Source organism: Rattus rattus, chromosome 11 (genome assembly GCF_011064425.1).
Source record: "Rattus rattus isolate New Zealand chromosome 11, Rrattus_CSIRO_v1, whole genome shotgun sequence".
NCBI classification, from domain to species: Eukaryota; Metazoa; Chordata; class Mammalia; order Rodentia; family Muridae; genus Rattus; species Rattus rattus.
In genome coordinates this window covers 3,568,321-3,856,678 of record NC_046164.1, presented here as the reverse complement: position 1 = coordinate 3,856,678, position 288,358 = coordinate 3,568,321, and the positions used below count along the sequence as shown (strand labels likewise).

Genomic DNA, 288,358 nt, shown 5'->3' with positions numbered 1-288,358 from the left:
GAAATTGATAGTGTAAACCTTAGCTAGAGAAACAGCCAACAACACTTATCCATTTTATAGCAGAAAACAAGCTATTATCCAGAAAAATCACTGTTACAGGTCTCTACAATGCTGATGATGCTTAATTAATCTTGCAAATTTAAAAAAACAATGATGCTGCAAGATTTTTGATCATACCAAGATTGTGTTATTTACTGGGGAAAAAAAAACTTGTTTCTAGTTGTGAGGGTAAAGTTAGTTTGTAAAAGGAAGCAGCCAAGTTTGAAAATGTCTAATTGTGTGGCAGACAAAGTGATGATTAGAGAAAGATTTGGCAGAATAGGAGATGCCCAATTCTCATGCGAAGAGAGAAAAGGAAAGAGGGAAAGAGAGAAATAGAGGTAGAAGACAGTTTTTACTTGGCCAGTGGGACAGAGACAGGTTGCAGAGAAAGAACAATCCTAGACATAGATAAAACACAGAGAGCAAGCCAGAGACTGAGGAGGGGCCGGAAGATTAGAACACATCACCAAAGTTGTTATGAGACAAGTAGAGCCATTCAGGGTGAGCTGAGAGAAGCCAGATTGAATCGGTTTGTGTGAAGGGGCATTTTCAGCTAAGTTGAACCAGCCAGCTAGAGTTCAGAACGAACAAGAAAGGGTGAGATTTTTCAGCAGTAAGTCTCAGAAGCTGATAACATCCTAGGCCTAGAATAGATTATACTAGAAGGTTCTAGGACTAGGCCTAGGTTAGCAAGGGAGGCAGTAAGCCTCTGAGACAACAATTACCTCTGGAGAATAAAAGCTTCATTTACACAATAACTATTTAGAAATCAGATAGCACATCCTGTACCCACCCTTTAGGTAGGGATCTTTGGTTTGCACTGTGAATTCCAGCAGCACCCTTCACCTGAGGAAAATTTCTGAGCACTGCCCTCATTCATGAAGACTGGCTGTGAGAGTCTCCTAACTCCACAGACTCTCCTGACTGAGAAACCTCACCGGCCTGGAGCTGAACTGGGCTCATTCTAATCCCCTATTCAAACATCAGGGCTGATTTTTCCAAAGACTGAGATCAAAGCCCCAATACAATTCATCAATCGCCTGAAGAGTTGGAGCGACAGGAAGCAGAGTGCTTTAGACACCCATCCAATAAAAGAGAGATAAGATTTCCATGTTAAAGAACCTACCAGTGACATAGATACACATGTGTGCACATAAATACACATATATGAGCAACCAAAGCAACATGCCCCTGCCAATAATTAACACTGCTTTCTGATAGTTCACCAAGACAAGTATCTTAGATGATATAAAGAGTTATGACTTCAAAATAGCAATGACAAATGTAATCAAAGAACTCAGGGCATAGGAGTGAATGCTGGATGGAAGCCTGTGAAAATGCAAAATACACAGTTAAATGAAATAACGAAAACAATTCAAGACATAAAATGGAATTCAATAAGGAGAATCCCTGAAAAGAAATAAAGTAAAGCCTAAAAGAAAAAATTCAAACAGAAAATTTATAGGAAAGAGTAAAACCTCACCAAAAAGTTAGATCAAGTGGAGAGAGATTATAAGGTCTTGAAGACAATGTGGGAGAATTGGATCACTAGACATAATAAATCAAAAATAATCTGGTAATGGAACACAGGAATTCTGGAACACTGTTTTAAAAGACCGTAACTACAAGTAGGTATAAAAGGAGGACTAGGTATAGAAGAGTCCTGGGCCGAAAGAACATTAAACACTTTCCACAAAGTAATAGGAGAAAGCCTTCCTAGTCAAAGGATGCCTGTTAAGGTCCAAGAGGCATAGAGAATGTAAAATACACAGAACCAGAAAAGAAACTCCCTTCAGCCTATAATAGTAAAAAACTGGATATACAAAACAAAGGAAGGATACTCAAAAGGGCAAGAGAGAAAGATCAAATTAAATTCAAAGGCAGGCTCATGTCAATATAAGAGCAGGTTTTTCCATGGAGACTGTGAAAGCCAGAGAATGTTGGACCAAGGTTCTGTAAGCCATGATGGACCACAAAGGTCAGCCCAGACTACTATAAATACAAAAACTCTCAATTGCAATTGAAGGAGAACAAAAAAAAAGTTCCACAATAAAAGCAAGTTTAAGAAATCTGTGACTACCAAACCCCCTGCGGAGGATGCTGGAAGGACTTTAGACTGAAGAGAAGGTAAAAACGCCTTAAACAGCAAGAGGAACAAACAAATCCAGAACAGTGAATCAACCGAGAAGTAATAAACCACCACAAAAGCAACAAAATGTCAGGAATCGATATGATTCTTTTTTCCAGTAACAACTCCTAACATTAATGGTCTCAACTCACCAGTGAAGAGACCCAGGATGGCGGATTGGAAAATGAAATGGGATTCATTTCCTCTCTGCTTCCAAGAAACACACCTCCCCACCAACAGTAAATGACCTCGCCGTAGCATAAAGCGATGGAAAGGATCATTCCGAGGAAACAGAACCAAGAAGCTATCAAGGGGTAGCCATGCCGATATTCAACAAAACAGACTTCAAATCAAAACTAACCAAAAGAGATAAAGAAGGACTCTCTAGACTCTTGAAAAGAAGCATCCAGTGATGGGATATTACAATCCTAAGTGTGCATTCATCAAACACAGGAGCACCCATCTCATAAAAGAAACACTATGGCATTTAAAACCACAGAGTAATGCCAACACAGTGACAGTGAATGATTTCAATATCTCACCTTCACGTTCAATATTTAGACAAAACTGGAATATCTAAAAGATATTCCAGATATACATTTCTAGAAATAATCTACCAAAGTTAAGTCAAGATGAAATAAATAATTTGAACAGACCCATAACGTCTATTGAGATAGAAATAGTCATTTGAAATCTCCTACTGAAAAAGGGGGACCCATGTGGGCTGAGGCCAGAATTCTACCAGATCTTTCAAGAAGAACCAACACTAATATTTTCCTAATTATTCTACAAAATAGAAAAAGAAGAACTTTTCCAAATTCTTTTTATGAAGCTAGCATTATCATAATACCAAACCAGACAACAAATACACTAAAAAACAAAATTACATGCCAATAGATTTGATGGGCATATATACAAAATTATCAATAAAATACATCCAAATAGAATTCAAGAACATATCAAAAAGATTATTCACCATAACAACTTGGTTTTTTTCCCAGAGAATGAGGGATGGTTCAACATATATAGGTCAGTAAGTTTAATCCACCAAACAATAAAGGAAAGAAATTACATGATCATCTTGTTAGATGGAAAGAAGGCCTATGACAGAATCCAACATCCATTCATGAGAAAAAGTCCTAGAAAAAAAATAAGGGCATGGGGAACATGTCTCAATATAATAAAGGTAGTTTATAACAGGCCCACTGTCGATATCACTCTAAATAGTGATAAATTCAAAGCATTCACAATGAAATCAGAAACAAGACAAAGATGTCCAATATCCTCACTCCTCATCAACATCACTTTAAGTTTTAGAGAAAGGAAGGAAAGAAGAAAGGAAGGAAAGAAAGAAAGGAAGAAAGAAAGAGAGAGAGAAAGAAAGAAAGAAAGAAAGAAAGAAAGAAAGGAAGGAAGAAAGGAAGGAAGGAAGGAAGGAAGGAAGAAAGAGGAAGAAAAGAATGATCTTAAGGGGATGTAACTAGAAAAAGGAGAAGCAGAAGTGTATTTATTGCAGATAATATGATTCTATATGTAAAAAAAAAAAACCCTATAGTCTCCAGCAGAAAATTTCTACAGTTAACAATGCATTCAGCAGAACACCAGGGTCCTAAAATAATCCATAAATATCAGTGTCCTTCTTATAAACAAATGGCAAACACATTGAAAAGGAAATAATACCATTCACAATAGCTTTGTAAAAAATCATGGAATAAATGAACTAAGGAAGTTTGAAGACTTCTACAATGAAAACTTTGTGACACTGAAAAAATAACTTCCCACGTTTCAGATGGGCAGGGTTACTGTTATGAAAAGGGCCATTCTACCAAAAGCAACCTACAGAGTCAGGGCAGTCACCGTCAAAATTACAATACAGTTATTCACAAAAGCTGGAAAAAGCAAACTTAAAAAAAAAAGAGCCAAGATAGTCAAAACGATCCCAAAATTGCTGTAAGTTTCTTCATCCAAGACAGAGCCACAGTAATAAAAACAGCATGGTGCAGCCATGAAACAGACTTCTCACAGGAGTGTGGGTTTGTATGTCGGTCCTTAATTCTATACCAGTGATCGATAAGTCTTCTTTTGACAAAGAATCCAACAAAATACACTGGAGGAAAGAGCATCGATAGTGCTGGCTAAACTGGAAAGCTTCGTATAGAAGAATAAAACTTGATCTCTCAACCCCCACAAAACTCTACTCCAAAGAGACTGCAGACATCACCATATGACCTGATCCCTGATTTAAGGCACAACCAAAAATAAATTAGGAAATACACTTGGATTCGTTGGCAGAGAAAAGAAGTTTATGAACAGGATTCCAATAATGTAGGCATTGATACCAACAAATAATAAATGGGATCTCATGAAACTAACAAATTGCTATAGAAAGGATATGATCACGGGATAGAAGAGGCACTGTATAGAGTGGGGAAAAACTTTGCCAACGATATATCTGACCAAGGGTTAGTATCTGGAATATACAAAGAGCTGAATATATATATTAAATATATAATATTCTTGAATATATAATATTCTTGAATATCTTGAATATAATCTATATATGCCTATATATCTTATATATATGTATATACATACATAGAGAGAGAGAGAGAGCATATGAAGAGCCATCAGATACCTTCTTGTGTGTATTCATTGCTGCCATATTCATAATGACTAGGAAACAGAAACAACGTAGATGTTCATCAGCAGATAATGGATAGTAAAAATGTGGTATATTTACATAATGAAATATTATTCATTTGTTAAATGAAATGAAAGTATTGTTTGTAAATAAACGGAAAGGACTGAAAACAATCATTCTGAGTAAGGTAACCAGACCCAGGGGAACAAATGTGTGTTTTCTTTCACCTGTGAATGTTGGCTCTGAATCTTGTGTGTTTCATTTCAAATACTCACAAGGGTTAGGAAATTATTAAGGGGACAGGGAAGAGATTTTCAAAGGAGGGGAGTTAGAATGCACTGGTATAAAAGATTGGATGGAAATAATGGAGCATGAAGGGTTAAAATGGGTTGCTGGGGAGAGCAAGGTAGAGAAGGGAAGATGTGAAGGGACTGTTTTGAAAAGCCACAGGGAACCTACCAATGTAGAAGTGTGTGTGTGTGTGTGTGTGTGTGTGTGTGTGTGTGTGTGTGTGTGTTGCAACTACCCAATAGGGCAGCGATGCCCATACTAGACACTACAGACCAGCAAATAAAAAGTCAGGGGTCAGGAATGGATTATTTCTTGTAGAATCCTTGGTCAATAATGTCTGAAAATCCCCCAAACATTACTGGCCATTGTCTTGCTCTTGGTTACTCTCCAGGCCTTGTTACTGACACCATACCCTTGATTCATGGAACGTGGAGAGATCAAACTGGTACTGACCTAGAAGCTCCATCCCTACTGGCTAGCTTTCATGGTGCTACAAGGTACTCTGTACACTCTTAGAGTAGAAAAGCAAGTATTGATCACACCCCACTATGAACCCTGCGGACTACAGTAATGATCAGCCGCTGAACACAGTGAGTGTTACAATAGCAGTACAAGCATCATGCGAGTAACCAACCACTTTATGATTGATTTTATATCCCACTTTGAAAGATGGAACCCATACCTGGCACCATTAACAGTCCAATAATCTATGGGAAGACAAGCTACAGGCCTTAGAGAAGAGCCTACTACTATTATGCAACTGAATGAACACAGTATTTAACAAACTCCTAATGATTTACACACATCAATCCCTCGACCCCCAGCTGACCAGTTTCTATTTGTGTAGATGGTGATTAACACAGAAATCCACAACTCTCTGTCCAAAGTACAAAGGATAAAAGAATGCAAAATTCATAATCCTAGATGGAACATATATGCCACTCTTCCTTCTCTTAAGGCTTGCTTCAGGGCTGGAGAGATGGCTCAGTGGTTAAGAGCACTGGCTGCTCTTCCAGAGGTCCTGAGTTCAAATCCCAGCAACCACATGGTGGCTCACAACCATCTGCAATGAGATCTGATTCCCTCTTCTGGTGTGTCTGAAGACAGCTACAGTGTACTTATATATAATAAATAAATAAATAAATAAATAAATAAATAGTTTGTTTAAAAAAAAAAAGGCTTGCTTCAGAATCACTGGAAAATAGGGAGCAAAAAAAAGAGTATAAAAGCCAGACAAGATGGACCTCTACAAGCAAACGGTGTCTTCTGGATACAGCAGGGCAACTGCACATATAAACTTTCAGTGGCTACAACAGAATAAGCAAAATTCCATCCCTATTCCTAGAACTATTAGGGATTGGTAGCTGTTAGGGAAAGGAGAGACAGTTTTCTCTAAGAGTGTAGCCCCTATACGTCAACCAACCATGCTCCAATGGAAGACCACACATCCAAGAATATTTGGGCAGTACAAAGTGGTCTTCATAGATTATACAAAGTCGTGTAGGTAGTGTCTTAGTTAGCGTCTTATTGCTGTGAAGAGACACCATGACCAATGTAAGTCTTATAAAGGACAACATTTAACTGGGGCTGGCTTACAGGTTCAGGGGTTCAGTCCATTATCATCAAGGCAGGAGCATGGCAGCATCCAGGCAGAAATGGTGCAGGAGGAGCTGAGAGTTCTACATCTTCATCCGAAGGAAGCCAGCAATTGACTGAGCATCCTCAGGCAGCTAGGAGGAGGGTCTCCAAGCCCACCCCACAGTGACACACTTCCTCCAACACGGCCACACCTTCTAATAGTGCCACTCCCTGGGCCAAGCATATGCAAACCATCACAAGTAGGGAAGGGAAATTGGATCTGGAAATATTTGGAGGAGTGAGTATAATCAAAACACATTCTTGAAAAATTAATAAAAATATCAATGGATCAAATAAAGCAGATTGTTCTCCCTAATAAGAGTGAGCTTCATCCAAGAGGAAATCCCAGATAGGACTAAAGACTGCCCCTCTATTCTATGAGAAGGAATAACGGCTGTGACATCATTACTCAAGCTAAATGAGCAAGTCTCAAATCTCGAGCTCATGGCTAGAGTGACATACTTGGTTCTCTTGAGTCTCCAGTTAACTAGCTATTGATCATGAGTCTCATCAGCCTCTATAATAACACGAACCAATTACTTATAATTAATCTCTTCTTCTTACTTATATACATTCGGATGATTCTGTTTCTCTGGGTTCCATTGACTCACACAGGCATCACCCACCATTTGGGGTGTGGCTTTGCAATGCCAAGTATGGGCTAAGGGTCTCCGATAGTCAAGCAACTCTGAAAACTCATGCTATTGCTGCCCATTAGTGGGCGAAGCAAAGCTCAGAGAAGTAGGGATCTGGCCCGAGGCCCCATGAAGGGATAAGGCATCACTGACATTTATAGGTTTTTCAGTTGAATCAGGGTCATACTGGAGAATGCAAACACTGGGGAAGCACGCTTTTTTTCTTTTCTTTTAAACTGGAAACTGAAGACCACCTAGCTTAGGGTAGCCCAATAGGTTTTCTTATCCATTTAAAAAGATGAGTAATTTACAAAGTCATTTCTCTGGCAAACCCAGAGGATATGGATATTTGCAGCACTTCTGCTCAAATATTTGTCCTCACAACCTTCTCTCTCTCTCGCTCTCTCTCTCTCTCTCTCTCTCTCTCTCTCTCTCTCTCTCTGTGTGTGTGTGTGTGTGTGTGTGTGTGTCTTTTAGTCTTTTTTATTGGATATTTTATGTATTTACATTTCAAATGTTATCCCCTTTCCCGCCTCTCCCGCACCCCCTCCCCCTGCATCTATGGAGATGCTCCCGCTCCTACCTCAACACCCTGGCATTCCCCTACACTAGGGCATTGAGCCCTCACAGGACCAAGGGTTTCTCCTTCTATTGATGCCAAACAAGGCCATCCTCTGCTACATATGCGGCTGGAGCCATGGGTTCCTCCATGTGTACTCTTTGGTTGGTGGTTTAGTCCCCAGGAGCTCTGGGGGGCCTGGTTATGTTTTAGTCTTAACACACACATACGACACACACTTTATTCTTTCCACTTATGAAAACACTTTTAATTTCATGAAAGGAATTAAAGTTTATTTGCCCATGTTTCTTTAATGGACTGATTGTAGATCTTGTAGATTGAATGGAACCAGACCAGGGATAAAAATATCTAAGACTGTCTTATAGTTGTGAGTTATGTGTATTTGAGAAGTGACATGGTCTTTGACGACCTAAGGTCAGGGTGCCATGATATTTAAGATGGGGAGCCAAGTGCCTCTGGGCCAAATCTACAAGATATACACAAATACACTTGTATTTACAAGATTGGAATGTTTGCAGACTAAAATTCCTGGACCTGTATGAAAGCAATAGATACCATTTGCTAGGTGCCCATAGAGGGTATTTTAATGTGATGTAATATCAAGCCTTACACATTTGCTTCTAGAAGGTGTCATCAGTAGCTTCTAGAAGGTGACAACTTATTGAGACAGAAAAAAAAAAGGACCAGGAATCATGCACAACTATAACACGCCCATCAGTACAATTACAGAGTCAAGAGAAAGGACACAATTCAGGAACTCTATGCATTTCAGGACTGAATGAAGGCTGAAAATCTGAAGACAAAACAGGATCTTACTGGGAAGATCAAAAACACACCATTTATTCACAGAATTACCACCATATAACAATGTTTTTAGAGTAAAAGGGACTGTAAGTTACAAAGGCAAATATAAAGATGGCTAATCGTGTACAATAAATCATAATCCAGGCACTGGTTCTTGCTGTACCTCAGTCCTGCGCTGCACGGCCTTCTAAGAAAGGCCAGCCATGTCTGTCTGTCTGTCTCCTGAGGGAGCCTTGGACATGTTCATAGACTATGCCTTTGAAACTGCAAGTCCTGTTTTTAATGCTGCACCAGTCTCTAAAGTGCTCACTGGGACAAGACTGCCACCTCGTGTTATATCTCCTGCTGTTCACAGTCCTGGCACACTTCCTCTGCTCTTGTGCTAAAAGAGAGCATTTGCTGGAAATGCTTTTAGAGCTGTGACAGAAAAGGATCCCTGGGCCGCCTGTGAATGTAGTATGAGTAGTGATGCCTGGGGTTAGCAGATTGGCTGAGGTGTGCTGGAAGGTATTTGGTCTTCTGAACCCCTGCTTGGGTTATGGATAGATGATATGGATAGTTGTTATAAATAAATGGTAGATAGATAGATAGATAGATAGATAGATAGATAATAGGTAGATTGATTAGATGATAGATAGATAGATAGATAGATAGATAGATAGATAATAGGTAGATTGATAGATGATAGATAGACAGATAGATAGATAGATAGATAGATAGATAGATAGATAGATAGATGATCATAGATAGATGCTAGGTAGACAGATAGATAGATAGATAGATAGATAGATAGATAGATAGATAGATGATCAGTAAATAGATGCTAGGTAGATAGATAGATAGATAGATAGATAGATAGATAGATAGATGCACGTATCAACTGGAATTGCGATCTAGGAGCTGATACAATTAAGCACAAGCCTCCCCTGTTCTTTGTTGTAGATTTGTTTAATAACAAGCTCTTAAAAAGGCTCCCAGATTTTTTGAAAGTACATTCCTTGATGTCTGCAAAGGAGGCAGCAAGCCTTTGCAGGCAGACCAACTATTTAAACTATTTCTGAAGCGCGGTGAGGAAAGCAATTTCTTTAAATTCCTAGAGAGGGCTGCACTTGGATTCTGCCTGCCTGCTGCCTCCCTGGGCCTCTGCAGGCCGGTTTTTGTTTTATTTCTGTGTTTGTTTGTTTCTTTCTACCTTCTTCTGGCTTCATTTTCCCCATCGCATATGTTATGTGGAAAACAAAACAAAACAAAAGAACAACGAGAAAAGGCCTCCAAAGACATGACTATTTTCATCGAAATAGAAGCCAATCCATCATAGTACACATCCAAAAGGTGCCACTGGATACTCATGATGACCTTATAATGCAAACCAACATGCCCGCCCCCCTAAAGGATAAGCTTTTTAAACAGCCAATCACAAAGACCACACGCACAATTTCATTTATAATCTTTAAGAATGGGAACATGGTGGAATGATTCAGCAGCTTGGCTGCTGGGAAGAAAATAAGGAGCAAGTGGCATGGTAGCTAATAAAATGTTCCAAGATTGTAATGATATGAATGTATCAAAGCTCTTGAACTGGACATTTAAATGGTGACTCATGTGGTGTGTAATTCTAGCTGAGTGAAACCCAGGTTCTGTGCCCAGCACCCAAGTTGTGGCTCACAACCTTAGTGACCCCCAGGCCAGGGTATCTGACAGCCACTTGTGGCTTCTATGGGCACCAAGTATAAGGTTCCTGTACATACAGACAGGTAAAAAAAATACTCATACAGATAAAATAAAATAAATCTTTAAAAGATATAAATGTAAAAAGTGTAAGTCTTGGGAGGGGGGCCCTTTAGAAATGTACTTGAGACATTCTCATTTCAAAAGAGTCAACGTAAGAAGAAAAGTCCTGTAAAGGTTGCTTTGAAGATGTTAAAGATACAGATTCAGGGGAAAGAGGCACTGTGGCAGACAAGAAGATGTATTGATACACGTTATCTGATATCCCTATGCCATCAATAAAGTATTGATACACTTAGACAGGTTTCAGCCTTAAAATAATAATGACCAATGGACCAGGATCTACTTTAATTCTGTACAAACCCTATTCCTGAAGTAATCGCTGTAAATCAAAAATTAACAAGAAACATTGCCACTTAGGATTCATCTGTAGTATCTTAACAGTGAAAATTTGGGGGGCTCCCAGATAAGAGGTCAAACGAGGTGGTCTCTGTGAGAGCTGACCAAGAGTCAGAGTAAGAAAAAAACATAGACTTTATTCCCAAAAGAAAGAAACAGTAAAAGAGTTTCAGAGACCCCAAAAGGAAAAGGAAGTGAAAACACACACACACACACACACACACACACACACACACACACACACACACACAAGCAAGCTGTGCAGCTCCCTGAAGCTAAGTTACACAGCAGCAGGCAGCCCCACCCTTAGGACAAGCCGCCACCCTAACACGTCTCAAATTCAGCTGCAGGTTTTGATGAGTCCTGGGAATCTTCCGGGAAACCGGTCCAAGGAGGGAATTCAATTTTTGGGACCGGGGGGTGGGGGCGTACGATGTGACTAGATAACAATGCCTGGTCGCCATCCTGAAGGAGAATCTATTTGGAAAATCCAAGTACCGGAGGAGGTGGGTGAAATCAGTAAACACACAGGTTGGGGAAGCACAGATGTGTTTTTCCTGTTACAGACAAGGGAGCGCCACAGAGTCGCAGCTGTGGAGAAAAGACTGCTGGAGACTGATAAGCTAAGGCCACCCACCTGTCATTTATTGCTATGAGGCCGCGAATGCTCAAGTTCCAGGAGCATCCCTCTGTCCGGCAGATTTGGGAGACTGGGAAAGCGTGAGCCTGTATTGATCGCAGTGCCGTGGTTGCTTCTCACACACCAAACATGGTGGGAACCATCCTAGCTGAGAGCGTTAGCACCCCAGGGGAAGGTTCTTGGGAAAGTGAGACTTTCCCACAGAACGCAAAGGTAAGTGTATCCACCAAAGGCTCCCTGTTACATAGAAAAGGGAAACTACTAAAGCCGGACTGTCCTGGCTCAGCGATAGCAGAGACAGGAAGACAAGTGTCCACGTTCAGCTGACACCTACCCCAGGCGCAACTGATAATCTTCCAACTTTGAGGATCCAGAAAGAAACTGTTACACTTCTTTTCCCTCCTATACTTCCGTTTGTTTTTTCTTTTCTACAGATTTAGCAACATTTTTACTTCATTGTCATTTTATTATATTTACTGTCCTTCGCATCCTCATGATTTTTTTAATGCATTCTTTTCTGGAGCAGGAGTAACAAATGGTTGTGGTTTCAATGAAGGCGCTCTTAGTCGCTGAGCTATCTCTCCAGCCAGGGAGCTGAAGTATTTTGTTGTTGTTTTGTTTTTAATCAAAAGGTTAGAAGGGGGAAAAAACCCTCAATGAATCAAAAACAAAACAAATGAAAAACAGGTAACAACAACAACAACAACAACAACAACAACAACAAAGCCCACATATCACACTAGAAGGAGCTCTAATACTTGACCAAGCAGAAGAAATAACAGTAAAGACTCCACCAGAAAATGTAGGCCAAATAAATATTTGCATCAAAATTTAAAAAAAAAAGAAAAGAAAACATAATGGAGACTAAAAAGTAATCCATGTAATCAATCAGAGCTAGTTTCTTGGGAAAAAATAACCAAAACTGAAAAATTCTGAGCCAATTTAACCAAAAGAAAGAAGACTTAATTGGATAAAATTTAAAAAAAGAATGGAGTGTGTGTGTGTGTGTAACTTACATGTATTTATAGGTCACAAAACTAGAAAGAAGAACATGATACGAGGCAGAACTCTTCTGCAGAATGGAAAATGGAACAACAGGATACATACAATAGGAGAGCAGAAAGCCGTATTACTGAGGACACTGAAGGAGAATCAGCTGAGGGGGAGAGCAGGGGGGGAGGGGATGAAAGAGAACAAAGCAGAATGACACATTCATCTAAAGATACCATGAGGAGTCCACTCTCTATGGTAGCCCAAAGAGTAATGAACTTTAAAAGGAATAAAAAATAGTTTTGAGAAATAGTTGTTTACTTCAAGATAGAAATTACAAAGCAATATTTTAGTGTAAATTCTACAGCTAAGTTTTAGTCTCAAGGTTGCTTTATAATTCCTGTTTCTATGCTATACAGTGTCTTAGAGTTTCTATCACTGCAATGAAACATTGTGACCAAAAAGCAAGTTGGGGAGGAAGGGGTTTATTTGACTTAAACTTCCCCATCACTGTTCATCACTGAAGGAAGTCAGAGTAGGAAGTTAAGACGTGAGAGGAATCTGGAGGCAGGAGCTGATGCAGAGGCCATGGGCAGTGCTGTTTACTGACTTGCTCCCCATGGCTTGCTCAACCTGCCTCTTTTTTTAATTTTATTTTTTTGGATATATATTTACATTTCAAATGTTATCCCCTTTCCCCCCTTCTCCCACATGCCCTCTTCTCTCTTCCTGCTTCAACTCCTACCCACCCATTCCAACCTCGACGCCTTGACATTACCCTACATTGGGGAAATGAGCCTTTACAGGACCAAGAGCTTTTGCTCCTATTAATGCTGGACACCAGAGACTGCCCCACCTGGGGATCCATTCCATATGCGGCCACCAGTCCCAGTCACTATTGCTGATGCCGAGAAGTGCTTGCTGACAGGAGCCAGATATGAGTGTCTCCTGAGAGGTCCTGCCAGAGCCCTACTGATACAGATGAGGATGGTTGCAGCTAACCATTGGACTGAACAAGGGAACCCCAATGGAGGAGTTAGAGAAAAGGCTGAAGGAGCTGAAGGGGTTCATAACCCCATAGGAAGAACAACAATATCTACCAACCAGATCCCACCAGAACTCCCAGGGATTAAACCACCAACCAATGAGTGCGAATGGAAGGACCCATGACTTCAACCTGCTTTCTCATAGGGACCCAGGATTATCAGCCCAGAGATGGTACCACCCACAATGGGCTTGGCCCTCTCCCACCAATCACTGATTAAGAAAAAGCCTTACAGCTGGATCTTATGAAGGTCTTTTCTCAACTGAGGCTCTCTCCTTACAGATAACTCTGGTTAGTGTATCAAGTTAACATAAGATTAGCCAGCACATACAGACTATTCATACTTAATGTTTTATACCAAAAAAAAAAGGGTGTATTTTTTTTCTGAGATAAAGTTTCTCTTTGTAGCAAGCTGGCTTCAAACTCATTACCCTCATATACCCAGTTTATACTAACTTTGAATTGGAAGTTATTGTTTTAAATTTTGAAATATAAATTAATACTCAAATATTGATGATATATGTATATAAATATATGTATACATAACAATTAGTTTTGCTAGCTTATGATACAGTAACAAATAACCTGTTTTCTCCAGTGGTGGGGGGGAGGTTATAACAGCAAACATGTTACTTTGCAGGGGATTATCTCTGTGTTCCACTCTCTGCACTCTTAGACGCAGAGAGAAACAGTTTAGTATCTTCGGGGAACTCTGCCACTGTTGCAGCACAGCAAAGGTAAAAGTGCCCGCCCTTCTGTGTTTCCAATAGGAATGAGTCATCCTACTTCCGCTTACACTCCATTGTCCAAAGCAAACCACCTAGGGACACCACTGAGCCTGGAAGCAGAATAGACCTGAGGAATCTCCTGAAATATGTAAACCATGGTAGCCTTGGGGGAGAAGCCTGAGGCTTGACTTTCAGGGTAACTCGAAATAGACCTGGATAAATTGATTTTTTTTTCCCCTCCCTTCCTTTCTGGAGCTTTCCTTCAGCTAAGTTCTGAGGATGCTGCACATCGCTGGGGAGCCTGCCCTGCCCTGACTCTGGAATATTATTAGGATGGTATATCACCTGTACCATTAGAATAATCACATTTTCTTACTTTCCTGCCAGACTCTGAGTGGACCATCTCGCTGTCCAGTCTGATACTTTCTCCCCATACGGCTACTTACTTTTTTTCTGGCAGATTTATCTTTCATATATATGGTAGCTTGAAAGAAAATGGCCCCCACAGGCTTATAGGGAGGCATTGTTAATCTGCTCTGACCTCCTGGTGGGTGCGAGAGGCTCATGAAACCATAAATATGAATGAAATCCTGCCATTCCCAGCAACATGTATAGGATTTAATTGTAGATCATCATGTTAAACCAGACCCAGAGAGACAAAGGACATATACACGCGCTCACTTGATGAAACTAATACGTTAACTTTATAGAATAGGATAGGATCATGGTCGCTACAGGTTAGGAAGGAAAGCACATAGTTTAAACCAAGTGTGATAACCAAAACACAGAGGTGGCAAAATAAAATGCAGTGTATTTCAAAATGATCTCAAGGGTTGAGGATCTGGCTCATTGGATCTTGGCCTGCAACCAAGTCTGAGAACCTGAGTTAAGACCCCAGGATCTACATGGTAGAAAGAAAGCTCTGGCTCCCACCAGTTTTTTTTTCTGACTTCCATGTGTTTGCATGCATACACACACACACACACACACACACACACACACACACACACACACAAAACTGTAATAAGCCATTTTTAAATTTCGTGGTAAGAAATTCTGAGTTTTCCAACATATAATGATCAGTAGTTAAAGAGCTGGATCTGGGGGTTGGGGATTTAGCTCAGTGGTAGAGCGCTTGCCTAGCAAGCACAAGGCCCTGGGTTCGGTCCCCAGATCCAGAGGAAAAAAAAAAGAGCTGGATCTGTTTAGTGCCCTGATTTGGTTATCCACATTACAATGGCTCAAGTTACTGTAACGCATCCGTAACAATGTGCATAGACTGTTGCAATTTGCAAATGAGATTCGAATGAGCTTCATATTAAATTTAATCAAATGGCAAATAATCGAAAAAGAATTGATTTTTCAGATTTTGCAAGATGGTCAGAAAAGGAAGCAGGAAGAAACAGAGAGAGAGAGGCCATAGAGAGAGGTCTACAGAGAAGACAAAACTCAGAACCTCTGCGTCTCTGACCTAGAAACAAAGTGCGGACTGGGCTATTTTGTAATGTAACTGCAGTGATTGCTTAGGTTTATAAAGTCTTTGCTGTTATTTTATTTTGTAGCTTTCTTTTTAATATGAGAATGTTTCCTAGAAATGCAATCATGATGCCAAAGTGAATGGATAGGTTTTAATTTGTTTGTTTCCAGATGAGAATAAGGTACCTATTACTTTCCTTCATAGTGTGGTACATGGAAATAAGACACCACAATATCTAGGGTTTATTGTCTTTAAAAAATTAACTCACAGGAATAATAGAAGTTTTAAACTTCTTCAAATGAGCAATAAAAGTGACCCTGAGAGTTTCAAAAAGAAAAAAAGCAAAGCATTGTATACTAAAGTCTGTGTATAGACTCAGAAGAAATCATCAGGGAAATTAGAAGCTCTCATTAGACTTAAGGGGAGTTTAAGGAACAAGGGGAAAATGAGATATGTCAAATATACAAGTTAAAAAGAGGACAGAGAGCCCAACGAAGTTACCAGGAAACTGCATTCCGAAAAATAATAACAAGAAAATGATAGCAAATCTGTAAGCTGGTTACTAGAAAAGGTTGATAAAATAATCAAGAAGGAAAAAGAGAAAAAAAGTCATAAAAACAAGCAATATTGCTGTGGTCTCTAGCTCTAAATATGTGTGTGTGTGTGTGTGTGTGTGTGTGTGTGTGCATTGTATGTCTGTGTGCATTGTGTGTATGTATGTATATGTGTGTATGTTTGTATTTGTATATGTGTGTGTATATATATGTGTATATATGTGTGTACACACACACACACACACACACACACACACCTGTAGGACATGGACAAAGCAAGACAATCTTAGGAGGAAGAACCAGAAGGAGTAATAAAGGGAACACATCACAAAAGGAGGCAGAAGGGGTAAGGATGGGGTGACGGAAAAGAGAGCAAGAGAGGAATGAAGAAGGACAGTGTAGGGTGAATAATATCAAAATATAACGATGTATCTTCAAAGTGTTACAATGAAAGCAATTTCTTTATTTGCTAACCAAAATTTAATTAAAAGAAAATAGTAATGCCAAGCATAGGGACACATGCCTTTAATCCCATCTGGGTAGCAGATGCAGGCAGATCTCTGTAAGTTCCAGGCCAGTCAAGGCTACATGGTGAGACACTGTCTCAAAACAACAACAAAAGCAACAGAAACAATAAATATGTATATTAAACACACTAGCAGTACTGAAAACAAAAGGGCTGGAACCAGATATGACTAAAGCGAAAATTCTTTTTTGTTTTTGTTAAGCTTTTGGTTTTGGTTTTGGTTTTAGTTTAAGATGAAGTTTCTCTGTGTTGCCCTGGCTATCCTGGAACTTGCTCTGTAGACCAGGCTGGCCCTAAAATCAGGGATCTGCCTTCCTCTGCCTCCCAAGTGATGGGATTACCACTGCATCTAGCAGAAAACTATTAAAAAAAAATAATAGTTTAAGTTTTGACCATACTCATGATTTTACATATTATAATTCAATTTTTAATATATAATATATATTTGTGGTTCTAAACTCAAACGCTTCAAATATATACTGAAAAATGTCTCCATCCAGCCAAGTCCTATAACTGCCCAACCTCTCTCCAGCCTTGTCATTAACTTGTGACTATTTCCACAAACATATGTTTTTCAAGCTAATACAAACAGGATTTATCTTACAGCTTTTCTCACACGTGGGGGAAATTAACTGATACAGTTAAAGAAATTTCCCGGAAAAAAATTTGCAGGCATGCTTCATAAAACCTCTGAGAAGCGTAATCCTCTTTTACACATGCTTTGGTCATAAAAAACGAGGAAGGATTGTCTACAGCTCCCAAAGTAGACTGGCTCGTTCAGCACTTGTCCTGGGCTGCATAGTGGATGCTCATTTAAAACATTGTATTTCCAAAAAAACAAACAAACAAACAAAAAAAAAAACCGCTGTATTTCCCAGAATCCTCCAGCTGTCGCTTGGGCTCCATCACTCCTGAAACTTTGATTTGGAAGTGAGTCACAGGGAAGAGGACAAAAGGATGAGCAGCCACAGTGCTGCAGTTAAGTGTGACAGACTCCTTTACCTCCTGAGCGGGGGACTGAGGAAAAGTGAGCTGGCGGTGGGTGGGCAGCTTCCCTCCTGGTGAGCAGAAGGTATAGGTCCCAAACCTGTCCATCAATGAAGCCTCTATATCTGATTGGCTGAGATTGTGTGCTGATATGGCAGCTTCCTGCTCATGACGGAAGCACAAGTGCCATAATTTTCAAATGTTTCATTGTAGCACCCATTGCAACATCTTTGATGACCCAGTTCTACAATAAGTATTTGATCATAGTTCCTGGAAACTTAAGGGGAAAAAAATGTCCTTTTTCAGCCCTTAGAGTTCTAAGCCATTTGCCATCTGTTGAGAGGAGTTTAGAAAGTAACTTCTTCCGAGCCTAAATGCTTAGCATGGGCGAGCATGGGTTCTATCCCCAACACCATGTGCACATAAAAATAACCCTACAGGATTAGGGCATAATAAAGTATGCTGTAATCTCAGAACTTGGGATATGGAGGCAGAGAAGCAGGAAATCGGGATTATCCGTGCTACAGAGCATGTTCATGACCAGCCTGGGCTATATACACTGTCTTAGGGTTCCCAATGCTCTGAAGAGACACAATGACCAAGGTAACTCTTATAAAGGAAACCAGTTAACTAGGGCTAGCTTACGGTTTCAGGCGTTTAGTCCATCATCATTGTGGTGGGAAGCATGAAACATCCAGGCAGACATGACTCGGGAGAGGGAGGCTGAGAGCTTTCCATCTTGATCTGCAGGCAGCAGCAAAAGACCGTGTTTCACATTAAGTGCAGTTTGAGCAGAGGAGATCTCAAAGCCTGCCACCACAGAGACATACTTTCTCCAACTACCTCCTAATAATGTCACTCCCTATGGGCCAAGCATTCAAACACATGAGTCTACGGAGGACAAACCTATTCAAACCATCAAACAGTGGGTCCGTTAAAAAAAAAAAAAAAATGGCCAGAATGCTCAGTGGGTAAAGGACACTTGCTATGCAAAGCTAATCCATAGAAATCACATAAAGGTGAAAGGAGAGAATCAACTCCACAGAGCTGTTCTATGACTTCCTCATGTGAGCCGTGGCAAAAACTTACAGAGACACAAAATATTTTTTTAAATATGGCCGGCGAGATAGCTCAGAGGTAAATGCACTTGCTGCCAAGCCTGAGAACCTGAGTTCAAGTCTCAGAACACTTGAAAACCGATTCCCACAAGTTGTCCTCCAACCTCTGTAAGTGCCATACAGGCGCTGTGGCAGTGAGCCCCCACCCCACTTTAAATGGGATAAAAAATAGAGACAAAGCCGGGAGATGACCCGGGCAGTAAGAGCGCCTCCTTCTGGAGGATCTGGGTTGTACTCCCAGCCCCTTTTCAACTGTGCGTAACTCCAGTTCCAGGCAATCTAATGCACCCTGCTGGCCTTCGAGGGCACTCCCATGTGGTACACTTACAAACATCTATTCACATCGAATTATAAAATGTAATGATGATGTTAATAAAGGAAGGGGTTGGAAGGTGACTCACTGGGTAAGAACTTGCTATCCTACCATGCGGTCCTGCCAGGGTTCGGATCCCAGCAGGGACATGGAGACTAGGGGTTGACGTCAGGTACCTTCCTTGGTTGCTATCCACCTTATCTTTTGAGAAACAGTCACGGTCTAAGCCTGCACTCAGTGATTGGCTAGGCTAGCTGGCCAGCAAATTCTCAGGATCTATTTGTCCCAGCCCTGCCTCCCATGCTGGGGTTACATACAGACTCATGGATCTAACTCAGGTCCTCATGCTTGCACAGCAGGCAATTTATAGACTGAGCCATCGCCCTAGCCCTGGCAATAGCTATTTTCATACAATTGGACACTGTGTCTCCCAATGCAAACAGGTATCTTTCAGATATTTATCTCTAAAAGATAAGCGATAGATAGATAGATAGATAGATAGATAGATAGATAGATAGATAGGCAGAATCTTTGTTGTGATTTTGTGAACTAAAAGAGGTTTACTTGCCTTCTAAACTACATATTCTGATAATCAATAAAAACCCCATAGCCCACGTGATAGCTATCCCTCTTGTGACCACAGTACATGAGGATGGTGAGGGATATCCCTTTTGTAATTCACAACTATGACCTTTAAATTTTCTAAAGAAGTAAGATCACCAGAGGAAGGGGAAGCCCTTGGTCCTTGCAAGACTGAACCCCCAGTGAACATGGGGGAGGGTGGTAATGGGGGGAGGATGGGGAGGGGAACACCCGTACAGAAGGAGAGGGGGAAGGGTTAGGGGGATGTTGGCCGTGAAACCGGGAAGGGGAATAACAATTGAAATGTAAATAAGAAATACTCAAGTTAATAAAGATGGGAAAAAATTTTTTCTAAAGAAATCCTCACGCTGGCCAGAGACAGAAACAAGGACCTTTTAAAGCACTGAATGTGAAAGCAGGTTCGTGAAAGGGTATCAGACACCTTTGGTAAAGGGTCAGCTAAACAGATAGATACTGTCATTCTCTACACCCGGACACTGAGAACTCATAGCATGAGTCACAATAGAGAACTGTGACTAGAGAGGGTTATATATGTCATTTCTTAAAAGACTGTTTTTGATGTGCTCCCCCAAAGAGCAAGCTCATATAGACACTTACGTCACTAGGCATGTCATATAGCAAAGGTTCAGCGGGACTGTGTGTGTATTAAGACGGGGCAGTTCGGATTCCAACTGTCTACACTAACTGGAGAAGCGGGGGCTCACAGTCCACACTGGACCACTCTGGAAAGGAGTGGGGCATTCCAGGCAGTATGGCGTTTATTTGTGATTCCTAAAGCCTGTCGTGACACCACATACTTCTGAAAAGAGCTGTTAAAGTGTTTGGCGGGCTCGATATCAACAAACAAGAAGCACTTTGTAGCAGAACGATGGCATGTGGGGAAAATCTCCAGGAAGAAACGGCAAGTTTCATAGAAACTCGTCTTCAACCTCAATCTAAAGTCAGACAGAGAAGCCCAAGCCAGCACCTGCCACTCCAGGCGTGGTCCCACCTAAAAAAAATCTCAACAATGCCAAAAATTTTCCTACAGATAACGCAATGTTAATTTAGCCAATGTAAAAAAAATAAATAAATAAAGGAATAAAGGAATCATAGCCAACCAATAGGAAATTTTGTACCTTAATTTTAAAAAATGTTGCCATCTAGTGGCTTCTCATGAAAAAAGAAACTAATTAGTGGCTTATTCAAACATGGCCTTAGAAGATGTTCCCTTGGGGTTGGGGATTTAGCTCAGTGATAGAGCACTTGCCTAGCGCAAGGCCCTGGGTTTGGTCCCCAGCTCCAAAAAAAAGAACAAAAAAAAAAAAAAAAAAAAAAAAAAAGATGTTCCCTTGACAGTTACACAAATCTTACACATGCATCTGTTTGAGAGAAAGCAACTGGATTTGGGCTATGGGGTTTTTGAAGTTTTGCTTCATCCTGAATTGGTTGATCGGCCAGCAGAAAGGTGCTACTGTCTTTAGTTCACATGATAATCATTCTTACTTCCCAAAGTCAATAATCCGGATGAGGTTGCTTAGAAGAGCCTAGCGTCTATATTCTATACCTAAAGGTGACACGAATTGTATTAAAAAGTAAGAGGGAGTTGGAAAATAACTCCGGTCCTCAGTGGCACTGCAGTCTGAGCGCAACATCTTTTGACATGATGGCAAATATATCGGCAGTTCTAGTTTGAACCCTGTGTCTTTCAGGATTCGTAGCCAAATCATAGAGGCTCATGGGCACTATTTGGATGACGGTTGGTAGTGACGTTCATTCTCTCACATTGAAAAGACCCTTGATTCAAACTGATTGTGATGTATCATAATGATGTATTTAAAAGTTCGGTTCATACCTGATTTCGTCTCCTATTTACTTTCTACAAGAAAATAGAAGACATTCTATGAGAACGTAAATGAAATAGCAGGGGATGGTGGGAAAGACCCTGATGCAATGCAAAGAAACCATCTGTTCATTCTCTCTCTCTCTCTCTCTCTCTCTCTCTCTCTCTCTCTCTCTCTCTCCCTCCCTTCCTCCCTCCATTTGCATCATCGTTTAAGAGGTTGGCCTTGGGGCTTAGTTTAAATTGATTCCACCCACTGAATGAAGCAGAATGAGATGGTTTTTAAAATCTGTTTGACAAGCGTCTCCTAAGAGCTGTGAGGATGTGATGATGCTCTATGGTGCTATGATGGGGAGTTTACAGCGAGGCAAGGAGCTATGTTCTTAGGATTGGTCAGTAGAACTAGAGTCATTTGGGGAAACAAGGAGCACGGTGGTCATAAACAGCTTTCCTCATGAAGTTTCTGGATGGACCAACGCTGTAAGCATCAGTTAAGACGGTTCCAATAACTCCTGAGTTATTGACTGAGTCCTGTCATTCTTACATTCTTTATAAGTCTCCTCCCTTTGGTTGTAAACTGGACCTAGGAACTCAATGAATGCCGCAAAAGTGAAGGATCACTTATGAAACTGGGTTACAAAAAAAAAAAAAAAACCCTGCTGGCTTCCATCCTACGCATTCACTCCTGCTGAATTGCTATGAGGGAATGCAATGGGTCAGGCTGAGGGCAAGGCCAGTGAGAAGCCAATGCCAGCACACAACAGCCCAAAAGGAATCAAATCCTACAATCCTATCTGAGAATCCCATCTCCACCAAGCAGACAGACCCTCTTTTCACAGAGGCTTCAGGTAAGGCCCAGCTCCAGAGAGCTCCTTCACCATAGCTCACAGCGGATCTCAAGGATGATGACCCAAGGAAAGCCGGCCCTGGATTCCTGACTCACGGTGCCACTGAGATGGCACCTTCCCTGTTTGAAGATACCGAGGAGCGGAATAGTTTATTACACAGCCTCAGGCTGTGGGCTACACCTGGTATGCGGAGATAAGATTTGCTTTTCTGACTCACAGGAGTTTCTGTTCTCTTCTCGTGGGTGGGTGGATGGGTGGGAGGTAGGGTTGAGAGAGGGTTTATCTGTGTCTCCTGACTGTCCTGGAACTTGCTCCATAAACCAGGCTGACTTTGAACTCAGAGATCTGCCTGCCTCTGCCTCCTGGGTGCTGGGATTAAAGGTGTGCACCCCCACGGACCATCTAAGAGTTTCTTTTTAAAACACACTCTTACTATTGATTCTTTGAGAATTACATACGTGTATTATGTATTTTAATCATGTCAACTTCCTATCTCCCTTCAACTTCTCCCAAGAATCCTTCTTGCCATCTCCCCTGTCACCTTCATGTACAAGAGTGTCTTTTTTTTTTTTTAAAGCCAAAGGACATACTTTATTAGCTCCTGAACTCTATCTAGTTCTCCTCCTGTACAGTTTTGGTTCCACGTAGCCGTCCAGTCTGGAGGGCAGCAATGGCGCCCAGCAGGGGCATCTCTTTGGATAATGGAGGGTTTGCTAATGTGCTGGTGGTTGCCACCTCCAAAGGGATGCTCCACAAATTCATGGCTACACCCCGCACACGTGCCCAGCAGTTCCTCTCTGCCTTGTACTTGAGGTAGGCACGGCCAACCTTTAAGATAAGCTTGTCAATGCTGCCCCCACCGGCCACGACACCAACAACAGCTTTGTTGGCAGAAGAAATGACCTTCTTGGACCTGAAGGCAGCTTCACCCGGGTCTTCTTGGTCTCTAGATTGTGGGAGATGACTGTGGTGTAGTTCCGGCAGGATCATGCCGCTTGCCCCTGTCCCCAGGCTCCTCCTCCAGACAACACAGGATAGTACCCTCAGGCATGGTGCGCACAGGTAAAACATTGCCGATATTCAGCTGGGCTTTCTTACCGCAGTACACAAACTGTCCAGCGTGGATTCCCTCTGCTGCGATGAACAGCTCCGTCCATCCACTTCTTGAATCGGTAGGGATCACGAAGACCACTTTCACGAGGGGGAACGTCATGGCCAGGGTCATGAATGATGCCTTTTACGATGCCTTTAATGTAGCCGTGTTGCCTTTACCGTGTTTCACGTGCGCTCAAAACACAGAACCAGCGCCTTTCCTATGCCCTCGGATCACACGGCCCATGGCGGCGAGTCTGCGGGCAAGCAAGGCTGGAAGACACAAGAGTGTCTTTTAATGAAAGAAACAACGGAAGTATATTTCCATTCCTTTCTATTCACTTTGCATGTATTCCCAAATGGGTGTGGAGAAAAGACAGGCAACTAGGAATGTGCGTATGTTTGAGTATGGAGGTACGACATAGTGTGTTTAAATACTGTGTCCCATGATGCATCTTTAATCTCCTGAAAGTAGGTTGGTCTACCTATGCACATGCTAAGCACATTTGCATATATGTGATCTATGCCTGTCAGTGGGTTCCAGATCTTTGGGGTAAGGGTCACTGCAAAACAAAAATGCAATGAAAAATAAATGTAGTAGCTGAAGTGATGCCTCCATCGGTTAAGCGCTTGACACACAAGCACGAGGACCTGAGTCCTAAGTGATGGACTGATCACCTATGTGATCCAGGCCTGCCGTCCCGGTGCTAAGAAGGCAGAGACAGGAGGGTATCTGGGGCTTGCTGACCAGCTACTCTGGCCTGACCATTGAGCTCTGGGTTAATTAAGACCCTGTATCAAAAAGTAAGGTCCCGGGGAGTGACTTAGGGATATGGATCTGACGTTGATTTTTGGCCTCCATGTACATGCACATACACAATCATGCATGCACACATGTAGCACACAAATACAGCAGATACTTTTGACCTGCTCTAAGTTTGCCTTTCGCGTGCTATGAATGAAGCTCATAGAGACAACTACAGCACAATGTATTTGGACTTAAGGTGTTTCAGAGACGGACGTCAAGCAATCGCGTACCAGCAGACCAAGTGAACTCTGTCCATTCTATGTGGTCTCATCCATTCTCCCCTCAACTTCCCCAGAGAGACTTCAGCTCGTTTGACTTTCATGGACCATGGCTCTTTATTTTTGTTTCCGTCTCTGGAAAATCGTTGTAAACACGGCGACCAGTGACTGATTAAACACACACCAGCCAGGAGGAAAACAAGCAAGGAGGTTCAGCAATAAAAATGGAGTCTGGTGACAAACTTGAAATGTACAGCCATGGGGACACAGACACGATTCCCGTGGGAGGAGTATTTCTGCTGCAAAGGAGTGGAGAGTGGCAAGGTGCACACTCTAGGGAGAGAAGTAGGCTCTTGCTGAGTTGATTGGGTGTGGGGAAATGTTGGAGATTGGTTCTAATGCTTTCATTCAATCTGGAACTTGCGTGTCCTAATGCTAAAGGTCCCTGTACCCAGTTGGTTTTCAATTGATGAATAAAGATGCCAATGGCCAATGGCACAGATGGGACCCTTAGAATTGCGTAAGCAGGAACAAGGGAGAATCGCTGTGACTCAGGGTCAAAAGAATGGGACTCAGGAGAGTCAGGAAATAAAGCCAACCAGCCCTATGAGACTTCGAGTAAGTGGCCACTGGCCACTTCTCCAATTGGGCCTGGGGTAGCAGGGCAAGGTGTAGGAGTGCCCAGCCTTTGAGGTAGCCAAGGCGCTTTAAAAATTAAGCTAGTGTGTGAATGTATGCGTGGTGTGTGCGTGTGTATGTGTGTGTTTGCTGTGTGTGTATATGTGTGTGTGGTGTGTGTGTATGAGTGTGTGTATGTATGTGTGTATGTGTGTGTTTGCTGTGTGTGTATATGTGTGTGTGGTGTGTGTGTATGTGTGTGTATGTATGTGTGTATGTGTGTGTTTGCTGTGTGTGTGTGTGTGTGGTGTGTGTGTGTGTGTGTGTGTGTGTGTGTGTGTGTGTGTGTGTGTGTGTTTGCTGTGTGTGTGTGTGTGTGGTGTGTGTCTATGTATGTGTGGTGTGTGTGTGTGTGTGTGTGTGTGTGTGTGTGTGGTGTGTGTGTGTGTGTGTGGTGGTTGTGTGTGTGTGTGTGTGTGTGTGTGTGTGTGTGTGTGTGTGTGTGTGTGGTGTGTGTGTGTGTGTGGTATGGGGGTGTGTGTGTGTGTGTGTGTGTGTGTGTGTGTGGTGTGTGTGTGTGTGTGTGTGTGGTGTGTGTGTGTGTGTGTGTGTGTGTGTGTGTGTGTGGTGTGGGGTGTGTGTGTGTGTGTGTGTGTGGTGTGGGGTGTGTGTGTGTGTGTGTGTGGTGTGTGTGTGTGTGTATGTGTATGTGTGTGTGTGTGTGTGTGTGTGTGTGTGTGTGTGTGTGTGTGTGTGTGTGTGTGTGTGTGTGTGTGTGTCTTTCATTTGAGGATTCAAAGGTAGCTCCTGGGTGGGTGTGCGGGTGCAATCTGCCAGGAGCACGAAGTGGTGTAGCAAAACCTCCGTGCTACAGGGAAAGGCAACAGAGCTGGAAACCATGAGGGGCCAGAACTGGAATGAGCACACTCCCATAACACGTAGGACTCTGTTTGGATATTGAATACTGTGCTACTATTTTTCCAAGGCTAGTCTTGGCCTTGCCGTGTAACCTGAGCTAACCTCACACTTGTGATTCTACCTTGGCGTCCCAAATGCCGGGACTTCATGTGCCATCCCACCTGACTGGTATTAAATACTTAAGGTTAAAATGCCAACCATCCCTCACTACATCACCTGCACGATGCCAAAAATCTGTGGATGTCCAGGTGCCCTAAAGGAAGCATGTGGTACTTGCATGAAACCTGTAGACACTCTGAGGGACGGAGTCTTTTAAGCTCAGACTCCATTTTAGAGAACCTGTCCTAAGTTTGAATTCAGGTAAACCAACAGGCCGGTACCTAGCATTAGTTTCCAAGTTGCCCCCCAACAAAATCTGAGTCTAGCTCCAGCCTCTAGGCTCACCCCCAACAAGATCAGCGTCTCCAGGTTATTCCCCCAACAAACCTGTACCCCCAAGTTACAAGCCCACCTCCTGCCTAATAACCACCAAGGCACAGGGAAACAGAAATCAAGCTAAGTTTATAATATGACTCCCAGCACAGCCAATTATGTTAAAGGCCATATAGTAACTTACATATCAGATGCTTCCACACTCTCCCCACCCCCTGCTGCTTACTATAAAGCCTTGCCCCATAGATATTCGCCGCCCCCACCAAAATGGCTTGTGTAACAGCAGTGTGCTGGGGGGCAGAGGGGAAGGGGCTAGCTTGAATAAAAAGGCCCTATTGTAATTTACATCAGATCAGCTCCTGTCTGTTTTTTGGGGGATCAAACACTTCCTTGGCACTACAATCCTCCTGCGGACTTTACACCATCTCTCAATTATTTATAATACTCAGTGCAATGTGAGCATTATATACATGGTTTCTGTTCTGCATTGTTTTCTATAAACTGAATGCTAGGAGCCTTCAGCGATGAACAACTGTGTTACTCATACATCACAATCCTATCTCAAAGCCTTCAACGGATAAGGACATACATAGACGTCTCCATCGTGCTAATTAGGAGTGCCTGCATAAAAAGACTGTTTCTAAAAACGTTGGGTCGCACTGCTAGTGATTTTACCAATTCTGTGGACATTAAGAGGAAAGCGTCAAAGACCTATCTGGTTATTAGAATGGGAAATCCAGAAATAGACCTAGCTCTTACATTTACTTGTTTGCTGCCAAGTAATGGATTAGGTCTTATTTGGAGTCTCCAACATAGCTAGATCATCCCCAAGGCTCAATGTTTGCAGTTGTCCCAAAATTATTAAGCCTCATGTCTGAAAACTGCTCATGGGAGCAGGTGCTGTCTTTGTGGCTGTTGCACCCTTTATTATTTCCGTTGTGTTTTGTTTTTTGTTTTGTTTTTGAGACAGGATCTTATAATGTGGGCTGGCGGGGAACTCATGATGAAAACACAATGGCCTTGAACCTGAGATAATCCCCCTGCCTCAGCCTCCTGAGTACCAGAATTATAGGTGTGCAACACCATGTTCGGCTTGCACTTTCATTTTGGAAGTGAGTTTTCTTGGTTGCCAGGTGCAGGTCAGATTGCTGAACCAATTAGAGATGAAATATTTTCAAACACTATCATTTAATACATTATAAAATCTAATCAGTAGTAGCATTATACATGCTTTTATATTATTTTATATTAAATATATTTTAAGATGGTAATTTTCAATGTTTTTAATGGAATGGTTTTTAATGAACACCTTCTTCCCTCCCTTTCCTCCCTCAAACCCTTCCCATGACCCCCACGACTCTCAAAGTGATAGCTTCTTTTCCTTTATATTATTACATATGTATATATGTGTATAAATAATGTTTAACTATGTATCAACACAACCTGCTGAGTTCATGCTTACTGTTTGTGTGCACTTGGTTTCAGGGCTGACTACTCTACATTGGACAAACAAAAGGACTCATCTCTGTGAGAGGTTAATTCTCCTCCTATCAGAGGCATTAGTTGCCTGTAGTTCTTTATCTGGGACTAGGGCCCTATGAAATTCCCCTCTTCACAAGTTAACATGCCTAACAATGGTTCTGGTCTTGTGTGTGTGTGTGTGTGTGTGTGTGTGTGTGTGTGTGTGTATGTGTGTACACATATACATATATATACGTATACATATATATGTATATATATATAATTTTCCTTCATTTTAATTGTCAGTGTCCTATGATTCTCATACAAATAGCAGCACAGCAGAATTTCCTTGAGTTCTTACACCAAAGTTCATTTAAGCAATTTTTTATCACTAGACATTCATATTCTCCTTTCCACATCCTATAAATCATAAACCAAGTCCTATTACTTTACTGGTGTTTTTACACAAATAGACTCCTATCATTGTTAGATTATCAGAAGAGAGCCTAACAGTGACGGCACGTGCCTTTTGTCCCAGCACTCGGGAGGCAGAGGCAGGCAGATCTCAGAGTTCAAGGCTAGTCTGGTCTACAGAGTGAGTTCCAGGACAGCCAAGGCTACTCAGAGAAACTGTGTCTTGAAAATCCAAAAATAAACAAAACAGAATGAAGCAAAACAAGATTAAAAGAGAACATGGTATATACCTTTCTATATGTGTTGTCTAATAACATTACAAATAGTTTGTACAATATATATGTCAAGAGCAAATAAAACGATTCCAATGTCATTCCATCACTGGCCACTTTAATTTTAATGCATCTATAATATGTTAATATAGTAAAATTATTATTTAATAATATATCTTTAATTTTACTGAAACAGTATTTTTAATTTTTAATATTATATGATTAACTTTTGTTAATTGATCCCATCACATCATCTGTTCATTTTATTGGAGCAAATTGATTAACCTTACCATTCATATATGAACTCTTTCATGACATAGATGTTTCTGATAACACTTGGGCTAACATTTCCCAATTAATTGCTTTAATTCAAATATTTAGTTGTTCCCTTATATTTTGTAAGCCACTTTAAGATCGCATTCTCGGATGTGAGTGTTTTTTAATGCTTGGTTTGTCAAATGTTGAAATACTACGTTCAGCTGGCTTGCAAGGTGCAGCAGTCTCTCCCGGTAATGAGTCAGTCCCTCCTGCCTCACACGTCACAGCGTTCTTCTCAGTACTGAGCTGCCCTGAACCAAAACTTAAATCAAAATTCTTTCACTGTGAATCTCGGTTCAAGTTCATGTGCAGAACCACCGCCCGTGTTCTCCATTTCTGTAGCTCCAGAAAGCCGTGGCTGTCTTTTTGAAATGTTCTTCACCCGACACCCTACAGTAGTTTATTTTGACTGGAGTCTTCCTGTACTTCTCTTTTGAAGATATTATGCTTTATTTTCAGTCACTTGAGTTCCTTCATGTGTTTATTTGTCTCTTAGTATCTGAGATTGTTCCCACACTAATACTTAGATTTCTGAAATAGGCTACAGATGATACTAAAAGAATAGGAACTTCTCTGGATTACCAATATCAGCTGTCAAACACTTTTAGTAGGGAAGTGGGAGGATGTGGGAAGGAGAGACAGAGAGAGAGAGGGGGGGGGGAGTCAGAGAGAGAGAGAGAGAAAGAAAGAGAGAGGGAGAGAGAGAGTCAGAGAGAGAGAGAGTCAGAGAGAGGGAGAGAGAGTCAGAGAGGGAGAGAGTCAGAGAGAGGAGAGAGAGAATGAGAGAGAGAGAGAGAGAGAGAGAGAGAGAGAGAGAGAGAGAGAGCAGAGAGAGAGAGAGAGAGAGAGAGAGAGAGGGGGAGAGAGAGAGAGAGAGTCAGAGAGAGGGAGAGAGAATGAGAGAGAGAGGGAGAGAGTCAGAGAGAGGGAGAGAGAATGAGAGAGAGAGAATATAACTGTTGTAACTTTTTATGACATATACATGAGAACATAAATTGTACGTCTTATGGGGAAATGACTGTTTTCATTTCCAAAGTTCTTGCTGCCATTCTTAATAATAAAGTCCGTAATGAGTTCAGATCGATCCTAAACACTCTGTAATTAGAGGTATACATTTTGTATCATCTTCCCAGTCCTTGTATTCCTAAGTTCTGTGAACAGAAACGGACACAATTGGAGTTATGCTGCCCAGAGCAACAAAGAGAGCCTTCGGCTATGTAAGGGCGAGCCTAGCCCTGTTCGTTTTGACTTTCCTATGTCACTGAAATACCTACGCTTGCCGTCTCTCTGTTGCCACAATAATCAGCAGCAGAGTTCCTGCATACAGAAAATGGAACGGGGGGATGAGGGGGCACCCATGAAGAACATAAGGACTCTGAAAGAAAGCCCTCTGGCTGGGCGCAGCTCAGGCTGTAAGCAGGAGCTGTTGTTTTGACTCTCAGGCGGCAGTAGTGTGAGGAAAACTGGAGTTGGGAAATGGGAAAGTACTGGAAGGCTATGCATAGCTGTGCTTGGGCGTCATAATGATCTTGGTCTCATGATCTCTCATGTTCACTCAGTGTGGTCAGTCACTCTGGAGGACAGTGATTATTTTCATTTTAAACTTTACCACCATCAACAAACAAGCTTGAAGGTCAGAACTCCCACTTTACTGACAAACGAGATCGTTTTCTTGTTATAGCAGTGGAACCAATAGGAATCGTGCAAAGTTATTAATTATCACAACTAATTTTGTGTTTAATATGAATTCTAAAGATTTTTTTCAAAGCAGAATCTGTCAAAAATATATCGAGAGTTTCAATAACACACAATTTCTTCCTAAATAGTCCGTAGAAACTGAGCAGTTTTGAAAATACCTCATTTGCCAGAACTTGGAAAGATAGAGCAAGAGGATCATGAGTTTGTACCTAAACTAGACTATTTAGTGAGCCCTTGTCTCAAAATCAAACCAAAACAAAAGATCTATTGTAATATAAATACACAAAATTTTAATACTCAGATCTCTAATTCATCTAAAAATATATACTTTATACTTTTATATGTGTATGTTCTTCCATTTAAAAATCACAAAAACTTTAAATTTTATGCATTAAGAGATCCTGTCTCAAAAATAAAATAAATTTTATGCCTTAAACTACTAAATTTTTTCAAGTATAAAATGAATCATGCCCTTCATCATTTAGATATAGTTTTGTGTGTGTGTGTGTGTGTGTGTGTGTGTGTGTGTGTGTGTGTATGTGTGTGTGTGTGTTTCCCAAAACGTCAAACACTGAAATTTAATTCCTATTATGAGGGTGTTTCTTTTTTTTCTTTTCGAGACAGAGTTTCCTGTTATAATCCTGGTTGTCCTAGAACTCACTCTGCAGACCAAGCTGTCCTTGAACTCACAGAGAGTAGAGAGGAATGAGATCAGGTGAGTGCAGGGTGGTATGACCCTGGGGGCTCTCAGAGTCTGAACCACCAACCAAGAACACTGCTGACTGGACCTAGGCCTCCCCGTTCATATGTAGCAGATGTGTAGTTTGGTCTTCATGTGGGTCCCTAACAACTGGAGCGGGGGCTGTCCCTAAAGCTGCTGCCAGAGCTGGGCTACCTTTTCTGGCCTCAGTAGGAGATGAAGCGCCTAGCCTCACAGAGACCTGATGTGCCAGGGTGGGGGAAAACCCAGGGGGTCCCCACCCACTCAGAGAAAAAGGGAAAGGGGTGGGGGAAAGCTTGAGGGAGGGGTTGACTGGGAGGGGAGCAATGATGGGCTGTAGAGTGAATACATAAAAAATAATGAAATTAAATTTAAGAGAGAGAGATGGGAGAGAGAGAGAGAGAGAGAGAGAGAGAGAGAGAGAGAGAGAGTAGAAACAGTCCAACAGTGGTTTCTGGAGGTGACAGGTTTACTTTCCCTCATCTGTATTCAAAGACCTGAGAGAAGAGCTCTTGGGAGGAGAGGTTCATCTGGCTCAAGTATTAAAGGGTTCCATGTGTGGGCATCTGGACTGAACCTTACTGTGGCAGAAGAGCTTCTTCGTCTTGTGTTGGACCCACAGAAAGCGGGAGGGAGATGCCAGAGACAAGAAGCTCCGAAAAGGGGTTGGGGATTTAGCTCAGTGGTAGAGTGCTTGCCTAGCAAGCGCAAACCCTGGGTTCAGTTTTAAGCTCCAAAAAAAAAAAAAAAAAAAAAAAAAAAAAAAAAGAAGAAGAAGCTCTGAGTGCTGTGTTCTCCAGCGATCCACATCCAAAAGTTCTCGCGCTCTCTCCCAACAGCTCCATTATCTGGGACCAATCATTCACAGTGATTGTGGGGAGGAGGGCATGTCTCATACAATCCATATCAAGAGGTAAGAATTGTGTGAAGTCTGCATCCTGTGAGCCCACAGTTGGATCCTGTCTCTTACCACCCATGCCTTGGTATTCTGTCAACAAGAGTGCCATCAAAATGCGAACTCTAAGCCCTCCACTTCCAGAATCATGAGCCAAAATAGACCCACTTCCTTTCCGACCCCCCATTCCGTGGTGTTGAGTTGCTGGCCTCAGAGGATGTGAAGGCATCCCCATAATGGCTTCTCCTTTCTACCGTTCTAACCTCTGATGGAAGGTTGATACCAAAAGCAATGTTTAGAGATTCTGCAAACTGTTACTCAGCTAATCTTTAAGGGATATTTTCTACAAAGTGTCCCTATTTCTTACTGTTTCCAGTTTCTCAAGACCACAGGACCTTCTCCTGTAGAACCTTCCTGCTCGTCTCTCAACGATTGGCAGTGTTCTCCTCGTCCGCTTCTACTTCAGTCATCCTCGTGTTATTTGTTAACAAGGAGATGGCACACATTCCAGAATCAAGCAAACCAACTTAAAATAGGCATGGTACCATTAACTGTGAGGTTCCCTAACCCTCTATTTGCCCTTGTCTTTTGTTTCCTTGTCTGTCAAAAAAGAGGAAATGCAGTGTCGTATGTGTGCTGTAAAGGCTCCAAGAGGTGGCTCGGTGGCAAGAGGGAAGATCAGAGGCCACACCTGAGAAACTGGAAGGATACGGCAAACTCACAAAACAAATGTTCTATGTTGTGTCCTCCATGCAGAAACTAGGATAAACACACACATAAACACATGTATTGCTGGGTGTGTGTTTGTGTGTCTCTGACATGAAAGTTTAGAAAGAAGAGAGGATTGGAAGGGAGATGGAGAATAGAACAGGATGATGAGGGTAACTTGTCAAAGTACCTAATGTAGTTGAATGAAAACATCACTAGGAAATTCATTACTTCATACAAATGATACAGGCTTATGATTTTTTAAGTACCATGAAAGCCAGATGGGCAAGATAGCTCAGGTCTAGAATCCCAGCAGTCTGAAAGCCTGAAGCCAGGGAATTGCTATACATTTTTGGTTATAGTAGGCTACATAGTAAGAACTTTACTCAAAACAACAAAACAAGCAAACAAGCAAACAAAAAGATCAGCAACATCAAAGTCCCACCTAACAGTGGAAGCAAGATAGTGAGGAATGAAGGAGAGAGAGAAGATAAGACCTAGAGACTTATTGTTTTGCATGAGTAATAGATGGTTATGGCCTGGTGTCATGGCATTGGGAAGAAAAGACAGGTGGGTGTCTACATGTTCAAGACCAGCCTGGTTTTCTTACGAAATTCCAGATTAGCCAGGGATCCTGTCCTAAAAAGAAGGAGGGTGAGGAAGAGGAGAAGAAAGAGGAGGAGAAGGAGAATTAAAAGGAAAAAGATGAGGCTGGAGAGATGGCTCAGCGGTTAAGAGCACCCGACTGCTCTTCCAGAGGTCCTGAGTTCAATTCCCAGCAACCACATGGTGGCTCACAACCATCTGTAATGAGATCTGATGCCCTCTTCTGGTGTGTCTGAAGACAGCTACAGTGTACTTACAATATAATAAATGAATAAATCTTTTTTTAAAAAAAGGAAGAAGATGATGACAAGGACGAGGAACAGGAAGAAGGTAAGGAAAGGAGGAGGAAGAGGAAGAAGAAAAAGAAGAATAGAAGAAGAATAATGAGGAAGAAATAGGGGAAGAAGCAGCAGTTGCTACAACAGGAATTCTGGTGATGTAGCTCAGTGACAAGAGTTCTCGTTTAGAAATGTCTCCCCTGTTCATGGACAGACAGAATTAATATTCTAGAAACGGCTATATTACTAGAAGTGATGTACAGGCTCAATGTTATTCCATTGCAAGTCTGATGGAATTTATCATTTTAAAATATATAAGCATATGGAAGCTGTCTTAGTCAGGGTTTCTATTCCTGCACACAACATCATGACCAAGAAGCAAGTTGGGGAGGAAAGGGTTTATTCAGCTTACACTTCCACATTGCTGTTCACCACCAAAGGAAGTCAGGACTGGAACTCAAGCAGGGCAGGAAGCAGGAGCTGTTGCAGAGGCCATGGAGGGATGTTACTGGCTTTCTTCCCTTGGCTTTCTCAGCTTGCTTTCTTATGGAACCCTGAACTACCAGCCCAGGGATGGCACCACCCACAATGGGCTGGGCCCTCCCGCCCTTGATCGCTAGTTGAGAAAATGCCTTACAGCTGGATTTCATGGAGGCAGTTCCTCAAAAAAGGCTCATTTCCGTGATAACTCCGACTTGGGTCAAATTGACACACAAAACCAACCAGTACACAGAAGCATAAATGACTCCAAATAGTCCAAACAATCCTGAGCAAAAGAGTAATCCTGGAGGAATTGTAAAACCTGACTTAAAATTATACTACAGGGGCTGGAGAGATGGTTCGGTGGTTACGAGCACTGGCTGCTCTTCCAGAGGACCTGGGTTCAGTTCGCAGAACCCACCTAGCAGCTCACGGCTGTCCGTAACTCCAGTTTAATTACATGTATTTGATTCTCAACAGAGAGGTCAAGCACATCATAGGAAATGTAACTCCATTAACTGCTAAACTGGTTGTCTACATACAGGAGTAGGCACTGCATGCCTATGCCTCTCTCTGCACAGAAACCAATTCAAAAGGGATGAAATATCTTAATGTAAGACTTGAGACTTGGAAATGATCAGAGCTGAGTATAGGGAAGAGACTTCAAAATATACGCACAGGCAGAGATTTGCTTTTAAAATCACGCGTACACAAATGTACCAGGGGAAGACCTATAGCTGGCCTCAAGCTTCGATATTCATCATCCACCTTGTTACAGGCAGCGTCTCTTGTTATTGGCCACTGCATAAGCCAAGGTAGCTAGACCACAAGCTTCCGGATATGTCCATGCCCCAGTCTCCTATCCTATCTATCCACAGAAGCACTTATAACTATTTACTACCAGGGCTTTTGTGATGGTTTGTATATGCTTGGCCCAGGGAGTGGCACTATTAGGAGGTGTGGCCTTGTTAGAGTAGGTGTGTCACTGTGGGTATGGGCTTTAAGACCTTCATCCCTAGTTGCTTGGAAGCCAGTATTCTGCTAGCAGCCTTCAGATGAAGATGTAGAACTCTTAGCTGAGCCTGCACCGTGCCTGCCTGGATGCTGTCATGCTCCTGTCTTGATGATACTGGACTGAACCTCTGAACCTGTAAGCCAGCCCCAATTAAATGTTGTCCTTGTAAGACTTGCTTTGGTCATGGCGTCTGTTCAAAGCAGTAAAACCTAAACTAAGACAGCTTTCCACAGGGCCAAATTCAGTTGCTAACAGTTGCAGAAGCATTCGACCAACTAGGCCATCTCCTCAACCCTAGGCGAAGACTTCCTGACTAGGTCTCCAGTTGCTCAAGAAATCGTAGCAAGAATCAACAGAGGAGACTGCATCAAATTAAAGTACGTCTGTATGGCAAAGGTAACAGTCAGCAGGGTGACAAGATAGCCTACCTGTGGGAGAAAAATCTTTCTTGGCTACTCACCCAATGGAAGAGTAGTACTCAGAACACATAAAGAACTAAAAATTTTAAATAGCAAAACAAAAAAAATATATAATCTCATCAATGGATAGTCCAGTGAAGCGAGTCACCAGTAGTTCTTATAAAGAGTAATACAGAGAGACCAATAAGCACACATGGGGAGGGGGGCAGGTCAACACTGCATTTAGCCATCAAAGAAACGCAAATCATAACTCTGCTGAAGTTCTCTTTCACACCATTCAAAATGACTCTCAACAAAGACAAACGCAGCAAATGCTGGGAAGCATAAGAGAACCGCACATCGGTGGGAATAGAAATGCATCCAACCATTCTGGGGGGGGGGGATTTGCTCAAAAGTAAAAGGAGGATGTTTGAATGCACTAGCTAGGCGTTCCTTATGTCTGAAGGAACTGAAGTAAGCATACACTAGAGAAAGCCCGCATGCCCACATTAGCCAGGTTATGAAGCCAGCCTGGGTACCTGCCAACACATTAGTGACTAAGGAAAGGATACACATGCAATGGAACTTTATGCAGCCATGAAGTCGAACCAATTACGTCATCTCAGGAAAATCGATTGGACTGGAAACCATCCTGTAAGCCAAGTAAGCCAGTGGAATGCAGATCTTGGGGGAGAAAAAGATATGAAAGTAGAGAGGGAAGGGGAACTGGAAGGGGAGCTGTTTGGAAAGAGGAAGGAGACCATTGGGAAGGACAAGAAGGGCATAGAAGATTTTGTGTGTGTGTGTGTGTGTGTGTGTGTGTGTGTGTGTGTGTGTGGTAAATAATAGAAAATGGCGTCTCACCCGCTAAGCTCCATCCCATCTCACACTGCCGATGGTTACTCTCTCAGCCCGGCAGCAATCTCTCTACCCATCTAGTTCCCAAGGCTGGTTGCTGCCACGCCAGTTTCGTACAGAGACTGCCTATCTCACACCTCTCTTACTGTGGACTCAATTAAGTCGCCACATGAAAGAACACATCACACAATAACCTCTGATCCAATTGATAAGATATAATTTGCCCATCTAGACAGCACAAAATCCTGTACACACCCATCCCTTAAAAATAGTCCTAACAACCTGTATCTATGTGCAGAGAAGAATCTTTTTTTTTTTTTTTTTTGGTTCTTTTTTTCGGAGCTGGGGACCAAACCCAGGGCCTTGCGCTTCCTAGGCAAGCGCTCTACCACTGAGCTAAATCCCCAACCCAGAAGAATCTTAACATCTGCCGCCATGTTCTCCCAGCTCCTCCTCCTCGCTCCTTCTTCTTTTTTTAAAACTTTTCTCCCACTCATCTTTCCTTCTCCTCCAATGACAGGCCTTGTTCTATCCTGTACCTGCCTTCCTGCATAAAGACATCAACCTACTCTTCACCCTTTCTGTTTATTTAAAAACAAAAAACAAAAAAACAAAAACCTTTTCTCTCAAATGTAAGCTGAGCACAACTATTATCGTTTTGTAATTTATAAAGGATAAAATACACCTAACACCCAGTCCAACATTTTATCAGTTAAACAGAACATTTAGTTTTCCATTCCAGCTTAAGAAAGGCTTAAAGTCTGTTATATCCTGGCTTGCTTGTATACTCTCTGATAACCATCCAATTAAATCTGTATTCTCAAAGTTAAACAGCCTCAGTTGGCTATGAGACTAGAACTAGTTTCAACCCCATCAGAAATCTGAGGACGACCAATATATCTGTAAATACAGGAAGCCTAACATGGCTTCCAGTACTCAGACAGGTTGGAGAGGCAGTTTTCTACGTGTACAGTCCCCTGTTAGTAACACGTGAGAGCAAGTCTTCAGCCTTCTGGCCTAGGATCATCTGACAGACTTTTGAAATGCAGGATTTCTAGGGGCTGATCATTCTGGTTCAGCAGAAATTATCAGTCAACTATTCTGCAGTGTGTCCTTCTCTGGACAGTATTTAGTCCGTAGAATAAACAGGCAATTTCTGCCCAGTGGCTACCTAGCCAATTACCTCACCTGGAAGTGGAGATGTTTAATTTCTTCCTTGAATCCACCAAAGGGGAGCTGTTTGCCTTAACAAATGACAAATGACAATAAGTGTCACATTTTGTGGATTTCTGACATTTTTGAAAACCATCTAACTGTGTAAGCAATCTGGACTGTTGTCCATTAATTATCTTAATAAATTATCTTGAAAGTACTCTAGCAATAAACTATGAATTTTCTATCAGATTGTTATCTGCCCCTTAACTCACATGTTTAATCATCTCAGATTAGTTTTTAAATAATAGTAAAGGATTGGGTGTAAGCCTTGTTTGTACTTTTAAAATTTTTGTACCAATACCAAAGAAGAAGTAAGCAGCTTGCCAAACTAAGATTTTTAGCTCAAAAAATACATCTATCTGCTAGGCTTTCTACCTGAGCGCCGGACTTTTATTTATTAATAACTTCACCTCCTTGGTTACGTTTATTTCTAGGTATTTCATATAACTATTGTGAGAGAGACTTTCTTCCTCGATTTTCTGAGAAAGAAAATGGTCATGGTTATAGCGTCATTAAGTCATGTGTCTTAGTCACCAACCTTACAGGGGAATTAGTTGTATTGTAAACGTTTTTATTTATCATTTTTAAAATCAGAAAATGTAGATGTGTTTCTCATTGGTTGTCCTCAGGCACAGCACGTCACAATCTTGCTGTAAGTCGGACCCTGGAGGAGATCCAAAATGACTCAAATTAGATATGGACATCTCTGGATACTAAGTTTCTACTGTTTATATAGCCACCACCTGGCATCACACAAGCCTCCAATTTCCATATATAGTATATGTAAGAAAGCCTTCTACTACAACAGCAGCCGATTTTTGTATCTAGCCACAGGTCCTATTTTCTTATTACCTCTTAGTGTCTGCTTTCCTTAAAAATGTTTTTCCTGTACCTTGCACCTGTACTTGCCTTGCATGACAAAATATTTCCCACCCACAACTTCTTTTTTTTTTTTTTTTTCTTTTCTTTTCTTTTTTTCAGAGCTGGGGACCGAACCCAGGGCCTTGCGCTTGCTAGGCAAACGCTCTACCACTGAGCTAAATCCCCAATCCCCCCACCCACCACTTCTGATCATTTGCTTTCATTTCCTTCCTGCAGAACAACAGACCGGCCCTCTGTCTTCCAGACTTTAGTAAGGAGCTCAGAACTGCAGCCAAGTCTTACAGAGATATTTCCCGGTAGGGGGCCACCTTCTCTGAGCAAAGGTGGGTAGAGAGTAAACCTACAGGCAGCAATCTCCAGTTCACCTTTGGAAACATGTTTGAGCTTGTCCTCTACTCTCTTACTTTCACTATAAGCACACTCTTCCTTGAAGACACAACTTGCCCTCAGCCCCTTTTAAGGGTAGATCTGTGGACAGGTAAGAAGGAAGGTTTTCTCTGATGACTTTCATTTTCTTAGCAAAGCTTGAGAGGTGATCATTTTTTTTTCTTTTTTTCGGAGCTGGGGACCGAACCCAGGGCCTTTGCGCTTGCTAGGCAAGCGCTCTACCACTGAGCTAAATCCTCAACCCTGAGAGGTGATCATTTTTATAAAGTGACTGGCTACTTGAAGTATCCATAACTTGCTATCTAACCAATCAGCAAGCCTTATTAACTCTCTTAAACATTATACTTGAATTCCACCACTGCTACTTACCTCCCCTGTTTACTCAGTGGCCTAAGACAGCATAGTGTCTAGTAGACATCTAGTATTATAGTAGACATGTGTCCTTTGGGCTACTTTCCACATAGGCAACTAATATGATCTTCCAAAGCACAAATCAGAGCATGCTCTGGAAGATACCCCATTACCAATGTACCTTTCTTTGAATAAAGATAGAACTCCTTATAATACCCCTCTATGACTGTCCTCCTTTTATTTTATGGGGTGTGTGTGTGTGTGTGTGTGTGTGTGTGTGTGTGTGTGTGTTCTGCATGCATACATGTGTGCGTGGAAGTCAAAAGATCCCTTGGCGTTGTGAGCCAATGTCATAAACCCTGGGATCTGGACTGTGATCTTCTGGCAGAGCAGTAAATGCTTCAACTGCTGAGCCATTTGTCTAGGCCCTCTGATTAGCATTGTTTCTTAGGCCCTCCTGCAAACATGCTTTCCATAGCTCTGTTTAAGTAATAAGAATAACAACCTCTATTCCTTCTTTGAACCTGGCACGATTTAAGCTCAGAAACATCAGGGCCACACCTGATTGGGTTCACTGTTGTACCCTCAAGTTCTAGTCCCATAACCAGTGCTCACATGATAGGTTCTCAACAAGTGTCTGCTAAATACATGAAAATTTAGCTCGCTACTCTTGAAGATGAGGGAGATGATACAGAGTGCACTCTGTGACTCCACTCGCAGTGCTCAGGACTGTTCCTTAATCCAGACAATAAGGAGTTTCTTGATCCATAAAACAGAAACTTTTCACTCTGAGGTTTACCATATATGTGCATATATATATATGTATATATATATATGTATATATATATATATATATATATATATATATATATATTGGCTCCAGATGCCTATGGGTTCAGTGAGTGTGAATGTGGAAGGAGGAGGTGCATAAGTAGTAATCCTTATGAGAGGACGTAGCAGGCCAGTGCCTGGGCGACATGCCAGGTTCGGCTAATTTATGGCACACAACTGGAACACAAACTCCCCATTCTCATTTCCTTTCTCTATATATTTTCTGGATATGAGAAAAAGATATTTTTATTTTTGCTTCCCCATTATACACTCACAGTCCCTTTAGACTACTCCTTCCTCAAGCTCCTCCGACATTAATATATATTCTTGTCTAGACTCTGGATATTAGGAGAGGTGTGGATTGATTCTATATCCATTCTTTAGTCCTTATAACTACCCATTGAATTGTTAAAAAATAAATGAATTGTAAATGAGGTGTGTATAAATATGGACATTTAATTTCAGTGAAGTCTTCACAGAGATGTCACATGCAACTAGGTCCCAGGCAAATACATTTAATAAGTTCCTATATTGTCTTCACAAACATATTCCTTCAAAATGACATTTCAGGTGGGGTTTTTTTTTCAGAATATGTATTGAATTACAGCACAAAAACTTTACAATTTGCAAGACCCTCAGAAGTTATTCAATATCTTACAACATCTCAATATTAGTGTTAATTTTAAAGTTTAGGGGCAATCATAAAGTCATCATGCTATGTTTTGGATATCGTGTGTGTGCTTGTCTGGAAAAGTTTCATGGCTTGAGACCCTCACCTTAGTAGGAATATCGGGAGGTGTGATTGTAAAAGGTGAGACACAATGAGAGATCTGTGGGTTAATTCAAAGTCCTTGCAAAAGCTTGTGACAACCTCAGCACCTCCATGGTTTCCAGTTCTGTGATGTAATCTCTTGCTCCCTTACGTGTTCCTTGTACGACCAAATCAGCTCCGCTGTGCTATAGCCAAGGGGGCTCTCATCAAAGGTTAAACTGCCTGGAGGGTGAGGTTGTCTGGTCTCAAAAGCTGTGAGCCATACACCTAGTAAATTTTGATAACTTCCCTAAGAAGTGTGGACTCTGTCCTAAGAACAGTGAGAAACATTTTATGAGAAGCGTAAGAGCGAGGGCTCAGCCATTAACGGCCAGAAATATAAGGAGCTGTGTCCACGCTAAAAACTCAGTTTGGCAGTTTGGACTTTTGTTTCTTGTCAAAGCAAGTGAAGGAGGACCGGGGTGCCATTACTCCTAAAACAACTAGGGGGAAAACAGATTTACAGAACAATGACTTTCAGGACAAGGGGCATCAGACAACGAAGGACGGTGACGTCTACCAGAAGAAAGCCAAACAAATGAGTCATGCCACACTATAAGGCTAAAGAAGAGTCTAGAAACTTTTCTCTAGACTCTAGAGAATAGAAATTGGGAGTAAGGGGGTTGGGGATTTAGCTCAGTGGTAGAGCACTTGCCTAGCAAGCGCAAGGCCCTGGGTTCGGTCCCCAGCTCCGAAAAAAAGAAAAAGAAAAAAAAAGAAAAGAAATTGGGAGTGAGGAGAGGCTGGGACTCCGGCAGAGTTAGGAAGGCTAGAGTTGTTGGTGAAGCACCGTAGAGAAGCGTCTCCAAGATTCCAAGAAAATCTCTTGAATGTCCAGGTGACTGCTAGTCATTCTTGTAAGGATAGCACCGGCATGCAGGAGAGAAGGCTCCTGACCAGAGCAAACAGCCATTTGTTGGACACGTGAGGGCCGTCTGAATGCCTGCTCTCTGTAGTCAGAGGTGAACGCCTCTTCAGAAGATGACAGGGCAACAGAGACATCTTGCCTCAGTGGTATGCTTCACCCCGGAACAGATATTGGTTTGGCTCTTTGTAATATTGCTTAACCGCAAAATATCATCGAAATGGTGATAATAAGAAAATTATATGCGTATCAAAGGAAAAAGGTGTTGATATAAAGAAAAAAACATGAGAACTGGTCTCTTATCAGGAGCAATGTGAGCTACAGGACATAACAATAATATACTAAAAGTACTAAAATAATTCCCCAACAACTTGGAGTACTTTAGCCACTGAAAATAGCCCTCGAAAGCCAAATTGAATGAGGACTTTAGACATTCCTTAAAGAGTGAAAAATTTCACCACCAGCAGATGCACACTAAAAGAAATGGTGGAGGAAGTCTTTTAGCAAAATTATCAATATTTAATGTTTTTATTATTAATAATTTAATAATTAATAAATATTAACAATGCTAAATGGATATAAAGAAATGGAAACCAGAATGAAATAAAGAAATGGTGACCAGAAATGGCCACCAGATGGGTAAAGAAAAAGAGGTCTTTATTCAGCTGTCTTTAAAAAGCAATGAAGGTAACTAACTTCTCAAGGCAGTAGTTTCTGGGGAAAAGAGAAGTTATTTCTCTCTCTCTCTCTCTCTCTCTCTCTCTCTCTCTCTCTCTCTCTCTCTCTCTCTCTGTGTGTGTGTGTGTGTGTGTGTGTGTTTACCATGTAGTTCAGTAGGTAAATAGGGTACCTGCTGCCAACTCTGAAAACCTGAGTTTAATCTCAAGACTCATGAGGTAGATAGAGAGAACTGACTCCTACAAGTTATCCTCTGACCTCTACACACAAGTCACAGCATGTACACACACACACACAAAATAAATAAATAAATAAATAAATAAATTTAAAATGTAATGAAATTGTTATTGCAAAAGAAAGGAAAGAAAGGGGGGAAACAAACCAACCAGAAAGTATCATAGTATTAAGCCAAATTATTAATAATTGTATTAAATGGAAATAGTTTAATTGCTGTTATTTGAAATCCTCAAAATAAAAAAAATTAAATATATATACCAAAGATTTGGGCTGGAGAGCAGCTCACTGGCTAAGTGCATGTTCTAGTCTTCTAGAACATGTGATCCGACTCCCAGCACCCACATCAGGTAGCTCACAACTGCTCTGGGGGATCTGGTGTTTCTGGCCTTGGAGCACACCTGTGCTCACCTATAGACACTCACATAGAGACAAATACATAGCCATAATTAAGTTAATAGATACAAATGTTAAAGAAAAAACAGTAATAGTAACCAAAAAAAGTTGGGATGTTATGTCCCAATAAATTAATACCTATTTCAAAGCAAACAATAGTATCAGAGAAGAGACTTCTGCTAGATAAACTCCTTGAAAGACAATAATTACATAAGACTACTGTAAAAAAAGAGTAGTGAAATAATTCTTTAGTTATTGAAGAATTTGGACTTATAAAAGTTTCCCACAAAAACTATAGGTCCATAAGGATTCACTGATAAGTTTAACAGAACAATCGAGCAAGAAACAATACCAGTTTCACACCAGCTTTCTAAATATAGGTGAGAAAGGAGCTTTCTGTCTCATTCTTTGAGGACAAAATTGATACCCAAATCGACCAATGATATGATAAGAAAACTACAGACCAATAAAGCTCATAAACACACCTGCATGGATTCCTAACAAAACTAAATCGAAATGATAATATACAAAATGAAAATACACCATGATTAAAAAACAACAATGCCAACCAACCAGAGCTCCCAGGGACTAAACCACTACTGAAAGACTATACATGGACTGACCCAGGGCTCCAACTGCATATGTAGCAGAGAATAGCCTTGTTGGGGCGCCAGTGGAAGGGGGAGCCCTTGGTCCTGCCAAGGTTGGATCCCCAGTGCAGGGGAATATGGGGAGGCAGTAAGGGGGATGGATAGGGGGGATACCCATATGGGGGAGGGGGAGAGAAGGAGATGGGGGCTTATGGACAGGACATCGGGAAGGGGAATAACATTTGAAAGTAAGTAAAGAAATATATCTAATAAAAAATTAAAAAAAAAGATATTTCAGGAGTACACACTTTATAATACCCGATAATCAATCAATGCACTCAGACTAAGAAAGAAAAATAAGACTAGCTCAATAAATACAGAAAAGGTATTTAAAGATAGAAAAGTTGTGTCGGATAGAAGCTCTCGGAAAACCAGGAACAAAAGGGAACATCCTCATTTTTAGGAATTCTGCATCTCATTTTCAGATATAAACGTCTGAATCTAAAAAGACAAGAGAGTTGCTTTTAGCATTATTTTTAAAGAAACTCCTTAAATCGCTCTTTATCTGAACAGACTCACAGATTAAATTTGTTGTGGTCCTTATTTAAGCACTTCACTCCCTCTTACTCCCTTCCTCCTTTCCTCCCCCCCCTTCTTCCCCCTTCTCTCTAGTACAGCTAAAAGTGCAAACAGTTCGTCCCAGACATCTTAATTTCCCCACCCCTTCACTGTTGCTAGGTGTTTTGCCCAAACCCTGTACTCAGTAGCCTTCTCTTTCTTGATGGCTACAGTGCTCATTTAAAGAAGGATTGATGATCACCCACTGATGTTACAAGGATTTCTGTTTCCATGAATACACTGAGATCAGATAACCAACCCAATGTTAATTATATGTATTTGCTTATCACACATGTGTGTGCTTGTGCATCATGTCTCATGTATAGGTCAGAGCACCACTTACAGGAGTCTGTTCTCTCTGTCCACCGTTTGAGTTGGAGCTCAGGAAGGCACTGGTAAATTTAGGTCCTCTCCAAAGCATGTCCTTAAGACTACTCTACATGGGGTTGGGGATTTAGCTCAGTGGTAGAGCGCTTGCCTAGCAAGCGCAAGGCCCTGGGTTCCGTCCCCAGCTCCAAAAAAAAAAAAAAAAAAAAAAAAAAAAGAAGACGACTAGAAGACTACTCTACATCCATTGCTAGAACTTTTAGTAAAACAGTCAGAAAACTTCCTGTCAAATCTCATTCTAAGGTCCTTTGCCTTTTACATGCCACATAATGTTGCTGAAAGGCGACCATGCTATACTGAGTCAAGGGAACTGTGGAAATGCAGTGGGAGGAGACACATTTCTACAGTCTTATGACCGAGTTCCTAGCTGTCAGTAGTGATCCTGTGAACTCGACACTGTGAGCTCTCAATGCTTTATCCTAAAAAGCCCCTAGGCAAATATTTCTTTCCCTCTACCACCACAGTAGACGCTGCTTACTTTGAGGAAATCCCAACAAGTTAGGTCATTTCTCCTGAGGGCAGGTCCTGAAGCCAGAAAGTTCTGACAAACAAACCAATGCCCCTCCCAACTCCCAACGAGAAGCAGGATTTTCTCTGCTATTCAGCGCGAGGACTTGCTAGAGTTTAGAACGGAAAATTCGGACCCTCTCCCCAGTCACTGCACCCCTGTAAGATCTGAACTCACCGACCTGTCCGTGCTGTGTCTGCAGCAAGCTCATGGGATGCAGCTGAGGTTTTCTTAACCAGGTACTGCACCCCACAGATGTCTCCTTTTAGAGCTCTCTTCTTCTACCAGTCTGCCTCACCAATCTTGGGGCTATAGTTCTCCCTGGAAACTCGCACCTCTAGCCTTCTAAAGATTTTATTTGCCCAGATCTTTTTCTTGTTACCAGCATGGAATGGCATCTTCTAAGCCTCACACGTGCTACAGAAACCCTGCCTGATCTTTTAAACCATCGTTGTGTGTGGAGATGCGGACACTTGCTCGTGTTTCCTTTCCTTGGTTAAATTGTATACAGTAAATACTTGCATATGTGGGGTTCCGGGAGATACCTGTTGGTTTCTTATGTGAATTTCAGAGGATGGACTCTTTCCTTAAAACTCCCTGGATTCTGGGGCCACGGGGACGGCTCATATTCTAATCTGATCTGAATCTGCACCCTGAAAACGTTCCTCTTTTTTTTTTTTTTTCTTTTTTTCGGAGCTGGGGATCGAACCCAGGGCCTTGCGCTTGCTAGGCAAGCCTTCTATTGCTGAGCTAAATCCCCAACCCTGAAAATGTTCCTCTTGACAGTCAGTTCAACAGTTACACAATTCAGGAACACATACATCTCTGGACAGGAGTCTATGCAATACCCACTTTAAGTCTTGCAAAGGACAGGCATTGCTAAATCAGCATAAAATGGAATACAGAACACAACTGTGGGAAGCTCGTTTGCACATTGAGCAAGATTTCAACAGGCATTATCTTGGTGCTCATTAACTACCCTTGGGGTATTTTTCTTTCCATTCTGGTTATCACCAGAATGTTTTTCCATCCATCTATTCTTCCTTTATCTAACATAAGACATGTAGAAAATCAATATTGATTATAATTTTGGTCTAAATACAATTTTGTGCAAAAGAAAATTGAGCCTAAAAATAATAGAGATAATGGATCTGAGCACAGTGGCCCGTCACAGTGGCATATCACAGTGGCCTGCTGTCACAGTGGCCCGTCACAGTGGCACTTCCCTATAATCCCTGCACTTGGGAAGCGGAGGTCAGAGGGTTGAGAGTTTGAGGCCAGCCTGGACTATATAATAATACTTACTTGAAGAGTTCATGTAGCAATTCTACTATTCAGAAATGCTCAGGAGTTAATGACTATCCGTTCTAGAACTGGACTGTCAGTCCCTCAGCTTAATGAGTTTAACTTGGCTGTAGTTCTAGAACAGTGAACTAAGAAAATTATTAATGTTACAAAAGAGTGACTGGAGGGTAAAGGGGAGCATAGAACACGAGTGATAAAAGAGATTAGGGAAAAGAAGGTTGAAGTCATTGGTAATAAATTTGAGAGATGGGGGTGGGCGGTGGGGGGGCTGTCACCTCAACATCTAAGATCCGAGGCATCTTCCACAAGGCCTGTGTGATCTGTCTCCTCCCGTCTCTTCAGATCCATTCTGTAAAGTGTTTTCACTCATCTTCCACGCTTTTGCTTACGTTTCCCCACGTATGTAGCTTAGCATCATCTGTTTATTTATTAGTTCTGGTGCTGGAGTTCAATTTCAGTTCTTCTGGTACAAACTTTAGCACAGAGCCACATCTCGGGCTCCTCCTCTTCTCAGTATGTTTTAAAAACTTATATTTACTTATGCATGGACAGCTACATACCACAGCACATGGGTGATGGTCAGAGATAACTGGTAGGAGTCAGTTCTCACCCTCTAACTTAACGGTCCTCGAGATCAAACTCAGGTCTTCAGGACGGGTGGGAACAACTTCCAAAGGTATTTTGCACAATGCCCCTTGGTATTGACATATTCTTTGCCCCCTCCCTCTGCCCTAAGAACCCACTATGATAGAGCTCTGTTCAAAGAAGGATCTATTGTTGACACACCTTGCAACCTAGCCAACCATCAAAGTTGGGATTGTTTTCCCTCTGTCCTACCTCATGGAAGTCTTGCTTCCCCAAACAAGAGTCCCCAGGGCAGATTGACAGCAGTCTTGTACCCGCTTCTCACTGCGTCTTTCAAAGTGTGAGGACTACGTTTGGTTTGCTCCCTGGTTTCCCACCTAACACAGTGCCTGGTGCGCTAGCAGGTTACATCTTCATGTTGGGTAAAATGTTAATTTTTTTATCTTAAACGCCCCAAATTTTTAAAATTCACGAAAATTAAAGAAATAACCAAAGCAATTGAAGTAATTGACTGTGACTAGATAAATTGTGAGGACTTCTATAAAGCACGCCTCTACAAAGCGCCTAGCAACCTGGAAAGAGCATCGGGACAGTGTAGCATGGTCATCTGTCAGACCTGGTTTTAGAACAAAGTTCATGTGAAATAAATTGACATAAGCATCACTTTTCATTATATTATATTATATTATATTATATTATATTATAGATGACAGTTCCACAAAATGACAAAAAAATACATTCACTGTTGTTTTAAAGTAGACTTTCTGTTGTTAAATACTCAAAAAAACTATGCAAAGGTCTGTCTGTGTGAAAATGTCAACAGTGGCTACCCCTAGTTGATATTTTGTATGCACTTTACACTTCTTAATATTCTATAATGAATATACATTGTTTTGTTGTTGTTCAGATTGGAATCAGTTTTATAAGGATGAGAAGTCGGATTGGGGTATGGAGGATACAGGGGAGTGGCCTGGGTGATCAGAAGCAGGACGGACTACCACCAAAGTATAGGTGAAATATAGGCAGTCAAATCAGGCAGTGGCTATGAGAACAAAACAATGTAATTAAATATAGAGATGAGGTAGGGGGTGTTTTAGGATTGCTACTCCCTTGATAAAACATGGAAATGACTAAAGAAACTTGGGGAGGAGAGAGTTTTTTAGCTTATAGCCCCATAGCCCAGTTCATCCCTGAGGGAAGTCAGGACAGGAACTCAAATACGGCAGGAACCTGGAGGCAGGAACTGCTGCAGAGGCCATAGAGGGGTGCTGTTTACTGGCTTGGTTCCACAGATTGCTTAACCTGCTTTCTTATGGAAGCTGGAGCCATCAGCTCAGGGGTGGCCCCACAATGGGCTGGGACCTTCGCCATCAATGTCTAATTAAGAAAACACTCGACAGGCCTACCTATAGCCAGACCTTTTGAAGGCATTTTCTCAATTGAGGTTTCCTCCTTTCAGTTGAGTCTAGTTTTTGATAAATTGACATTAAACTAGCTAGGACAACGGACCCCTTGTCAACTTGACACTCAAGTATATCACTGTTAAGCCATAAACATTCCTTCCTTGTTTATCTCCAGGAGCATACATCAGCATTAATATCAGAGCCTAAAACATTTTACAAACTTTAAAAGGTCTACTGTTCCTACAAATTCAAACACTTTAGAATTCAGTTCCTTTAAAGATCCAAATTCTCTTCTAAAACCTAAGAGTCTCTTTAAAAATTCAGTCTCTCAACTGTGGACACCTGTAAAGTTAAAAACAACAACAACAACAACAACAACAACAAAAATTAAATACTTTTTTACTTCAAGAGGGACGAACTAGCAAATAGTCATAATCTGAACACAGCAAAGCCAAACACCAAAACTCCAGAAGTATAAATGACTCAACATCCAATTACCTGAGATTCACTCAGGGTCTTCTGGGCTCCTCCAAGGCCTTGGGTCACTTGTCAAGCTCTGCCCTCTGCAGCTCACACAGCTTGCTTTCAAGGCTCCAACTGGTCCTACACCCCTGCTAATGCTGTTCTTGGTGGCCATGCCATGGTCCTGGTATCTCTAGAAACTGTTGGGGTCTCTTGCTGCAACTGGTCTGTACTTTCACCAATAGCTTCTCATAGGCTCTCTTCACAGTTCAAGCCCCAATTTCTCTGTATAACCCCTTCAATCCTGGGCCTTCAACTGCTACCAACGAGGCACCTTCACTAACAGCCTTTCCAGGTCCTGTCATAGTCCAAGCCTCAGCTGCTACCCTGTCATTCCTTCAAAGCCAGTGCCACCTGGTTGACTCTTACAATACCAAGTTCAGTGCCAGCTCAAGGTACAATGTTGGCTGCCTCTGGAGCGTAGCTTGCGTGTGCTGACTCAGAGGAAACACTTCCCAGAAGATTTCACCTCAACGATGTTGATCTCTTCTCAATCACTGTACATTTTTTTGGCTCCAGCTGACCAGGATCTAGTACTCTAGCCAAACAAAGGTTTTGCTTTAGATCTGAAGAATCACAGCAAATTCTTCAGTCCAAGCTGACCAGCACTACAGTTTTTTTTCCCCATAAGAAAACCTTGTTAGAGTCTTTGCTTCTCTCTGAAATATCACAGGCAAGGCCCTCTGTTGTCTACACTGCTCTCAATGTTCTCATCATCCAATGACTTTTCTAGCCTGAAGTTCTAAAGTCCTTCCACAATGCTCCCCCAAACTAATATGGCCAGGTCTGTCACAGCAATACCCCATTACTCTAGTAACAACTTCCGTCTTAATTAAAAGTTACTATTTCTATGATGAAGCACCGTGGCCAAAGAAAGCTGGGGAGGAGAGGGTTTATTTAGCTTACACTTTGGCATCACCGTTCATCCCGGAGGGAAGTCAGGGCAGGAACCTGGAGGCAGGAGCTGGTACAGAAGCCATGGAGGGGTGCTGCTTACTGGCTTGCTTCCACAGCTTGCTCAGCCTGCATTCTTATGGAATCCAGGACCACCAGCCCAGGGCAGCCCCACCAACAATGGGCAGGGCCCTCACCCATCAATCACTAGTTAAGAAAACGCCTAACAGTCAGATCTTATGGAGGCATTTTCTCAGTTGAGGTTCTCTCCTTTCAGATGACTTTAGCATGTGTCAAGTTGACAATAAAACTAGCTAGGACAGGGTGGGTATGACTTAGTATCCTTGAGTATGTTTAGATTGTACTGAAAGCTCAGAAAATATTAGCTTACACATCCTAGTATCCATTGGTAGTTCTGGATCCCAATGGGGTTCGGAATAAAAGCTGTAGAATCGCTATCCCTAAGCATGGTTGGTGGAACTGAAAACATAGAGAGACAAAATAAAAGCAGGGAGAAGGTGTGAACTAAAGTGGAACTCCTGAAGTGTGAGCCCTGAGCCATGCAGAAGACAGACGTATGCAACACGTAGTAAGAATGATTAGAGAGATAACTAGTCCAGTGTTTGTGATGGGAAATGAAAATGGCCGACGACACTGGGGAAAAGAACCCTGGTGAGATCTTGCTCTCTGTAAAGGACCCATGACTCATTCCTGGTCTTTTTCTACATTTTCAGCGGTAAGTGAGTAATTACTAAATCTGTGAAGAATGTGTGATTTAAGCTGTTTCTAATCACATAATAAGGCTGTCCAGAGAGCAAATTCTTTCATTTCTCCATGCCGTCTTTGTCAAGCATTTCTGGGGACTGGAAGTATAAATTTCCCTCCTGCTCAGAGGTAACAGACTTTATATATATATATATATATATATATATATATATAATTGTACATACACACATTAATATATGTATATATATTATATGAATGTATGATATATCACACACACACACACACATATAATTATTTGAATGTTTTAAGACTTAGTTTTAGTTGTTCCTGTGTTTGCCAGAAGGCGCTTGGAATTGAATTGTTTCTGTACAAGAGCAGTATGCACTCTTAACTCCTGAGCCACCTCTCCAGCCATTTTTATATTTTTGTTGGTGATGAATATGCTACATCAGGCAATTTCCTCCCATCATTAATATGGTGATATTTTTGGCTTTCATTTGTACTCCCCCCAACCCCTCCTCAAACCACTTGGAATTTGGGAAACAGAAGGGAATTCTTATGTTGGGACTCCCTTGGAAACTTTAATAATAGCTGTTGAATACTCAAAGCGTCAGGGAAAGATGGGGGCTCAAAGTGTAATCTGAAGCTGTGTGTGGTGGCGCATGTCTGCAATCCAAGCACTTGGGACATTGAGGCAGGAGCAGCCTCTCAAACTCTCTCTTCAGATTCTGATACCAGCAACAAACGGTTTCAAGATCACGTGGTATTTCACTGGTATCAAGATGGTGGACCGTGAGCTCAGTAGGACGCCCATTAGGCCCGAAAACGAGCATACTACTAACACTCACACTTGATTTCCTAGAATGCAGTCACCGGTTTATTGGTGTGCCTAACAAATGGCCAGCCAGTCTTGGCTACAAGGCTGACAAAGCGAGAAACTAGATAAAAATATACTAAATAAAAAATATTAAAAAATAGATACAAATCATGCCAGGGGACGTGACTATTCTTATAGTTTGGCTTTATCTGACAAGTCCCAGAGAAGACTGTCTTTCATTTCTGTTCACTAAAGCAAGAACTATTTTTCCAAATAATGAAGTTGCACCAGAGCGCATTCATAAAGAACATAACTCTGAAGGAACGAACCTGAGTAAGTGAAAAAAATAACCGAACTTTGTGAAGGACTGAAATCAGAAAAACAAAAACCAGGCCAAAGAGAGTCACTGGAACCAAAACATAGTTGGAGAGTTGGACTTTGCATAAGGGCAATGAGTTTTGTCATTCTCTCCATACTGAGGAGAGATCAGCCCATTTCTAGCATTTGGAAAATCAAAGGAATTTGTATCAGTGGTCTCAGTCTTCTTGCGAAATTCAAAGTCAGTCATAATGAAATGGGGCTGGCATTCAAAGATTGCAAAAGGTATTCAGGTGGAAAGTGACACCAAGGTGCTGAGGAATATAGAAAATGGCCAAGATCCCACTGGAACCAAGATACATAATACAGTGTTCTGTACAATGTTATATAGCGAAACTCAGCAAATAGGCAGGCACTTTGTATTTGCTACTGCACACAGTATACAGAGAAGCCCCTGAAAACACAGACTCTGATTTCATAGATCACACACACAGTAGGCACATAATGAATTTTTGCTTGAATGAATTGATTTAGTCATCACCAATTCTTCTGTGGTACTCTGTAGTGTACTGGCAACTGCCCACATTTCATATGGTATGCCAGTACTAAAAAGAAAATGCAAAAAATAAAAAAAAAAATCAGGCACTCAGCTAAACTTAGAAGTCTTAAAATGGCAACTCTGTCAGTTGAGGCACTTTTTTATCTTGTGCCAGTACATCTGTCTTTGATGTTTGCTTTATTTTCCTTATGCCACTACTCGTACTAGACCAGAAGTGGCTAATTCTGAGTTCAATAAGCTACATAAACATGACGTGGTGGTGTGCAGACCTAATATCATCTCAGGAAAATCGGCAGTTCAAGGATAGCCTGAGCTACACTGTTTCAAGAAGAAAGCTACATTTCAATCTGTCTGCAAGTTCTCCAGGTACTTAAAATGATCTCAGAACCCAGACCCAGAAATGCATACAATGCTGGCACCGCTCCCCCATCCACCTCTTCGGAACCGTATGGTCTTAAACTTCACTACTCAATTCCTGCATATTACAAAGGTGTAAAAGTCAGGTTTAGGAAGTCCAAGACAACTCTGGCGAGAGTTTTATCAAGTGAGGACAGAATCGCTCCAAGGTATGGTTGAGGGGAAACAGTTTTCTTTTGGACCTGGCAGGAGTCTCTCTCTCTCCTTTCACGAAGTTTCTCTCCGGAGATCCAAAGCCCTCTGGCTTAGGCGGTGGAGAAAATGGCCAGGCAGGAAAGTCCGTCCAGGAGGTCCGGGGCGAGGCCCCACCTCCCGGATCTGGAGGCCAGGCCTCCTGCTCGCACAGCTGCCCCACGCTTCCGCACTCGCCTCCCACTCAGCCCGGGCCCGCTGCTCTCCATGCCACTGCCCCCGCTTCCCTGCACCCCCGCACGCTCGTGGGGGACCCTACTCCGCGGCCCTGGAGTCTGCACTTTGGAGAAGCAGGCAGAGATCCTCGCGCGGCCGCTGGGGCGCCGGCTGATGGCGTCACTCGCGCTTCCGCCTGCGGCTGCGTTCTAATCAGAAGCCAGGAAGGAAGGAGGGAGGGCTGCAGGGCTGTGTGTGGGGGAAGTAACGCGGAGAAGACAAGCCATCCAGGCGCTCGCTCGTTCGCTTGCTCGCCCGCCCGCCCTCCCGCGGCCCCGGCTTGCGGTCCCGGCTCAGACTCGGTTTCCCCAGCGGAAGCCATTCTAGGCGCACTTCCCCAGCGGCTCCTTCCGGACGCCTGCTCGGCTTTCCCGGGCACGGCGTTCGCGCTCCGCCTCGCCCCCCCTCGCCCTCCCGCTCACTCCCTCCCTCCCTCTCTCCCTCCCATCGCCAAGCTCCCCGCCCTTAGTATCGCGAGACGAGGTGAGAGCTGGCGGAGCGGCGGCGGCGGCGGCAGTAGAGGTGACCGAGGCGGTGGCGGCGGCGGCGGCGGCCCGGAGCGCTGTGTCGGCCCCGGCGCGGCCGAAGTCGCGGTAGAGCGGAGCCCCCACGCCCCTCCCCCGTCCGCGTCCCCCCCTCTTCCCGCGGGGATGGAGAAGGCGACGGTTCCGGCGGCGGCTGAGGGAGAAGGGAGCCCCCCGGCGGCGGCGGCAGTGGCGGCCCCCCCCGCGGCGGCGGAGGTCGGCGGCGGGGCTCGCTCGGCCTCGTCTCCTCGTGGGATGGTGCGAGTCTGCGACCTGCTCCTGAAGAAGAAGCCACCGCAGCAGCCGCACCACAAGGCCAAGCGGAACCGGACTTGCCGACCCCCCAGCAGCAGCGAAAGCAGCAGCGACAGCGACAACAGCGGCGGCGGCGGCGGAGGAGGCGGCGGCGGCACCAGCAGCAACAACAGCGAGGAAGAGGAGGACGACGACGACGAGGAAGAGGAGGTTTCTGAGGCAAGGGCCTGGTTTCACCTCGAGGAGGGCGGAAGGGACCGTGAAGGGCCTAAGGTGGGAGGGGACTTGCGGTGGGACCGAGCCCTCGGGGGCTTAAGATCTGCCTTGGGGACCAGGCTTTCGCCTGCCCCCTTTCTTTGCTCGGCCCGGAGTCGTGAGGTGTGGGAATGTGGGGGAGGGTAGCTGACACGTGGGGGTGGGAGGACCAGAGAGTGCACGGAGTTGCTGAGGAGCTTGTTAGCCTAGGATGCTTCTTCACAGGGTTCAGGGCGGAGGGATTGGTTAGATTCCCGGGTGGCACTTTGGGGCAGGAGGGTGGTCTCTCCGGGGCCAGTACGGCCACCTCATTCCCGGGGCGGGGGCGGAGCTAAAGCGGGAGGGGTAAGATAATAGGTAGGAGAGTCTCTGGGGGACCCACTGCGAGGTTGGTAGTTTTCTGTCAGTGTAAGGTGGCGGCGGAGAGCGATTCTGGAGGGCTGGTAAGATTGTAATGGACTCGGAGCTAAGTATTTGTATCTGGGAGAGACACGTGAGAAGCTGTACTTTTCCATACTGTTTTCGCTGCAGGGCTTCTCTCTCTCTCTCTCTCTCTCTCTCTCTTTCTTTCTTTCTTTCAACTTGTGGCTGCTTGAAGTGATCATCACTTACTCGATTTATGAAAGATTTTGGATGAGCCGATCTTACATCCATACGTATGCGTTTACAAATGGCTTAGTACATAAAAATTCTTGTTTGGTGCTCTACGCGTATATGTAGTGCTTCATCAGGTTCTCCCTTAATAATCAAGCCAGGTCCCTCTTTTATTTAATTAATTAGTTAGCCTTACTTATTTATTGTAAAGTAAGTAGGGAAGAAGCGTCTGCTTTGCACCCAGGTTTGATTGTGATTGGGACAGGGAGGCCTTATGTCCTAGTGATCTGGTTTCATAACTCTTTATAGTTTTTCCTGGGTCTACAGACAGGCGGCGTTGTAGGACCTTATTCCTTTTAACCCAAAAGATTAATGAACCATACTGATAGCCAACTACGATCTACCAGTTGTTAGCTCTTTTAGAAGGGACCCTCCTGTCAATACTAGGAAATGGAAGCTTTAAACACCCTAATATGGAGGAAATAATAATTTGGGGCAGCAGAGGAAAGAAGTTGTAAAAGTTGATTAAAACTTTGTTCTGGGAGAGAAGACTAAGTGAATTATCCACAAGTACTGCTTGCCACTTACTTCCTTTCCTAAACCTAGAGCCCGGAAAAAGTCTGCATTTGAGTTAATTTTCTTTTCTTCTTCCTTTCCAGGTTCTGTTTAAGTAGAGTCCTTGGAAAGGGACTTGAGGCTCACCTGTTAGCAATAAGACAAAAAAAGTGTTTTAAACCTTAGATTAGATGAAGCTACATAGAAAAAATTCTGAGTAGGACTGCATACCCCAAAGTTTATCCCTTCTGTTATTTCTGCTGTGGTGAATTTGTATGGGTAGTTTGTGCTTGCTTATTTATTGTTTGGGGGCAGCGTGTTGCTTGGGCTTCATTATAAGCAATGAAGACAAGGCTTAGTGTCTAGCAGGCCTAAGGCCCTAGACACCATTAAATCAAACAAACAAAAAGAGAAAATAAAACTTTAATATTGAAACAATGATGAGAAAGATGTGATGGAATCCTCTTCTGTTTTGATGCTTAGAATTAACCAGTTTTATAATTCTCAGAAGTGGGAAGGATTTTCCTCCTGCAGCTTAGGCTCTTTATTTTAAAACTAAGGACAGCAAGGTTTAAAGGAAACTAGTTGTGTCCAATAGTTGCAAAAGTAGACATCAAGGTTTTTAGAGACCCAGTGAGAGCTGTACATTTTGAAAGTGAACGGTTCATTTTGTCTCCCTTCTGACCTATTTCAAAAACTGGTGCTGGACTTGATGTTTAGCAGTTGTGAGGAAAACACCAGTAGCAAGGTTTTAAGTTTTCTAACATTAAGCTCTGGTTTGGAACAAAGTCATACACTTAGTGTCATACTTAAAAGAAGTATTCTGCTACAAACTGCACCTACCTAGGTAGTTTTGTCTATGGCCTAATAATTCCTTAAGTTGTAGATGGTTTGAAACCTGTAGGAATGTTAATTTTGTAGGTCTGAGTTTTTCATTTGAAGTAAATATTGCTGTATTGACTTTGACCAACTAAGACAGTGTTGGTCCTTACTGTGCTTTGCACTGTCATCTGCACAGGTAAAGCAGTAGGTTTGTCAGTGTTGGATGAAATACACGTAAGAAAACTGAGCCCTTGAGTATGTATGAGAAATGGGCAGGGTAGAAAGAAGTGGTTTCCTTCCGCACTGGCCCCATGCTCTGAGGGAGTGGGGGGTGAGCTCAGGGTGCTGTCTGCTCCACTTAAGCCAGGTGGGTGGGCGGGTGTGCCACAGTTTCTTTTCTCTTTCACTGTCCTGACATGTCTTCAGAAGTTTAACTTCAGGACTTGGGAAATGTACTTTTTTCTGGTTGTTTTGTCCAAATTATTTTAGCCTACACAGTTTAATAATCTGATCCTTGAACTAATTCTCCAGTAAAAATCATCCAAAGATTAGGAGGGAATATGGTCGTGTATACTTTTGCAGGTCTAACTTGAAAGCATGCAGGGTGATTTAACATGACAAAAATATAATATATGGTTTTTGAAGAAGTGTTTGCTGGTTATTCTGTCTGTTGAAAGAGGAGAAAATGGAGAAACGTGGATTTAAGTAAGAGCTTTATTTGTGAGTGGTAGTACCTGGTTACAGTTAGAGTAGGTATCTCCAAAGTATGTCAGGTCGGATGGCACTGTCTTGATGCTTGCATGGTCTCAGCTGCACCTGGAAAGCGTGTAAAAGATGGAAAACTTCCTTCTCTTCCCTTCTTTTGACACAAGATTTCAGCTCTAGGTTGAAAGTGTGATTTTTCTCTGCTTTCAATGGGCTCCTGACAAGTAAAGATCAAAACTATGCTTCCCAACATAGAAGCAGGTTGTACATTGCATTAAATTAAATATTTACAAGAAAAAGGTGAAATTGAAAGAGTTTATACTTCATTTAAGAGTTTATACTTCAGAAATAACATTGCATTTTATTGAGTACACTTTGAGCCATGATTGGAAGCAGCTTTCTCTGAAGCACAGTTCAGAGGGGGGAAATATTAAAGGTAGGGCTTGAGTTCAAGAGCAGTGTTGAAGAAGAAGACATAAAATATAAGTGTTGTAAGAATCAATCAATTCTACCTATATTTAAGGAAAGGTGTGGTTTTTAAATAAACTTAGGTGAAGGACTTTAGATAATGGAGGCCAGTGAGTCCGTGCTGACAGTACTGAGGGGTTCTGCAGGACCAGGAAACTTGTTGTAAGAGGTAGGGTTGAGGATGAGGGAGAAGGGGGGGGCTATCTCTAAGTTAGATTCTTGATACTAGTTTCTTCTTTCATTAATGTTTTTATTAGGAAGACGTTAGGTTCCTCTGCTGTAAATGCATGAAGTCAGATTAGCTCAGAGAAACTTGCCTATACTCTTTTCCTGGTTCTGTTTCACCAGCTAAGTAGCATCATACATAAAATGGATAATCTTTCTCTCTTAATTATTTCCTTTTAGTTAAAGAGGGTTTGATTAAAAACAAAAGAAATAAAAAGGGACAGCATATAGAACTGTTCAGTTAATTAATATCAGTTCTAGGGAGAATCCAGAGTTCATTTAGGAAATATGAGTGGAGTTCCTTCTTTCTTGTATCTAGAGCCTGGGAGTAGCTGATGTTTGCATTTTAACACCTTCAACCCCCAACACCCTCCCACCCCTGTTTTGTTTGAAAGTCTGACTGTATAGCTCTTTCTGTCCTAGAGCTCACACTGGAGACCAGGCTGACCTCAAATTCACCATGATTTGCCTGCCTCTGCCCTCTTGAGTGCTGGGATTAAAAGATGCACCACTATGGCCAGCAATGTCTTTTAATTTCTTAATTACACTGAGTTATGAAACTTCCCTAGAGACAGAAAACAAGTTAATCATCATTGGCTGTTGAATGCCTAGTAGGTGCTTTTTGCTTCTCATATTCTAGCAACATACTAAACAGTAGTACTTGAGTGCCCGTTGTGTATGAAGACTTAGCTAATGGCTATGAGTGTGGACTGTGTGTGGAGTTTGTATTCAATTCTTTGACCCGTCCCTTACTGGGGTTGTGGTCTTGGTTCAGTACCTTAACCTCTCTAGTTCATTTTCTTATATATAAATGGGATTAATGGATCCTACTTTATAGCATTGTTAAGAACGTGAAAGGCATGAATAAAGTTTTCATGTTTTCTCATTTTACTGTCTCCATAACCCTTTGAAGTAGGTGCACCATGTTTATTTTATTACTTAAAAATGAGTTCCTACTGTATGCTTAGTCTGCATTGAGTAAGCAATGATAAACTTTTTAAAAGACATGTAAATTAAAAATGTATCAATGAGTAAACAGGTTGAGAAAATGTAGGAATGAGGTTAAATGGTTATACATTCTGTTTAAGGAATGTGAGTTTCAGAAGCTTAAAAATTTTGCAACAGGACAAGTTTGCTGTGAAGCCTGATGACTTGAGTTTGATTCCTGGAACTCACAAGATAGAAAGGAGAGAACTGACTCCCTCAAGTAGTCCTGAGACATTCATTTTACAGGCAAGATACTAGTTTAAAAGAGCTTTAAGTGACTGTGTGAAGGGTGTGTGTCTACTGAGTGTCAGAACAGTATTTAACCTGCGTTTGATTCCAAACATGCTTATTCATTTATAGTTCATTTATTCTTTATTATGCTAAAAGAAAGATATTTCCTTTAAAATAGAGGTTGTTGACTTGGAGTCTGGATAAGGTTTATATAATCATTTATTTTGGTTTGGATTTTTTTTTTTTTTAACTTTTCCCGTAGACTTGTAGCTTATATTCAGCTTTTTAGTAGCTACTCGGAATGATCTATTGATCTGACATCCCTTTATTTGGAAAACTGCCTCCGAGAAAATAAGTGGTAACAGGAGGCCTATCATGATAAGTAGTGCCACCTCTCTCTCTTTCCTTGTGACTCTTTACCTTTAAGTGACCAGCAGTTTATATCTAGAGTTTTAGGACTATCAGGTCTGAAGGCAGAAGCTTGGCTTTGCTTTTTATGTCTTCCACAGTACAGTAGTGTATGCTGTGTAAGTCTTATCTGTTTGATTTTCATGAATCCAAATTTTAAGTATGAATATTACATAAATATTCCGTATTAGCTACTTAATCTGGAAAATGTTTGGAACAGCATATCTTAAAGTGAATTTATTTGTACCTATTTATATTGTATTCATCCAAGGTATTTTAATTGGATTCTAATTCTTAGTTTAATTGCCTAAACTTATAATCAGAAGTGTATGAGAATGCCCTTAGATATGATTTTCTTTTGCTCTTTTTTTGGGGGGTGGGTGGGTATCCTAGAACTTGTTCTGTAGGCTGACCTCCAATTCACAGAGATCCTCCTGCCTCTGCCTCCTGAGTGCTGGGATCAAAGGTCTGTGCCACCACTGCCTGGCCAGAAATAGCATTTTTATCTTCATAAGTGTTAACATTGACTGGTTTTGTTTCTGTTTAGATTGCTTTTGAGAATTTCATCTTTGATTCCTTACATTGGGCTTTTTTCTTGGTGATTTATTGGTGCTATTAATATTCTTTATGTTCCATATGTTCTCTTTATATTTTCACAGTATGAAAACAGTATTTTGCTTAGTAAATTATATCATTTTATGACTCATAGAACACTCCATACAAGAGACCTTCCTTGATCCCATATGTAAAGATTTCCTAGAGTTTTTCTTTCGGTAGTAAGTATTCTGGTTTCCAGAGAAAACTTGATACTCTTTTTTAGATACAGGATTTGATTATTTTGTTAATTTCTCCTCTACTCTTTTTCTATATGAGTTGCCAAGTCTTGCTTCTTCAGAGAACTTTGCCCTTATTTCTTTTCCTCTGGTTTCTGTATTTACTAGCTAGTCTTTTGATGGTTTAACTTCCCCCTACCCACATCATTGCACACTCTTTGATTATTTACTGCTTCTTTCGTGTCTTGTCTTGAATCTGATCTTAAGTGATTTTTGTCTCATCTTCTGTTTTGTTATGTTGTCTATAAGCCAGTCAGTCACCTTAAAATGTATACCTCCAATCTAAACTTGTTCTTGATAATTGAACTCAGACTCTGGACACACACCCACACCCACACCCACACCCATCCACCTTTCTTCGCACATCTAGTCTTCTGACCCTTCTCCCTTGTTTCCTGACTACTTGAGGAAATTATCAGTCAGGAATTAATCAGAGAAGCAGAACAGGTAGGAGATTTATATATGATTGGTAAATAGTTAGTTAGGTAGCATTCAGAGATTCAAGGGAATTAGTTGTTTTATAAGGTGGTAAGGCTGCCTAGAAAAGCCAGTCTGGGAGGCAGTTAGGAATCACGTTTGTGAGCAGGCTGGAACTCGTGGCCAAAGGCTGAAGTTAATCTCCCCAGACATTAGAAACGAATAGTGAGGGGAGAACAATTATGGACTCAGCTTTTGATCAGAGTGCCATTTTTGGTAGCAAGAACAAGATCTCTTTTAGGAGCTCATTTGGGTAAGTCGTGCTTACTAAGAAAAATCACCCTCACTTATACTTGGTTAATTGTCTAGGGATTACATCTTCAAGGTCTCAAGGCAGGAATACATTAGTATGTGATTGAAGATACTGTTTGCAACAGACCGGGTGCTGCCCTCCTTTCTTAATCTGGTTAGATTGTCTCATCAGAAGCCGTCACCGGTAGGAAAGCAGCGCTTCTTAGGCCAATCTTTGCTACTGTTTGGTAGGAGAAAAATTGCTTTAAGTCACAGAATTACTGACTAGAGCACCAAAGCATCCTTGTTTAGCCTGAGAAGTAACTGACCACTGGGCCTCTTGTAGTTTGTGGCTGGCTCCTTTAGGTCCCTTAGTATTGCTTTCACAGGCTGTCTTTGCTTGCTCTCTGTAGCTAAATTTAGGATTTTGTTGTTGGTGATTGATACATAGCTAGCACCCTTCAGTATGTTTTTCTGCTCTCTTCAAAGCTGTGTACTTACTAGACATGCACTGTGCTCTCTTTGCTAGTATAAATAGGTAAGGGATTTCCAAAATGTTTCCAAAGTATAACTAGGGGCCATTGCTTTCCATTTTGGAACTTTCCAGGCTCTGTGACTTTTTAGTTTAGGTTAATGCCTTCTGATTGCTGTATTAGGAATTATATGAATGATTGGTGTGAAAACACTCAGACATGTGCCCCACACAGGGTAGAGTGGGTTTTTTTGTTCTTATAGAGTGTTTTGTTCCTGTTTCTTTTCTTTGATACTCCAGGGATAGACATCCACATATCTAAATTTTAGCTGTCTTTAACTACTTACTGAATCACCCCTGAAGTTGTGTTGCCTAGTATGGCAGACACTGGTTACTGAGCCCTTGAAATGTGTGGTTACTAATGTCTGAGAGTTTGAGTTTATAATTTTGATTAAATTTTACACTTATTTTAAGTAGTCATGTATGGCCATTGGCAACCATATCAAAGAGTACAGACATAGAACATTCCCATCAGCACAGAACATTCTGATAGCTCTACCTTGCAGTGTCGATTTGATCTAAAAAATCTAGTGTAGTATATAGCTTACCAAAATGTCTATGTTCCAGATGACCAGGACTGAATCTTATATCAGGCTATGTCTGTGTTTAGTGATAAAGCCTTTAAAAAAGTAATTAAGGTTAAATCAGGTCATCTGGAGAGGTCCTACTCCAGTTTGACTGATTCCCTATAAAAGGAAGTTTAGCTACAGAAATCACATATGCACACAAAGAAGGCTGTGCAAAGATGAAGGAAGAAAGAGATTATCATCTGCAAACAAGGCAAGGGGCTCAGGAGAAACCAAACTGCTGGTAGTCTGGTTGTAGACAGAACTGTGAAAAAGCGAACGCTGTTTGAACCACTGACTATCGTATTTGTATGATAACCTTAGTGAGTTTATATGTGGCCTGGAAAGAATAGGAAACAGAAGGATGGTCATAGGCGGCTGTCCTTTTAAGGATAGGCCATGGATAATAAATGCTGTCTTGTTTATATCCATTGGTCAGAACTTAGTTTTATAAATTAGTATTTGGTTGCTGCTATTTGGCTTTATGCCTAGATAAAGTTTATGGGAAACTGGCTTTATATTAAAAGAAGGATTGTGGACTTTGGGGGATAATTAATATCTTACAAAGTTCTAGGATCACCTTGTCTTTTTAGCTAACAATATAAGAGAAAATGTCTCTACTGGTTGTCTGAAATAATCTTGTTGGCCTAGCTGAGCTGTGGTTCTACTTTTGAAAAAGATGCTTCATTCAGACTAGCTTATCCTCGCCATGTAGAAGGTGAGCTATAGGGAGTTTGCCCCACCCCCACCCCTGGTCTCATGGGATGGTCTCCATTGCTAAAACGACAAGATGGGGAACAGGAAGGGAAAGCATAGACCCTCCTAGCCAACCCCTGAGTCCTCCGTGTTTGCTTCTGTTGCTTCCAGCCTATTAGTGCAGTTTGTTAACATGCTTAGATCTCACAGCGTCCTACTCTGGTCCCTACCTGGCACATCAGCTTACCCTCGTCCTTCGTTTTCCCTTTCCATCTTTCCTCCCAATAGCTCCTTCAGTTCTCATTTAACAAGTGGCTACTCTTTCTGAAATGTTGGTCATTACAGACTAAAATTGAAGCCTCTAACTTGGTCTGCAAGACTTGTAATGGCTGCTTCCATTGCCCTCATATCATTTGTACCCTTTTGTCTGATCCTTCTTTTTGTCATTCTGAGGTAGAAGGTTTTTATCTTGGAACCTGTGATTTTTTTTATTTATTTATTTATTTATTTATTTATTTATTTTTTTTGTGTGTTGAGTCTTTTACCTAGGCTGTTCTTCCCTTGGCTCTTGATTTTTCTGTATTTTGAAAAAAAAATTTTTAACTAGTATTTTATGCATGAGTGTTTTACCTGTATCTGTGTCAGTGCACTGCTTCCTTGCCTGTTGTTTATGAAAATCAGAAGAGTGTTGGATCCTCTGGAATTAAAATGCCAGGTGGTTGTGAGCTGCCATGTGGTTGCTGGGAATTGAACACAGGTCCTCTGGAAGAGCAGCCAGTGCTCTTGAAGTTTCAAAGTAGCTTCTTCAGCTCTCTCTAGGTTGTTAAGGGAGACTTGCTCTTCTACACCTTTCCATTTCTACCACTAAATTGACTAGATGAGAAACAAGTCCCATATTGATCCTTCACTAAGCTTTAGCAGTAAATATTTGAGTGGATTTTAAAGTCCGTTAACACTTTTTTAAAAAGGTGAGAGAGAGAGAGAGAGAGAGAGAGAGAGAGAGAGAGAGAGAGAGAGAGAGAGAGTGTGTGTTTTCTCACTTGTGTTTGTTTGCCTGTGTGCCTTGTTTATTTGTACTGATGACGTGGATATGTGTTTGTGGAGGTTCAGGATGTACTATTCCTTGATTGCTTTCCTCTGTATGAAAGCAGTTCTTACTTGAACCTAGAAGTCTAGTTAGCTGTCTTGTTCCAGGTATCTACTCTGTCTGCTTTGGGATTACCAGATGAGCTGCTTGCCTGCTGGGCTTTAACATGGGTGATGGGAACACCACTCTGCCCATCATGCTTGCACTGCATGTCCTCTACCCACTGAGCTGTCTCCTCATCCTCCAGAAATTGCTGCTTTTATAAAGTGACTAATCAGGAGTTTCTGTGGTTTCATATGATTAAGTGTAGTACTTGAGGCTGCTTTAATGACTTAGAAGACAGTTGTCAGTCATTGATCTTGTTTGGAATTCTTTTCATAGGTTTTATTTATTAACTTTACATCCCACATCCCCCTTTTCCCAGTCTCCCCCTCCCACAACTCCATTCTCCATTCCTCCTTCCCTTCTCTGGGTGGGTGGGCTCCCCTGGGTATCACCGGACTCTGGCGCATCAGGTCTCTGCAGTACTAGGCACATCCTCTCCCCCTGAGGCCAGACAAGGCAGCCCAGTTAGGGGATCCATAGACAGGTAACAGAATTCAGAACAGCTCCTGCATATCTGCTACACATGGGGCTGGGTAGGTCCAGCCCATGCTAGCTGTTTGGTTGGTGGTTCAGTCTCTGGGAGCCCCCAAGGGTTCAGACTAGTTGATGGAATTTGGATTCTAACCTGCCAGATATGTTCTAGAATTATCTTTTGCAAATTGCCACAAATATTTTTATGTATTTGATAGGATATGCATTATGCCATGCTGTGTAACACATAAACACAACATGCTTTTGTTTTTCAGACTTGACGTCTTTCTTTACTAAAGTTAAACAGTTTTGTAGGGTTGTAGTTTTTTTTTTGTTGTTGTTGTTTTGTTTTTTAATAATTCAATTTTATGTGTATGGGTGTTTGGTGTTTGGTGTGCGAAGATGTAAATCCCCTGGAACTACTTACAGATAGTTACGGGCTGCCATGTGTGTGCTGGGAACTGAATCCAGATCCTCTGGAAAAGTAACCAGTGCTCTTTAGCTGCTGAGCCATGTCCAGCCCCAGGTCTCATTCTGCTGCCTTGACTGTCCTGGAACTTCCTATGTATTAGACCAGGCTGGGCTTGAACTCACAGTTCCGCTTGCCTCTGCCATCCCATTGCTGAAACTTAAGTCCTGTACCACTATGTCTGGCAAATTAGACAGTTTTCATACAGCTTTTAAACATTTGTTGTGGATTGTTCTATGGTTCTTATTGCCATCATGAATTGTATCTTTATATCTCTTCATTAGTTACTTTTTTTTCTTTTTTTCAGAGCTGGGGACCGAACCCAGGGCCTTGCGCTTGTTAGGCAAGCACTCTACCACTGAGCTAAATCCCCAACCCCATTAGTTATTGTTAAAAGTATGAACACTATTGATTTTGATGTTTTATCTTCTACATGACAACTTAACTTAGTTTATTCAATTGAGTTTTTAAATTGTCATGTTGAGTCTACTATATTATTTTTGTCCTTTAAGATTTTTACGCCACGTGTTTTCCTCTCTGTGCCAGTTTTTAAAGTTTCCAAAGCGGCCACTGTCGGGGCTAACACTGTCTGTCAGATGCTCTCCTTGTCTTCCCTACTGTAAAGCAGCTATGCTGCCCTTGATTATGATGCCACTCTTTGCGAGCAGTATAGTCTGTCTTTTTCTGTAAGCTCATTCAAATTTTACCAGAAACGATAAGCTTATCAAAAAATGTTTTATAAGAAAGTTGTGTTTGTGGGGCTTGTTTGAGATAGGGTCTAGTCATATTGCCCAAGTTAGCTTTAAACTCAAAATCCTCTTCCCTTGGGTTTCTTAGTGCGGGGAATAAAGGTGTGTGTTACCACAGCCAATTTAAATGCATTTTAACACATTGGATTTGACTTCAGAAATATTCTGACTTACATTTTGTGAAGATCATTCATTTCACTTTGGATTTAGAAGTCTGTTAGGAAAAACCATGTTCTTAAATCAGTCTTTAAAAGAGTTACTTAATACAGGTTTCCTTTATGTGTATGTTATGTTTTCTTCAGAAACGTTTTTATATGTATGACCGTTTGCCTACATTTATATGGTGTGCTTGCCTTGTGCCCATGGAGCCCCCAAGAAGCCTGGGTCCCTAGAGTTGGGACTGTGGGTGCTGGGAACGGACAGCCAGTGTGCTAGGAAGGAGTTTGGTCAGTTCTTTATATGATGCCTAGGAACTTAAAATCAGTTCATACCTCTTACGATAGCTAACTTATTCTTAAATTATAAATATTGCTAAGTAAAATCTTTGCCAGCTTTCAAGTGTCAGTTAAATAGTGTCAGGAAAATGTACATTGTTGTGCAACAGATCCAGAACTTCTTCATCTTGGAAAGTCAGAAGTACTCTATTGAAGAACTCTACATTGTGCTTGTTGACCTTTTGTTTCTTAGATATATTCTATTTATGTAGCTCAAAAGAGTGGAATCAAATAGTGATTATCTTACTTCAGTTCATCAGTCGTCAGGGTTTATCTGTGTTGAGTGGGATAGTGTTTCCTTTCTAAGGTTGAGGGCACTACATTGTACGTATAAATCACAGGTTGTCTCCATGTTTATCAGGTGGGCATTTGTGTTGTTTTTAACCTCTTGGCTGTGCTCTGTTGCTTTGTTTTGTTTTTACATTTAATTTCACATGTAGGCTTGTGGGGAAGGAGAGAGGCTTAATTTGGTATTTCCAAATAGTTAACACGTTGGTTTTTACTTTATGCTCGCATTGTTTGAAGTGTTGTCTTTCATGTTTGAACAGTAGGATAATACCTCAGAATTTATCTCCTGTGGGTTCATCTTTGTGTGTACCCATTTGTATATGTTAAAGACCCATGCACTAAATGCTTAGGGGCTAGTAAAACAGCATGACAGCCTGTGATCCGAGTGCTGAGGAATGGAGACCACTGGAGGATCTCAGGCTAGCTGAGCCAGGTTAGAAGAGGGGGCTTGCCTTAAAAGATGAGGAGAGGCTTCAGATTTACCTATAGCCTACAGATTGATTTATATTTAGAGAAATGTGCACATGTTCACACATACATGTTCTGTGTATCTGTACACAGAAAAACTATGTACACAAATGAGTTTTATATGTTCCTCGATAAATAGAAAATATCTGTTAATGGCTTATGGTTGACAAACTGATTCTGATTTTCATATAATCCAGGTGTGTGTGTGTTTTCTTGTAATCGGAGTGTGTGCTTGTTGGTTTGCTGTCCTAGGAATTAAATCTAAGATCTGGTGCATATTAAGTACTCTTCACTGGGTTTCCATCCGCTTTTGTTTATTTGTCTTGTTTGCTTAGTTTTGTTTTGTTTTTTTGTTGTTTTTTTTGTTGTTGTTGTTTTTGGTTGGGAGGGGCGAGGTCTTTAATACTAGCCCAAACTAGCTTCAGTGTCAGTTCTGCCTCAGCTTCTAGGATTGATCACAAGCATGTAGAAACATGCCTTTCTCATGGAGTCCCCTTTCATTAGATATTTTTTTCTTCCTGTGCAGGCCTGACTTCTTTCCTTCCTCCTCCTCCTCCTCCTCCTCCTCCTCCTCCTCCTCCTCCTCCTCCACTATAGATTCACGTAGAACAAACAAAGCTTTTATTAAGAAGAGCTGCAACCAATTGTAGTGTCCTTTTACGTGGTCATTGGTTTCATCTAGATTGGCGATTCTCAACCTTTCTAATGCCATGACCACCTATAATACTGTACTTCGTGTTGTGATTAACCTTAGCCATCGGATTAGTTAGTTGCTAATTCACAACTGTAATTTTGCTACTGATATAGATCTTAATGTAAATATCTGCTGTGCGACCCCGTTGGGCTTGCAACCCACAAGGTGGGAATTGTTGGTGATTGACTGTGGACCTACTTAATGTAAGGTAAACAGAGTGAATATTTTGTAGTTCTCTGGTCTCTTTTTTTTTTTTTTTTTTTTTTTCAGAGCTGGGGACCTAACTAGGGCCTTGCGCTTCTAGGCAAGCGCTCTACCACTGAGCTAAATCCCCAACCTCAGTCTTTTTATTTTAAAGTATTCCATTTTTTTTCTACTCATGTTAAATATTGAATTTAAAGCCAATATTCAATTAAATATTGAATTTAAATGCTAGATAAGCACTCTTAACACTGAACTCTGCAGCCCTTCTGTATATATTTCAGATAAGTGGTTTAAAACTCAGTTACTGGGGTTGGGGATTTGGCTCAGTGGTAGAGCGCTTGCCTAGCAAGCGCAAGGCCCTGGGTTCGGTCACCAGCTCCGAAAAAAATAATAGAAAAACAAAACAAAACAAAACCTCAGTTACTCTTCATAGAATATTGAGACTAGAACTTCTCTAAGATATAAAATGGATATGCTTTGTTCTGTTTCAGGGATTAGGACAACATCCTTCAAAGAAAACCTTTTAAAAGTTCCTACCAGAAATAGAAAATTGTTGGTAGTGTTCAATTTTATGTTGTTGTAATCTTAAAGGTCTATTAACTTTTTTGTTAGGTTAATAGTAAATGTTGACAGAAAGCTTAAACAGTAGAGTTAAATAGAGAATAATAGTTGAAAGTTTTCTTATATACCAAGTATGTTTTAAAGCTTCATATTCTGCCTTTTCCTCTAAATTTTCTTATTTTGTTTTTTCTTTAAGATTTATTTATTACATATAAGTACACTGTAGTTGTCTTCAGACACACCAGAAGAGGGCGTCTGATGCCATTACAGATGGTTGTGAGCCACCATGTGGTTGCTGGGAATTGAACTCAGGACCTCTGGAAGAGCAGTCAGTGCTCTTAACCACTGAGCCATCTCTCCAGCCCTCCTCTACATTTTCTCTCTCTCTTTTTTTTTTTTTTTGGAGCTGGGGACCGAACCCAGGGCCTTGTGCATCCTAGGCTAAATCCTCAACCCCTCCTCTACATTTTCTTACAGGTATAAAAATAACATTTATGGAATCAAAGTTTGGTTTTGCATAAATGGAGATGTTTAAAAAACATCTTACAGAATTTACATGTGAAAAATTGTGTGTGTGTGTGTGTGTGTATGTATGTATGTATGTGTGTATATAGTTTCTCTGCTTTTATGTGGGTTCCAGGGATCAAACTTAGATCTGGTTTGCATGGCCAGTCAGCACCTTTCTACTACTGAGCATCTTGTTGGCCCATGGGTCTGTTTTGTAGCTGTCACTTTATTATTTATGTCAACACAAAATTTTTAAACTGTAATTGTTTGGAGAGAATTCCATTGATTGATCACTTCTCTGCATATTTAGTAGTAAGCCAAAAGCATAGTTAGTGCTTAGTAAGTCCTAGGCGGAGTTTTGATTGCTTTATGTATATTCCATAATGGTAGGGCTTATCATTCAATTTTATAGCTGGAAAAAAGATCAAGACATGGAAGTGATCTTAGGATTCTGGAAGTTAGAGTAGATGGTAGAATTGATATATGTACAGTATTCACTAAAATTGGCTTTCTTACTGACTTTGTTCTATTGCCTCTTTCCTGTGAATTGCTTAAAAAGTGGGTTTTTGTATAAATTGCAGAATCCAGCAAATATTGTTTCCCATCTATTTCTCTTTTCTAATTTTATTTAACGCCGATACTTTACTGAATTTGTATACTCCCAATAAAATGTATGTGTACTATTTAAGTGGCTGTGATATCACAGACTAAGGGTATGCAGGAGTTCTATAATTAGGAGTCCACCAAATGTTAGTTATTTGGTTTAGACAAGATTATATTCTGGATTTACTAGGTCTTTAGAACTTAAATGGAATATATATCTTAACTTCCTTTAGAACTTCAAATTTTTAATAATGCACCATATTGTTAATTTTCTGTAGTTAATAAATTAAACTATATTTTTATGACTTTTTTACTATAGACTTAGCAAATAAGGCTAGGGTTTCAGATGAAATGGCCAAGTATACAAACCAAAGATGTCAACATGATACTTTCTTTAAAATTGTTTAAAACCATATTTATGTGTGTATGTATTTTGTAGGTGCGTGGTTGTCCGTGGCTCATGACACTTGTGGGATTCAATTCTTTCCTTCCACTATGTAGTTCTAGGGAACTAACTCAAGTTGTTAGACTTAGTAATAACTTGTTAGGCTTGGCAGTAAGTGAGGCATACTGCTGAATATGCTGTTTCATAACCTCAGACCCTTTAACTTGGAGTCCTCACTTTGTGGACTCTTCTCACTTTCACTTTAGTTACTTTAGTCTGCTCCACACAACTACAGTACAGTTCAAGATCTCCTTCACCACTCATTTTAGTTGTCTTTCTCCAGGAGTACCTGCATTCTCTTAGTACCGTGCTGTAAGTTGTAAATGTATCCCTAGTGCTGCCTTGGTACAGGAAGTTCTTACCTTATCCTTAGCCAGGCTCTCTTGTCTTTTACACCAAGCCCTAAATACAGACTTGGTACTGTAGCGCCTTTGTATTTGCATGAGAATGTCAATTTTGTTATTCCCGGGGCCCAGAACAGCCTTGCCTAAGTAGGAGGGCAGTGTTGAGGTTTGTATGCCTCAGTGAAGTACTAGGGTCCTGCTGTTCTCAGTACCATAACAGAAGTGTAGGTGTTGGGCTTGAGTTCTGTCTCATCTGTCTAACTCTCTATCCTGCTTTGCTTACATGTGTCTCTGTGTACCACTAGTGTGCCTGGTGTCCATGGAGACTGGAACATGACATCAGATCCCTTGGAATTGGACTTAAAGTTGTGAGCTGCCATATGGGTGTAGGGAATTGAACCTAGATCCTCTAGAAGAAGCCAGAACTCTTTACCACTGAGGCTCCCACAGAAGTTTTTATGATGATTGTAATTAAATGATATAAGTAAAGCAGTCAGATTCTAATATCTTTAAAATCTGATACTTTACAAATGTTGTACTTAATGTTGCATTTACTTTTGAAATAACCCATTGTCTTTGCATTTTGTTTCCTAGCATTATTTTCCCTTGATTTATAATTTGAAATTGAGCTAGCATCTTAGAGTCCTTCTTTGGTACTTCCTGATTTGAGGCAGATTATTTAATCTTGTTTACTTCGTGTTCAATCTAATGAACGTTTTATTTTTAACAAGGTCTCTTTACATTGCAAGTTTCGTTTTTTAACTTTTCCCTTTTCTGTTGAAGAGTTTTCACATCACCTGGATATATAGGTATATAAAATAGTTTTGTGTACAGATAAGACATTTATTGATTCCTTTGGTGTATGTGTTCATACACCATTTTTTAAAGATGAAGGCTAATTTACATACTAGTGGGGTGGATCTGCTTATTTTTACAAAAGGGATTGAGTCTGGCTGAATATTTGTAGGACATGGTACTTTCAACACTATAGATCCCATGGATGCATTGGTCTAGTATAGTCATCAGTGCTGGGAGGCTGCTTTCTGTACATGAAGAGCACAGAATAGCAAAAATATGTTTAGGGCCACCTCAGAAATGTTTGAAAATCAACATCATTTATGTTTTTATATGATAGCCATCGGCAATTCATACAGCAATTTAAAAAATCAAATATTATATTGCAGTATTACTTAAAAGATACTAATTCAATATATGATGAAGAATGATGGTAGGAAAATATTACACATGTTTACTTTTCATAAGTTCAGAAAACTGTACAGTAAAAACTTTAATTGAAAACATACACAGTAATCTTGAATCCTTGTTGCTCTAAGTTTTATTTTCTCTTCAGAATCAAGGGCTATAGTGAAGTTACGTAGGTAACATAGTTTATAAAAGCTGTCAGAAACACATTTGATTCATTCTGAATTTGTTTTAAAATTTTTGTTGTGCATTTAGAAGCTTGTTCTTTTGAGACGGCATCTTTACCTGTAACTGGCTGGCTTGGCACTAACTGGCTTCGAGACCAGGCTGGTCTTAGATATTTAACAACGTTCTACTGGATCACCACCTAAGTGGTGCTTTTAGCGGTACCAGCATGCCTGGTTTTTTTCTTTTTTCTGGATTTTGATTGTTCAGAAACTGTTTAGTATCGCCTTTTTTTTCTATCCAGATACTCATTTACACGATCTGGGGGTGGGGTGGGGAGTGTGATTCACAGATTAAGGAGGTGGGCTCTAAAGAATGAAGATATTTTACATACATGATTTAATATATGGATTCACAATTTACTTGCTAACTCATTTTCAACTTAATCCATCAAATGAAATTCTGGAATGACATTTGGATTATTCTTTTTTTTTTTTTTTTTTTACCAGGAACAATTCTTTTTACCTTTTTAAGGTTGTGTTCAACTATTTTTTCTCAGCCCCCAGTAGTTATGTCAACTAACTACGGAAATCTCCATTTGGGAGAGGTTGCTGTATAACACTTGAGATGCCATAGTTGATTCGAATGTTTTATTTACTTGTGTTTGTTTATGGGTATATGATGTGTGCGTGCATTCCTGCCATGGTGTGGGTGTAGATATTAGGAGATAACTTTTGAGAAGTTGGTTCTCCCTGTCACTATAACTTACAGGGGTAGAACACAAGTCTGATGTCTTACCCAGCAAGTCACCTCAGCAGAACCAATGAGGACATTTTCTTTTTACTTTAATTTTTAACACTTACTTTATTTAGGTGTTTGTGTGTATGTGTCTGTGTGTTCATATATACATGGCAGGTGTCCACAGAGGCTCAGAGATGCATGTCAGATCCCCTGGAGCTGGCATTCCAGGCATTTGTCAGCTACCCAATGCTGGTGCTGAGATCTGAACTCTATAGTCTCATGATTGAGCAATAAACACTTGCAGCCACTGAGCCATTTTTCTAGTTCCTAATTAAAAAAAAATAAATAAAAAGTATCCACCATCCTTTATTTTTGTTTTATCAGCTAGGAGAGAAAAACCCCTATGTGAAAATTAGCTTTTATACCTGCTGTCCTCTCTCTCCTGGACAGATGAAGAGCTACATGGAAAGCTTAGTCATGATTACTACAAGGCACAGCTCTTGCGCTGTGGTCTTTGCCACCTACCAAGCTATAACTATTTTATTGATATTAATGTAAATTTTCTTTGAAATTAGTTGACTTACATAAATGATCTAACAGTTTTTAAACTTCCTTTCTCACCGTGTTGATTAATGATACTAATCCTGGTTACTGTTCTGTTGCTGTGAAGAGACACCATGACCAAGGCAATTCTTATAAAAGACAACATGTAATCGTGGGCTTGCTTACTGATTCAGAGGTTTAGTCCATCATCAAGGCAGTCAGTCGGGCAGCATGCATGGTGCTGGAGCAGTAGCTGAAAGCTATATCCTGATCGAGAGCTCTGGCTGCTTTTCCAATAGATCGAGAGCTCTGGCTGCTTTTCCAATAGATCTGGGCTTGGTACTTAGAATTTACTTGGTCTGGTATTCTTGAGCTCGTGGCACACGTGTGTACAGACATACATACATGCAGGCAAAATACTCACACACTTGAACAAATCATTTTCTTAAAAATATAGGCCAGTGGTTTAGAAGAGTGATCATTGAGACGTTGCTCACTGATGGGGAAGTAGAAACACTAAAGCTGAGTTTTCTTTATGTGACAACTCAGTAGTGGTCCCTCAAGGGAATAATGCCTCTTTTTGTAGTTTCTAGCCAAGCTCTACTAGAGACAATTTAATATGTAATATGTTTCTCAATACATTAGATTGTGAGTTTGAAAAGAAGAGTCTCAGTACTGAAGTAATTGTTTGCAGGTCAACCATTCAAAGTTTGTTAAGGTAAATTAGGGTAGAATTAGCATAATGGTAACATATTTTGGCACCATACTAATTGGACATTAATATCAGGGAACCCAGGCCAGCAAGGAATCAGAAGAAGAGAGCTAGTGACAGCAAAAGGAGTCCCTGAGCATCTTGAGATTTTTTTTTTTAACATCTCAATTCTTCATGCATCCAGCTTTTAAGTTTTTTTTTCCTTAGAATTTAAGTGTATATTCACAGGTCACTTCCAACTTATGTATGTGGGTAAGACGTGTGTGTGTCTGATTTTTCTTAGTGGTTGCTTTAGAGCAGGAAATAGTGCATTGCTAGCTAGAATAAAAGTACTGTACCATCAGTTGATTTAGCTTTTTTAAAACAAACCATTGAAATAATTTCTGTTGTGCCTGTAAGTTCTTATTTGAAGATCTTGTATAGTACTAATAAATTTGAAAAGTGGATGAAACTTAGAAATAAAAAAATATTTTGTCAGGTTTTTTTAGATTTATTTATTCATTTATTATATACAAGTACACTGTCGCTTACAGATGGTTGTGAGTCACCATGTGGTTGCTGGGATTTGAACTCAGGACCTCTGGAAGAGCAGTCAGTGCTCTTAACTGCTGAGCCATCTCTCCAGCCCTTGCCAGTTTTATATATTGATAGAGCCTATTGTGTGAATACTAGAAAAATAATGAATTCATGGTGTGACTTACCCGTCATGAGGAGAGGTAACGAATAGCAAGTGTCAGCTGACAAAGGCATTATTTCAGACTAGCTGCATTATTTACTTTGCTTACTCTGTTGCTTAAGTTTAGATAAGGCTGCTTAAATCATATTCTGTGTGCAGGACACATCTAGTTTGAAATATATGATATTTAAATAGACTAGTTCTCTTCTGTGCTGCTCTAAGTTGAGTTTTTTTTTTTTTTTGTTCTTTTTTTCGGAGCTGGGGACCGAACCCAGGGCCTTGCGCTTCCTAGGCAAGCGCTCTACCATTGAGCTAAATCCCCAACCCCTCTAAGTTGAGTTTTATGTTTCATTAGTTGGATTTGGGAAGAATAGAAAGGAACTGTAATGAGAAAAAAATGGATATTTTAGACAGATGGTAAACTTGGCCAGGAATCTTGATGGAGTTCATGGAGACTATGATTTTAAAAAATCATTCTTTATCTAGTTTGTAGTATGGACCTTAAAACCTGGTAAGTACTCAGTAAATGTATAACTGCATGCTCAAACTGTTATTGGTGATCTTTAAAAAGAAAACTAGACTTTAGGCCAGTCAGGCTTACAAAGTGAGACCCAGCTTATATTAGAAAATGGGTAGAAATTACATAGTGCTCTGTGTTGTTAAAGCTCTTTCAGTACTGGGACTAGTAGTAGTGATACCATGCACTCTGGGAGGAAAGTGAATTATCCCAACCACATAATGTTTTATATACCAGCCTATATGCCACTGCTCTACAAGACTGTCTCAAAATACTAAAACAGCAACAGAAGACTCAAGCACTGTTTAATGTGGCCCATTCTTCCTCTTAGTGTACATGGAAAGATTACATTAAAATTTCTTCTTTGCAAGTAGATAATTTGGCTGTGTATGATGGTGGATGCCAGTAAGCCAAGCATTGAGAAGCTGAATTCTAGATTAGATTCAGTTCTCTGTTATCCTGAACTACACAGTGAGACTTTGTTTCAAAAAACAAACAAAAATCTCCACAATAATTAGAAGGTTAATCAGAAGACATGAGGTAATACATTTAGCCATATCTTACTTAATAAGACCACACACAAATGGTTCGTGGAGGCTCTGGGACTTTAGTATATTGAATTCTTTCAGACATCTATTTATTCACAGTAGACTTCAAGTTAAGAAAGCACCAGCACCAAACCTTGGATGTAATTTGAATTTTAACAGAGGTAGATTATATTTTTATAGGTCAGATTATTTTATACCATTCTTTTCTCCAGATGCAGAGATTTTGATAGACTTTGAATTGTAGCATTTTAAACTGTAGTTAATTGAAGTTAATATAGCAAGAATAATTTTTTTTTCCTCTTTCTTTTTTTCGGAGCTGGGGACTGAACCCAGGGCCTTGCGTTTGCTAGGCAAGCGCTCTACCACTGAGCTAAATCCCCAACCCCAAGAATAATTTTTTTAAAGGGAAGTTCAAGATAAGGTGTAACTTCTGAGCTTTTAGTATAAGCCAAGATACTTTTATGAATAATGCTAATTTCAGATCTAAGATTTGCCATAGAGTTGTGTTAGAAATACTTTGTATTTGTAGAGAAACAATATCACTCTCTAGGCTTAATACAGAAACATCTTTATACATGTCTCTTTTGAAAGTTATTATATGGTTATATTCTGGCATATACAGAGAATATATACTAAAGGCTATTAAATATAGTATGAGCTGTTATGGATAATATAGATGCCTTTTAGTAGTGGACAGAAAATGTTAGTGTTTTTATTGGAAATTAGAAGAGTTGTCAAAAATAGATTTTACATGTGCTAGTTGGAACATATGTTGTAGACTATTACTTATAAACAGGTTGTTTGACATATAGTTTGCATACACAGTCTGGTGTAGATGGAGAACTGGGGCCATAATACTCTAGTCACTTATATAAAATTTATATAGGGATAGAACTTGTGTAGCTACCTGTGCATGGTCCAAGAGGTTAGGAGAAGCTTCAGTAGGAAAATGAATGTGACTGAATGCTAACTTGGACAATTCAGCTGTGGAGGAAAGATGCGAAGGTTCTGTGATGTCCTTCAAGATTTGAACTCATTATGTGCATCGTCTTTCTCCAGACCTAGGAAAAAAAACTACCCATGATTCATTCAGCAAGTGATGAGTCTTCTCTTTTCCGTGGACAAAATCTGATGATCCTTCAGATCATTCCTTCCAATTAGACTTTACTCTTTGTCCCCCCTTCTGCCTACTTAGATTATCTTCAGATTGCTTAGGTACATATTGTAGGCTTGTCATGTAAAAGGTTGTGCAGGTACCATGTTTGTCCTGTTTCTGTTTTGGAATCCATGGTGCAGAACCTGTAGAAACGGACAACATGCTCAGCATGTTTCCATTTGTGTAAAGACATTCTTACACTAAAATGTGTATGGAAATGGAGATACTCGATTGGTTGCACCTCTGAAGGATGATAAGAGGTTTACTTTTATCTGCTTTTTAGTGCTATTTTTGTGGTGCTGACAAAACTCAGGCTCTTGTGTATGCATGGTCAGTGTCAGTGTCCTATCACTGAGCTGCATCTTCAGTCCTGTGATGTATGTATTCTGTTGTATGTTGTTAGTATTTTCCATGCATATATATTAATTTATATGGATCGGCTATAGCTCGTAGAAGAGAAAATAACTTAATAGTAATTGAAAAAATATTACTGTGATAAATTTGACATATCTAGACTCGAGTCATTTTAAGTCTTTATGATCTTTCACTTATGCTTGGCTGGGCCATTATATAATTGGTATTTTGTATGTCTCTAAACTGACATACACAATGTAGTTGATAATGTACGGCATTAACTGCTAATGTAGAGAGAAAACTCAAATACATTTTAAGAAGTGAATGGTTTCTTTCCTTAGTCTGTTTTTCTGTGGGTTGCATCTTTATAGTGTATTTCTTTTGTTTGAAAATGTGGATTTTGAAATCTCATCAGGTTTGATTGCCATCACCAAAAGTAAATAAACAAATAAAATTTAGGGAAACACACCAATATTCAAAATGGTGTTCTGGCTAATTACCACATAATTTGTGTATACTCTCTGTCTTAGCTGCTTTCTTTTCTAGTTAAGCAAACCAATTCTGAGCCTAGATGCTAAACTTTATAGAACATTTGAATTTTACTTTAGTAAATGTTTTAAAGGCTTGTTCTATATTTCTTTTATGTATTGATTTTTAGTTGTTTGTGTATCTTGTCATGTTAATTACTTTAATATCTTTTCCACTTGGGGGGGTGGTATTTTTTTCATTGAAATCTTTTCTGGACAACTGATATGGGATTTTTCCCCTCTGTAAAATGAAGTTGAATTGTATTAAAAATGATTAATTTTAAGGTAGATGTGTATGCATCTCCTTTCATAGTATTTTGCTTGCTTTAACACTGAGTTTATATTAGCAAGATGGCTTAGAAAGGAAGGTTAATGGGAAAATAAATATTTTGATGTATAACAAAATATTACAGAATATTTGAAATGTGTATTCTGTTCATACTAAATTTTGTGCGGTTGGTTCTCTCCTTCCATCTTTATGTGGGCTCAGGGTTAGGCGTGCACAGCTTTTACCCACTGAGCTATCTCAGAATGAGTATTTGGTTTGAGTTTTGGAGGAACCTATTTGTTTTCAAATAAAATATTTGAGAAGCCTTTTCTTGGCTGATGAGAAAAAAGAGTGAATGTTCTAACCAGTGAGTCCTTGAGTTCAAACCTGATACTGAAGTTCTGAGGGAGAGAAAGTTTGCTCTTTAGTTTGAAGATGAAGTTTATTTGAAGCTTAAAGATTACTTAAAGCTTAAAGTTGACCTTGAAGGTAGGAGGTAATGAAATTCAGATTGCTGGTTTACTTTGTGCTATGTTCCAGCAGGAAGATGTTTTGGAGAAGCTGCCAAGTAGCATTGCCATACATAAATGTGGATGCTGTATGTGGGCCAAGGGCAGCAGCATTTCTGATACACTTGTTTGCAACTAGCTTCTCTTAGTCCCACTGCTCTAGATTGAATGTGATTTCGGTTTTGTTATGTAATTGTTTGCCGAGGCTGGGGCATTGTTTCCTTATTCATAAAACGTAATAATATTGTCTGCAGAAAGACTTCAGTAGCTGATTCTGAGAATAAAATCCAGAACTAACTGCTTTGATTAACCAGTGTTAGTTCCTTAACCAAGTAAGTTTAGCTTGGAAAACTTGGTCAAGCAGCTTGTATTCTATGCCCTGCTTTCCACATCTTTAAAGTGGTATAATAATAGCATCTTTTAAGACAGTGGAAATGATGCGAGTTAATAGACATAAAGACATTTCAGTGGTGTATAGTAAACCTACTGTAACTGTATGTTACTGTCACATAGCTGGCTCTTATTATGGGGGCAAAGTAACATTTTGTTGTTTTTTAAATCACAAGACAAAACTTATATGTCACCTGCCACAGTAAAAGTGTCTCTTATATATTATACAATAGATACTTTATTTCGCTTCATCTCATATAGACTTGTTAGGATGAAGTCTGATACTGACTACCCCTAACATACTTTCTGATATGCAGTCATTATGCCAGGTGCCTTGAAATATTTATACTAATAGAAAAACTACACTGTTGTGATTAATGAATGAAGTTGAAGGCATTACCAGAAAATAGGATATATACTGCAGTATATAGTAGATGTTAATTTTGTACTTACAGGCCTTTGCAAACAGATTATACGTTCATAGGAAAGCAGTTTACTATTTAAAAAGCCTGCATTAAGATAATTCTTACACTCTTAAGTTAGGTCTGATAGTTAGGTGTATTATATAATCCATCTGCTTGTTGTCCCAAATTCCTAACTTAGCATTATCATGCCTCCTCTGCATCTTTAATACAGCAGCTAATCTCACCGTAAGACTTTACAAAGGATAAACTGCTGTGTAACCCACTTGGACCTCTTTTGTTCAATCAGGTATTTAAGTAGCTTAAAAAATATTCTTTTAGGAAAATTGAGATTTTATAATTTGTAATGTTAAAATATGAGGTTTTTAATCTATTGAAATTACTTGACAGAAGTTTGCTTGAAAATAGAGCTTCTGTGTCTTTAAAGAATACGGAATGAGTCACCCCCTGCTCTTTTGGTAGATGCCTGGCTGGTGAACAGCTAAGCTGCTTTAGGCATGTAATAGAACATTCCATTTCCTGTTCCCTTGCTGACACAGAGGAGTGTTCCTGCTGGCAATGATCTAATCATAGTGCAGTAAGAAACATGGCAGTTTGATAAAACATGGTGGAGACAGCGGCTGAAATGGAAGCATATGTGCTAGAAGACATTCTTGAGGTAGGGTTAGGTCTGTAAATGAAATGAAAGTTGAAATTTGAACAAAGAAATCTTATCTGCTAGAATTGTTTCATAGATGAATAGATTAGAGAGCAGAGAGAGAGAGGCAGAGCATAAAAGCAAGATCCGGACAGACCTTGTTTCCTGTGAGGATGTGTCAGTCTGGTTCACATGATTATTAAACTGTTTAAACATCATGTTTTATAAATTGTAGATGTGTTTGGTAGAAAAAAAGGGAGAATGTTTGGACTTAATTAAAAGCCTTGTGCTGGTGGTGACCTTTAGATTAACTCATTAGAAGGTGGGGTCTGCAAAGCAGCTTGAAGTAGGTTTGGTATCATATGTCTTAGAATTCATTTACATATCTAAGCCTAAAGCTGTGTTTGCAATTCCTGTGAAAAACTGTCGGTTATTTTAGCCTGATAAAATAATTGTTTAATTTAAGTGGTACACTCTGATCCTACATTTTTCATGTGCCTTTATTGTAAAATAAATTAGGAATTTAATTTAAAAAACCTAAAATTTGAGTTCTGATGTTAGAATGCATATTACAGTCTCCATGGGTATTTTAAATGATATTTTTTTCTGATTATATCAGTTTTAAATGACAGTATTTGAATAAAAAGCAGTTCAAGGAAATAGTGCCAAACTGCAACTGTGACTGATGATGGCCTTGTAACATGATAACAAAAACTGTATTTACGCAAATCTCAGATCCTTATCTGTGAGGATGCAAGGTTGCTATTGGGGTGGCCACTGTGTTTTCTTTCTCCTTTTTAAGAAAAGGAATAAAAAGCCTGGCTATTCAAATATCGAGGCTTTATGGTAGTGTGAGGATAATTGTTACCATTTCACTGTCTTCAAAAGAGATTTCATCGTGGGGAGAGGGCTTGGGAGCTGCTGCAAAGGGAAACTAGGCGGGGCCAAGAGGAGAAAAAGCCTATGCGCATTATAAAGTGCTGCATGATCAATGAGCATTTTCTGGAGTCTTTCAGTGTGTGCCTGGAGCTGACATTGCAGCATCTCAGGGTTCTGCAGAATGAAAACTGACTCCATTGTATTACTACCTCCTTGCAGACACCTGCCAACATGCCCGCCCCCCCCCCCCTTATTGTGTAAGTTGTATTGGGTGGTTAATTTCCATTCTCTCCTCTACTCCGCCCCTAGCTTTGACCCTGTTAGTTAGTTTCCTTTAAAATGCTGTGAAATTATTTACTGCAAAACAGTGGTATATACATTCAGTAATTACAAGTGGTCACATGACTTCTTTGGCAGTCAAGTTTAAACAGACCTAATTAGATTTTAAAGGGCTGGTGGTGCTTTTTAATTTGATCTTTAAAAAATTTGCTTGGATTTTATAGAAATGTGATTCATGGAGTTTTGATAAACCTATTTAACAGTTTTCTTAGGACATGTAAATTTAAGATTATAAAATATTTTAGAAGTCTTCATTTTCTTTTAAAGACCCTTTGATAGGAGTTTTATACATCACAGGTCCTTTCCTGCTGGCATAGCAGTTGGCTATAATTACTTCTGTTAAGGGCCAGGTGTGGATGCTGCATTGTGTATTCATTATTATGTTATTTAAAGTCACTGTCATCTTGTCCTAATTTCTCACCTATTTTAATTTGGTTTCTTTATACCTGTTGCATTAAACTCTAGTGAGTAGTTTTCTTTTTAAAATACTATAATTTAGTTAGCAGAATAGATGTGAAAAATTTGCAAATAACAAAAGGATTACCTTTTAAAAGTGAAAGTATTTAGAATGGTACAAGGCCAGAATAGGTAAAGAATGTATTTTCTAACTTTGAATTGCACTGTTTTTAAAAGTGCGTTAATACTGTAAGTATCTTACTGAATGAGCTCTCTAGAGAAATTACCCTTGACTTCTTGTATTTTTTTTAAGAACTTATTTACTATAAATGTTCATGATGGATACTGCAGTGTATTTGTCTAGCAATGTCAGTCTTACTGTAAATGTTAAGCCAGTAATTTTAAGTGTGCTATTGTAGTTTTTGCCTTTGCCATTTTAGATTTATTAAAAATGTAAAACTCTTGGATATTTATGTAAATTGACCCTTTGAATCATATAAGTCTTAAAAGCCTTCTTATTAAATCTTAGAAAAATAGAACTTAAAACCAGAAATAGATGTATCCATTGTACTGTGGTTCTGTTTTTAAATTTAATTTTTAAACTTGCATGTGATTTTAAATCACATTTTAACATCTTAAACATTTTAAATACAATCACAAGTATATGTATATATACACATTCACATGAAGACTAGTTGACACTTTAAATCTTTAAGATCTTGAATGAAATAAATTTCTGAAATTTAAAATAAAACTAGAAGGATTGGTTATAATTTATATCATGGTTTTTTCAACTGTCCAGTTTGGTGAACAAGAATAATTTGGTTAACTAAATCAGTAATTTTTTTCCACATTAAAGTAGTCACAATGCCTCTGTTCCTTCTGCTAAACTACTGTAAAAGGAACTGAGCTCAAGGTAGTAGGAAATTATCAGAAATAGAGCCAGGCTTTCATCCAGTGTGTAAGTATTTTTGTTAATCTAATATTTGTTGTTTCATATAGACATGATTCTAATTTCAGAATGTCATGGTTTTGTCGTCAGTTATATGCAGTAGCCTGTCTCAGCAGTCCTCAGAAGATCAATGGGAAGAAAAACCCTTAATTTTCTGAGAGGCGTAGAGTAGCCTGAATTGGAGTGACCGAGAGCTGTGTGTTTGTAAAAACTTGAGGACTATATATAGGCTTTGTATACAACAACATGAAATACAGGAAGTTATTTATCTTTTAATTAAATTCCAAATCCTTTAAACTGTATTCTTTGGTTTTTTCTTTTGAAAAATAAATTTATGAAAACAGGAACGTTGAGTATAGTTCTCATGCCCAGTCTCGTATTTCCTTGTCAGTTAAAGCTAGACTATAGATTGATGCTTGATGCTGTAGGTCCCAGCATTTACTAGGTAAAGGGCCTGCCACGTTCATGGCTTCAGCCGTTAACTGCACTGCTTTTAAATTTGAAGCTGAAATACTTTGTATTATATATTCTTGCTTGATATATGTGGGATTTTTGTTTTGTTTTTTTTTAAAATAAGATTGAAAAAGCCATAGAGCAGTTAACTATTTTTCATTTGTCAAGAGGTGGGCAAATAATAAATCAGTTTGTAGTTTGAATACGAAACTTCCGTGTGCTATTTATCATTGATTGGTTTTGGTGGTGGTCCCTTGTAAGTAGTCTCTCATCAGTTACTGGCTATATTTCTTTTTATATTATAAAACATACCAGCATGTTTAACACATATTCTCCTAGGAAGAACTGCACGGAGTAACCCTTAGGTCATACATATAAGTCGATGTGTTAGAAATAAGTTTAAGTATGGAAATGGTTTCAGTTGATATGTAATTTCAATTCAAAAAGAGGTTTTATAATTAAAATGAGACATCTTGGATGAGTAAATATCATCTGTTTACTCATTTTTGGTTTTTTAAAGTACATGTAGTGTGGGCAGATGAATACTAGAAATTCAGTAGTTAACCCAGCTTATTTTGTTTCAGGAGGTTAAAATTTAAAGAGTACAGAGGAAGAAATTTTTGCCATCAGTATTTTAAAGTCTAAAATTGAGAGCCTATGCTGATCCATATTTACTAACACTTGTTTCCTGTCTAAATAATTTGAGGTCTGTTTTCAGAAGTATCTTTAGAAAGTTGACATTTTCCATTAATTTGATTACTCTTTACCTGTACATGCTCACAGTCTTCTGGGTAGGAGACATTGTCTAACTAACTGTGTGTAATAGTCCTGGGTGGCTTTGAACTTAAGAGTTCTCCTATGCTTCTAATGTAGCTGTGCCTTCTAAATGTACCACCACCATTCTTGCTTAAATTGTCATTTTTAATTTTTTATTGTTTGGATTTCATTGTAACATCATCATAGGTTGCCTCTTTATGTGTATATGTATGTATATTTGTGAGGGGCTGTCAAATATCATTTTTGACATTTAAAGCTAGTTATACTATAGACATGCTTACATATACTACACACACACATGTTCTTTTAGCTATATTTTTTTCAGTATAAATTTGATTTTAGCCTAGTTTGTCTTGGAATAGTGAGTAGAGGTTGCCACATTACCTTCATACCAACTTTGGGAGTACAAAAACAAATCTCTAAAAGGTAAGTTTATGGTAGTAACACCATTATCATTTTAGAAACATTTTAATGACTTACAGAGGTTCAGACTGTTTACACAAAGGTAGAAATAAATATAATTGCTTCCATAGGAAATACGAGTTTCAGGTGAGGCTGTTCAGTGAGCTTCTAGTCCCACCACTGATTGATGTAATCTAGTGGTTAGGCATTGTGTGGGTCATGACTGAGAATCATATGTGTGATGCAGTATCTGGATGCATGCTACAAGCATTGCTGGGAAATTCACTGAGGAGCTGAGCTGATAGGAAGTATCCTTGATTACTGCTTCGTTGGTGAGCATCTGAGTTCTGCTTTATTACTGGTGTCAGTGTGGAGGCCCTTGGGATGACAACCTTTGGTTTCATAGGTGATTGGGTTAATATTGACTATTAATAATTAGTTTACAGATAAAGTCAGATTTGAGTAATGGGTTAGGAGTTATAAAGTAGTTTGTCTACATTAGTGGTCTGATGAACCATATTAGCTATTTATCGAGTATTAAGTTATTATCAAACGGGGAATAATGTTTATTTCTCTAGTGAATCTAAACAATTCTGTGAGGGACCTACTTCATAAAAGGAATAATGAAGTAACCCTAAATAAACATTGAGCCCAGTAACATACATAGTTGACACTTAATTCTTAGATTGTCTTTTAAAGTAGCAGTAACCTTATATATCATGTTTATGCTATCATCCTCCATTTGACAGATGAAAGTTGATCCTGAGAGCATATTTAAATACTCTTTATAGTCTTAGCATTCAAACTGCTTAAAAGTTAAGGGCACAAAAAGCTTTTGGTTATGAGAGTTATGTGTATTAATATTTGTAGTATTAGAAAATATCAGTATTTATATTATTAAAAATTAAAATGTAGAAAATTTAAACAGTTACTTAAATACTTGACCTATTAGCATACATATATTTAAAGCTAAGCTATTTTTCAAAAGAACTAAACAGTGTTAGTGCTTTATATTTCTACATATGATTTTTAAGTTTGCCTTAATAGAAGTAACTAAAGTGTCATCTGCTTGTATATTCACTGTATAATTTGTTTGGGTAAAGTCTCAGAAGAAATTGAAGTGAGCAGTGATACAGGTTTGGAAAAGGGGTTAATAAGTAAGATAATTGTGGGTATTCTTCTTAATGCCTGTCACCTTGTACAGGTGGAGTTTTTTATATTTGATTTACATTTACTGTGTGTGCGTGTATGTTATGTGTTTGTATGTGTATGGGCCCTCGAGGAGACAGTTGACAGCTTACAGGATCGAGCGTGTTCTTCCTACTATTTGGGTTCTAGGGATAAGAACTAGGTTGTTAGGCTTGTCAATAAGCACCAGTAGTTTCTTGAACATGGAATCTGATAAATTATTCTTGTATTTTATGTTATCATAAACTGCTGTGCTTTGACTATATCAGAAGCACATTTGATAACATACCAGTCATTTAGAGGATACTATGGGTTTTGTTGGTAGTCTGAGATGCCTCAGCCTGCAAAGGCAGTACGTGGTTGCCAAACCTGAAGGAAAGAATCAGTCCCATTAGTTGACGACCTCTTTCTTCATGTGTATTTCATGGCATGCACTCATGTATGTGGACACAACGCACGGAGACATGCACACCCACGGGCACATGCGCACATGTACTTGCATGCACACAAGTTATGTACCTAACATAATAGTGTAATTAATTTAGAGAATTATATTGTATTACCATTGCTGTCTAAAAATTGAAAACTTGGCCGCCTTGTGTTATGGTACAGTGTCTGATGTTTTCCAGAATCTGGCTATTCCTGGAAGCCTGAGTTTAATAGTTAACAACATACAATGTGAACACAGTCTTTCTTGAAATGACATTCTTGGTTTCATTCATTTTTGAGAGAATGTCTACCAACTAAATCTGAATTAAACAATCTTTTAAAAATGGCATCCCATGTTCTATTCACATCCTAAAGTTTTTCTGCAGGTAATCATCATGCACATTCAGCAGAAATGCCTTCAAATTTACAATATAGAATTTTTTAAAAATGATTGAAAAATTTTACATTGCTGGGGCATAGTGACAACACAGCTCCAGTCGTCACCGAGATGTACAGGATTCTGTGAGCTCGCGTAAGAGAGCCAGCGTTCTGGCCAGTCTGGACTTCCAAGAGAAACCTTGACTAAGTAAACGGATGAGAAAGGGGGAGGAAAGGAGGGAAATAGCTAAGTGTTTTTTACTGTTTTGCAAAAGAACTGTCTTTGTGCTTCTTTGCCCTCATAGCTACATTTATATAAGTAGGAAATATGGTACTACTAGCTAGTATAGACTTGTGTAAAGCGTGGCCAGGAGACTTATGGTCCATTACTTTTGTGTTAGTGTATGATTTGCATGATGAATAAGCAAATAACCACCACCTTAGTATTGCAAATGTACTGACTTCTGTGCCTCTGATTACAGGCTCATGTCAGCACGCCAGGATGTATGTTGTGTAGAGTCAGAGAGAGAGAGAGAGAGAGAGAGAGAGAGAGAGAGAGAGAGAGAGAGAGAAGGGCGTAGGGAGGGAGGAGACACACAGAGACAGAAAGATATTGATTACAGGCTCATGTCAGCATATAAGGGTTTCTGTACTGCTTGGAGTCTTCTACTGTGCTTTGTGTACATTGTGTGCTGAGACCATCTCCTGTAAGGAATTTTGACCTTACAGTACTTCTGGAGAGAGTCTTGGCATCTGAAGAGGTAGATAACCTACTTTACAAAAGTTGATGTCAGTGATCACATTCGAATAATTATCAGCTTACCTGAATATCACCCAAGTTAACTACCCTTCAGAGGAGCAAAACTATTTTAGACTTAAGTAAGCTTCATTCTAATGTATTTTATTATTTTCTTGAATTTACTAATTAACCACATAGTCTAAATTTGAGTCCTATCTTTGTCACTCAGGATTCTTAGAAGTGAGGAGTTTGTGGGCTTAAAGTAGTGAGAGGATTACAACTAAGAAAACTGGTTGTTTTTCTTTTAGGAATTTCTAATTTATTATGTGTATGTTTGAGTGCATGTATATATGTTCATGATGTGTGCCTGGTGCCTATAGAGTTTCTGAAGAGGGTATCAGATCCCCTGGGACTAGTAACACATGGTTGTAACTAGCTACCATGAGGCCGGTCCTTTAGAATAGAAAGTGCTCAGAATTGCTGGGCTGTCATTCAAGCACCTAGGAACTCATTTTTGTTGTAAAAACAATATCGAATACCAATCGTGTTAGAGATATTTAAAAATTGAAATGATTTTATAAATTCTATCCGTCATTTTCTTCGGTCTGCATAATCAGGGATGACTTGTAAATTGTTTGGTCACAGTCTGGGAAGTGAGTGTGCAGCGGTGGCACAGCCTTTATCCCAGTGTTTAGGAGGTAGGGGGTAGATCTCTGGGTTCCGGGAGAGCCAGAACTCCACAGAAATCGTCTTGAAATTCCAAAGAGAGAGTCAGAAGACAGAGACATGAAACATTTATTTCAAATTTGAACCATTTTCTTTTTCTTTCCTTCTTCCTTTTTTGGGGGATGGTGGGAAGTGATCCTGTATTAAGAGACAAGGTGGCTGAATTTGAATCAGGCAGAAACAGCCTTGAACATTTTTACCTTTGAAGGCTATAGATTTCTTTTTGTCTTTGTACCCTGACATGGATGCTGCTTTAGTTTTAATTTGATTCTGAGGTTTTTTTCCTTCCTCAGAGACTAATTTGGCTATATATTTAGAAAAGTGAAAGATAAGTTCAAATAAAGTGGCTGGCAAAATGACTTTATGGGTAAATTGCCACAAAGTACCAGGATTCAGTTCCCAGTACCACATGGTGAAAGGGATGAACCAATTCCTGAATCTCCATATTTATATCGCGGTAATGTGCATGCATGTATAACACACACACTAAGTAAATAAATGTCAAAATATTTTGATTAATATGTGTCCTTCATTCATTAAGAAACTAAGCAGGGCAGAAAGTGCTTGTTGCACAAGGCCGAGTGCCTGAGTTTACATCGCTAGCACCTCCTAAGGAAAATCTGTGGGCCACGTGGGATCCCAGCAACAGAAGGCAGAAAGAACAGGATTCTAGGGGATCATTGCTGTCTAGCCAGGGCAGCAGGTGAACATCAACATTTCTCACACACAAAACAGTATGTGTTTGTGGATGGGTGGGGGAGCAGCAAAACTTGAAGCTCAGTTCGGCTCAATAAGCATAGTATTTGATAAATCTCCTCATTTGTCTTACGGCCTTTGGTCTGCACTTTGCACTTACATGTCCTGTCTTAAGCTTACCTCTCTCGAAGTTTTCTCTGTCTAACCTTCCTACCATTTATTTCCGTCTTCTACCTTTTTATTTTGAAAAAGTATAGCTTGTTTTACGTTTCAGATTAAACAGTAATTTTATAGACATAGGAATGTTGACTTTCTTTAGATTTAAAAAGTAGTTGTCATATGTTTAACATGTATTTATGTATTTATATAAAGCATTATTATACTTAAGTGCTTATAATTAGAGAAAAATAATTTAAAGTAATTTATAGAGCATATACTCCATAAAAACTAAAAACAAAACCAGAATTAGTAAGTGAAGAGTAGGGGTAAGGGCAGCTCAGAAGTAGATATGCAATAAACATATTTCATGTTAACTGACAACCGGTTCTAAATGTGGAATTGGGTGAATTTTGATATGTGCATAGTTGATAGCTTCTTAGTACGTGAGACAATCCGGTGAACTCATATTTCTCCCAAACTTAGATCTGAGCAAACACTGTCTTCTTTGGCCTCAATAATGGAAATACACAGTACTAAGCTTCATTTGTTTCTATAAAGTATTTATTTTCCAAAGATTTATTAACAAGATGAATTTGATCAAAAAATCACGGAGCACTCAGTTATCGTGCGTCCTGACTTGTTTCCGGCTGGTATTTAGAGCTGGAGTGGAGCTGGAGTGGAGCTTGCAAACTGTTGCTCGCTGGTGCACATCCTAGCTGCAGTTTTCTCCAGTTTCTGTCTGCACTGCTATGCAGTCTTCACACTAGTAGTGTGTTACATTTGTCTTGCAAGCATGTTGTCTGTTTAATGTAGTAGATGCTAATTCTTTTTTTAAAATTACATTTGTGTGTTTGTTTTGTGTGTTGTGTATACATGTGCGGTGTGTGGGAGCTCACATGTGCCATTGCGCACATGCAGAGGTTAGAGGACAGCTCGCAGGAGTTGGTTCTGTTCTTCTGTCACGTTTCTGTCTGACGCAGATCTTCAAGTTTGGTGCAGGTGTTTTTATCTGCTAAGCCGTTGGGCTGGCTTAGTAATTGTTATTTTCTAATTGCTTGTTGCCACTTCGCGTATAAGAGCACAGCACATGTTCACATTGTAACTTGTAAAGTAGCTAAAAATTACTTTTTTACTCAGTATTTTTTAATATATGTTTGGAATTTCTCTATCATTTTTGGTGTTTTTTCATCTTACAAAAAAGAAAAAAGAAAAAAAGAAGAAAAAAGAAAAAGAAAAAGAAAAAGAAAAAAAAACTATTTTTAGTCTTAGTTGAGTTGGTAGTTGCTTGAGATGTCCTCTGCTTTGGATGTTGGTCATGTCTGTGCGCTCTGTCTTTGCTTCCTTGAATTAGGATAGCAAGTGCATCTGCTGTCAGACCCAGATGCGTTTTAAATAGGTGTTGGAGGTTGAGCATGGGGCCTCTTATTACATAGGTGTTGGAGGTTGAACATGGGGCATTGACTAGCTTCCTAAGTCCCCACCCCCACCCTTTCACTTCGGTACTGGCGGTTTGTACTCTTATTTTCTTTGCTCTTCCCATTAGTTCACGTTTCATATCTCTTTTCATTTTTTATTTTATAGATTTTTGCCATTTATTTTCTATGTTCTCCTTACTTTATATTTAATTTAGTTTTGTTTCCGAGATTATATGGAAACCTTTCTATTTTCCTTTTATTAGCATTCATAAGCTATACATTTCTGTGGGCTGCTTATGTATGGATCACATCTTTTGATACTTTTTTTTTATTTGTCAATTTTCAGGTTTCAGTGTTTTTAGATTTCTCTTAAGACTCTTGACTTTTGATTCAATTTTGTCTTGCTCAGTTGATTTCAGTGTGAAATTAATCTTTTCCTGCCTAACATTTGGGCTTTTGTTCGTATAGAATGTCCTGCTTATATGCTGGTTTGGGGAGAATTCGAGGATATAATTATATAGATAAATTTTGGTCATATGGTCATTGGTCATTGGAAAACTTATTTGGGGAAAGATTATGTGAGCTGTTTAAGTTGTTACATTTCTAAATATGTTAGAATATTATGGGTTTCCAATTTAATTATACATAATCAAAAATATACTTAGAGTTCATTTTATTTAAATCTGTTGAAACTTGTATGGACCATTTTTTGTGAATGTTTGATGGGTACTTTAAAAAAATGTATTAATTGTTAATATGTTCCATAAATGTGAGGCAGGCAGATTGTGTTAAGTAATGATGTGTAAATCTTTTACATCTTTATGGATTTTCTGTCTGCTTGTTCTATCGCTAAAAGATATGCTAAAATTACAATTCAATTGTAATAATAGAGAGGTTCATTCTTTTTCTGTGAGCTTTTGCTTTGTGTATTTTGGAGCTTCACTCTGAAATATTTGCAAATTTGGGACCATTTTGTTTTCCTGTCAGAATGATCCTTTTAATGTTGTTACATCTTTCTCTGGAGTTTTGTCACTGTTGTCTGAAGGGTACTGTTATTAACTTTCCTGTGAGATGCTCATGTGTGACATCTTCTCCATATAAAGGTATTTCCTATGTGTGGCCTGCCATGTAGAGAATTCTTTTTTCTTTTGGGATTAGTCTGTATTTTTTAGCTGGTATTTAGTTCATCTCTCTTTTATGTAATTATAACTTTTGTTTTCTTACCATCCTATTTTTTATTTTTCCCATTTGTCATTACTCCTTTGTTCCGTGCCTTTTATTGTATTACGCATTCAAATTTGAATTGACAAGTCAAATGCATACTTATGGTTTAGAATACGCTTTAAAATATCAATTTAATATTAAAATAATGGATTTTGTGTTGTTTCATGCTAGTTTCTGTGCTTTTAAAACCTAGGTAGAGTATATACTACGTTTTCTTTATCAATTTGTCTCCCTATGGATGCTTTGTTTGAAGAGTACAGTCTCTTTGAGATAGAGAAAAGACAGATTTAGTTTTCCAGGGTGGGGTTGGTAAATAATGGTAATTCTGTTTTTGGTATTTTGAGGAACTTCAATACTATTTATATTAATGCCCTTAATATACATTTCTTACAGTGTCATATCAGTATTCTTTATTGTACACATTCTTGCAAACCTTTACTGCCATTGGAATACCAGTTTACTGATGTTGTCCTTCCTGGCCTCAGATTCACACTGCTCCTGCTTCCCATGCATTACCTTGCTTCACTGAGCTTTAGTAATTGTCATTGAAACGGGTTTAAGCTATATCTCACGATGATTTCAAGTAACACTTATTAAGAGATGTATTAACTTCTCTCTGTATATCTGCTGGCCATCAATATTCTTTAAAAAAATGTCTGATAGAATGTCTAAATGTTTTTTGTTCGAGATACTATTTTAATCTTTACATAATAAACTTCATGGTTTAATTATAATTATTATCCTTTATCTGTCCATCATTGATTTTGTCTTGACCTTGCATTATTATTACTATTCTTTTTTTTTTTTTCCGGAGCTGGGGACCGAACCCAGGGCCTTGCGCTTCCTAGGCAAGCGCTCTACCACTGAGCTAAATCCCCAACCCCTTATTATTACTATTCTTATGTTGAAAGCATGTCTCAAAATGATTGAATTGGAATCTCTTGAGGGGGTGGAGAAGAAGAAAAGCAAATCGCAGTGTTATTCACCTCTGGTATTGTGAGACTTATGGATAAAGGAGATTTTAAGCTATTTTTTCCCAAACTCTCCAAAGGAATAGAAAAGAGCTTTTTTTCTTAAATGATTAGAAGTAGAAATTTTAAGTAGACAATTTTCTGAGGCAGTATTTCATGGTCTTCCAGAGTGGGCATTTTCTGTATTTAAAGAATTCAAAGTTTTTCTTCTTTATTTTGTAATTGATATCTAGTTTGTTTCTTAGCTAGTGCACTGAGTCTTTTCAGTATTTTTTAATCATCTCTGTAAAATGCAAGTCACTGTTACAAGAACAATTAATAATTTAAGACACTACACAAAGAAACTGTGCATCTGACCTTAGAAACTTTTTAGTGTGTTAAAAAAGCAAAACAAAACATGGAAATGGTTTAGCATCTCAACCAAAGGCCTTGGCCAAGTTAAGTGTCTTTAGTGAAGTTATGTACCCTCAATGAACTAACTGACTTCTAGTTTTCCTGTACTGTTATTGGCTTGAACTAAAGCCAGAAATAAGATAAATTTCCTATATTCCTGAAGTTTATATTTTATTTGGCAAGACTGACAATATGCAGCTAAGTAAGTGAATGCCATTTAGTATTCTGATAGTATTAACTAGAATTATTTAGTGTCCAACATACTATTTATTATAAATCTAAAGTTTGAGTAAACCCTGACAAGAAGAGGGATTGTTCATAGGGACTTAGTGGCAAATTGAGCAGATACTTGAATGTCAAGTTCCAGATAGAGGAAAGTTTCTGAGGAAAGCCCACAAGATTGGTAATTTGAAGGGGAGGAGATTGAGAGACAGTAGAGATAATGGTAATTCTGTGAAGAAATCAGCAAGGGAGACGTTTTTTCTCAGTTACATAGAAGATTGCTGCGAGGTTTGTGAAGGGAAGAGGAGTGTGACTTGTTAATCTTTCTGGAGTTCTCTCCCATTCCTTCTTTGTTTCTATACATGCAGTGCACTCGTGCAGGTGCACATAGGGAACCAAGCAAGCCTATGTTATTTGGGGGGCCTCTGAACAGTGTTGTGTACAGAGTTACCTCATGAGTGCCACTGATTGTCATTTAATAACCCCTGTCTTCTGGGAATAGCATGGTTTGTTCACTTATGCAGGACGTCTCCATTCAGACTCCTTTTCGGTTGTTTAAATTATATTTTGTAATTAACTTAAAAATAAGAGTGTTTCCAGAAGACTTTTTCATACATCTGTTTTATTTAGCTCACTTTTCCTTTCTCCACATCTAATCTCAGTGCCTTAATTTCTGTAATGTAAACAGTATTGATAGGAATATAAACCATGATGTAATACCAGTATAATTTGATTTCCTATTTCCTATCACAGGACCTCTTTTAGTAGCCGAGAACTATGCCCACCATTGGCTTAAATACTTAATACGTATTTGTTTCTGAATACCACAGACAAATAGAACATTGGGTAAATGGGAAATGGTATAAATTTCTTAAAATTGAATGTATTAATCTTTTTCATATATTTTTAAATGTAAGGAATAAATTTTAGTACTTTAAGTTAATCCTCTTATATGATACTGCAAAACATTGCTGTAGACATTTGTGGGGGGGATCCAGCCTTGTTTCCTTGCTACTCCTTGTCTGTCAAGACACCATAATAATGTCACTGAAAACTCTGTAGCACCACTTGGATTGATGGGGATTTTTTTTAAGACTAGATTTTAATTTTATCTTTCTAGAAAAAATAACTGTGCTGGCAAGATCAGGTACAGCCTGGAGACATATTATTGATACCTGGAACTGACAGGTGGAAGGAAAGAGCCAACTGCAAAATTCCCATCTAAACTCTACACATGTACACATATGGTCTGCATCCTGATATGCACATTATACAAACATACACATACATACAATAGTACTTTTCAAAGTTCAGGAAAAACAAACAAGTTTCTGCACACTTTTCAAACTCCAACATGGTGGTGCAAGCCTCTAATCCCAACACTTGGAAGCAGAGGCAGGCAGATCTGAGCTTGAAGACAGCTTGGTTTTTGTAGGGCTCCCGGGCCTCCCAAGGCTATATGGTGAGATCGGTGTCATAGCTGTACCACTCCCTTTTGAATGACAGTGTTCCAGGGCTTTTTATTAGATTATGCTCTCCTTCCCTAAACCTTCCCCCAATGAATAGCACAAACCTTTTTGTTACAGGAAGCTAGTCATATTTCAGTCATGTGAAATGGTTCTTAGAGAAAGTACTAAACATGAAAGCCATAATCTATATGTATTTTAGAACCTAAAAGAACTATTTAAATGTCTGACTTAAAAGTAATTAAGGAATGTTGTCCATCTATGTTTTATAAAACAAATTTATTCAAACTCTCTAGTTGGTACTACTATTAATACTAGTTGCTGTTATGATTTATTTTTATTTTATGTGTATGAATGTTTTGCCTCCTCTTTGTAACTGTAGTGTCCACAGAGACCAGAAGAGACATTGGATCCTCTAGAACTGGAGTTCAAGAATGCTGTGAGCTGCCGTGTGGGTTCTGGGGACTGTACCTGTCCTCTCCCTGTACAGCAAGTGCTTGTAACTGCTGTTGTCCTGTCTCTCCAGCACCTAAAATTATTCTTTTAGGTCATTTGCCACACTCTCCAGGCCACTTTCATAATAAGTATATTGCTGCATTTCAAATCACAAAATCCCTAATTTTATAAATGTAAGGTATTTTCAGCTTTACATTTTCCTCTGTTTGTCCTTTCCTGGCCACTACAGTGTAGTTGACTGTATAGTTGAAAAACAATGTTTAAAAGGTTTACCACAATAGAATTGATGGTCATTATAGTTCCAATTTTTTTTTTTTTTTTTTTTGGTTACTTTTCGAGACTGTATCTTATGTAGTTCTGGCTGATCTGAAATTCCCAATGTAGTCCTGGGTAGCCTTGAACTCACAGATCTGCCCTCTTCCGCCTCTGCCTCTGCCTCTGCAGACTCAGATTAATGGCTGGTGTCACCACACCTATATCAAGAATAAATATTTATTAATCTTGTTCAGTTTAGTTCCGTACCTTTTTTCCTGCTTCTTTGACCTTGTCCTACGCCGTGAGTATTATGTTGGATGAGTATCTTGTCTAAGCAAGGAAGCACACGTGGGTAGGTAGTTGCCATATCTCCTAATGAGGAGGAGAGGAACACTGCTTTATATTTGGGTGTTTATGAAACTTGGGGTCTGTATTCACACAGTGTTTAAAACTAAACTGTATGAGAAGTGCAGTTTATTTTAAATTTAGGATTTCTCACTCTAATCAAGTCTAAATTCATGCTTACATAAATATTCAAAAGACTTACCATAAAAGTGACTAACTTCTTCCCCGTTTTAATACTTTGGAATTGAATGGATACCCAAGCAAGCACAGTCTAGTATATTTTTCAGCATGGCATTAAAATACTTTGTTTTATATCTCTTTAGATTTATACAAAATAACGTAAAGGTCAAGACAGAATGCTAGTTATAATTGATACCTTTGAATTGGGTGTGCCACTGTCTACATGCTGAGGTCAGGGGACAGCTTGAGGGAGGAATCAGTTCTCACTCCCACCTTATGGGTCTTGTGGCTATAACACAGGTCATGGGGCTTGATACCAAGTGATTACTTTGAAGTGCCATTTAACAGGTCAGGAAATTAGTGTTCTGAAGGATTTTTGTTTTTACTTTTGAGAGAAGCTTTGTTACACTGGCCCTAGACTTTTTTCTAACCCAGACTGCCCTAGAGAGTGGAATCCTCTTGAGTGTTGGGATTATACTGCTTGGGTTATGTTTAACTATTTAAGAACATATCCAGGAAAAAGGTAATCTAGTAATTCTAATTGAGATACAAAGCTGGAACTCAGCTGAGAAATTACTGGGAGACAATTCGCAAAGTGGCTAGTGACGTAGGTTATTGTTAAAATGTGGATTTGTTGATGAAGTCACCCTGCCATACAGTACAAAAGGGAAAAAAAATGGTGTAGAGGTCACATTTACATAAGCTGGCCAAAGAATAGAAGTTAATCACAAATCTAAAAGTTGTGCATTAGGAAACATGACAAAAAGAACAAATTGAACAAAACCCCGAATAAAGGAAATGGTGATGATAAAGACAGAATCTCTAAAGGAATGGTTACAATTGAGAGAGAGGGGTGAAGAGAGTAAAAGGATGCATCTTGCCAGCGATGCCTCTGTGGACAAGCGTTGCTGCCAGTGATGCCTCTGTGGACAAGCGTTGCTACCAGCGATGCCTCTGTGGACCAGCGTTGCTGCCAAGCCTAACGACCTGGGGGCAGTGACTGAGAGGGTCGATGTTTAGGATGCATATGGTAGAAAGAGAACCAACTTCTTACACGTTTTCCTCTGATTTCCACACATGTGCTGTGACACATACATGCGCCCCCCCGCCCCCAATGCACAATTAAGTACTTTTGAAAAGATATACCTTATTACTAGAGTACTTTCCTAACGTGAAAACCTGAGTTTGATTTGTAACATTTATAAGATAAATGAAACTAGCAAGGGACTGTTATGAATAGCTTTATGCCTATAAGGTTAAATTTGATGAAAGGAACAAATTTAAGGATATCCCTAACACCAAATCTCACTCAAGAATCAATACCCTGAAAAAATCTGTTTGAGAAATTATGTTTGTAATTTAAAATGCTCCCACATAGGCATCTTACTGTCCAGATGGCTTTGTAATCAAACTATATGATATATTAAAGGGAAATATATATAAAATGGTGGAAAACAGACATCGGGGATCACAACCCTATATTTGAGACCTGCACCAGTTTGATCCAAATGATTCTAAAACAGAAGGGGTTCATGAGATGCTTCTGTGGGTGAAGGCATCTTTTGCCAAGTCTGACTACCTTAGTTCACTCTCCAGAACCCAAGTGTTAGAGAACTAAGTCCTCCAAATTGTCCTTTTACTCTTGCCTGTGTGAATACTTACAGAGTAAATAAGTAAATGTGATTTTAATAGTTGGAAACCAATACGTAGCATGATTGTAGAAAACAATCTTAGTAAAGTAGTAACTAACAGGCAACTAACAGGCAATATGGTGTGTCAGATTAATGATGTGTATGTACAGTAAGTAAACTTGTTTGAACATTGCTGACCAATATAATGATGTGACATACTTGAAGGAAAAATACTTTATTGTCTCAGGTAGGCACAGGAAAAGTTCAAGCTTGATACCAGCTGTTTAAAAGCTGGTTATGAGAATCTGACGCGATGCGCATCAGAAAAACTTGGTAGCCAATAATGGTGCTGGGTGATTTCTTTGTAAAGTACAATTGTAATGCCACTAGGAAATATTAAACAATTAGGAATCAAACTTAATAAACAATGCAGTTTATATGTTGAAATCTAAAAAATTTTCAGTGAAAACAAAGGTGGCTTAAAAAAATGAACATAAATGAATTATAAACCTAAGATTGTGAAAGATGTCTAATCCCCTCGTGGTATATATACAATGGACACAATTCCAGTCAAAAACTCCCAAGTTTTTTAGGAGGAGTGGGGGTCTTTAGGTTTGACAGTGACATTTTAATATTTGTAATAGGAAAAGCTATAGAATGTCCAAAACATTTTTGAAAAGTAAAGAAAAATTTAAGACTTATTAGAAATAAAATTTTATTAACCATGATAGATTATAAAGCCATGCTTTTAAGATGGTTTGTTACATTGATAAAAGGAGACATACAGCTTAATGAATTAGTTTGAAATTTTAGAGGTCCATAATACTCATGATGACTTAGTTTTTGACAGAGGTGCCAAGGTGATTTAGTAACGAAAGTAGTTTTCTCAATCAATGGTGCCAAAATGTTCAAGTATCATTTTTATAGAAAGATAGATTAGCTCAAAACTCATATATGCAAAAATTCACCATGAATCATGAATGTAGTTGTAAAAGACAGAACATTACACATTCTAGAAAAAAAGCATAGGAGAAAATCTTTATGACCTTGGATAAGTAAGTATATTTTAGATAGGATACAGTATAAACCTAAAAGAAAACGAGACTATTGAACTTGAACAGTATTAGAAGCCTGTTTTTCAGATGCTACTGAGAAAATGCCTAAAAGAGAGGAACCCACCAGTTAAAGTCCCACAGCAAACCACATGACTCAAAGGGCTTGCTCCCAGATCATTCACATTTCCTATAGATCAGTAATGAAAAACCCAATAAAAATCGAGAAATACAATAGGCATTTTGGCTCTATAAGTAAACCTTACAGAATAATTTTTGGATATAGAGTGAGACATAATATGAATAGAGTACTTAATACTTGGGTTTCTTTTTAACTTTCACTTGAATAACATGATTGAATTGAGTCTTAACAGTACTTGGTTTGGGGGGCTGGAGAGATGGCTTGGTGGTTAAGAGGACTGTGACTGTTGAATACCTAGCACCCAAAATAGGGCTTAAAGTTGTCTATAACTGAAGTTCCAGGGTCCCTACACCCTCACACAGAAATGCATGTATGCAAAACACCAATGTGTACAGCATAAATAAATTTAAAAGCAGTATTTGATTTGATACTAATATTTTCTTCATTCGAAAATAATTAGGCTGGGTGAGGTGTATTCCAGTCCTCTAGAGCCAGAGACAGGGGATCTCTGCATTCAAGGTCAGCACTTTGGTCTACATAGTGAGCTCCAGGGTAGCCAGAACTTAATAGAGAGACCCTATCTCAAAATAGTAGTAGGATTAGTTGGGAAACTATGTGGTGGTGTCCATCGCATGGTATCCAGCATGTGAAGGTAATGGCTGAGGGATCAGGAGTTCAAGGGCCTACCTGACTACCTGAGACCCTTTCTCAAAAACAAAAGCAAACAAAGTAAAATTAGATATATACATGCTTTTAAGTGAATGACATGTAGTAGCAAGTTGAAAGTTAATTTTATATATTTCAAATAATATAAACTGAAATACTAGCTATTGGTATTTTTGCTAAAAATATAGAAATAAATAATTCTTTTACCTCTATGAGGTTGGAGGTAGTGGTGAGACAGCTCTATGTAGCTCAGTCGGGCCGAAAACCAGTAATTCCTGAATGCTAGGATCATAAGGCCTGTGAGACTATGTTTACTTTGATTCTTTAGTGCCTAAACTCCCAAGGTTTTCTTTTGCTGTTTCACATAATAGAAGAAAGAATGTGCGGTCATTTTTTGTTAGTTTGTTTAAATGTTTTATTGCTTCATGTACATTCATGTTTTGTTTGTATGTATGTAAGTGCATTGCATTCATGTATTGTTCAGGAGGGCCAGAATAGGGCTGCAGATAGCCAAGAACTGGAGTTAGGTTTGTTTGAGTGGCCATATGGGTGCTGGGGACTAAACCTGGGGCCTCGGAAGGAACAGTGAGTGCTCTTAACTGCTAGCCCCTGATTTATAAGGTAAGCAGTACAGAAGAGTGTAGATAAATAAGAGACAAAATTTCCTCAGTGTAACACCCACCACGACCAGCAAGGAAGACACAACACCGTCGGTTTATTTTTAACAGCCTTTATTGTAGGAACACCTCACTGTTGATATGGGGACCCCGAGCAACAAAGGTACTAGCCTTATATACAAAAAAGGCTATGGCTATATACTTGTCCTCTAGGGATTGGTGGAGCATGAAATATCTCATTAGCATGAATATCACTCCAGCCTGATAGCTGTCGGAGAAATGTCAACACATGTGCTTTGTGGGTGTTTACCACAAATGACCACTGGATGTCAGCGCCATCTTTTTATCTATATGTGTCGCTTCCTACACCTTGGGGATTTTATTTTATTTTTATTATCTGTTAATAACTTTGGTTTATCAGTCTTGACTGTGTATATATACTTTAATAAGATACACAGCGCATTTTCTGTAGTATAGTTTTACGATCTAATATAGCTATAGATACTTAATAATATAGAAACTTTTGTACTTCAGTATTCATATTCATTTGATACATATTTTTATATATTATGCATAATGTCAAAACTCGGTTCTAGTGCAAGAAAATAAGGTTTCTGTTAGATTCAAGTGAGCAGAGGATGGCGATACCTAAAGGAGCCAGTAGTGTTTAGTATGAAGTTTTGCAGCCTACTTCGATGAAGGGTGACAGGCACACTGGTTGGTGTTGAGGGTGGGAGGGGAGCCCTGGTTATACTGGGTACATATCCTGCCCCTGAGCTACACCCACAAGCACCTCTTGTTTTATTTTCAATCTGTGTAACTACTGTTGTATTGATATGTATGAAGTAACGGATAGCCTTTTTCTCTGTAAGATCAGTACTGTAATAAACAATCGTGTACATATATTTCTTTGCTTACATGGACAAATAATTTTTGTAGGTAAAATTCCTAGAAAGAAAAATTTAATTGTTAAAATTTTATATTCTACCAGACATATCAACTTTTAGACATTATTTGCCAGTGGGTATAAAATTATACCTTATTTTAATTTGTATTGATCTTATTTCTCAATAAAGTTGCATATACTTACTGGAATTTTATGTTTCTATTAAAATTATTCATAAATTTTGTCCATTTTACCCTTAGTAAAAGTTTAAATTTTCTTTGATTCTCTTATCAACATAATATGCTATAGTTTGTGACATTTTAACCTACCCTGTGAAGTTTCTAGATTTAGTTTTATACTGTCAAAACTTTGCCAGTCTTCTCGTGTGTCTTCTCGAAGAGTTTTTATCAACAGTATCAGAGTATTTTAGCTTACATTTTCTTATACAATAGTTTTATGTGTATCCCAGTGGGTTAAAATTCATCTTAATTTTTTTAGTAATCATAGTAGTGGCCTAGTTAACTTTTCAGGCTTCATAATCATTTCTTCCACAATAAGTTGTCGATCGATACTTTCTTTTCTCCCATTAACATGGAAATCATCTTGATCATATTTTAAGTCCCAGATCATGTGCTCTGGATTCAGTACTCTACAGTTTTGATTATTTTCATTACATATTATATTTGACAACTGGTAGGGCACCCCTCCCCATTGTCTTTTTCCAAAAATTTTTTGGGCAATTTTTGTGTATTTTCTCTTCCAGATGAACTTTAGAGTCAACATGTCAAGTTCCATTAAAAATCCCTTTGGGATTTTGATTGGAAGTGCATTGAATTTACAGATTAATTTGGGGAGAACTGACATCTTTACACTCTTGAGGCTTCCCACCCAGGACCATGGTACGCCTCTCCGTTTCTTTAGGTGTTCTTCTGTGTTCCACAGTACACTTTTATACATTTTTAAAATTTACTTTTATAGCTCTTGCACACTTTTTTGTTAGGTGTTTTCCTGAATATCTTTAGCTTTTGTTATTATTGTGACTAATAGCTTTAAAGAATTATTTTCTAATGAGCTGTTGCTGTCCTGTAGGAAGGCTATTTTTTAATTATTATTTTAGTCTTACTATTAATTTAATTTTGCTGATTCTATTTAAGTTCTTGAAGGATAATTAAATTTTCTGTAAATTATGTTATTTCTTTTTCAGTAGTTATGCTTAGCAGTATTTTGGTTTTCATTTTTTATTTTTTTCTGGTCTTCCATATTTGGTAGGTTTTCAGAACAGCCACTATTCTTTCTGATTTGAGTGTCTTCTTTATTTAAATTAAATGCGTTTCATTTTTAAGCTTATATATACTCTAGATTTTTTAATAGAGAACAAAGCATTTTTTCTGACTTAACAGGTACTTTTATGGCCATTGATACTTTATTTTATGAGGAAGTTTTATCATGTAATACAGGGTTACTTTGAACTCAGAGACCTACCAGTTTCTGCCTTCTAAGTGCTGAATTAAAGGTGTGAGCCGCCATGCCTGGCAGTGGTTTAGTTTAACAATACAGTTTCGTTGAGATGGTCCATGTTCTTTTTCACTTTTGATATTTAGTGTGGTGATTTACATGTTTATAATTGTTGATCATAATTTAGTTTATTTTAAATATCCTTCAAGGATATATTTAGATAATGCCAGGAACTGCCACAAGTTAATGTCAGGGCAGTTGCCACCACAGTGATGTATTTGTATGGTTGTAACAAAGATTCCTGACTTGTGAGAGAAACAAGAAGCAAGGAAGTGGGAATGCGGTGTTCTCAGGCTGTGGTGGTATTGGGTAGGAAGGGAGAGAGGATGGTTGCTGTAGTGAAGTGCAGAGGACAGTCTGGATGGATTAGGTAGTGTGACTCGGAAGGTAAGAGTGTACAGGTAGGAGGGAGGAAGCAGGCAACAGAGGGAGAAAACAACCAACCGTGCTTCGGAATTTCTTGTAGCTTCTTTCTTACAAATACCTTTTCTTTTTATAGTGGACATAATTTGCCAGTATATGTATTTTATTTAAAAAGTGTTAGGTGTGTTACATTTACTTTTTGGGTGTAGGATTCTGTTTGGGCTTTCTGATAGGGCTCTGTGATGAGCTTGCTTGTTTTCCCATGTAATTTCTGGCTTTTGTAATTAAGATACCCTATTTCCTGAATATTAGGATACTGCAGCTTTAATGACCACTTTTGTAGGATGCGATCCATTTCTCTTAAGCGTCTGCACTTGTTGGCGCATGCTTTTCCCCGTGCATGTCCTTTGTCACTCTGCCCATGACAGTTGACATAGCTGCACTTGCTTTTGCTAGACTCATCCTCCAAGTAGTCTCCGCTTTATACATCCTGATTTGTAATGTTAAAATCTAAGATTTAAAGCTCTAATTTTTTCTTTAAGGAAAAAGATTTTGGTCAAATCTTTCAGAAAATAATTTCCTTTTAGATTTTTATTCCCTCTATTATTAATTAGTGGATATTTTCTTTTTAAAAAATTCAAATAGCATACTATTAATATTTCATATCCTGTTTATTTTCTGGATCAAGAACTTAACCTCATAACATAAATTGCAAGGTCATCTTTTTCAAATCTTTTGAGTTTTCTTTTTTCCTAGTGTATGATCAGATATGTTTGTTCATCTATTTTACTTTAAATATTATAGTTAATTTTATTTCTGAATGCTCTGTGCCTTTGCATAATATGCATAGTCATCATTTTCTTAGAGAGGTCTATGGAAAATTTGTCATGTTGCTGTTTTGTTTTGCTGCATGTAGTTCTAGTATGTTGTGTATGTTCATGACTGAACCACCCTGGATGTGCCCACAGTCACCTAGTATTATAAGATGTTTTTCCTGTTTAACTTTTTTTTGTGTTATTTTATAGCTGATAATCCTTTGATTGTGATTGCTCTTTCATCTATTTTCAACTCCTTTTCTTTAAAAAAATCTCTCTCTCTCTCTCTCTCTCTCTCTCTCTCTCTCTCTCTCTCTCTCTCTCTCGCTCTCTCTCACTCTGTGTGTGTGTGTGTTAAAAGAAAAATCTACTTGAAGTTTTAGACCATACAACTTTGCTTTATTTTAAACATGATTAGTCTACTTTATAAAGTTTATAATTTTTAAAAATTTAATGGTGGAAGACATTAGTGGTTTTAGACTGACGTGTGGACAGATAAGCACCTCGAAGCTTAAAAAGAGAAGTCATATTTTGTGTTTTCTGTCAAGAAGGCTGTTAATTTTATTACTGATGACTAGCACATTCTTACATAGTAGATGTTAGTAACAGTATAATATTTATTATGTGGATAGTTTCAAGTGTAAAATACAGGACTAGACTAGTATGCTTTGTTTCCAAACTTTTGAAATCTGAATTATTTTAGTCGTGTTCACTTTCATTATTCTAACTTCTATCTTAAAACCATGACTATTCATTATCTCCTAAACATTTTATTTGAACTCTCCCACTACTCTTTAAACAAACAAACATGTATATGTGTATATGCCTGGTGTGAATGTGGGAGCCGCAGAAGCAGGCACTCTGGGTCCTCTGGAGGAAGTTAGTGGTTATGAACTGCTGGTGTGTGGGTGTGGGGAGCTGCTCGGCCCTGGCCCTCTGGATGTTGCTCATATCTTGCTCAGCCATCTCTGCAGTGCCAGAGTGTTCTTCCTTGGCCCTCAGAAGTTGTTTGTTTTGTTCTGGCTTTTTATGAGATACAATCGGGTTGAGATAATAGTGTTATCAGTTCTTTGAGTATCAAGACTCAGAATATACACAGGGACCTATGAATCCACAACTGTTTTCTGGAATCCAATCTACTTTAAGTAAACGCACACATCCTGAAGTATTTTGATTGTGAGGATGGGCTATGTCTCTCCACCATACATTCTGACTGTTAATCAGCTGACCCATCACCAAAGAACCTACACACGCAGGCTGTGTGGGAAATAATAGCATTTAATCACCCTCTGAGGCTTCAAGCTACCGGGACTTAGGCACTTCCCAATAGCCTTAATCTCATCCTCAGCTCTTCGCTGAAGAGTTTGGCCTTCGCCATGATGTGCTGTGTTCTTGCCCCAGAACGTAGCCCATTTACAGGGCTGGAAACCTCAGGGGGGAACAGCTCCAGCCTTGGTTTGTAGCATACAGGTGAGCCTGTTTCCTGATGAGTGTCCACAATTTGGATAGGTTAGCAGTTGGGTAGAAACTCCAGTTCCTTTTTAAGTGTAATTCCTCTACCAACTTTGCCAGTCACCTAGACAGTGTTTATTAAAGCTGATGTTGTGAAGCACACCACCAGCACCCCATCTTCTAGGTGCTTGTGCTTGCTTACTGATTGCCCCGGCAGCTGGGGCTCAAGAGGCCCTGGAATTGCCAGGTCTTCTAGGAGCTGAAAGGAAAGAAAGCCCTTCTTTTAAGGAAAAAAGAAAAAGGAGTTTTATATATTTGTATTGTGTTTGTGTTTGCATGAGTGTGATGTTTGTGGGCACACTATTGTTCCATCATGTACATGGAAGTCGAGGACAACTTTGTGGAGTTGTCTTTTTCCTACCTTGATGTGGGTTTTGGGGTTTGGACTGTCAGGCTTCTGCAGGCTGAGCCATCTCCTTGGCCCTATTGACTTTTTAAGATTTGAAATGATTTAAAAATAATTTTACTGCTGAAAATCTTTGGAATTATATTAGTTTAAAAATGATTAACTCAGTTAACAATTGTAATATTTTACTGAAGTCTCACTCTTACAGTTCTGAGCCATCTGTAAAAGAATATTGTAATGACTAATTATAAATACTTAACCTTTACAATGAGGCTGCTTTACTGTATCCAGGGAACTGGGAAGTGCGAATAAGTGTTTGTTTGGCCTTGAAAGACAAGTTAGGATTAAACAGTGTTTACGTGGTGTTTGTGAGCTAGTCTCGGGCCACTCTGTTACACTAACAGTCAGCCACGGCGATAACATCATAGATTCAGATTTGTCCTTAAATTTGATTTTAGTTTGTTTTTTTGAGACAGGTTTGTCTGTGTAACAGCCCTGGAACTCACTTTGTTAGACCAGGCTAACCTCGAACTCACAGAGATTATTAGCCTGTCTCTGCCTCATGAGTGCTAGGACTGAAGGTGTGCACTACCCTGCCAGCCTTCATATCTTAAGTTTTATACCTGCCATTCCATTCTGTTTCTTAGTATCTTTTATATGCAATAGATATTTTCTTAATGGTAAATTCTATCAGTATTCAGAAACATGTCTTAAAATATGTTTATTTAACCTGTCATATTGAATATCACTAAATAGGGTATCTGAGTTTAGGGATTTTAGTTCATGATCACAGCTTCAAATAGCTAATGCTTTTATGTTTTATTATGTAAGTATAGTTATTAGAGGTTCTGTATGTATAAATACACTATTTTTTCCATTGAAATTATGAAATTGATTATAAGAATCACATACTGATTAAAAGTAGATTCATAAAAATTCCATCAGAGACATTTATTTGGAGGGATTAAATATGACTAACTGTTAATTGCAGACACCTTGTTGTGGAGCAGATACAAAGTCATTGTTGTATAGGACATTTGTCGCTGGTTATGGTGGCAGCAGAACACACCTGTAGTCTCAGCACAGAGGTAGAAGCAGGAGGATCATTCTTAGCCAGATAAGAGGTCTAGAGCAACCTGAGTTCCAGAAGACCAAAACCAAACCAAAGGAAGGGGATTCTTTTCCTTACTGTGTATTTATTTATTGATGCACTGATTATGTGTGCAGTCTACAGGAGAGTGATTCTGTGAATCAGTTCTCTCCTTCCCACCGTGAGGTCCTGGGGACCAAGCTCAGGTCTTCAGCTTTGGAGACAAGTACTTCAACCTGCCGAGGCATCTCACTAGTCTGGACAGTTTTAATGAACCTTTTAGTCAAAATATAAGCTACTTTTATTTTTGGTTTAATATCCAGACTTTTGCCAGGAGAGTTGCAGAAGAACAAAATTGGTAATAGTTGGTGACTTAGTAGTGCCAAAAGGAGTGCAGAATGCTGAATTCCACATAGTTCCAATTGAAATAGGCTTGTGTTCATACCCTAAGCTTCTCTCCTATCACAACCTTATATTTGATATGTTAGAATTCTTAATAGGTTTTATTTTTGAAGTTACATTTACTTAAAACAACTATTTTCATGGTCTCTTATTTATGTGTCTGAAAATGTTTGCGTAAATGAAGTCTTTTAGTATAAACTGTGAACAAAAGTGCCTTATTCCTTATATGTTGCTTTTTTACCTAGCTTGTAGAGAATTGTTTTCTTCCTCTGTGTCGTCATTGTCTTCCTACTTCCTACTTCATACTTCTTTGCACTTGCCATGTCTTTCTGTATTGTGTATTTATGTAAGACAATGATTGTTATGTTTTGGGTTTCTGTTTCTAATAGCTGCTTATTGCTTTGAACACAAGGCAAGTGGTGGCAAATGTATGTTTAGTGGTGTTGGTATATGTGGTGTCCAGTTTCTTAAAGTCTACTGTTCTTATCCTTTGCACAGGTTAATGACTATATTTTGAGTAAAGAGTTAGTTTAAGTTGCTGATGTTCACAGTTGGTCCGATTGTTTTTGCCACTTCAAATTACCATATGACTGACTGTTCTTTTTTGTTTTAAGTATAATAGGACTTAGGAGTATAACTTACTAGTATTAACATTTATTTGGATTTTACCATTGTTAAAAGATCTTGGTTTTTATTTAACTATTTTGGTTACATTGGTTTGTCATTGGGGAGAATGTAATAGAACAATTTTACTTAGTAATTAATTAATTATTTCTGAAACTGAGCAGTGGTAGTGTACACCTTTAATCCCTCAACTTTGTACACAGGGGCAGATGAATTTCCCAAGTTCAAGGCCAGCCTGGTCTACATAGTGAGTTCTAGGACCACCAGAAAATTTTTAAAATTTTTTAAAATTTGCATATGAACACACATGTATAAATCTATACAAAGATTTATACCTAATAGAGGTAATACTTTTAAAAACAAACAAAACTGAAGCAGTTCTTGCAGTAAAGTCACTACAAAGTAAGTCTTTAACAAACACAAAAAGACTAGTCCAGAATGCCTTCCTTATTCATGTATGTAGCTCTAATTGGACATCAGAATTTTCTAGAGCTGGAGACGAAGCTTATTCGATAGAATATTTGCCTAGCATGTATGAAGCTTAAATATAAATAAGTAAAAAGTTTAAATAAAGCATTAATGCACAAAGCATAAATACCTAGTTGGATCCTTGGTAGTGCGTAAAACTGGACATGGTGGTATACGTCTGTAATTTTAGCACTTGGGAGACAGATATGGGGTATCCAAGTTCAGGATCATCTTTGGCTGCACAGTGAGTTTGAGGCCATTCAGAGATACATGGGACTATCTCAGAACTAGTATATTTTCAAACATAGTCTATTCCTTCTCATATCTCAAATGCCCTCTTTCTCCTGCTGGCTGGCACAAGCCAGGTTCAGATAGGGCCTGTATTATGATTTATTATTGTTACGTAAGTCTTGTTAGCTTAGAACAGTTCTTTACTCTTGGCTCCCATTCTGTTTAGTAGGAAAAAAATGATTTTACTGTAAACTGTTGTACATTTTAGATTTATATTTGCTTCTGTTTAGTTCAGAGGTTCTCTACCTCCTCAGATTTGTGGATTGTTTTGTGTGGGAAGGCTTTGAGAAGTTAGTTTTTCTTTTCCAAGGAGTCATTTGACTGTGTCCAGGTATGTGACTTGGTTGTTAAGTTACTACTGATACCTGGCAAGTAAAGGTTGAGGGAAAATGTTCATCTCCTGGTATGCCTTAGGACTAGCTCAAAACAGTTATTTCTAAAACCCTTCTAGATTATTATTTAGTGTGGAATGGGTGGTGTCAAGACAACCTCATAGGGAAGGGATGGCTCCGTGGATTAAAAGGCATTTGTTGCCAAGCCTGATGACCTGAGTTTGGTTCCAGGAACCCACATGATACAAGAAGACAGCTGACACATGCAAGTTGTCATCTGACCTCTGTACATGCACTGTGGGATATGTATCCAAAGAGAAATGAATAGAATTTAATAGAACAGTGCTTCCTATGGGACGCTATCAGGGGCCTAAAATGTTTGATAACACTACTTTTTACTTATAGTCTTTAGTAAAGAGTTTATTTAGGGGCCTTGTTTAAATAAAACATTGAAAGTTAGAATTTTTAGAGCTCTATGAACGTGCAGCTTCTTATTACTCTAGCATGGAATGTTTTTGGTAGAAAGAGTATTGAATGAGTGGGTCTAGGATTTAGCTGGCCCTCTCCACTACATATTTAGGAACCTGCCATTTGTATATATAAGGATCCTTGATTTTTTTTTTTCCTTTTCTGTTACACTGAATTAGACCTGTGATTTATTTCTAAGACTCTTAGATTTCTTTTCCAGTTTTCTGTCTTTAAATTTTTCAAGAATTTAATGTAGGCAGATTTCTTCTTCAGGGACAAGCTCCCACTTAATGTATCCAGTCCCAAATGGTCAGCCTTGGGCATGTGTAAATAATGAGCAAAGGTAAATAGTCTCACAGGTTGTGTATACACGTGGCATACATACATACATTTGTGTGTGGTGATGATTTAACAATTACAGATGAGATCATGAAGATTGGAGGACAGACATTGGAGGAGTTGAAATTACAGAATGAGAGATGGGAGTGCAGAAATGTAGTGCTTATGTATGGAATTCTCAACGTAAAAACAAAACATTGGCTGTAATATCTTTTTATAAAATACTTAGTTCTAACAATACATCCCCAGTATTTTTTACATATTTTTACATATTTTACATATTTTTACATATTTTAGAGTTGTCATGCTTAAACACTCATTAACTTTGATACTTTTAAAGGATAACTAATGGCATTTATTTACACTTTATGAAAGTGTATGTTTCATTTAAAGAAAGAATAAGAAAATAGTTGAAAAGTCTAAGTGCACAGCTTAGTTGCAGAGTGATTATGTGAACAAGGGCCTGGATTCAATTTTCAGTACTGTAAAAATTAAAGTACTACTTAATTTTCTTATTTTGATCATTTAAAATATTTATGTTCTACAAGGTGGTTATGGTCAATAATTATAGAAATTATAAAATGAGTTAGATTTTAGTGGAAACAAATTTCAGGGTTTTTTTTTTTTTTTTTTTTTTTTTCTTTTCTTTTTTTCAGAGCTGGGGACAGAACCCAGGGCCTTGCGCTTGCTAGGCAAGCGCTCTACCACTGAGCTAATTCCCAACCCCCAAATTTCAGTTTTTAATCTGCACTATTTCAGCTTAGAATAAGGAGGTATACATGCGTATTCTAGTTTAATTTTAATAAGAGGCTACTTTGAATATAAGATTAAATCTCTTATGTTATTCTTTCTGTATTTATTAGGAAAAGCACATGTCTTAGGGTTTTACTACTGTGAACAAACACCATGACCAAGACAAGTCTCATAAATGACAACATTTCATTGGGGCTGGCTTACAGGTTCAGAGGTTCAGTCCATTATCATCAAGGCAGGAACATGGCAGCATCCAGGCAGGCGTGGTGCAGGAGGAGCTGAGAGATCTGCATCTTCATCTAAAGGCTGCTAGGAGAAGACTGGCTTCCAGGCAGCTAGGATGAGGGTCTTAAACCCATGCCCACAGTGACACACCTACTCTAACAAGGCCACATCTATTCCAACAGTTCCAGTCCCTGGCCCCATAGGCTTAATCAAACATGAGTCTTTAGGGGGTCATATTTAACCATAATATCTACCAACCATATGGTTAGATACCATATCTAACCAACTTTCAAAGTCTCTATAGTCTATAGCAATATCAACAATGTTAAAAGTTAAAAAAAGTTAAAAGTCTCTTCTGAAATCCATCCAATCACTTAGCTGTAATCCCCAAATCAAGACAGCAGATCAGCTGGGTAAACTCCAAACTCTGCATCTCCATGTCTGATGTCAAAGCAGTTTTCAGATCCCCAACTCTCTTTTCATCTTTGTTGGCTGCAACAAACGTCTTTTACTGGACTGGTCCCATTCCTTGTTAGCAGCATTCCTCTGGAGATATCCTATGACTCTGGCATCTAGAAAATCTTGGGGTCTCCAAGACAGCTTCAGTATTACAGCTTCTTTTTTCACTGTCTGGGATCCACACATGGTCTTCTGGCATCCTCCAAAGGGATGGCATCATTTTCCATCTCTGTATCATGCTAAACTCAGGTTGACCCTCTCCGTTACTGCTGCTGTTCTTGGTGATCATACCATGGTGCTGGCATTTCCAGTATGCTGGGATCTTCTGCTGCAACTAGGCTTCACCAGTAACCTCTCATGGGCTCTCTTCATGGTGCCAAGCCTCAAATCCTTTGCATGACCCCTTTTGTCCTGGGCCAGTACCACCTGAATGACTTTTACACATTACTAAGTACACAGGTACAACCTTGGCTATCTCTGGAACACAGTTTTTTGTGTTCTCAGAAACCACTTCTCAGAGGATTTCACCGCAATGATTGATGTGGTCTCTCTCTTTTTTTTTTCTTTCTTTCTTTTCTTTTTTTTTTTTTGGAGCTGGGGACTGAACCCAGGGCCTTGCGCTTGCTAGGCAAGCGCTCTACCACTGAGCTAAATCCCCAACCCCAAAAGGAAACCTCATTATTTTTATTTGTTTATCTTTTTTTTTCGGAGCTGGGGACCAAACCCAGGGCCTTGCGCTTGGTAGGCAAGCGCTCTACCACTGAGCCAAATCCCCAACCCCCTTGGTCTCTTCTTAATCACCACTAATTTCTTAGCTTAAGCTGACCAGTATCAATTGTCCCAGTAGTCCCTTCTATTCTGGACTCTAAAGCCAGAGCCACATGGCCAAAGCTGCCAAGTTCTGCTGTTTGCTGGGGCTGGAACATGGCTGGCCCCTTTGTTCTGTTTCATAATCACCAGTTTTCTGTTTTCTGACTCCTTCACTACCTAAGCTTGGCTATCCTGGATCTTGCGTTGTAGATTAACCTTGAACTCAGAGATCTGCATGGTTCTGTTTCCTAGGAAACATGGTGTTTCCATGCCTGGATCTAAACTGGATCTTGCCCCAAAGTCTCATTCCCTTAATGCAATTTAATATCTTTGAACACAGGATTTGGCCCCATTTCACTTCCTGGCGCCTCTTTAATACTAGAACCATATATTTTATATTTTACCTTTCTAAGCTTGCTGTGCTTGTTTAAAATGCTCTTCATGAGACTCAACCAGAGAACAAAGTCTTATGTTGGATGTTTCTGAGACTTTCTTTGTCAATGCAATTAATCTGAGTCTCTTCACCTTAAGTCTCAGGCAGACTCTTCAGACATGGGCAAAAAGCATCCACATTCTTCACCTAAATACTTCAAAAACAGGCTCTAGGCCACATATTGAAATTTTCCACTGAAACCTGGGCCAGGTCTGCACAGTTCAAACCACTTCCAGCAAGTCTTCTATATTTCTACTAGGATGGCCCATTGAGTGCCATTTAAAGCATTCTATTGCTTTCCAAATCCATTCTTCCAAACAAAAGCATTGTCAGGCTGATCACCTCAGTTCCCAGTACCAACTTCTGTCTTAGTTAGGGTTTTACTGTTATGAACAGACACCATGACCAAGGCAACTCTTATCAGGACAACATTTAATTGGGGCTGGCTTACAGGCAGCTCAGAGGTTCAGTCCATTATCATCAAGGTAGGAGCATGGCAGCATCCAGGCAAATGTGGGGCTGGAGGAGCTGAGAGTTCTACATCTTCATCTGAAGGCTGCTAGTGGAAGACTGACTTCCAGGCAGCTAGGGTGAGGAACTTAAGCCCACAAACACATTGACACACCTACTCCAACAAGGCCACTTCTCCAAATAGTGCTAATCCTTGGGCCGAGCACATACAAACCATCGCAGCACACAAATCTATTTGAAAAGAAATATTGAGTATTTCTTCCTACCAGTCTGGCGGTTGCACTCGGGACTTGGGGCTTGCTGAATAAGCTCTATAGCTACAGCCTACAAATGGAGGAAAGGATAAACGGTGTTACAGGAGCAGCGTTTTGATTTTTCTCTAGTATGTAGTTTTTTTACCACCCTACACATGCTGTGTTATATCCCTTTTCTAGTATTATTGGCCATTCATACGTGCTCATTTAAAATTAAATAAGTTCTTAGATAGTAAAGTTGTTTTTATACATTGATGTATAAATACAGTAGTAAACAGTTTTGAATATAGGATGTCAGTGGTATGTGTTTAATCAGCGACCATTTTTGTCCCCTTCTTCATATAAGATTTTATAATTAGCTTTGCTTCAAATATATCCTAAGTTTTTCAGAAAGGGAAGAATCTGAGAATCATCTGGCAACTTTAAAATCTTAAAACAATTCGGTGTGTGTGTACATAAAGGAGGATAGGTAGACCTCACAATGGGCCTGTGGCGGTCAGGGGACAGCTGTGTGGAGCCCAGGGATTGGACTCAAGTTGAGTAGCTTGGCTTATGTGCAGTTTTCTCCTCTGAGCCATCTCAGCAGCCCAGATTTTCACTCCCAGCTTGAGGATTACTGAAAGTAGATTTTTATACTTGTTGGGTGTGCATGTAAGTTAATGTTTGTTTTCACAGCACATAGAAACTGTGTGAGCACACACGCACATACATGTAATAAATGGTTGATGTGGGGTAGAGGACTGGCCATGGTGAATGTATAGCAGTTAAGAGAGCAGCTGGTGGGAGGTGGATCTCTTCCCCCAGTGCATGGGCTCTGCTCATAGACCATCTCATAGGCCTTGCACAGCTAGTCCTTCCCACTGGGGGTGTCTTCCCACGCCATAGGACACTGTTTGTTATTCTATATTCTGTATCTTTTAGTCATGGTTGTACCAAGAAAATTAATGAGAAAGAAAATCCCTCATTTTGAGTAAAATGCCGTTATCTTGGTAAGTTTACATTAGTCTTAGCAATGATACATTATAATATGGGGGACTTTAAGCCACCACCTTGCAACCAATATCCTGAATTCTCTTGCTGTGAATTCTTCCTTGTTAAATCAGACTGAAATTGCACGTGTGTCTGCTAGTGGCACATTCTGTTTTCCTCTCTCATCTTATACAGATTGGTTATTTTGGTCAAAATTATTCTTTTCTACTTGGAATACTTTTAGAGAGATTTGGCACCTGTCATTTATACCTTTGAATTGAGTTTTTATTTTCTAAAGCTAACATTCATCTCTTTACTTCATTTCTGTTGATATTACTGTATTTTCTTTTATTTTCTCATCACATTTAAGTTAAGATAGATATTTCAGCAGATTGTATTTTGGCATTTTGGGGGCACAATATTTTCTTTCGAGAGAATTATCTTTTTAAACTCTGTTCTAGAGTGCAGAGACATTTCTGAATCACATCATACCTAAAAGTTCTCTCACTGAAGTAGAAATCGTACTCCACCCTCTGACCTCTTACACTCTAGGCTGAAGTAAAGCTGTGCTGCTCTCTGCTCTCTTTGAGAATGGAATTGTATAACATGCATGGTGGCAACTTTTGTAGGCGGTGAAAACGCCTGCAGTTTACGCCTGTCGGTGTTATAATGCTTTACAAATTCATTGTTTTTTCTTTTGTCCTTTTAGATAGTAGGCCTGAGCTTGTTGTCGTAGGTTATTTATTACTTTGCGTGTGTTTGCGTGTGTGTGTTCTTAATTTATGTTTTATGTGTATCAGTGTTTGCCTACATGCATTCCTGTGCACACTAGCTTGCCTGCTTCTAGTAGAGGCCAGAAGAAGGTCTCAGGAATTGTAATTGTGAGCCACTATGTGTGGATCCTGGGAATTACCTGGGTCCTCTGTAGAGTATTCTAGTGGACTTTACTGAGCCATCTCTCTTGCTCCCTTTACTCTGTTTTTATTGTCCTTTTTGCAGAGCTCTGTAGAGGCACCTTAAGATGTCTGCCAGCTGTGCTCTTGTCTGCTTAGGCTCACAGTGCTTCTCAATAGGAGCTCTTGAAGAGTTTAGGATTTTGCTGTGGATTTGACAGCATAGCCAAACTACCAAAACCAACCAACCAGCCAACCAAACGAACAAACAAAAAGCCAGGTGTGGTGGGTGGGTTTTTACTACCTCAAATTTCTCTCAATTTACTCTGGTTTATTTCTAGTGAGTATATCCAAAACAGATGATCTATAACCTTCTCAGGGTCTAAAAGATCATTTTAGGCTATCAGGGGGCCAAATTTATTATCCTCATAATACTAATTAGTTGTTTTTGATATGTTGACATTTGTACTGAGACTATAAAGCCAGAAATAAGTACATGCTTATTTATATGGTGAAAGCACCAATGTAGACAAATAGTTTTCATTGCTGTACACTTGGAGTAAAATAAAGGAAATATTTCATATCTCACTTTCACTGTTTTTATAAAGACTTTACCATCTTTTGAAATTACGGGTGTGTCTACATATGTGGATATGTCCACAGGAGTATAGGTTTGTAGGTTTTTGTAACCTCCCCAAAGTAGATGCTGTGAATTGAAGTTGGATTCTTGGCAAAAGCAGTCTTTATGTATTTGTAACTGTTAAGTCATCTTTATAGTCCTCTTTTTGTTAATTTTTTTGAAATCTAAGAAAATATTTTCACAACTGAAGAGTACCAGCAATACAGAGTAAGGAGAATGAAGGGGGTATATGGAGAAGAGGAATGAATGAGAATAAAGTTATGTATGAAAATACTGTAATAAAACACATTGCCTTATATATTAACTTTAAAAGCTAAAAATAAACAGATAAGTAACTAAACACATAAAAAAAAAAGAAAAGAAAAAAGAAAATATTTTCATGAAATGGCTTTTTTTTTCCTGATGAATACAACTGGTAAACTGCCACTATTAGATTTGGATTTTTGAGAAACATTCTCAAAAGTGATTAAAGTGAACCTGCCATTTAAATTGATATTATTTGTTATGATGAAATAAAGTTAAACTTTGAAGCATAAATTTACAATTTGAAATTCTTAATTGCTTAAGTCCAATAAATTCCTAATAGCTAGACTTTCGATGAAATCATTAGTGATACTAATAAGTGTCCTTTTCTGCAATATTTTATTCCACATTTTAACATGGAAACACTGGTTAATAATAGCTCTCATATGAGGTTTGTGGAGGCTTAGTCCTTCATAAGTGCAAAAAGTCAGGCAAGTCAGGCACTTAAACATCTCCATAAAGAGCTGGCATGGGGAAAGTTCAGGATTCATGTTCATAAGCTCAGCCATAGCTCATGCACACAAAACTGGAGAGAATGCATACGATTCCAGGAAGTAAAAAGCTTGTTCTTGCTCGTGTTGTTTTAATTTTTGTTTTGTTTTGTTTTAAGACAGTTTTTCTGTGTAGCTCTGGCTGTCCTGGAACTCACTCTATAGTCCAGGCTGACCTCAAACTCATGGAGATCTGCCTGCCTCTGCCTCCTCAGTGCTGGGGATTAAAGGTGTCCACCACCACCCTTTGAATAATGAGCTCTTTAAGTGGTCAACATGGATTTTTCTTTTTATTTAAACAATGGACTTTGGTTGTTTTGATTTATTTACGACTGCTACTGTACTTATCATTGGTATTATAGTAAACATATTTTTCTACCTCTGATCTTGTTTTTGTTCCCCTCCCTGCTTTCCTGACTTTGTCTTTTATCTGTATTTGGTTTTTAGGTGGAGTCTTTCATTTTGGACCAGGATGATTTGGAGAATCCAATGCTGGAAACAGCTTCCAAGTTGCTCCTCTCAGGCACCGCTGACGGTGCTGACCTCAGGACAGTAGATCCAGAGACACAAGCTAGACTGGAGGCTTTGCTAGAAGCTGCAGGTATGCTGTGTTCTTTGTAATTGTGTCTCCTCTGCTCTGCCGAGCTGCACGCCTCTTGCTACTCATCTTGTGTGTGTGTGTGTGTGTGTGTGTGTGTGTGTGTGTGTGTGTGTGTGTGTGTGTGTGTGTGGCCCAAGATGTTTTCTGTAGTGACATAAGTAGTGATTACATTTCAACAGAAGCGTCACTACTGAAACATTTCCATCAAATTCACTATAGAGTAACATTGGTAAATTTAAGCCAAATTTAAATTGAATTAAATAAAATCAGTGTAAAATTTACATCCCACTTCTTAGCCCTATTAAAAAGGGCTTTTTATATACATAATTTTCAGTACTTAATAGATTCAGTATTGGAATTTGTGTCCTCCTAAACACTCTGATTAGTAGTAAGTCATGCCCAGAGCAGTGGAAACTAGCAATTCCCCTTCATATTCACATATTCACAGCCTAAGTGCTGCCTTCCGTTTGTCCTGTACCTGAACAAGTCTGCTTTAACACTCTGTTCTTTACATCACTGCCTTTTTCCTGAAGATGTCATTGTTCAGAATGGCCTCATAGCCATGTGTGGTAGCTGAGGCAGGAGGCTTGCTACAAGTTCAATTTCATTCCAGGCCAGCCTAACCTAGCAAACCAAAGAGGCCTCTAGGCATAATTATGTAGTGTTCTTTAATCTAAGAAAATTAAAGTGTACTTTATTTGGAAAACACATTTGGTAAGATTCAGTGAAGCATAGCTTATTTGCAGTGCTGTTGACTAAATTATTATTAATGAATAAACTGTATTAATATCTTTAAACAGTACACGTGATACTAGGTTATAGTTGGAGGAACTTTACTTTTACCTTATGCTGGCACAGCCTTCCCCCATGCACTGCATACAGTGCAGGCTGGATTCTTAAAGTAAACTGTATCATTTCCATAGTGTAGATTTTATTTTCCCTTTAAGAACATTATTTTAATTAAAAGATTATGTACATAATTTCTTCTTCATTCTGTTTTTCACTTCTCTCCTTTCAGTCATTTCTTTTTTTAAAAAACTATTTATTTAATTTTATTCTTTATATGCATTGGTGTGAAGGTGTCTTCCCCTGGAACTGGATTTACAGACAGCTGCGAGCTGCCACATAGGTGCTGGGAATTGAACCCAGGTCCTTTGGAAGACCAGCCATCCTCTTAATCGCTGAGCCTTCTCTTTAGTTGCCTTCTTTTCCTTTTTAAGGGAAAATTTAACACAAAAACTTAGAATAGCATAGAATATAGAATAGACCCTCTGATCGTGATGTTCAATTTCAGTATCAGTGCGTAGGTAATCTTGTTTTATCATTTACTCATTACCACTCTGTTGATACCCTCATGTCTTTGAATATAGACCTAAACTTTACACAGTCTCATTTATGAATTCTTCTATATATCTCTCAAGGATTTCCTTTAAAACACAGCCATAAAGACAGTCAAAGGAAAAAAATAGAAATTTACTATTAATAATATTTCTAAACATCCTGTCATTGCTTAGAATTGATGAGTTATTTTATACTTTCTATGTTTTGGCTTTGCTTGTTTGATTTTAGAGTGAGTAGCTGGTACTCTTTATTGAGCCATTTCTCCAGCCTTAGAATACCTTTCTCCAGAAAGATGTGTTACATGTACAATCTTTTTGGTTTTTTGTTGGTTTTGTTGTTGTTGGTGGTGGTCTTTGTTTTTTCTTCTTCCCTCATTTTTCTTGTGAGGAGCTAAATTGTTTGAGATTTCATGTGAAAATGTCTTGTTATCCTTATGCATAGCAGTTTATGCATTAAAAGTTTAGTTTAGAAATCATTTTTAAGGGGTTGGGGATTTAGCTCAGTGGTAGAGCGCTTGCCTAGCAAATGCAAGGACCTGGGTTCGGTCCCCAGCTCCAAAAGAAAAAGAAAGAAAATCATTTTTACATACTTTTAAGCTCATTGCCCATTTATACTGTTTAGTGTTTCAGTTGAAGTTTGATGTTACTGCTGTGACTGTTTTCCTCATCTGTAACTTGTTTTCGGGCTTTCCCAGCACTTGGTGGCATTTGAAAATTGGTCTTTGAGTGCATTGGGTTGTCTTTTCAAATCATAAAAATGTCTTTGACTGTGGTGATCCCTGAGTTCTGTTATAGCCAATACCAATGACATAAAAGGCAGATTTCAAAAATAATACATATATCCCTTGTCAAGTGATGCTTTGAACCATGAAACACTCACTGGTTTCCTATGAAATTACAGTAATTTATTTTGAAGCAACCACAAGATTTTGCCTTGTAATTTCTGCGTATTAGATTTTAGGACATAATATGGCTGGGTTCTCTAGCCTTAAGGTCTTATGGACTGAAATCACCTGTTTTTACCTATCTGCTGTGGGGGAAGGCTTACTACCAATCTCACTGTGGTTGAGAAAAATGAATTCCTGGCCGTTGTATCTCTGAGATCATCAGTTTGTCTCACAGGCACTCAATTGGATTTCCTCTTGCTTTCTTAGGGTTTTCTACATTGCTTGATCCATGGATCCTCTCAATTTTAAAGCCTTACTTCTTGAGTTCCCTGTCTTTGTTATTTCCAGGCTTTTCATGAGTTTCTGATTGGTTTGGACTTAACAGGATAATCTGTTTGATATAGCGTAACTATGTATTTTATTATATGTGTAGTGTTGAGAGATAGGGACTGTAGAAATGGATTCAGTGGTTAATAGCACTTATTTCCCACCACCTAAGTGGTGGCTCACAACCACTGTAACTCCAGTTCCAGGGGACTTGACCCCATTTTGTGACCTCTCTCATCATCATGCATGGGCATGATACACATATGCATACAGTCAAACACTAAAAACTTGTAAAAAAATAAACACGAGGGAAAAAACAAAAGAATAGGATATAGGGTATGTATAACAGTGTCATTTAATTTTTCTTTTTTTTTCTTTTTTCTTTAGGAACAGTTTGGTTTTCCTAGCTGTAATTGCACATAGAAGCTTTTATTTCTTTGGGATCACCTAATGTTTTATTGTGTAGGTCTTTTCCTCAAAGTCTGTTGGATTTCTTGAGAGATTACTTGCAAGTTCTAGTCTTTGCATAATAAGCCTGACTGCCCACATGCTGGTCCCATGAGGGGAGATAGGGTGCTGAGGACAGAGCAGGAGTACTGTGTCCCTCTGCTCCTCCTCCCTGTTCCTCCTTACCTAGTTAGGTCCTATCCAGTTTGATGTTTCTCAAGTTCTGAGTTTATAATCACCTTGTTTCTCTTACTAGCTGTGTATCAACTTAGTCTATTCTATTTACCTTCCCAGTAGTAGCTTAGATTTAAAGATGTATCTTAGTTTTATCAAGGATGGAATTCCTTTTACTTTCAGCTTATTTTAAGATCTATGAGGAAAGGGAGAAAACATTTATTATCTCTTATCCTTAAATCAGACATAGATGTCATAACGTGCTCTCTGTGTTAAGTTTTGTACTCCAATGGTTCAGCCAATTAAATGTTTGAAGTTGGGTAGAGTGAACTGGTCATATACCATTTCTATTTTTGGTTTTTGCTAATTGTATTAGTATTTGTTGTTGTGAACAGACATGACCAGGGCAACTCTCATAAAGGAAAACATTTCATTGGGCCTGGCTTAGTTTCAGAAGTTCAGTTTGTTATCATCATGGTGGGAAGGATAGCAGTGTGTAGGTAGTGTGGTCCTGAGAGGAGCCGAGAGGTCTACATCTTGATCACCAGTCCCTCACAGGGCATAGGTGGCTTGAGCATATGAAACCTCAAAGCCCCCCTCATAGTGACACTTACTCCAAAAGCCACACTTCCTATTCCTGCACGCCTTACGAGATAAGGATGCAAATATAGGAGTCTGTGAAGGTCGTTCCTATTCAGACCACCACACTGCTTAATAATGTAAGGTCATTGTAATTTACCACGGGCTGATTAGTTTTTATTAATATTTTTGTTGCCTCTTGATTATCCAGTAGTTGCCTTTGTGGGTATACATGGTAGTGGATCCCTGCTGTCCCACCATTCATTCTTCAGTATTCAGGAGGCCGGCCGGGGCTGAGCTACAAAGTAAAGACCCTGGTGTGAAAAACAGAAGAATTTATTAGGAGTTATAGATGAATATTGACATTGATTTTTAAAAGTGGTCACTTTGTGCTAGACTGTTTTGTTTTCTTTCTGCTGTTTCTGACTGGAATTTACTGGAGTTGATAACGCAGTCTGAAATTCTCAACTCTGAAATCTATGAAGTTGATCTCAATGGTGCCATAATGGACTTGAGCTTACACTGTGACCTGAAGCATTAGGAATGCCAAGTTGTACTGTAGGTTTCAATCCCATCAGACCAAGATAGTCTTTATCTTTGGGACATTTTCATTAGCAGAAATGAAGTTTGACTGCTGAAAACATCTTGTTACTGGTGAACTCATAGATGCTTTTCAGGTTTATCTTTGGTTTTATAAGATACAATATTTGATATAAAATTTTTATAGACCGAAAAGCAAACAAATATAAACTCAAACTCATAAGGTTAGTGAATTTTGTGTTTTTCCTATTTTTATAAAATATTGTTATTTTGCAGAGCTGCTTATTTTTACTAAGTTCATGGCCTTTTTGTTAGTGCTGATGCATATATATGTTACTTGCATGGTCTGTACAGAAAGTAGATTTTAGATCACCACATCTTTGGGCTTGAGATATGTGTGTGTGTGTGTGTGTGTGTGTGTGTGTGTGTGTGTGTTTGCTTGCTTGCATATAAGTACAAGTACCCATGGAGGTCAGAAAAGGGTGTCCAATCCCTAGAACTGGACGTATAGATGTTTGAGCTGCTTGGTGTGGGTGCTGGTAAACAGATAGGTCCTCTGAAAGAGCATCAAGTGCTCTCAGTCACTGAGCCATTTCTCCAGTCCAAGGTTTTTAAACAGCACAAAAAACAGTGATATTAGTAATGGTAAGCTTGCTTTGTTAAGGCTATGTGGAAAAGTAACAGTTATGTTCTTTGAAATGTTTGCTACTTCTACTTTTGCATTATTTCTTTTGCTATTCTAAATAATTTTAGATTTTGAGTATATGTGATAAATTTATGGACTAAATTTTTAAGAGATTGTTATATAGATTTTTATATATTCTTTTATCTATTGTCTTAAAGCAAGAATAGGCATTTTCTAAAAAGTAAATGTCTTTCGTGGCATCAGCAAGCTAAAAACTATTTTCGAACTCTCTTTTCTCTGTTCTCTTCTATATTGACTTTATTTTCTGCATGTGGTGATAGAAGTAGGTAGTTCATGAGTCAATACCTGCATCTTTTAGCAACCTCTGAACATGAGTTCTTCTCTCAAAGACATGCAGATACGTCAGAGAAGATGCCTGTCTGTGTGAGCATAAGCGAAAGACCCATGCCTGATAACCAGTGTGTGTTAGATCATGCATCCAAGAACATAGGGCATGGATAAAACTCTGAGGTTCAAGAGAGTTATTTACCTAAAGATCATAGACATGTACGTCCAGTATAGTAGATGAAGGTTACTTGTTAACATACAGATTTTAGTAACCTGAGTTTTACTTTGTTTCCACTTGGGTTTTTCCATATTGCTGTGAACCTACTGTAACAGGAATAGGCAAATTATCCACGGCGGATGGTAAAGCCTTCGCAGACCCTGAAGTGCTCCGGAGGTTAACGTCGTCTGTCAGTTGTGCGTTGGATGAAGCTGCTGCTGCACTTACCCGGATGAGAGCTGAGAGCACAGCAAATGCAGGGCAGTCGGACAAGTGAGTGCTTTGTTTGTGTTCCATATACACATGATTTTCATAGGAATGATGATAACTAATATTTATTAAGCCTTTTTCTTGTGCCTGATACCGTGTTTACCTAACAAGATACCTTTTTTGTGTGTATGCATAAGAAACCATACCTGTTAAATTAGCATCAGTTGTCTAAGTAAGCTGAGAGTGATAGCTTCAAATGGGTAAGTGTGCAGCAGTCGTGTGAGGAATGCTGAGGCTGGCAGGGACTGGCTGGCAGTCCTTTGTTAACAGACTTTGCTGCTCTTCTCAGAGGCACTGAGTTAGTACCTAACGCCCATACTAGGTGCTGACGTCTCCCACAAGTGGCCTGTACAGAGTCATACACATAACCTTTCATTTATGTTGCTTTTCATGTGTTAGTGACAGAGAAGTAACTGCTGTTCTCTCAGTTGTAGTTACTACTTTTCGTCGGTTCACTTGTATAATTTAGATCATTTTAAAGGATGGGGTTTATTATTTGTTTTCTATTGTTTAAAAAGAAATCATAAATCTTGTTTCTAATAATCTGAATGTCAAGCCAGGAGACTTTAACTTGGGTCTCATAATTCCTTGTATCTGTGGTTTTAGAATTAGTAAGGATTCAGTATAAGTAATGTTTTAAGGTTTTTTAATGCAATATAATAAAAGTCGTACTTCATACATAAAGTATGGATGTGTTGTAGAGCATGAAGAAGTATTGTTAGTACGTTGTAGTTTTCAGTCCTTGCTGACTTCATTCTTTCTTCCGTTACTTGAACAGAAAGCTGTGTGGAAAGATAGCACAGTGGGTAAAGTTCTTGCTTAGCAAGGGTGGGGACATGAGTGTGAATACCCAAAACACAAGTAAAGCCAGGCACAGGAAGTGGAGATGAGAGAATTCCCGGAAGCTTGGGGGCCCGATAGCCTGTCATAGATCAGTGAGCAGACTTTGTCTTACCAAGGTAGAGGACACTGGCCCTGAGGCGGTTGTAGAAGTAATACTTTCCAGTTACTCATTTATTAACATTACCTGCTGCCATCTTGTGTCTGAGACTCTTATGGATGAAAGAACTTGGGTAGACTTTTATAATTAGTAGGCATCTTACATATTTTATGAATTTTTTTAATTTCATATAAAATTTCTAGTAGTTGAACAAAAGTTTAATCTATATTTTTGTTTTAATTTTTGTTATGATTTCACTATTTATTAGATTGTACATAATTGAAAGCATTTTAGAATAGTGTTAATTTTAATTAGATGACCTGAAAAACCAGTACTTGTACGATGCAGATTTTTCTGTCATCCCGAGGTGATGCTGGTCTTTACTGTTCTCTTTGTAGCCGCAGTTTGGCAGAAGCCTGTTCAGAAGGAGATGTAAATGCTGTGCGGAAATTACTCATTGAAGGCCGAAGTGTGAACGAGCACACTGAGGAAGGGGAGAGCCTCCTTTGTCTCGCTTGTTCTGCTGGATACTATGAGCTTGCACAGGTTTGTGCTAGGAAATAAGCCTTGAAAAGAATTCTCTCATCTACTAAGAAAAGAATGAACATTTTTGTCCATTATGCTAATTTTAGTACATTGTTACATACAGCTTGTATATTTTTAACTTTGAGGAATTTTATGAGTTTACATGGGTATTATATAAATAAGTATATTTAAAACCTTCAGGTTATTTTCTTAATCTGTAGACTGTTTTTTCTTTGTCAAGGTTTTATTGGCAATGCACGCAAATGTGGAAGACAGGGGAATCAAAGGTGACATCACACCTTTAATGGCTGCTGCTAATGGAGGACACGTCAAAATCGTGAAGTTGCTGCTAGCTCATAAAGCTGATGTCAATGCACAGTCTTCAACAGGTCATGGTGCTGCCTTCTTACTTACTTGCTTGTGGCCTACCTTGTAGTAACAATTTCTTATGGATTATTCATTTGTACAGATATAACAGCTCCCTAAGTGTGTAGAAGGACTACGTGTTTGGATGTTTCTATAAGGTTTATATATTCTATAATTAACATATAATTTATAATAGTATAAAGAAACCTCTCCTGTTTTGCTTATGAGACACTCTTAGGTTCTTTTTCAATATATGAAGCACTCAGTGTGAAAGTCTGCTCTGTAGCCACGGGAGGGTGTGGCTTATACTTCTCAACGCCTGGCTTCCTCTTACTGCAAGTGTGAGATAGTGGATCTGATGAACAAGGACTTTACCATGTTCCCCTGATTTTGCTAAATTGTGGCCAATGGAAAAAAAATTCTAAAAACATGTCCAATGGCCCCCAATTCTCTGGAGGTAGGGTCAACTCCAGGTCTAACTAACATTTATATGAAATTGTATTTTGTGAGTTTTCTTCAGATTAAAAAAAATCAAATGTGTTGTGTTTTGAATAAAAGTCTACATAATTTTTTTTTTTTTACTTACTAAATTGGAGTCTCTGTTAACTTGGGGAGTTTATCACTGCATGGGGATTCTTTTGCTCATTGTTTTGCCTCATGCCTGCTATCCTAGGACCCGGGAGGCTGAGTCAGAGTTCTGTGAGCTGAGCCTAGCCTGAACTGCCTAACATCTTTCAAAAACAAAAATATGAATGATTTTGAAATCTTTGGACATTGATCAGTTAGTATGTGGGTTATATATGATAGGTTTTGGGTATAGTAACATTTATTAAACAATGCTTTATGAAACATTTTTCTGATTAAAGTTCAGTATAAAAGTTAATTTCAGGAAAGAAATTTTTTCCAAGAATTTTTTCCTCTTTAATTTTAAATTAAAATATAAGTACATTGCTTTTCCGTTTTTTGTCCTGCCTCCATTACTTAACCATTTCCCTTGTAATCCCTCCATGTCCCTCCCTCCCACACCCACCCCCATGTTCCTTTTTGCCATTCACTCTCAAACTGACAGTGCTATTTATAATTATTGCCTATATGCATTATATATAAATATGGCTTACTGAGTTCTATTAGTGTAGTTGTGAGTATATTAATTTAGCAGTGCACTTGTTACTAGATAGCCAGTTAGAGGGCTCATCTTTGGAAAGTGCTAATTCTCACTGTCAGCAGTCATTAGTTGCGTACCGTGGTCTAGGGCTGAGATTCTGTGAGATTTCTTATTTCAGTGTTTATATGTCTATTAGAATTATTGTTCAGGTCTTGTGTTCAAGTAGCTATTTTTTTGTGATATCACGGGTTTGGCTTCCCTGTCATCTCAAGTCTCCAACTTGATAAGTTGTCTGATATTTCTATAATTTCACATGTATTTTGTCCTGTTGTTCTCACTACAAGGGATTGAGTTCAGAATCTTGACCTGCTATGCAAGCACTGCTCAATGAGCTCAGTCCCTCCCCACAAGCCAGGCACTACCCAAGCTGTCTAGGCTCCCTTAGGCTCAGCATGGCTGAGGCCAGCCCTAAGTCTTAATCCTTTTGTTCTAGTCTTCTGATAGTTGAGATTATGACCCAAACCACCAGGCACAGCTTGATACTGAGGTTAAATAGAAAGGGAGGATAGGAAGTTGATTTCAGGAGAAAGAAATAAAAAGTTCAGTCAAGTAATGGAGTTATCTGTGTCTATTAATGTTTACTATGGATACAGTTTTCCACTCTAGCCTTTGAAATGTAAATTTATGTAAAAAAAGCTTTACATTTATTTTTTTTTAATGTATGTGCTTGCATGTATGCATGTGCTATGGTGTATGTGGGAAATCAAAGGACAACTTCCTGGAGTTAGTTTTTTTCTCCTCCTCCTCTCATCCTCCTACGTATGGGTCCCTAGGATCAAACTCAGGTCATAGCGTGATGGTATGTGCATTTACACGCAGAAGCATCTTACTGGGCGGAGGTGCACATGCATGCGTGTTTGTGCGTCTGTGAGTGATGCTGACATCTTTTCATCGTTTTCTTACCTACACAGGCAACACAGCCCTTACCTATGCTTGTGCTGGAGGCTATGTAGATGTTGTAAAGGTGCTCTTGGAATCCGGTGCTAGTATTGAGGACCATAATGAGAATGGTCACACACCTCTTATGGAAGCTGGAAGTGCTGGGCATGTGGAAGTAGCCAGATTGCTGCTAGAAAATGGAGCTGGCATCAATACGCATTCCAATGAGTTTAAAGAGAGCGCCCTTACGTTAGCTTGTTATAAAGGTATTGTATAAATCTTTTTTGAAATAAAATAGAAATTAAAGTCAGTTCCTAAATTAACAATGAAACATGGTATATAGTGTCAATAGACATAAGTTTGTTTAAACTGTTCTATAACGTATATTTAATGTTATGTAGTTTCAACATTGTATATACTGTCAATGAAAGTGACAAGCTGTTATCAGAGAAAGCTTATGATTTTAATGTGATTATTACACTCTTCGATGGTTTTGCATTTTGGAAGCATTTTACCTTGTGCAAGAAGGTACATGATAATTAAATGCCAAATATCTGGAAATATTACTAATATGGACTATTGATTCTTAGTTGAGTCAAATATGTCTCCCTACAAGAAGTCAACATTAGTGATTTCTCAAAAGAGCCGGAGTCACATTCGTCATACTCCACTGGTACGACAAATACATGGCTGTGCAGTGAGCCTTTCTCTCTTCCTTCTTGTGATGAGCATGCAGCTTGGTGCTTGTCTCCGTGCCAGGCCACAGTTAGCTCAGACAGCACCAGTTAGTGTTGATCTGAAGTAGGAAGACAAAGGGTTTGCAAGTACAGGCACACAGTTTAAGGAGGCACTCACCTTCAGCTCTGCTACTCTGGATAAGCTTGTCATCGAGTGCCTGCTTAATTAACCTTTGCACTCTGCTCAGATACTCAGCCTAGTTTCCTTGCCTTTTAAGTGTGCTCAAGATCTTGTAATGACTTTAGATCTGATTTCCTTTAAAAATAAGACCCAATGATATTTCAGTGTGTAAGTGGATAAAATTTAAATTGTGTAATTTTGAGTGTGTAATGTTAGCAGAGTTTCATGTAGCCCGCACAGTCGAAGTCCCTCTCCTGGTTGGTAGTTAGGCACAGGATAAGTTCATTATTGCATTAGAGGAGTGAAGCTTTGGAACATTTTGACAAACACTTCTGAACCCAGAACTGGTTCCATTGCATTACTTCTTCCCAGCGGGCTAGAGCATGCTGTGGTGGCTCGTGTCTCTCACACTTCATATGCAGCATATTCTGCCTTGAAGAAGTAGCATCTAAGGCTGAGCTTGCGAACTTGAATTAGAAGCTAGTGGAGCACACCTTGAATACTTACAGGGGTCAGTGAAGGGTTACACCTTGAATACTTACAGGGGTCAGTGAAGGGTTAGCTTCTTTTGTTTCTAGTGGGATTTCCTGAGAGTTTGACAAGATAGAAAAGGCATTGACGCACACAGACTGAGTATTGATACTTCGATGGGGCAGTCAGCCTAATCACCATGTAATAGATAGTGTGCTTATTGTCTTGTTTTAGCTTGTCTAGGGCTCTGTTTTCCCTTCTGGTCTAATTCTAGTAGATTACAGATTGATTATAGCTCATTTCATATTACTCGCATATATTATCCACAGTACTATTTATATATAATTGGTCTACTTTTTAGTCACTTCTTGAGCTAAAATAAAGTTTCTTTGGAACTGTGTATTTCTATCGTATGTATATAGTAGTAAAAGAATGCATATAATTCAATGATGTTTTAACAGTATTTTCATAAATGTGTTTACAAGTTATAAATGAGATTACCCTGGCCTGGGAAGTTTGTTAGTTATTGTAGTTTTGAGCACTTGGTCTCATAGAGGTAGTAGCGTCAGTGGTTTTCATCCCAGCCTATTTCTCTAACGTGTATACAGCACAGGAGCTGGAGAGACTGCTCCCCGCTAGACTGACTGCTGTTCTTCAGAGGACCTGACCTCCGTTTGCACACACCTGCCTGGCAGCTCACAACTACAGCTGCAGGGGATCTGACAGCTTCTGCTGGTCTCTGTGGGCACTGCATTCAGAGTACAAACACATAATTGAAAATGAGTATAGTGTGGTAGGATTTTTTTTTTTTTTACAGAAAGATCATGTTGGGACATGTCATCTTTGTTTATCCACACCAAAAGTGATATATCACTTTTGTTTTAAGAATAGTTTTTGAAAATAAATAAGTAATCGAACATAATTTTGATTTAGGACATCTAGAGATGGTGCGATTTCTTTTGGAAGCAGGCGCTGATCAAGAGCATAAGACAGATGAAATGCACACTGCTCTAATGGAGGCTTGCATGGTAAGGTGGATACTAGTGGGAGTGGGAGAGCGACTGTGAAGTAAATAGCCTTTCTTGTGTTGCAAAAGCTCCAATTTTTAAGCTGAATTCTTAATTTTAAGCTGCACTTGTTAGTGATAAGTAATCTAAGCAGTTAGGAAGTTGAAACAGGGAGGCTGCTGTTATTTTGAGGCAAGATTGGACTGCATAGTGAGTATCAGCTTATCCATGGTTACCTCACAAGATTCCTTCAAAATATAAAGAACAGCCAGACAAGAGTTCTGCCTTCAATCGCAGCAATAAGAAGGCAGAGACCTTGGGTCTCTATGAGTTTCAGGACAGCCAGAACTATGTAGAGAGGACCCTATCTCAAAAAGGCAAATGTATGTATGCACATGCACACACCTTTGTACACCTTTATAAACAGAAATAAAAAACAATTATATTTTAGAATTTGAATTTGTCCTTGAAATTTAATACTCTTAAATTTTTACATCTTAATTTATAGACTGCAAAACAGATGTATAAAACAGTATCAAAAGATTTCTGAGAAATGTTACACAGTTGTCATTTAGTACTTGAATTACATATTTTTATTTTATTGTCATCCCCGTGTTTGCTCTAAAGAATTTCTCTTTTGGGTTCCTTGTCCGATGTTCTTACGAAGATCAAGTAAGACCCCCCCCACAGCAACAATATTGACGTTCTCAGTAATCTTTCTAGTAAGGAAATTGAGTCACTGTTACTACCTTATGCCATGAAAATACCCGATATTTAGACAAAGAGGAATTTTTTATAAATATATGTACTAGAAATAACATAAATAAATGCAAATATTTGGGCATGGACCTGATACTCAGTCCCAATAAATTAGATAATAGATAGATAGGCAGGCAGGCAGTTAGGTAAACAGACAGACTTGTAATCCCAGTTATTATCAGTCACAATAAATAATGGGTGGGTGGGAGGGTGGATGTATGTAATGAAAAGGTGTATGACTAGAAGCGAGGCATTTGGAGGTCTGGCTAAAATCTTGAAGGTCTGACTTGGATTTAGATTCATGGGAAGTTTCAAAATTGCTAAAATAGCAATGTTACTTGGAAGTAAGACATTAGAGTTGTCAAGTACGTCTTATTCTTAGGCCAGAGTGGATTCGACTTTCAGAACAAGGTGAAATATGTGTGAGGAAGTATATGAAGAATTAAAAGAAACTAGTTATTCAAAGAAAAACAGAGTGGATAAGAAATTTTCAAGTAGTTGCCAGTAATAAGATAAGCTACCTTCTTTTCCTTTTCACTTGTATTTAAATAATGGACAACAAAAAATATCTCGTGCACATAGGGTCCATTCATTTAACACGTGGTACATTGTATTCCCTGCTGTTTAAGAAGCTGTTTGCTCACTCTTTTTTTTAAACATTTATTTTATATATATATACATATACATACATACATATATCAATCCTACAGCTTTCTGCCTGCGTGTATGCGTCTGCAGGCCAGAAGAGGGCACCAGACCTGATTATAGATGGTTGTGAGCCACCATGTGGTTGCTGGGAATTGAACTCAGGACCTCTGGAGAGCAGTCAGTGCTCTTAACCATTGAGCCATCTCTCCAGCCCCCAGTTTGACATGTTAGGATGACAAGTTTAAGATGTTAGGGAAATTTGTTTTTCTATATCTGAAGTTTGCCACTTACCAGTTAATTGTCCACTGAGCTCGCAGGCACTGTGTGGCCTTAGTTTGTGGTAATTCATGAACTTTCCATTGCTTTCTCGATGGCTGATAAGCTTCTTGGTTATAGGCATCATTCTTCTCTTTGCTTTAAATCCTCAAGCTCCTATCTTTGAATTCTGTACAATAAAAGGGTGCTGGCAACACATCATGAAGTTACTGAAGTGTCAGGTGCACATTTATGTTTGCATGAGTGAACATCAGCACACTTCAGTGTATGGTAATTGAGAACTGTTTAAATTTGAAGGTGCTGACTGGATTTTCTTTTTAATTGCTTATAAATAGGATGGCCATGTTGAAGTGGCTAGGTTGCTTCTGGACAGCGGTGCTCAAGTGAACATGCCAGCTGATTCATTTGAGTCTCCACTGACTTTGGCTGCATGTGGAGGGCATGTGGAACTTGCAGCCTTACTTATTGAAAGAGGAGCTAGCCTGGAAGAGGTCAATGATGAAGGTTATACTCCTTTGATGGAGGCAGCTCGTGAAGGGCATGAAGAAATGGTGGCATTACTTCTAGGCCAAGGTAAGCACATCTAGCGAATACTAGATAACAGATCTACAGAATACAAGTCTGTGTTAGGATTGAATTTCTGCACTTACCTAACATGTGCCCTGAGCTCTTGCTCTCACACTTTACTCTGTCTGCTGTAAAATGCGCACATACCTGTTAAAGAAAGGAAAGTAAAGGAAAGTTAAAGAAAGGAAGTAGAACTTTCTTCGATGTAGAACTTTCAATATTGTGTGCCATAAGAAAATAAGGGAACAAAAATCAAGAGCAGGTGGACATTTTTCGTGAGGTAATCTGAGGTACAGTTCTTGAAGCCTAATGTAATGAGGGAGAGGAAGTGGGGCCTGATGGAAGAGCGTGGGAAACACTGCTGTGAAGGGTAATCGCAGATGAGGATTACACACTTGTAACCACAGTGGTGAGGTGGCTGAGGCCAACCAGGGCTCATATGGAGACACTGTCTAGGAAAAACAAAACAGCACAGAAAACCAACAGAAGCCAGGTACATCAGAAACTGTTGCTCATACCATAAGGAACTTGTGGAAAAACTGAGATGGTATAGTAGTTTAAATTACTTTAATTTCCCATTGGATTTATAGCCTTTTTTTTTTTTTCATCCAGTAGTTTCATCCAATTTGATCCATTTAATATAAAGGGCACATTTCTTGTATTTGTGTATAGGTTCTTTTGACTAGAACTCTAAGGAACCAATTTTGAAAAGGGGATTTTTTTTTTTTTAAATATTTGAATCATTTACAGAGCATGGTAATTTTGTTACTTTAGTCAGTTTTGTTTCTGTGGGGGAGGCACAGGAAGCTCCTACAACAGTGCTTTGTCATATGGTGCTAATTAAAATCAGCTATGGTGGTGGCAAGAGTAATGATGGTAATGTTGTTGCCTATGGTAATTCAATTAAGTGAATTAACCTCAGCTTCTTCAGCTTTATGTAAAATGATGCTGAAAATAAAACCAACATAAGGCCTTAGGAATGTGCTGCTCAGGGATAGAACACTTACTCGGTGTTCTCAAGACCTTGGGCTTGGTCTCCACCCAGCAGCACACAGCTGCCTAACATGGCAGGCCTGGGTTCATTCTCCAACACTGCCCCTCCTCTAAATTCAAATTTTGTTTAAAAAAAAAGTGTACCTTAACAATCTGTACTTCGAATATTGACCAGTAAATAGTAATGCCTTAATGTTAGCTACTGTAACTGATTGATACTGTAGTTGATACAGTATTTATCTATTTTGTCTCTTTATATGAGGGAACTGGGTAATGTTATGATTCCTTTTAGTCATTATTGGCATCTTTTTAAACAAATATTTCAAATAAAGACTCAATGAATGTACTTTTTGACTTTATTTTTTTACTGCCAAGAGTAGGGAATAGATATCTCTATTCCTCTTAGGTAGAGTTCATTAGGAAACAGTGATGTTTTGTTTGTATATCTGAGTAAATGTATGAACTTCCTTTAAGTACAGTCTTTATTTTAGGAGCAAATATCAATGCACAGACAGAAGAAACTCAAGAAACTGCCTTGACCCTGGCTTGCTGTGGAGGCTTTCTGGAAGTGGCGGACTTTCTGATTAAGGCTGGAGCTGATATAGAGCTGGGGTGTTCCACGCCTTTGATGGAAGCTGCTCAGGAGGGTCACTTGGAGTTAGTTAAATACTTACTAGCTGCAGGTATGCTGTTTTTGCATTTGGGAATATATTGTATGATGTAAATAAGTATTACAGCATCCAAATATTTTTTATGTTGTAAATGGTACGCAGAATATGTTTCAAAGAGATTAGATAGGATGTGCTTTGTGTATGTTCTGAGTAATTTACCTGTCATAGGAAATACTTGTAATTTTAACCTGAAGTACTTCCCCCACACACACACACAAATCACTTCGTTTGTTGTAGTAGACATGCCACTCGCTGTGCATATGTGAAGAGGTAGAGGACAACTTGGGGAGTTAGCTCTTTCTTTCCTCCATGTAGTCTTGGGGACCAAACTTTGGTGGTCAGGTGTGGCACTAAGTGGTATTCCCTTCTGAGCCATTTCTTGCAGATTTCCCCCACACCCTCTATTAAAGAAGTTGGTGTGCTTATTCTAGACATGGAAATGGGTATTCTGGCTGACTTAGGAGCTGTGGGCTATCATGCAAAAATAGGTTTATGTTCATATTTAAAAATGGCTGTCAGTAATCATTTCTGACTGTTGCAGGAGCTAATGTTCATGCAACGACAGCGACGGGGGACACAGCTTTAACATACGCCTGTGAAAATGGCCACACAGATGTAGCAGACGTCCTACTCCAGGCAGGTGCAGATCTGGTAAGCTTTGTCACTTAAATCTTTATCTGTAAAATTGAGACAAGAGTTAAGGCATTGTAGCACATGCCTGTGTACTCAGATGCCTAAAAGTTTAAGGCCAGCCAAGGCTACCTGAGTTCACTGTCTCCATGGTAAGACTGCCTCATCAAACAAAGCCAAGAAATCCAAATTTCTCCTAACTTTGCTAGCTTTTTCCTTGTTATGATTTTAGTTTTGTCTTTTGCCTGATTGTTGTACACAGTAGTCTTTGCTCTTGTCTCTGTAGTGTTACCCAGGTCACTAGTCGCACCTCTGTTTACAGAGAGCAGTTTCCTGTGGGGGTGGCCCTACAGATGCATCTCTTAGCTGTTCATTTAAGGCACATGCGGCTTAGCGTTTCTTCGTAGGTTGGGGGAAATTCCCTGTATTTTAAGCATCATGAAGTGTTGAGACATAAGTATTTCTATGCATAAATTCCTTAGGAAGGTACAGTATACTGCACCATGCATTCGGTGCAGGCTGTTAAGCAGTGTCATCGGGAATGCACAGGAAGTAAGGAAGGTCAAAGGTGCAGGTAGTTATCTGTGAGTGTTACTGGATGGCGTTTGCAAAGAGAGGCCTGAAATGTGAAAAAAGAGATGCATAATTGGAAAAACATTGTCAGAGTAGTCGGAGAGCCTAGAAGGTGTCAGGTACCTTTGTGTGGGGAAGAGCTAGTGCCACAGGAGCACTTAGGAATTTAAACGGAACCTCAGTTCCTCAGGGAGTTTTTAGGATAGCCTTTGCTACATGAGACTTTTAAAAAGTTATGTGTGTTTGCAGAGATTATAATCTGATCATTCAGGTGACTAAAGGAGGCGTTTCACTGTCCTGTGCATACCTGAGGTATGTAGCGGTTAAAAAAGGGCTAGGTCGACCATCTACTTCTGGTACCTAGGATAACTGGTGTGCGTAGTCACCTACTGTAGGCTTCAAATTATTACAGCAGATATTCTTCTTAGTTTGCTTATTACATGATAGGATATACACATATCTATGTTCAAAAGTAAGTCCACTTTTTGATTTTTATGAAAAGAATAGTTGACTGTTCCCATGAGTTACACAACTGTTTAGTTTTGGTTTTGGTTTTTATGTTTTTGTTTTAAAACAGGAACATGAATCAGAAGGTGGAAGAACTCCTTTAATGAAAGCTGCAAGAGCTGGTCATGTTTGCACAGTTCAGTTCTTAATTAGCAAAGGTAAGCTCATGTGGAGGGCTCCTCCGAAGTATCATCTGTACATATGCTAAGGCACAGACGCTGAAAGGCTACACAGCATCTGTGGTTGTTACAGCTCATGCAGTGGAATAAACTTGTCAGAATATAAGATCGTTGGGGGGCTGGAGAGATGGCTCAGCGGTTAAGAGCACCCGACTGCTCTTCCAGAGGTCCTGAGTTCAATTCCCAGCAACCACATGGTGGCTCACAACCATCTGTAAAGAGATCTGGTGCCCTCTTCTGGTGTATCTGAAGACAGCTACAGTGTACTTATATATAAGAAATGAATAAATCTTTAAAAAAAAAAAAAAAAGATCGTTGGGAACTACTATGGTACCAAATAGCTCCGTGTTTTTGGAGACTGGGTTTGGAGCGAGCTGTAGCTTTTGCTGTCCTCAAACGCACTCTCTGTAACCAGACCCTGAAAACTGAGGGGAAAGCTTATCTGTTTGTTTCTCTAATACAGAAAGATGGGGAAAAAGCATTACTAGATCTTTTTATTCCTTGTAAGTATTTATGTATTTAGCCCATAGAAGACAGTGTTTGTCTTTTTTAAAGTAGGTTTTATTTTAATTAAGTATTAAAATTGTATATACATATATATGGTTTTTGCCTGTGGTTTAGTGCAGTGCCCACAGCTGCCAGAAGAGGGTGTGAGATACAGGTGAGCAGCCTGGTGTGGGTGCTGGGAAGCAAACTTGGGTTCCCCAGAAGAGTTTAAAGTATTCTTAACCATTAAGTGAGCCATTTTTTTCTGTCTCTGTATTTTACTTTTTAAATATGGTAATTGTCTTTTGTATAATACAACCTTGTATTATCTTGCCCATATTAAAATATTTATAAGAGAAATATATCCTTTTTTTTTCATGGGATTTGCTTTAGAATAATTCTGTATAGGAGAGAAAATAAAGTTAAAGTTTTCGAAACACAAGAGGCTGTTTATAATCAATGGAACTGGGTAATGAGTACATGAGGCTCCACTGAACCATTTTCTTTAGTCTTTATGATTATTACATTTTTCCATAATCATCAGCCAATAGAGTGAGTCAGATATCATTGGGGAAGTATATTTTCTGCCTAGCTAGGCTTGGCACGTACATGGTAGAAAGAGAAAATCATCAACTTCTTTGAGCTGGCCTGATTAAAACAATGATATATAATACACACACAAACGCACGTGCGCGTGCGCGCGCGCGCGTGTGTGTGTGTGTGTGTGTGTGTGTGTGTGTGTGTGTGTGTGTGTGTGTGTGTGTGTGTGTGTGTGTGTGTGTGTGTATCTGGTGCTGAAGAGCCGGGTCCGTGGGTAAGAGCACTGGCTGTTCACTTTCCAGCACCCACAGCAGACAGCTGCTCATAGCCACCTGGAACTCTACCTCCAGTGGATACCAAGGGCATCTCTAAGCACGCAGGGCACTTAGTCTCTATAGGCACACACATCTGCATATAAATTGAAAAGGATAGAACTTACAGTTTGTCTTTCCACTCCACTACTGTGTTTTGTTTTCCATCTTTGTCTTAGGAGCAAACGTGAACCGAACCACGGCTAATAACGACCACACTGTGCTGTCGCTGGCGTGTGCGGGCGGTCACTTGGCAGTGGTGGAGCTACTTCTGGCGCATGGGGCAGACCCTACTCACCGTTTAAAAGTAGGCACTCAAGCGGTCAGGGGGGTCTCGAACAGTGTAAAGCACCGTGCGTTAAGTCGCACCTGTGGTGACTTTCTGAGTGTGAAGCTATTTGGTGTTAATAGAAAATGAAGTATGTATTAGGTACCTGAGACCCAGTGGCTTTCTTCTGTGTGCTTACTTCCCTTCTGTATTCATTCTTTTAGGATGGCTCAACCATGTTGATAGAAGCAGCGAAAGGTGGCCACACAAGTGTTGTTTGCTATCTTTTAGACTATCCTAATAATCTACTTGCAGCCCCTCCACCAGACGTCACTCAGCTAACTCCCCCATCCCACGATTTAAATAGGGTAAGATTCAAAACTAAAGCACCTTGTAATTCCTTTAGCATTTCAATAAATACTTTCCATTTAAACTCTATCTTTTTTTTAAGTCCTCTGTATTATTACGCCAAGGCAAATGTACGTTTGGCATAGTGCTGTACGTTTCAGTTGATACAGTCTGAAATGGCATATTAAGTATGCTTGGCAGCTGTGCGTCAGCAGCATGGTGGTGGCTCATATGCTAAAGAATGACTGTGGCTCTCCTCAGGCACCTCGAGTACCAGTTCAAGCACTGCCCATGGTTGTCCCACCTCAGGAGCCTGACAAGCCACCTGCCAACGTTGCTGCTACTCTTCCCGTTAGGAATAAAGGTCAGTTATACTTCTAAAGATTATTTCTTACATGTCCAGGTGAAAATGAAAGAGAAACCAGCCTTACTCTTCACCAGCAATGCGATTACTGTGTTGGAGTCAGTTATGTTTTACAGGTGAAAGTAAGAACACCAAAACTAGCCCTCAAACATTATTTTCACCAACGAGCAAATTTCTAAGTTGGTATCATTTAATGTTTTTTGTTTGTTGTTTGTTTTAAACCAATGAGTAAAAAACAAGTTTCTGGGAGGGGAAATAGGTGCTAAGAGAAACTCAGAAGAGGTTCAGATGACTCTTTTTGATGGAATTCCGACTCTTAACTCAACCTGACTCTGTAGTGACATGAGGCAATAAAGATTAAGAAGTTGGATAACTATTAAAATTCAATTTAAAGAACTGGTTTAGCATAGATTTATATCTTGGATACTTTTTTCCTCAGCTAATATTCAAAGATATGTAAGATACATTCATTATATCTTAGAATTCCACGGTCCATTTTTTGACTTGTGTATATCATATCATGCCTGTTCTTAATTATATCCCCAACTACCAGTTTAATCAATTTTTCTTTTTAAAAGTTTTACATGAAGAGAGTGTAATTTTTTTTATTTTTTATTTTTTTATTTTTTTGCATCTTGGTTTTGGCTACTTGTATTCTTTTACCAACAAGCATGCTATGTATTCCCAGCAGCTCTTTTCAGTCACCACCACTGCCTACTGTCTTGGCATTCTTTTCGATTGGTTCTAAACCTGTTAGCCAGACCGGTCTGTTTTCCTGGCTGTCAGATGATAGCAGAGGATGGGATAGTCCAGCGTCTTTTCTTCTGGGGAAGCTCAATCCCAGTTCTCTATTGGCTAGGTAGCTGTGTGAACATGTGAGTTTCTCTCTCTCCTTGGCCAGTCTTAAAGATGGTAGGTCCCAACAAAGACATATATTTTAGTTGGATTTTAATTTCTTGGTACATCTCAGTGGTTTGGGCTCTCTTTGTGTGTATGTGTGTGTGTTTATAAAAGGAATAGATGTTTTATTAAGTGCGGAAAATCATTTTCTGCTCTCATGATGAGTTTTTACATTCTGACCATATGAAATACTACACGTAGCCTTAGACTTATGTGACCTGCACCACTTAGGTGTCACAGCTTACATCCCTCTTTTATCTAATTTTAGCCTAGTGGTATTTATAAAATTCTGAACTTTACTTCCAGATGTTACTCTATGCACATAAAATACATACATTCTGTATTGATGATAGAGAAGGTGGACTTGTGTTTAACTCCTTAACAGTACATTTCACCTTCATGGATATGATAGCTTGGTGCATAACTGTTGGCACTAACCCTCCCAACAGTAACTCTGTAATGAGGATGCCATTCATGTGCACTTCTGAGGGGGTTTCTTTTTCACACAGCTGCTTCTAAACAAAAGTCCAACAGCCATTTGCCAGCAAACAGCCAGGATGTACAGGGTTACATCACCAATCAGTCTCCAGAGAGCATTGTAGAAGAGGCTCAGGGAAAGTTAACAGAACTGGAACAGAGGATAAAAGAAGCCATAGAAAAAAATGCACAGCTGCAGTCCTTGGAGCTGGCTCATGCCGACCAACTCACCAAGGAGAAGATCGAGGAGCTGAACAAAACGAGGGAGGAACAAATTCAGAAGAAACAAAAGATTCTGGAGGAACTGCAGAAAGTAGAGCGAGAGCTACAACTGAAAACTCAGCAGCAGCTTAAAAAACAGTATCTAGAAGTTAAAGCCCAGCGGATTCAGCTGCAGCAGCAGCAACAGCAGCAGCAGCAGCAACAGCAGCAACAGCAGCAGCAGCAGCAGTCTTGCCAGCATCTGGGACTCCTTACTTCTGTTGGGGTTGGAGAGCCGCTTCCTGAGGGAGACTATGCACGGTTACAGCAAGTGGATCCTGTTTTGCTTAAAGATGAACCCCAGCAGACTGCTGCTCAGATGGGTTTTGCACCAATCCAGCCTCTGGCGATGCCTCAAGCTTTGCCTCTGGCAGCGGGTCCCTTGCCTCCAGGGTCCATCGCAAATCTTACAGAACTTCAAGGAGTGATAGTTGGACAGCCAGTACTGGGCCAAGCACAGTTGGCAGGGCTGGGGCAAGGAATTCTCACTGAAACACAACAAGGGTTAATGGTAGCCAGCCCTGCTCAGACCCTCAATGACACGCTGGATGACATCATGGCAGGTGGGTTTATATTGTTATGAGCAGGTATCAAATATGATTTGCTTAAGGCGAGTAAGAGTGTGCCAGCATTTTTTTTTTCTTTCTTTTTTTTTTTTTTTTTTTTTAAACCATTACTCAACTTGAGAACTATTTTTGGACTCGACCCATTGTGTCTTTAGAAAACCACGTTAAATAGTTCTCAGATGGCTACAGGTCAGATTAGAGATTAGTTCACACTAAATGAACGAATCTCTTATTCAGTAGGCTGGGAACCTGTTTTTCAGTAGTGGGTTGAGTCTTGGTTTTTTACTTTTGGTTTTGTTTTTCCACTTTAAGTTCAGAAGACTGAGGTTGAATTTTGGCATTTTTGCCTCTGTATTCACACCAATAAAATGGAAATTGATAAAAGTTGAGGTACAAAGGTAGTAGGGCATATTAGGAAGTCTATTTGTGATTAAAAAAAAAAAATCAAAACGTATCTACTAATGTACCAAGCTCATGGTTGCTATTTAAAAACAAGCAAACAACAATCAAAACAAACACTTTGACAACATTAATAAAGTATCAACCAAGTAGAGTCTGATTCTACTGTATGTCAGTAATTTTTATCCCTTGTGAATGTTAATGTATAGTGTGTTTCTGACTGTATTATGGGAAGGTGTGTTCCCCTAACAGGATGGTAAATGACGTGTTTTTAAATGTGTAGCCAGTGAGATCTTACTCTATTTTAACAAGGACTGCAACTTACGAGTGTTAATACTGCTTATTTGGGACTAATTTTGTAAATTGTCTAACAGAGTAAAATAAGATTTCATAGGGTTTTAGGTCATAAGGATGCTCTGTTAAGTGAAATAATTTTTCTTCATCAGGAAGGAAACTTGATAAGGAATGGAGGAATAAATTGTAAATAGCTGTTGAATTTTGATAAGTTTCTTCTGATATCTTCCCATTTTTAAAAATTTATTTATTTTTACTTATTATTTAATATTTCTACTTTTAAACCTCTCTGAGAAACATTTATTATGATGGAGTCATACATTAAGTTTATTTCTTGAAAGAAAGTATGCCGTGTAGTTTTTAGATGTTCAGGTTAAGATCACCTTAACAAACTGAGAAACCAAGTAATGAAGATCGTGCATTTCAAAAACTCTCATAGTTTCCCAATATTTTTTAAAAATTTTATTACTAATATTTTTTAAAAATTTTCTTAGCAATATCTAGTATAAACATCTGTTAATTTTAAGAGTAAAATAAACTACACCAGAAAGATTGCTTGTAATGAGTAATAATAACTGTTGTAACAGTCTTAATACTCATGAGTATAAGATTGTCAAAAACTTGAAGTCCCATTAATCACCTCTAGCTAGTTATGATTAGATATCTAATAAACCTTGACTTGCATGGCAATGCATAGAAGCTCTAAATCCAAAATTAAGTTAGATCATTAAGTTAGACTGTAATTCTTTATTATCTCAGGTTACCACAGGATTTTAGAGTTAAGTGTTACTGATGAAATGAAGACTTGGTTGTTCTATACCAATGACTGTTGGAAATTTGTTTTTAATGTGATATCGGAGTTTACCTGATGTACATGGGCATAGTTGTCAACAATTGCTGTTGTAAAAGTTTTAATATTAATTCTGATGATAATTATCAGATGTTTGTAAAGCAGCATTTTCTATTGATTCATTTAAAATTTAAAATTTCTGTCTGTGTGTTCAAGGTTTTTTCCTTTATAAAAGTTTTTTTTTTAAACATAAGTTTTTGGGGTTTTTTGTTTTGTTCTTTTTTTTTAGGGTTATGACAAATATGCTATTTTCTAAAAAGGCTACAGTTGTATCATGCTCTTCTGTGTGGGTAAAGAGAAGTGCCTAGTGGAGAAAGAACAGAATTAAAGATAATCTCACTGTCTGCCTGCAGATCAATTCCTACTTAGCTCATTCATATTCACATGCTGTGCACACACCTCTGTGCACTCTTACACACCCCTTTTCTGAATTCTCATAGTGTGAGCAACAACTCTGATCAGACTTGTTCACTAAGGATTGTTTTCACATCTTAACGTTGCTTTTTGTGCACTGCAGCCTCATTTGATCTTCCCTCAGCACTGTCTCCCGTATTCCTTAGGTCTCGTTTGTGAGCTTTCTCATAGGAATCTCTCTTTCTTCCCCGTACTTAGCTGGCTAACTCTTCATTCAACCTTCCTTATTCTTCATACTCACCAAATCAAAACTAGGCACTTGGTTAACTCCCCTTACTATGTGCTTTTGTTTTGTCTCTATACTTTCCCAATCCTGCTTTTAACTTCTCGAGCATGTGGTTTTCGTTCTCTAAATTGAATTTTAAAATATAAAGAAAAAAACCGGGAAAAAATGATTAACACTAGAATTCCTTTAGCTCTGTAGGTGTCTCCTTTCCTTTTAACTATGTAGTACTTGGTGGAGTGGTGAGCAGGTGCTTACTCCTGATAAAGCAGTTTAGAGGCACTCCGATTTTCCTTGTCAACTCTAGATGAGAAGATCAAAAGAACTAATTTGAAACATTAAAAGTAGTTTGATTATGTTCTTTAAAATACAGTATTCCTGTTGGAATGTGGATTAATTTGCAAATCTTTTAACCCATTTAAAAAATCAGAATAAAAAGTCAGTGAAGGCTGAGGATGCAGCTTATACAGCGTCCACATAACCCTGGGTTTGGTCCCCAGCGTGCAGTAAAACTAGTTGTAATGGTGCAGTTCTGTCAACTTGGTACTTGGGCGGTGGAGGCAGCAACAGTGGAAGTTAAAGGTCATCTTTAGTCATTTCTGTTTTTAACAGCCTATCCAAAAGAAACATGTAATCTATCTTAAGAGCTGTAGATTTTATATGAGTCTGAAATTCATGTATAAGGTAAAAAAATTTCAGTGAAATTATTTGATCCTTTACTCTGTGTGGTGGCTCACGCCTGTAATCCTAGCCATCTTGAGGTAGATTCAGATCAGTATTGCAAGATTGACAGTGACTAAGACAATACTGAACAGAGTCGTGAGATAATCAGTCATACATGCCCCCTTCTCTCGGTCTGGTTCCTAATGATTAAAGTGTTATGTTTGGTTTTTTTGTTCTTTGTTTTTCTTTTGACCTTTATTTAAGTGGACTAAAAATGTACGATCATAGAGTGTGTGTTGCTATAATGTACAGTGTATGTTTGTGCCTGACCTAAGGATTTTGTGTAAAGTAGATTTCTTAATGGATAGTCATGTTTTTAACTGTTGAAAGATCAATTCCAGTATTATTCGTGGCAAGATAAGTTCTTTTTGCCTGGTTTCAGATTCAGCTGTGAATCATAATTGTTTTCTGTCTGTAGCCGACAATACTTGGGAAACACACATCTACACTCTATTCAGAGATTCCCGTCCAAACTAATAGTATTGCAGCAGCATTCTTACTGTGGGGGAAGAGAAGATGTTCGCACATTTAACTTCAGAATTGAGTTATCTGGAGAATAAAGTCCCTTAAGCCAGTTTTCAGCCTGTCCTTTGCTTCTGTCTTTAGTATTCTCCCACCTCAAGTACAGACCTACCTGGCCATTATTTAAACCATCTGGTGGGTGAACTAAGATTGCAGCAGATTTCCTACATAGAGACATCACAATCCACACTGGGAGGATGATTGTGTAAAATAGATTTATTTCTAGCCTTTATTTTGTCCTATCAGTGCGATTGCCAGATTGATTGTGAGACACTTTATTCCTCTCAGAGTAATTCTTAATGTAAGAAAATTTGTATCTGTGTGAGGATATCAAACTTTTATAGTCGAGAGAACTGTCACAACAGGGTTTCAAAGTTACTATTACCCTGTTGTGGTTAGCATATATAGTGTTTTGAATAGTTTTACTGTGAGAATCTTCCATCCTAAAAGTGAAGTAACTTTTATTTGCTCCAAAATATAAGGTGTGAAGTTGGCAAGTTAAAAAAAAATCACCTTTCCCCCTTTCATTCTATCATTTATTCCTTTTCTATGTAATTTTAGTACATAAAATTTTTGTTTTCAGGATTATTTTGAATTAATATTTTTTGGTTACTTTCATTAAAAGAGAATTTGTATTTCAGGTGGATTTTATGGGAAGTGGATTACTCAATATACATTCTAATTTGGGGCTCTTCTCCAATCAGAAACCATCAGAAAATTAGTTATTAATATTATAATAGCATCTTAGAGACATTGTTTCAAAAACTATTTAATACTTTTAAGTACATCTTGCTAACAGTGTTTCCTCCTTATTAAGTGCAGTTGTTTTGTTCAACAGCAGTCAGTGGACGAGCATCTGCAATGTCAAACACTCCTACCCACAGTATCGCTGCTTCTGTTTCCCAGCCTCAGACTCCAACTCCAAGTCCCATCATCTCTCCTTCAGCCATGCTACCTATCTACCCTGCCATTGACATCGATGCACAGGTAAGCTCCGCCCTCAGGAGAGATTGCTTCACTGGAATCACGTCACCACCTTAGTGATTGTGCGCATCAAGTCTACGTTGTCAGAGACTCCAGATATAATTAATCTATCAAGCCAGACATGGTGGCTCACACCTAATCCTAGCATTTAGAGGGATAATCAGTACATTGCATGAGTTCAAGGCCAGCCCAGACCTTCAAAGTCAGTGCCAGGTCTAGCAAGCTAAAACTTTTAGTTTTAAAAAGATTAGGATATAAGCAAAGTAACTTATGCAAGATTAAAATGAAACCAGAACTGTGATCCCAGCCCTTGGGAAGTTTCATAGAGAGGATCAAGAGTTCAAGGTCATCCTTAGTTGTGTAATTAGTTGAAGCTACTCTGGGTTGCATCACACCCTGTCTCAATACAACGAGAGTTAGGATTGGTGTATGCTGCTTAAAGAGGTGATGATGAGGTGTTTATAAAAGAAGCAGCTGGGGCTGAGACTACATCAGTGGAGAAGTACGTAAAGTCCTGGGTTCAGTCTAGCCTCAGCAAAAGTGATTAGTCAACTTTATGTTTCTATATGTTATTACTTATATTATTAAACTTTTTCCCCTTGAGACAGGGTGTCTGTATAGCCTAGGCTGGTCTCCCAACAATCTTCCTTAAGCCTCCTGAATGCTGGAATTAGACATGAATCATCACGCCTGACTATATACCACTTTTAAAACTTTTGGTGGAATTACATATGGTAATGAGGAAATATTTTGAGTTTATGTAATTTTAACTGAGATTCTATTGAGGGGACAGAAACACTATTTCTTTAGATTATCTGAAACAATATATACGAGGTGAAAAAAAGAGAACTGTTAGGTTTAGAAAGACTCTATTAAATAAAAGCTGTTCCATTAAAAAAAATTAGTTGATTTCTAGCCCTAAGGAGATGGAGGCAGGTGGATTTCTAGATGAGTTTGAGGCCTGTTAGGGCTTCATAGTAAGACCCTGTCTCACTAAATAGATAAGATTTAATTGACTGTCCATTACAAGAGTCCTTAATGCTTTCCATCAAGCCTAATAGCTTCAGTTTGATTACTGTAATCCACATTGTAGGAGAATAAACCCACCTACCCTTGTGACCTACCCTTGTACTATGCCATGTGTACATGCATGCGGGAGTATGTATACACACACACACACACACACACACCTCATATATTTGTAAGTTGAGCGTGATGTCTCAGGGCAAGATGGAGTTGGCAAATTTAGCTTGTTTTTATCTCGACAATGGCCAAAAGATGGCAGTCCCGATGCCACAAGCCTACAGTCTGAGTGCCTAAGAGATAGAGGCAGAGAACAGAGTTCCTTTTCAGCTACATCGTAATTCTGAGGATGTCTTGGACTACAGAGGACCTTGTCTCAGAACAAATCAATGAAGTAAGATTACATTAAAACGCTAAGAAGTATGTTAGGAGAGACTGTTAAAAGAAAGTGGTAAAGTTACGGGGCTGGAGAGATGGCTCACTGGTTAAAAGCACTGACTGCTCTTCCAGAGGATCCTGGTTCAATTCCCAGCACCTGCATGGCAGCTCACAACTGTGTGTAACTCCAGTTTCAGGGGACCTGGTACCCTCACAGAAGAAGGAAAAAAAAAAAAAAAAAAAAAAAAAAAAAATCCTTTAAAGAAAGGTAAAGAAAATGTTTGGGGTTTATATTTGTATTATTTTGATGAGTCCCTGGGGTGAAGTATATGCTGTTAAAACTTAAAACCATCTTTTTATAATTTGAATTTCAAGGAATGTATGTATATACCATTAAAACCATGTACTTCAGAGCTATGACAGTTCCTTTTTATGTATGGGTTTGTTAATTTATTCTTAGACAGGGTTTTACTGTATAGACCAGGCTAGCCTGAAACTCAGGAGAACTGCCTGTCTTTGCACTCCTAATGCTGAGATTCTAAGTGTGCACTACTATCTCACGCCTTTCTTGTTTGTTTTATGTGCACGTATTTGACCTGCATGTTTTTCTCTGTTCCACAAGCATGTTGGTCTCTATGGAAGCCAGAAGAATTCTGTCTTGTTTCAGAATGTCCTGAAACAGCCAGCCATGAGCTGCCATGTGGGTGCTGGGGAAAGAACTAGGTTGTCTGCAAGAGCAGCGGTGCACTGACTCAGAACCTCACTCTCATCCTCAGACCAGGCCACTTACTTTACTATCTGAGAAGGAGGCTCTGCACTTTGGGTGTTTGCTTGGAGGGAGAAGCAGCTAGGAGCCTGACTCAAAGCTGCAATCATGCTGTTTGTCTTGGTTGGTTCGTTAGCTGTGAGTCTTGACCTAGCTTGCCCGAATTCATGACCTTCTGGGTTTGTCCTCTGGTTAGGGAGAATTACAAGTGTGCACCATTGCACTCAGTGAGATACCATTCATGCTGCTTAGTCCCTGTTAAAATTGCAAAAGCCATGTGCATTTATATTATTGATCAAATAGTAGAATCCAGTAAAACCTGGCATTGAATATTCATTATTCCCCTTGTCCTTTTGATCTTGAGACTATTGCATTTGACCAGAAGTGTGTGCTGATTTTTAGGAAACTAAGATACTGTGTAGGGGCCCTTAATGCAACATTAAGTTCTTGTTTTCCAAACATCTTCAAATGTAATGTGTGTCCAAGCACAACTGATTTTACTGAATATATTAAGTTATTAATGATGAAATAATTTTACTGCTTAACCAACAGCCATGTAAATTGAAATGTACTTTGGTTTATCTATAAAGATTTGACTGACGGCCGCCAGCAGTGGTAGGTACTGGCACACACCTTTAGTCCAGGCACTCAATGATACCTGAGTCCAAGGACGGCTAGGTTTCCAGAGCGAGTTCCAGGATAGCCAAGGCTAAAACAGAGAAACCCTGTCTTGAAAAACCTAAAAACAAACAATTGTTTTTCTTCCTTTCCTTTTTTCCCCCTCCCCTTTTCCCTCTGTTTGAGATTTTACCTTGGGTACTTGATAAAGTAATAAAGTAACTGTGTGGCCAGTATATGATGTTAAGTCTGCCGTAGAAGATTCTTTCTGTACTGTACCTCTCAGACGCTCTATTGTACTGAAAATCATTGTTAATATTCCAGTTTTTAGTAATGGATTATAAAGCAAGGTAATTTTAATCTGAAGTTCTCATGTTATCAAGCATTAGTTCCTGTAAGTTATTGATGAAAAAACTGGAGTGAGCCTCCTACCTCCTGTAACTAATTCCCTAAAGAGTTTAAAAGCTCTCCTTACTCAGCTTCAAATATCCTTTTTTTATTTCTTTAAATAATTCAAGGTATTTTTTTTAATAGCTTTTACTTAAATTACTCTGTATATAGTCATTGACAAGATCATGTGGGCTCCTATATTTACTTTGTCAGTCTAACATGGAAGACAGAACTTTGAAAATGATGCTTAAAATTAATTAGTTAAATATATGTTTTATGATAAGGAAATATGTTTTACTGATCACCTTTTTTTATGCTTGTTTTTTCATATTTTGTATATTTTTGTGCACTCAAGTAGGGCATTACTGTTATAAATCAGTGTAAAAGAATGTTTGCACCTCATACCTAAACCTGTTTGTAGGTTGCGTATGGTTAGCAGTGGGTAGGAAAGGACAGGTGTTTTAACAGTCTCAGAATACTCTCAGAGTGTCTGATTCAGTTTGCTATATTGAACGTCCTTCTTGGTCTTTAAAAGCCCATCTTTAGCAGTTACAGTTTAATGTGGCCATTAGAAAGTTGCTTTATCTGACTTTGTTTCCTTTTCTGTGCAATGAGACCGTTCTTTCTTGTCCTTTTCTAATATAAAACTTAAAGGGCGCACACTGAAGCCAGAGCCGTGGCTCGCTGAGCTTTCATGTCCTTCTCCATTGCTGTAGCCTGAGCGGCTCTCCTCTGCGGCCATCCCCGGTCTCTGCAGTCAGTGCTCTGTCTCTGCATCCTCTGCAGAGCAGCTGCTGCGGCTCCCCTCCATCATGGATTGACTAGTAGGCTTTTCTCAGTGCTTGACTCTTGATCAGTTACAATCTTTGTCTTGTTTTTAGTTTTTTTTGTAATGGAATTTGACATTTACAGGTATACAGTTATACAGTATGGTTTCTTATGTAAATATTAGTGTAGAAGAACATAAATATTTTATCTAAGTCTTGTATTAGTAATAGTTTTTGAATATGTGACTTTTTACAGCTGTTGCTATTCATTGAACATTCCATTGATGTTTGCTGAACAAAAAAGAGAATGAAAACATAGCATAAGTTCACTAGTTTTCTAAGAGTTTCATGGTCACCAAGTGTTTGAATCCCAGTGTTTAGGAGGCAGGCACAGGTAGAACTTAGGCGAGAGCCTCTCCAAAGCAAACAGTATGGCAATAGAATATATGCATCCTCCAAGAGGAAATGGAGCTGGCCTGACACCGCTGCACCGGATCGTGACTCTACTTCTGGGGGGTCACGTGGGATTGTGAGTTCAGGCTACACAGTGAGACAGGAAGCAAGTGGATTTCTATGGTCTACATAAGGAGTTGGCCAAGTCTTCAGAATAACACCAGTCCCCCAAAGAAAACCTACCATGATACCTTAGGGGGCAGAGGCAGACAGATCTCTGTAAGTTCAAGACTCACACAGTCTACATAAAGAGTTCCAAGAGAGGACTACATAGAGACCCTGTCTCAAAGCCATATACATATGACTTACTTTAAAGGATTACAAAACATAGTTTATTACCTGAGAATGGTTTTCGTATTAAAGGACTCCATTACAGAGGCTTCTCCTACGCAGTTTGTCATCTGTCATACTTCGCAATTTTATATATGGATTTCTTTGATAAACTTATATTTATATTTAAATCCAACCATTTAGTGGAAATCACATGTTTATCTTTCCAGACTACCTAAAACATTTTCCAATGTTTTAGTCAGACTGATTAATTAAGTTAAAGATTCTTTGCAAATCAAGGCAGGCAGCTTTCTGAGTTTGAGGCCAGCCTGGGTCACGTAGAGTATTCCACGAATGGCAGACAGCTGTAGACTGAGGCCCTGTCTCCAGTCCAGGTGCAGTGGCGTTTGCCTGTACCCAGCATTCATGTGTGAGTGAGACCGGGTCTCAGACAGACACAGAAGGGCTGTGAGTCTGTTAGTCCTCCACTAGCCACATCAGTCACACATTACTCCACAATTAGCGTGATCACAGTCTTCCTTTTTCAAAATACAGTGTTTCACATAAAGAATTTAGGGACTTTATCTATGGTGAGGTTACTTGAAAAAAACTGTTTTTTGTTTTTCCCGGCAAAGTTTCTTTGTGGAACTTGCTTTCCAGAGGACTAGTCTGGCTCTGCCTTCGCCTCTGCCTCCCAAGCTCTGGGATGAAGGCTTTTCTGCTTGTCGGGGAGGGGTTGTCAGAACAACGGACTTGGTCTCTGTACAGAGGAGTCTACATCTTGTATGTTGTAAGGTCTTCTGCTCTAGCTAGTATTTGATCCCTTGTTCGATGTTATACCTGATCGTTTCTGGTGCACTTTCTTTTTCTGATACTTTGCTCATGCGCACAGGCTAGTGAAAATCAACTGAAGACATCAGAGGAATTCTCTCCTGGTCTTCAGAGCACTCATTCTCTGTAGTCCTGCTCCTCCTCAGACTCTCGGCCACGTTTGCATTTCTACCTGTTTTGTCTTTCTGAACTACCTACCTACCCATATCTCAAGTAGTTTGTTTGTATGTGAAGGTGTGAGTGAGTGTGCATGTATAGCATATATAAGTATAAGTTTTAGGCCAGGTATGGTGACACATGTCTATAAATCCTAACAGTAAAGAGGCAGATGCTGAAAGAAGGAATGATACGAGTTCAAAGCCAGCCTGGTGGAGAGTGATATTCCATCTCAAAAATTTAAAGTTATTTAAAAATAGTAAAATAATAAAGTTTTAGTAGGATTTGTACTAGAAAGGTCACTGAAACTAGCATGTGGAAAAGACTTGTAATTTCAGCACTCCAGTGGTGATGGCAATGAAAAGTCATCCTCAGCTGAGACAGATCTGAGCTATGAAGTTTCAAAACCACCACCCTTCAAAAAAGGAAACGGAAAAACAGACTGTAGTTTGGCTACTCATTGGTAACAGAGCTGGTAGTAAGCCACATACCACCCAGATACTTCATGCAAGCCTAGCTTGGCAGCAGGCATTTATAAATCCTAGTACTCGAGGCCTGAGGCAGGCCCACAGTGCCTTCCAGTCTAATATGGGCCACAGATTTTGATGTCCTGATGGGACAGAGTGGTGCATATATATCAGTGTGTTTATCATTAATGCTGGAAAGTTACTCAGATAAACTAAACTGATGTTTTGTTTTGTTTTGTTTTGTTTTTTTAAAAACAGACGGAGAGTAACCATGATACCGCACTGACACTTGCCTGTGCAGGTGGCCATGAGGAACTGGTGCAGACACTGCTAGAAAGAGGAGCCAGTATTGAGCACCGGGACAAGAAAGGTAACTCTTTATAGAAAATACGTGTTTATCAACAGCTCCAATATTGCTGCTTAGCTGTATTGGAAAAGAGTTGCTACTGTTGTTTTGTTTAACACTAGTAAGAAGATCATTTTCCCCCTCAGGTTTTACTCCGCTCATCTTGGCTGCTACAGCTGGTCATGTTGGTGTTGTAGAGATATTGCTGGACAATGGTGCAGACATTGAAGCCCAATCAGAAAGAACCAAGGACACACCACTGTCCTTGGCTTGTTCTGGGGGCAGACAGGAGGTAACTTTCCTTTCGTGTATCTTTTTTGTTTAGCAAAAATGTATTCACATATTTGCTTTCCACATAGGACAATATTTGCCTGTATGACTTATTGAAATGATTGGATATTAGCAGGAATACAGTTAATGCAATATTCTGAGAAAAGTCATATATTGTATAGGGGATATAGGCTAAATATGCCAATTATACTATCTTTTTGGATTCACAACTTTCCAGTTTTAGGTCTAGAAATTGTTCTGTCATCCATGTAATTTCCTGCCCAGCTTGTTGAACAAGCCTGACAGCTCCAGCTCTCCAGGTGGGAGGAGAGAGGCTTTCTCAAGTTTCCCTTGATTTCCACGTGCTCTTTGCCGTACATGCTCCCACATTTGCTCACACACAGCACACAATAATACAAATCAAACAATGTTTTAAATTCAAAGAAATGTTATAATTTCTATCCAAAAGAGTAGGAAATACAGCCAAAATGGCACAATTGTATGAAGAAGGTGAAGACAGTGGAGGTGAAGAAAATTTAAAATTAGGAACATGTGTGATAGTGCTCTGTAAGTAGAGGCAGGCAAATTCAGACTTATGATCAACTTGGTCTTCATAGAGAGCTCCAGTCCGTCCATGGAGACAGTGCACATTTAAAAAAAAAAGAAAGAAAGAAAAAAAAAACCCAACAAAACCAAAAAACCAAAAACCGTTCGTTGTCTTAGTGTACTAATGCTGTGAAGGGACTGCAGCAACTCTTATGAAAGAAGACATTTAGTCGTGGGCTCCCGTGGTAGTTTGGGAAGTGCATTATGGTCATGGCAGAGGGCGTGGCAGCATTTGAAGATGTGGGACTCATTTCTGCAGCTCCACCAGCCACAGGAAGAGAGACACTCAGGGTTTGGTGTAGGCTTCTTCAACTTCAGTGACACACTTCATCCAGTAAAGGCCACCCCACCCAGTCCCTCTCAAGGGCCACTACTCCTTTAGGACCTAGTATTCAGTGTTGAGCCTATGAGGGCTGTTGCTATTAAAATCTTCATGTTAGATTCCTGTCGATTCCAGATGGAAATGTAATGGTAGGAGGTTTTGCACTTAAACCTTTTATAAGTCATAATCATGATTTAGCTTTAAGTACTATTTCTTTCACATACTGACAAATATTTTAGTTTTGAATCAAAGAAATGTAAATTAATGTTCTTGATTTATAAAAACAGTAAGACATGAGGTGGACTTCTTAGTAAACGTGATGCACTAGCATATTTAAGGCTCCTCAGAACATAACCAAGCCAAGAAAAGTTCCAGTCGCCTATACAATCTGGAAAATCAGTATAAAATCATAAGAACATTAAGTGTTTATTGCCTTTACATAATGATACTTAGAAAAATTAATCTGCACACTTACTTTACTTTATTATGTGATAGGTACTATAGAACACTTATTTAAAACAAGGGCAGGGAGGTGGGAGGGGTGGGTGGGTGGGGAGCACCCTCATAGGAGCAGGGGGAGGAGATTGGATAGGGGTTTCTAGAGGGGAAACCAGGAACGGGGATAACATTTAAAATGTAAATAAAAATCCAATAAAAGAAAAAATACTTAAGACAGATGTGTTTCATGCCTGGTACTGGCTCATGCTTGTATCCCCTGGACTTGGGAGGATTGAGGTAAGCTTGGGCTATATAGTCATGGGGGTCACGAAAGTATTGCACAATAGGCCAACAGATAGACCAGCATACAAAGCGACTTGCCACAGCCTGATAGTCTGATTTCCCACACACTGCTGATTAATAAATGTAATAAAAGAAAAACCCAGAAAAATGAAATGTTTATCTAAACAAATGGTCTTTAACATATATGTCTCTGAATGGCCAAAAAGCTCTAAATACTCAACATTTGGCAATCAGAGAGAATTGTACTTGAGACCCAGCAGTAGTCAGCCCTAACTCTTGCATTGTTGATGGAATCATTCCGACAGCATCTTACAGAATTATACGTCCAAGATAACTATTAGTAGTTAAGATTTAGTGCCGTGCTCACATGCACAGAATAATGTATTAAGGTTATTTAGGTTGCCAATATATGGAAAACAATTTTCAAGTCTTCTGTTTGCTCAACAACAACAATAACAAAAACCACCATACTCATTGCCATCAATTCCAGTGCTCAGGCCTGGGAGGCTGTCAGATCTTAGTCCATTATCAGCCTGGTTTATGTAGGTAGTAGTAACCTGTGTCCAAAAAGAGTAGTAGTACTTAGAAGTTTTAAATTTTTAATGCATTCACGTGTGTATGTAAAATAAATCTGGTGTAATTTTTTATTCCTATGGTTTCTGAATGGTCTACCAAACTTGGGGGTTTGAGTCTTCTGTGAGCATATATTTCTGATTTTTTTTTTAAGCTTGAGAGCTCTCTATAATTCTGTTATTATCTGAGGTTGTAAGCGTGAACTTTCTCATTTCTTTATATAACAGAAAAATCTGAAAGACACCTGAAATTATCACGACTTTAGAAAGCGTATTTCTTCCTTTTTGCCCCTCCAGGTAGTGGAGTTGTTGTTAGCTCGCGGTGCAAATAAAGAACACAGGAATGTTTCTGATTACACACCTCTAAGCCTGGCTGCTTCGGGTGGCTATGTGAACATCATCAAAATACTGCTAAATGCAGGAGCTGAGATCAATTCAAGGCAAGCTTGAGACTTCATTAAGAATATTGTGCTATAAATATTTGGAGAATGCTGTTTTAGTGGTTTACTTTATTATAATTTGAAATAAAAATTTAAGATAGGTTTTTATTTGATTAGCAACAGCTGTTTCCTAGGGCACTAAGGCAGTATCACTCTGAAACAGGTAACTACTGGGTTCATCATCATAGAGTGGAGATTTCACTCCCAAGCTTATTATTAGTGCCATCTACCAAAAGTTCTCTAAGGAAGATGCAAGGGCTCACAAAAGTAGTTAAAATTTTAAATCCTATAGAATCAAGAGTTTTGCCAGACCGAATGGGTGATCCATTCCTGTAATCAAAGCATTTTGGGAGGTTGGATCAAGAAGTCAGGAATTCAGTGTCATTTTGAGCTACCATAACCAGTTAGTGGTCAGCTTAGGCTACAGGATACTCTGTGTCAGCAAATGGAAAGAATTTTATATTCAGGTTTTTTTAAATCATTGTTCTGTCTCTGCTGTGAAACAATGTCGTTTCGTTCTATTCTCTAATATTTTTTACCCCTAGAACTGGCAGCAAATTGGGCATTTCTCCACTGATGTTGGCAGCTATGAATGGGCATACAGCTGCAGTCAAGCTCCTTTTAGACATGGGCTCTGACATAAATGCTCAGATAGAAACCAACCGGAACACTGCCCTGACCTTAGCCTGCTTCCAAGGAAGGACTGAAGTGGTTAGCCTTCTGCTTGATAGAAAAGCCAATGTTGAACACAGGGCTAAGGTAAGAAAAAGGGCGAATTATCAGTTGAAATATGTTTGTTTTAGAGGTTGTGATTTCATTACTTTCTAGTCTCATGAAAATCCCTGGTTATACATTTTTAAACGCATTAATGATAAGTTATTGGCTGAAAATAACGTGATTTTGTAAAGGCCAGGATACATTATGGAGAGTCATTCACATCAATGGACTTGTATCTTACTCAGATTCTGTTCACCATACCACTGATTTTTAGGTAGAATTAAAATTGTAATTACCAGTACAGAAATTTATGAATATGTAGAAACTATACCTTATTGTTCCTCAGATTGTTAACATTTTGGCTGTTTCTGGTCTTTTCCATAGTTTGTTTTTTTTTATTGTTTTTTTATTTATTTATTTATTTTCCATTAAACCTAGACTGGCCTCACACCATTGATGGAAGCGGCCTCTGGTGGATATGCAGAGGTGGGCCGAGTTCTTTTGGATAAAGGTGCTGATGTGAATGCCCCTCCAGTGCCCTCCTCAAGAGACACAGCTCTAACCATAGCCGCAGATAAAGGGCATTATAAATTCTGTGAACTTCTCATTGGCAGGTCTGTTATCAGCATGTTCTTTGTGTATGAATATGTGTTCCCATTCGCAGGGCAATGTCACTGTGTTAAAAAGTCTAATTTATTCTCCGCTTTGCTCTTTCTTCCAGTGCTCTGGCTTTAGGTTGACAGTAACTGTTGAGTGCAGGCAGTTAGATTTTTACTTACACGGTAGCTGTTTGCCAGTTTTCCAGAAAAATGTTTGTCAGTTTTGGCATCTGTGTGTAGTGAGTGGCACATGCCTTTAATCCCCGCTCTTGGGAGACAGGCAGGGGGATCTCTGTGAGATAGAGGCTGGGCTGCTCTCTGAGATGACTTCCAGGATAGCCAGGGCTGTATAGAGAAAAACCCTTTCTTAAAATCGTAGACAGCTTGCATGGCATCCTGCATAGTTTGGTTTTGACTACTCTTAAACTGTTACTAACGTTATTCCTAGTGCCACGAGCCACCTTGGACACTAAGCCATGTTCTTTTTTCTGTGCTGTAAATAAATAGTCTGAGGTAGGTATTCCCTCATATGATAGATACGCTCATCTCCTTGTCACTTTATTCAAGGTGTTGAATGAGTGGTATTTGCAGAGCTCAGTTATGCAGTAATTTTAAAAAGGAAAGCACATTAACTATGTGAATACTTAATTTGACAGATGTGAATACTTAATTTGACAGAAATTCTCTGTAATACAATTTATCCTTCACTTTTTTCCTCTTTCAATTTTCACAGCAGTTGATTTTTACTGCTGCCCCATCATTCCATCTCATGTAAGAAGTGCTGTGTTCCATTTCCAGGGGAGCTCATATTGATGTGCGTAACAAAAAGGGGAACACTCCATTATGGCTAGCAGCAAATGGTGGACACCTAGATGTGGTTCAGCTCCTGGTGCAAGCAGGTGCAGATGTAGACGCAGCAGATAACCGCAAGATAACTCCGCTCATGGCTGCATTTAGAAAGGTGGGCCTTTTTATCCTCATTCACTTGCAGAACTGCACATGGTCGGTTGTGCTAGGGAGAACATGGGTTAGTGATTGTTCTGGACTTGTTTCTGATGTAATAATTCATGAATGCAGTAATACTCTGCAAATGAAATGCTCTACTGGCAAACTAGTCAGATAGGTGGTTCAGAAATCTGTGACTGTGATTCATACTGGGTATCAAGACTAAGGGTACATGCAGAAAAGACACTCTAGACTGAGGAGCCGCCGGATGACTCGGTAAAGGTGCGCGTCATGAAAGCCTGACAACCAGAGAATACCATTGGAACTTATAACTGTAAAAGAAGAGAACCAGCTCCACAAATTGTCCTGTCCTCTCCATGTGTGCCCTGGCATAGACACCTGCAGTTATACATCATGGCCGTATACACCAGGATAATAAGTGCAATAAAACACATATTCTCAGATGCACATTCAAAAATCTAGTTATAGTCTCAGCCTCACAAAATAATATTTGGATGATTTCATACATTGCCATTTAACAGTAAGTTTTAGTGTTGATTTTATTCATTTGGGATTTCTGTTCTTGGCTTGGTTTGGGGTTTTGTCTTGTTTTTTAGTTTGGCTTTGACATGGGATCTCACTAAGTAACTTTGGCTGGTTTGGAACTTTTTGCAATTTGTAGATTATATGTCTGCCTCTGTATCTAGAGTGCTGGGGCTAAAGGTCTGCACAGGTAAGTAAGGTCTCCTTTTCCTGGACTTGTCAGGAAACATCAGTGAAAAGCCTCACTATGAACAGTTTAATGAAAAATTAGTGTACTGTCTGTAGAACTAGGAATACGATCTCTGGCTGGAGCAAACACAACTGTAGTCCAGTTGCACAGAAGTGTGTGTGACTTGCAGTCCAGCACGGAGGACCTGATGCAGTTCAGTCATACTTAGAAAAGACACATGGCTATTGCAGGGACTGTTTGTTAGGGACAGGATATTTTGGCCTAGGCTGTCTTGAAACTGTCTATATAAGATGACTCTCAGGTCAGCCTTTCTGACCTATCTACATTATCAAATTATTAATTATTAAAGCATTTTAAATTTTATTCCTTTAAAAATCAATCATTAGGGATATAGCTTAAAGAGAGTAATTGTCTATGTGTATGAAGCTCTGAGCTTACCCCAGTACTACAAAACCTTTCATTCATATCCTATGGATAGTACAGCATGAAGTATTTTCTCCTCCCAGTTACTCACTCTTTTTTATTTCTCGTTGTCTCTGACTCTTGTAGACTACACAGCCACTTGCTCCCTTTTTCCCCTTAAGCATTGGAATCCACTCAGCGGCAACTTTTCACATTAGAGTCTTCTTAAGTGGTTTGCCATTTGAGCCAGCACAGTTTAGTGTCGTTAGATCTCAGCTTCCATTAAGAATCCCTAATGCAAGAGTCATGTTGTTGCTTGATCTTTTTCTTAGCGCCTGTATGGTGACTTTGTTCTTAACTAGAATGCCCATGTCCTTCAATCTCCCCATTCCCATTCTTGTGTCGGAGTTCATATAAAGGTTCTAGAATGTTTCTGCCACCCTTTATTAGTGTCTTCATTTATTATTCTGTTTTTACAAGTCCTGAGTTACAAAAATAGGCTGCCATTCCCAGCAGTTTGCCTACCTACGTTCTGTCCCTCCCTCTTTGAAAGGCACTGCATTAGTGGTAGCATAGAAATATTTTAAAGACTAAGTATTCATACAAATTCAAGTTAAAAGGGAGAGTGAGCATAAGAAAAAATTCTTCTTAATTCTTAAAATTCCTGTAATCGCAGCCCTTTGGAAGCTGGGCTAGAACAGACATTCTCCCTTGCATAACAGGTTCAAGACTGGCTTTGGCCTGGTGAGTGCTCTCCTTTAAAGGGGGGGAGGGCCTTACACCTTTATTTTCATCACTCAGGAGACAGAATCAGGCAGAGACGAGCTAGAAGCCAGCCTGACCTCTCCACAGAGTGACTTCCAGGACAATCAGGGCTTCGTAATGATCTTCTGTATAGGCAAATAACTTAAAACATGACAGAGCAGGCAGGATGGCCTAGCTGGTAAAGTTACTTTCCATGCCCACTTTCCATGTTGAGGTAGGAGAGAACTGAGTCCACACATGATATAAACACATGAATGTGGATATAGGAGGAAGTTTGTGCACATACATATGCATGCAATACTATCCATATTACCTAGATTGTGGATGTTATGTCAGAAATTAGTAAACACTGAAGAAAAGGGACGGTAGATGTGGGGTGTGGAGTATCTTTCTGTGAGACTATTGTTCCTCACACTTGGCCTGTGACTAAGGAATGGACTGTCAGTTCTCTCTGGAAACAAATTTTTACCTTTCTGTTGAAGCAGGATCACATTCTAGTCCTGTCTGTACTAGGTTTGCTATGTAAACCTGACTGGTTTTGAATTCTCAAAGGTCTTTCTGCCTCAGTCTTGGAATGAAAGGTGCGTGACATCAAGCCTGAAAATTATCTTTACCTTCAGTACTTAGAATTACAAAAATGAAGGAGAGTAGAAAAAGGATGATGAAGTTTACAGTCTATTTTCTCATTGGATGTCACTGTTACTTCATGCTGATTGATATTGTTTCAGTGTAAATTTGAAGGTCTTCACTTTTGCACTGTTACCATTAACTGATGTCAATGCTAGTTCAGACTGTGTAGATTTTAGCCTGCTTTTTATCTGACAGTGCTGTCTGTTTTTAGGGTCATGTGAAGGTGGTACGCTACTTAGTCAAAGAGGTCAATCAGTTTCCATCAGATTCTGAATGCATGAGGTATATAGCAACCATCACTGATAAGGTATGTGGGGTTCAGAGTCACTGCATGTAGGAGCTGGGGATTGCTGTTGGTTAAGGTGTAATCTGCAACAGTTTTGTTCATACTGTTTATGAACTTTATCTTGACGTAGGCCTTTGAAGGCGGCCCGCAAATCCATAAAGTATTTTGTTGCATCATAGCGAGAAGCCCTCCATTTCAATGTTTTTTTCAGGAACTAGCTCATTGCCTTGCCTAATTCAGAATATCTGTTAGTGAATATCATGTTACATCTGTTTTTTGTTGACATTGGCCCCATTTCTTTTTAGCAAACTAACCAGTAGGCAAAAGTTATAGCTATTTGTCCTTGTTGTTAGACTTATATGTGTATGAGTTATTTGCCTGCATGGATGTACATATGTGAATGTGAAATGTATTTTTAATCAAGTTATTTTGAAAATGGGAAGCTCTTTGATATGGATGTTTGGAAATTTACAATTTGATATCTGCATGTGACCTCCCCCGTTTTTAACTGCTTTAATGAAGGTTATGTTTATAGGACTAAGTGCATATTTGAGGCTGGAAATATTTCCAATTTTTCATTGTAGGAGATGCTGAAGAAGTGTCATCTTTGTATGGAATCAATAGTACAAGCCAAAGACAGGCAGGCTGCTGAAGCAAATAAGAATGCCAGCATACTGCTGGAGGAGCTAGACCTGGAGAAGGTAACAGATGCTTCTCTCTCAACCTACATCCATCCAACTCTTCAGTTGTTTGCTTTCTCTCCAATTTTTCACAAATTGTAGTTGTTAATGCTGTCTACATGTTTACTTGTTTATTGCACTCAAGCAATTTTGATTTTTCTGACAAGGGACAAGTATAATTTTTTTCTTAATCTTAATAAAATTTTATTGTATCCCATGGACCTGAAAGGAAGCATACATTCTGTTTAGATTTCAGTCTTAATTCCTCTTAATTCTCAGCCACAACCCTAGATTGGAGATATGCCACATACTGCAAGGCCTCAGTGGAACATGGCCTCAGGGGCCTTAAGAGTATGTTGACCCTCAAGTGGTTGGTGTTACATGTTGGGTTTTGTTTTTAAGACAAGTTACAGGCCAACCTTGAACTTGGTATGTGTGTATCCTAACCTAATCTCAAACTCTGTCAGCCTCCAGTGTCTTAGGATTACAGATGGAGTATCATGTCTGTCAAGTCTGTATTAGGTGAAAAGCGTCCCTTCTCAGGTAGCATAAAATGCTAGGGGTGTCAGTGCTCCTTTGCCTGCTTTCTTCCACTAACCGTGTGACCTTTCGTGTCTGTAACAGGAAAAGAATTGGTTTGGTTTTGAATAGTTTGAGATCAAATTCTGTTATCATTTTATTTTATTTTTTAAGATTTATCTTACTTGGTTGGTCAGAGGAGGGCATCAGTATCCCTGTAGCTGTAGTTACGAGCACTCATGAACTGTGCTCGCTGGAAAACATCTCTTTGCCTCACAGCACAAATCTGGTTGGCTCATACCCACTAAGTAGACAGCTGCCTGTCTCGGCCCTGCCTCTCAAGTGCTGATATTAAAGGGGATGCTACCATAACGGTACATACCTTTAATCCCAGCACTTGGAAAGCAAGGGCAAGTGGATTCTTTGAGTTTGAGGCCTGCCTGGTGTCCACAACCAAGGGCTGTATACTGAGTCCTTGTTTCAAGAGCAAAAGATAAATAAATAAAAATTGTATTCTGCTAATCCTGTGTCTTCTTGAATTTCCCTAGATGCAGTAGTAATTTTCCCTCCTTTCTTACCTTTCTTCCCATTTTCAGTTTTGGACAGTCATTTTGAGTTTGCTTGTTGTAACTAGACAAGGTTACATATAGTCTGGGGTGACCTAAGGAGCTGTTCTAGGGGTTTGGAGCACAGGTGTGTGTCATTACACCTGGCTGCTGTAACATTTGTATCTTTTCATTTTTCTTAACTTTCCTAAACTATTTGCTCAATCAATAAATTCACAGCATTTACTCATTGAATAAACAAAAAATATTCACACATTGTGAGGATTACTTTTTTAGTAAGTGAAACTATAGCCCATAGAGGTACATCTCTCATGCTTGCTGTTCCCTCATTGGCTGGTTTAAGTCATTGTGGGCTCTGAGGCAGGATCGTATATAGCCCCTACCTACATTTAAATCACCACTCCCAAGTGTGCCACAGGATTATTGGTTTCCTTCCTTTCTGCTTCTCTCCCTCTTGAGTTGCACGTCGACCTCTCTGGCCAGCATGCTGTCTAGCAGTACGTGGTAGAATCATGTATATATCGGACTTTGCTTTCGCATCTCCTGTATCTCACTAAGTAAAGAGAGATTCTGCCTTGACAGTCTTCACTTTGAGTGCATTAGTAGACTTGATAGTTACACATCTTCTTTCTGTTTCTGTGAGTTCCACATTTATATTAGATTGAAAGCCAGCTCTGCTCCATCTAAACTGTGCTGGACTTATACAAAGGTTTTTTTTTCCTCATTATTCCCCAAGTAACACAGTAAAATTACTGTTATTTATATTGTATCAGGTTATGTCCAGGTAACATGACAGTTCATAGAAGAGATGTTTGTGTCCTAGAATTTTAGTGGTGATTCTTAGAGAGCTGATACCTTTCAGATAACAGTCCTTTAATACAGAGCGGCGTTCACAACATTCATTCCACCTAGATCATTACCTCTTACCTTCTCCTCTATCTTCCAACACTTTTTCCTTTACCGTTACTACATTAGTAAGGAAATATAATTATCAAGAGTACAGCCCCAGGCCCAAGAAATGGCTCAGTGGAGTACTAACTGCTCTTCCAGAGGTCCTGAGTTCAAATCCCAGCAACCACATGGTGTCTCACAACCATCTGATGCCCTCTTCTGGTGTGTCTGAAGACAGCGACAGGGTACCTCATATATAATAAATCTTTCAAAACAAACAGTCCTGCAGATCTTCCCCACTCCCTCTGTTCACCCAGTAATACTTAACCTCTCTTGCCAGGGACTAGATAAACCTTTAATAGCCACACACCCCAATTTGTACACTAATCCTATTTGTTTTTGGAACAGTCCTCCTTTTTAATCCATTATTTTTCTGGATTATCATGCAGTTTTATTGTTTATTTTGGTTTGAGACAAGGCCACTAGTCTATCTTGATTCTCTGGATTCTACCTTCCATTTCTGGGATCACAGGGGCCTTGCTTTCCAGTGACTTTCATTTACCTAAAACCAACAGCTACATATTTATCTTCTACAAAACAAACAGCATCCTGTTTTTGCTTTTGTGTGTGACTATGTGAGTGTATGTATACTCAGTTGCTCACAAGATCCCTAGGAGCTGGAGTTCCTTTTGTGGGTCAGATGCCTGAGTTGTGTCATTTTTTCATAATGATGCTGATTCCATCGTCTGTCTGGGAAAGGACATAGTAGACATGATCTTTAGCCATGTGGGGATGTGGGAGGAGGGAGAGGGGAGCCAGGTGCAGTAGCTAAGAGGGCAAAGGTACAGAAGGAGCAGATAACCAAGGTGGAAGAGTAGCCCGGCGCCTTGAGCTGGAAAGTTCTGTGTAGGACACAGTAGGTATATAAGCCATGAGCACCATGTGACAGGTAGGGACTGGAAAGCTCAGTGTAAGGACACAGTGGGTATACAAGCCATGAGCACCATGTGACAGGTAGGGACTGGGGAATATTGGGAGCAGCTGGTAGCCAGATTGGCTTTGCTAAGTAAATGGGCACCTTACCCTTTTGTCCTAGGTTTGAAACTTTACACTAAGGTCTGGCTGACAAGATCCCAATTAGATCTTCCTTGTAAACAAAGTAAATAGTTTTAGGATTTCTTGAAAATACTTGGAAGGAATGAAGTTCTAAGGTCTGTTTCAGACTGTGTCTGCAGTTCAGTCTGGCTCTGAATGCATATTTTATTTAGCTAAGAAGTTTTCCTCAGACACTGGGACAGCATACTCTTGGTGCCAGGACTGCACCAGACACCACTCTCAGGTTACACAGTTCCAAATTACATTAGTGAGGGCTTGGTGAAGGCAGAACTCACAAAGCTGTGTGTGCTCCATGACTTTGCACCCAGGGACAAGGATACATACTCAGGTACTTCCCAGGAAGTCATACACACATCCTACCTGCATGTTCACAGAAGCTCAAAGCCAAGCAGTAAACACAAGCACATTCTCCAGCATTCTAGGAGGTCAGCTGATAGGGACTTTAGCCCACTCAGTATGGGGCTCATCCCTTGCCTTTAAACCCTCGATACCCATCTGCCTTAGTTTCACTAGTAAGATACTGTTAACTAACCACCCACCACCCCTGTATACCAAGTATCATTGTTTTGATAGGTGTATATTTGAAGTGCATGTAAAATACACAGAACCTGAATGTTTAAGATCAGGAAACAAGGGTGACTGTGTGGGTATGTTTTGAAATCCACCCTTTAGTGAGCATGCTAAAAGGAGAAGCTTGAACATGACTCTTCCCTGCAGTCACAGCAGCTTGTGCTGTGGTCCCAGTTTGGAACATGAGGAAGAGGGTTGCCATGAGTTGACGTACAGCCTGTTCTGCTTTGTAGAGCTGGTCAGACCCGTCGAAAGGGTGTTAAAGGGCGGAGATGGGGGCATAGACTTTTTAGTTGGGGAGTGAGAGTGAGTTGAACATGGTGGCGGTGGCTGCTGCTGCGCACGCACTCACGCCCCTACCCCTACCCCCTGCCTGGCTTCGTTCTAGGTGTTGTTAGATAAGCAGTCTGTCACTGTTGTACTTTTTGATCAGATTTTGAAGCAATCTGGATAAATTATATAATCTGGTTAAGGATAAATTATATAATCTGACTGTATTTCACTTGTTTTCCTTCAAGTTCCAGAGTAGCTTGGAGTTTGTGTAACATAATGTGAGACTTAGATGTGTCTAAAGATTTGTCTTTACCACTTCTTAATCACTCTGGATGTGGGGGTGATGGGGGGGTGTTTGGGTGCATGGGGATGCTGAAGCCGTTGGATCCTGCTGGAGCTCAAGTCACCTCTGGGTGACTGAGCCATCAAAACAGGCTGCTTGCAACCAAACTCAGGCCTTTTGCCATAGTATAACCTCTCCTGCCCCTCTCCACTCCTTAAAATGACAACAGAAATTATATGTGTCACATACAGATTGATTTTTTTTTTTTAAGTGATAATATGTTACTGTCTGGGGCCTTGTACTCTATTGCTCCCAGGCTTCTTTTGAGACAGGGATTGGGGTGTAGCTTATGTTGGTGTCAAACTCACTCTGTTACTTTGGTGAGCCCTGATCTGAAGACCTTAGCTTAAAAACAGTAAGTTAGGCGTGTGGCACATACCTTTAATTCCAGCGCTCAGGAGGCCAGCCAGCATTACACAGTGCCTCAAGATCAGTGTGCATCTGCCTCTGCTCCTTCCCCAAATCCTCCTACTTTGTAAGTCTGTAAGTAAAAGCCCTGCATTGGAGCTTATTCTTAGTTCAGTCACTGTCCTGCCCGTGTCTCCCCCTGCACAGGCCCTTAAGGGTGGCTGCTGTCGTCTCTAGCCAGCAGCGGAGTGGAGCCAGTGACTTTAAGGTTTCTCAGTTGCCTTCTAATGATATTACATGCCTACTTTTAGTCAATGTAAGTGATGTACTTACGTTTTATTTTTATTTTTCTAATAGTTAAGGGAAGAAAGTCGAAGGCTGGCTTTGGCTGCCAAAAGAGAAAAGCGAAAAGAGAAAAGAAGGAAAAAAAAGGAAGAGCAAAGAAGGAAATTAGAGGAAATTGAAGCCAAAAATAAGGAGAACTTTGAACTCCAAGCTGCTCAAGAAAAAGAAAAACATAAAGTTGAAGGTATTCTTTCCAGCCGAGCTCCCAGTGTGAGACTGCAGTTGGAATCATGTGCTTACCTAGCTGCACCTAGTAACCCTAAGCCCACTCACATGGTAGGCTGAGGTGAAGAGATCATGTTCAAGTCCTGGTGGGCTGCAGAATCCCACAGCCTGGGGAGACTGCTGTACAGAATGCCAGACAAGCAGCACTTTGATCACTTCTCTACCATGTGCTGGGTCGGTCTTAATATACTCCTTGGCACTAAAAATGAACAATTTTAGGTTAAGCTGGGAGAGGTGGCATATGCCAACCTTTAGGAAGGAGAAAGCAGGAGGATCAGGATTTGGCTTACTTCTCTACCCCTGTTTATGTGTACGCTAAGTGATGCATGTTTGCAATCCTAGCATTCAGAGACTGAAGCAGGCCACATAATGGAAAGGCAAGGCTAGGCTTGAGTGTGTAAGAAATCTGTCTCTGGTCCAATCCAGGTGCTGTTAACTTAAATACCAGTCGCTCAACTGAGAAATAGTTTTAAGTATTTGATGATCACAGGTGATAAACGTGGTAGTTTCATTTACTGACTTATTCCGTGACTTTCATTTTTACTTTTGGTTTGTGGTTTCTTTAGTACTTTGATTTTGAGACATATTTGCTGTTTAACTCAGGTTCGCCGTACACTCCAGAAACCTCTTAACCCAATCTTTCAAGTAGCTTAGATAATGCACATTTTCTTCCATTCTTGATTTTATAAAATGTAATACATGATTTATGTGCATATTTCCCAACTTCTCCAAATATTCCTCATAGCTGTCTGTCATATCAGTCTCAGTGAATGACTAACTCAATATTGCTGCTTTTCCAGAAGAACCTGAAGTCTTGACAGAGCCTCCAAGTGCCACTACCACCACTACCATAGGAATATCTGCTACATGGACTACTTTGGCAGGTTCCCATGGTAAACGAAATAATACCATAACTACAACCAGCTCAAAGAGGAAAAACAGGAAAAATAAAATTACTCCAGAAAATGTTCAAATTATATTTGATGATCCACTACCAATTTCATACAGTCAGCCGGAGAAGGCGAGTGGAGAATCCAAGAGCAGCAGCACCAGCGAGAGTGGGGACAGTGACAACATGAGGATTTCCAGCTGCAGTGATGAGAGCAGCAACAGCAACAGCAGCAGAAAGAGTGACAATCATTCGCCGGCTGTGGCCACAGCCACTGTGGCCAGCAAGAAGCAGCCGTCTGTTCTTGTTACATTTCCAAAAGAGGAGAGAAAATCCGTTTCGGGCAAGGCTTCTATAAAGTTAGTTCCAAGTTCTGCTTTTACTGGTGCTGTGTTAAACACCTTGTGAGACAAGTAAATTACCAAATACTTTTGTATGGTAAAGAATACTAAGATGTTGTTTAGATTTTTATGCTGAGAAAATAAATACTTTTCACTATGTAATTTTTTGTGATTGTTAAACTTAGCTTATGAAAAACATCGCTAGTGAAGCTGGGTTTGGTGGCTCATGCCTGTAGTCTCAGCGTTTGGGAGGCTGAAGCAAGAGAATCACAGATTCAAAGCCAGTTTGGGCTACATGTTGACTTCCATGCTGGGTGAGCTACGTAGCAAGACCCTGTGTCAAGAAAGGAAAAAGTATTGATGTGTACATTCACAGTGTTACAAGTTTGCCCTGCTAAATTTACCCCCTTTGTGGTGTATTCTTAGAACTGGCTCTTGGTTCTACGTGAGCTAGCAGAGAAGTTATAAACAAGGTCTTCCTTTGTTCTCTTTAATTGGTCTTATATGCTATGTGACATGTGACCTTTATCGTTTACCTTTCCTCCATCTGTTCGTTATTAATGTACTTTCCCTCCTTTGTTAAAGATTGTCAGAGACTGTCAATGAAGGGACCAGTAATTCTCTGTCAACTTGTACAAAATCTGGTCCGTCTCCTCTTTCCTCTCCAAATGGGAAGTTAACAGTAGCAAGTCCTAAGCGTGGGCCAAAGAGGGAAGAAGGATGGAAGGAAGTCGTGAGGCGGTGAGTGACTTTTGGCTTATATTAGTTAGACTCCTCGCACCGTTCCAAAGGTTACAGACACAGTTATGTCCCAAACCCAGATCTGGTCAAGAGACAGCCTTTCTGTATTTCACATGCCAGAGAAGTGAGTCTTTGCAAAACGTGGTGCCAGATGTTTTTGATCCTAGTACCCTGTCTTTTAAAAATGAATAAACGTTGGGAAAAGCTGTGCTTCTTACGAGACTCCTTTTTGCGTTACTGGGGATTGAACCCAGGGCCTCTGTCATTGCTGGGTGAGCACTTCATGATTGTATTCGAAGTCTAACTTAGATGTTTTTATTTTGAGACAAGGTTTCACTTTGGACTTAAGTTGCTCTGGCACTTCTGATCTTTCTGTCTTCAGCTCAGTGCTTTTCTAGGCACGGATCACCACATAAGGCTGTTGAGGCAGGGTTTAGCCTCCTAAGTGCTAAAAATAAAAATGGCAGGCATGTGTCAATACACATGCTCTCAAACTTTACTTACGCCCCCCCCCCCACACACACACAGTACATCTTTTGTTTTTTTAAACTCAGGGTCTGTGTAGATCTGTGTAGCTTGGAGCTCTTCTTAGAGCAGACTGTTCTTGATTGGTTATGGTGTCTCTTTACAGCAACAAAACAGTTATAAAGGCAAACAGTTAATTGGGGATAGCTTACAGTTTCAGCTGTTCGGTCCATTACCATCATGGCAACTTTGCAGACAGACTTGGAGCCAAGAGTTCTAAATCTTGATCCAAAGGCAACCAAGAGAAGACTGTCTTCTTCATTGAGCAGAACATGCAAAGCCCTCCTCCACAGTGACACACTTTCTCCAACAAACCATGCCTCCTCAAAGTGCCACTCCTTATGGCCCAGCATCCAAACACAAGTCAGTGGGGGCCCAACTCGTTTTAACCGCCATGTCCTGCCTCCTGAGTTCTGGAATGCTGCCATGCCCAGCGAGACTATTCTTTAATCTACTTGTTAGAAACTTACATCAGCCTTATTTCTCAGCAGTGGGGATAAAACCAAGGACCTCCCAGGTGCTAGGGAAGTTCTCTGCCACTGAACAATCTCCCCAGCCCCTAGACCTCTCACCAATTTGAACATGAATGTGCTAAGCCAAGGAACACATGCCTGTAATCTTAGCACTTGGGAAATTGAAGCACTGGGGGATCAGTGGTTCAATGCTACCCTCTGCTACATAGTGAGTTTGAGACTAGTCTGATGTGTGTGAGATCCTCATTGGTTCACAACATACAAGCAGAATTGTAATTTTCTGGGCTGCAGAGAGTGCCTGCTTTCACATTGCCAGCACCTCTGTAGGACAGCTCACACTTGTCTGTCACCTTGGCGTAAGGGATTACACATCCTTTCCTGGCCTCCACAGGCACCTGCACACACGTACAATCACAGTAGACACACACAAAGTGGACCACCTCTTCCAAGTAGTCCTGTCATTTCCACATCTACTCAATGACATGAGTGTCCCCCAATAAAATGTAGAAGTCTTTGTAACTTTGCAAAGCCATGCATTAGAATTTAATCCTATGATCTAAGAACTTGAGAGTTGGAGACAAGATTGTTTGACTTGGAAGCCAACCTAGACTATAGAGAGTCCTCCTGGGTTGGGGATTTAGCTCAGTGGTAGAGCGCTTGCCTAGCAAGCGCAAGGCCCTGGGTTCAGTCCCCAGCTCCGGAAAAAAAAAAAAAAAGCGAGTCCTCCTTATACAGCCCACACAGGCCTGGTATCCTGATGAACACTGGTCTTCCTACTTTTCTTCTTTTAATTGCTAGTAGTCTTTCTCCCCCCTCACATAAGTTCAGTGAACTGTATATCAGATAAACTATTAGAAATAATTCAAACAGAAAAGTGCCTACAAAATGCCTTTCCTGGACTTTAGGTCCTTTACCCATCCCTGTCAATTGGTGTCACAGGAATTTGCAGTAGCAGAGTACATGTCTGAGCGTATAGTGCATACTGCAGTGGTGTAATAGGATGCTAGTCAAGAAAGCAACAAGACATGAACAGCTAGGCTGAGACAGGATCTCACTGTGTAGACCAGGCTAGCCTGGAATTTAGAGATCCATCTGCCTCTGCCTCCAGATTACTGGGATGAAAGGGCCCTTTTCTTTATCTGGATTAAGAATAAATAAAACGCTGGTGTGGTGGCTCATACCTTTAATCCCAACACTTTGAAGGCAGCCCAAAATCTACTTTTCTATACATGGTGAGATCCGGTATTTAAAAGCAAAAGAATAAATAACCTTATTCATCAATAGTCAATTCTCCATTTATAGTTTAAACAAACCTTAATAGTAAAATTTTATTTTCATTATAGCCACCAATGTTTTATCTTAATTTATTAATTTATCTTTGAACTTTTAAACAGGTCAAAAAAGGTATCGGTTCCATCAACTGTGATATCCAGAGTGATTGGAAGAGGGGGCTGCAATATCAATGCTATTCGGGAATTCACTGGTGCACACATAGACATTGACAAGCAGAAGGACAAGACTGGAGACCGCATAATAACTATAAGGTAAAGCTTTGGTTCTGTGTTTTCTTTGTTTCATTGTACTAACTCCATAGAATAGAACCATGAGTGGAGAGAGAGAGAGAGAGAGAGAGAGAGAGAGAGAGAGAGAGAGAGAGAGTGTGTGTGTGTGAAATACTTGTGGTATATACATGTATGTACACCCACACCTGTGGCCTCTCACTCTGTCTCGCTCCCTTGAAAGTGTCCCTCAGTGAACCTGAAGCCTGAGGTTTAGGCTATAGTGACTGGCAGAATTGCCAGGATCCTCCTCTTCCATAAATAGTGCAGAGGTCACAGTCATTTTTACTTGGCTATACTCAGCTCTTCTGTGGGTGTTGAGGATTTGAACTTAAGTCCTTATACTTTGTGCAGCAAGCCCTCTTATCCATTAAGACATTGTCTTAGGGCTTTACTGCTAACATGAACAGACACCCATGACCAAGGCAACTCTCCTAAGGACAACATTTAATTGTGGCTGGCTTACAGGTTTGTTCAGAGATTCAGTCCATTATCATCAAGGCAGGAACAAGTTGGCAGGCATGGTGCAGGCAGAGCTGAGAGTTCTACCTCTTGATCTGATGGCTGCTAGCAAAGTACTGGCTTTTGGGCAACTAGGGTATGGACTTTAAAATCCCACTCCCACAGTGACACACCTGCTCCAACAAGGCGGCACCTCCAAATACAAATTATCACTCCACCCCCTGGCCCCATAGACTTGTTCAAACACCTAAGTCTATGGGGGCCATACCTAAACATAGCATAATAAAAAAGTACATTTAATCCAACTTCCAAAGTCACCATAGTCTATAGCAGTCTAACAATGTTAAAAGTCTCTTCTGAGATCCATCTAGTCACTTAACTGTAATCTCCAAGGGAAGACAGGAAACAAACTGGGCAAACTCCAAACTCTGCAAGTCCATGTCTGATGTCAAAGTGGTCTTCAGCTCTCCAGCTCCTTTTTCATCTTTGTTGACTGCAACAAACTGGCTGGTTCAACTGCCTGTAACAGGATCCCTCAGCAGATATCCTATGGCTCTGGCATCTCAAACATTCTGGGGTCTCCAAGGCAACTTCAATGCTACAGCTTTTTGTTTCAATGTCTAGGGTGCACACATGATCTTCTGGCCTCTTCCAAAGGGCTGGTGTCCGTTCTCCAGCGCTGCCCTCTGTAGCTCTCTAGATTCTACTTGACTCCGCTCCACTGCTGCTGCTGCTCTTGGTGATTGTACTATGGTACTGGCATCTCAGATACACTGAGATCTTCCACTGCAACCAGGCTCCACCACAAGCCTTTCACAGGCTCTCTTTTTAGTGCCAAGCCTCAAGTCCTTTGCATGACCCCTTCAGTCCTGGGCTGTCAACTGCAACTGAGGCTGCACCTTCACCAGTGGCCTTTTATGGCCCCTCACAGTGTGGAGCCTCAGCTGCTCTACATGACCCCCTCATGCCTTCAAAACCAGTACCACCTGGTGACTCTTACACATTACCAAGTCCAGGTGCAGCACAAGGTACAACCTTGGCTGTCTCACTCACACAGCCTCTTGTGCTCTCAGAAAACACTTCCCAGATTTCACCTCAATGATGCTGATCTCTTCTTCATCACCACTAATTTATCTTCAGCTAACCAGCATCGTTTGCCCCTTCTATTCTGGACTCTTAAGCCAGAGAAGCTGCTGAGTTCTGCTTGCTGGACTGGAACATGGCCCATTCCCATATTCACCAGCTTCCTGTTTTGCAGAAACTTCCTAAGCTTGGCTGTCTGTAGACTAACTTTGAACTCAAGAGATGTGCATGCCTCTCCTAAGCACTGGGGCTAAAGGTGTGGGCCACCAAGCCTGGATTTAAATTTTTGTTCACCTAGAACTTGCTTTGTCACAGGCTGGCCTTGAATTCGAGATCTTCTTGTCTTCGTGTCCTGGGCTTATTACTGCCATGCCTGGACCTAAATTTAGCTGGGTGGATCTTGTCCTAGGTTCACCACTTCCAATATAATGTCCTTGAACACAGGATTCAGCTCCAGTTTACTTCTGGGTGTCCCTTTAATTCCTCAACCGTATATTTTACATTTTCCCCTTCTCAACTTGCTCCTTTTCATTAAAATATTCTTCCTAAGAGTGAATTTTAGTGACCACACAACAGAATTTACACCAGGCTATTTGGAGTCTTCCTTTTTCAAAGCAGTTAATCTAAATCTCTTCACCTTAGCCTCAGGCAGACTCTTAGGACAATGCGGAAAAAGCAACCACATTCTTCACCAAAATACCACAAAAACAGTCTCTAGGCCACATTTAAAATTCTCCACTGAAACCTCTTTGGCCAAGTTAGCACAGTTCAAACCACTCTCAGCAACAAAATCTTCCACATTCCCTCTAGGCTAACCCATTAATCCCCACTTAAAGCATTTCAGTGCTTTCCAAATCCATAAGTCCCAAAATCCACATTCTTCCAAACAAAAACATGGTCAGGCCAAGCAGAGCATTATCCCAGTCCCTGGTTCCAACTTCTGTCTTAGGGTTTTACTGCTGTGAACAGACACCATGACCAAGGCAACTCTTATAAGGACAACATCTAATCGGGGCTGACTTACAGGTTCAGAGGTTCAGTCCATTATCATCAAGGTGGGAACTTGGTGGCATCCAGGCAGGCATGGTGCAGGCAGAGCTGAGAGTTCTACATCTTCATCTGGAGACTGCTAGCAGAAGACTGGCTTCCAGGCAGCTAGGGTGTGGGTCTTAAAGACCACACCCGCAGTGACACACCTACTCCCAACAGGGCCACACCTCTAAATGCCACTCCCTGGGCCAAGCATAAACAAACCATCACAGACATCTCCCCTGCCCATAGGTATATAAAAGATTATAATTTTATGAGTTGTAATACAGGTATTTAACCTCAGCAGAGGCAGGCAGGGAGACCTCTGAGTTTGAGACTATCCTGGTCTTTATAAGTTATCTGGAGTCTTGAGTAGTAAATTTCTAACACATTTTAAAGCAGGGAGCTATTTTCTTTCAATTACTTTTGAGATTTTGTTGTGAGATGATATCCTTAGAATTTGAATTTATTAATGTAATGTACCCATGAAATGTAATGTAAATATTTAACCTGAAAATTCATCAAGTGTGTCTGCTGAAATATTGTAAGAATAAGGATGATAGCTTATGACATAAGGATGTAAAAAGCTGTACTTAAAATAGCTATATTATAAGTTTGTTTTGAAATGTGGGCTCTCGACTGTGATATGGAGGCATTTAATCCATTTCGTTTTCACCTTTTCCTCTGCTAGAATAGCAAAAGTTGTCACACCTTACAGAATTCAGACAAAAGGCAAGCGGTACCCTCTCTGGGCCATTTGTTCCTCAGGGTTCCATCCATAAGCTTTTTCCTGAAAAGCCAACATTTCAGTTTGCTGCCATTGTTGTTGACCTTGTTAGTACTCCTCACTTTGTTTTGAGCCTCCAGGGCATTGTGGTGCTGTTCATCGAGAAACCAGTTAGGAATATGCAGTAAACTGTTACCTCAGAGACTGGGATTAAAGGTCACATCCTCTTCCCTTGCTTAGTTGTAAAGTTTTCCATGTTTACTTAAACATTTGTGTTTTGCTCTTTGATTTTACAATGTTAAAGATTGAACCTAAATTCTCGCCAATGAGCTATAATTCTGATTTTTTTTTACTAAGATTGTTTTAAACTTTTTTAGGCAGGGTTTCTCTCTGTAACTCACCAAACTAGGCTGTGTCCTAAGTGTTAAGATTAACCACTTGCACCACTTCTCTAGGCTTGCCTTCTTTCCCCTTTTTCTTTAGAATCACCTCTCAGTAAGTAACTCAGGCTGGCCTGGAACTCACAGCTCATCCTCTGCTGGTACTAATGGCGTTAGGTACCAGTCCTAGTTGTTCACATATTTAACTTTATAATCCTATTGTAGGCCACGCAAACTTTTGTATGTAATCAGTTTCCTAATGATAAATCATTGTACAATGGGAGAAACAACATCTTAGTCTAAGGGAACAATGGGAAAATGTATTTTTCATTAAAAAACATAGGGGCTTGGACAATGGCTCAGGAGTTAAGAGCTCTTACAGAAGACTCGCTTTTCCACACTTAATGTAGTGGCCTACAACTGTCTAAAGTTATACACATGGACATAAATAATCTTTTTTTAAGTCATTTAAGATGGTGGCGTAGGCAGTGGAAGTGTATCTAGCTGGCTTGTGATCTGTTGCCAATGCTTTCCACACACACCAAAAGAGAGGATGAAAGTTGCCAGTTTTCTGAAGCTTAGCATTGATCCAAAGTAATTTATGATTTGAAGAATGCCTAAAATTGATGTTTATTTGGGTTCGTGCGTGTGCGTTTGTGTGCGTGCATGCGTGCGTGCCTGTGTGTGTTTACAAATGCATATGTGTTTAGGTGTCTACACAAGAATGATAGGCTATATTACTGAAGGCTAATTTTGGGGGGGCATTTGTTTTTGTTGACCAACATGCAGGGGTGGCACTGAATCAACAAGACAAGCAACTCAGTTGATCAATGCTTTGATCAAGGATCCAGACAAAGAAATTGATGAACTTATTCCAAAGAATCGTTTGAAAAGCTCCTCAGCAAATTCCAAAATAGGGTCCTCGGCACCTACCACCACTGCTGCTAATAGTTCCTTGATGGGAATCAAAATGACAAGTGTAGCTCTGTCATCAGCATCCCAGACTGCCACAGCACTCACCGTTCCTGCAGTCTCTTCTGCATCCACTCACAAAACCATTAAGAACCCCGTGAACAACGTGAGGCCTGGCTTCCCAGTGTCTCTGCCATTAGCGTATCCTCCTCCACAGTTTGCACACGCTTTGCTTGCTGCTCAGACTTTCCAGCAGATCCGTCCACCACGGTTGCCCATGACCCACTTTGGAGGTACTTTTCCACCAGCTCAGTCCACTTGGGGTCCTTTTCCTGTCAGGCCTTTGAGCCCTGCCAGAGCTACTAACTCGCCTAAGCCTCACATGGTGCCTCGCCATAGCAATCAGAATAGCAGTGGTTCTCAGGTGAATTCAGCAGGTTCTTTAACTTCAAGCCCAACAACTACAACCAGTTCATCAGCTTCAGCGGTGCCTGGTACAACTTCAAATGGCAGTCCAAGTTCTCCTTCAGTCAGAAGGCAGCTTTTTGTCACAGTTGTGAAGACATCCAATGCCACAACCACAACAGTCACAACTACAGCAAGCAACAACAGCACCGCACCCACAAACGCCACATATCCTATGCCTACTGCCAAAGAACACTATCCAGTGTCATCCCCATCTTCCCCATCACCACCAGCCCAGCCAGGAGGGGTTTCTAGAAATAGCCCTTTGGATTGTGGATCAGCATCCCCAAATAAAGGGGCATCTTCTTCCGAACAGGAAGCAAGTAGTCCGCCAGTAGTAGAAACTACAAACAGTAGACCTCCACACAGCAGCAGTTCTTCTGGGAGCTCATCAGGTCATTCCACTCAGCAGCAGCCTCCGGGATCTGTTCCTCAGGAGCCAAGACCCCCTCTTCAGCAGTCTCAGGTTCCTTCCCCGGATGTGAGAATGACTGTTCCTCCTACAGCTACAAGTTCTGCTCCAGTGGTGGTGCCTTCTACTGCGCCTGTGACGTACCCTATGCCTCAGACACAAATGGGATGCTCCCAGCCTCCTAAAATGGAAACCCCTGCTATTAGACCACCCTCTCATGGCACAACTGCCCCTCACAAGAATTCAACTCCAGTGCAGAATTCATCTGTTGCAGTCCTCAATGTCAATCACATTAAAAGACCTCATAGTGTTCCCTCCTCTGTCCAGCTACCTTCGACCTTAAGTACACAAAGTGCTTGTCAGAATTCAGTACATCCAGCAAATAAGCCTGTTGCTCCCAATTTCAGTGCCCCATTACCATTTGGGCCCTTTAGCACATTGTTTGAAAACAACCCTACTAATGCTCATGCCTTCTGGGGAGGACCTGTTGTTTCATCTCAGTCAACACCAGAATCTATGCTGTCAGGAAAATCCTCGTATTTGCCAAATTCAGATCCTTTACATCAGTCTGATACTTCCAAAGCACCAGGTTTTAGGCCACCATTACAGAGACCTGCTCCGAGTCCCTCAGGTAAGTGTGTGCTTATTTGTTGGGCATTTCTAGTTACTACTTGACATAGATGATACAGAAAATACTGGCTATTTTATGATGTACTTGCTCTGTGTGTAGGCTACTTGGAGAGAGAGGGGTTTTTGTTGGACTGCTGTTGTTCCTGAGACAGGTCTCACTGTGTGGCCCTGACTGGCCTGTAATTCACTATTGTAGACAAGCCCAGCCTTGACTTCAAGCCTCTGCTTTTGAAGCACTGGGACTAAAGGTGTTTGCTGTGGTGCCCAACCTTAAGAGAGATTTGTTTTATTTTTGGGATGATGGAGGTTGAACCCATTTGGTTTCTGCATTCTCGATGAGCACTTTATCAGTAAATTAGACCGTAAGCGTGAGAGGGCGGTGATCCCTCAATACACTGTTGTGTCATGTGTATTTATTTAGTGTACTGTTTGTATTTTTTAAATCTTTTAAAAGCTATGGTAAATTTTATATTGCCTTCCAACATAAAATTAATAGGTCTCATTTCCCCTCAACCCTGCTCTGAGGAAAAAAAGTTTGTATGTTTGGGGAAGAGGGTGGCTAAGGGATGTTTGGAGGAATGGAACCAACCTGAGAGGCTCGAGAAGAGTAGCCTTGAGTTGGAGACCCATTAGCACATTGTTTGAAACACCGTCCTAATGCTCATACCTCTGGGGAGGACCTGTTGTTTCATCTCAGTCAACACCAGGATCTATGCTGTCAGGAAAATCCTCGTATTTGCCAAATTCAGATCCTTTACATCAGTCTGATACTTCCAAAGCACTAGGAAGTCTTTTTGGGGTTTGGTTTTTTTAAGACAGGGTTTCTCTTTGTAGCCATGGCTCTCCTGGAACTCAATGTAGATGGGACTGGCCTTGACCTAAAAGATTTGATTGCCTCTGCTCCAAGTACTGGGATTCAGAGTGTGGACCGCCACCACCTGGCAGAGGTCTTGATGTGCTTCTCAGCCTTCCGTGTCCTAGAGTTACGGGTTTGCTTATAGTCACATAGGCTGGAGCAGGGTAACGGGGGGTTCTGTTGGTTTTCATTGGAGAAGGGTCTTGCTGTGCACCCTGGCTGGCCTGTTTCTAGCTAGTCCAGGCCGACTCTGAAATCTAATGAGTCCACCTTGGCCTCTTCAGTGGAAGGATTAAATGCTTTTAGCACTATATCCTAACAATTGCTGATTTTCTTTCACTTCTTATTTCTTTGTTCTTAAGATGGGCTCTTCCTGGTAGCTCTGACAAGGATCTAGCACCTATGTCTGGACCCTGGCTATACCTTACCAGTGCTTGCTGGGATCATGTGCCCCCTCACCATGGGCTTTCGAAGTAAAGTGTTAACATAGCCATATTCATTTGTTGTCATACTATTTATAGCTGATTTTATACTTTATAGAATGAGTAATTGGGACAGAGACCATGTGATATGCAGGACTCATGAACATACAATTCAAAAAGACTTGTACTTTAAATAAAATGTAGTCCATTGTGGTGTTGCACGCAGGTAAAAATATTGTGAACTTGAGGTCTGCCTAGACTACACACTTTTAATTTTTATTTATTGTGGAAGAGCTCTCGCTGTGTGGGTCTTGCCACCCTAGAACTCACTATATAGACTAGGCCTCTGCAAGCCTATATCTTTCTTATTATTAGTTTGAATGATTCTGTTGCATGCATATGTATGTACAGATGTTTGCCTGTTGCTCGGGGAAGTTAGGAGGAGACTAGCGTCTCTGGAGCTTCAGTTGTAGATAGTTGTGAGCCGTCCCGTGGGTGCTGGGATCCAGTCCCAGGTCCTCTGCAAGAATAGCAAGTGTTGCTAACTGCTGAGCATCTCCCTGTGGCTCTTTTTAAAAAACAGATTGTTTTTTTAAAGAACAGAATGTAGACTAGTAAATACTGTTTCTTCATTCAAGTTATCCTTTCGTTCCTCTCTTTTCATGAGGGAATAGTTTTGAGAAGGGATCTCTCTTTATAGCTGTCAAACTTGCATGTGGCCGTACTTAACCTTATTATAGATGTGTATGACCACGTGAGCTTCTGGGTGTGTGAATGTGCCTGTGTTTGAGATAGAGTCTCACTTACAGTGAGTCTGCCCAGGAATTTATTACGTAGCCAAAGACCATCTTAATCTGATGCCCTTGACTATTTCCCAAATGCTGGCATTACAGGTGTTTGCCACCACACCCAGCTAAGAATTTCTCTTTTTTCTCCCCTCCCTCCCTCCCTTCCTAAATTAACTGAAGTACTTTCCAGCACTCTCCTGGGGGTACTTACTGTAAATAATGATCGTCTTCTACATTATAGGTATTGTCAACATGGACGCACCGTATGGTTCTGTAACACCTTCTTCTACACATTTGGGAAACTTTGCCTCAAGTCTTTCAGGAGGTCAGATGTATGGGCCTGGAGCACCCCTTGGAGGAGCACCCATTGGAGGAGCACCCCTTGGAGGAGCGCCTGCTGCTGCCAACTTTAACAGACAGCATTTTTCCCCACTTAGTTTGTTGACTCCATGTTCATCAGCATCAAATGGTAAGTATCTGTATCCAAGAGGAAGAAGTTGATTCCTTAAAAGCAAAAAGGGTTGAGCTCTGCAAGTGTAGGACGTTTGCGTTTGAGACAGGCTCTCCTGTATACCGAGCTATCCTCAAATTCACTGCTTCCAGTTCCCACAATGCTACTTTGGCTCACTCCAAATTTGGAATTTTAGCCTCATTATAATTTTAATGCTGTAAGGAATATAATTTCTAACTTGTTTTTTAACTTCTAACTCTTAACAGTCTATGTAATGGCTATAAAATTTGTAGTTTTTAAACTATTGGGAATAGAAAGATGGCTCAGTAGTTAACATCACTTGCTCCTCTTGGAGGACCCACTTTTGATCTCAGCACTCTTTTGATGGCTTATAATCATCTATAACTCCCATTCCAGGGCACCTGACCCTCTTTTCTGACCTTCATGGTCACTGGGCACATATGTGGTGCACACACATGAATGAAGGCAAAACATTCATACACAAAAATCTTTCGAAAGTGCTTTTAAAACCTACGTTTTGAATGATACATGGCGATGAAACTAGAGTGTCCTGCCCACAGCAGGGCATGTGTTGTAGCATTTGACCACAGCCCTGCTCTACACCTACTTACTCTTAACTTACTATATTCTTCAGGTACAATTACTGATGAGAATGACTTCTAGATTTACAAACACGTGACTAGAGAGCCTAGCAAGATGAGACATACTTGTAATTTCAGCTACTTTCGAGACCAAGGCAGGAGAATTTGTATTTCATAGAGCCTCAGATCCATAGTAAATTCCAAAGAACCTAGGCAGTAATGTAAAACCTGTCTCTAATGCAAATAGAAACACTTGTCTGTATAGATAACACAAAAATTTTTTCCCCACCTTTTAAATTTTATCTGTAAAGTGCTGGCTGTCCAGGAGCTCACTCTGTAGAGTCCAGGATAGCTTCAAACTCAGATTCCAAGTCTGGGGATTAAAAGCGTGTGCCACCATCGCCTGGCTGTCTGAGACAGGGCTTCTCTGTTTATACCTAGCTATGCTACAACTTACTTCCTCGTTAGCGTTAGCCAGTGCTTGGATTTAAGGACTGCACTACCACCACCATCCTGCTTTTAATGTTTTATTAGTAATATATTGAATTAAAATTTGAATTTCTAATGCACATACACAAAGTAACAATGTCAAGGATCACAGCTCATAGGCTAGAGAGATGGCTCAGTGGTTAAAAGAGCGCTGACTGTTCTTCCAGAGGTCCTGACTGAGATCAATTCCTAGCAACTGCATGTTGGCTCACAACCATCTATAATGAAATCTGATGCCCTCTTCTGGTGTATCTGAAGACAGCTACAGTGTACTAGTATATAATAAATAAATAAACTAATTCTTTTTTTTTTTTTTTTTAAAGTATCACAGCTTGTGTTAATAGTGTGTACCCCTGATTCTCAGTTTGCAACAGGCTGAGGCAAAGGGAGTATAAGTTGAAACTTGCCAGAACCTATATCAAAAAAACAAAACCAAGCAAAATCCACTGTGTTTTTGGTACATAGTGATGGATCATTATCAAAAGTACATATTGGAGAAGACCAACAATCCTGTTGGTCCAGAGAGGAGGAGGAATTGCTTCCAATTAGTATCTTACCGGCATGTATAAAGTTTTGTGTATAGCAACCTGGTTTCCACTGGCTTTTCTCCCCCTAAGCTGGACTTCACTGTCTTAGATACAGGGATTCCTTTGCTTTTGCATCATAACAACCGTCCAAGTTACTTTTCTGTTGCTGTGAAGGCAACATGACCCAAGGTAGCTTACAAAAGAAACTGTAGGAAACCTACAGTTCAAGGGTTAGAGTTCATGACCACCATGGTGAGGAGCATGGCTGCAGGTGGGCAAGCACACACTCGAGTGTTAGTTGCAAGCTCAGATTTTCTCCATGATCGTGAGATCATGGGAAATGGGAATGATTTGGGCCTCTGAAACCTCTGTCCATCACCAGTGTCACACCTCTTTGAACAAGGCCACACTTCCTAGTCCTTCTTGAACAGTTCTACCAACTGGAGACACCTAAGAGTCTGTGGGGGCCATTCTCAACCACATTTCTCTCCCTGGCCCCCATAAACTTGTGGCCACATCAGAATACAAATACTCTTAATACAACTTCAGTCTCAAGGCAATTTCTTTTTCTTTTTCTTTTTCTTTTTTTTTTCTCAAGGCAATTTCTTAATTATAGCCCCCTTACAGGGTTTTGTATAGGGTTTGTATAATTCTAACAGGTTGTCAAAACACTTAAATCAGCCAGGTGCCCTCCCCCCTTTCCACATACCTGAGTTTATGACTTTTCTTGACCGTGGAGGAGGAGAGTTCACAAGCCATGAAAGAGTTCACAACACATGAAAGTCTACTGCTTGCTTGGGGTAGAACCTGGCCCTGTCCTTCAGTTACATTTGCATTAATCTGTGCTTCCCAGCTTTCCTTATGCATTTTCTTTGTATAAGTTAGAAGCGTAGGGTAGGGTCTGACTCCGAGGGCATTACTCCTTCCATTCCATTCTCTGTAAAATCTCTCCTGCTCTCTTTCAGTCCAACATTACATTCCCTGCTTCCCTTTTTCTCCTCAAGCTGTACACTTTTCATTTATTTTGCATAGCCTGCTGCTCTCTCTCATCTCTGCATGAGAGTGATTCCAAATAGCCTAATGAGAAGTCTGTATTAGGCTATCCTGACATGTCTTCTGCTAGTCAGATTTGTCCAAAACCTCTCAGTCTCAGGCAGTCTTAGGACAAGTGCAAACAAAGAAAAAAAAGAAACTATTTTTTTTTTTTTTGTGAGACTATCATATGGAAGATCTCTATTCAGCAGTGCTAATGTTCTTCCCCTCTGAGACCCCTTGAACCAGGCTCTACAGTCAGCATAGATCTCAACACACTCTTTTCTATTTTAATTACTATTTTCTTTCTGTGAAGGGACACCATGACCAAGGGAACTTAAAGAAGAAATAGTTCATAGAGGGTGAAAGTCTATAAGTGACCTGGCGGGGAGCATGGCAGCAGACCAGGCGGCATGGTGCTGGAACAGTAGACTAGAGTGCAGGTCTCTTCCACAGGAGGGGGCAGAGAGACAAACTGAAAGATCCTAGCTCGAGTCTCAGGATGGTGCGCCCCAGGAAACACCGATGCCAGATGAGCCCCCAGATGAAAGATCCCCAAAGAGAGACCCTTTCTCAAGTCGCGGGAAATCGCGGACCCCAGACACAGAGAGACCATTTTGGATGTAATAAGCAAAGGCGAGGTTTATTACGGAGATCTATTACGGGGATCTCCGGGTCAACACGTATCCTGCGCAGGAGACAGAGGTGTCGACCCCGAAGCTCAAAAGTCAGGGGTTTATATAGGGAAGGCTAGGGGGTTTGGCGCGGTTACACACAATTGGCTAATTCTGGCGCGGCTATAAGTGATTGGCTCATTTAAACATGGCAGTGAGATTACAGCACAGCAGGAGAGTACGTATTGACTGGAGCGTACAGGATCTTAGGAGCTAGGGGCGGTATCAGGGTTTGAAGGACATCTGGTTAAGGTGTGACTCTGAGTAAGCTGGGGGAGGTGCCCTTCTGCCAGATGGTTTGGGTCAGTCCTGATAACTCGGGCTGGTTCCTGCATTCCTTTTCTTTATCTTTATAGTCTGTTAGTCCTAGCGGCAGGGCGGGGCTGCCTGGACTTGCTTTTCACAGTGTTTAGCCCTGAGTTTGTGAATTTTGAAACTTACTCTTTTAACTTCATATTTTTAAACCTTAAATCTGTATAATTTTCCTTTCAAAACTAACTGGGAACCGCTTAGGGTTTTTTGGTATTTTTATTTTTGTTTTGTTTATATTTTTTGTCTTTGTGAGAAAGTATCTATAAAACTCTGCCTACCCTGAATCACACTGTATAGATGATCCTGCAGCGAAATGTACAGAGATTTACCTGCTCGTGCCTCCACGGTCCTGGGATTAAAGGCATGTGGTTGGGCCTTTGAAACTGTAAGGCTTGAAGTGAGTCTTAACTACCGGGAGACCCCTCAAGTGAGGCGCGAGATAGGAGTTCCATGCAAAGGCAAGAGGTTTATTTTCCCGGCACGTTGGGGGTCGACCGTCAATCAGCCCCTTGTGGGGAGTGACTGGAAGGCGACCCTGAGTGGCTGTAACAAGAAGTTTTTATACTTTTAGGGGTACAGGTTACATCATCCAGTTTACAGTTTAAACTTGTATGACATGCCTTTGAGCTCTATCTGGGACAGAGGGTCAGGTGACTGTCAGTACATTCTGTGGATTTTCATGAATGTGTCTGCTCCTCCCAAGAACTGTGGGTGGAGAATGGAACTCGGCCTGGCCTTGAGAGGCAGGAAGCTGGTACTGGCCTAATCTTGACCTGAGGCGGTTGGTGTAAAGCTGGGGCAAGCCCTTAGGGCCTCATAACCTACCTACTTTCTACCGAGCCAAGCCTCCTAATAGCTCTTATGCTTCTGTAAAACTAGGGTCCTTCTTTTTTTTTTCTTTTTTTCAGAGCTGGGGTCTGAACCCAGGGCCTTGTGCTTGCTCTACCACTGAGCTAAATCCCCAACCCCGAACTAGGGTCCTTCAAAACCTCAAAGCAGGCCCATCCCCAGTGATATACCTTCTAATCTTTTCTAAATCTCATACTGATTTGAGACATTTGATCATATTAGTTCATGGAGAGTCAGTCTCAGAGTACCTCATCATAAAACACAGTTGTTTGCAAAGAATACAGTTGGAGGGAACAGGGTGTGTGCTTGCCTAGCATACACAGTATTTTGAATTTGATTCCTAGCACTGATGAGCCAGGCATGGTGGCAGATTATAGGTCTGATCTCAGCACCCAGCACTCATGAGGGAGAAAGAAGAATCTGCAGATGCACTTATTTTAAACATTGTTCTTTTAAAAGTTTTGATTTTCTATTAGCAGATATTGGCTTAATTAAATACAATGGTGATTTATTAAATGAGTAGTTTGCCACTTTGTAGCATTGAGATCATTATAGTCTAACATAAAATCCTTGGGCTTTTTATAAAATATGTGTGTGGGCGGGAGTCAGGTATTAAGAGTTGAGCACAGGGCCTCATGAATGCCAGGTTAGCACTAACTATATCATTGAACTAAATTGTTATTATTAATCAGATCTTAATGTCCACATATGTTGTTTTTAAAGACAGAGTTTTATTTTGTAGCCTGGCCTGGCCTTGAACTTGTAGTCTTCCTGTATTTTGTTTGAAACAGGGTTTCATTATGTAGCCCTGGCTGTCCGGAAACTGACTATATATAGACATTCTGCTCTTGAGCTCCCAGATAACCTACTGTCACTGTCACTGTCACTGTCACTGTCACTGTCACTGTCTCTGTCTCTAGAAGGCTTGGACTAAAGGTGTGCACACCACCATGCCTGGCTGCAGTCATCTTGACTGAACCTCTGCGGTTGCAGATGTGCACCATCATGCTCAGCTTAAGCAATCTTGTAACAAAAGAGAAAATTATTTCAAAGCCAGAAAGAGGCTGTTGGGGAAGGAGGGCAGGGACAAGACAGTGGTGAAAGTAAGGGGGGGTAAAATTAAAAGTGTGGTGTGTGTGTGTGTGTGTGTGTGTGTGTGTGTGTGTGCGTGCGCGCGCATGTATGAACTGATTGTATGGAAATTAAAATAATTTTAAATCTCAGCTGTCAGAAAGATGTGTATTTTAAGATTTGGTTTTACAAAATTAAATATTTTACAGAATATATATCTCTATTCTATTTCAAAATATTGTTTTCCAGAGTCTCCAGCACAGTCAGTGTCCTCTGGAGTTCGTGCACCATCTCCTGCCCCATCCTCAGTACCTTTAGGGTCTGAAAAGCCCAGCAGTGTCTCTCAGGACAGGAAGGTTCCAGTTCCGATTGGGACTGAGCGTTCTGCACGGATCAGGCAAACTGGAACTTCAGCTCCATCTGTTATCGGGAGTAATTTGTCTACATCAGTAGGACATAGTGGCATCTGGTCCTTTGAAGGGATTGGTGGCAATCAAGGTATGATGTGCTGTATTATATTAGAAATGAAGTTTATTCATTTAGCTAAAATATTTTAGTCGGTTTTACATTGGTTCGTATTTTGAGTTTTTGAGACGTTACTTTTGTGTGTGGTGTTCTTCCTGCATGTACGTCTGTGCAGCACTGTGTGCCTGGTGCCTTAAGAGGCTGGATGAGAGCATCGGATCCCGGGGTTGGGATTTGGCTCAGTGGTAGAGCGCTTGCCCTAGCAAAGCGCAAGGCCCTGGGTTGGTCCCCAGCTCAAAAAAAAAACAAAAAAAAAAAAAAAAGAAAAGGAGAGCATTGGATCCCCTGAAACTGGACATGCAGCCAGTTGTTAGCTGCCATATGGGCGATGGGAATTGAACCCAGTTCCTCTGGAAGAGCAGCCATTTGCTCTTCCTCTCTGAGCCATCTGTCCTGCCCTCATCATTCCTTTAAAGGATCTCTGTCCCTGTCTCTCCAGTTAGATGAGTATCATCTTTTACTTCTGCTTTCGTGTGCTTTTCCCTCTGCACTGCCTCATCTCTGAAAATAACCTAATGCGTGTAAGCAGTGCTGGTTTACTGAGAGTCTCCCGTACACCACAGTGTCCTTAACTAACTGTCGCTAAGGCCAGCCTTGACCTTGGTCCTTTTGCCTTTACACCTCAACACTTGATTGCAGGTGTGTGCTGTCCTGTCCTACAGAAGCCTCCTTGTATTTTCATTTGGCCACATTGTGGTGATGGTGTTTCCTTTGAGTCCTTTTTTGGCTTCCTTGAAGCTTTGGCTTTGTTGCTGCTGTTGTTGTTTTGCTGTTGGTTTTTTTTTTTTTTTTTTTTTTTTTTTTTTTTTTTGTTGTAGTCGTTTTGCTGCTATTTAAGTGAATAAATGTTTATTTAAGGGGTTTCTCATGTGAATCTTCCACCGTCCATTAATGTTCAATCATGGTCAAGATTTCCCAAGATGGTCCTCTCAAATAACTGATGTATTCCAGTTGCATTGTTAGAATACTGACACAGTTCTTTTGTGTATTATTATTTTATTTTTATATGAATTAGTGACATTTGTGACCGCTTCGGAATTCTCCATATGAACTCTTTGGCGTCGTCTTTCTTCAGACATTTACTTTAGGAGTCGTAGCAGAGTAGGTTTACTCACTTCCCTCCTCCTCTCCTTCACTCACTGAGGATGAGTTTATGTCATATCCGTCTCTAAGAGATCTGTAGGATACACCAGTGCTGAGACCGAAAGACACTCACAGCTCTTAGCTGGCTTGTAGTTCTTCCCACAGACTTACTGTGAGAAAAGCAATCCCACGGATTTACTACACCAGGCTTTTCTAAAGATGTGGAATTTTTTTTGTTGTGTTTTATTATACTGTTCACTAAGCAATGTGGAAGTATTGTTGTAAATATAACAAAAATAGATTATTTTGAAAGAATTCACAATTTGGTATAGTTAAAATAGGAATTATAAAGTGCTTTTTGTTTGTTTTTTTTTTTTTAACTGTGTCTTGATTTTGAATGTTATCAACTTTTGTTTCTGGCTTTCTTTTCTCTCAGACAAAGTGGACTGGTGTAACCCTGGGATGGGAAATCCCATGATTCACAGGCCAATGTCTGACCCAGGAGTGTTTTCACAGCATCAAGCAATGGAGCGAGATAGTACAGGAATTGTAACTCCTTCTGGTACATTCCATCAGCATGTTCCTGCAGGATACATGGACTTTCCTAAACTTGGGGTAATTTAAATACATATTTTTGCTATTACAAAAATATTTTTTTGTTTGCTTGTGGTTTGTTTGTTCTTGTTTATTCCTGGTCATCTTTCATGTCTAAGTGCATAAGCTTTGAAGTCCTCTGGTACTTGACGGGACAGACTGGCTAAGAGTCTGTCCAGCCATTTACCGGATTCTTACTTCAGCAGTCCTTTATTTGTTTTGGTTGGGGTATTGTTTATTTTGTTTTCTTAGACTTTTGTTTTTACTTATGTGTACATGTGAATATATATGTGCACATAAATGCAGATGCCCACTGAGGCCAAAGAAGGCATTGTTGGTTGGAGCGAGATTACAGGAAACCAAGAGCCATCAAAAATAGGAGCTAAGAACTGAACTTGGGTATTTTGCAAGAGCAGCAAACACTGTGTTAAGCCATCTCTCCAGCCCACGTAGAACCCTTTATGAGGCTAGGGCTTACTTTCTACTTGGTTTTTATTTTGTTTGTGAGACAGGGTCTCAACAGGTAGCTTTAGAACTCTGTGCAGACCAGACTGGCCCAACTCACAGAGTTCACCTGCTTCTGCCTCCTGGATATTGGGGTAAAAGGCCTTGGTCACCATGTCTAGCTAAATATGTTTATATCAGAGAGTAATTTTTAGCTTCTGTGAATAACCTATAAATTCATAAAGTCAAATGAGGCTTTAAAACCAGTTTTAGGGCTTTTGGCTCTTTTGATTATTTTTGTTTAGTTTCTGTTTTTTTGTTGTTGTTTTTTGGTTTTGGTTTTTTCATGGGGTATGTGTGTATCTCTGGCTGGCCTGAAACTCACTTTGTAACCCAGACTACCTTTGCCTCTCAAGTGCCACTTTGTTTTCTGTGACAAAGTTCTCTCCACATAGTCCTTATAAGACTGTTTATCAGAGGTAGGAGTCTATGAAAAAAAAATTTAGTGACTTGGATGTTAACCTCTCTCTCTCTCTATCCCCTTTCTTTAAGAGTATGCCTTTTTCTGTATATGGGAATGCAATGCTTCCTCCGGTAGCACCTATCCCTGATGGTGCTGGAGGACCCATATTTAATGGCCCTCACTCTGCAGACCCTTCTTGGAATTCACTGATAAAGATGGTTTCAAGTTCCACAGAAAACAATGGTCCTCAAACGGTAAGGCTGATGATTTAGCAAGCAGTCGCTTACGTGCTTACAGAATGAAGCGAATAGACTTAGGAAAAGCATGGTAGCTTTAGAGCTCAATGAATGCAGCCAGCCGAGGACAATGACTATAGCTGAAGGGCATCAGAAATCTTCGTAAAATGTTACTTACTGTTGTGAAAGTAATCATAGGAAGTTTTTATATTTTATTCTGTAGCAAGTGGTATGTAGAAGAATTTAATTACATAGCTGGCCGTGATAGTGCACCTTTAATCTCAACACTCAGCAGGTGGATCTTCTTAAGTTATGGGTTAGCCTGGTTTACATCGAGAGTTCCAGGCCATCTAGGGCTACATAGTAAGGCCCTGTTTTCAAAAACAAAATAGTAAGATGCAAAGTGATCTTCATTGTAAAATAATTAACATTACAATTTGCTCCTTTGTTAAGAGCTTTACAGTATATGAAAACCTAGAATAATGATTATATACTTGTTTTGGGGCAGGATGTATCTTGCTCTGTCTTGTCCGACACTCATTAGGTACCCCAGGCTGACCCCAATCTTAAGGTACAACTGCTTTAGCCTCCTAGGTCCTGGGACAATAGGAATAAGGAACCATACTTGTCTGATGCTTACGTTACTTTGGTGTATATTCAGTACCTCTGAATAATCGTCCTTTCACAGCAATCTTTATGTTGTTAAATAGTTTTAAAATTGTTTGAGCATCACCTCTTATTAGGGTTTCAAAAAGAAAAGGGAAGCAAGGAGAAAAGATTTGAGAACTAGAAGGTGTAGTTTAGTGACAGGACACACCTTACCATTCTCAAGTTCCCAGACTCATTCCCAGTCAGGGCTTTGACATTATTGTGTTTTCTCTAGTATTTCCTAATGTGCTGCAGCTCTTTATTTTTACCACCACCCCCAACCCCTGGGTATTCCATGTATTATTTATCCAGTGTTCAGAAATAGTAGGTTTTTAAGTGATTTTTATTCTAATTTGTGTGAGAGCTTTTTTTCTAATTTGTGTGTGTGTGTGTGTGTGTGTGTGTGTGTGAGAGAGAGAGAGAGAGAGAGAGAGAAAAATGAAAGAGGTGAGTGTGGTGTGTGCGTGCATCGTTTTACCTGCATGTATGTCTGTATCCAAGCGTGTTTTGTGCCATTGGAGCCCAGAAGAGGTTCTTGGAACTAGAATTACAGACCGTTAAAAGGTGCCATGGAACTCTGGGGATAAAGGCTAAGTCCTCTGCAAGAGCATTCTATGCTTTTAGCCACTGAGGCTCTGCCTTTTGTTGTTCTTCAGTTCTTTGACAAGAGGTCTCAAGCAGCCCAAGCTGTCCTTAAGACTTCTTACCCAGATGAGGATGAGCCTGAACAACAGAGAATTCCTTTTTTTTTATTAGGAGTAAATGTCTCACCAAATCTGGCTATATGTTGAAGATTGAATAGATAGATTACGTTGTCTTAGTCCATAGACACTTGTTTCTCCGAGTATTATCTTAACCTAAGAATCTGCCTGGTTTGCATTTGGTGACACAAATGCTCTGTGTTTGCAGGTGTGGACCGGACCCTGGGCACCTCATATGAACAGTGTGCACATGAACCAGCTTGGCTGATGAGGACAAACCTGTCAGCCTGCAGATTCCTTTCATTCAGAGGAAGTCACAAGTGGCCGAGAAACATTTTTATGCTCCCAAATCATTCTACTGATGTGCTTGACTGAAGTGTGTAGGCTTTTTGCAGAAGAACTTACTAACTGACCTATTTTCTGTGAACATTTGTGACAGCCAATTCTCCATTATCATCCGTTTTTACCTTAGTTAGCATTTTTTCTTATTTTTCTTCTTTCTTTCCCTCCTCTCCTTTGGACATGACTTTCTGTTGAAGCTGTTCTTTGGCTGGTTGGTTTTAGTACTGTAAACTGCTTCTGAGCAAACACGGAAATTTAGCAAAATTATGTAAACTTGATCCTGAAGTTTTAGAATGGCAAATAAATGTACAATTGTTTACATAACAGAAAAGGCTAAGCAGAAAGTAAATTTCAGTCTGTCAGTCTAGAGGCTCTACTTCATGTAGACTTAAACTCATGTGAGATATGTACTTCATACTCAGAAACCTGGATGTCTCCTTCATACATTAAACTATTAATAAGCACCACTTTTCTACTTGTATAATTTCAGCATAGGTGACCTGATGGGCATTAACCGTGGATGTCCCTGCGTTAGCTCTGCAGCACCCAGCGTACTCCCTAGTGGGTTTGTTTGTAGCAAGGCAGATAGAAGAAATTTCTGGCTTTTCCATGTCTTTATTAAATTGGTCACACTTTTCAAACTCACGCACACATATCTCTTCAGTCTGGACTTTCTTTGCCACGATGACTCCGTAGTTAGACTCTTATGCTCAGTAGTGTAAAGCCTTTCCCGTAGTGGCTGCTGCACTGAGGTGAAGCATCTTCAGTGGCACCAGTGGTCTCTTCTAACCGGAAAACTTCAGACTTTTGAGCAACTTAAAAGCCACCACAGTTCTCAGTCAGCATATATTGTTTATTTTTAAAGATTTCAGCATATTTTATATTGGATACTATTGATTCTTATTAACATTGGCTCTTCCTGGTCAGCGAGAGTCAACATGCAGTTTTCCCGTTTCCAGCATCTATGTCTTAGTTTGAAAGGCTCCTTGCTCTCTGCATTTGTTGGTAGAAGTGAAAAGGATGAACAGCTAACTTGGGCCAACTCAGAAAGGAGTGTTTGGGTTTGTTTTTAAAATGATTTATGGTCAATCCATGAATACACGGATTATAAATTAAAGTCTCCATTTAACCTGTTTATATGTGATTCAGGGCCACACTAAACTACTCAGTGGGAATTATATATTCCATCCACTTGAAACAATAAACAATAATGTATACAAGAAGAGTATGTGTCCTGCCCTGTCTCCTATGGAAAAGTACTCACATGGTTGAAATATAAATGGTTTATATGTGAGAAATGCTGTCGTAGGACATGTCAAATACTATCAGTTTGGTTTTTAATTAGACAAACTTTACACAGTAAAACCTGAATGAAAGCTTACGCACCCCCAGCTGAGGTTGATAATGTCATTCATTGGTTGTCGTAGTGTATGATGTGACATGATCCTGCAGTGACCGGAGTAGAGTTTACAGTAGTTCTCAAACCACCCAGCGCACCTCACATGCTGTGGATGCACATTTAGTTTCTATCTCTGCGTAGTACACCCAGATTAGGAGGAAGGTAGCCTATAAATACAGCCATGAGCTTAAAAGAAAATTCAAAAGCACTTTACTCACACAAAATAACAAAACTGTGATGTTGACATTTTGTATTTAATTTTGCCACAGTTCTGTCTTCTTCCTTCTCACAATACTTTTATGAGAGAACTAGTTATTTTCTGACTAAAATAATGGAGTTGGAGAGCAGACACTACTCAGTGCTATCACATGTGAGTAGTGTTCACATAATCTTAATGAGTGTCTTACTGATAAAGGAAGAAGGGTGGAAGGGGGGGGTGTTTTATTCATGTTAGAATGTGGAGCATGGAAATAGATTTGAGCCCTATATCTCTGGGCTAAGAGAGCAGGATAGTGCCACAGTTCTAGAAATTTGTACGAGAAACATTTCAAATACATTTTTATACTTCAGATGTATTATTGAACATTTTACTTATTTAAACAATAAAAAAGTTCCCCTTCCCCCCTACAGATTATCTCTGCCCACTACATAGTTTGCTTCCTTTTAAGAAGTGACTTAACAGATAGCTGTGCTGGCGTACCCCTTAAAATCCCAGGGGCAGCCAGGGCTACAAAGAGAAACCCTGTCTCAAAAAAGAAAACAAGTGTTCCAGTGGTGGTGCATGTCTCTGAGCGTGGCAGGAGGGTCTCTGAGTTCAAGGACAGCCTGGTCTATAGAGTTCCAGGCCCAACAGGGCTACATAGTGAGACCTTCTCCTAACCCCACCCCCCAAGAGAAAAATACACCTAAATCTGACTTCAAGGGGTTATTTCTTATACTTTTTCATAAGAGTAATTTGCCTCATACATATTTTCTTAAATTTTCCTCAGTTTGGAAATCTTATTTGGAAAAAGAGCCCTCTAAAATGACATAATCTATATTAAAATCTTGAGTAGTGTGTTAATATTCTATAATAAAAAAGTTGAGGTTTAAGGTTTGAATGATTAGTAAAATGCATGTCTAGTATATGTCAAGCTGGTTAATCCTAGCACATGCCTGTGGTGCTTATAATTCCAGCACCTTGTAGCTGAGGTTGGCGTGTAACACTGGAGCTTCCTGCCTCTGCCTGCTAAGCACTGGGTTCCACTGAACAGTGCTGCTTGCTTTCATCCCATCCTAAGACGAATGGTAAGAACCATTTAGGACCATCTGCTGACATTGGTTTGGAGGGGAGGCCTAAGACTGGCATGCATTCCTCGAGTTTGCTATGTAACTCAGGCTGACCTCAACTTGTAGCATTGTTTTTTTTTTTTTTTTTAAAGAACATATTAGACTGGAAATGGAATAGGTAGGCCAGGCTGGCCTCGAGCATACCTAGCTGTCTTTGAAAGAGTACCAAGTGCTCTTAACCTAAGCCATCTCTCCAGCCCCCTTAGTTGGCTCTCTTCAAAGAAATGAAAGGTTGAGAAGGAAAATTAGTTGTATAACAGTAAAGTTAAAAAAAGTTGACTACAAATACTGAGAAATGTTATAAATATACGAAGTTAATTTGCCATGTTAGGATTGTTAACTTGCCTTAATAACGTCATTTTACACTATAATGTGCAATTCAAAACATTCACAATGTTGAATGTGATGTATATTAGGGATAATATGATTCGTGATTTACGGCTACTTCCCCTGGCCTTCTCACATAGATAGCAAGTTCTGATTGGATATTGGGTCAGGGGTTAAGAGCACTTGTCCTCTTGCAGAGGATACTGAAGGATTTGATAACCAGCACCCAAATGGCTCACAACCATCTATAACTCCAGTTCCAGGGGATCTGATGCCCTCTTCCAACCTTCAAGGGCACCAGGTAGGCAAGAGGTGCAATGCACATAAAATATATGTTAGATTCACATAAAATGCTAAAATTTTTTAAACAATTGCAAAAAAAAATGCCTTGTTACAGTAAGTTTCAGAGGGTTATTGCAGGCAGTGGCCCCTTATATTTTTGGGTGTTTTGAGAAAGATCTCTAGTGAGACCCAGACTTGAATTCCAACCCTGCCTTTGCCTCTGGAACTAGGACATGGGGATTGCTCAGAGTACAAAGTCAGCCTGTATTATAGAATAAGTTCTTGAGTAGCCTGTGCTACTCTCAAGGGGGCTTGGGGAAAGCATAAAACTGTGCCTGATAACCTTAATCCAATCCTTAGAATTCTCTTTCCAGAAGGACAGAATTGGCATCTTCAAGTGGTCTCTGATCCCACATGGGTTTCCTCCTCAGGGTTAGAGATAGATTTACCAACATATCATGCACATTATTAATAACACTACACATGCTCATATGCAACATTATATAAGTATTAATAAGTTTAGTTCACATTCTAGTATATGGGTTTGATTTTTAATTGATTTGTTATCATTACTTTGACTTCTATGAATACAGGTGCTCGGAGATATCAGAAGAGGTGGTCAGATACCTGTACTTGTAGAAAACATTGTGTTAAAGATTTCAGTAATTGCTTGAAAATTTTGGTTTAGGGTTTGCGAACAATAGATTTATAAACAACGGGCTTATTTCTACACAGAGAAAGTATTGTTTATGCTTACTATAATCAAGTACAAATTCACTTATTTTCCCAGTGTTGAGAATTGATTCTAGGTTCCCATGTGGTAAGTTGGAGCTTGTGGGAATTGTTATTTAATGAACTTCTCTGGCTTAAGGCCATTTTGGAAGGGTCAACTGGATATTACCAGTTCTCAGGAAGGAGGGTGGGGAGCACTACTAGTTTAAATTGGCAAGAGATAGGTGAGTTGTTTTAGAAAAGAGGGTTGTGGTGTGGGAGCTGAAGGCAGGTTACCCAAGTTGCAGAAAATAAGTTACCTGATTGCTTTGGTAGCTGTTCACCGTTTGGCTTTATCTACTGGGAGAGGTTTCTTTTTTTTTTTTTTTTTTTTTTTTTTTTTTTTTTGGGGGGTTTCTAAACACTCAATTCACTTTGGCCTACCCTAGGTGTGGGCGCTTCGTTGTAAGAAAACTCCTTGTCCCAATTATTTGCAGTAGCCAGGAACATAAAAGTGAAAAACTCACTGTTTTTGCATGCCCTGTGCAGTCCATTTAACTAGAAGACAGTGCTCCCGTTGAAGTAAAATTGTGTTGATGGTAATTCACTTTGTAGAATGAATAATAGTATTTTTTCCTGCTTCTTATTATGATGGTGATTCCTTTCAGTCTCACTAGGTAGCCCTGGCTCTCGAGTGCTGGGATTAAAGGCGTGCGTCACCACTCGGCATTCTACATTCTCCTATTTATAAAGGAATATAGAATGTTAACCAGGACGGATAGACAGACAGTTAAGTCTTATTATAAGGTAGAACTGTGCCTAAGGGATAAAGGACGCAGAGTAACGCTGAGCGAGCCAGAAACACTCACTCATTGCTCTCAAAGTAGGTGTTTCAACTGTGCGTGGAGGAAACGGAGCTACAAACGATTCGCGTCTTGGGCGGAAGCAGCCGGGTCACAAAAAGTGCTCAAGCCACAATTTCCTTGGTTAGAAACTGAAACTCAACAGCAAGGCAGTTTGCTTGCCCCGCCTACCCCCTGCAGTTCCGGTTCCTGCTCTGAGCTCCACCCCAGCAAGGAAAGGAGTCTTCAGAACCGCAAGCTGCTTTGTGCCGCGTGGGAAAGGCGGGGCCTACGTCATCTCTAGCGCGACGCTGGACTTCATCGCTTTGGCTGAGTGGGTAAGGCGGGGCCTCAGGCTGGCGCATGCGCTCAGCCTCCTGATGGCCAGGGTGTAGGTGTCTACCTCGCTGACCTGCCGCCCCTTGTGTCTAGCCATGCTATGCCGATCGTGTGCCGGGTTGCTCCGGTCGCTGCGCACCTTGCAGCTCCGGGCACCCGGATCACTGCCCGCCTGGAGCAGCGCGCGGCTCCCAACCCTTCCCGTATGGGCGGCCGCGTCGGTTTCGGCGGCCTCTCCGGGTGGCTGGTATGAGGCCCTGGCAGCGTCGGCGCCCGTGCATGCGGCGGAGGAAATGCTGCTGAGCGCGCAGGAGACCACAGGCCTCCCTTGGTGGGGTAGCATCTTACTCAGCACCGTTGTCCTGCGTGGTGCTGTCACTCTGCCCCTGGCCACCTATCAGCATTACATCCTTGCTAAGGTGAGGAGTGATGGTCCCGTGCTGCCTGTCTGCTTGTGTTAACCATCGAGGCTGCGTCTTTGCTAAAATAATTTAGTTAGCATTTTATGTTCAATGATGGTTGCTGACCCGACCTACCAAGTCTTTATTCGACATACAAGTGCTTCCCAAACTTTTGGTTGAGACCAGTATGCAGAAGAAATGGCATGGATGAGCCTGTAACACTGGGGACGTAAACGTTTAACAGTGTGCCTGCAGCATTGTTTGTCACTTTTTTTAACTGCTCTTTATTAGTAGGAAGGTATCACTAAGTTAGCAGTTTCCAAACTTAGATTCTTAACCGTGGGCCTACCACCTACTACCCTTATCTGACGAGTTGGCCTTTTAGGAACTCTTTTCAATGGATTTGGTATAGCATTACCCTTCCATGGCTGCTCCGGGGGTGGGTTTAAGTACTTTGAGTGACAGAGGATTGCCAGGAAGCAGTCACAGTGAGGTGTTAACACGGAATGCTGTTTTCTCTGTAGTGGGGAATCTAATGATGGAATAGTAAAATTCAAGATGCAGCTTTTATTTACTCCTCAAAATCCTATGGAGGAGGTGCTGTTAGGTTTAGTACATACTGGGAATCAGAGGTTATGCACAGCCAGAATTAGGCACCCATAACCAAGAAGTTGCAGTTGGTTAAACTCAGTGTGGTTGCCAAGATCACGCAGATAGGTGTACAACAGGAATTTAGATTTGGGGCTAAAGATATTTTAAGCAAGCTAATTATTAGATATTAAATGTTTCTGATTACAAGTGTGATCAGTAAATGACATTTGCACATAGTCTAAAGAACAGAGAATAGAACTGTGAGTTTGATTGTCCTGACCAAATGCTGAGTGGAGAAAGAAGGATTATATGGTTTATAGGTTACATAGTCCATCATGGAGGAGCTGCTGAGCAGGAGCAGAAGCAGAAACCTTGGAGGAACACTGCTTACTGGCTTTCTATTCAGCATAAGCTCGTATGCCTGGGGTGGTGGTGCACAGTGGCCTGGGTTCTGTCATGTCAATCAGCAATCAAAAAATAAAGGCCCCGTGGGCGAATCTGACGGAGGACTTGGAGGACTAGGAGGTCCTTTCTCCTGGATGTGCCAAGTTGACAACTGAAGGTAACTATAGTGGTTATCAGTAGAGATCCTTTATGTGCTCATCAAACAACTTTTTTCTTTAGTTAGGTGGAAAACTTGCAACCAGAAATAAAAGACATCGCCAAGCGCCTTAACCAAGAAGTTGCAGTCTGTGCACGTCAGTTTGGTTGGTCCAAGAGAGTGGCCAGGTATGCAGCTTTTGTGACAGCAGTCAGGAAAAAGTTCGTGTGTGTGTGTGTGTGTGTGTGTGTGTGTGTGTGTGTGTGTGTGTACACATACACAAAAATACATACCTATATGTATATATAGTGTAAATACAGGGTTAGGTGTTCTTTTGATTGGCTCATTTATATTAATCACTACGCAGCATGGTTGTTCATGCATTGGAATGGAATCGAAGAAACAGGCGTCATCCCAACTCCCGTAGAGCTGAGTGGTCCTCCCACCTCAGCTTCTCAGCTCGAGATTACAGGTGCAAACCAATGCACCTGGCTCTATATGTCTAATGTGACAGGGCTTCGTGTGTAACAGGATGCCCTTTAGGGAACTGTACCCTGGAATGACTTTGAACTCCTGGTCTGCCTACCCCCATCTCCCACGTGCTTAGATTACACATAGGTGATACCACACCTGGCCTCGGTTCTGGGGAGCCACTGAAAAGAGAGCCGTGTGGCCAGATAAAGTCAGTGAACTAAATACTGTGTTAAGATTTGAGGTAAGTCAAGGGAGCTGGGCAAGTGAGTAGTTGTCAATTGCTGTGTGGTCCTGCCCTGTCCTGTCCCGTGTTCATGGGTCAGCCGACCCCCCACCCCCTTTTTAAAATTGTCTTTGGTGTGAAATGGTTTGACTGTGTAGCTCAGGCTAGCCTTGCACTTCCTTCCAAATGGCATCTCTACAGTAATGTGCCACGGCGCCTGGCAAATTCTATCTACTGTGAGCTCTGTCATCTTTATTGGTGCTCAAAAACACTTGACATTGCCCTGAAGAGCTGGATCAGCAGTTAGGGGCGAGCACTGCTTTTGTTTGTTTATTTGTCCTCTGTTGTTTTCTTCTGAGACGGGTTTCTCTGTGTAGCCCTGGCTGTTCTGGAACTCACTTTGTAGATCCGGCTGGCCTTGAACTCAGAGATTCGCCTGCCTTTGCCTTCTGAGTGTTGGGATTAAAAGCATTGGTCTTCATGTCTGGCCTAAAGAACACTTACTGCTCTTCCAGAGGACCCAGGCTTGATTCTCAGCACTCATGTGGTAGCTCATGGCTGTCTGTAGCTTCAGTCCTAGAAGTACCCAGTACCCCCTTCTGACCTCTGAGGGCACCAGGCGCTCATGTGGTGCAATTAAATACATGTATGCAAACCATGTGTGCACATAAAACTTGACATGTAGGGAAACAGTGTAGTTAGACAGTTGAGTCAACACATGAATCCCAGTACTGTGCAGGTATATCTCTAGCTCCCCCAGGCCATCCAGGCTACAGACTGAGACCTTGTCTCAGAGAAGGAAGTAGAAAGTATATGTGTTAATGCATGAAACATAAAGCCTTATTTGTCACATTGTACTGGCTAGTTTTGTGTGTCAACTTGACACAAGCTGGAGTTATCACAGAGAAAGGAGCCTCCCTTGAGGAAATGCCTCCATGAGACCCAGCTGTAAGGCATTTTCTCAAGTAGTGGTCAAGATGGGAGGACCCAGCCCATTGTGGGTGATGCCATCCCTGGGCTGGTGGTCTTGGGTTCTATAAGAAAGCAAGCTGAGCAAGCCAGGGGAAGCAAGCCAGTAAGTTATATCCCTCCATGGCCTCTGCATCAGCCTCTGCTTCCTGACCTGCTTGAGTTCCAGTCCTGACTTCTTTTGATGATGAACAGCAATGTGGAAGTGTAAGCTGAAAAACTCTCTCTTTCCCAACTTGCTTCTTGGTCCTGATGTTTGTGCAGGAGTAGAAGCCCTGACTGAGACACACATAGAAGCTGAAGCCTGGAGTTCTGGTATTTTTATAAAGAGAAAGCTGAGAGCAACAGCAGTGGGCCAGGAACAGCGAGTAGTCAGTCATCTGCTTGGGCTATAGATGCTTGGCGAGGTGACATTTATGGCGCCTTGCCTGTGCTACACTGGTCCATTTTGTTGGACAACCTAAAAGTTTCAAGGACCAGAAATGTGCAGGTGTGTGTAGAGAAATAAAGTACAGATAAAAGGAAAAGAATAGAAGGGCCTAGAATGTGTGTACTGACTTAGTCCAGCATATTACGAGTTGATTAAACTCATATGTCAAGTAAAGGCCCACCGTGCACTAAATGTGTGTGATAAGAGATTGAAGGTCAGCGCTGTGACTTGGAGGCTGCCTGCTTTGAGCTAGTGCTACCCTCCCTGCCTCAAAAAAACCCAATAATCGTCCCTCAAGACCGTGACCCAGAAAGTAAGACAAAAAGCAACCGTTGGGTGTGGTGGCACCTAGTCCTGGTGGTAGGAAGATGGGAGGGCATCAAATCAAAGTTCAAGGTCATCTTGACCTGTCTGAGGCAAAATTTAAAAAAACTACTGAAGTAATTGGTCTGGGCGTGGTGCTGCATACTTTTAATTCGCTGCATTTGGGCAGCAGAGGCAGGCAGATCTCTGAATTCAGGGCCAGCTTGGTGCATGGTGAGTGCCAGGCCAGTCAGGACTACACAGTGAGACTCTGCCTTTCAAAAGCAAAAGAATCTGAAATGGTGAACAGGTTAACATACCCCTTGTTGGATAGTTGATAGAAAAAAATGGAGGCCATTTTGACAATCTCAGAGTACACACTGCAGGAACCAACGGCTTCGTTAGGAAGTCAGGTAATGGTATTTGCCCGGACTACAGAGTTAAGTAAAATATGCTTTCAGCTGAATTATCTGTGTTAAAATTGTGTTACACATTGTTGGTCTTGAAATCCCAATCTGACAGGAGGTCACTAGGTAGCCCAGGTGTCTCAGTTAGGGTTTTACTGCTGTGAACAGACACCACGACCAAGGCAACTCCAATAAAGGACAGCATTTAATTGCGGCCAGCTTACAGGTTCAGAGGTTCAGTCCATTATCAAGGTGGGAGCATGGCAGCTTCTAGGCAGGCATGGTGCAGGAGGAGCTGAGAGTTCTACATCTTCATCTGAAGGCTGCTAGCAGAATATTGGCTTCCAGGTAGCTAGGGTGAGGATCTTAAAGCCCTGACCCACAGTAACACACCTACTCCAACATGGCCACACCTTCTAATCCTGACACTCCCTGGGCCTAGCATATACAAACCCTCACACCTTACTAAACTGGCTATGTAGCTAGAGCCTGGCTTCAAGCAGTTAAAGACTGTGATAAATAAAATGATTGTTAAAACCTTATTGGCTAGAGATCATTACAGACTAAAGCTGTAGTCTGACAGTGTCAGTAAAAGGCTGTGTGCCTTCTGCTTAGTGGCTGTCCCCTACTGGTTACCATAGTTTAAACCTCTGTTCAACCCGTCAGCCATCACCACACACGGGGTGTGTTGTAGGGTGAAGCTTCTGCTAGCAGTCGGGCGTCACTCTCTTTCTCCCCTCCCCGTAGACTCACTTACCTGAAGAACATTCGCAGACTTGTGTCGGAGCTGTACGTTCGTGACAACTGCCATCCTTTCAAAGCCACAGTGCTAGTCTGGGTCCAGCTTCCAATGTGGGTCTTCATATCCGTCGCCCTCCGGAACCTCAGCACAGGGGCCACACATACAGACGGTAACTATAGAAATCCTCTTCTCTCAAATTCTTTAATGCGGCATCCTAGTAGAAAAACAATCCTAGTTTTTGTAACTACCATTAACTGTCTTCCTTTTATCACAGAATTCAGAGGCTTAAGTGTAAACAGTCTGTGTTGAGAACAAAAACTTGAGAAAATGAAACAAAACAAAGAAAACTATTAGTATAAATAGCTTGAATAAAAAGAACGCAGATGTTTGAATGTTTGAGCGAGGCACTCTGGGATTGTTAGACTTGTGTGTTCCTGACTTCTTTCAGCTGTTCTGAGGAATCCTGTGTAGTTTGTGTGTCAACTGTTTCAGCAGGCACCTCTATTCAGGACCAGTTAGCTGCTGGCGGGACCCTGTGGTTTCCTGACCTCACTGCAGTGGATTCCACCTGGATTCTGCCTGTCTCTGTTGGTGTTGTCAACTTACTGATAGTGGAGGTCAGTGGCTTACATCGGGGGTTGCTGGCCACTTAAGGCACTGGGATTGCTCTGCTGCTACTATTCTGACATCACACATTCCTGTGTGCTCTGTTGGTGGACGTAGCTGTGAATTCTGATGTCATATCAGCTCTTGACAAGGGCCAGTTCTTTTATGTCCCTGGGTGTCAGGATCCTTATTGTTACGGTAAGAGCACTACTCCGAGCACAGCTGCTCACCGCTAATCCTAACAGTCAGGACACAGACAGGAGGAGCCCAGACACACAGACCGCATGACAAGACCATGCCAGAGAACCACGCAAAACAAACAAGAAGTTACTTAAAGCTGGGTGCGCTGGTACTCTCCCTCAATCCCAGTGTACTCAGGAGACAGGCAGGCAGTCCCAAAAGCTCAGGGCTACTCTGATGTACACAGTTTCAGGACAACCAGGATTACAAGGAGAAAACCACTCTCCAAAAAAGAAAAGAAGAAGAAGAATTGAAATGCCTAGTCAGTTTGGTTTTAATTCCACAGTCAAATTGTGGGTTTTGTGTGTGTGTGTGTGTGTGTGTGTGTGTGTATGTGTGTGTGTATTATGTGAATTTATTGGTAGGGAACCATAAGTAACTGACTGCCATTCTTTTAATAAATGACTTAGGAGAAACACATACTTGGAAAATACAGGATTTTTCAGTTGACTCTTCTGTTTCTTGAAGTGATTGACTCAACAGTCCACAGAAAACATGCTTGTAATTTTATAAAGAATTCAGACTTTGAAAATACTCACAAACCTCATGTCAAATGAGCACTGTCTGGGAATTGTAATTTTCACCTTCTGTGTGGCAGACATTTTGTTTAGCGCCATGGAGCCGGGAATGTAGTTCGTTTGATGGAATGTTTGTATAGCATTCATGAAGCTCGGGGATCTATCTCATTAGCAAATACACTTGGGTATAGTGATACATGGTGTAAGAGCAGTCAGAAATTCATGGTCATTTTCAACTGTTCATGCTACCCTAGTCAAGGACCAGCCTCAGCGGGGAGAGGTGGTCTTGAGGAAGGGGAGTTTGAGAGCCAGGAAGAAACAACTTGAAGTCAATCCTGGGTACAAGAGGACAGTTCTGTACTCTGCTCCAGATGGCTCCCTAGACAGCTCTGCTGTCTTTCATTTATGTATCAGTTCAGTCGTTTACCCAGATTCCCCTTTGACCATCCCATAGACCAGCGTTTTATGACCTGATTCTTAGAAGACAGCAAGTACACTTTTTTAAACATGGCAAATGAGTTCAGAGATCTGTCTGCCTTTGCAAGCACAGACAATAAGCTGGCTGGGTGGGATCTTGCCCTGCCATCACCACTCTGCTTATCTCGTGCCTTAATCTCTTTCTGACAAGCTGGTTCTCATGTAATTCATATTGCATCCTTATGTTTTTCATAGCTGAGAAATCCTGTTTATATATTTTTGAACTTGTGTTTTCAGAGTTCTTTCCCACACAGCCTTAAGGGCTGTCCTGAAGACCTCAGCATCACAAAGACACATTCTCACTTCCTAGAGTCATGCTGTTCTTTATTATCTTGGTGTCATTAGTCTTAACAGGGAGAGCATTCCCAGAAGGAAGAACATGAAAAATATGTGCATTATTAAACAAACAAGCCTCACGCCTAGCAACCATCAGTACTCATGGAGGCCCATGCCCTGCTAGCTCTCCACCAGGGCAGGAATTGTGTCTTGCTTTCCCTTCCGAATGGCCATGCAGGACTCAGCCCCCTGAGGATATGTGTAATCCCTGTTGAAAAAACAAAAGATGGGGCTAGAGAAATAGCTTGGTAGTGAACCCTTGCTGCCCTTGCACAGGTCATGGGTTCAATTCCCTGCACCCCCATGGCTGCTCACAACAGGTTTTACCTTCTGTTTGAACACCTTGCTGGTATAAAGTAGAGAAACATACTGGAAAATACAGGCTTTGTCAGTTGCCTCTTCCATTACCCATAGTCCTTGGCACCAGTCACACAGGCAGTGCACAGATGTGTAGGGAAAACACTTATACATGTTTTGGTTGCTGTTTGTTTCTAAGAAAAGGCATCTGAAGTCATCGGTGAACTTTTGTTGTGGAAAGACATCAGGTGCAGTATAAATGTTCTTCCTTAAGCACACTTGGAGTGGCTCTGGTGTGTGTTCAGTGACTGGTAGGTAGGTGGGCGGCAGTGATGAACAGAGGCTGAAATGAATTAGTCAGTGCTGACACAAAGCTCTAACTCAGCAGTGCTGAATAGTTGACACGAATTACCTAATTCAAACTAACCCTGTAAGAATTATACTGTGGTTATTTCAGTTTAAGGGAGGGAACGCGGTGCACGAGTTAAAACTTATGAATCTCAGGGAATATAGAGCTGCCAGATGCGGACACACCTGTCTATAATCTCATCCTTAGAAATTGAGCCAAGAGAATCCCTCCATAGTGACAGGCTCTTCCGAAATCAACACGGCAGCATCAGGCTGCCTCTGCAGTCACAGACCCCCTGCTTCACAGGCGCTGAGGCTTAAGTCTTGTTCCCAGCCTTGGAGATAGACAGTTCGTTATGCAAGTTCATCGGTGTTGAAATTGTTGCCTTCAAGTGCTGTGTCGTTGAACCACACACAGTGCCAGCTCTTAAAGGTACTGACAGAGGTTGGTCGCAAATCAGCTTTTAACAAAGTATGGTGGTACAACCTGTGATCCCAGTAGATGCAATGTTTGAGGCTACCCTAATCTGCTGAGTGAGTTCTAGGCTAGTCAGGGGTACACAGTGAAACCCTATCAGAGAACACTAGTCTGTCTCACAAATCCGTAAGCCAAAGACGATCTGGAGTTACTCATTCAATTTACCAGTGCTAGGATTATAGGAGCACCTTAAAGCTTAGGCCTCAGTGTGTATTTTAAAATTTGTCTGATTTAATGTATATTTTAGTAATCATGGTGAGTGTGTTCTATTTCAGATTTTTGCTCTTCAAAAAATCGGGAAGTCACGTTTTCAAATGTATGTTACGAATTTTGTTCGAGCCGTCTCGGTGTTGATGGTCCCAGTGGCTGCCACAGTACCCTCGGTGAGTAGCATGGCGTGGCATGGGGCCATGAGCAGCTTCCACAGCCTGCCATCCTGCCCTTGCTCTTGAGAAGGTTGTGTCTCCAGCTGACACTGAGCACTGCTGGACTGACCACCTTCCACGTGGATGCGTCCCGCTCTCCTGTCACTCCCTGCTGTCCTTCTTGTTTTAGTCTGACAGAACGCCTCCATAGTCAGGTAGTTACCCACTCCCTAGCTAATGCATGGAACAGCCTCCGTGAGGACTGCTCCGCAGACTTAAAAGAGAAGACTGTCAAAGTCTGGGTGAAGCCATGAGGACTGCTCAACCCTGTGCATTGCTGCGGCTTTGTTCCCTTGTCTCTGTTGAGACCCAACAAGTATTTGAAAGAAATAGAAGAACAGTTGATTTTTGTTACAATTACTTTGGTCTGTTACATAGTTTCCACAGATTCTTCAGAAGCTGTCAGCAGCCGTGTCAGGGTCCCTTTTATCTTTACTCCACCAGCATGAAGCGGGTAATGGAATTCAGCTGCTGGCAGTTAAGGTTAGACAGCAGGTGGAAGTGGACCCAAGGCTGTGGGTACCCAGTGTAAAACTGCAGATCACGGTGGTGCTTACGTGGGTGTCTGTCACCTGTGCAGAATAAGCTTCCACAGAGTTGGAGCAGACCTCACACTGAGCATGAAAGGGTGGGTAGCACAGTATTCTCTCATCAGGGAGTGTTGCTTTACGATTCTGTGCACCCCAGAGTGGTGGCAGGAGAAAACCCCGATGAAGCAAGAGCAGGGCATGCCAGGGTCGAGCTCAGAGTTTACAACAGATGTGAAACCCGTGTCGTATGCACCCATCCTCTGGCCCGGGGGGTGGCGGGGTCCAGAGTGGTCCAGTTCGGAGATGGTATGGCAGCTCCACAAAGACAGCAAGAAGCCTGCTGCCTCCTTCCGCTCCGTCACACAGTGCCTCTGACACCTGCTCTCAGGCGCAGTGGTCATGGTGGCTGCTGGAGCAAGTTACATTGCGGCTGGCAGGGTGCTTCAGGTACACATGGCCCTTCTGAGGAGCGTTGCTAGGGGTCCCACTGAGGAGATGTCCTCGTGTCTTACTTGTTTGGTCACATCTAATTTAAGAGCCTAGAAAGTACGTATAGTGGTTTTTTGGATGTCATATACCCAGCAAAATTAGGATTTTGTTTCTTAGCAACAGAAGGAATTATGTGGTTAGCAGCCTATAGTTCCATCTGGATGCATTGAGAAACGCGGTGGGCAAAACGCTTGGCAATTCTGTGTGAGCTAAAGGTGGTGCGTGGCCATTGTCCCAGCTACTCAGAAAATGGCAGGGAGGGCACGTGTGTGGATGTCACGGGACAGGCTCCTGAGTCTGTTCTCTCCTTCCACCAGCAGAGGCCTAGGAATCACGTCCTCATCATCCGGGTTGGTCCACCTTGCCATTCGTAGGCGCTCATTTTAATGTGCCTTGAATGTTACCTCATTTTCCCTCAGTGGCACAGTGAGGCAGGCCCTGTTAGTCTCCCACTTGAGTAAAGAGGAGCCTAAGCTTGGGAGGGAAGTTAAACCACGACTGCTGCTGGGGCGGCTCCCTTTTCCAGCCGGCTCAGGTACTGATCGATCGATCGATCGATCGATCGATCAATCGTAACTGCAGTGCTAGCCTGCCCGCCCTTGGGGTCTCCCTCCCTGTGGGTGGTGTATTGTGCTTACCGTTCTGTACAGATGCTCTCAGAACGGGGACAGCCGCTGCCCCGCTTCACAGGTAGGAAACTGAAGCACAGGAAATGAGTAGCACAAAGCCAAAGGATGCATGGAGAACAGGACTCAGGCATGGAGAGCCTCATCCAGACCTGACTGCCTTCTGATGCTCAAGCAAAGCTTGAAACACACATATGTTTACAAAACCCACGTATGTGTTGGAAGCACATATGTGCATAAAAAGGCCTCAGGCTTAGTCTGAAGTGCCAGCCTGGGTTGTATCACAAAAGAAAGTTGATGATAATTCTGTCTTGAAGAACTAAAAAAAAATGCATCCTGATAACACAGAGAAACTAGTTACTGGGGAATCATGGGAGGCCGATGCATACTAGGGAAAGTGAGGTCCAGTCAGATTGCCAAGGGACGTGGCCTCGCCCCCAGGCTACCACCATCTACCTGCTTTCCTGCTTCTGTGTGCTCAGCCCTCTTATCTGGTGGAGCCCTCATGCTGTCAGGATGCCGGGGTTTCGACTGACTGCAAACCTCGGCCACACAGGAACCGGTGCTGACCGTGTGCTCTCTCTAGGCACTTGTTCTCTACTGGCTGTGCTCCAGCCTCATGGGCCTCTCTCAGAACCTTCTGCTGCGCTCCCCTGGCTTCCGACAGCTGTGCCGGATACCACCGAGCAGGTCAGACTCGGAGACCCCGTACAGAGACCTCTCTGCTGCCTTTTGCGCCAAGTTCCTTTCAAGAAAACGATGAGTCCGCTCCCAGTTCCGTGAAAAAATTACAGATGTCATTGTCAGCTTCATGCACTGAATTTCAAAGCTTTTATTTAAATATCATGAAGCACAGTGGGAAAGATGTAATTTGGATGTATTTGACATTTAGTATTAAAAACTAAATGTTCAGTTGTAAAAGTGTAAAAATAAGACAGGATGCCTGGCCTTGTTCATAAAAATCATAGTTTTGCTGAGAACAGGATTAGATCCTGTGTAATCTTTGTGCCCAACTGTCCACAAATAAAGGTTTGTAAATTAAAGTCTCTGGAAAGATAATGTCTTTTTAAGAAAAAGATTTCGTTTTACATGAATTATGTGTGTGGTTGTGGAGTATGTGCATCTGTGTGCAAGTGTGCTGGGATCCAAACTCAGATCCCTAGGAAAGCAGTGTGTACTCACCACTGAGCCATCTCACAAGCCTCCAGTGAGGTAACTCAGCCACTGAGCCCTTTAGCCATCCCTCCAGCCCAAGAGAGATAATTCTTATTATTTGGATTGCAGGGTAGTTGTAGGTCTGTTTGCAGCCTGTGTAGTTCTATCATAATTGACAAGTTAGAGAAAAGTAATCTAGAGGGGGACCGAGGCGGCTTAGTGGTTAAGAGCACTTGCTGCTCTCACAGAGGACCCACACATCAGCTGTCACCTGAAGCGAGTATGGAAGGCTTGAGCGCTCTCTGGATTAATCGGGAAAAGTTCACGGGTGATGTAAACTATAGCTTCAGCTCTTTGTGGCATTCAGAAAGGTGACAGTTGTGGTTGTGGCATTCAGGAATAAATCCCACAGGAATTTTCCTCACATTAGCATAGGGGCTGATTCTGGAAGCCCAGGGACCCAGAGGCGGCCAGGCAGGTGCAGGTACCTTCCCTGGCGTAGCCAGCGCCGCTCTGCAGTTACCCGGATACAGGGAAGACATTGATTGCTGGGTACAGTGAACCCTGACTTTGTAGATGTTTATATTTGCAAATCTGCATTCATGATAAAATGTATTCACCTCCCCAGATCAACATTCCTAGCACTTTTAAGGTCATTGGGAAGAAATCGAGTCGCTTGACAAATTAGCGGAATTCAAACTGGCCAGTGCTCGGCACGGTTCCCGAGTGTGGTCCCTTCACAGTTCTGATGCTGTTTTTTTCTCAGTTCTTTGTCTCCCCTTTTTCTTCAATTCTGTTTTTTCTAATTTTGCGCGCCTGCACGTGTGTGTGCACATGTGACACGTATGCCATGAGGACAACTTGAAGTAGTCATTTCTCTTCCCTCCTGTGGGTTCCCCGGAATCAAACTTAGGCTGTAAGTAAGCCTCGGCAGCCAGTGTCTACCCACTCAGCCATTTCACTGGCCTTTTCTAACATGGCCACCGAGTGTCCTATGGAAGCGTCCAGTGCTTCGAGGTATAAGGAACGTGTGATGTGCCTCAGGGGGAAGGGTATGTGCGTAGATTACGGTGGTATTGGCAGAGGGCTCCGTGTTACTGAGCCAGCATGGATTACATGGACAGGGATGCCAGCAACTTGCCAGAATCTAATCCTGTACGTTCCTTAGGAACAGTGATTCCGTGTTCACTAACTCCATTTGTTGAGCTGAATAGAGAGAGTTCACTAGTTGGCTATACAGATGACACTTCATTTATGATGATGCTACATCTCGATAAACCCATAGTAAATTGAAAGTCAAGTTGTCTTAGGGTTTTACTGCTGTGAGCAGACACCATGACCAAGGCAACTCTTATAAAGACAACATTTAATTGGGGCTGGCTTACAGGTTCAGAGGTTCAGACCATTATCATCAAGGTGGGAGCATGGCAGTTTCCAGGCTGGGATGCTAGGAGAAGACTGGCTCCCAAGTGGTTAGGAGGAGGGTCTCAGTGCCCAAGCCCCCAGCGACACACTTCCTCCAACAAGGCCACACCTCCTATAATAGTGTCACTCCCTGGGCCAAGCATATTTAAACCGTGCCAGTAACACAAGACATTAAAAAGGATGCTAAAAGGAAAAAACCAAACTGACTTTAGGAAGGTTGGGTTTAGAAAGAACGCTGCAGGGGTTGGGGATTTGGCTCAGTGGTAGAGCGCTTACCTAGGAAGCGCAAGGTCCTGGGTTCGGTCCCCAGCCCCGGAAAAAAAAAAAAAGAGCACTGATTGTTCTTCCTGAGATCCTGAGTTCAATTCCTAGCAACCACATGGTGGCTCACAACCATCTGTAATGGGATCCGATGCCCTTTTCTGGTGTGTCTGAAGACAGCTACAGTGTACTCATACAAATAAATAAATCTTTAGAAAGAAAGAAAGAAAGAAAGAAAGAAAGAAAGAAAGAAAGAAAGAAAGAAAGAAAGAAAGAAAGAAAGAAAGGACGGACATACCAGTAATCCCAAGACCAAGGCATGATTGCCACAAATCCAAGGCCAACCTAGCCTACATACTATATAGAAAAACTGTTAAAACAACAACAAAAACTGATGGTACTATGGCTTCCTGTCCTAGGAAAATATTTAAATTAAAAATCCTAAATACAGTTTTTGTTGGGGGCTGGGGATTACCTCACAAACCATATGAATACTGATCTAAGACAGGGATAGTTTATTGAGCATATGATGCAGAATGAGTCGACCAGGGACATAATCTAGGTTCCGGAATCAAACCATGATATTGAATTAATATTCTACAGAGATTTTAAGCCCCAAATCTATAAGTGTCTGTGCCAAGTTATTTCACCAATCAGGATTTAGGGATAGAGGGTTTCCTTAGGAACATGTCTTGGCTGTACGCTTAGCCTGCTCCCATTGGTTGGGGCGTTCAACTGTGGCAGGGACTTGCCTGTCTAATATTCATGTTCTGATGTGTCCACCAGGATGGGCCTTGTCTAACATTGCTGTCTTAATTTGCCAACAAGGATGTCAGTCACCCATGTACATGTTTCTTCCTGCTAAGTAGGATGTCTGTTCCTAGGGAGGTCTTGGGAACTTAACTGGACCTCTACTCAAAATGGAAGTCTTAGTCCAAATCCTTTTTTATCCTAGTACCGGTGTCTGTCTTCAGGTGGGGTCCATCCCAGGGGCAGCTTATACACAGGTGCAGGAAGTGCTGGTGGGTGGGTGGTTCGGGTCCTAGCTTATTGTGGGTAACTATACAAAACAGTTCTAATGACTTCTATCGTGATTGGTTCCCAAGGGCACGGAACATAACAGACTCTGTAATCAATCTTGGCATTAGAAAGTTTCCTAGTAACAGCAGGAACATACGAGAAAGTTTCCTTAGATCGGCAGGTTCGCCAGATAACAGTGACCTAGGCTTTAATGTTTTACCGAGGTCATTCGGGTTTTGTTTAATAAAATTGAAAAACCAGATGTTGAATCATTGTAAACCAGCAACCGCCTGTATTTGCATGCAGTCAAAGAAACAGAAATATGTTCAGTCCATATGTAGTACAGAGACAAGGGGATCCAAAGAGTCTCAGTGACACACTGGGCCTTGCTATGACATCACCGGCACTGGTTCTGACATCATCAAGATGAGGGAGATCTCCATTTTCTCGCTTGTAACTCAGTGGTGTAAGAACTGAAGGAACACTAAACTAGATACTGCCAGAAATGTACGTAAACTTCCCCTTCCCGATACAGAACTAGTAAGCCTTTGCAGCCCATAGTCTTGGTAATAAAATTGTTTTATAAAATGATTTTTTTTTTAAGCTTTATACATGAGTGTTGCTGGTGCATGCAGAGGCCAGAGGCATTGAATCAGCTGGAACTGGGGTTAGAGTTGTGAGCCACCGTGTGGGTGGTAGGAACTGAATTCAGGTCCTCTGCAAGAGCAAGTGTATCTTACATCTCTTTTAACCCTAAAAAAATAAATGCTTCCAGGCTGTAGTGGCACATGCCCAGTGTTCAAGGCCAGCCTGGTCTACAGAGTAAGTTATAGGACAGCGAAGGCTACATAGAGAAACCCTGTCTCAAAAAAAAAACAAAAAGCAAAACAAAACAAAACAAAACAACAACAACAAAAACCCAACAACAACAACCAAAAAAAAAAATTACAAATAAAAGTGACAGCAGTTTTAGAGTGTGGGGACAGGGGCTGTTTCATGAAGTCCCCGTTGACCTTGAAATTATTGTGTACCCGAGGACAACCTTGAACTACCAATCTTCTATCTTCCAGTCCTGGCTAACAGCAATTTCTTTTTATTGTAGTCAGCCAGGGCTACATAGTGAGATCCTGTCTCAAAACAAACAAACAAACAAACAAGCAAACACAAAACAAAGTAGAATACTTCATGGACCAACATAAGCTTATGCCAACAAGAGATGGAAAGAATCATTTTGAAGATGTCAGAAGACTGAGTATCCACAGACAGTTGTTTTTGTTTACAAATATAATTTAGATTTTGGAAGTCCTTGTATGTTCAGCCATACTAGACTTAAAGACTAGAGCTGAATTAGTGTCTCAATGACACAACACTAGTCCTGCATGCACAGACCTGGGTCCAATCGCTGCACCGCGTGCAAAATAGTAACTTCTAGAACGAAGGACTGAAGTTGTTATCTGCAAATGGGAGTTAATCACGGCCGGTTTGAGGTAGCACACCTATAATTTGGAATGTCTGGAGGCTTGTGCAGTAAGATCCCTGAGTTTTAGGCCAGCCTAGGCTATTTAGTAATCCTGTGTCTTTAAAATAAAAATGAATCGTGAAAATCTGGGAGACATTTTAGTGATTGTAAATGTGTTGTCTAGAAGCCCAAGAAAAATCCACAGAAAAAAATCAATGACAGAAAAAACCAAAACCCTACACATTATTTCTGCCTTTTGTAATCTTCAACACGAAAATTTGGCAGGTGGAACGCCGCTCAGACACATAGTATGTGTTATTCCAAGTTTTACACGTAAGGAGAAAGTTTGATGATATTACAAAGTTAAAGAATGAAGAGAGAATTAGCTTCAAAAAAATTAGCGTTTATTTTTAAAAGTAAGAGTGTCCGTGTATATGGGAAGCAGGCTGTGTACAAGAGTCAGTGCCCTCAGAGGCCAACAGAGGCTGTCAATCAAAGCCCCTGGAGTTAGCATGACAGAAGATCTGAGCTGCTCAACTCAGGCACTCTGCTCTTAACCACTGGGCCCGTCTTCGCAACCCCCAAATCGGCTTTCTCGGATCTGTATCTTGTATGTCCAGTTACATTACATACCCTAGCACTGTAGAGGGACCGTGGATCACTTGACTGCAAAGGAACACGGTTCAGTGTTTTAAGACTGGGCTGATGGGGGCTGGGGATTTAGCTCAGCGGTAGAGCGCTTACCTAGGAAGCTTAAGGCCCTGGTTTGGTCCCCAGCTCGAAAAAAGAACCAAAAAAAAAAAAAAAAAAAAAAAAAGACTGGGCTGATGGGGTTGGGGATTTAGCTCAGTGGTAGAGCGCTTGCCTAGCAAGCGCAAGGCCCTGGGTTCGGTCCCCAGCTCTGAAAAAAAAAAAAAAAAAAAGACTGGGCTGATGGTGTTCCAGTCATCTCAGAGCAGAGTACAGACTTTCCTTTCTCTCCAAGAGCACCCAAAAGGTGTAGCACCCCAAGAGCCTCGAGTCATCAGTTAGCCAAAAGCCAGCTAACAGCGAATTCAAGCAAGACAAGAGGACTTTGTAACAGGACAGCATGGTACCAATAAGATGTCCTGGGGCCCAGTGACTGTGACTGAAGGCCGCTAGAGGAATTCATCCCAAAGGGAAGGGAGTTAGGAGAAAAATTAGAACGTCTGTAGTTAAATGGCTCTTGCTGCATCATTTTTGAGCATTTTTTTGTTGTGGTTTGACAGTTATGTGTGTTGTGTGGCCGTCACACATTCCTTTATGTAGTAAACCACCAAGAAGATCACATTGATGTATTATAAAATACATCTGTTTCACAATTGTCTTGGTGTTGTAGACATTAGATGGAAGATGTCTAGTGTCCTGCCATGCCTGGTTTTTAGGGATGGTGTATGAGTAAAGGGACTAATCCCACCAGGGTCTTCCTACAGGTCTGTAATTCCATGCTCGGAGAGCCAACTGTTCGCATCTGTTGCACGTGCCTTTCTATCAGCCCAATTAAAGACTGTCTACAAAGTCCTTCCATCCTGATGATTAAAAGCCCTGGGACAGAGAATGCCCATGTGTCCAAGTGTTACCCATCATCCACATTAAACTAAAGAAGCTATTTCCTGTGCTGGCCTCACCTACCGCTCCAACACTTGAATGTGAGGCAATGTATCTGTCCTAAAACAGTAGCAGCAGAGGGCATTTGCACGGATTCTCTGTGAGCCTCCGGGACAGTGCGGCTGAGGTGAGTTCTTTAAGCTCTCCTTACCGTTATGACTTGTGCCTATGGCATTGGTCTTGCCTTAGAAAAGCAGGATTTCTGGGTGTCTGGGAACAAAAGCATTGGCGGGAAACGTGAAATAAAATAGAAGGTAACTCTTCCAAGAAATCAACCAACTCCTATTGTTTCACTGAAAGGGGAAAAACACAAGGGGGTTTGTGTCTTTGCTAGACTTCAAAGAGCCAAAAATATTCTTTCAGACAGGTTACTGTGGGGAAATGCTTAATTCTGGTGTTTTCCCATTCAGAGATTTCCAAGGCGTGCTTTGTTCTGATCCCTGGTAAGGCAATTACAATTGGTTTTGCCTCAGACAGAAACTGGGAAGACAATCTTGGTTTTCATTTGACTTTAGTTTTCTCTTCCATACAAACTATGTAGTCTTAAAAATGAAACAGGAAGTGTACCTAAATGTACTTCTTCTGTGACTTCTATATCTGTGCCTGTTCTGACTTGTACAACTAAAAACTTTAAGACTTTTATTCACCATGATAACCTTAAGCTTTTTTTTTTGAAATCTGTAAATAATAGATGTTTCTGAGCATGGGAATACTAAAAACAGAATCTGTATATAGGAGAATTTGTAACTTACTCCATGCTGTTTAAAATCTACCCTGGTGAAATGAGTCAGCAAGTAAGGGTGTTTGTCACCAAAGTTGACCCCCTAAGGTCCTTCTCCAGAACCCTGATGGCCACAGAAAGCTCCCATCTCCATGAGTGCCACAACATACGTGCACCCCCTCCCGTATACACACCATACAACACACACACACACACACACACACACTAGTAGAATGCATCAGTCTACCTCAGGGGTTGAGAGAAATTCGTTTCTGTCTACAACATCACAAATCTATCACTCTTGTCCAGTGAACTTGCTTCACATCGCCCTCGTGGCAACCACAGTGTCCTGTGTGCTGTGTGCTGTGTGCTGTGTGCTGTGTGCTGTGTGCTATGTGCTGTGTGCTGTGTGCTGTGTGCAGGAACTGTCAGCTTCTCTGTTAAAAGCACCTCACACCGGCAGCATATTCCTTCTTCCCTCCATTTTCTTTTCTTTCTTCCCTCCCTCCCCACCCCATGTGGGTGTCTTTCTCTCTGTGTCTCTGTGTCTGTCTCTCTCTGTCTTTTTTCTTTTCTCTCTTTCTCCAGGGTCTCACTGTGTAGATATGGCTGGCCTAGAACTTGCTATATGGACTAGGCTGGCCTCAAACTCGCAGAGCTCCCTCTGTCTTCCTGCCTCTGTACCACATGTCTTTGCATGTTCTTAATCCCCATATTGCTCCATTCCTCCATCCTGGAGGAGCTAGTTTTCTTGGTGCAGTTTTGCTGCCCTGTCTCTTTGCTTAGTTCTTTGAAGTAAGTTTGAACTTTGTGTGTGTGTGTGTGTGTGTGTGTGTGTGTGTGTGTGTGTGTGTGTGTGTGTTTGGGAGCACAGTTCTGTCCTTCCACCTCTATGTGGTTTCCAAGGATCAAGCTGAAGTGCTCAGAGTCACCTTGCTGGTCCTGGTCTAGTCCGTTATGATTTTATCCAGATACACTGGATACTGTTGCATGCCCCAGGGACCCCAAGTAGAAATCTGCCTCAGTAGAAATCTGAAACATAACTCGACCTTCTGCCTCATATCTTAGAAATGGAATGTTGTGACAAACATTAAAGGAAATGTTAAGAAAGCAAAAGGCACTTTCTCCAGCATGTAGGGTTGTTTCACATTAAAGAAATTTAGGTCTGCGTTGTTGTTGTTGTTGTTGTTATTACTGTGTGTTTGTGTGTGTGTGTGTGTGTGTGTGTGTGTGTGTGTGTGTGTTGGCACATATCTTAATTGCAGTGCTTGGGGGACAGAGGCAGGTGGAGTTCTTTTAAGGCTAACCTAGTTTACATAGTGAGTTATGGAACCAGCCAGGGCTGCAAAGTGAGACCCTGCCTCTTCAGAGAAAGAGAGGGTTCGGGGAGGGAGAGGGAGAGGGGAGGGAGAGGGTGGATGAGAGAGGGAGGGGAAGGGAGGGAGAGGGAGAGGGAGAGGGCTCAGGGAGGGAGAGGGAGGAGGGTGGATGAGAGAGAGGGAGGGAAGGGAAGGGAGGAGAGGAGGGGAAGGGGACGGAGAGGGGAGGGGAGCAGAAGTTAAAGGCCTATTCTGCATAGTATATCATCACATTCAGGGCAGCCAGGGCTACATAGTGAGATCCTGTGTCAACAACAACAACAACAACAACAATAGCAACAACAATAACCAATCAATAAATGCATAAATAAACATAGCAAAGGCTAAGTCTTACACAATTATTAATAGGGATATTTTTATTTTCTTATATTAAAATTTGTAGAGTTCACTAGTCTCTATGACTTTCTGAATTTAAAAATTTTTAAAGTCCACTTGGCTTTGACAGAAAAATATTGGTGCACACAGCTTGCCAACATTCAGTTTTTCTGAAACAGGAAGCTCTGGAATTGTGGTTCTCGTTAACCAAGATCTTAGGCTGTGTGTGTGATTCAAGTGCCCTCCCAACACTATCGTCAACCAACGTCAGCCAACTAACTAAATTAACTGGAGACAGGGTCTTACTGTATAGCCATGACTCGACTCAGAACTCATAGAGATCCTCCTGCCTCTGTCTCTCAGTGCTTGGATTAAAGGTGAGCATCACCAAGCCCAGCTTAATTTACTTTTAGCAACTGTAGATTTTAAAGACTATACATGATAATTTAAATAGTGAATTAAAGAGTAACCTAAAAATGCTATCACTAAGAACAGGCCCTCGTGTGAACAGCGCAAGCAGAACAGGTTGAGCCTTGAACCTTTTGTTCTTTCAGCCTTGATGACTCTCACTGGCGAGAGAGACTTGCAGCACAAACGTCAATGGGCTAAAGATAATTCTTGGTACTTCAACCACCATGCAGGTTGTTTTCGACAAATAGCCCAACACTGCCCTCTAGTGGTCGACAGAATCTCGCCATGACGCATTTTCCAGTTTTCAATAAACAAAGGACATTTTTTCTTGTTATTGTTTTTTTTTTTCCTTTATACACACAGATGTTTCTTATGGGTATTATTATATTGTGCGCTTTCGAATTACGATTTTTATGCTTGTAGGAATTTTTAATTAATAACCAGCTGCTTCTTTAATTATGTAGCTGTGAGCTCTAAGAATTTAAATAAGTAACATTAGACCCCTTGTTAGAGAGTGATAAATAAGGGACCAGAGACTGGGAATGCAGTGTGTCTAGCCAGTCTCTCCTATGCCAAACTGAGCTGCCTTCTAAATTCTGCTGCTTGCAGCCCAGAAGGCTAAGGCTCTTTATCAGTCATAGTCCTGAGTTGTGGACTCAGTTGTACCCAGGAAGCTTCCAGCAACTTCTTATAATCAACTCACTCTTGACTTTCCATGCCTCATTATCTTGAGTAAACACAGGGCTTTGAACTTTAGGTCTATATTACTTCAGTTGGTGCTACAAGAGCAAGATGTGTATATGATTAAAACATCATCCAGATCTTTTATTACAGAAGCTTGGCACACAAAAGAAGAACTTTCTGGAAAGGCACTCTTTGTCCCTACCTGGCAGCGACTGTAGCCAGCGGGATCTGATGTAACCTGTGGCGGATGCTTTGTATGTCCTGTTCAAAGGGCATGGTCTTACTTTCATCAAGGCTTGCTGGAATTACTGGAGTCCCAACATTGGCATCATTGTCAATAGCCCAACAGTCAAACTGTGTCCTGTTTACACTTTTCTTACTGTGTCCGTGAAGCCAGGACATGTAAACGCATGAGGTAGTGGGACAGGTAAGTGCAGTGGGTGGATAGACCATTTTCACATCTCCTGTTTATCTTACTATGTCACCTTGAAAGCTTTAGCAGGGCGGGAGGGACAGCTCGGTGGTCAAGGGCACATGCTGTTCTTACAGAGGACTCAGGCTTGGTTGCCAGGACCCATATGGTGGCTGGTGGCCATCCGTCTATATGGAAGCATATGCATAAATGTAGGATACACATACAATAAAATAGATGAGAGAGAGAGAGAGAGAGAGAGAGAGAGAGAGAGAGAGAGAGAGAGAGAGAGAGAACATCCAGCAATAAGCGATTTCACTTGATTAACCAGTTTTGTAGCCTGAGCAGAGGAAACAATTGGATTTTGAACTAACCCTCATGAGTTCACTGAAACGAGACCCAGGCTACAGTTCGTGCCCCCAGGGGCTACCAATGACCTATGCGTGAATTTGCTAGCTTTGTGGGATGCAGAGGTAAGAGGTAGAGAACAGCCCAGTTTTTGTGCTTCCTATGGGGAGAGACAATGTGAAGACCAGATGTGAGCATGGGGACTTGCTTCGTTTTTCTTCATCTCTTTTTTTTCCCCCATGGGTTTAGGGTCCATAAAGTTGATATCAGTAGGAAGATGAAACTATCCAGGGAATATTGGGATTTCAACAACTCACAGCTTGGCTAGAGAGGTCAGTCAGTGGTCAAGAGCATTGCTCTTCTTCCAGAGCACCAGAGTTTTCTCTCCATTCCAGTCTGGCAGCTCACAATTGTTTGTATCTCCAGCCTCAAGGGCACACTTTTATCTGGGGGTACCCATACACATATGTCACACACACACACACACACACACACACACACAGAGAGAGAGAGAGAGAGAGAGAGAGAGAGAGAGAGAGAGAGAGAGAGAGAGAACAACAAACCCCCTTGTTACTAAGCCAAGAGTGCTGGTGCACCTGAATCTCAGGGCTGGAGAGTTGGAAGCCAAAAGCTCACTCTCAGATAAGGGTAGCTCTTACTCCTCATCAAAGAAGCTCCCTTTTGCAGCAGGAGACCATTACAGCAAGTTGTGAAGATTCAAGAACAGCTGACTGTGGTGTGCCCATACCCGGTTACTACACCTAAAACGCAAGCTCAGGAAACACTGCAGAAGAGTTGAGGGAAAGATTGTGAGAAGGCCTGACATTTGCAGGGATAGGAGGAGGATAAGGAGTTCAATCTCATTCTCAGTTACGCAAGGAATTGGAGGTGACTTTGGGCTGCATGGGAATCAATCTGTAAAAAAAACCCAGGAAAGGCCTTCTAGTCACCATCTGCACCCATAGCTAAGGCCCACAGTCCCCTGGACCCAAAACCTGCCTGCAGAGAGCAGGTCTCCCAGGAGTGCTCTCACTCCTAAGCCCACAGGGGAGACCCCACTTTCACTCCACTGACTGTCCAAGGAGAGACCTGCCAGGAGTGCACAGGGCACAGAAACCACAGAACAGCCTGAGATGGGACCTTTCTGGTTTCCATCTGCACCCAGATCTAAGGCTGTTCCACAGTCCTCCAGACTCAAAACCTGCCCAGAGAGAGCTGGTCTCCCAGGAGTGCTGTCACTCCTAAGATCACAGGCTCACAGGCCCAAAGAAGGGATAAGCTCCAGCCAGAGACAACCAGATGGTAAGAAGCAAGCACAATAACCTGAGCAACAGAAACCAAGACTACCTGGCACCATCAGAACCCAATTCTCACATCACAGTGAGTACTGGCTATCCCAACACACCAGAAAAGCAAGATTTGGATTTAAAATCACAGCTCATGATGATGATAGAGGACTTTAAGAAGGACATAAATAACTCCCTTAAAGAAATACAGGAGATAGGTAGCAATGAATATCCTAGTAAGAGCACCAGTGGAAGGGGAAGCCCTGGGTCCTGCTAATACTGAACCCCAGTGAACTAGACTGTTGGGGGGGCGGCAATGGGGGAGGGTCGGGAGGAAACACCATAAGGAAGGGGAGGGGGGGAGGGGGATGTTTGCCCGGAAACCGGGAAAGGGAATAACACTCGAAATGTATATAAGAAATATTCAAGTTAATAAAAAAAAAAAAAGAAAGAAATACAGGAGAACACAGGTAAACAGGTAGAAGCTCTTAAAGAGGAAACACAAAAAAACCCTTAAAGAGCTATAGGAAAACACAACCAAAGAGGTGAAGGATTTGAAAAAAAAAAAATCATACAGGACCAAAAAATGGAAAAAAAAACAATAAAGAAATCACAAAGAGAAGGAGATAGAAAACCCAGGAAAAAGAACAGGAATCATAGACGCAAGTATCACTAACAGAATACAAGAGATAGAAGAGAGAATCTCAGGGGCAGAAGATACCATAGAAAACATTGACACAACTGTTAAAGAAAATGCAAAAAGCAAAAAGCTCTTAACCCAAAACATACAGGAAATCAAGGACACAATGAGAAGACCAAACCTAAGAATAATAGGCATAGAAGAGAGTGAAGATTCCCAACTTAAAGGGCCAGAAAATATCTTCAACAAAATTACAGAAGAAAACTTCCCTAACCTAAAGAAAGAGATGCCCATGAACATACAAGAAACCTACAGAGCTCCATACAGATTGGACCAGAAAAAGAAATTCCTCCCGTCACATAATAGTCAAAACACCAAATGCACAAAACAAAGAACTATTAAAAGCAGTAAGGTAAAAATGTCAAGTAACATATAAAGGCAGACCTATCAGAATTACACCAGACTTCTCAACAGAGACTATGAAAGATAGAAGATCCTGGGCAGATGTCATATAGACCCTAAGAGAACATAAATGCTAGTCCAGTCTACTATATCCAGCAAAACTCTCAATTACCATAGATGGAGAAACCAAGATATTCCATGGCAAAACCAAATTTACACAACATCTTTCCACAAAGCCAGCCCTACAAAAGATAATAAATGGAAAACCCCAACACAAGGAGGGAAACTACACCCTAGAAAGAGCAAGAATACTTGCAACAAAACCAAAAGAAGATAGCCACACAAAATTCCACCTCTCACAACAAAAATAATAGGAAACAATAATCACTCTTCTTTAATATCTCTAACATGAGTGGACTCAATTCCCTAATAAAAAGACACAGACTAACAGACTGGATACATAAACAGGACCCAGAATTTTGCTGCATACATCTCAGTGACAAAGATAGCCACTACCTCAGAGTAAAAGACTGAAAAAGAAAATTTCCAAGCAAATGGTCCCAAGAATCAAGCTGGAGTAGCCATTCTAATATCGAATAAAATCGACTTTCAACCAAAAGTTATCAAAAAAGATAAGGAAGGACACTTCATACTCAACAAAGGAAAAATCTACCAAGATGAACTCTCAGTTCTGAACATCTATGCTCCAAATGCAAAGGTACCTACATTCATGAAAGAAACCATTCTAAAGCTCAAAGCACACATTGCACCTCACACAATAATAGTAGGAGATTTCAACACTCCACTCTTATCAATGGACAGATCATGGAAACAGAAACTAAACAGAGACACAGTGAAACTAACAGAAGTTATGTACCAAATGGATTTAACAGATATCTATAGACCATTTCATCTTAAAACAAAAGGACATACCTTCTTCTCAGCACCTCATGGTACCTTCTCCAGAACTGACCATATAATCGGTCACAAAACAGGCATCAACAGATATAAGAAGACTGACATAATCCCATGCATGCTATCAGATAACCATGGACTAAGGCTGGTATTTGATACAACCGAAACAACAGAAAGATCACATATAAATGGAAGCTGAACAATGCTCTACTCAATGACAACTTGGGCAAGGAAGAAATTAAAGACTTTTTAGAATTTAATGAAAATAAAGGCACAACATACCCAAAGTTATGGGATACAATGAAAGCAGTGCTTTCATAGCTCTGGGTACCTCCAAAAAGAAACTGGAGAGAGCATATATCAGCAGCTTGACAGCACACCTAAAAGCTCTAGAACAAAAAGAAGCAAATACACCCAAGAGGAATAGAAGGCAGGAAATAATCAAACTCAGGGCTGAAATCGACCAAGTAGAAACAACAAGAACTATACAAAGAATCAACAAAAGCAGGAGCTTGTTCTTTGAGAAAATCAACAAGATAGATAAACCCTTAGCCATACTAACCGAGGGCACAGAGACAGTATCTAAATTAACAAAATCAGAAATGAAAAGGGAGACATAATAACAGAGACTGAGGAAATTCCAAAAATCATCAGATCCTACTACAAAACCCTATACTCAAAAAACTGGAAAGTCTGGATGAAATGAACAATTTTCTAGACAGATACTAGGTATTAAAGTTAAATTAGGATCAGATAAACCAATTAAACAGTCCCATAACTCCGAAAGAAATAGAAGTAATCATTAAAAGTCTCTCAACCAAAAAAAAAAAAAAAAAAAAAGCTCAGGACCAGATAGATGGGTTTAGTGCAGAATTCTATCAGACCTTAAAAGAAGACATAATACTAGTACTCTTCAAACTACTCCACAAAAACAGAAGGAACACTACCCAATTCGTTTTTTGAAGCCACAATTACACTTATACCTAAACCAAACAAAGATGTTACAAAGAAAGAACTTCAGATCAATTTCCCTCGCGAATATCAATGTAAAAATATCCAATAAAATTCTTGCAAACTGAATCCAAGAACACATCAAAATGATCATTCACCATGATCAAGTAGGCTTCATCCCCAGGGATGCAGGGATGGTTCAATATAGAGAAATCTATCAATTTAATCCACTATATAAACAAATTCAAAGAAAAAAAAAACTGCATGATCATCTCAGTTTCTGAGAAAGCATTTGACAAAATTCAACATGATAAAAGTCTTGGAAAGATCAGGAATTCAAGGCCCATACCTAAACATAATAAAAGCAACATACAGCAAACCAGTAGCCAACATCAAACTAAATGGAGAGAAACTTGAAGCAATCCCACTAAAGTCGTAGACTAGACAAGGCTGCCCACTCTCTCCCTACCTATTCAATATAGTTCTTGAAGTCCTAGCCAGAGCAATTAGACAACAAAAAGATGTCAAAGGGATACATACTGGAAAGAAAGTAGTCAAAATATCACTATTTGCAGATGATAGGTTAATATACTTAAGTTGTTGTGGTTTGCCCTGGAGTTATCTGTATTTTGATGCTAATTCCACTGCCCCAAGGACAGCTACCTAGTCTCGTACTCAGAAGTCAGATAACTGCACCAGAACCACCTCCCCATTGAATTTGTAAAGTACAGGTGTGGGGCAAGTACAGGATAGAAGGAGGCCTGTCATTGGAGGAGAAGGAAGGATGGGCAGGAGAGAAGTTTGAAGGAAGAGGAGGAGACTAGAGGAGAGAAGGGAGAAGCCGTGGCAGGACAAGATGGCAGGTGATGTTAAGATTCTGCTCTGTGTATTTACAGGTTGTTATTAATGTTCTCAAGGGATGGATAGTACCGGGCTTTGTATGTTTAAGTGGGCAATTATATCTTACCAACTGGATCTAAGATTATTGTGTTGTGTGTTCTTTTATGTGAGGGTTTGAGTGTAGGAAAGCGTGTGGCTGGGCTGTGTTTCCGCCAAGATATCTAGCAGATATCTTGGGGCACTGAGATGCTGGACCAAGCGGGTAAAAGACCACAATACTTTTTTTTTTTTTGGTTCTTTTTTTCGGAGCTGGGGACCGAACCCAGGACCTTGCGCTTCCTAGGCAAGCGCTCTACCACTGAGCTAAATCCCCAACCCCGACAATACTTTTTTATTTTTATATTTTTACAACAACATATGTGATCCCCAAAATTCTACCAGAAAACTCCTACAGCTGATAAACAACTTCAGCAAAGTGGCTGGATATAATATTAACTCAAACAAATCAGTAGCCTTCCTCTACTCAAAGGATGAACAGACTGAGAAAGACATTAGGGAAATAACACCCTTTAGAATGTCACAAATAATATAAAATACCTTGGGGCAAGCAAGTGAAAGATCTGTATGACAAGAACTTCAGGTCTCTGAAGAAAGAAATCAAAGAAGATCTCAGAAGATGGACACACCTTCCATGCTAATGGACTGACAGAATTAATATAGTAAAAATGGCATCTCGCCAAAAGCAATCTATAGATTCAATGCAATACCCATCAAAATTACAACTTAATTCTTCATAGAGTTAGAAAGAGCAATTTGCAAATTCATTTGGAATAATAAAAAAGCTGGGATAGTGAAAACTATCTTCAACAATAAAAGAACTTCTGGGGGAATCACAATCTTCCACCTCAGGCTGCATTACAGAGCAATAGTGATAAAAAAAAAACAAACTCCATGGTATTAGTACAGAGACAGGCAATGGAGATCAATGGAATAGAATTGAAGACCCAGAAATGAACCCACACATTTATGGTCACTTGATCTTTGACAAAGGAGCTAAAACCATCCAATGGAAAAAAGATAGTCTTTTCAACAAACGGTGATGCTACAGTTGGAGGTCAGCATGGAGAAGAATGAAAATCAATCCATTCTTATCACCTGATACAAAGCTTAACTCCAAGTGGATCAAGGACCTCCACATAAAACCAGATACACTGAAGCTAATAGAAGAGAAAGTGGGGAAGAGCCTCGAACACATGGGCACAGGGGAAAATTTCCTGAACAGAACACCAATGGCTTATGCTCTAAGATCAAGAATCGACAAATGGGATCTCATAAAACTACAAAGCTTCTGTAAGTCAAAGGACATTGTTGTTAGGACAAAACGGCAACCAACAGATTGGGAAAATTTCCTGAACAGAGTACCAATGGCTTATGCTCTAAGATCAAGAATTGACAAATGAGACCTCATAACATTGCAAAGATTCTGTAAGGCAAAGGACACTGTCAATAGGGCAAAATGGCAACCAACAAAGAATTCTCAACTGAGGAATACTGAATGACTGAAAAGCACCTAAAGAAATATTCAACATCCTTAGTCATCAGGGAAATGCAAATCAAAACAACCCTAAGATTCCACCTCACACCAGTCAGAATGGCCAAGATCAAAAACTCAGATGACAGCAGATGTTGTCGAGGATGTGGAGGAATAGGAACACTCCTCCATTGTTGGTGGGATTGTAAACTGGTACAATCTGGAAATCAGTCTGGTAGTTCCTCAGAAAATTGGACATAGTACTACCTAAGGATCCAGCTGTAGTACTCCTGGACCTACACCCAAAAGATGCTCCAACTAATAACAAGGACACATGCTCCACTATGTTCATAGCAGCCTTATTTATAATAGCCAGAAGCTGGAAAGAACCCAGATGTCCTTCAACAGAGGAAAGGATACAGAAAATGTGGTACATCTACGCAGTGGAGTACTACTCAGCTATTAAAAATGTAGGACCCGATCAGCCCTACATCCAGGAGGTCCCACACATGAAAACACGGAGATGGAAATTGATGCAATAAGCAAGAAGTTTAATAATCTAGTACACTGGGGTGACCCTGTAATCGGAACAGTGATGACCCCAAAGAACAAACGCCCACACACTTTATACTGTTTTCAGGGTATAGGCTTTAGGTTACAGCATGAGGTGGTTATTTCTCATTGGTGGGGCCTATTACCTTTTGAATTCATTGGTGGCTATCTATTGTCCTTTGAATTCATTGGAGGCCCTTGGTGAGGAAATATCTTTGGCACGCAGAGGGGGTGGTGACAGAGGGGGTGGTGAAGGATCCCTGCTAAGGGTGGTTAGCTCATTTCCTGGAACAAGGTGTTATCCTAAATTCCACCTGGTGTTTGCCTAAGACAGCCTTTGTCCTTAAGTTTGACTCTTAGAAAAACAATGACTACATGAAATTCTTAGGTAAATGGATGTAACTAGAAAATATCCTGAGTGAGCTAACCCAGTCACGAAAGAACACACATGGTATGCACTCACTTTTCTTTTTTTTTTTTTTTTTTTTTGAGCTGGGGACCCAACCCAGGGCCTTGTGCTTGCTAGGCAAGCGCTCTACCACTGAGCTCAATCCCCAACCCCATGGTATTCACTCACTGATAAATAGATATTACTCTAAAAGCTCGGAATGTCCAATTAACAATTCATAGACCATATGAAGCTCAAGAAGAAGGAAGACCAAAATGTGGATGCTTCATTCCTTCCTAGAAGGGAGAACAAAATACTCATGGAGGAAACACAGGGACAAAGAATGGAGCAGAGACTGAAGAAAAGGTCATCCAGAGACTGCCCCATCTGGGGATCCATCCCGTATGCAGACACCAAACCCAGTCACTATTGCTGATGTAAGAAGTGCTTGCTGACAGGACTCTGATATGGACGTCTCCTAAGAGTTTCTTCCAGAACTCTACTGATACAGATGAGGATGGTTACAGCTAACCATAAGGCTAAACCTGGGGAACAAAATGGAGGAGTTGAGAAAAGACTAAAGGAGCTGAAGGGGTTTGCAACCCCATAGGAAGAACAACAATGTCAACCAACCAGACCGCCAGCCCCAGAGCTCCCAGGGACTAAACCACCAACCAAAGAGTACACACGGAGCGACCCATGGCTCCAGCTGCATATGTAGCAGAGGATGGCATTGTCTAGCATCAGTAGGACGAAAAACCCTTGGTCCTGTGAAAACTCGTTTCCCCAATGTGGGTGAATGCCAGGGTGTTGAGGTGGGAGTGGGTAGGTGGGAGTGGGAGCTTCCTCATAGAAGCAGGAAAAGGGGGGGAGTAGGTATGGTAGAGGGGGGAAAGGAGATAACATTTTAAATGTAGATACATAAAATATCCAAGAAAAATAAAATGTAAAAAAATCCAGCAAAGAAACAAATGAGAAATAAAAAAGTAGTGTGTAATGAACTGGGTATGATGGTTCATGCCTGCTTGTAATCACAGGGCTTTCGAGGGGGTGCAGAAGGGTTGCCAATTTGAGTTTAGCCTATGCTATATAGTAAAACCCTGTATCAAAAAGCCAGAAGGGAAAAGTAGTGTATATTTGTTATATAAAAATAGCAGGCTTCACTGCGACATTTTCACAGGAGTGTGACATTTTCCTTTTTTTTTTTTTTTTTTTTTCGGAGCTGGGGACCGAACCCAGGGCCTTGCGCTTCCCTAGGCAAGCGCTCTACCACTGAGCTAAATCCCCAACCCCAGGAGTGTGACATTTTCACGAGTGCTTGATGTATTCTGATCACACTCACACTCTGGTCCCCTCTCTTGCTCTCTGAACTCCACCCACTTTCTAATCAATCTCCTTTCTTTCCTACCTTAAATCCTGCTTGCCGAACGTGAGAGGAAACGCGCTGTTTGTCCTTCTGACTCTGGTTCATCTCCAGCTCCATCTACTTCATCATGAATGGCATCATTTGTGGCTCATGACTGTGCGTGTAGACATCACGTTTCTTCTATCTATCCATCCACTGATGGACACGCGGGCTGACTGTTGGTCTGACTGTTAGGGGTAGTGTTCAGAGAGGCATGGGTATGCAGGTATCCCCGTGACAAGCGGATGTTGGTTCTTTGGGATACAGACCCATATAGGATATAGCTAGATCACATGGAAGTTCCACTTCTAGCTCTTCGAAGACCCCCTGAATGAGTTTTCACAATGGTTGTACTGATTTCCATTCTCGCTGTACCCCCTCTCTTTCCTCTTCAGCCTAGCCTTGCTGTTCTGTGATAATGGCCCTTCTGGCTGTGGTAAGATAGAGTCTTGTAGTTTTAATTTGCATGGACACAGCGTGGCACTTTTCTCTCCCTGGCTATTGATCATTTGGATTTCTCCCTGCTTATTCGTCTGCCCATATATCGATTGGGTTATTCGTTCTATTGCTATTTAAATTCTCTCTATGTTCTGGGTATTAGGCCCCTGACTGGTGAGCAAATATCCTCTCCCATTCTGTGTGTGTGCTCTCTCTTTCCTGTGGCTCTGACTGAGGCATTAGAGCTGAGAAAAGACAAGAGACACAGGTAGCTGGTGTGCCTTTGCTCCCATTCATGTCCATGGGGATATTTATAGGGAGAGAGGTCTTCTGGTAGCAGAAGGAAAGAGCCTAAAAAGCTGGCCATCATTCACTACTTGAGATGCCAGAAAAGAAAGGACAGAAAACAATCAGGCAGATGAAGCAGCCTGGCACACTGCCCTAGAAATCGGACCTCTCTTGCCCCTGACTTCCCTGGATCTGGGGGATCCTATATTCCCTGACCACGCTAAATTTTTCAAAAGGTGACATAATCTGAGCCAGGATTTTGTCCATGTCCCAACAGTATGGCGGATGGTGGAGAACAGCAGTTTACAAACTTGTTATTGCCAGAAGAAATGAGACCGCACACACTCCAGAAGATTCTCTGATCTTCCCACATGGGTGTCCAGAGAATGGGTGTCCAGGATTTGATATGTCACGCTAATGTCAGGGTTAGAGATGCCAACTAGAAGCTAGCTGATGCTGTCAAGAACTGGCCAGTGAGGCACAAGGCCTAGAGCCTACTGAGAGACAGACTTCACAGAGGTAAGACAAGAAAAAATTAGATATATTTACTGATGCTTATAGATACCTTTTCAGGTTGGACTGAGGCTTTCCAAATAAGCATGAGACTGCTCGAACCAGAACAAAAGAAACTGCTAAAAGAAATTCTTCCAAGGCACAGTTTTCCTAGGCTTCTAAGGTCAGACAGTGGACCTACATTTGTGTCCAAGATAAGTCAGGGATGAGCTAATATTCTGGGGATTGACTGGAAAAGCCATTGTTCCTACAGACTCCAGAGTTCAGGACAAGTAAAAAGGATAAATAGAACCCTAAAAGAGATCTTAACTAAATTGACCTTAGACACCGATAGTGTCCGGGTGACTCTTCTCCCAGTGCCCTTTATAGAGTATGGCAGTCCCCATACCAGATGGCACTCAGCCCTTTAAAAATGATGCTTGGGGGCTGGAGAGATGGCTCAGTGGTTAAGAGCACCGACTGCTCTTCTAGAGGTCCTGAGTTCAATTCCCAGCAACCACATGGTGGCTCACAACCACCTATAAAGAGATCCGATGCCCTCTTCAGGTGTGTCTGAAGACAACTACAGTGTACTCATATATAATAAATAAATAAATCTTAAAAAAAAATGATGCTTGGTTCACCTACTGGCAGAGGTTATTACAGAAGCAGCTGATCACCAACTGTTAAACGATCTTGAGGGTGTCCAGTGGGTACACAAACGTGTTTGATCTAAACTTCGTGCTTTCTATAAAACAAGTCCAAACAAGTCCACCTCTGGAGCTACACCAACTTTAGCCTGGAGGTTGGGTCCTGGTCAAGAGACACTGCCAGGGGTCAATAGAGCCTCGCTGAAAAAGTCCCTATGCTATAGAGTTGCAGAATGGATCCACCACACATCTGTCTGCAGTTGAAGGCAGCCCTGGCCAGTGGGAGGAGAACTCAGCCTCAGGACTGCCTTCTGTCTCCCACCGATGGACCCCTACCCATGCCCCCGGGGACACCACAGACACAGCCCTGTTACTGTTTCCACGAAACTTCAGGAAGCTCCATGATTGGGCCTTCCAGTCACCAGAGGAAAGGGGTGGGGATGAGAAACCAAAGCTTTGAAGTTCAGACTCCATTTTAGAGAGCCTGACCTAAGTAAACTAACCTAGCATTAGTTTCCAAGTTACCCCAACAAAACCCAAACCTAGCTCCAGTTTCTAGGCTAATTCCAACAAGACCTGGGTCTCCAGGTTAATCCCCCCAACAAATCCAGTGTTTCCAGGTTATCCCCCAACAAGTCTGCACCCCGCAGGTGCAGCCTGGTACAAGCCTGCCCCTGCCTAACACAGAGGGAAACAAAAACGTTTACGGTTTGACTCCCAGCACCAGCCAATCATGCTAAAGATCACAGTAGCTCTCCAATTAGATGCTTTCCAAGCTAGAGACATCCCTCGCTTGCTACTTTCTATAAAATCTTACCCCAATAAGTGTTCAGGGGTCTTCTCCACCGAAACCGGCCAACGGATCAGCGGTGGGCTGAGCCCAAACTCGAGCTTGTAAATAAAGGACCTTACGCGATTGCATCGGATCGGCTCCTGACTGGTCTGGTCTTTTGGGGTTCACTAACACTTTCTTGGCACTAGCGTACGTTTATTCTATGTAGACTTCTACAAATGACCTCGTTTAGGTTGCCACTTGACTAATGGATGGAAATTCTAGGGTAACCAGTCTTTACCAAAATGACCAGCAGAGGGCAGCCAACACTGTCGAATCAAGATCCTTCTCTATCGTACAGGAATGCAGCATACAGGGCTTCTGTGATTCGCCCTTCTCTGTTCTGCTTCAGAGAGCAAACAAGAAAACATTTTTGACTCTTTAACGTGTCTGAACTAACACTTAAGTAGGATTCTAAGATGGGTGTGGTAGTGCCGTCCTTTAATCCCAACCTTCAGTAGGTAAAGCAGGTGGATCTCTGTGAGTTCTAGGACAACGTAGTCTACACAAGGAGCTCCAGGACAGCCAAGGTACAGAGACACTGTCAAAATAAAAATACCCCCAACTCCAAAGTATAGTATATTGTCTTACAGCATTTAGAGACTGTCAATGTTATATATAAAGGTATATGGTATTATAGCATATAGAGACTGTCGATGCTATATAGGGAGCTTTAATCTTGTTGACTATGGCTTCTAGGATATTATTTGAGCCTTCTGTGAAGATTAGTTAAGGTTTCTATTGCTGTGGTAAAACACCGAAAGGGGTCCATTTGACTTACTCTTCCGTGCCACCAGTTCACCGCTGAAGGAAATCAAGGCAGCAACTGAAGGCAGGAATGTGGATGCAGGAACTCAAGCAAAGCCATGGAGGGTGCTGCTCTCTGGCTTGCCTCTCACAGCTTGCTCAGCCTGCTTTCTTATAGCGCCCAGGACCACCAGCCCAGGGGCGGCACCGCCCACAGGGAACTAGACCCTTCCTCATTCAACATCATTCAAGGAAATGTCCCATAGACTTGCCCTCAGGTCAGTCTGATGGAGGTCTTTTCTCAACTGTGGGCAGTTCTTCTCAGATAACTCTGTCTCGTGTCAACTAGACAATAAAGGGCCAGAACAGAAATGACGCTGTAGGATGGGCGGGCACCGGCCCCGCCCATATCCGCAGTTGATGAGGTAGGATGGGCGGGCACCCGGCCGGCCCTGATCCCCGTCCCTAGCTCTCTCATTTTATTCAGTCCTGGTCCAGCTTCCACAGCCAAACTGAAATTCCTTTCCCCATAATAAGGTAGTTTCTTCCTCCTTGGTTCTCAGGGAACATTCTCTACGCTTCGCATTCTTCTTCTTCTTCTTTTTTTTTCTTTTTTTTTTTTGGGGGGTGGGGACCGAACCCAGGGCCTTGTGCTTGCCAGGCAAGCGCTCTACCACTGAGCTAAATCCCCAACCCCTTACGCTTCGCATTCTTGAGTACGACACCTCATTCTCACTCTGTCTCGGCACCGCCTGACGTTACTTAGGAAATTCGTGTTTTATTTCCTCTGTCCTACAAAGGGCAATTAGCTTTATTTTCTGATTTATAAAATAAGCCCAAGAAAATGTTATGATGCAGAAATGTTTTCTGTGTGCTTGCTCAGATGCGTGTTCACGTGGATGGCTGAAGGTATTTTCACAAAATGATCTATTACTATGCAATTAAAAAAAAACTTACTCTGTTTCAGACTGTACCTACAAAACTCAAGCCTATCAGACATTCACGTACCAACTAGACTGTACCTGACAGAGGGGCAGACAGTCGAGGTGTTTTCTGGGCTCTTTGCTCTGACTTATCTTGACATTCACCAAGGTCACCTGCATTCACCTGGATATTCTCCTGCTGTCTACCAATGACTCCTTGACAGGCCCCACCCCAGCCCCTAGGCTTCCGGGCTGTGTATCCCCCTCCCCCAAAGCCCCAGGTTTGCCTGTCTCACATCACCCAGTAGCTACCACGTCAGGTGTTTCCCAGCATGCGGATTGGTTTTTAAAATTTACTCATTTTAAATGACGTGGGTATGTGTGTATCTGAATGTAGTTTTGTGCATATGTATGCAGTGCCCATGGAGGCCAGAAGAGGGCATCAGATTCCCCGGGACTGGAGTTTCAGGTGGTCCTGAGCTGCCTCAGTGGGTGCTAGGAACAGAACTTGGGCCTTCTGCAAGAGGAGTGCAACTGAATTACTCTTGCCCCTTTTAAAAAAAAAAAATTCAAGTTGAGAATTTCAAACATGCATACAAGGTGTTTTAATCAGATCCACCCCCTCTTTTTCTTCCCTGCAATTTCTCCTCTAAACTTAATTTTTTCCTTTAAATCATGGAGCCCACTTCGTGCTATCTGTGTGGGCTTGGGTGTTGGAGCATCTAATGAGGCATGGGTAGATTGTTAGGGGCCACGTGCCTGTTAAAACTTGACTCTCATTTTCCTAGCAGCCATTAATTGCCGATAGCTTCTTGGCTTAGGGCGGGGCTTGATGAGCCCTCTCTCTCATCCATGTTGGGATCTTGTGCAGGCCATGTGCATGCAGTTGTAATTTCTGTGAGTTCATGTGTGCAACAGCCCAATTGCATGCTACAGATAATATTTCTCTGCAGACATCCACACCTTCTGGCTCTTACAATCTCTCCACCCCCCACTCTCCCTTCTGCAATGTTCTCTGAAGCTTACACTCTCTGTTCTCTGCACTGACCACTCGGGGTCTCTCTATTCATTGCTACCTACCTCACGAAGAAGCTTCTCTGATGAGAGAGGAAAGATGCTCCAATTTACAGATGAGAGATATACCCTAAAGGGTATAGGGGCAGTTTATTGCCATATCCATTTAGTAAAATAATAATCTCACATTCTTTCTTAGGCCTATGGCCCAGTCAGTACCAGGTATGAGTTCCTTTTGCGTGACAAGCTTAAAAAAATGACCAATCAGTCAGACACTGCTTAGTTATTCTCTTAACATTCACGCCACTATTGAACTGGTAAGTGTGGCTGTTCAGGCAACTCATTATTTTAGGTCTTGGGGTTCACAGCTGGACACAATTGCTAAATAGTTTTCTCCTCAGACAGCATAGATAGGACCTCCTGGCCCTGTGAAAGCTACCCAATAGGGGTGAAGCTTATGGGGCAGCTCCAGTTAAGTTTCTCCACAGCCTACGACTCAGGCAAGTGGCGTCTTCGGCAGTAGGGTTTCACCATCAAGTTCTAGAGGATCCAGAGGGTCACAGGAGCAGTGACAATAGCCTGTAATGTTGTGTGAGGTCTCTGGGACCAAAAAAAAAAAAAAAAAACTCAGAAAGAGGGGGCCTGTGACCGACACTGCTTATGTTGGCTTTCATTTGACTTCCGGAGTGTCTGAGAGACATTGTCCCTCGCACCCCCTTGTTTTTATCTTTGTACCCTCAGGAGTGCAGGAGGACGCTCTCTGTAGCGTGTTATTCGGAGTCTCACCTCCAGACTACGCAATGTTTTTATACATTTATAGAATGAATTTTAGCTGGCTTCTCACGCCCTATTCTCCATTGAGTTTAGAGTTTCTTACGTGAGCGTGGGTCGGAAGTGTTTACTGGAGCAAGGACAAATTACTAATGCCTACACCCCCTGAATAAAACAACACACCCCTCAATCGCTTCTAGCTTCCAATAGTCCTTCAGGAAGAGGTAGGGCGTCATGGGACCCTCCCTTACCCACAGTGAACCACTGACAGGCCTAGTGCTGATAGGCCCCATATTATGCGGGCCTGGTGTAATTTTTCACTTTTACTTTTGAGATGAGGTCTCATGTAGCCCATTCTGGCCTTGACCACACCTTTACCTTTTGATCCTCCTGCCCCTGTCACCCACAGCTACATGGTAATAGGCATGTAAAACCACGCCCGACTTTATGTGGTGTTAGGGATTAAAACCAGGGCTTTGTACACAGTAGGCGAACACTGTACCAACTGAATTGCACCTCTGGTGTCCACATGAACAATTTTATTTTTCGAGACGGGGTCTCACTGTATAACTCTGGTTGACCTTTGACCTAGAGCTGACCTTACAGGCCAAGGTAGCCTGAGACTCACAGAGATCTGCTTGTCTCTGCCTCCTGATTAAAGGCATGCACCATCACTTCCAGCATAAACAATTTTTTTGATTGATTTATTGATTCATTCATTCAAGAAAATTGCTCATTAAGTACTAAGCTCAAACCTGATAAGAACTGGATAGATGATTCTCTCCTGGTATAATATGGCAGTGTTATACCAGGTTCAAACCCTACTTCACGGATGAAGCCCAGGGTCTCTTTCCTGCTCACTTTTGGCCTCGTTTCTCTCGTATAAACTTTCTGGTGCATATATCCACTCTCTCCAACCCTAGGTCATCAAAATGCTTTAGGTCTATGATGATGAAAAAATATAACCTTTTAAGACCCATTGCGTTATTTTGCCAGTAGGCACTGGGTAACCTCTGCATATTTATAAAAAGCGTGTGCTCTATTCTACTCACCTCAGATATCTAAGTTCTCAATCAGATGGCCGTACTGAGAGAGGTAACACAACCTCCTTATAGAATCAGGGTTCCATGTAATATCTTCTAATAGCTAGGCATAAAAAAAATTTCAATTCTTTCCCCCTTACTTCTCTTCCCTAACTTTCCATATAATAAAGACCAGTAGGTATCACGAAACATTCATTGGAAACATGATCTTCAACACTTGGGTCATTCTCAACTGTGCTGTAAACCATTTTACTATATTACTAAATTAACTTATCCACTTGTCCCCTTATTTATTGTTTACAAACATGCTCTCATTCTGCCCGTGCTGTCCTCAGACTCATTAAGTAGCTGAGGGTGACTTTGAACTCCTGACCTTCCTATCTCTACCTTCCAAATGCTATACTTACAGGTGCGTATGCCACTATGTTCAGTGACAGTTCAATTTATTTTCAATGCTTTATTCATTTCTCTCTCCCTGTGTATGTGAATGTACACACGCGTGTGCTCATACAAGCAGCGGCCCGAAGAGGTTATATAGATGATCTCCCAGGGCGTGTTTGCAGGTCTTTTCAGAATGCCCAGAGTGTTATGTAGGTACTGGGATTCAAACTCCATCATTCATCCTGGTTGCACGGCAAGCACTCTTACCTGTGAATCCATCTCCACAGCCTCAGATAAGTTACTTTTACAATTTTGTGTAGTTAGAAAGCTTCGACAAGTTGAGTGTTGTATTTGTTTCATTGCTGTGAGGAGACATCATGACCAAGGCAACTTTTATAAAGGCAAACATTTAATTGGGGCTGGCTTGCAGGTTCAGAGGTTCAGTTCATTATCATCAAGGAGGGAAATAGGGCGGCATGCAGGAGGAGCCAAGACTTCTACATCTTGATCCACAGGCAGCAGCAGGAGACTGTGTGCTGCACTGAGTGTAGCTTGAGCATAGAAGACCTCCGAGTTTGCCCCTCCAATGTCACACTTCCTCCAGCAAGGCCACACCTCCTGATAGAGCCGCTCCCTGTGGCCAAGCATTCAAGCACATGAGTCTATGGGGGCCATCCCTATGCAAACCACCCCAACCTGGCAATGTCAGAATGAAACCTATTATGTCGTGTAATGAGTATATGCTAAAAATGAAAACATGACTTGAGAAATCTGCATATAGTAATAATCTCAGGCATATTTGGTGATCTCTAGAAGATGTGTTGAATCCTACTGAGTACGAAACTTTATCAATTTCCTTTCTACCGCTAGTCTGTGAGAGACTCTCACATTCTTTCTGTTAACAAGGACTTTAACTGTACACATTGGACATTTTTTTAAAAGATTTATCCATTTATTATATATAAGTACACTGTAGCTGTCTTCAGACACACCAGAAGAGGGCATCAGATCTCTTTACAGATGGTTGTGAGCCACTATGTGGTTGCTGTGAACTAGGACCTCTGGAAGGACTCTTGACCACTGTACCATCTCTCAGCCCCATGTTGGACATTTTTATAAAATACATTTATGCTTCTTTTAATTTATACATTTATGCTTAATTAAGTTATTTAATTTATATTACGTCTTTAGAATTTAGTTTTTCTTTGTGCTTGGTAGTTTTCCACACAGGTATACTGAAGCACGGTGAGGCTTACTCCCCCATTCTCCCCTTAACATCAGTGGGGGGGCACCCTCATCGCATCTTTCTCCCAAATTCATGTCGTCAGATTTTTTATAACCTGCTAAGTTCAGTTAGAGCTGCCCATGTGTACACAGGAGTGGAGCCATCACTGGAGAACAGGCATCCAGTCGATGGCCACGCTCAGTGAAATTTGGTAAAATGGGTTTAGGGAGCAATTTCTTTGCTTGCTTCTCTGTCCTCTTACACCCTCTGTTGAACAATAATCTATTTACTCCCTCATTTCCCACCACTGAAATGTCAATATGTTAAGGTTTCGGAGTAAATGCTGATGGCTTTGGCTGCTTCTGTTTAGTTTCATCAATATGTCTGCCTTTCCCTTACAAAGCCGGCTTAATTACTCATCTCAATTAAATATTAATAGTTATGAAGGTCTTCTTAACTAATGCACTAAGAATTAATGCATGGTCACCACATTTATAATTATAGATTACATCTGGAATCATTTTTGCCCATTTGGAGCGTTTTCTGTTCCACTCAATCAGGACTGTGGAGTCCTGCTTTGTGCCAGGTGTTTACGGTTCTAGGTGCTGGGGGATAGGGGAGAACATATCAAACATGCTCTCCTCCTTGTCGTAACGAGGTTAAGATAATAGCAAATAGGGGTTTATCTTGATTGTGAATTGATGTAGGAGGACTCAGCCTACTGTGGGTGGCACCACTCCCTAGGCATGTGGGTCTCTGCTGTGTAAGAAAACTTTTGGAACATGAGCCTGAGTGGGCCACCAAGCAGTATTCCTCCACACTTTCAGTTTCTGGTTCCTAACTGAGATTCTGATCTGGGAGGGGACACACACTGTGAGTCTTTCAGTGATGGGCGAGACAGAGAAAAGCCCAGGCAAGGCACTCGATGGTGGGACAGCATTGATGTCCACCGTCCTTCCTCGGAGAGCAGTCACAGAGGAGAGGGATGGTTTGCCTTTAGCACGTTTTATACCTAGGAGAGAACAAGAGTGATGTTAGATACCTTTGTATATTTATTGCTTATAGAAACAACTGTTGGGATTTATGCTTAATACATCATCATTGTTTTAGAATATTTCTTTATTAGCCCATTACACATTTCTCTAGCCTTATTTCACTTTGTCTGTCTATCTATCTATCTATCTATCTATCTATCTATCTATCTATCTATCTATCTATCTATCTATGTATCTATCTAGTAATAAAAGAGGGTCTCATGGTAGCCCAGGCTGGCCTCAAATTCACTATATAACCAAGGCTGGCCTTGAACTCCTGCCTCTGTCTCTCAAATCCTGGGATTCCAGGCATGCACTCACAGTTAGTTACCTCTCGGAGCTCGTTCAGCATCTGAGTGTTAGAGACGGAACCCAGGCCTAGGCAGACCACAGGGTTCTCCGTCCCTGGCCTGCAGCCTGGCCCAAGAGTCTGACACTAAATTCCTTTCTTTGTTTAATGAATTTCTTCTTAGTTCCCATTGAAATCAAACCATGCTTTTATTCTCTTTGACTTCCTTTAGCTCTTCTTGTAGGAGGGAATAGCGGACTCCTAAAATGGAGGTCAGTTCCTACGGTGGATCTCTCCTCCAAGCCTCTGCTTGTTTTACTTCATCTTATGCCTTCACCTACATAAATAACATTGATTTCTCCAAATATTTTAGGTATATTTTTTTTCTGAGCAGTTTGACTGCACGTATGCATGAGCATTCCTGGACTGTAGTTATGAATGGTTGTGAGCCACCATGTGGGTGCCGGGAATGGATCCCAGGTCCTCTGCAAAAGCAGCCCTTGCTCTGAACTGCCGAGCCAGCTCCCCAGATCTGATTTAGAAGTCTTTTGGTTATTCTGTGTTAGCAGATATCATAACGCAGCAGAAGAGAGAGTCGAAAGAACTGTGCATACAAACAGGTCGTAGATCGCTCAGATATGATCTCCGTAGCTGTGGACGTGCTGAGAAGGACCGGGGAAGCAGGACTCCAAGCCAGAGTCACCTTTAATTAAATGAAGCTGCTTTACCAGAGCATACAGTTCTTCATGCTCCCAACCATCTGGAAATTCGGAGTCACTTTAAATTATTAATACCATCCTAGGGCTCCCACACGGCACAGTTAAGGTTCCTAACCAAGTCCATTTTTTCTTCGCATTTCAGACTTTGAAGATCTGAGTAGGGGCATCTGAAGACTCAAATGCTACCAGGCTTACACGTGGTGTAGACTCTTGTGAAGAAAGAATGGGCCTCGTTTTTGCTTAAGAGAGATTTTTGTGAGGGGGTGGGGCGGGGAGTGGCTCTACATTTAAGAGCACTGGTTGCTCTTCCAGAGGACTTGAGCTTTATTCCCCACCACACAGGGCAGTTCACTACCATCTACAACTGTAGTCCGAGGAGATCTGACGCCCTCTTCTGGCCTCCTTGGGTACTGTACGTACATGCTGTGTGGATATGCATGAAGGCAAACATGCATGTTTTTAAAATTAAAAATTAAAATAAACTAATAAAGGTTAAGCAATACTTTTTGCCTTCCCCTCTATTTTTCTTTTATTGAAAATAGATTTTTTCATACAATATATTCTGATTACAGTTTTTGCTTTCTCCAAAAAGAAGTTTATTCCTTTTTTAAAAATACTTTTTTTCTTTGAAGAAAAATTATTAAAAAAAGGGAAAAAAGTTATGCACATTTATGCCGTTTGATGTTTTGCTACCTGTCTATATTTTAGAATGTTTAGATCAGGAAAACAACTTTTTTTTTTCAAATGAAGAAACTATCATTTCTTCTTGGGGGCAGCTTTAAAAATTGTGTTTTCCAACTATACAGACCCTTGTCATTTTGTGCGGTCAGCACGCAGAGCCATAGCACTTGTCTTCACTAGTGTTTCCTAAGCCTCTTCGTGGTCACAGGAAAGATCCTTTGTCAAAGACCGTGGGGTCTCCTCAGACTGAACTGTAGACTCTGACATCATGGGTTGATTATTTCATGGTGCCCTCCACCTTCAGGACATGGATGGGAATTTCTGTGTTCTTACTTGACTGTCCAGAAGTAAATATTTTAGATCTAAGAGCCTCCTTTGCTCATTAACAAAACAAAAAAGGAAAAGAAACAACTTTATTTTCAAATTTAGTGTGCGTGGACATACACATACATGCCACAGCTACAGTGGTCCGAAGACAACCTTTGTTGTCTAATCTTCCTCTCCAGCGTTCTGGAGCAACGGAACTGAGGTAGTCAGGTGTGGTGGCAAGCGTTTTTACCCGCTGGGCCATCTTACTGGGCCCTTATTTAAGGACATTTCAAGTCAATGCCGGCAGTTTCCCAACTGCATGTGCGAAGGAATCTTTATTATTTGGGCAGACTTGAAAGATTCATGGAGATGTGGAAGAACTTAATTATGCTTTCAACACACACTGGCACGCTTAGAGCCATCCAGAAGGAAGACAGAGTTGTCTGAGCATTTAAGGCGAACCATTCCGTCTTAACAAGGCCGTGACTTGATGTTTATTTTTACCAGAAAATATTTCTCAGAAATACCAAGTAATTGGGCTCTATTCTATAGCCCGAAGGCCAATATCCTGCACTTGGTGAAACCGACTGAAAAAGTGAATTCCAAAGCTGGAATGTGTCCGTGGCAAACGCGTGGTTCCAGCCCTCGGTGTTCACACCTAAGGCCTGTTGGCAGCTGGGCCTTCCGCTGACACAGACACGGCGGTACATAAAGGCAGTTTCTATGGAAACCGGAACCCATGTGCCATTGGGGCTTTGAGATCAAAGGCAGTGCCCTGAATTGTTTAGAGAGCCCAAGGAAGGTTCCAGAATTTCGTTCTTCTCCACAGAAAACACAGCCATCAAGACTTTGGAATGCTTCCTTGCCCAGGTGTTTCAGGACTGCGGGGCTGATTTAAAACGTTTTGTTATAACATTCATTTCTGTTTTGAAGGGAATGGTCATCTTCTATCTCTTCCTTTCTCTTTTCCACCTTAGTAAAACGATAAGAAAATTAGGCATAGAGAATAAAGCTTGCAAATCGGATAGTAGGTGACCTTTCTTGCCATACAGTACAGCTATGCATAATGTACTCAGGCTAGCATTTCTCCCTCGTGCTTTTTTTTTTTTTTTTTTTTTTTTTATTAACTTGAATATTTCTTATATACATTTCGAGTATTATTCCCTTTCCCGGTTTCCGGGCAAACATCCCCCTCCCCCCTCCCCTTCCTTATGGGTGTTCCCCTCCCGACCCTCCCCCCATTGCCGCCCCCCCCGCAACAGTCTAGTTCACTGGGGGTTCAGTATTAGCAGGACCCAGGGCTTCCCCTTCCACTGGTGCTCTTACTAGGATATTAATTGCTACCTATGAGGTCAGAGTCCAGGGTCAGTCCATGTATAGTCTTTAGGTAGTGGCTTAGTCCCTGGAAGCTCTGGTGGCTTGTCATTGTTGTACAAATAGGGTCTCGAACCCCTTCAAGCTCTTCCAGTTCTTTCTCTGATTCCTTCAACGGGGGTCCTATTCTCAGTTCAGAGGTTTGCTGCTGACATTTGCCTCTGTATTTGCTGTATTCTGGCTGTGTCTCTCAGGAGCGATCTACACTTCTGCACTTCTTTGCTTCATCCATCTTGTCTAATTGGGTGGCTGTATATATATGGGCCACATGTGGGGCAGGCTCTGAATGGATGTTCCTTCAGTCTCTGTTTTAATCTTTGCCTCTCTCTTCCCTGCCAAGGGTATTCTTGTTCCCCTTTTAAAGAAGGAGTGAAGCATTCACATTTTGATCCTCCGTCTTGAGTTTCATTTGTTCTAGACATCTAGGGTAATTCAGGCATTTGGGCTAATAGCCACTTATCAATGAGTGCATACCATGTATGTCTTTCTGTGATTGGGTTAGCTCACTCAGGATGATATTTTCCAGTTCCAACCATTTGCCTACAAATTTCATAAACTCGTTGTTTTTGATAGCTGAGTAATATTCCATTGTGTAGATATACCACATTTTCTGTATCCATTCCTCTGTTGAAGGGCATCTGGGTTCTTTCCAGCTTCTGGCTATTATAAATAAGGCTGCGATGAACATAGTGGAGCACGTGTCTTTTTTATATGTTGGGGCATCTTTTGGGTATATGCCCAAGAGAGGGATAGCTGGATCCTCAGGCAGTTTAATGTCCAATTTTCTGAGGAACCTCCAGACTGATTTCCAGAATGGTTGTACCAGTCTGCAATCCCACCAACAATGGAGGAGTGTTCCTCTTTCTCCACATCCTCGCCAGCATTTGCTGTGACCTGAGTTTTTGATCTTAGCCATTCTCACTGGTGTGAGGTGAAATCTCAGGGTTGTTTTGATTTGCATTTCCCTGATGACTAAAGATGTTGATCATTTCTTTATGTGTTTCTCCGCCATTCGGCATTCCTCAGCTGTGAATTCTTTGTTTAGCTCTGAACCCCATTTTTTTAATAGGGTTATTTGTCTCCCCCTTGGTCTAACTTTTTTGAGTTCTTTGTATATTTTGGATATAAGGCCTCTATCTGTTGTAGGATTGGTAAAGATCTTTTCCCAATCTGTTGGTTGCCTTTTTGTCCTAACCACAGTGTCCTTTGCCTTACAGAAGCTTTGCAGTTTTATGAGATCCCATTTGTCGATTCTTGATCTTAGAGCATACGCCATTGGTGTTTTGTTCAGGAAATTTTTTCCAGTGCCCATGTGTTCCAGATGCTTCCCTAGTTTTTCTTCTATTAGTTTGAGTGTGTCTGGTTTGATGTGGAGGTCCTTGATCCACTTGGACTTAAGCTTTGTACAGGGTGATAAGCATGGATCGATCTGCATTCTTATACATGTTGACCTCCAGTTGAACCAGCACCATTTGCTGAAAATGCTATCTTTTTTTCCATTGGATGGATTTGGCTCCTTTGTCAAAAATCAAGTGACCATAGGTGTGTGGGTTCATTTCTGGGTCTTCAATTCTGTTCCATTGGTCTATCTGTCTGTCTCTGTACCAATACCATGCAGTTTTTATCACTATTGCTCTGTAATACTGCTTGAGTTCAGGGATAGTGATTCCCCTGAAGTCCTTTTATTGTTGAGGATAGTTTTAGCTATCCTGGGTTTTTTGTTATTCAGATGAATTTGCAAATTGTTCTGTCTAACTCTTTGAAGAATTGGATTGGTATTTTGATGGGGATTGCATTGAATCTGTAGATCGCTTTTTGGTAAAATGGCCATTTTACTATATTAATCCTGCCAATCCATGAGCATGGGAGATCTTTCCACCTTCTGAGGTCTTCTTCAATTTCTTTCTTCAGTGTCTTGAAGTTCTTATTGTACAGATCTTTTACTTGCTTGGTTAAAGTCACACCGAGGTATTTTTATATTATTTGGGTCTATTATGAAGGGTGTATGTTTTCCTAATTTCTTTCTCGGCTCGTTTCTCTTTTGTGTAGAGGAAGGCTACTGATTTATTTGAGTTAATTTTATACCCAGCCACTTTGCTGAAGTTGTTTATCAGCTTTAGTAGTTCTCTGGTGGAACTTTTGGCGTCACTTAAATATACTATCATATCATCTGCAAATAGTGATATTTTGACTTCTTCTTTTCCGATCTGTATCCCCTTGATCTCCTTTTGTTGTCTGATTGCTCTGGCTAGAACTTCAAGAACTATATTGAATAAGTAGGGAGAGAGTGGGCAGCCTTGTCTAGTCCCTGATTTTAGTGGGATTGCTTCAAGTTTCTCTCCATTTAGTTTAATGTTAGCAACTGGTTTGCTGTATATGGCTTTTATTATGTTTAGGTATGGGCCTTGTATTCCTATTCTTTCCAGGACTTTTATCATGAAGGGGTGTTGAATTTTGTCAAATGCTTTCTCAGCATCTAATGAAATGATCATGTGGTTTTGTTCTTTCAGTTTGTTTATATAATGGATCACGTTGATGGTTTTCCGTATATTAAACCATCCCTGCATGCCTGGGATGAAGCCTACTTGATCATGGTGGATGATTGTTTTGATGTGCTCTTGGATTCGGTTTGCCAGAATTTTGTTGAGTATTTTGGCGTCTATGTTCATAAGGGAAATTGGTCTGAAGTTCTCTTTCTTTGTTGGGTCTTTTTGTGGTTTAGGTATAAGAGTAATTGTGGCTTCATAGAAGGAATTCGGTAGTGCTCCATCTGTTTCAATTTTGTGGAATAGTTTGGATAATATTGGTATGAGGTCTTCTATGAAGGTCTGATAGAATTCTGCACTAAACCCGTCTGGACCTGGGCTCTTTTGGTTGGGAGGCCTTTAATGACTGCTTCTATTTCCTTAGGAGTTATGGGGTTGTTTAACTGGTTTATCTGTTCCTGATTTAACTTCGGTCCCTGGTATCTGTCTAGGAAATTGTCCATTTCCTGTAGATTTTCAAGTTTTGTTGAATATAGGCTTTTATAGTAAGATCTGATGATTTTTTTTGAATTTCCTCTGAATCTGTAGTTATGTCTCCCTTTTCATTTCTGATTTTGTTAATTTGGACACACTCTCTGTGTCCTCTCGTTAGTCTGGCTAGGGTTTTATCTATCTTGTTGATTTTCTCAAAGAACCAACTTTTGGTTCTGTTGATTCTTTCTATGGTCCTTTTTGTTTCTACTTGGTTGATTTCAGCTCTGAGTTTGATTATTTCCTGCCTTCTACTCTTCCTGGGTGTATTTGCTTCTTTTTGTTCTAGAGCTTTTAGGTGTGCTGTCAAGCTGCTGACATATGCTCTTTCCTGTTTCTTTCTGCAGGCACTCAGCGCTATGAGTTTTCCTCTTAGCACAGCTTTCATTGTGTCCCATAAGTTTGGGTATGTTGTACCTTCATTTTCATTAAATTCTAAAAAGTTTTTAATTTCTTTCTTTATTTCTTCCTTGACCAGGTTATCATTGAGTAGAGCATTGTTCAGTTTCCAAGTATATGTGGGCATTCTTCCCTTATTGTTATTGAAGACCAGCTTTAGGCCGTGGTGGTCCGATAGCACGCATGGGATTATTTCTATCTTTCTGTATCTGTTGAGGCCTGTTTTTTGACCAATTATATGGTCAATTTTGGAGAAAGTACCATGAGGAGCTGAGAAGAAGGTATATCCTTTTGCTTTAGGGTAGAACGTTCTATAAATATCCGTTAGGTCCATTTGGCTCATGACTTCTCTTAGTCTGTCTACGTCTCTGTTTAATTTCTGTTTCCATGATCTGTCCATTGATGAGAGTGGGGTGTTGAAATCTCCTACTATTATTGTGTGAGGTGCAATGTGTGTTTTGAGCTTTAGTAAGGTTTCTTTAAGTATGTAGGTGCCCTTGTATTTGGGGCATAGATATTTAGGATTGAGAGTTCATCTTGGTGGATTTTTCCTTTGATGAATATGAAGTGTCCTTCCTTATCTTTTTTGATGACTTTTAGTTGGAAATTGATTTTATTTGATATTAGAATGGCTACTCCAGCTTGCTTCTTCTGACCATTTGCTTGGAAAGTTGTTTCCCAGCCTTTCACTCTGAGGTAGTGTCTGTCTTTGTCTCTGAGGTGTGTTTCCTGTAGGCAGCAGAATGCAGGGTCCTCGTTATGTATCCAGTTTGTTAATCTATGTCTTTTTATTGGGGAGTTGAGGCCATTGATGTTGAGAGATATTAAGGAATAGTGATTATTGCTTCCTGTTATATTCATATTTGGATGTGAGGTTGTGTTTGTGTGCTTTTCTTCTCTTTGTTTTGTTGCCAAGACGATTAGATTCTTGCCTCTTCTTGGGTATAGCTTGCCTCCTTATGTTGGGCTTTACCATTTATTATCCTTTGTAGTGCTGGATTTGTAGAAAGATATTGTGTAAATTTGGTTTTGTCATGGAATATCTTGGTTTCTCCATCTATGTTAATTGAGAGTTTTGCAGGATACAGTAGCCTGGGCTGGCATTTGTGTTCTCTTAGGGTCTGTATGACATCAGTCAGGATCTTCTGGCCTTCATAGTTTCTGGCGAGAAGTCAGGTGTGATTCTGATAGGTCTGCCTTTATATGTTACTTGACCTTTTTCTCTTACTGCTTTTAATATTCTTTCTTTATTTTGAGCGTTTAGTGTTTTGACTATTATGTGACGGGAGGTGTTTCTTTTCTGGTCCAATCTATTTGGAGTTCTGTAGGCTTCTTGTATGCTTATGGGTATCTCTTTTTTAGGTTAGGGAAGTTTTCTTCTATGATTTTGTTGAAGATATTTACTGGTCCTTTGAGCTGGGAGTCTTCACTCTCTTCTATACCTATTATCCTTAGGTTTGATCTTCTCATTGAGTCCTGGATTTCCTGTATGTTTTGGACCAGTAGCTTTTTCCGCTTTACATTATCTTTGACAGTTGAGTCAATGATTTCTATGGAATCTTCTGCTCCTGAGATTTTCTCTTCCATCTCTTGTATTATGTTGGTGAACCTTGTATCTACAGCTCCTTGTCTCTTCTTTTGGTTTTCTATATCCAGGGTTATTTCCATGTGTTCTTTCTTGATTGCTTCTATTTCCATTTTTAATTCCTTCAACTGTTTGTTTGTGTTTTCCTGGAATTCTTTCAGGGATTTTTTCGATTCCTCTCTGTAGGCTTCTACTTGTTCTCTAAGGGAGTTCTTCACGTCTTTCTTGAAGTCCTCCATCATCATGATCAAATATGATTTTGAAACTAGATCTTGCTTTTCTGGTGTGTTTGGATATTCCATGTTTGTTTTGGTGGGAGAATTGGGCTCCGATGATGCCATGTAGTCTTGGTTTCTGTTGCTTGTGTTCCTGCGCTTGCCTCTCGCCATCAGATTATCTCTAGTGTTACTTTGTTCTGCTAATTCTGACAGTGGCTAGACTGTCCTATAAGCCTGTGTGTCAGGAGTGCTGTAGACCTGTTTTACTGTTTTCTTTCAGCCAGTTATGGGGACAGAGTGTTCTGCTTTCGTGTGTGTAGTTTTGTCCCTCTACAGGTCTTCAGCTGTTCCTGTGGGCCTGTGTCTTGAGTTCACCAGGCAGGTCACTTGCAGCAGAAAAGTTGGTCTTACCTGTGGTCCCGAGGTTCGAGTTCGCTCGCGGGGTGCTGCCCACGGGCTCTCCGCGGTGGCAGCAACCAGGAAGATCTGCGCCGCCTCTTCCGGGAGCCTCCGTGCACCAGGGTTCCAGATGGCCTCCGGTGTTTTCCTCTGGAATCAGCAATGTGTGTAGAGAGCAGTCTCTTCTGGTTTCGCAGGGCGTGTCTGCCTCTGTGAAGGTTTAGCTCTCCCTCCCATGGGATTTGGGTGCAGAGAACTGTTTATCCGGTCTGTTTCCTTCAGGTTCCGGCGGTGTCTCAGGCAGGGCTCCTGCCTCACCTGGGCCCTCTCCCACGGGAGCCCAGAGGCCTTATACAGTTTCCTCTTGGGCCAGGGATGTGGGCAGGGAGGTCCGGAGATCACACTCCTGAACTCCCTTCAGGCCAATGAGTCCTCACCTGACTAGTCCGTGAAGTATCTCCCCCACGGGCTCTGAGAGCAGAGAGCTGCTGCGAGCCGGGATCCTCGGCTGTGGGACTTCCGGTAAACACAGGACGTGCCTGGTCCTAGAGGGATTCTGCCTCTGTTGTCCCGATTCCACCCGGCAAGTCACTTGCAGCAGATAAGTTAGTCTTACCTTTGGTCCCGAGGCTCGAGTTCGCTCGCGGGGTTCTGCCCACGGGCTCTCCGCGGTGGCAGCCCCTCGTGCTTTTTGATACGTACAAAAGGCCAGTTTGCCGTAGACAGCTTCAGTTCTGCCTATAATGTGCCTGCGAGATTGCTCCTGGGTAAAGGAGTTTGCTCTTCAAGCCTGTCAACTGGGATAATGAGGTATCTTAATCCCTGGAACCAGTGGAAGGAGAGAATGCAGTCTGTGGACTTGCTCTCTGACCTCTGCATATGCATCTGCACACATCGCTCATGCACAGCCATGATGGTAGCAATAATAAAAAGGGAAAATTAGAAAGCCTTTGGCTAAAGTTGCGCTCACTCACATATGAAGAGCCTGAATGTTGATTCCTTAATTATTTTTGCATGTGTGTGTGTGTGTGTGTGTGTGTGTGTGTGTGTGAGAGAGAGAGAGAGAGAGAGAGAGAGAGAGAGAGAGAGAGAAGAGAAATGCTATCCCTAATGTTGGTAGACATTAAAGTGGAAGGGCATATTTTTAATGGATGCCTATTCCCAAAAAGCAGGAATTTTTGTTTTGTTTTGTTTTGTTTTTTTGTGGGGTTCTTGTTGGGTTTTGTTTTGGTCTTTGTTTTTTGTTTGTTTTTTTGTTTTCTGTTGTTGTGATCTTTGGGTTTTGTTTGTTTTCTGTTTTTGGTTTTTTTTTTTGTTTTCTTTTTGTTGTTTTTTTTGGTGTGGGATTTGTTTGTTTGTTTATTTATTTATTTATTTATTTTGGAGCCTGGTTTGGACTCGTGATTCTCTTGCCTCAGCCTTGTGGATGCTGGGATAAATGGGCTTCCTGACCCCCACCCCAACATTTTCATTTTTATTTTCTTTCTTTTCCTTTTGACAAATCTTGGCTTAGATGTACTTCTGACAAATTTTTAGTGACAGTTAAGACTCATTCTTCATGGCGGAGGGAGGCTTTGGATGCGTATCTGTGTGTTGTGTTGATCAGTGGGGGTTGCTAGCCTTGCCTGGCCCTCATCTCCCTGCTCCTCCTGTAGGGGCAAGTAGATCCTACCACCCATCAAAAGAACTGGTAAGGCTGAGCAGGCCAAACCTCAGGGGACTTCAGAATTGACAACGGCAGGTGTGTTTCCATCGTCCTGCCAAGCTCTACCTGATCTGGGGCACGTAACCATGACACCCCGCTGAGAGGACCATGAAGGTCGGTCATGTAGATTAAAAACCTGGAGTTCTCGCCATGCTAAGGAGGTTATCTAGATAGGCCTCGAGTGGTTAGCCAATGAGCTTCCCTTCCTGATCATTCTTTCCTGAAAAAACGGTATTTAATCTCTGGTTCACCCTGAGTAAGGCATTTACATCCACCATCAAATAAGACAGTTTGGATAAGCAAGAACTGTCTCCTTCCTCACGGATCACAGGGGTGGGGGTGGGGGAGTTCGTTGTAAAGATCTAAACCTCCAGAGAAGGCCTGCTGTCTTCCAGCCCCTCCATACGCACAGCCGGGCAATCTCCCTGGTAAACGGTCCCTTTTTCTGCTTTTATGCCATACATACTTTATTGCCTCTTCTTGTTCCTTCTCCCTCTCTGTTTAGAATTCCTCATTTGTCATAGTTCTATTTCTACTTTCACGTCATATATGTACATATATATATGAGTGTATATATATATATATACACTCATGCATATATAAATTCATATCTACGTTCCTAATAGGAGAGAAAACATGCAGTCTTTGTCTTTCTGAGTCTGGTTTGTTTCACTTAACATGATGTGATCTCTGGTTCTGTCTAGTTTCCTGAAAATATTGTGATTTCACTCTTCTTTTTATGGTTAGGTTACAATGCAAAGTATTGGGCGCTGTGCACACGTGTCATTATGCTTTGTCTCAGTCAGTTCCCTTCCCTCACCTGTTTGCTGCCTGTCCTGTCTGTCCACTTGCTTTCTTGCCTCAGTTCTACTTTAGTTCTCCCACTGCGAGTATTCCATTACGCTCTCTATCTACCTCCATAGAGAGTATTTTCTGCATTCTCATGATCCTCTTTAAGTTTCACGACCTACAAATACTCATAGAAATGCACATACACACACATATACATACTCATACACTCACACACACACTCACACTCACTCATACACACAATTACACTCACTCACACACTCCCTTACACCCCCCCACACTCACTCCCACACATACTGAGCTCATACCTCCACACACACACTCCCACTCCACACTCCCCACGCACTCCACACACTCACTCCACACCCACACACACTCACACAATACTCCCCCACACACTCTCACACACACTCACACTCACTCACACACTCACACACACACACACTCACACACTCTCACACACACTCACACACACTCACACTCTCACACACACTCACACTCACACACATACTCATTCACTCACACACACACATTCACTCACACACTCATACACTCACACACACACTCTCACACACATATTCACTCACACACTCACTCACGCACACACTCACACACACACTCACACAGACTCACTCTCACACACACACAATCCTCACACACACAGACACTCTCTCTCACACACACATACACTCACACACACACATTCACTCACACACTCGCACACACACTCACTCACACATACTGACTCATACACTCACACACACACTCTCAAACACATATTCACTCACACACTTATGCACACACTCACATACACACACACTCAGACACATACTCACAGACACACACACACACTAACACATACACTCACACACACACTCACACAAGCTCACTCTCTCTCTCTCACACACACACACTCACACACACTTTTAAATTAAGTTTCTACACATGAGAGAAGATGTGGCATTTGTTTTCCCCAGTTTGGTTCCTTTCATTTCGTAAAACGATTTTCAATTGCCTTCACGTTTTTGCAAGTGCCATGAATTTATTGAAAAAAAAAACCCATAAAATTCCATGTGTACACATGCCACATTTTCTTTATCCATTCAACTGTTGATGGACATCTAGGTGGCTTTGATGGCTTGGCTGCTGTAACTAGTGCAGCAGTAAACATGGCTACAATTCTCCCTATGGTGTGTTGACTTAGACTCACCCGGCACCCTTTGGCACACGTGCTGTGTTTCGAGTGGTATTTAAAGGAGGGTACATTTTACAGTTGCTGGAGAAGGCAAGCCATACTTGATTGCATGGACGTTTGTCTCTCTTTGTTGTTGTTCTTTTCGTGAGTCAGGGTTTCTCTCTTTGTAGCCCTGGCTGTCCTGGAATTTGCTCTATAACTGGCTGGCCTCAGAGTGTTTATCTTGATGTGTGGAGACCGGGAAGAAGGGAGCCCAGCATGTGGTGGATATCTGGATAAAGCCAGAAAGAGGCTCTCTGTCTGATGCGTGACCAGTTCCTCTCCCACTCTGAGCCTTTTCTGGAGCTCCCGGGAGCACATAATAAACATGGCTCTATGAAGGATGCCCTGTACTAGATACATGGGAGTGACTTATGAACCATGAGGAGAAGGTCTCTGCTCTTGGCTTTTGTTCTATCAGAGAGAGATTGCAAAGGAAGTAAACAATGCCACTAGGGGGTTGATGGGGTAGCCTTGTGTAAGGCTTGGGAAAGAAAATACAGGTAGCAGGGACTGCCTCTACAGACATTGCAAGGAAAGGGCATATCTGAGAAAGCAAGGGAGGTAAGCCATGGCTATAGTGTTGGCAGGGCTGGACATCCCCAAGTTTCTGGCCTTTACTCTCAAAAAAGGTACAGACTGCTTCAAATTTCTTGACCACAGACACCTCTACTTGGCTTATTTCTTAAACTATTTTTTGTGATTTTACATTTTACACATCTTACAGTCATTTCTAAGCCCGAATATAAATTTCTATCTGTTGTTACCTATAAGATCAAGAATCATAGACCCATTTAGCCGAAGGGCCCAACTTCGAGGGCTCAGCTTAGCATTATAAACTCCAGTTTGCTTTCAGACTCTACCTTATGATTAACTTACCCTCTGAATGGACTGGAAAAACCCCGACTTGTTCCAGGAGCCATTGTCCCTGGTAACAATCAACAATTCTTGGGGAAATAGCTACTCTTCTCCTAGCAACAACCAATCAGTTCTTAAGGGGAAAGTACCTAATGTCTTAAAATAGATAACCATTGTTCATACCAAGCTGAAATCATTACTAACCAATAGAAGTGCACCAAGCAATGTCAATCGATCATATAATTGTCATGTTGGAAAGTTCCTCACCCTGCTACCATGATAAATAGGCAAGGCTTGTACCAGCTCAGGACCTTCTACACTATCCATTGTGCTAGAGAGGTTGGAGGCTCTGAACTTGAGCTTCAATAAAGACTTTACTTTTGCATGTGAGTTGAATTCTTGGTAGTTTCTGGTGGTCTGTGGGGGAGCTCCTGATCTGGGAATAACATAGCTTAATTATACTCATATCCACAAGTATATCTACTTGTGGATTCCAAGAGGCTGGGAGATTCTGAGTTCTGGCTGACTGTCTTTGCTTATGACCTTGTTGATCTCAACACCAAACCTGGAGACACATTTACAGAGTGTGGATAGTTGTGACCAATCTCAGAACAAAGTGATATTTGAGTATTAGGGTGTTGCTCTTGGCTGTCGACTTGACAGGACTGGAAACCAGCTAACAGGCCAGCTTGCTGGAAACTTCAGTGAGGGGATTTTCTTGTTCAGATTATATGAACCAGAGAGATCAGCTCAAATGTGGGTGATAATTTCTGGGAGCAACATAGCTTCTACTGTAGACTGCAGTCTAGCAGCTCTCTAGGAATCTTCCAGGCTTTTGGTAAATGACTGTGACTGCTGAGATGTCCAGCCACACGGACTGGAAACTACCGGATTCTCAGCTTCTCCAGTGTGAGACAGATGTTGGACTACCAGATATGTCGTGTAAGCCAGTCTAATAAATCCCCTTTAGCATATATTCATACTATGGGTTCTGTTCCTATAGAGAACCCCAGCCACATATATTATATCTTGTAACTTATTTTATTTAACTTCATCTGAATATTTCTATTTTAATAAGCTTGTTCTGCTTGATGACAACATCTAGTAGTGGTTTCCCTGATTGTGCAAATATGAGGAAGGTTATGTTTCATACGTCACACACATATTCTTCCCTTAACGAGCTGTAGGACTCTTCATGTACAATACACAGGGACCTTGACTCTTCCATGTGTGCCAGCTTCCATGTAGGCATAATGGTTTAATTTTGATTGCCAACTTGATTGTATCAAGAATCACACAGGGCCTTACTGATGGCCTGTGACAGTGTGTCCAGAGGGCTTTAACAGAGGAGAAAAAAAAAATCCACTCTGAACTGGGGCAGTACCATTCTGTGAGCTGGGATCCTGGACTGAATCAAAATGAGAGGAAGAAGAAAGTCAGCCGGTATCGGCTTTCCCCCTTCTCTGCCTCCTGTCCTCCCGCTGTTCCTTTCCCTTCACGATGGACTCCATTCCTCTAAAATGTGAGACGTGATAAACCCCTCCTCGGTTAAGTTTTGATCACTGTGATGAAAAAAGTAGGTAATACAGTAGATCCTGGGTATGAAGAGTTTGTTGCCCAGTTTCCCCCTTTACCTCAGAGTAGAGCAGGGAGTGAACTTTGTAGAGAGCAAGGCACATCTGAGAAGGAAGTGTCAATTAGCCATCTGTTTGCAGAGAGTCGAATGGTTAGAGTATTGAACTAGTTGGTACTTTCTTTTGGAAACGGAAACAGGTTTATTGTTGTTTGTTTTGTTTTGTTTTTTAAGTACCTGGCTGCTGGTCTGTGTACTAGAGGGGGTGGGATATCTGACTCGGCCTAGCAGGAGGGATTGAGTGAAGGGGAAAGAGAACCAGCAAAGAGCGGAAGTGCTGCCACCACCCTGGTGCTGATGCTGCTCCCAGATGCTGCACTGGCTGTGCAAAAGAGAGGGAGAGGGTGAGAGCGTTGTCTCCCCAGGCAGTGTTACGGCTCTCAGGGCAGCGACAGAGGCTCTCAGACTGCACACCTCTTCACTCCTTCGGGTAGGATCTTATGTACAGTTTCGGGGTGGTTGGGGTCTGACAGCAGGGTGCTTCCGATTGGGTTGGTCTGAGATGTTAGGGACGCCTCATCTCCATGTGAAGAGGTTTGTGGTTGCTGCCTCTATGGGACCAATGGCCACACATCTCTCTACCGGGGGTGGGGGGTGGGGGGCGCTGTGGCAGTGTGACAGGGGCCTGGTTTTGGGAGTAGGTGAAGCTCCTACTTTCCCTTCTGGGTCTCCAGGGTTTCAAGGCCAGCTTGATTTTTACCAGGCTTCCTCTCATGGTCCACAGCCCCACATCTGTTGAGGTCAAGTGGGCAGCTGCAGGTCATTATAAACCTGAAGAAAGGGGGAAGAGAAGTCCCGATGACTTATCATGAGGCCCCTAGACCAGAGACATTCGAGCTATCCTGGGATTCTCCATGAGGTTCAACTTCCTTGCCACAGGCCCCACCAAGGCAACAATAGGATTTATCCTTCACAGCCTTACCCTCTGGATGTTGTCATTTCCGACATGGGTTAGGACCGCATCTTGACTTTTGTCGGCCCCTTTTGTCGGCCTTAGGTTCTTTGGTTCTTTCTTAAATTTATGTTCACAACCCTGTGTTGCTCAATGACCAAGTATATGAGAAAGGCATAGTTCTTGGACAAACACCATAGAATATATTTCTGCAACCTTACATGGTATAGGCTGGTTACTGGACGGGGCCGCTTGAATAGTCAAGGGACAAAGCAGTGGACAGTATAACATGACAGGCTGCCTTTTTGTTGTTTGTTTTGACACTGGGTCTTGCTAGGTAGCCCGTGGTGACCTGAAATGCACTATGCAGCCTATAATGGCCTCAAAGTCTTAATGATCCAGCCTCAGTCTCCTGAATACTGAGATTGTATGCACGAACCACAGCACACAGTTCAGCAGATTGTTTTATAATACTTAAAAATATTCTATTATTTTAAATTAATGTGCGTGTGTGTGTGTGTGTGTGTGTGTGTGTGTGTGTGTGTGTTTGTATGGTTGTGTGCACATGAGTGCAGGTACCCTAGAAGACTAGAGGCATTGATTCCCTTAGAGCTGGAGTTTCAAGTGTTTGTGAGCTGGCCACCCAAATCAGGTCCTCTGCAAGAACAGTGTATGCTTTTGACTACTGTGCAATCTCTCCAGACCCTATAGTACTTCAAAAAGAGTGTATATAGTAAAATGATCACAAACTGTAATATAGTGAATACGTAAAATACAGTTTTTTATTATCATTACAAACTGTAGTAATCCGTGTTCTTTACACAGACGGCAGCACAAGGGTGTACAGTTCCACCATCGTCACCACAAACACAGGTGAGATGTGCTTCCTCAACATTGACAAGGTGTACTGGGCTAGCCTTGCGGTAGGGTTTCTGTAAGTCTAGTACTCTGGAACACCTAGCCAGGAAGATCGTGAGTTCAGTGCCAGCCTGGATTACATATATTTTTCACTAAAACAAAACAAAACAAACAAAAAAAACAGGACTATGATATCAACATGTCACATGTCACTTGCTGGTAATAATCGTTTACCTCAATTATAATCTTGTGGGACTACTAGTCTATTAGTCATGTGATTTGTTGTCAGTTGTCATTTTGGAAGTTTTTTTTTAATCTTGAACTTTATTTTGTGGGTGGCAAGGGGCTGGGGATGGGAAAAGAGAACCTTTCATGGGCTTCTAGAGCTTAGACTGTGGCCTAATGAGGAGGTTGGTCCTGAGCCAATGGGGGCAGTTGTAGTTAAAAGAGCAGCTCTGATCCAGGGATCCTGCTTTCGGCCAGGGTGACCTGATCCTCAGTACAGTTTGAGTTTATGAAGAGTCCAAAGCAAGAACAGAGTCAACGCCTCTCGCTTAGAAACCCTGAGTCAGCCGGCACCTGTGAAGGGGGAGGGGCTTCTTAGCCTTTATCACCTCAGTGACTTTGAACACAAGGGCTCTGGTGACTTTGCCTGTTGCTGAAGTGTAGCCATGGTTACACGGCCGAAGATCAAATTAGGAGATTTTTAGAAGAACACATGAACCAGAGATCTTTTTCTCCATAAAACTTTAAAATTAACTTTTAACTAATTTTTCTCATACAGTATATTTTCTCCCTATTCTTTCCCCACTGACAGTTCCTCCCAGACCCTTTCCCTACCCATCCGTATTCTCTCTCTCTCTCTCTCTCTCTCTCTCTCTCTCTTTCTCTCTCTCTCTCTCTCTAACTCACACAAAACATATTTCACGTTTTATTTTATTTAATTTTTTTGGTCAACTTTTTGCTTGTTTTTGTTCTTTGGTCTTTTTTTTCTTCCTTCTTCCTCCTCTTAGCTTGTTCATTTGCTTTGGTTTTTCTTGTTTTGGACAGAGGGGAACTTTTCTTTTGAAAAACTTTGTCCATGAGTTCTGTGCCCCCCCCACGCCCTCCGTTGGCGTCTTCGAGACCTCCTGTTGTTCACAAGTCCTGTACCTGTGTCGCCTCCACCTCTCTCCATGACCCTAACACCTTTCTTTTGTTGAGTTAGAGTTAGTGGAGAGCCACAGAAGCAAGACCTGGAAGGCCATGGGGAGAATTTGTACCTTGAGAGCCTCACAGATGTGTATGCTTATATATAAGAGACTTCCTGCCAGGTCTGGTGGCACAAGCCTCTGATTCTGGTACTGCGTAGTCTGAGACAGGAGGATCAGGAGTTCCAGCCCAGGCCTGGTGAGAGGGCTCAGCAGGTAAAAGTGATTGCTGCTAACCCTGAAGACCTGAGTTGAATTCTTGTGACTCTCATGGTAGAAGGAGAAAACCCCAACCCCTGCAAATTATCCTCTGACTTCTACATGCATGTCCTGACTCATATGTGAGCACACACACACACACACACACACACACACACACACACACACACACACACACACGTGAAAGAAAAACAAATGTTAAGCCAACCTGGGCTACATAGTGAGATCCAGTCTCAAAACCACCACCAACAATGGGAGTGTGTGTGTGTGTGTGTGTGTGTGTGCATGAGTATCATAGAAATCCTGTATTGGTTAACTTTTCTGTTGTGCTCAAACACCAGGACCAAGGCAACTCATAAAGGGAGGTGTTTATCTGGGCTGTGATTCACGGGGATTAGAGTCTGGGAAGCATGGCAGTGAGCCTCAGGTATAGCGACTGGAACAAGGTTCTGGGAGCTTACATCCTTCACCATGAGCGCAACCGGGAACTGGAGAGACCCTTATGCTCTCAAAGACCTCCCATGACATAGTTCAACAAAACCACACCTCCAAAACCTTCCCAAATGGCACCCCATCAGGGACCAAGTGTTTAAACCCCCAAGACTATGAGGGACACCTCTCATTCAAACAACCACCACAAATACATATGAAAATGTCATAATTAAACTCATCGTTATTTACGATTAATGTATACTAATAAAACACTCAGAAAACAAACACAAATGCGAAGTTAACGAGTCTTTTAGTCTTTTAGGTAAGTGGGTCTGTGAGACATTTGCAATTAAGACACTGTGTTGATAGTGAGGAGGTAATATATCTACAATGGATGCTCCCGTTAATTAGTGTTGATTAACGCCCAATATGACCTATTCATGTCTCGGTTAATAACCCTAGAAACGTTGCTTATGACAGAGTTCACAGAAGTTCTCTATCTTATTGTCTCATTATCTTCTTATTGTCTCTTCTTAAAAAATCTTCCTCTGGCTTTTGTCCCGTAGCCCTACAGACATTTCCCCAAAAGCCTCATCCTTTTCTTGAAGGAAGACTTGGAATGCCAGCCTCCTGGTAGGACTGGCTTTCTGCAGGAGGCTTGGGCCAGTCGCCTCTGGCAACACCTTTCTTTGACTCTTGGATGCTTACCCTAGACAAGAATGTGCTCTAGTTTATTTGGGCATCACCTGATTTTTTCAATGAGCCAAGGAATGCAACAGCCTCCACTGTCTGCAGAGAAAAGCAGGTTGTTAGCAATTGGTCACCACTTAACCCCTGTAGGTGCCAAACTCACTTGGTGTCTGGGCCAGAGGCGAGTCCATCTCAGGTTAATTTTAGGACAGGGGGAAGGTATGAAAGCTTGAGGTGCAAGCTTACCGGGTGCTGCTGTTTCTCCTTTGTCCTCTCTTTCATTAGCACCTACTCATTCAGATCCTCTCATTGTGAAGTCACAAAAGCCACAGATGTTGGTCTGGCAAATGTGAAAAATGGAGTAGTCGAGTGTTCACTGTGCCAGGGGCTGGGGCTGAGGCAGGGGCTGGGGCCGGGGCAGGGGCCGGGGTGGGATGAAGTTTCAAGGAAGCAACACCTGCCAGTTCCCTGCTAAACAGTAAAAGCATTTTATGCTGTACACTCCCCCTGGTTTCCTTGTGGTGTTAGGAAAGGGTTGGCCGAGAACGCTTGGGTCTGGCTGGCAAGCAAAGGCAGAAAGGACTTGTGCCGATGTTGGTTCTTCCGCCAGCTGGGGTCTCTGTCTGCGTCTTATATTTGGTTGTGGATTTATTGGTTCATAGTTGAAATATATAAAAGCTGGGAACCAGCAAGATTGAAAAGTCATCTGGAATGAAGATTGGAGGTGACTGTGACCAAGCGGGAAGGATGTTGCTTACCGAGACATGTAGGAATGTTGCATAGTGGTGCGCGGCTGCCATGCGGTTCACTTCCAGGGGAAATGGGGGACTTGTGTCTCAGGGGAAGCACACCAAAGGCTGGGAGAAATGTTCCAAAGGAGAAACCTCACGTGGCCTGAGCATTTGGAATCTTTCACTGCTTTCTTTCTACGGCCATAGTTCCCAACTCTTTGGGTATAGAAAACCCTCTGTTCCACACAGGCCGTTGATTCTTCAATTCAACACAGAGATTAGGAAACCTGAAATATACTGTGCCACTGCTCTGTGGAAGCTGGGGTTTTAATTTTTTATTTCTTTCGAGGTCCTGGGAATGGAACCAAGGGCCTCACATGTGCTAAGTGGGCTCTCTACCATTGAGCTGTGGCCCCAGTTCCCTGTCCCTTTCCTTCCTTCCTTCCTTCCTTCCTTCCTTCCTTTCTTCCTTCCTTCCTTCCTTCCTTCCTTCTTTCCTTTCTTTCTCTTTCTTTCTTTCTTTCTTTCTTTCTTTCTTTCTTTCTTTCTTTCTTTCTTTCTTCCTTCCTTCCTTCCTTCCTTCCTTCCTTCCTTCTTTCTTTCTTTCCTTCTTATTTTTCTAAAGATTTAATTTTACTTTAAAACTATGTGCCTGTGCGTCTATGTATGTGGGTGTATGAGTTCAGGCCAGAGGAATACTGGACTCTCCTGGAGCTTGAATTGTAGGTGGTTACAGGCTGCTCATTGTGAATGCTGGAAAGGGAACCTAGGTCCTCTGAACGGCAGCAAGGGCTATTAACCATTGGGCCATTTCTCAAGCTCCTACTTTTAATTTTTGAGACAGGGTCTTACTAAGTTGCCAAGGCTGGCCTTGAACTTGTGATCCTCCTTCCTCAGTCTCAAAGTAGTTGGGATTACAGTTTATACCACCATGCCTAGTTACAGATTAGACGTATAGTGCCACAAGTCAAAAAGATATGAGACGCCAATAGTGAGACAGCCAGCTCCAATCGTGTAAGCCATTTACTTTGTAGTAGTTATTGTTAGCAATTCCTCTAGGCTCCGCCCAACAGTTACCTAGCAACAGCTTGCTTCTCTATGTCCCGCCCCCCATCATCTCTGCCTCTTCTCTTCCTCTTTTCTCTTCTCTCTCTTTCTGTTCTTTTCGTCCCCCTCCTTTCTCTGCCTCTACCCCTCCCCCAAGTTCCCTTTCCTTCCTACCAATAAACCTTCCTTATATGAGGTCTGTCTCATGGCTTGATTGTTCAGGGGGACACTTGGCCAGGCTGTTGAGGTACTCTTTCCCACCATACTACACCGCTGCCATTTTATAAAACAAAAGTTGTGGTGGCAACACTGTGGAACTATCAAAGCTAGCCAGGAGGGACGAAGCTTCCAGATCAGTCCATACCAGTTTGATAGGTCTCTGTTCTGTGATTCAAGTATGTGCTGTCGTCAGCCCTAGGGTCAGGAACTGCTTAGAATACACGCTTAAAAATGCATAGGAATGAAAATGGTTTCTGTTCTGGCAGAGTGGGAGACAATAGACAAACCACGGCAGGCCACAGTGCTGAACGCTGGGATGGAGTAGCTGCTGTGTGTTACAGAAAGTGTATGAGACGTCGTTTTCCTTGGTTTTAATGTGTGCAGAAACTCAAGGGGCAGAGAAGCAATGTTTTAGGCGGTACAGTTTGCAAGAGCTTGGAGGTGCTGCTGGGTCACAGCCAGCACTGTCACACAGATAAGAGAAGGCATTTCTAGTGTCACAGAACATTCTAGTGGACAGCCACTGGAGTAGAGTGTTACTCTGCTCTATTTAACTCTGGACAATGCAACTTACCAAAATGGGGAATGAAAAAGAAAGATTAAAATATAAGAGAAAAAAGGAATTGTTTGGATACATTGAGTTTGGGATTGGGGGATGGGGTCCAGGTAAATATGTCAGTTTACATGGTTAAAAACTGGACTTAGAGCTCAGAGTGAGGCGGTGCTCACAGAGAGGTATGTCAGAGCTTACAGCCTCTGAGTGCTAGCTGGAGGCACACGGAAACAGAGGTGAGTGGAGGGGTTGGGGTACTCCATTGGCTCCCCTCACTTAAGGAGTGTGTGTGTGTGTGTGTTTTGTGTGTGAGTGTGTGTGTGTGTGTGTGTGTGTGTGTTTGTGTGAGTGTGTGTGTGTTTGTGTGTGTGTGTGAGTGTGTATGTGTGTGTGTGTGTGTGTGTGTGTGTGTGTGAGTGTGTGTGTGTGTGTGTGTGTGTGTGTGTGTGTGAGTGTGTGTGTGTGTGTGTGTGTGTGTGTGTGTGTGTGTGTGTGTGTGTGTGTGAGTGTGTGTGTGTGTGTGTGTGTGTGTGTGTGTGTGTGTGTGTGTGTGTGTGTGTGAGTTTGTGAATGTGTTTGTGTGTGTGTGTGAGTTTGTGTGTGTGTATGTGTGTTTGGTGTGTGTTTGTGTGTGTGTGTGTGTGTTTGTGTGTGTGTGTGTGTTTGTGGATGTGTATGTGTGTGTGTGTGTGTGTGTTTGTGTGTGTGTATGTGTGTGTGTGAGCGTGTGTGTTTGTGTGTGAGTGTGTGTGTGTGTGTGTATGTGTGTGTGGTGTGTAGTTGTGTGTTTGTGTGTGTGGGTGTGTGTGGTATGTGTGTGTGTGTGTGTGTGTGTGTGTGTGTGTGTGTGTGTGTGTGTGTGTGTGTGTGTGTGTGTGTGTGTGTGTGGTGTGTGTGTGTGTGTGTGTGTGTAGATAGACCATAGTACAGAGGGAAAAGCTATCCAAGGAAGAGCAATCCTTGGAAATAGAACTCTGAGTTACCGGTAACCCTGAAGTTAAGGGTGAATTAGCAAACAGGTCCAAAGCTTAAGAACACCAAAACAGGATTTGTCCTGAAAAGACTCTGCTGTTTTTGGAGGTCAGGAAGTCATTAGCAGCCCTGCCTGGAGAAGTTTCAGTAAACGGAGGAGAAGTAGCCAGAGTCCAGCTGGGCTCTGATGGATGATGGAAGAGACGCGCGGTGGGTGAGGAGGCACGAGCCTCCCCCCGCAGGAGCTTTGCGCAGGGGGATGAGAAAGAGCCACGGTGAACTCAAGGGCCAGGGGAGAACGGGGGAAAGGTTTTAGTTTTTAGAAAGTGTGAAACTTGAAAACAGGTTTTAAGCTGCAGGGAAAGCGTGGGTGGAACCAAGAAGTCGGTCTAACCTTAGGGGAAAGGTGTCACGGCTGGGCCAAGCGCTGGTGATGGTGGAAGGAAAGAAGGAAAGCCACACCCCGATTCTCAGGGCCAGGGAGGGGGAAGGACCGAGGGATTAACTCCCAGGGGTGGAGGTAGGGAGTTTGAGGGCCACTCTCTTCATAGTTTTGCGACATGACGTTTTGAACTCTGGTTCCAAGGCCACAAGAAGCCACACACATTTTGCTTTTATTGAACCTTGCTAAGAGCCAAGAGTGACGACCATGCAGGTCAAGTCATATCGTCTTTCAGTGTGGGAGCTAAGGATAAACACTCAACTTTCCAGACTAGGACGGTGGCTCCTTGGTTCAGCTGAACTCCTCGGAGGCGGTTAATCACCATCCCTCAGGAGTCTGGATTTGTGGTGGGTGCCAAGGACAACATAACAAACAAATCCACACCTGGGCTCAGCTTCGTCAACCTCCCCAGCACCGAAGGAGAAAACAGTAAGGGAAAGGCTTGAAACAAAGGAGCAGAGATGACGAACTCAGTGCCGGAGAGACCGGCAACAGACTTTGACGTGACGATGTCAGAGATCAGAAGGAAAGTCTTTTTAAAGACAATAACGGTTAACAGCTAGGTCTGGTCATTTACCCTGTCATCCCAACATTTCAGAGCTAGAGACAGGCACATGTGAGTTAATGTGACGTGTAAGGCTAGCCTCAGCTACATAGTGGGTTTTATAGCTCAGGCTGGCCTTGGACTCCAGATCCCTTGCCTTGCTTCTTCCCCCTGAATCCTGGGAGTGGAGTTATTATGCCTAGCCAAGATGCTTTTCATAATATCACCCCAAATGAAGACATCCTGGAGACAGTCCCATGAAGAAGAGACTGTTACCTTTCTGGAGGAATATTTGAAATGCCCGCTCAAAAGGTAGAATGTTTGAAGCCGAGGGGCTGGCTCAGATCACAGTTGGGATTTCCGGCAAACTAGTAGTCTCAGGGCTGGGACACAAGGAAAGAGGATCCTGGGGGGTCACTGTTCAGTCAGCTTAGCCCAAATGTAAGCTCTAGGCTCAGGGAAAGACTCTTACTCAAAGACTGTAAGGTAGAGAGAAATTAAAGACATGCATTGCCAATTTCTGGCTTTTGCATCTGCACAAAAGCACGTACGATTTGAAGAAGTAAAATAAAGATGTTAATATTCCTCAAACTAAACAAATTTAATATATTCCCAGTTAAACATTTCAAGTTTTCTATAGATCTTAAAAGACTCTAAAATATGTCTAGAAAAGGTAGAGATCTATCGACAGCTAATTCATATTTGAAAAGCACAGAGAAAGAATTTGCCAGGTCATATATTAAATGTGCTGGGTAATAACATAGATAAACATGATTATTTAAAGAGCAAATATGTCAGGTTGGGAAGGTGGCTCAGAGGTTAAGAGTATGACTGATCTTCTAGAGGTCCTGAGTTCAGTTCCCAGCAAGAGCAAATAAGACACCGGAAATGAAAAGAACTCAGAACTGTCCTGTGTGTGCATGGCACTTAATGGATACCTTCCAGATAAAGGTGTATGTTAAAAAAGACAACAGACTGTATATTTTGGTGATGCTGGAGAAATTCTTGCCCAATGAAGCCTAACAAATTTGGATTCCTACTCTCTATATAGAGGCAACTCTGGTGTATTAGTTAGGACATCATGGAATGTTAAAAACTATAAAGCCAATAGAAGAAAATATTTCTGTGACCAAGGGATGGCACAAGACCTTTCATAAAGGAATAAAAAAATCATCAGGAGGGAGGTTATTGGCTCTAACTATATTACAATTAAGAATGTCTGCTCAGTCCACGACTTCACAGACAAGGCTAAGAGACAAATGGGACAGAAGGAAGATGTCTTAGTTAGGGTTACTAATGCTGCGATAAAACACCATTACCCAAAGCATCCTGGGGAGGAAAGGGTTTATTTGGCTTACACTTCCAAATCACTGTTAATCATCAAAGGGAGTAAGGACAATAAATTAAGCAGGGCAGAAATCCAGTGACAGGAGCTCTTGCAGAGGACATGGAGGGGTGCTGCTTACTGGCTTGCTCACCGTGGCTTGCTCAGCCTGTTTTCTTATAGAACCCAGGACCTCCAGCTCAGGGATGGACCACCCACAATGGGCTTAGCCTTCCCCGACCAATCACTAATTAATAAAATGCCTTACAGCCAGATCTTATGGAGACATTTTCTTAATTGAGGGTCCCTCCGTTCAAACAACTGTAGCTTGTGTCAAGTCGACATAAAATTAGCCAGCACAGAAGACAAAAAGATACAGCATTGCCAAGACACAGGCATCTATAGGAAGAAAGACTGTTAATGAAAACAAATGGGCTCACGGTCTGAAGAAACAGCTTAAAGATGACAATCTGAATGGCTGCACTCATGGAAAGAGGCTGGCATTCTGGGACAGAAGCATTAATGGCAGACCTTACATTCATTCATGTGAAGGATATGCAGAGGTGACCGCTACCTCATTGTCCCGTGGATATGTGAAGTAGTGTCTTGTTAATGTTGTGCCCAACTAGCTAGCATGGGAGGGAAAGGCCTACAGAAGCCTGTGAAGGATTGTATCGGGTGGGTCCAATGATGTCACTGTAGAGCTGATGAAAGCAGGGTTTGAAGAGAGGGGCAAGTAGGCCAGGTAGCTTCAGTGCTGTCCTACTCTTGTGGGCCTCAGTCTTGAGAGAGCCCTTAAAAGTATCAGCATAGATCTGGTTTGTCTCAAACACACCGCTTTGGGCTTGAGCCACACCTCACGTGTGAGGGAGGAAAAGAAACAGGAGTGAACAGGAACTTGAGGATGTTTTAAGGAGATGAGAGGGTGTCATAGTTTGTTTTTTTCTCATCAATTTGATTCAAACCTGTGTGTGTGTGTGTGTGTGTGTGTGTGTGAAATTGTGACGGCAGAATCTCGTGGAGGAATTGCTTCCATCAGATTGTGGGAGCATTTTATTAATTGCTAATTGATGTGGGAAGATGGAGCCCACTGTGAACGGGGCCATGTCTGGACGGGTAGGCCTGGCCCATGTTAGAAAGATGGCTGTCTTAGTCAGTGCTCTACTGCTATAAAGTGACACCATAGCCACGGCGACTATTACAAAGAAAGCATTTAATTGGGGCTGGCGTACACTCAGAGGTTTAGTCCATTGCGGTCGGGGACGCAGGGTGGCACGTAGGCAGACATGGTGCTGGAGAAGCCGCCGAGAGTTCTACACTGGGATCAGCAGGCAGCAGGAAAAGAGAGCGAGCTGTTGTGCCTGACTTGGGCTTCTGAAATCCCAAGGCCACTGCCGCTGTCACGGTTCCTCCAACATGGCCACACCCACCCCAACACTCCTTCTCCAAATGGTGCCGCTTCCTATGAGCCTATGGCGGCCATTTTCATTCAAACCACCACAATGGCCAAGCATGTTGGGGAAGCAAGCCAGCGAACAGCATTCCTTTACCATTTTTCTTTTGGTTCTGACCCTGGTTTCTTTCTATATGGCAAATGAATCCCTTTCTCTCCTAAGTTGTTTCCGGTTGTGATATTTATCGCAGCAACAGAAATCAAACGGAAACAGAGGTAAATTAAAGTTCTGGAGACATGGGCTTGGGACACAGAGGCAGCAACACGGGACTCCTGGGGATAATCTGTGGCTAGGTTCACTTCACTGGCTTTGGCAGTTTTTTTTTTTTTTAAAGATTTATTCATTTATTTTATATAAGTCCACTGTAACTGTTTTCAGACACACCAGACGAGGGCATCAGATCCCATTAGAGATGGTTGTGAGCCACCATGTTTACTCCAGAGACTTCCTGTTTCAGTCTCCCCAGGCTGGGCTTACAGGTAGGGCTTCTATGTGGGTGCTAGGGATTTGAACTCTGGTCTTTGTACTTGTGCAGCAAGTACTTTACCCAATGGACCATCAGTGCCCACTCCTTACAGTTGCTACCATCTGCCCTACAGTTCTTGTTGAAAGCTTTTGTTTCCCATCAGATGAGCACATCTGGATGTAACTTGATTTAAAGCAATTTTACCCGTTCTTTTCTCCATTCATTTTACTTCTTGTATCTCTTCACTATGTTTTCGGTAATACTGCCACACAGAAAAAGATATGGCTAAGAGCACTGGCTGCTCTTTTTTTCTTTTTTTAAGATTTATTTATTTTATTTATGAGTACACTGGTTGCTATCTTCAGACACACCAGAAGAGGGCATTGAATCCCGTTACAGATGATTGTGAGCCACCATGTGGTTGCTGGGAATTAAACTCAGGACCTCTGGAAAAGCAGTCAGTGCTCTTAACCTTTGAGCCATCTCTCCAGCCCATTATTCTAATATATTTAATTTAATTTTTTTCTGAATTTCCATTTGACCACTCTGGTGGTTTGAATAGGAATGGTCTCCATAGGCTCACGTGTTTGAATGCCACTATTAGGAGGTGTGGCCTTGTTGGAGTAGTTGTGGCCTTGTTGGAGGAAGAGTATCACTGTATAGGCAGGCTTTGAGGTCTCATATAAGCTCAAGGTATTCTCAGAGTGGCACATAGTGTGTGGGTCAAGATGTTGACCTCTCAGCTCCTTCTCCAGCACCACCATGCTTCCTGCCATGATGATCATGGACTAGACCTCTGAAACTGTAAATGAGCCCCAATTAAATGTTTCCCTTTATGAGAGTTGACATGGTCACAGTGTCTCTTCACAGCACTACAACCCCAATGAAGACAACCACCGAAACTAGTCTCTCGTCGTATTCATTTGAAGGCACTGTTTGAAGGAGTAGGACGTAGCATAGTGGTAGAGCACTTGCCTGGCATGCACTAAGGTCTTGGGTTTGTTTTACAGCATAGAAAACAAAAATGCTATGAAAGTATTACTTGGAAAAGGTTTCAACTGGAACTCAAGTGAAGAGTTTGGTGCATTCTACTCTACAACTAGTAAAAGATTTCAAAACAAAACAAAACAAAGCAACAACAACCAGGAAAGAAAACAGAACGTTTTTGGCCTGTAAAGATGGCAGCCTCCTAAATCAATTACTCTCTTGCTTGAGTTACTCTTTCCTTTGTTTTCGTTCTGTTTATTTTGAGAGAGGGCCTCACCCTGTAGCCAGCTTCTACTTACAAACTCTTAAATTTTTTTTTTTACCCAAATCCTTGCAAGACAAGAATCTCATTTCCTCTCTGCCAGATTCTGACTGGATTATGCTTCTCCATCTTCCTGGGTCCGTTGAGCTCTTTGAGCAGGAAACGTGGGCCAGGATGTCTCCATGGCCTCTCAGTGGCCATATTAAGAACCCACACACTGCATAAATTAATTATATTTGAGTGACAGAACAAAAGCAACCTCAGACCTGTTTTTCTGGCTTAACTCTAGCCAAGTAAATGACTCCCTCTTTGGGCAACATTCATGTAAAAAAGAGCAAAAAAGAGCAGTCAGTTTTCTTAAAGGCTGAGCCATCACTCCACCCTCAGTAGTTGTTCTTTTCGAGGAGCTGGCTTCAATTCCCAGCATTCACATGGGAACTAATAGGCACCTATGATTTCAGTTTCAGGGATTACGATGCCCTCTTCTGGCCTCTATATACTTGAATGCAAGCAGGCAAAACACTCATATACATAACACACATCAGTTAAAAGCAGGCTGGAGAGATGGCTCAGCGGTTAAGAGCACCAACTGCTCTTCCAGAGGTCCTGAGTTCAATTCCCAGCAATCACATGGTGGCTCACAACCATCTGTAATGGGATATGATGCCCTCTTCTGGTGTGTCTGAGGATAGCGACAGTGTACTCATATATAATAAATAAGTCTAAAAAGAAAGAAGATCAAAAGTCATCCTACATCACTGGGGTTCATAAAGCTCCTGATATTTAACAGTGTTTGTCACATTTACTTTTTCTTCAGGATTGTTTGAAGCCAGTCAGAGAATGAATGAGGATGTGTCCGCAGATTACTGTAGTCCTATTCATAAGTGCAGATAAGGAAGTAAAGAGTAGAAATGAGCTCGGGAGATGGCTCACTGGGTGAAACACTTGCCAGGCAAACATGAGGATGGATGGATTCCTAGAACCTACAAGGAGGCGGGGCAGGCACCCTCCCTCCCCAAGTGAAGAGATTCGAAGTCTGTGCCACGGAGACTGGCTTACACTCGGCTCTCCCTGAGTGTCACAGACACTTCACTTGGTATTTGTAGCCTTGCATCTGTATTTCCATTCCCTTTTGGACTTTCCTTTTTATATATTACTAGCTCCCTCATTAATTAGTTATTTGAGAAGTCTTGTTGAAGTTTCTCTCAAGCATTGAAGTTTATTTTCAATTGAAGTAAGTTATCAACTTGCCACCCTCCTCCATTTGTTACTACAAGTATGTCTGAGGACAGATCATCAAAATAAGTTCAGCAGTAGGTCACTATGGTGGTTTGAATATGCTTGGCCCATGGGAAGTGGCACTATCAGGAGGTGTGGCCTTGTAGTAGGCATGGCCTTGTTGGAGGAAGTGTATCCCTGTGTGGGTGGGCTTTGAGGTGCTATGCTTAAGCTCCTCCCAGGAAGAGATCTTTTTCCTGGCTGCCTGTGGAAGACAGCCTCCTTCTGGCTGCCTTTGGATCCAGATGTAGAACTCTTGTCTCCTCTAGCATCATGTCCGACTGCCAGGCTTTCATGGTGACAGTGGACTGAACCTCTGAAACTGCAAGCCAGCCCCAATTAAATGCTGTCCTTTATAAGAGTTGCCTTGGTCATGGTGTCACTTCACAGAAATGACACTGTAACTAAGGCAGTTACCAGGGTAGCTTCCTAGGCTGTCTTTAGTTACTTTTCTCGGGGGTTATGGGAACAAAAGTTTAATGACCTCACATAGGGCATCAATGACAAACCGAAACAACAATTTCAAGAAGCCTAGCTGGATAAGCTGGATGACCCGATGGGTTTATCATGTTGACTTACAGGTGTGGAGTTCTATCAGGAGTAGGGGTGGACACAAACCCTTTGCATGGTAGATAATTAATTCATAGAAGCTGCCTCATAGAATCCTGCCTTCAGCCAGTCTTTTATCTCTCAAGATCAAGTACAATTGGGTAGTCAGATGGTGAGGGGGAAATTTTTCCAGTTCCCTTAGCATTTCCTTAGAGCTAGCTGCCACCTTGCTAGTAGGCTGACTTCAATTACTATGATGATAGGTCCCAAGTCACAGCTTTTCCTTGATGGCCAACAGCTGGGCAAGCCTACAGCACACGGCTAGAACAAAATAACAAAGATTAAGAGACAAATAACTAACAGAAATTTATTATAGTACAGTTGCAGAAAGGTGTTAAAATCGTTAAAATAAGGATGTATCCTGCTCTAAGTCACTCCATTGTGTGTAAAACAGGTGTTTGTTTTGTTTTGTGTTGGCGGTGTGGTACCTTGAGAGACTCCATTTTACAAAGGGCCTTTGAGCCTATTTGATGACTGTGTTTCTTGGTAGGCACATAAACCCTCGAGGTCCAGACTGACAACCAACTTATTCCTCAAAGTAAAAGGGTAGCCTGTACACTTACTAAAGAACCATCTGAGCACACAGGTGTGCTGATGTCATACCAGGAGAAACAGGCCTGAGAACTCATGCCACATGCCAGTCCAAGAAGAGTGGTGTAGCTCCCTCACCTGGACCCCATCAAGAGGAGGACGCTTAGCACTGACCTCTCCTCTGACCAACCAGTGCATGTTTTGGAACTGATGAGCAGGGGACCTCCTCCTGTCCCAGGTCTTTAGCTCAACTCTGTGCTCACTGTTGGTGACTTAGGCTGTCACCCACCCACTTGCCCATTTGTCCCTCTGGACTCACCATCTATTTGTCTGCTCAGTCTTCCTTCTGGCCCAGCCACAACCTCTGCCTCTGTGGGTCTCCATGGTCTCAACTTGACGCCCAGGCCCAGTTCAACCCTGACCTGTGTCTTGGCTGCACAGAGGAGGCCAGCAAAATTGCAGGAGAATTTGCTATTTTATTCCCACAGAGACCTTGTTTCAATCTCCTTCAGGTGCTTGGTACATTTTAGGAACTCTCTGAACTCTGCTTTAGGCTCTTTACCCATTTATAGCACTCTGACACATGCATGCACACATGCATACGCTCATATATACATGCATACATATACACGTCTGTATATACATACACACATAATTCATACAGATAAACATAATATAGGTGATTGTTAATATGGTTAATGTGTGATATATAACCTGAGAAGTGTATGTAGGACCTGGGAATTGATATTAATAGGTAGTATTGGGGTGCTAGAGTAAAGGTTAGCGAGTAAAGGTGATCTTTGCCAAATCTGACTACACACATGGAGGGATGCGGGCGTCAACTCCCGCAAATTGTTCTTTGACCTCCACATGTCATGCTCTGTGACACACATGTGCCCAACACATACACACACACGCATAGACACAACTACATACATGTAATAACTTAAAACAATATTAGAACCAGATAATTTGTTTTCCTTGCTCAGCTTTCAAGAGAACCAGAACTACTCAGCACTCTGCTGCCCCAAACCTCATGTACTCTATTTATTGTTACTTAATAAATTCTGATGGTCTGGAAAGACACAGATGTGTTTTGGACCTGGTACATTCCCGAGACTAAAAACTTGAAATCAGGTTGCCAGCAGGTCACCCTTCCTCCTGTAGGAGAGAATCCTTATCTCTTCTGGTTTCTGACATTTCCTCACGGTCCTTGTAATCTTGGTTTGAGGGTGCTTCACCCCGATTTCTGCCTTTGTCATCAAAGGTCTCACTTTTCACTGTGCCCAAATTTCCTGTTTTTATGAAGACTCCGGTTATTATAACAGACATCATCTTTATATCATTATATCATATAGTATGACTTCATCTTTACCCTCCGTATCTGTAACAACCCTTTATCTAAGCAAAGTGTTAGCGTTTAGAGACCCAACCGATGGATTTGAGAGGGAGGAACACAATTAACTCACAACGAGGGAAAATAACAATTCTTGAGGAAAGAAATCGATAACTCGTAGTCAGAGAGTTGACTAAGGGCCTTGAGCTTTTCCTGGATGTTTATTTACTTTAAGGTTCCAAGTCATGCAAATTGGGGTTCCCGGCTTATTCCTCCTGCTTGGCCAGCTGTTTTGAAGGAGGAGGTCTACTAAGCCCCCCTTTTTGGTTCAAAGGTGGTTTGGTGATGGCTGTGTCTGAGAGACCTTGAAGCTGAGGTGAATGAGTCCGGATGAGGGTTGAGAAGGACGTTTCTCCCTGGATTTACTTCCCAAAACATCACAGAAAGCAAGTTCTCAGTGGACCTGGGAACCATGCCGTCCTTCCCAGCAGAGTGTGACCCAGTCCTTCCAGAGCCCCGGGTTTATGAGGTTTCCCGTGGCGTCTTTATTTTCATCCTCCCAGCTGCTCAGAGGAAAATGAGGATAATTCCGAAAGTAAAGCTTTCTATCCAGGGCTCTTTTTTTTTTTTTTTTTTTAAATTTTATTTTTCTATTGCTCCTAGGTTTGTGGTTTTGGGTTTTACTAATGCATTTACACCCACAAAGTAAGCTCGAACTGTTGAAATGTGGTCGTTCATGAATCGATGAATCTCTCCTGTTAGGCATAGCTTGTCTCATCTTTCCAGCCAGCTTGAAACCAGGTTGCAATAATTTCTGGTCGTGAAGGCCCCTCCGGCCAATGACTCCTGGTAGGGAAGTTCATGGAAAGCCTAGGGTGTTAACTTCTTTCCTGGTTGGGTTCCAGCCGGTGTTAAATCCCTCTGCTTGCTTTGGCTTTCCCTCATCCCCTTTACGTGGGTGTTACAGGAACCTCCCTCTCAGTGTCCAATGAAACCCACCCCTTCCCCTTCTAACCTCGCTACAAAAGGTTGGAAAAAAAAATTCAGACAAAGGTAACCAGGAGGACAGAGTGAGCCATGGCTGGCACCGTTCACACCGAGGGACCACTGGGATACAGCTCATCAGAGGGATGCCACTTTCAGTACCAAGAGCCATGGGAACTTAAGGTTCGCACCACAGTTTAAGAAATGATGGTCCAGCCACACGTTCTAATGCCAATGGCAAGAAGAAATTATTCTCGAGTCGTGGGTGGCAAAAGGTCTGTAAGTCTGTGGGGTTGTTGGAAGGACGCAGCAGCAGTCGTGGGGAAGAACAAAGAACACTTTGTCTCCTAAGCAGACAGTTGTATGTGCGGGACCCAGGCAAGTGCTGGGCACAACTGTGGAGTACCATGCTCAGCTGCGGCTGGGTCCCCTGTCCCTGGCTGTCATTTCTGCTTGCCTGAGTGTGCAAAGAGAACAAAGCAAATTGAAAATGAAGACAGAAGGTGCTGAAAGCAAGACGATTTCCTCATTAAAAACTCTATTTGCCATCTTTGTAAAATTGCCCCAATTGTAGGACGGACAGTAAAGAACAGTCGAACAATACAAAAAATTTAAGGGATTAAAACAATGGTGGCACACAACTTTAATCCCACTTGGGAAGCAGAGGCTGGTCCCGGACAGCCCGGTCTACATGGGAGTTTAAGCCGTCAGAGCTACACAGTGAAACGTTGTCTCAACCACAATCAAAAGCAAAAGAAATCACCGGCCCTCCACACGGCTACTTTTAATAAAACACCACTCGCCAGTTTTGTCTGTTAACAACTCCATATTTTTCAAGTTGTCATCTTCTTAATAAAGTACAAAGGTTTCCTCATTTTGTTAAAGTGCTTTCAGTATCATTTTACATGGCAGTGTGGTAATACATCAGATTTGGTGCACTAAACCATTTCTCTGTGGTTGAGCACCAGGAAGAAAGCACTTTTTCGCTTTTTAGTTCTGATTTACATGTATTAGTTATAGCCATTAGTGGGCTATTATGGTATTTTATACATGCATATGAACTATTTTGATCATGTACACTTGAAGCTCTTTTCTGGGCTTTGCCACCTCGACCTGTGCCTTTCTTCCTCCCAGCCAGTACCTCTCTCATTGTCTGGTTTCTCCTCCTTTTCTCCTGCACCTCCTGTGTCTTCCCTCTGCCTTCCTCCTCCCCCGCCCCTTTGTCTTATTCTCTCTTTCCTCCTTTTTAGTGGGCACTGAATTTAACGAGGGTCATTTGTGCATTTGCAGAAGCACAGGTGAAATGTTCATTGTAATAGCATAGACACATTACCAATGGCTACCCTACTGAAGAAAACGTCCCCATTAACCGCATGTCTATCTGCAGGGAGGGAAGGGCTCTCCCCCTTTTATTGACAGGCCTAATCTTGTGCAGATCTTGTGCTTGTAATCACAGCTGCTGAAAATCCAGGAAGCCAACTGCTAGGCCGTGCCTAGAAGAGAGCTCTACTATAGCTTTCTGTTCCCTCCCACAGACTTTCCAGTCTTCGTGACTCCTCTTGCAGGATGTTCCCTGAGCATTTGGGGGGTAATTTAAAAATCCCATTTGGGGATAAGCATTTATTGTTTTTACTCTGATCACTTGTAAGTCTTTGCAGTAACTTCTGCCCATCACAAAATCAAGCCCCTCTGTCCAGTGTTGACAGTCGCACGTGGTTATGGGTGTAAACAAAATGTTTACAAGGTGGCTTGTTAGGCAAGCACTTTTATAGGTCATTTGAATTAGATTGTTTTTGGTCAACGGTACTTCGAAGTATTCTCCATGGATAGTTGTCAAAAGCATTGCCTTTGGAGAGGACGCAGTCATCTTGAGCTCCATAGAAATAAGAATCTGGTCAAATCGAGTACCCAGCACAGGTTCCACCTACTAATGCCAGATGGGGCAGCAAATGCGGAGTGGAGTGGGAGGATCTCTAGGTCTAGGCTAGCGGGGGACACATAAAGAGCTCCAGGTTAGACTAGGATACACAGGAAGGCCCTATGTCAGGAAACCAAACAAAAACAAATGACACACAGAAAAGAAAGGATAAAAAGAAGACATAGCTTGTCTCATCTTCCCAGCCAGCTTGAAAGAAAAGGGGATGGTGTGTAGTGTAGTCAGACATGGAGATGTTTGTCTGTCATAAGTCATCAGGAAAAGGAGTAGGCAGGAGAATTGCTCCTAGTTGAAGGCTAACCTGTGCTACATAACAAGTTCTAAGCTTAATAGCAGGTATTAATATCATGTATCAGAGACAGGGAGGAGGAGGGAGAGAGAGGAAGGAGGAGGGAGGGGGAGGAGAGAGAGAGAGAGAGAGAGAGAGAGAGAGAGAGAGAGAGAGAGAAGAGAAAGAAGAGGAGAAGGAGAAGGAGGAGGAAGAGGAGAGGGAGGAAGAGAAGGAGGAGGAGAAGGAGGAGGAGAGGGAGGAGGAGAGGAAGGTACAATATTGATAGCTAAAATATATTTCTCAAAAAAATAGGCCAAGAAAAAGAAGGAGTGGAAGTGCCTTTTGGGGGGTACAGAGGAGTCCAGGAGAACATTAAGACCTCAGCGAGAAGTCTGTTCGTTCTTCCGTAGGATAAGAAGGCAGTGGCCACCGTATATGCCAATGAACACACACACTCAAGTAAAGGGCCGTGACTGTAAGGGAACACTGGTCCGCATTATCAGCTCTTACCTGTATTTTTATGTGCTTTGAAGATGGACAGAAGTTAATGCCGTGAAGTATGGAGGCCACAGCTGTAAAAGAGGTCAAGGTTGTCAGCCAGCTCTGTGAGCATAAGAAAATAGGTGTCGGGGTATGATAAATGGTGTTCTATCCACACTCTATCACGCTGTGGTGGGTTGGACCTCTGCCGGGGTGAACAATTGCTTTTGCTGGCAACAGTTCGAACAGAAACAGAAGCAAGCTGCCGTTTTTTTTTTTTTTTTTAACGGAAAAAAAGACGGAGACTTCAAATCTTTCATGGCTCTCCTTCACACACTTATTTTACTGCTGTATAAAGAAGTAGGAGTTTCATGACAGAAGTAAGCTGTGAAGGAAACTGCACTAGTCTTTTTTTGGGTTGGAAGTGTGATAAATAGGAAGTGAGCTAGAAGGAAATCAATGTACTCGAGAAACAGGATGACTATTTTTCTTTATTTTTGCTTTTCTGAGACAGGGTTTCCTGGTGCAGTCTTGAAGCTCACTCTGTAGATGATGCTGGCTTCAAACTCAGAGGTCAGCCTGCCTCTGCCTCCCGATTGCTGGGATTCAAGGCGTGCACCACCATCGCCCAGCCAAAATATGATTGCTATTAACTATAGGTTTCTCTGACCCTTGCAGATAAGGGAGGAGCCTGCACGAGACAACGTGTATCACATGTCGAAATCCACTCAGATATTTTTTGTATTGAAGAAATTCAACTTGGTGGTGCATGCCTTTAGTTCCAGCAATCTCAAGGCAGAGGCAGGGTCCGGATCCCTGTGAATTCAAGGTCAGCTTCAACTATGGATAGTCTACGAAGTTCTAGTCCAACCAGGGCTACCCAGTGAGAGCTTGTCTCAAAACATTTATCTTTGCTCGCACCATCCATGGGCCCGCTAAAATATATTTTTAAACTTGCCTGGAGTTAGTAGGAGGTCCCTGAAATTTCAGCCAATGAAACTACTGGAAAAATCCCTAGGTTCTGTTCATTTGTTCTATCTTCTGTGTTGTTTGTGCCTGGAGAGCAGTTGGAATTAACCAGTTAACTTGGTTAACTTGAAACTGCTGCTCCATAACAAAGATGAGAGATGGTCAGGTAGGAATCGGGGGAAAGAAACAGATACTGGTGGGGCCATTAACCCAGTGGTCTGGTTACTTCCATTTCCCCCATAAATAATATTTTTATTGATTCCTTGGGAATTTCAGATCATACGCCCTGATCACTCTCACGTCCCTGTCTTTCCATGTCCACCTCCTTGTGACTCCCCCACCCCAAATAATAATAAAAACAAGTCCAGTTTGTGTTGTCCATATGCTCAATGGAGCATGGTCAAACTCCCAGTGGCCAGCCCTCTAAAGAAAATCAGGTCCTTCTCGGCCCGAACCCCTACCAAAAGCCATCAGTTGTGGAAAACTTCACTTTAGTATCCGCATCACAAATTTTAAGAGTTTGTTTTGATGGTTTCCTTTTTATGGTGTGACTTTTTGGGAGAGGGATGGGAGTAGGGGTGGGAGTTGTCAAAGAAGCCTTCCATGTCCTCCTCTCTCAACTGTGCATCTACGATCATCACCATTTCATGGCCCAAGTGGTCTCCTTGCTCTTTATGGTCATAGAAGCATAGATAATGAGCTTCCGAATGGTTTCTGACAACAGCACAGGTCACGAATATGGCCCCAAGCAAGGCCCTCGGAGGCATCCAGAACCACAGACATGACCATGGCCTCAGGTAGCATCGCAGGCCACTCACGTCAATGTGGCTCCCCATGGCAGCATGGCCCACAGATATTAATATAGCTTCAAGCCACAATATAGACCACAAACATCCTAATGGCATTTGATGGCAATGTGGGCCATGGACATCAACTTGGTCCCTGGCTACATCAGGACCACTGACCAACACGTCATACACGGCCTCAGTGGCATCATGGACCTAAGTGGTCTTCATCTCAGGCCTCCATCATTGCACAGAGCCAGGGGGATCCAGAAGCCAGGTAGGATGTTCAGGGGCTGAGTCTATGGCTGCATAAGCTCCAGGCTGCTGAATACACACTGCCTGCCCCACTGGGCAATGACTATCATGGGGTACATGGGACCTATGGGGTACAGTGATGCACACTAAACTCTTTTTTTCATTCTTTTATTGAATATTTTCTTACTCTACATTTCTAACCGGTTTCCCCTCTGGAAATGTCTTATCCCATTTCCCCACGGGCTGCCTCCATAAGGGTGCTTCTTCACCCACCCACCCCTTCCCTCCCACCTCCTCGCCCTGGCCTTCACCTACACTGAGGCACTCAGCCTTCACAGAACCAAGGCCCTCTCTTAACAACTGATGCCCGACAATGCCATCCTCTGCTAAATATGGAGGTGGAGCTATGGGTCCCTCCGTGTGTACTCTTTGGTTGGTGATTTAGTCCCTGGGAACTCTGAGGTGTCTGGTTGGTTGATATTGTTGTTCTTCCTATGGGGATGCAAAGCCCTTCAGCTTCTTCAGTCTTTTCTCTAACTCCTCCATTGGGGACCCTGTTCTCAGTTCAATGGTTGGCTGTGAGCATCCGCCTCTGTATTTGTCAGGCTCTGGCAGAGCCTCTCGGGATACAGCTATATCAGGCTCCTGTTAGCAAGCACCTCTTGCCATCCCCAATAGTGTCTGGGTTTGGTGACTGCATGTGGGATGGGTCCCCATGTGTGGCCATCTCTGGATGGCCTTTCCTTCAGTCTCTGCTCCACACTTTATCTCCATATTTGCTCCTGTGAGTATTTTGTTCCCCGTTCTGAGAAGAACTAAACCATCCACACTTTGGTCTTTCTTCTTCTTGAGCTTCATGTGGTCTGTAATTATATCTTGGGTATTCCGAGTTTTTGGGCTAATATCCACTTATCAGTGAGTACATATCATGTGTGTTCTTTTGTGATTGGGTTACCTCACTCAGGATGATATTTTCTAGTTCTATCCATTTGCCTAAGAATTTCATGAAGTCATTGTTTTTAATAGCTGAGTAGTACTCCATTGTATAAATGTACCACATTTTCTGTATCCATTCCTCTGTTGAAGGACATCTGGGTTGTTTCCAGTTTCTAGCTATTATAAATAAGGCTGCTATGAACATAGTGGAGCACGTGTCCTTGTTATATGTTGGAGCATCTTTTGGGTATATGCCCAAGAGAGGTATAGCTGGGTCCTCAGGTAGTTCAATGTCCAATTTTCTGAGGAACCTCCAACTAATTTCCAGAGTGGTTGTACCAGTTTGCAATCTCACCAACAATGGAGGAATGTTCCTCTTTCTCCACATCCTCGCCAGCATCTGCTGTCATCTGAGTTTTTATCTTAGCCATTCTGACTGGTGTGAGGTGGAATCTCAGGGTTGTTTTGATTTGCATTTCCCTGATGACTTAAGATGTTGAACATTTCTTTAGGTGCTTCTTGGCCATTTGATATTGCTCAATTGAGAATTCTTTATTTAGCTCTGTACCCCATTTTTTAATAGGGTTATTTGGTTCTCTGGAGTCTAGCTTCTTGAGTTTTTTGTATATATTGGATATTAACTCTCTATCAGATGTATGATTGGTAAAGATCTTTTCTCAATATGTTGGTTGCCATTTTATCCTAATGACAGTGTTCTTTGCCTTACAGAATCTTTGCAATTTTATCATGTCCCATTTGTCGATTTTTGATCTTACAGCATAGGCCATTGGTGTTCTGTTCAGGAAATTTTCCCCTGTGTCCATGTGTTTGAGGCTCTTATCCACTTTCTCTTCTATTAGTTTCACTGTATCTGGTTTTATGTGGAGGGTCCTTGATCCACTTGGATTTGAGCTTTGTACAACAAGATAGAGGGGTCAATTTGTATTCTTTTACATGCTGACTGCCAATTGAACCAGTATCATTTGTTGAAATGCTGTCTTTTTCCAATGGATGGTTTTAGCTCCTTGTCAAAGATCAAGTGACCATAGGTGTGTGGGTTCATTTTTGAAATGAATTCTATTCCGTTGATCTACCTACCTGTCTCTGTATCAATACCATATAGGTTTTTTTGTTTGTTTGTTTGTTTGTTTGTTTTTACCACGATTGTTCTGCAATACAGCTTGAGGTCAGGGATGTTGATTTCCATAGAAGATTTTTATTGTTGAGAATATTCATTCTCCTGGGTTTTTGTTATTCCAAATGAATTTGAGCATTGCTCTTTCTAACACTGTAAAAAATAGTTGTAATTTTGATGGGGATTGCATTGAATCTGTAGATTGCTTTTGGCAAGATGGCCATATTTACTATATTAATCCTGTCAGTCTATGAGCATGGTAGTCTTTCCATTTTCTGAGATCTTTGATTTCTTTCTTCAGAGACTTGAAGTTCTTGTCACACAGATCTTTCACTTGCTTGGTTAGTGTCACACCAAGGTTTTTGAAATTATTTGTGACTATTGTGAACAGTGTTATTTCACTAATTTCTTTCTCAGTCTGTTCATCCTTTGAGTAGAGGAAGGCTACTGATTTGTTTGAGTTAATTTTACATCCAGCCACTTTGCTGATGTTGTTTATCAGCTGTACGAGTTCTCTGATTGAATTTTTGGGGTCACTTAAGTATACAGGCATATTATCTGCAAATAGTGATATTTTGACTTCTCCCTTTCTAATTTGTATCTCTTTGACCTCCTTTTGTTTTCTAATTGCTCTGGCTAGGACTTCAAGTACTATATTAAATAAAGAGGGAGAGAGTGGGAAGCTTGTCTGGTCCCTGATTTTAGTGGGATTGCTTCAAGTTTCTCTCCCTTTAGTTTGATGTAGAGTTCTGGTTTGCTGTTTATTGCTTTTTACTATGCTTAGGTATGGGCCTTGAATTCCTGATCTTTCCAAGAGTTTTATCATGAAGGGGTGTTTTATTTTGTCAAATGCTTTCTCAGCAATTAATGAGATGATCATGTGATTTTTTTCTTTGAGTTTGTTTATATAGTGGATTACGTTGATGAATTTCCATATATTGAACCATCCCTCTATCCCTGGGATGAGGCTTACACAATCATGGTGAATGATTGTTTTGATGTGTTCTTGGATTCAGTTTTCATGAATTTAATTGAGTATTTTTGCATTGATATCCATAAGAGAAATTGGTCTGAAGTTCTCTATCTTTGTTGGGTCTTTGTGTCGTTTAGGTATAAACATAATTGTGGCTTCATAGAACAAATTGGATAGTGTTCCCTCTGGTTCTATTTTGTGGAATAGTTTGAAGAGTATTGGTATTAGTTCTTCTTTGAAGATCTGATAGAATTCTGCACTAAGCCCATCTTGTCCTAGGCTTTTTTTTTGGTTGGGAGACTTTTAATGACTTTTAATGTTTTTATTACTTTAGGAATCATGGGACTGTTTTGATGGTTTATGTGATCCTGATTTAACTTTGGTATCTGGTATCTGTCTAGAAAATTGTCCATTTCTTCCAGATTTTTGAGTTTTGTTGAGTATAAGCTTTTTTAGTAGGATCTGATAATTTTTTTGAATTTCCTCAGTTTCTGTTGTTATGTAGCCCTTTTCATTTCTGATTTTGTTAATTTGGATACTGTCTCTGCCTTCTGGTTAGTCTGGGTAAGGGTTTATCTATCATGTTGTTTTTCTTAAAGAACCAGCCCCTGATTTTGTTAATTCTTTATATAGTTCTTGTTGTTTTTACTTGGTTGATTTCAGCCCTGAGTTTGATTATTTCCTGCCATCTACTCTCTTGGGTGCATTTGCTTCTTTTTGTTCTAGAGCTTTCAGGTGTGCTGTCGAGCTGCTGGTGTATGCTCTCTCCAGTTTTTTTTTGGAGGCACTCAGAGCTATGAGGTTTTCTTTTAGCACTGCTTTCATTGTGTCCCTTAAGTTTTGATATGTTGTGCCTTCAGTTTCATTAAATTCTAAAAAGTCTTTAATTTCTTTTTTTATTTCTTCTTTGACCAAGTTATCATTGAGGAGAGCATTGTTCAGCTTACATGTGTATGTGGGCTTTCTGTTGTTTTTGTTGTTATTGAAGACCAGACTTAGTCCATGGTGATCTGATAGGATGCAAAGGATTATTTCAATCTTCTTTCCTGTTTTGTGACTGATTATATGGTCAATTTTGGAGAAGGTACCATGAGGTGCTGAGAAGAAGGTATATTCTTTTTTTTTCTTTCTTTTTTTTTTATTAACTTGAGTATTTCTTATATACATTTTGAGTGTTATTCCCTTTCCCGGTTTCCAGGCAAACATCCCCCTATCCCCAAGAAGGTATATTCTTTTGTTTTAGGATGAAATGTTTTATAGATATTTGTTAAATCCATGTGGGTCATAACTTTGTTAGTTTCACTATGTCTCTGTTTATTTTCTGTTTCCATGATCTGTCCATTGATGAGAGTGGGGTATTGAAGTCTCCCACTATTATTTTGTGAGGTGCTATGTGTGCTTTGAGCTTTAGTAAAGTTTCTTTTATGAATGTGTGTACCCTTGCCTTTGGAGCATAGATGTTCAGAATTGATAGTTCATCTTGGTAGATTTTGTCCTTCGATGTGTATAAAGTGTCTTTTCTTATCTTTTTTGATAACTTTTGGTTAAAAGTTGGTTTTACTCAATATTAGAATGACTATTCCAGCTTGTTTGTTGGGACCATTTGTTGGGAAAGTTTTTTCCAGTCTTTTACTCTGAGGTAGTGGCTGTCTTTGTGGCTAAGATGCATTTCCTGAATGCAGCAAAATTCTGGGTCCTGTTTATGTATCCAGTCTGTTAGTCTATATCTTTTTTTTTTTCTTTTTTTCAGAGCTGAGGACTGAACCCAAGGCCTTGTGCTTGCTAGGCAAGCGCTCTACCACTGAGCTAAATCCCTAAACCCAGTCTATATCTTTATATTGGTGAATTAAACCCATTGATGTTAAGAGATATTTAGGAAAAGTGATTGTTGTTTCCTGTTTTTTTTTTTTTGTTAGTGGTGGAATTACATATGGACTTGTTGAAAGAAGATTACTTTCTTGCTTTTCCTAGGGTGTAGTTTCCTCACCTGTGTCAAAGTTTTCCATCTATTATCCTTTGTAGGGCTGGATTTGTAGAAAGATATTGTATAAATTTGGTTTTGTCATGGAATATCTCGGTTCTCCATGTATGGTAATTGAGAGTTTTGCTAGATATAGTAGCTTGTGCTGGCATATGTGTTCTCTTAGGGTCTGTATGACATCTGCTCAGGATCGTCTGGCTTTCATAGTCTCTGGTGAGAAGTCTGGTATAATTATGATAGGTCTGCCTTTACATGTTACTTGCTCTTTTCCCTTACTGCTTTTAATATTCTTTCTTTCCTTTGTGCATTTGTGGTTTTTGATTATTATGTGACAGATGGGAAGAGTTTCTTTTTTGGTCCAATCTATTTGGAGTTCTGTAGGCTTCTTGTTTGTTCATGGGCGTCTCTTTCCTTAGGGAAGTTTTTCCGTAGGTTTGGTCTTCTCATTGTGTCCTGGATTGAATGAATGTTTTGGGTTAGGTTTTGTTTTTGTTTTTTTTTTTTTTTTGCATTTTGCACTTTGACTGTTGTGTCAATGATGTTTTCTATGGTATCTTCTGCACCTGAGATTCTCTGATCTCTTGTATCTTATTGATGATGCTTGCATCTATGACTCCTGATCTCTTTTCTAGGTTTTCTATCTCCAGGGTTGTCTCCCTTTGTGTTTTTTTTTATTGTTTTTATTTCCATTTTTAGATCCTGGATGGTTTTGTTCAATTCCTTCCCTTGTTTGATTGTCTTTTCCTGTAATTCTTTAAGGGATTTTTGTGTTTCCCCTTTAAGGACTTCTGCCTGTTTACCTGTGTTCTTCTGTGTTTCTTTAAGGGAGTTATTTATGTCCTTCCTTAAGTCCTGTATCATCATCATGAGATGTGATTTTTAAATCCAAATCTTGCTTTCCCAATGTGATGGGGTATCCAGGATGTGCTGTAGTAGGAGAACTGGGTTCTGATCATGCCAGGTAGACTTGGTTTCTGTTTCTTATGTTCTTGCACTTGCCTCTTGACAGCTGGTTATCTCTAGTGCTATCTGCTCTTGCTGTCTCTGACTGGAACCTGTCCCTCCTGTGATCCTGGCTGTGTCAGAACCCCTCAGAGTCCAGCTGTCTTTGGAATCCTATGATTCTGGGATTCTGGGATCCTGAGATCCTGGTTTGTCAGAGCTCCTGGGAGTCAAGCTGCCTCTGGGATCCTGAAATCCTGGTATGACCAAGCTCCTGAGATCCTGTCATGTCACAGCTACTGGGAGTCAAGCTTTCTCAGGGTGTTGCAGAACGGGGTGGGGAGCCAGAGCCCTAGGTTTGCTAAGGGCACAGGTACAAGCTGGAAGGAAAGCACACCTCTAGCTGGGCAGGGGTTTGTGTTTCCCTAGTTTCTTCAAGGGTGGGGGGTGGGGGGTGGGGGTGGGGTCCCAGTTACGTTGGCTGTTGGGAAAGATGTTGTGGCCTCAACTCTGATCTTGAGTGTGTCAGAGGTCCAGTGCTCTTGGTTGTGTCCTGGGAGTCGATCTTCCTCTGTGATCCTGTAATTCTAGGTGTTTCAGAGCACCTCTGATCCTGGGCATGTTAAAGCACTTGGGAGATGGGCTTCCTCCAGGTCTTGTAGGAGTGGGTGCAGAGCCAGTGCCCAAGGTCTGCTCAGGGCCCTGGTTCAGACCAGAAGGGACACACTAAACTCTTCATTGCATTAATTAATTAACATTGCCAAAACATTTCCTCTTTCTCATTGTATTTAATGCCCAAATAAGCATTTGACACATAAATAAAAAGAAAAATGCTGATGTGGGTGATTGGAAAATAAAGAAATGGGGCCTTCAGATTTTATTTGGCAGAATATGCCAAATCCCTAAACATTTATAAAACCCGCATCCAGACTTTTAAAAACAAGTAACTTTAGTAAAGACAATAGCTGAAGGACCAGCCCTCTGTCCTGGTCCTTTGTGGCTACATTTATAGTGTCCATAGTAGAGACATCTCTTTACCTTTGTATAATTTAGTATTTCTCATGTAACCAATAACCCATCTTCTCAAGCTATGTAGGTTAATGCCCAATGGAGAAATCACAGAGTTTGCAATTATTTACACATGCTCCTCTCAAGATGAGACAACCAACACCTAGTCATGGTAAGGAGGAGGGTTTGTATTCAGCTAATGGTGGCTGGGGTGGGAGAGACCTTTTAGTCAGTGGAGTAACCACTGGTTAAGGTGCCCATGCCCTTGTTAGAGAACACTCACCAATGTTCCTATAAACAGCCCTAAAGAAACTGGGTCACACAGAAATACGGATACTCAAAAAGGATGCTGTGAAAGTAGACAGAGGGGAACATGGAAGGAAGACAGGGCCCTATGGGAGTTGGATAGGACAAGAGAGAATAATGGTGTATGTGCTACATTATGTACATGTATGAAAAGGTCATAACAAAGTCCATTATTAAGTATCATCTCTATATGTTAATGGAAACAAAGTCTGATGCAAATATTCTTCAGTGACACAGATTGGGAAATCCTGCAAAATGGGATTTAGGGAAGAAAAAGACCACTATTATTATGTAAGGCCCTAAGCATGAATCTGAATACAACCAAAATCCAAGCAAATTGAAAGCACAGGACTTTGCACAATACAAAAACCCTCCCATTTTATCATGAGATCAAGGCATTGTCTTGCTCTTGTGTGATCTCCGGAAGCCAGAGTATTTATGTGTATCACATATGGACACTTTCTCAAGGAAGGAAGACTTGGCTCAAGGATGGAGAAGACCGAGAAAGGGGGTTTCCTGGGGAACCAATGAGTCATCCTGGGCCTATGTCTAGGGGCCTGGTACTCAAGCCTTCTGGAACCTGACATCGGTCTCTCATGTTGATTTTATCCAAATTCCCTCTGTTTTACTTCCCACAGAACTAACAAGATCCTTGCTTTTAGCTGTCACATGGGTAAACAAAGGTGCCAGCTTTTCAGACAATGGCTACATGACCACCTTGCAGACCACGCTAAGAGGAGCGTGGACACCTTAATCAGTGGTTACTCCACGGACTAAAAAGTCTCTCCCACCCCAGAAACCATACATGCATTTTCTGAAGTATGAAAGGATTGCCCCCTCGTAAGTGTCTGTCCTCCATTTCTTCTCAGTATCGTAAATGAAGAACATTTTGAACAATGTGGGCAGCAGAAGTGCCCTGGGGATGGTAGAGAGCACAGATATGGAATTTGTGGCTGCAAATTGTTCGTATTTGTGCCCTTGTAATGACAAACTACAATCTTTCTTCTTTTTATTTTACTCACACTCCCCATCCTGACCTGCACCTTCATATTCCAACTAATTTAGCCAGGGAGCTTCTGCTCATGGCTTTTCGTTTACAGGAAGGACTAGAGTTACTAGGTAGGTGTGGAGTTACATTTGTTTTTTACCCTGTCTGGGTAGGTTGAGCACAGGACACAGATTTGACTTCTCAAACATGGCTGACAATGTGCAGGTGTTGACTTTTTTTCTCCTTGATAATTGATTTCCTTGGGTTTGGAAGTGAATGGGTGTGTCTTTAAATCTCCCTTTCCCAATTTTATCATACAGAAAGCGAGGAATACTATTAATTGTGAGTTAATTGTGAGAAATATCAATCTCTTCTTGACTTGGTCTAAGAACAGGTTGGTTGTTATTGTCCACCACTGTGGAACCTCGTCAGGTAAATGAGCAGGCTTTACATTCTACTCCCGAAGTATTGCCTGGTCCTATGATATTTCTCTCCATAGAGAGAACCATAATGAATGTGGTGAGGGGTGTGTGTGTGTGTGTGTGTGTGTGTGTGTGTTTGAGACAGGGTCTTGCTTTGTAGCCATGGCTGGCCTGAAACTATAATGTAGACCAGGCTGGCTTCAACAACATGGAGATCTACCTGCCTCTGCCTTTTGAGTGCTGGGATTAAAGGTCTGCACTGCCATGCTCAACAATATAGTGATCAGAACAACTTGATGGATGTAGGCTGTGATCAAGAGTGAGTCTGAAAATATTCTCCCACCCAGCACTCTTAGCTCCTTTACTGGGTCATCCATTTCCAATGTCCTCTTTTCATTTCTTGTCTTCCCTTCTTGCTTCACCAAAGCTCAGCTTGACTTGATCAGGCCGTCTTCCAAGTTGGCCTGCATCCGAGGTTTGGGGAAAAGTGGTCTTGGCTCGGAGATGGAGCAATATCTGGGTTCTGAGAGCAGAGGGAGCTACAGAGGAAGAGGCTGGCAACTGAGGAAGGAATGTGTGGTCCCTGCTAAAGGGGAGAAGCAAACACTGTCAGCTCTGCCAAAGTGTTCGCTGGACAAGATAGAGTGGTGGGAGGGCAGGTGACTTAGCCCCAGAAATTCCTTAAGATGTCAGGCCTTCCAGTCATGTTTTGATTTCCGTCTGACTTTTCTGGATTTTTGTAGCCGGGAATAGAGCAACAGTGGTTATTTTTCCTTCTGAATTTCTTCTGCGGAAACTGGAAAGTTAGGCGTCAAGTATGATATAACGATCAAATAGACAGTCAAATACTATTATTCAAATAATAGTAACAGTATAATTGAAAGATATCTGGCTTCTTTTTCTCACCCCTCAAATCCTTGCTTACTTTAAAACCACAACAGACCATTGCCTGTACGCTTTCTTTTTTGGCTTAAAAATTCCCTTTTTTTAGTGCTTGCTTTGTCTGGCAGATGAAGGGTTAAGCTTACACCAAAGCTTTATGTACAGTAGTTTGACATCAATCACAAGTTCTCCAGGGCACCATCAGCATGAGAGACCCTGGATTTGTATTTCATTGGATTTTCATGGCAGTAAAATTGACTGACCTGTGCCACTCTAAGGGTAACAGATGCAAAGTGTACACGCATGTGAGTACATATGTGTATATGTGTATGTGTGTGTGTGTGGTGTGTATGTGTGTGTGTGTGTGTGTGTGTGTGGTATGCCTGTGCTCATGGGTTACTGTGCAGCCTGAACAAAATGGTGCAGCCTTTAACCCAATCAATGTTGAGTGGAACACAGTCCAGAATGCTTGGGAAAGCTGTACAACAATATTTGCATATTTAATTAATTTTTCAAGCTGAGACATGATATTTATGCATCTTCATCAGGTCTCTCCGACAGCTTTATTGAGTTACATTATAGATAATCATCAAATTAGGACAGTAAGCATTCTCACATCTCCAAACACTGGTAACTTTCATGTGTTGGGAATCTCACATTCTCTAGTCATTTCGAAGTGTAGCAGATCGTTTTAATTAGGAGTTCCCTCACTGTGCTTTAAAGAGCACACCAGCTCCTCCTGTCTGTTTTGTGCTCTTTATATGGCTTCTTTCCATCCTTCCTCTCCTCTGTCCTTCCCAGTCTCCCATGACCACGATTCCATTGCAGCCGCCTATGAAATGGACCCTTTATTTTCCACAAATGAGCAAGAATGTGTGATATTTGTCTTTCTGCATTGAGTTTCTTTGCTTGGCATGAGGCACTCAAACTGTATGTTGCTGCAATGTGAAGGAGTTCACTCCTGTTTAGGGATGAATAGTATTTCAGTGTGCACACACATTTCATTTCTTTGCATCCTCCTGTTGCTGGATAAGTAGTTGGCCTAAAAATTTGGATATTGTGAATAGCAATGAATTGAGACTGTGAGTATTTTTGCATAATAATTTTACATCCTTTGTGAGTTCCAGAGGTAGAACTGCTGGATGGTAACTCTTCATGGAGGAGTATCCATGCTGTCTTCCATAATGGGTGCACTAACTTACATTCCCACCCACACTGTGTAACAGTGTCTTTGTTTCCATTTTCACCAGCAGTGTGTGTATGTGAGTGTGTGTGCATGTGTGTGCATGTGTGTGTGCATGTGTGTGTGCATGTGTGTGAGTGTGTGTGTGCATGTGTGTGAGTGTGTGTGCATGTGTGTGAGTGTGTATGCATGTGTGTGTAAGTGTTCATGTGTGTGCGCATGTGTGTGAGTGTGTGCATGTATGTGAATATGTGTGCATGTGTATGTGCTTGTGTGTATGTGCATGTGTGAGAGTGTGTGTGCATGTGTGTGAGTATGCATGCGTGTGTGTGTGTGTGTGTGTGTTGCCTGTGGAGGCCAGAACAGGTTATTAGATCCCCTGGTGCTGAAGTTACAGACAGTTGTCAGCTGCCAGATGTGGGTGCTGGGAATTGAACTCAGGTCCTCTGTGAGAGTAGCACATGTTCTTAGCCAGTGGGTCATCTCTCTAGGCACCACCATTCTATACAAGCTGGATATTTTTGGGTTCAAGTTTTGGAATTCATTAGTATATTCTGGATAGTAGTCTCTTATTGGATGAATAGTGGGACAGGGTTTCCCCCATAACCTTGTAGCTTGTGGTTGTTATGGTCTCCTCCTTAGTAGTAGCTTTTGCTGATGTGCTCTTCCCTGGGGAAGACTCTTCCCCTCACCCCTGGCATTCCATAGTTGCCTCAGTTCTTTGGATAGGGCTGGTCCCTCATGCCCTTGCCTTGTTCACGTGAGCATGTCTATTGCTGTTGCTCTTCTCATGGAGGATATAGAGGAGACCTTCACTAAGCCTCATGGGTGGGGCATAGTGGTGCTGGGACCCATGGCCTTGGTAGCTGTTGTCCTGGAGATGTAGGATGTTGATAGGAATGCTAGTATGAGAACATGGTACAGGCTGTACGGGGATATGACTGTGCCATCACTAGCCACAGTTCTGGAATTGCAAACAGGAACTTAGCATTTCTTGGTCTCTAGGGATAAACTAGGATGATGCTGGGACTTTTAATGCCTGCAGCTACAGTCTCAGGGCTGAGGGCTGGGGTTTGGGGGTTGCTTCCCTTAATTCTTGCTGGGTTGGTGCTGTCGGTCTCCTCTAGTGTCACTGGTAGTCATATTTTTGGAGCTGTGGATTGGTTGGGCCCTTTCGCAGCTTCTGATAGGTGCAAAGGAAGCTGAGACGTGGCAGTGGTGGGTGGGAACAGTTTCAAGATGGCAGACTTGGGAAGCGATCTTCCTTGGCCCCTGCCTATGGAAGTGGCAGTATGGGTAGATTTTTTGCTTGTGGTATGGCAGTCATTAATTCTAGGAATGCAGATTGCTTGTGGGTAGGTGGACTGTGTTCTACTCAGTCCAGTACCAGGGAGGCACTGGTTCAATAGTCATCACTGTGTCAGCAGAGGCTAGGGGCTGCTAGCCTCGAAAGCAGGATTAATGTTTAGTAATGGGTGTCTAGCAGCTTAGGCTCTGGTGTTTGAGGAAGATCCAACGTGAGTTCCTTCTTGGTGCAGAAGAGTCTCTCAAACATGCTGGCTCCCCAAGTGGACTGAAAGCCTGTGACAACTGTCCTTCTGTGGCTGGAGCTGTGGGGACTTTCATTTATTTTATTCTCAGCAGCAATAGCACCAATCTCCCAATCTTTAGAGGTCCCATTCCCTTATTGATTTTCAGAATTCTCTCTTAATCTCTCTCCTCAAGTACTTTTTCCTTTGTTGCCCTGTTTCTTCCCTATGGCAGAATCATCTTCAGGGTACCTCTATTCAGTCATGGCCACACAGTTCCTCCTTCATCATCATCACCTCTTCCTCCTTCTGTTCTCCCTATCATCATCACCACCACCACCACCACCATCATGTGTGTGTGTGTGTGTGTGTGTGTGTGTGTGTGTGTGTGAAATGGATTTAGAGGAATGCATTAAAAGTCAATATATGCACAGAGTCTGTCAGGCCACAAAGGAGCAAGAAGCCATTTTGCTTCTTCTTCAGCTCAGAAAGGAATGGGTTGTACTCATATTTACACTCTTCCCTTCCAAACCACCTCCATTCCAGTTACAATATAGGGAGTTGGAAAAACGGCCCATCAACAATAATGACTTTTCATAGTGTACATCCACATTTCAGGGTCTGGGAAATGAAGATCCACGAAGAGCAGCAATGCTTGACTCCAAGAGGGAAAATGAGATCAAACCTCAGCTCCTATGTGTGTCAGAGGCCATGGCTTTAATGGCACAGAGGCAAAGTAAAGTCAAGAGAAATATTAGCAGTTTCTGAAGTCTGGGGAAATGCTCTGTGTTGAAAGCGCTCACCACAAGTTTGCAAACACAAATCAGGTTCAAGACATCATTTTCTTTGGATGTGGTCATTGAAGAATTTTCTTGCTGGCCCATTTTATGAGTTGAATCATAATATTTTTAATGCCGGAGTTCTATTTGGTTATTCCGAAGGCTGCAAGGACGCTGCTCTGCTCCAAAGTTACCTAATGTCTCACATGCAGTAAGTGTTTAGAGCTGGGAGCCGGGAGCTGGGAGCAAATTTCATTATAGTTTTATTTTCGTAACTGAATTCAGGATTCAGAAGCAAATGCTTAGCTGTTTGCAGCACTGGTCTGTGGCCCATGGACTTGTCAGAAAAAGATACAATCTGTCCACGTCACACTCTGACATGTTTAGGAAAATTAGGGAGTTTGGAAGAAAAAGCGTCTCCAAAAAGAGGAAAATGAGAAACCTACATGATGAACAGCTAAAGAAATGGAGATAGTTCAGCTTAAACAAGGTGATATTTGAAGAAAAAATGTATTAAAACCACTGGACAGTGGGGTCTGCATTTTATTTAGGACATGACGGTGCCCTTATTGGGTATAAGAAAGGGGATGCTATTAGACTCACAAAGGGTTGGTTAGAGTGTGTCCGTTTTGGTTCCTTCGAGGTGATTAATAACTTGACAAAAGTTCATTATGGTGAAGCTGTTAATGTTAGCGTCCAATTCCAGGGTACAGTCCGCATGTGCAAGGGAGTCAGGTTGGTGAGAGCTGAAGCAGCGAGGTACATCTGCAGTCAAGAGCAAAGAAAGAGTGAATAGGTGCTCTTCTCAGACCAGTGCCTCTTTCCACTCTATTGGCTTCCTTCCTTCCTTCCTTCCTTCCTTCCTTCCTTCCTTCCTTCCTTCCTTATTTATAGACAGGGTCTCACTATGTAGCTCTGGCTGTACGAGAATTCAATATGTAGATCAGTCTGGCCTCAAGCTCACAGACATCTATCTGCTTCTGTCTTCCTAGGATTAGAGGATGTGCCAACATGCTTGGCTCCTTTTTTTCCACTCTTAAACAGAATTCTCTTCCTAGAGAGTAGTACCGCCCACAGTGGCTGGGTCGTTCCACTTTAGTTAATCAAGACAATTCCATACACACATGCTTATAGGCCAACCTAATCTAGATAATCCTTCAGTAAAAGTTTTATTCCTAGGTAATTTTAGATTGTGTCACCTTGACAATTAAACCTAACCACCCCAGGGTCTAAGTTCCAAGTACTTACTGAAAGCACATCACTTTGGCTCAATTCCTCAACTCACTTGGCCTTCGGTTTTCCCATCTGAAAAGGATGTAATAGCAGTGATAAGTTCATAGGGTAGAGGGGAGGATTAAATGTGTCAGCTTTGCCCCCCGATGCAGAGTAAATGTCCAGGGAATGTATTGTTCAAAGATGAGAAGATTGGAATCTTCGGATGAATCACTGAAAGAGTAGATGTACCCCTGTGACTGTGACAACGCTCTTTTCCAGATAAGGCCATTAAGTATTTTACTGGTCCACAGCAGGCATTAGCTGTGTGTAAAAGCACCTTTACTCTGTTAGTGTTGGCTTGCTGTCTCTGACAAGTGCTTCTTGCCTTTTAAATTCTGTTTTCTCCTGCTTTGAGTTAAAATTGAAGCCTTTCTGCTGGTGGTGCTGCCCCATAAACGGCTGGCCAGTGCCCGAAATGTGGGTTGCTGAGGCTACATTGACTGTTTATAGAGTCCATCTTGTGTTTTCACGGACAGGGCTGATCTGTTTGTCTCTATCTGATGCCATTACCAAAACTTCAGGTAGCTGCTACCTAGGCACCTGGCAGCTGGAAGGACAGGGAAGGACATTTGCTAAGAGAAGCCATAACTACTAAGTGTCCAGAGTCAGTAGAGACCTTTCTTGGCTATGTTGAATCTTCCAATGAGGGTATTTCCTATAATACTATTTTCCCTCAGGAATTGGCCCTACCTAGCTATGGGACAACTCTCCCTTTATTACTGTCTGCCCTTCCTGGACTCACTTCCTCTATTTGACTTTTGATATTTTATGGATCATCTCTCAAACTGCTTTCATTAAGAATGACTGCTAGGCATGCTGGCACAGGCTTGCAGTCCTAGCCTGGGAGGCCAACAGGAGGATCTCTGCAAGTTTGCAGCCAGCCTGTTCTTCAGAGAGTATTAGACTAGTCAGGGCCACACACCAAGACCCTGCAGTTAAAAAATGAAGGAACCCTTGTTGGTTCTCTCTTCTGAACAAGACATGGCCATTGTGACTGCATAAGACCTATATAAGATGGAGCCATCACCATCCCATCTCTAATGGATTTCACGAGGCTCCAGTCCTCCCCGAGATGAAAGTTCACTGGTTGTTGCGAGTGCAGGAGTCAGCTTATTCAATGGTACAACCACTGATAACATGTCCATGCTCCAGTAAGTAATCCCACCCATGCTCATGATGACAGCTCTAGTTATTCTCCCCAACACACAAATAAAGAAAGCAAAAATTTCAAACAAAAAAGGCATGCAAATAGGAGAGGGACTTGGGAAACAGAATGAGATCAGTGGAAGGGAGGCAGCAGAGGCTCATGGGAAACGGAAGGGGATCGGTGGAAGGGAGGAGACAGGAGCTCGTTGGGTGCGTGTGAAAACAATCAAATGTGCTGTATATGCATGGAGAGATGTATGGAGTTGTCAAAGAACAAAGCTTTTAATGGAAAGAGAGAATCTTTGTTTCAGCGTGCATTTTGAGGAAGCCGAATGAGGTCAGGGTGTCAGTGTTTCCCTTCATGTGTTAGAAGGAACAGACTTCACAGTGGTGATTCGAGGAGATGTGGGTGGGGAGAAGAACGGCTCCGGTAGATGCGATGGGTGTCTAATTATTTCGATTATGAACATTTTGTCTAAGTACCAGGCACCGGTGTACCCTGGTGACGTTAAGAGATAGGCTCTCCATCAATCTCCAAGAGGTCCGTGGCTTAAGAAAGCTGACTCCAGAATGTTGTGGGAGTACAGAGGAGAGAGACACGATCAGACAGCTGGTAGAGGTGGTCTGCATATTCATCGAACAAGGGGTATCTGCACTAAGGACTTTGGTGAGTAGCTGATTACAGATGGGAAAACAGTTTCCTTAGTAGTTTGCAGGCGTGCGGACTAAAGAAGAAGTAGGAGTTAAGGAAGAGAGGGCATATTAGTTTCTTTTCTTTTTTCTTTTTTTTTTTTTTTTTTTTTTTTGCTGCTGTAACAAAACAACCCCAACCAAAGCAACTTAAGGGAGAAAGGGCTTATCTTGGCTTACAGTTCTAGAGGGGACACGGTGCACCATGGAGGAAAAATCACGTGCAGTGAAGTATGTGGCTGCCTACTGTGCTGTACTAGTAGTCCCCAGTCAGAGTACAAAGAAGTAGGACCAGGCTATAAAACCTTGAAGCCTATCCCCACTGACAGACTTTCTGTCGCCAGGTTCCATCGCCTAAAGATTTCACAATCTTTCCAAACAGCGCCACCTGCTGGGGAACCAAGTGTTTGAGCAGAGTGGGTGGGGACTTCTTCCATTCCAAGCACAACAGAGGTTAAAGTCCAGACTGAAAAATCTAGCCCCTTTAGTAGAAGGTAGGAGAGAGAACAGCTTGGGTACGTCACAGAAAGGGAGACAGCAATGCTTCCCAGTGCTTCCTTTTCAGAGAGAAAGAGACCAATAATTCCACGTTCATAGCTCCAGATGCTAGTGTTGTTATCCTCAGTCAGGTGTCATGGTAGGGTCGTTATAGCACTGCCCCAGCCCGTCCGCATGCTGTGGTGAGTCGGGAGCTAGGATTCCTTTCAGGCCTTTTAAAGAATGCTGACGATGGAAAATATAACTATAAACAGAGCCAATGGTTGGTGAGATCTTGTAGTTAATCAGGGTCTGTTGAACTCTACTTTTGCCACTACTGTAGATCCATAGCACACAAAGTCATCTTTTATAAGCCTTAAGCAAACCTCTATCTCCTATCTTTTCTGCTTTGCTATTGTGTTTTAACACACACACACACACACACACACACACACACACACACACACACCCCACATCTTAGAAACTTTAGTCTTCAGAGCCTAATTACTTTATTGGAGGGTCTGACATTAACTTACTGAAGGTATCATTTGAGAATGCAGTTGCCCTAACAAATAACACTTTTAAAGAACTGTTTAAAGTATATTTTAATAAACTACTTTCTTTTGCATTCAGATGGATTTGCATGTTGTTGTCTGAACTGTGTGACATCAAGACTTTGCCTTCCTGTGCCACAGGGCTCAACTGTCACTGCATTATGGATTCTCCAGAGTTCTCTAAGCACATGGTAGACATGTTCTCATCCACAGGAAGTCATCGTGGCAGCTTAAGGGGCTGGATTCTTGTCAACTATTAACCTCTTTGCACTTTGCTTCCACAGAGGGACATTTTGTGAATTTGAGGTTACTTGCCTTTTTAGCCTAAGTATCTTTCTGTATCATTTTTCCAGTTGGGGGGATCTTGTATGCTGAGGCTATGCAGTTATGAGAATGCTGGAGGGCTTCTGTCATGGCTGTCATATTTTCAGGTGTCACAGGACCACATTACCTAAATATCTGGACTCGTGACGGTTCCAATGTGTGCCAACTAGAGATCCTACAACTTTGATCACAGACAGTAGTCTGCCTGGGGCCCTCTGAGATGTCAAGGGCCCCCTGACATAGGTCCAGTAATTTTCTTTAGCAGCAACGTCATCTAAGTATCTACTTTGTACCTTTGCTATGGATCTTTTGGTTGTGAGCCCAGCCTTTAATGGCTGAGCCATCTCTCCAGCCCTGTATGGATCTTTAAGTTATTGTAACAAACACCATCCTTAGATTCAGGCAAGCGAAATAAAGTTGCTCTTTTTCTTTGGTAACTAATGAGTAATTATTTATG

At 41.2% G+C, this 288,358-nt stretch overlaps 2 protein-coding genes and 1 pseudogene across 9 annotated transcripts; 2 read left to right on the top strand and 1 right to left on the bottom strand.

Annotated features, from left to right (window-relative positions):
- Window positions 1-23,149: 23,149 nt before the first annotated feature.
- On the bottom strand, window positions 23,150-23,876 carry LOC116912720 (annotated as a pseudogene).
- Window positions 23,877-53,629: 29,753 nt separating this feature from the next.
- Ankrd17 (ankyrin repeat domain 17) lies at window positions 53,630-188,001 on the top strand. 8 transcript variants are annotated; one of them, XM_032916146.1, is made up of 34 exons: window positions 53,630-54,504; window positions 115,821-115,974; window positions 121,575-121,731; window positions 123,067-123,214; window positions 123,435-123,582; window positions 125,636-125,869; window positions 127,866-127,960; window positions 129,958-130,195; window positions 131,674-131,865; window positions 132,395-132,504; window positions 133,634-133,721; window positions 135,259-135,386; window positions 135,572-135,715; window positions 135,957-136,059; window positions 137,469-138,260; window positions 142,530-142,675; window positions 149,050-149,161; window positions 149,284-149,429; window positions 151,946-152,088; window positions 152,634-152,847; window positions 153,244-153,419; window positions 154,203-154,365; window positions 157,091-157,186; window positions 157,750-157,866; window positions 162,829-163,000; window positions 163,842-164,289; window positions 164,857-165,012; window positions 167,405-167,554; window positions 172,040-173,670; window positions 175,977-176,204; window positions 181,992-182,240; window positions 183,787-183,965; window positions 184,941-185,105; window positions 186,645-188,001. In XM_032916146.1, the coding sequence occupies exons 1-34, from the start codon at window positions 54,103-54,105 to the stop codon at window positions 186,702-186,704; spliced, it is 7,884 nt and encodes a 2,627-aa protein (XP_032772037.1). In that variant the 5' UTR covers window positions 53,630-54,102; the 3' UTR covers window positions 186,705-188,001. The 8 variants fall into 8 exon arrangements, with proteins under 8 accessions (XP_032772037.1, XP_032772036.1, XP_032772042.1 ...); XM_032916145.1 differs by having other exon boundaries at window positions 142,527-142,675; XM_032916148.1 differs by having other exon boundaries at window positions 54,103-54,450.
- Window positions 188,002-192,039: 4,038 nt separating this feature from the next.
- Window positions 192,040-203,501, top strand: LOC116912427 (cytochrome c oxidase assembly protein COX18, mitochondrial). The gene is made up of 6 exons (XM_032916494.1): window positions 192,040-192,426; window positions 193,628-193,728; window positions 197,094-197,257; window positions 197,581-197,705; window positions 200,664-200,771; window positions 203,045-203,501. The coding sequence occupies exons 1-6, from the start codon at window positions 192,103-192,105 to the stop codon at window positions 203,219-203,221; spliced, it is 999 nt and encodes a 332-aa protein (XP_032772385.1). The 5' UTR covers window positions 192,040-192,102; the 3' UTR covers window positions 203,222-203,501.
- The last annotated feature ends 84,857 nt before the right edge of the window (window positions 203,502-288,358 follow it).

Excerpts from the sequence above, each read along its gene's own strand:
- Ankrd17 (XM_032916145.1), top strand. The coding sequence starts at position 54,103 with ATGGAGAAGGCGACGGTTCCGGCGGCGGCTGAGGGAGAAGGGAGCCCC. Across the intron at positions 125,870-127,865 it reads TACGTTAGCTTGTTATAAAG|GACATCTAGAGATGGTGCGA; the intron begins GTATTGTATAAA and ends ATTTTGATTTAG. Across the intron at positions 182,241-183,786 it reads AGGGATTGGTGGCAATCAAG|ACAAAGTGGACTGGTGTAAC; the intron begins GTATGATGTGCT and ends CTTTTCTCTCAG.
- LOC116912427 (XM_032916494.1), top strand. The coding sequence starts at position 192,103 with ATGCTATGCCGATCGTGTGCCGGGTTGCTCCGGTCGCTGCGCACCTTG. Across the intron at positions 193,729-197,093 it reads TGGTCCAAGAGAGTGGCCAG|ACTCACTTACCTGAAGAACA; the intron begins GTATGCAGCTTT and ends CCCTCCCCGTAG. Across the intron at positions 197,706-200,663 it reads TCAACTTACTGATAGTGGAG|ATTTTTGCTCTTCAAAAAAT; the intron begins GTCAGTGGCTTA and ends GTTCTATTTCAG.